Source organism: Ischnura elegans, chromosome 2 (assembly GCF_921293095.1).
Source record: "Ischnura elegans chromosome 2, ioIscEleg1.1, whole genome shotgun sequence".
Classification (NCBI taxonomy): Eukaryota; Metazoa; Arthropoda; class Insecta; order Odonata; family Coenagrionidae; genus Ischnura; species Ischnura elegans.
In genome coordinates, this window is record NC_060247.1 from 96,369,882 (window position 1) to 96,645,570 (window position 275,689).

Genomic DNA, 275,689 nt, shown 5'->3' on the forward strand with positions numbered 1-275,689 from the left:
AACTAACTAACGGTTTGATCGAAACTGGTTGACTTAATGACAATGAATATTACAAAATAATGATGATGTCTGGATAATGAGGTAGATCAAATGGATTGATGGTGTGAGCAGGGGGGAATAGAATGACTCCGTTGACCGTATGGTATGATGTTTGGAGGAGGCGACTGATGGCTAAATCTATTAGTTGCATGAGCGAAGAGAAAGAAGAGTGGAGAGAAACCTGGCGTCCGCATTAACCGGCTCCAAAAGGCGCCAAGGGGACGAAAGTTTAACATCCCATCCGACGGACGGAGTTCTGTACTTGAAGTGCCCTTCGCGCAACACTCAATCAGGCATCAGGTTACCTCTGAAAATTAACGCTCAACCGCCAGGATGTGAACCAAAACTCTCGACACAATACAAACCCGAATTGGTCCATCATTATGGGTGTATCCCTAATTCAGGACCACATTTTCACACCGAATATGGACTTGTATGAAACTTCGGCCGTCAGTGAATGGTGACTTCCCTGAAGATTAGTGGAATGATAGGAGGGCCTCTGACTTTTCCTCTTTCCGCTGTCCTCAGACGTTGCGGACCCCTCTCTCGCGGCCATAAGAGGAAGCTTAAGGTGTCCGAGAGCGCGTGGGAGGAGAGGAAGAAGTATTGAGAGGATGAGGGGGAAGATCCCCAACGTGACGACCCTCACGCAAGCAGGGTTGAGGCCACGGCGCACGGACAACGCCCCACAACGAGTCGCGCCGCGAGCCCAACCCGCGGAAGGCCGCGGAAGACCATCGTGGAGGCATTCGAGATGTGGGTATGGAGAAGAATGGAGAGGGTGAAATGGACGGAGAGGAAAAGGAACGACGAAGTGCTGGACATGGTGGGTGAGGAGAGGCAGCTTTTAGATGAGATACGGAGGAGGCAGAAGGCATGGATGGAGTTAGTGCTTAGCGGGGAGGGGATGTTGAAAATGGTGTTATAGAGTAGAATGTTAGGGAAACGAGGGAGGGGAAAGAAAAAAATAGGACTTTTAGATGGATTGAAAGGGATTAGGCCTTACAGTGAATTAAAGAAGGCAGTGCTGGAAGGAAAGGGAGCCTTTCAGATCACTTCTTGAACACTCCATGGAAACGTACCTTAATCGGTAGAATACTATAATAATAATAATGATTTAAGTTCAACCTCTTTAAATATACCTACAACATAATATGATAAATATGTCGTACATTATTACCGTATAAAATAGTTTCAGTCTTGATTTCTTTTTTGTTATTACTCTGTATTTCTTAACCTTTGTTAAAGTTAAGCATCCCCATGACGTCAAAACCCTTACCTTCACTCACGCCCCACTTGTTGTATGGTTTCTGTTATCGGCCTTCATTCATTTGTTCACCTAAACTGTTTCCACCCCCAACTCATTCCATATACCCCCACCTCCTACCTTTGCCTGGGTATGAATACAGAGAGAGAGAGTGCTTGTAGTATCACCTTGAAAATTACATAATGTGTTGAGACCACGGTTGGTTGTTGAGTTTTGAATTTAAGTGTGGAAATTACCATTTCTGTTATTTTATCATTGAATATTATTACATTACTAGGAGATATTATTACACAATTGTATCATTTTACATTATATTAGGATAAGAGATTGCATTACTACTTATATATTATTGTTTATTTTATTATGTATTATAATTTACTACGTAATGAGATAATTATGTAAGTAATACATTATTTTATTAGATAAAATTATACTATTATAAGAGATTACATAATTAGAATATGAGTGGATATCCTAAAGTAAGACAGGTTGATTTTTTGACCCAAAGAGGTCCATAAATGTGACCTCGGAGAGATTGAAAGTAGTGGCAAGGGAGCTGGCTTCCAGGGGTGCCGACTTAAGAAAAATTTTGGAGGGGCTCAAACCGGGGAACTTGCCCCAAGAAATTTTATTAGTAGTGAATTTTAAGTTTTTAAAACATTTTAGAAGAGTCATATGATCAACATTAGAACCCTGATAACTCGAATTTCGATATTCAATAATTCCGACGAAAATCGACAAGCCTGACACATTTTTTCCTCACACCCATAACGAATTTTTGAGGGGGCTCAGGCCCCCTCAAGCCCCATGGAGTCGGCGCCACTGCTGGCTTCCCACCCTGTGGGTCCAGATTCAAATCCCAACGGCTGTGGAGATATTTCACAGGATGCCCGGTTCCTGTTTGAGAGCTCACTGGAGGGCAACTTAACACTCCGTCTATCGAATGGTCTTAAAGCCGTTAGTGCCTTTCGTCATGGGCAGGCTAATGCCGACGCCGGATTTCTCTCCACCCTAATCCTACAACACTGAGTTTCTCTCCTCCCTTCCCTTCCCTCACGCTGCAAATGACCTCTTCCGTGAGTTGGCTCCTCCAAATTCCACATCATACGCGATCACGGTATGTGCGTCAGTAGAAGTGTAGTGTAGTAAAGGGTAGAGCGTCGGATTCCTTATCGAAGGGTTTCAGATTCAAGTCATGGGTAAAGCCTTCGGACTTCCCGAGAAAAAAATCCTCGAAGGACGAGATGATCATTGGAAACGGACTGAACCGTCTTCTCCAAATATGCAAAATCGCACGCCCCTGGCAACATCCGACCCTACATGCAATAATAATTAAATTTCTCTAAGAAATAAAATAATATCATTAGTAAGGGGGCAACGTAAAGTTACGAGCAATGAAGAGCCAAAAATAGCGTCGTTCTTATTTACGGACAACCATTTTCCATTTTCCAAGAATATAATATTTCAGCGAGAAATACAGCCCCGCGCTCCGCCCAAAATAACGCGGCCGGCAATTGTGGCCAAATAATAGGTCCTGCGCCCTTTACTAGGCACTAACATTGGTCTCTTCCATATCAAGAATCAAGTTGATTTAGCTAGAGTGACTCTCAAAAACTATGACTCCAAACAGGATGCAATAGCTCTCTATAATTATCGCCTTGTTGCACGTATTATATGTATATCAGAAGCTGCGATAAATTCAGTATTTGATTGCAAATTAAGTCAGGCCCGGTGGTGATGAGGCTGCTTTCTTACCTGCTGTTCTCGAGGTCGTGTATTGGTATAGAATAGTAAACGTACCTGTAAATAAAATCAACAAAGCCAATTCCACAAACTAAACCATCATATGTAGATTTGAGTATTATTTGGTTAAGGTGTAGGAGGACAAAGTATGGCAGGTTATATATATTACAGACAATGCATTAAATCCGTACGCATGGTTAGAGGTAGACAACCATTTTGAAGCATATAATTGTATTGAGAGACATTTATTGGACTCAACTCTTCCGCTCAAGCATAGAGAGAAATCAAAGGTTTAAATTGATCGACCCCATGGTAAACTATGGATACATACAGAGGGAATGGCAGACGATGACAAGACTTAAAGTCAACACTAATCTTTGTGGCCTTTTAAACAGGTCTGTTTTGATGTTGAGAGGACATCGAGGAGAAAGCAGAGATTTATACAGAGCTCAATTTCCTCAATATTTATATTCCATCCCATTTCACGTAGTTCGAAGAAAGCTAGAAGGATATTGAATATTTTTAATGCTAATTCTAATGAGGATGCTTGACAAAATATTTCATCTTGCACATTCAAAACAACAAATATTTACCTACTTTTCCTCAATTTTCATGGTGTATGACCTCAAGATGACAATTTTCTCGCCCAAGTGTCAATTGAGCAGCGATGTAATTCTCCCTCGCGAGTATCTCACATAGGTTTGACTGGTATGAAAATATTGGAAGAAGAATACATTCAAAAAATAAATGAAATGTAAAAAGTACAAATGTGCAATTTGTACGTGATGTAAATGCGTTTCGTCAATTAATTGGAGAAAATATCTTATTATCAGTAAAATGTTTTAAAAGTTAGGTACAAAAATAGATAAATGGCAATTTTCCGTTCTTTCAAATCTTCCATCACCACTTTCTGCGCAGCCTGCCATCTCAGATGATGCCAAATATTCCGATACCTCATGAGGTGAGAAAATAAAAGAGGAAGTACCGGTGCATCTATTTTAGCACGGATACAATTTAAGATTATTCCACTATGTATTTCATGGAAGCAACTTTTACGTCAAACTCATTATAAAATAAACTCTTGAGAAAATTTGAAATCTTCAATCTAAATCCGGGGGGAACACGATAAAATGATGCTAATACATTAGCCATCAATCAGCATCTCTTATATGCAAAATAATTCCCTGGCCGTGTTATTCTCCCGGATTTCCCTAATGTTTCGCACAAATCAATGTTGCGAAAATACTTCACGGAAGTCGTAGAGTTAACAAATATCGTATCAAAAATTCCCAGCAGTCTAAGTCGAATCGAACAAAACAATGGCAAATTTGACTTATATAATATGCCATCCAGCAGGTAAATAACGGAGGTTCATATTTCAAATCCTCGAAACGAGAACCTTCGAACACCATACCACTTTAAAGACTCGTAACAACTCCTCGGGATCGAGGTGGAAGATACAAGTAATTTTATCGCCCAAGAAAGACGACCTTCACATTTTTAATATCATGCACAATGTGCACTGACGACATACACTGAAAAAATATACGGCCGAGGAATTTCACAAAATTTACCACCGATTATATAGGCTCACATTACCATTTGGTCAAAATTTATTACTTCTTCAACGTCAGAACTCCGGAATAACGCTACCATCGCATCTGATTCTCTTGACTCATTATTTTGACTCCCGTATCTTCATAAACAACACTCTTCGGACCGAAATTAATTGAGGTCCAAATTTCAAGCTCATTCTCCATGACCGCATAAGGTAAGCAACTCGGTTGATTTATCGTCCTCATACCTACGGCGAAGAATGCTAAGAGTTTCCAGGCGCAACAAGAGCCAAAATCAACACTCCCAATTTCCATTTTTGTTTACATTGGCCGCTTGAAGATGTAGGCATGATTCATGAGCTTCTTAACATGATTAATCGAACATACAAAGGAAAATGTATACACTCAAGATCAACAAAACGAAACCTAAAAAATATTATAGATGGTATTTTAATGGGTACGCAAGAATGAGAAATGAAATGGTGGCAGTATGATAAAACCCACAAATAATATTTGGTACCAAAATAAAAGAGATTTAAATGATAAAATTGCAAATTATCAATGTAAATTAACGAGGATCGCCAATAAAAGTCAGACGTAGAACGATAACGAGGATCCCTGTCCGCGCAAGAATAATTAATATTCTAACTTTAAAAATAGCAGTCATATTTTATTTTTACTCTTTTGAATGCACCAAATAATAATTAAAACGCTGAAAGTATTATCAATTTTATCGATAAAAGACAGTTTGTTACTTCCACAATGTATTTAAAAAATTATGACTGGTTTCGGCTGTTACACCATTATCAAGTACGGAAAAATTTCTCACCTGATAATGGTGTAACAGCCTAAACTGCTCGGAATTTTTCAAGTATATTGGGTAAGTAACAAACTGTCTTCTATTGATAATATGGAGCCACCACGTGCAAGCGAACGCAGGAATAGTGTAAACAGGTCGTTTCGGATGCTTTGCTCAGTGGTATCTGTGTTCCCTCGAATTTAAATCCAATTAAAGTGTTTGCTGCGTTATGATTGAAAACGAGGGCAGATAATTATAGGAGTCAACATATTCCCGAGTTTTAAAGTGACCCAGGACATCGTGACGATGTGAGAAATGAATTGCATCACTTTGGAGGGAGCGGAGGTAATAATAACTCTCCTACAGGATGCCAGCCTCGCAATGAAAGAACTATTCGTAGGTAAACACTTAATGTACCCGCATCTCAGAAAGAATCTGGCAGAGATTCTCACTGAGATTGTTTTCAGAGACTTAAAGGATTGCGGCAAGGGTTAGCGTCAGAAGTGGGTCGCAAGGATCGTATTTAACCAGAAGATAGTAACGTCGGCCGCAAGGCTTGAGGTGAATATTTCAGGGTATATGCATCTCCATGGCCGGGTGGCGTAAATATTTTGGAAACTCCCTGGCAAAGACATCGACCCTCCTACTCACTCGTCTGCAACGCTAATGCGGTCGTTGCGAAACATGCATTAAGCCAGTCTCCCAACACTTAAAATCTTCTCACCTCAAAGACTCTACAAATTTAAAATAAATAAGCATGGGTCTTTAAATCTCCTGGATATTATTTCCCAGAATACTCTCCATGCATCAAGCTATTTTCTCAAGGAGAGTAGAATACCAATGATACAGCGTCCACCAAATCGATCATAGTGGGTGATTCAGGCGAGCATTCGAGAGAGGTACCACGAGATTCACGAGTTCTTAAGGCCGCTTTACACGAGGCACGTGCTTGCATAATCTGACGTGTGTACGAAGGCGTAGTCAAAATTACGTCTTGTAAAGCGGTGAATTGCTAGAACACAAGCGAGAATGTGTGGAAGTGAGATGGCAGAATAGCCCCTGTTCTAATTTGGTTCATGCATTCGCGCAATTCCACGCCATTTTAGAAATTAACGCAGTTTTAACCTGCGCAATTCCGTGCCCAGTGTAAAACGGCCTTCAGAGTATTTCTAGAATGGTTCCCTATAAAAATTTCCAATGCAGTTTTTTTTAATTGATTGTATTTGCGAGTAGGGTTAAATATTCTAATGTGGTGTGTTGACTGTTGTGATCCTTTTAAAACAAAAGCTTCATCTCTTCCTTCCGGACAAGTCCTAGCTCACGCGTTACATTCTCCGACTTAAGAACATATCCAGTACCAGCGACCTTTTAAAACGTTTACCATTAAACAAACTAATCAATCTAGAAACATTTTTAATAACTTTGGATTTCGAATCCATGTTTTGTATTACACCCTTATTTTAGCATAGAATTTTCAAGAAGCATATGTTACATAGCAGCAATTTTTTTCACATCTGTGCTGAGCGTGAATCGGCTATTTCATCTTTTCTTTTCAAATTATGCGGTTATAATACAACGGAGATAAATATATACCTCGTAACTCAATTACAGGTATACATACTCAATTAAAAATACATAGGTATTAGAAAAAATATTTATTATAAAAATAAAATTAGAAAGAATGCATTACGAAAAAATATAAGAAAAAAGTACGCTAGAAAAAAAAAACTTTATTAGAAGTAGTGGTATAGAAAAATTGCATTAGAAATATCGATCTGGAAGGTCTCGAAATAGGAATAGATAAATGGCAAATAAATTCGCTATCATAATTGTACTTGGCATCAAACAGTCCCAGAACTTTGCATGACAGTGCCAACGCATATCTTGTATCAGTGCCTATTTAGAGAGAGTATGAAAAATGTCATAAAAAAGAAATAATACGGCATGATCCTCTAGGAGAAGTTTGACGAAAGTAGAGGATATAGTCTACTTGTTTTCGATTCCAATACATCTATTGGAAATAATATTCGTTGAGAAATAAGAGAAGCAATATTCGTTGCTCATGAAAAATAGGAGTACTCCATTAGTTTTCCCACACTTCAAGCCTTCATTTTGAAAACTGCGCAATTCATCTTTTGGATAAGATAACGGATACCAAGCGACTTTTTTCCGTACTCTTCCGCAGGTGAGCACTCCACGCTTTTTGCGCGTTTCATCGTGCATTTGTTTTAATCTTAGTGACAACAGCTCCGCCTATTTTACAGTAAACTTATTATTAGGCTAAATTTTCTTAAGCTAAACAAACAAGCCGAAAGCATCTAACTCTCAAAAAATAATCCAAATTCAAACCCTTACCCTATTTGCCGGTATCCTCAAAACCGAGTAATCATTCATAGAATTTTACACCAGGCCATTTTCTTTGCCAATAAGGCAATGAATAGTCAATTACAATTATTTGTGTTCAACGTATAACCTAGCTAGTAACCTCCAACGATGAGAAAACTAGCTTTGATCAACTTAGAGTCAACCCTCAGGTTCCTCCCCGTGTCTCAACAGCACGTTCGTGATTCGGCCAAATTGATATTCCCAAAAGAATAACCTCTTCGTTCGATCAAAATTCGGCATTGAGAACCTGCAACCATGAAGGTCTCGTGCTCTTCCACACGCCTCATTCGCGTCATAGCGTTTTCCCACGTCAGGAATTTTAATACGCATTCTATTTATATCCAATTACTGTGATTGCTGCGCTTTGAGCTAAAACAAGGTCAAACAATCACGTGGGCCAATTAATAACTCCCGAGTATTAAATGTGTCAAATCAATATGGAAATTAAGTTTTCATAGCCTATTATCTCCGCAACTCAAACCGATTACGAAACTTTGATGGACCAAAGCACAAAATAGTTACGGAAAATCCCAGAGTAATTCGCTCGAATCAGATCCATTCATCTTGTACTACGCCTCTACTGAGTGGGAATTTTTCAGAATAAAATTAAACCATTGCTATGTATCGAGAACCCTTTATGAAACTAAAAGTTTTCCTTAGGTCAGATGATCTACCTCGAATGGAAGAAATCAGGGATTTCACTGGCATCACCTTTCAAATATATATATTATTTTAATGATGTGATATCAAAAGGGGGAAATTTTCGAGCACTAGTGAATGCCAACGGAATTTACAGATTAATAAGTGAAAAACGCGTGTACCATCACGTTGATTATCTGCAAAAAATACTCATGACCTAAGATATTAGGTCACCTCGTTTTTAGGTATTCAGACGCTGCGTCTGTCTGAATACCTAAAATTTCAAGTTATTTTTCTGAAATAGCATACTAGAATGTACATTTAATAACGAAAAATACAGTAGATTAAATGCTATTTTGGGCACATTTTACTTGCAATTAATTACTCCGACTCGTTATCTCAGAGGAAAGTTAGGAGCGATATTATGTCAAGAGGGTTTATTTCACCTGGACTCAATGAAACGGCAATGTCACAATAACTGAAGTACTTGAACATTAAATTTACCAAAGTTTTTTCGACGGTTTCATGGCGAAACAGTATATGTCTCCTTACGTTTATGGACACATTAAGTAAAAGGAACAACAATTATGCCCACATTATATATGTTTGTAATAACTTCTCGAAAATTAATTGCCGTCGATATTATCGCTATGACTTTCTTGAATATTTGTTTCATAACTCGGGTTGTAACGATGAAATCGCTAAGATTCGAAAGATTTTTAAAACTAAAGAGATTTAGACCAGAAAATCAAGTAAGCAGTATCAGAGAGAAGAATCCTCGGCAGTATGTAATGCAACAAAAACAGAGATATTCCCAGTAAATCCTAAAAACCTGGCACAGTCAAGATATGGATACAAATAAATACACTAGTAACATGAGAATATGGGTCGCTTGATTGCATCCTTACAGGTAAGAACAATGCAAAGTTCTCTTTTATGCAAACATGTCATAGTTCATGCATGCAAAGATAAAAATTTGACAGCACATCATTGCCGATACATAATTTAAAAATATTATCCTCAAGACCATCTAAAAAACGCCAGGGGTGATAAATCAGCGCTTATCCATCCTTCGAACGTAGGACGAAAAAATAATCATCGCCGCATTCCTCGATTCAGCCGCTAGTGCACATCAGGCGTCCCTGACATTATGTGGACATGGGTTCCGGTCCCGACTTTCTCCTACCCCCTCACCATCAACCTTATCCTAGGAAATCCCCACTCTCCAGCTAACCTTACTCGCACCCCAGCCTTCCCCACACGCGCGAATCAGACCCCCGCTATCCCCCTTCCCCCCGAAGGTATCCCTATTCCGAGGCTCATCTTCGCCCTTTCCCTTTCAAGACTAACCATCAATTTTTTCTCGCTCTCCTCCCTCCCAAACCTCCGTCTCATCCGCTGCAGCGGAGCTCTTCCCACGGTGTGAGATCCCAAGGGCTTTGCCAAGCTCCCGAGATTCAGCCGCCTGTTTTAATCTACCGACCACAATAAACTGTATCCATGACAGCACGCTTCCTCGGTGGCAATGGTGGTGGGGCATTAATTAAGTGATGGAACGCGGGGGAATGCAACAGATTAGGTTCATCGAATTGTAATCATCAGCTCGCCTGTTCAAGGAGACGGCTCGCATCGGCGACGGTTGAATTATTTTCGCGGTGAAGTCCAGCCACAATACTATCGCAAGACGGTAATAAAACTTTATTTTAAGATTTAAATAGATGCTTACGACAACTTCAAAAGGAATGCTACCGTGCAACACTGAAGATCAGTGCTATTTTTCCCAAACCAGTAAATTATCGGGAAGAAACCCCTATGGGAAAACACTTTGTTGCGTAAGCAACGTATCGAATAATAAATTTGCCCATAAAACGCGAGATGTCTGAATCGAAGTGATACGATTCTACTTCTTTCATTTTCCTTACTGTGGCGAAATGTATTTGCCGGTATATTTTTATGGCACTTATTGTACATAATGTATTGAATAACTACACATATGATCGTCTTTCGACAGCATTTATTTCTTCTAAGTCATGCAACGGAATTGTGTTCGAAAGGAGTGGCCGACCATTTTATTAAAAAATTCCCCTTCCAGACTAAAAAAAACTTGGCAACACGCATATACAAAACGTTGCAGTCAGACTTTACAATCTCCGTTAGTCTTCTTATGAAAGTATACTCCCAGTCGGGACGAAAATATGAAACCATTTAATATAAAAGAACGTGTACCTTATTACGAAGATTGTAATATGAAGTAAACTGAATACTGGACACTACCATCGGACTAGGTCTTGAAATTTCTCAAGAGTATTTCAGAAATATTGCGAACTACAGAGGAAAATTCAATTTCGGAGGAAAAACGAACCAGGATGAATCTCATCATGCTCCATGTAAACCTAAGTTAACCAGAAGAATATATTAATAATAAAAATGCTTAAAAATAATTCAATACAAATGATGCTGCAAACCGTGAAATGGCTATGGAATAATCTCAGGAGTTTACTTGCTTCATAAAAATCTCAATATGCTTCATGTGAACCTACATAAACCGGAAGATAACATCAATGACAGTACATCTTAAAAACTAATATAATACATATTATGTTGTAAACCATGAAAGGAAACTGACTATGGAATAATCATAGGAATTTACTTGCCTCATAGGGGGCTGAGTAGAATATAATCTTAGCAAAGGCAACTTATCACTGTGACTAAATCCATTAAATGAATTGAAATGGCATCTCCTTGACTTTATGTGGCCCACCCCTCCGCCTCCCACTCAGCATTCCCCTGGGTCCCTCATCCACGAGTAACTTCGCGTATATCAAATATCTCATTTAAATACACTCTCTCGATGCTTCTTAATGTGATGTCCCCACCAAGCCTTTCAATGCTCAATCACAATATATTCATTCTCAATGAAAGAAACGCCGTTTCTCATCGTTCTTGACGCATGAAAACTACACCAGACTCCATAATTTGTATTCCTGGGTGAAGGATGAAAGATCTTCGTCGCAACATATGAGCATAGGTCAAGATAGGTTATGTTTTATGGGTATAACAGAAGCGTCCGTTATCACGATGACTGAATAATAATGTTACTTCACATCTCTGCCATTGAGATAATTCCGTTTATTACATTTGTATCAAGCCCTAGTTAGGATTTGTTCCCAGAAATAATACGGGAAGGAGACAATAAGTTTCCAGGGGTATATATATTCCAGATTACAAGTAAACATTAGGCACAGGAGATCAACATCCAACACTATATTTAAGCGAAAAAATTAGGAAAAGACGACAAATACCCCAGATTTAAGGAAGATTATCTTCTACGTGTATGATCCACGTACTTGCATTACTTTCATTCTATGGCACACAACAGTACCAATAAATTTTCATTTGACCCATTATTTTCGAAGTTAGCAGATATTTCAGTTGTTTAAAACAAATCCGTCAATTTTCGGAGTTTAAAAAATTTGTTTTTTGAAAATTGACAATAATAGACCTGGCTTTCTTACTCGTACATCGATATTGGAACAAAAACTACGGGAATACCATGCGCTCAAAGTTGGGCAACTTGATTTAAAATAAAACTTACTTTTTTAGAAACAATTGAGTATACTGGAAATACTATGGGGCGGAAATTTTTTTGAAGTAAATTATCTAGCGTAGAAATAAATTCTTTTTTGTATTCATTTTGTTGGATTGAAATTAATTACCTCATTTAGACGATAGAGCCCCTCAAACTCGGGTATCTTGCTTTTTTACAGATAGTAAAAGTGATGGCGGAAAGGACTTGCTTTATATTTTCGAGCGAGCCACCATTCAGTCTATCCTTTAGCGCAACGCATGAGTAAGTTACCACTCTCAGCTCTAAATCAGCACGTTTTGATACCTAAATCTTTTTGATCACATGATTTACACATTTTTCTTTTCCATACACCCCTACTAAGTAAGTTCCCCAGAGTTTTCAAGACATGACGAATGTAATTCAGCTGAAAATTTCCTTAATAATTTACCAACACTTTTATCTTTAGCGCATGACGTTGGATTTAATTAATTATCCACAAAATATAATGATAGTAAACTGGAATAAATGTTTCAGTAATGGCGCATTTGAATTTTGACTGCATGCAATTAATGTCCATCAAGTTAAAGATCAATTTGATTTTATAAAGCCATTCCAATGATTGGTCTAATAAAGCCATACTCATCATGTATAACACATGACATAAATAATGGATATCACGATCTATACAAGTAATTAATACGAACTTATTCATTATAAAACTTGAAGATTGTCTTCCGAATACCCTACTCCGTAAAATTATTTATCACAAAGAGAACTGGTTCTCATATGTGCTAAGTTGCGCAGTTAGAGCTCAAAACTGTCAATTATATCCTTTCTCTTCTTTACCAATAATGACTACGTACTGACTCGCAACTGAAGAGCAATCGATCACATTGGCATAAACTGAGATCGAAAATCCATCAAAACCTATAAACACGACTGCGAGGTGAAACATTTTCCTATGCTACTACTAACTCTAAGATTAAATCCACAGGAGCAAAGCTACAACCTGGTAAATACAAAGAACAATAATGACTGGTTAGACGAGAAACAATCGTAGATATGAACAATCTGATAGTAAGCTCTGCAGAATCAGGTGATACAGAGTTCCCTATAAATGAGAGAATCGATCGAAACAAATACCAACGCATTAACTAATAAACACAATCAACTGATACCGATTTAAATCATTCCACACAGAGTGCCCATTATCTATTTAGGTATGAATCGAAACTCCCTCAAGATAATCAAGCGCGAAGGAGAGAGGCGTTACATTGGCAGAGCTAATATTAAGTAATCCTCCTCCTGCCAAACAAACCATTAATTACCAACCTTGAAATGTCCAAATGTGTAGTTCAAACTCCAAACCCCGGGACCAAATTGATTTCTCTATAGCATCATAATTCAGCAATGATTTCTTAATACGCAGATAAAAATGTCAAGTCTGTTAAAAATTCACCTCCTTCAATATCAATTTCACTCATAAATACTAGAGCGTATTAAAATTATTAATTCATATGTTGCTGTTCCCAGGGATTGCACAGCAAGTAATCGAGTGAAAAGGGGATCGATAGGAAGAGTATTTAATGCTTAATATGGAAAATAAACAAGAAATTTATAAAAAGGATAGTAAGCTATAAATTGCGCTGATAGCGTTCTAAAGCATTCCATATATTTTTTCACATTCGCCCCTACTTGGTGACACCTATGAAATACGTATGTGATTCCCTTTTCCTGGAACACCTACACCTCACCGTTACTTGATTTTCTCATGTTTTATCTCCTGTTTGAACCAATTTTCCCTCCTCAAGCTCAAGTGCCTATGAAATATAAACTTATCACAATTTTTGCAATTCTTGGAAGTTCATTTCTCCAAAAAGTTGATTACGAAAAAATTAAAAAAAACTAAAACTGATCAAGTTTTTCATTTTTTTACGGTGAGGTTGAAATATTTTCACATGGTAATGAGGAAGTCCTAAGAAGAGTTGGAGAGAAGAAGCCTCATGAAAACCTATACAAGAAGACGAAACAACCTCAAGGGCCATAAATTGAGACATGATGGCCTTACAATCGTCGATGGACGAGTAGATTGCAAGAATGAAAAAGAAAGACCTCGAAGGAAATATATGGAACAGTCAAAAAAGGATATGAAAGATTAGAAATACGCAACTGTGAAAAGAAGCTGATAGGATTATAATTGAGTGGAGAGTTGCGTCAAACAAATCTTGATACTGGATTTTAGATTGGACTGGAAATCTTGGAAATGGATTGTAAAACGTATTGTTCACCACCGATGATGATATATGCGAATATTTTTAGCTTCTACCCAAAGAGTGTCTATAGCAAATATTGTTTGAAAAATTGATGTAAATAAGTACTAAAAATCTGTGAGTACGTAGCATTAAAGTACGGAGTTACACTATTAAAGAGATAGTCATGTATCACTACACGAGCTCTACGTATCTTTCATTAAAAGATCGATTCATTAATATTTGATGGTAGCCTTAAACTTGCTCTCCTTCAAGGCTACCTAAATTTACTCTACATTTGTAGCTAAAATATATAATGTATAATTTGTTGTATGGAGTAATAAACTGGTGCCAAAAGCTTTCGGGAGCAGCTGAGTATTGCGCTTTGTCGCAACCATTGCAGGTCGCAGCATCAGGCGATGGCAAATTGTAAAAAATATAAAAGAAAATATGTTATTGCTTTCATAAAATCGCCTGTCTAATGTTCACAAGCAAAAACTAGAACCGCGGAGAGAGGGTGAAGGTGGTAAAAAAAACTATTTCCATCCTGCCCTAAATGTTACATGGCCTCTTCTTCCTCTTTCTCGGTCATTGAATTCATTAACTCTCAGTCAACAAGCGCCTTCAAATCAGTCTTCCCCTAAGCTGCTTCGTATGTCTTAACTTCTGCCCCCCACCCCACTTCCCAGCGGACCCTCCTCCCCGCCCACATACACAGAACCTTTGCCCCCTCCCTTCCCTAACACTCCCCCCCTCCTCCTTCCACCATTCAAACACCCAGTGACTCCGTGAACGCGCAAATCTTTACGACACACACAACACTCCATTCAGTCACTTACCCCGCTCACCCACTTAATTGGTCATAATTGTCTCCTGAACTCTTCAGAGTTGGCTAAAATAAAACGTTTTTTCGCAGTCCCAGTCGACGTTTTGCACCACGCACATTACTACTTGCTAAAGAACATGGTGACCCACAAGTGAAAGGCAATAACACGGAAATGAGACCCGAGATCCACTGCCGATAATTAATGCGAAACGAAAGAGCGTGCACTGGAGTTTTCACCGCGCGGAACACCACTGTCGCGAATTACTTAACCACTGAGGATGTTTGTTGAATTACGCCCGCTCGATGAAACCTTTTGACTTGATTTGAAGGACCGTGGTCGATCCCCCCGAAAAATATTTCGTTGGATGACACGGTTGTGAAATTAACGGGCGCTGAAGTGGTTAACTTAGCTAATTTTTATGAGCCAACTTCAATCAACGGCCACCGCCTAAGAACTGCAAGTGTTACTGACGTCTGCAAGCGTTAGCGTCGGCAGAATGAGATTCATCGGGAGTGGATAGGAAGATATCGAGATCTCTTACAATGGTCCCTGCACTCCAAACACAGCTTATTTAGAACAATTATGATATATAAGACAAAAATAAATAACAAAATAAAATATGTGAAGCCACTAATATTTTTATTCACGAAAAATGATACGATATATACAGTAGTGCTATGTGAACTCAAGGAAATGGGCTAACAAAAATTTCATAAAAGTTTCACTGCTACAATTGTTATAAATATTTTTTTCCATTCTGCACTAAGGCATTTATTTTCAGATAATTGTGCGTGACATGTGTGCCCTTGCATTAAATACTTAATCGACTGGTGGAATGATCTATTTTTAGGGCGTTAAACCAGTTTAAAACTTAAATCTTCATCTTGAAGTTTTCATGGCACATAAATTATACCCTTGTCAAAATTTGCCACTACCCTATGCATTAATAATTTATAATTCAGTATGCTATGGGGTAAAATTTTCGAATTTGAAGGAAATGGAGTTGTAGATAAGACATCAAGAAAATTTAGAGACGATGGCAAACGTTTAAAAAAAAATACACAGGTCGAGCGGAAGAAACGTGTCCTTCTAACTTCACTTTGACCTGAACACCTATGATTACAATAATTTAATAAAAGTAGGACGATGTTTCCACTCAATTAATTTCCTAGGAGTGTATCCTTAGTGTTTTTCAAACGCGGAGCTTGCAAATACCAATTTATATTCCAAGCAGAGTTGCACGAGTATTTCTTCTCTTTTTCTTTCCGTTTTCTCAATCCATATTTTACAATTGCTTTCCCTTCTCGGACTTACCCGAGGATGGCATTCCAATCTCCAGGAATGATCAGGTTTCCTTATCCTTCAGCATTTTTATTGCTTCCTCGATTCCTTCGCAAGCTCATTCAACTCCGTCATCATCTTGCTCCGTCTTGGGCATGAATTCACAGCACTATCAATAGCGTCCACGGTCTGCAATGCATTCCTTGACACGGCGATCCTATCAATAAAGACAGCGGTTCCGTAACTCACGCTCCAGGTTCCATTCTGAGTACCATTTCCAATCTTCCGTTTCCTTTCACATTTCACTCAGCTATAATTTAGCTTTTTCAACAGCCTCCTAGCTCAGGTCATTTCATTTACTCGATTCTAAAATCTCTAAATTCAGTTTTCTCCACCCCAATTCTCTTTCACATCTACCGCAGGTTTGATACGACCTAGCCTTCCGTTCTTCATTCCCATATTTTCCAAAATACGTCGAAGCATAAATTCCATGTTTTGAGGAAAGAAAAAAAGGCTCATTATAGATCGAAATAATACTTGAGCAACCTACCGTTCCCATTATTACAATAATTTACGCCATTCTTCATTTCATCTCTCTAAAATAATGTCTTTTGAGGTACAAAAGGCTCGAGGAAATCTATATTGCAGCAAACGTCGTACAAGTATAGATTTCCTCGAGCTTGAACGATAATACTAACATTATCCAACCCTTAACAAAAATAATACGTGACTGACTTAAGCAATGAAAGATCACAAAGCTAAAGAGCCTGAGAATAAATGCCGTACTAGTTAAATTTATTCTATTATTTATTTTATTCCCAAACCACCGGATACAGCTCTAGTTGGCATTTTATACCGGGGTATTCAACAAATGTAACACGTAAACATACACGAACAACCATGCCCTGGACCGGGGAAACCTGCCCAGGCGAGACTCGAACCCGCGACCTCTTGTTTGGCAGTCGAGGACGTTAACCCGCCACCGCCACCAATGCCGACGTAATGCTGCATGTTCAAAATTCGATACGCCTTAATATGACCCAAAATATCACTTTTACTTCCAATACAATCTTTACAGATTAAATTATACGATAATCTATACCGAGAGAAACAACTATCATTAATTCCTCACCAAGATTCACTTACAACAGGTTCCGCGATGATGCTCTTTGCATTCTAAAAGATCACTTGCAATCACCTCTAATTGTTTCTCCACAACTGCGAAGGTGGATCACCCTGAAATACTCACTTTCCTAAAGTTCTGCTGAACTGGAATTAGTACGGCAAAAATGGCATAGCTGATGAAATATTTTTTGCCAATTCCTCCGCAATGGCCATCCAATTCTTGGTAATCACCAGTCCCAGATCGTTCAACATAAAGACACTTCAGCTAACTATTTGCAATAACAACACAAAGAAATATATGCTGTGGGCATTCTTCCCTAAAATAAAAAAATTTAAATACAGTTGAGATTCTTAAGAAATTTTTGTTTTTTATTATCACCAATCAAAATTAATTTTAATTCATAATTATCATTATGTAGTCGTATCTAAGTACTTTCTGTCCTATTGAAAATTTCCATATGGTACCATATTCCAACTGTAAATAGATTTCATATTTACAACTTGATCTTTTCCGAAAAAGAAATGAAATAGTTGACATAATAATTTGATCAGCAGCTCCTTTTCTATTTTTTATTTTATTTTTGCACAAAACTCACAAATGTATGGCTATTTAAAAGATTCTCTTAGGTAAGTTTATGCTGATTTATGATTCTTTTGTAGTCAACAAGCAGAAATTCTTGCTAGATGGCAACCCAAACTGGCAATTTTGTCCTCCGAGGGTGGCAATATTACGCCTTTATCCAATGTTTTAAAGTGAGAATATAGAACAGTGAAAGTGAAATAAAAATATGTCTTTACTCTTAATTTCAATGGAAAATTTCAGCAGCATAAATTTTAACCATACTTTCATTTAGCGACCTAAACATTATATTTCATTAAAACTTATATTAAATATTATATTAAGTATTTTACTCATGATTCAATGCTACATTAATTACATTTGATTATTAACTCAAATACTAATACTTTTAGCACACAGCGATGAAGTTCACGCTGCTTTAAACGCTATAAGTTTTCTTCATGACTGTTAACCTATTTTTCTTGTCAGGACTAAGGCAAGGTAATTAGTCAGCAGATATAACACATAATTTCCTTAGTCAGGTAATTATCACAACGTCGTTGATTTTTTCGTTCATTTAAAAGCAGAACCTTAATTGAGGAGATGTTTCCCCAATGTAATGAGCAATATTCCACCATACAGTTCACCCTATTGAGGTCGCTCATGGGTTTTTCGTCGGGAGCAATGCCACCTCGATCAAGGGGCACGTGCATTGCCACATCTTCGGCTTTGGGAGTCCCGATTCTTCGAATCCCGGCGCCGAAGTCCTCAACGGGGGAGAGGGGATTACCGGGAATCGCCGCTGGTGCTATGCGGAAGGGCTCCCGACCTGTGACGGCGTCACTGGCGACCCAAATAGCAGAAGATGATGATGATAATGATGACAGGGGCGAAAGGAGAAGCGATGAGTGGGCGCATAATTCCAGCCCGTTTTTTCGTGACGTTTTTTCTCGTTCAAAACTCATGCAGGATTTTGAGGTACAATAAATTATGATGTACAGTAACACAGGAGTTAAGCAATATTATACACTAAGAAGTAAAATAATCACAAATAAATTATGAAACCGACATTAAATCACGTTAAAATGACGTCAGAAAAGCGTTCGCATGGTCCGCATATTATTATTTACTGATCCAGAATTTTCCATTTTTCGACCTTTCCTCTATCTTTACACGTACCGTACCGGGGTTTTTAAATGTACAGAAACGACGTAACTGGATAGAGGTGTTGAGATTGAAAATATGTGCCATTTTGGAAAAACTGCCTTTGGTTTAAACATACTTAAAAAGCTAATGTTGATAATATAACTTTACCCTATCAAAAATTAAGATATTTCCATTCATAATAAGTAAAAAAAAACTACAGCTGAAAACGATCTACCATTGTGCGTTAAAGTTGTTTAAATTGACGAGCGCAAATAACGAAAATTCTCGCCATTCGTGTGCAACGTGTTAAATCTATAAACTTTGCCTCAGTATGCACTCGGAGGTAAAACAAGCACGAATGAATACTGAAACAGGGATCAAATCACGTCATCATGATGACAGAAAAACTTTCGAGTAGTCCGCACATTATTATTCACCGACCCAGGTTTCGAAAAAATTTGTTAATTTAAAAGTAACAATGACATAATTCGACGACACCTTAGTTACAATGACATAATTTTGGTCGGTAAATAAAAATCTGTGGATCATAGAAACGTTTTCCTGTCGTTACGTTACCACGGTTCCAAAAAATATCGCTACCTACAATAGGGTAGTCAAATCAAGCCATTTGCATGAAAATGACCTTCGGTCGGTTCATAAAGCTTGAAAATGCATTATGATAAAAATAAAATGAACTGGGTTGCCCACGTTCTAGTTAATACCATTTTTAAAAATTGATTTCGTCATACTTAAAAGAAAAACTTTTAAAAATAAATTGTGCGAAAAAAATTGTATCCCCTTTTATTTTCCGACTTCAAATAGCTCGAATGAATCGGGGCATAACCTCAATGTAGAATCAAGCTATCACTAATATATATTTAGGGTGTATGCAGTAGAACCTTCATAACATTTGTCTGCATCTCAAACTGAAAAATTAAGCCTTAGTACTTCCTCAGATATAAGTTTTCTACATTAGAGATACAGGCAAGGGCCTAATCACGAATATCACAAAAGAAGGTTCTCAACAAGACCTCTAAATGTGTTGTCACCTATCGCGCATTTAATTTGGTTGACAAAAGTCGCCACTCGCGTCGCTGACAGACAAATTGATCCTAGTTTCACGGAGAAATAAGGAATACTTATGGGTTCAAACCGAAATTTATATGCATAATGATGTGATCTATCAACTTCATAACTTTTCAATGCTATTCATCGCAATGATAAACATTATACTGCAAAATAGTGGAAAAAGTGGATCGGATTGCACTTATCACCGGCCGTGGATATCTTTGAAAACCGATTCAAATGCGATGGAAGTGGCAACAGATATCAACCTTCTGTGGGATAGAATTGGGCCTCCTTTATGCAGCCCCCATGGGCCTAATCTATACAACCAAGAATTTTATGATGATTGCATAAGTTTAAAATGAGTAATGCTCCACGAAAAAGAACACAACGCATGTTATTCGTTTTACCCCCGTTACGAAAAGAGGGAGAGGGATGAAAGATAGTAAAAATAATACACGACAAACGTCGCCTATGAGTTTGTACTTCGCTCCCCCACTTATTCCTCACTAATCCCATCTTTCTACACACATGCACAAAAAAAATATTTTCGTCAGCAGACCAATTTGCGTCATTTCTCCGACGAGCACGAATTTTTAAAAGAGGCCGCCTCCTTGTTCGCACGTCTCGTAACTGCGTCTGTGTGTTTGTGTTTTTTTTAATATTCGTCGCTCGTCTCGCAGTTCTTTTCCGGGTCAGAGAGGCAGCAGGGGATGTGTTGGAGACGACACGGAGAGAGTAGAAGTGGAGGGAGTGGGGGAGAGAGTGAGAGAAAGAAAGAGAAAGAGGAGGAGATGACTTTTCCGCGAAGAGGAAGAGTGGAAAAAAATGGAGAGTGGAGGAGAAAGGGGAGGACGAGCGAAAACGAGGCTAAGCACATAAGGAAGAGAGAAGAGAGCGTTCGAGCCTCGCGAGACGGAACAATCGCCTTAAAAGTGTTCCTACAAAGGGTCGCGAAGACGATCTGGCCGCCTCAAAACGTTTGCACAGTCGTTTAGAACATTAAGGTAAGGGTCTTCTTTTTATCTTTATTATTTTTTCTGCAAGTCACGCACCAGCGCACGCGTGAGGTACTAATTTGGTAAATTTGCATCGTCTCCTTCCCGAACATCTGGTTCATTCTCGCTCCAGGACCTTCACCTTTTTCTTTCAAACGCACACCGATCTGAGGAGTAAGTTGGTCACGTGGAGGTAGATTTCCGCCTAGAATCGAGGGTTAGGGAATTTATCTCGGTTGACAATTCGAATTTAACTGCAATGATGGTTACTCAAAAACTATATCTCACCACAATTATCAAGACATGAATGGCCCAAGAGTACCTAAGTCTTTGATGATGGCGCACGTGATAAAAACAAAAACTTACAGGTACATTTTTTTCATCTCCTCTAATTTTTGAGAAAATATACTTACTTAAATTTTGCGTTTATAATCCACCCTCATAAGCAAGAAATTGAAAAATAACAGCCCATGGCAACAGGCACAGCCTCCCTAGTTGAAACAACATTGACAGTATTTCATCGAAAATTTCTACTGAGTTCACAGCCGAACTGCTTCAACTTCCCTCACACATTTAATAACGATGGAACACGCCCTCAATCGAAGCGTGCAGAATCGCTACCAATAGCAGTACCACGGTATTTCCCGGGAAAATATTTACTCCATTGGCAATTATTATTAACGCTCTTACAGTGCTATGCTCGCGGCTGAGCTTAAAGCCACCGAGTGCGTCCACCGGGTTGCGGATGGTGGGTCGACCTTTAGATATAGAGGTTAGCTGCGAGATAAGCGAGTTCTCTCGTCGAATAAGCAGTCGTGGACAAAAAGCGGCGGTATTCTGAGGGGGTATTTGGCTACCCTTGGGTAAGGTAGACCATTTAAAAGATACCAAAACCTGTGAAGATACCGTGACTTGACGACTGGGGGCCGCCAACAATTATGCCTCTCATCACCCGGGGGAGAGGGCAGCAGCTCTTCTTCACATGTGCGAAGGTGGAGACCATACTGGTCGGTACAGCGACACACATTCCACTACGGGCGTGGTAACATTTACTTTAACGGCTGTAGTACTGCGATGTGGAAGGCAAGGGGAAACCACCACATTATCATCCCGAGGAGTCACAGCTACTCCACTCAATTTATATAATGACATGATGGAATTCTCTCGGGTAAAATATTCCGGAGGTAAACTAGTCCCCCATTCGGATCTCCGGGCGGGGACTACTCGAGAGGGTACATCGGTCAAACGAGATAGAATGTTACGGATAGGAACATGGAACGTCAGATCACTTCGCACCTGCGGTAAGCTAGAGAACTTGAAGGTGGAGATGTAAAGAATGAACCTCGATGTATTAGGCATCAGCGAAATGAAGTGGCCCCAGGCAGGAGACTTTTGGAGTGGAAGCTACAGAATGACACACACGGGATCGCTAAATGGTAATGCTGGAGTAGGCATAATGCTTAGAAAGAGCGCCGGGATGCCTGTTAAAAGCTACCTGCAGTTTAATGAAAGGATAGTAATGGTGAAGATTGATACTAAACCCGTAGCTACTGTAGTGGTACAGGTTTACATGCCTACGTCAGATTATGAAGACGAAGAAGTTGAAGATGTCTACCAAGATATAGCGGAAGTTATCAAGCAGGTAAGAGGGGAAGAAAATCTTATTATTTTAGGTGACTGGAACGCCGTCGTCGGAGAAGGTCAAGACGGAATAATAACTGGGAAATATGGGTTGGGTAACCGAAATGAAAGAGGAGAAAGGCTACTTGAATTCTGCACGGAGCACAGGCTAGTGGTTGCCAACACTTTATTCAAAAATCCCCTGCGAAGAAGATACTCGTGGAAGATGCCAGGAGACCGTAGAAGATTCCAAATCGATTACATTCTAGTGAAACAAAGATTCAGGAACCAGGTGAAGGACTGCAAAAGTTATCCAGGGGCAGATATCGATAGTGACCATAATTTAGTTATGATGAAATGCCACCTTAAATTTAAAAAGTTGAAGAAAGCCGTGAAAAACATATGGCAGGTTGAAAAATTGAGGGAGGTTCAGCATCAACTGGCTTTTAAAGAGGCTGTAGAAAATAAAATAGGGGAGGATACGACCAACAAACCAATGGAAGAGAGTTGGAAAACTATTAGAAGTGGTCTGCAGGCGGCAGCTGAGGAAGTTCTTGGTAAAAGAAGAGTCGTTATGAAAAAACCATGGATCACGCAGGAAGTATTAGATCTCATTGAAGAAAGAAGAAAATACAAGGCTGCGAAAACAGAGGAAGGACAGAATCGTTACAAGAGAATAAGGAACGAAATATGTCGTAAAGCGCGGAAGGCTAGAGAAACGTGGTTGAAAAGCATTTGCGAAGACGTGCATAACAATCTTAAACATGGAAAAGTAGAGGCCGCTTATAGGATTGTGAGGAACCACTTAAAGGAAAGGGGCGTAAGATGTAATACCCTAAGGGACAAAAACGGAGAACTATTGATTGAAAACGAAGAAAAAGGGAAGAGATGGAAGGAATATCTGGAAGATTTGTACAAAGGAAGTCGCCTCAGAACGAATGCTATCGAAAACGAGAGGGAAGTGAATACCGATGACATGGGAGCCCCAATTTTAAGATCGGAATTTGATGCGGCTGTAAGAGACCTCAGGATAAATAAAGCGTCTGGCATTGATGACATTCCTGCAGAGCTAATTAAAAATTCAGGAGAGAAGACATTGAACCAGCTATACAAAATCATTAGTGAAATGTATACGACAGGTGAGATACCAAAGGATTTCGAGAGGAACATTATAATCCCTATTCCTAAGAAGAAAAGAGCGGAGAAGTGCGAAGATTTTAGGACAATAAGCCTTACTACACATGCGTCAAAGATACTGACAAGGATCTTCTATAGAAGAATAGAACGAAAAGAAGAAGAGTACTTGGATGCGGACCAATTTGGATTCAGAAAAAACAAAGGCACAAAGGAAGCAATATTGGCCCTAAGACTGCTCATAGAGAAGAGAATGGAAAAGAACAAGCCAACATTCGTTGCGTTTGTGGAATTAGAGAAAGCATTTGACAACGTGGATTGGAGCACAATGCTTGGAATCTTAAAGGAAATTGGGGTGCTCTATAATGACAGAAGAATCATTCACAGTTTATACAAAAACTAAGTAGCCGTGATAAAATCTGGGCCCAGCTGTGAAGAAGCAAGAATTAAGAAAGGAGTGCGACAAGGCTGTACATTGTCACCCGTAATTTTCAACGTTTACATTGAGAAAGCCATTAATGAAATCAAAGAAAAGGAATTGGGAGTGAATATCCATGGAGAAAAAATTAGCATGCTAAGATTTGCCGATGACATAGCCGTTATAGCAGAAATAGAGAAGGATTTGAAAAATATTTTGGCTAATATGGGTAGGGTAATGAGTAGATATCAACTGAAAATAAGCACGAAGAAAACCAAGATCTTAGTATGCAGCAGAAGAGAAGAAGTCAAGACCAACATTAAAATAGGGAGGCAAAAACTGATAGAGGTGGATGAATTCTGTTATTTGGGAAGCAAGATAACTAGTGACGGGAGAAGCAAGAAAGAAATTATCAGCAGAATAGCCCAGGCGAAGAGAGCATTCCACCAAAAGAGAGACCTGCTTACAGCGGGAAACTTAAATATGGAAGTAAAGAAACAATTCATAAGAACCTACATCTGGAGTATGCTCCTATACGGAAGTGAGGCATGGACAATGACCGCAGCGGAGAAAGCAAGGATAGAGGCCTTTGAAATGTGGTGCTACAGAAGAATGATGAAAATCAAATGGATTGACCGAGTTAGTAACGAGGAAGTGCTAAGAAGGGTAGGAGAGAAGAGAAGCCTCACCTTAATAAGAAGACGGAACAACCTTAGAGGCCACATCTTGAGACATGATGGCCTGATGAAGACAATCGTCGAAGGGCAAGTGGAAGGCAAGAATGGAAAAGGAAGACCTCGAACAAAATATATGGAACAAGTAAAGAGAGATATAAAAGAGAAGAATTACGTAGGTGTGAAAAGATTAGCTGATAGGAGAACTGAGTGGAGAGCTGCGTCAAACCAATCCTAGGATTGTTGACCAGTGATGATGACAGTGCTATGAATGGGTATTAAAAAAGGATATGACAAAAGCATTTTTTAAGTTCGATTTGGCATATCTGGTAATTCAATTCCGCGCTGACTTGAAAGTGACCAAGTATCCATCTAAAGTCATTAGTGATGAGTACTGATGAAAATGATTACTTCAGTACTTATGGGCGCACAAAAGTTCAAGATTTGTATTAATTGGTGTACGAATTCCAGACTAGGAAACGTAAGTTGCGAGTGAGGAAGTGAGCGTGTATGAAACAACCAGAGTGGGGATTTCAAAGCCAAGTTAAGAGCCAAGACATTATCTTAAGAGAAACTTACGCTGAATAAGGTTCATTCATGCAATGGTCATGTCAAAAAGCACTCCAGTGAAACAGTATACACGTTTGAAATATGATAGGATAATCTACCTTCATATGGGCGTATGTCTCACTCAAGTGTAGATATATCGCGGAGGAGAACAAGGCCTCTTTTGCGGGAGAAACACGCGAGTCAGACAAAAATAAAACAATTTTCCAACCATAAGAAAATAAGAAAACTAGCCAGGTTAATTCCTCATTTTAAAAATAATGGGCTGTTTTCCTCAAACTAACACGAATATTCACGAATAATTTTAAGTGTTTAACTCCCCTTCAACTCACTTGATCCTTTGAATCAAAACCATTAATAAAAGTATGGAAAAAAATACATGGCACATACGAGATACACGTCAACATGCTCCATTTCAATTGGAAAATGTATGCTAAATTTACCATTTGACAACTATTAAACTAACGAAGCAGTCAAATAGCCTTCATATTAAATTTTATTTAAAAAAAATTATATCATTCACGTCAAATGATGCCCCTTAAAAAAATTCACAGTATTTTTATTCACATGCATAGAAAAAGATAAGGCGAAAAGTCATGTATGATTCATCATCCTTTCTATTATTCATCTCTAATTCTCTATGGAGGATTCATTACAAGAATGTCAACATAAAAGGAAGAACAAAACGTGGAAAAGAAATAAACAACTGGCCCCACGAGAAAACGCCACGCTGATCCATCCATACTGTCAGTAAATTATGTCCCAAAAACTAGACATTCTTATTAAAGAATCATACTGCCACGTACAAGTAACATTTAGAAAAGAGTACCATGCAATTAAAATCTATTTCTTTGTAGCAAGACAATTTAGCAATCCGGTTCCAGAAGAAGATCTGATGTTTTTATCGAAAGCAATATTTTCATCCCGGCATATATGATTGCAGATCTTTATCTCGATGAAGTTCCTGAAATTTAAAACTGTATATTATTCCTCATTAAGTGCACAATTGCACCCGAATACTGTGAAAGAAGCGTTCAATCGGCGGTTATAAAACGAAAGAAGAAAAATGTTCAAACACCCTCGCACCCCATGTTTTACTTCCTAGAAAAATTTTCCAAGCTAGAATAATGCTTGAATTTGAGCTCCAATTCACATCACAGCATAAAAATTCAGCCAGCATCAATCAATCTTGTCACCAAGGCTGCGTCAAAGAAAATACGCCAATTCATCCTTGGTACTGATATTTTTGATTGAAAAAAGTATTCTGGTTTTCCAGGATTAAAAACAAAAGGTACTTAAAGAGGAATTCTAAGTCTAAAACATCAAATTCACACAACTCGACGTCACATATTTCGCGAACATCCCCGTAGGGAAGAATTTTAATGCTATAAAAGTTCCATAAGTTTGCTGTTTGGCAAATTCCCCGCTCGGGGTGTAATGCAATATAACACAGGCGCCGAAGGAACACGGGTTGGAAAGTGCTCCTTTGTTTCAACGCTTTGATAGTTCTATCTTCCGTGAGTTGATAAAGCGGGAGGATACGAGAGTCGAGCACAAAAGAAAAGCCATCGTCCACGCATGCAGGGCCATAAATTATCTCTCCACCCCCCGTCGTCGTTACCTTGATTTAACCAATAAACTCGATGATTGACCGTTATTTTCTTCTTTTGGGAAGGCCGGCTGCAGAAAATTATTCTAGACACACTCCGAGAAAGCAGTCAATAAGAGACATATAGTCTCTGAAAAACCATATCTTTTCCCCGTAAGTGGTGCCTCTGCGATCGGGCTGACATTAAAAAAGACTGATTTATCCACTGCTATTCCTCATTGTGGAATATAAGAACAATGGCGTTGGAAGATAACATGAGCGCCGAGAAAGAATGTGTGCTTACAAAGTTGACGATCGCCTCACTCGCGTGGTTAATGATGGCTCATAGAGTCCATCTATACTCAAATACGCACCAACAAATATCAGTAATTAATATAAGTAATTTTCAATTGTACCAGGGAGAAAAGCTGGTACTAGAGGATATTTTACATGATGAATAAAAAAGTAAAATTATTTGTATTCCACTTTTTAATTAATTTTCCATCCACAAATATTTTTCCAACTAATGTGGATACCCTGCATACTTATTGATCTATAATGTCACGATTTCACAAAGTAGACTATCAAACCATTGATTTAATTTTTTTACACATTTGGATGGCTCTTCGAATTCAGACAAGTGTAATAACAATAATAATTCGCCTTTATTGGGCGAGGTTGGGACTATAAAGTACCTATCTAATCTAATAATATTAAGGGATAAGTACGGATAAAATATTTACGTGACTGCTTACAAGCAATATCGCTTGATAAAAACTTTGCTTCATACACATGTATTTTCTATTTTCCACGTTAAAATACTTTTAATGTTATTTTTCACTTCATACCTATTGCATTTACCCACTTAGTATCTAATTTGGAGACATAAGGGAATTTTCATACATTTTGTGAATCATAACATTTTTCATATTAACACCTGTGGCGAAAATCATAATTTAGAGTAGAATAACTAAAGATTCACGAATTAAAAGTGCATATCGTACAGAAAAACTTATAATACGCCAAAATTTTTGTGCATAATTAATCTCAAAATGGCTAAATTAAATTCAAATTATAAACGCATCAATATACTATTTCTAGTCATTAGAAGACAATACCGATATGATTAAAAACATATCAATCGGTATCCCATCATAGGCTAAATTCTTATCAAATATATAGATCGCAAAGCAAAAATATCATCCATAAATATTATTCCAACTAGATTGGATATCCTGCTATTCAGTGACATAATTATTTTACTAATTAACAGGCAAATTCCAGTACGTCTTTTAATGCCCCGAGACAGAGCTTAAAGCACAATCCCTACCGCTAATATAAACCTAAGTTGACTAAATACTTTAACAAAAGATTAAAAATGTAAACATTAAGTATAGAAATAAAATAGTCCCAACGAATATGAACAGCCACTAAAGCCTATGATACATAATGTTAACGTTTAATCGTGGGCATGAACAGAGCACGAAACATTCAATCAATATATGTTTAATGTAATATGAAATGAAAATGTAATGTAATATGAAAACACTGAAAATGATCCGTTAAAAGGCGTACAACCATCATAAACATTAATTCTTTTACAGCCATTTAGAGCCCACGACGCTTCCACTCAGCAGACGTTGCCCGAACAATCACTCTTAGTTGCGTCTAAGCGTGAAACTTGGGCAAGACTGTTTCCTATTATTTTTTTATTGCCTAAATCGAAAGATTATTACTCCTGGAGTACGCATTTTTACGCTCTTAGATTTTCGAATGACGATATCAATTTTTCGCGATTAAAAGAAAAGGAAAAATTTCAAGCGCGCGAAAACGCGACGGCTAAGTAGGAATGATGGGAAAAAGTCCTTGTGACGTCGTTCTGGTTCCCGCTGCCGCCCTGTGAGGTGACCTTGAGGCGAGGCTTGAGCGCTGATACGACGCAGGATGCTAGCAGGTAGAAGAGTACCCTGCTAGCTGGTAGCGCTTGGCTTAAATAAGGATTATTAATACCTTATTAAACGAAGAAAACTTTCCGACCTTAGCCAGTTTTAATAAGTGATTATTAAGACATGTCTCCCTGAACTCTGTGCCTCATGCATGCATTGGTATCTCAGACGATGTAAAACTCCTATCTACTCTTATAGTCACTAGGTCCCTGTGACGTCACGTGGAGTGGCATCGCGTGGGCGCCAATCTGGCCTTTTTCAAATGAGGATAAAAATTGACCATTGCCATTCGTCTAAAACGGTATTTCTAAAACCAAATAATTGTGTATTATGAATACACTAATGGTGGGTAACGAATCGCAATCAATGCCTTTCGTTTTCTTTGATAAAGGAAACTACCCTATTGAAGATTAATTTAAGTATTTGACTAACTTTTCTCTTCAATATATCGATTGATACCTACTTAAGGAAACCAAAAAAATTAAAAAAAAATTCAAAATGACTTCTCGGAAGCAATATTAATGAGGGACAGAAAAACCATAAAAACCGTCAATAATAAATTAATAAAATCGTCTCTCTAAATTCCGATTCTTATGATTAAAATTTAATTTTCAAATCATCTTAATCTTTCGCGCATAATTCAGAGCGTTAAAATTTTTCAATCACAAAAACAATTAAGGCTGAAGTTCATAAAAGTGCCATAAAAGTTAACATACTTGAAAGTTCGTGAATAAAAAAATTATCTGCTTGGCTTCTTTCCAAAGGGGCAGCCCTCATCGCAGCATATCTATTGTGGACAGCACGGAAAGTGTGGAAGCATATGTTGGATTGATTGTGAAATTAGGAAAAAAAATTTGAACTACAGGAGCTGAGTTGATTTGAAATGGGTAACACACTAGAGAAAAAATAACTCCGTCGTAATCTGCCTCTCATATACCAAGGATTTCGCTCAAATGTATTCACAGACACGAGGATCTTCCGACGCGTCGCTCCCAACTCATTTCCAAGAAAAAGGTGAAAACAGCATCTATGAAGCATTTTAACTGAAGATACGACCGGGAAAATATCAATGTAACGTTGAGTAAAAAAGTTAAGCTACTTGTACAATTCCTGGAAAAGCAATGAAATGGTCACGTTAGCACGAGGTAAAAGATTTTGAAGAGTTAATTACGCAACTCCTTTTCTTCCCTTAACAGCATCCTAGCGAGTATGGCAAGCCTCGAACGTATACGATTCACAGCGATGAATATGTGATGCCTTAGAGTTGATATTTTATGGCTGAAGGCTCCAAAAAGTATTCCCTTCCCAAAACCTGCTATTACGAGACTAAAAAGGCCCTATTTTACATAAACCATGACGCGTTTTCCCCTATTCCAGACGAAATAAGGAATATAAGAAAAGTAAAAAATTAGCCGGCTTTGGTGGAGGTGGGGTGAAGTCCTTGCCTGCTAAACTAAAGGCCGCGCATTCAAATCCTGCCTCGCCTTATCCAAGGCATTGGTGTATATGACCGACTTGTTGTTTGCTAAAAACCTTGAAATTATAAGGCCAATCAGAGCTATTTTCTGGGGTATTTAAGATAAATGATAAAAAATACATAAATTGCACATACTGATTAAATTTTAATTAATTTAATTTAATTGTGTCGATAAAAGTGAAAATTTACAAAAAGTAGCGCACAAATTCATGCATGCGAAATATGCCCATGATATACTGAATTGAGAATACTAGTTCTAATTGTTCAAGCCACAATGGACCACGCGAATGCCTATACATACATCAGAGTGCGCGTTTATTATCTCATGCGTAAAAAAAATCAATAATAAAAAGACAATTCCTTTCCCGGATTAAAAAAAACACGATTGCATTGCAAGAAAAATTTATAAGTTTTTCCTAAAGAAAAAATTCATTTTCTACCAATTTTTTCACAGGTTGAACTAGATCATCACTAGTAGGTGCAGGACATTTCACATTCTACCCAATGAAAGCTAAGGCCATATAAATATTACTAAATGTTGTTGAATTTATTAATTTTCAAAGCTTAAAAACCAACGTCAGCAAGAAACACAATATCCAGATTGCAAACAGTCACCTATTTGGGTTTCAATTCTATGGCTTAGCAGTAAGTATCATCATCATTATCACCTCGTGTCTCTATGCATTAAAGCTAACGTTCACATTATAATTCACCTTGATTTCGTAAAATTAACTAAATTTGGTAAAATGAAAATTCAAAAAAAATAGCAGGAAACTATTTAATATGCAATTTAGTTAGGCGTAAACAGTTATTTTCAGCATGAATTGGTCTCATTTCGTTTTCCCAGCTGAGCAGGTAATTCTGTAGTCGTGGACGAAAATTATCCAAGTTCAAACTAAAAAAAATTATATGCACTTTAATCCCATTATTTCTTTCTTTATAAAAAATAATAGGAGGCTGAAGTTTCACTTCTGATATGAAACACATTAATTTACTGAAATCGAACCAAATTTCATCACAAATGTGATTTTAATAAGAGATATGACTGGAATATAGACTCTGAAACATGCGTGCTTTAATTTATTACTGTAAATTATAAGAAAGGTTTACAACAATTTTTAATCGTGAATGCTCACGACTTCCTTTACATGTGGCCATAGATGATTACCTCCTCCTCCATTTTTGAAACACGAAATTATTTGTACAATATGTCGGTCTCGTTAAAATGGTACATCCCCTAAATACTTCCTAATAATGCGTAACAAGGCTTTCTACGAATGTACCTTATTGCGACCGAGATAATTTGATAAAGAACTTCAACAAATGATGAAAGTATGCAACTTTACATCACAGCGCTCACAACAAGATGTTATAAAATGCATTTTCTCTATTGGTGAGGATAAAATAGGTTCTATAAATCCCAGAGGCGTTTTTCTATCCATACCTTCAAATGGCCTCAATAAGAGCTCATAAAGTATGATGAAATCAATATAATAATACTCTCACCGATACCACAATTATTTCACCGATGCAATAAATTCCGGGGTCTAATAGCAATCAGATAGCCCTCGCCAACATATGATACTCCTCGGTACCTCAGCTCCATTTGAACTCTAGCGGAAAAAAATTAAAGGAAATAAGTAACTCTCATTATTCGAGCACTACAACCCACTATCGTACATAGAAGTCGCTGATTTATTGCAGAAGGTTACGCCATTCCTGGAAAATTATTTATACCACCATTAAATCAATAAGAAAACGCAACTTATTTCTTAAAATCCTTGAAGTTAGAGAAACCCGAGTTTAAGTGATAATATTAGCCTTAATACACTCAATTTTGTCATTGAATTAAAAGCATGCGAGGTATTTTATTTTACGCGACATATTTTAAGGCCACGTAATTTCATAAGAAGGCATTGATGTCAAATGTCAGCACTTGGAAAGATTTGGTGTATCAATGTAAATGTAAATTTGTAAATGCTGAAGTTCTGGGCGTTCAATAAAATTTACATCGTACATTTTTTCTATCTTATCACCAGAGATTGTTAGAGAGTCCAAAGCTTCACGATTGAAAATTCACCATTAACTTGAGACTAATCTTTTCCAATCAATTCAAAGGCGTCACGAAATTAATATTTTAATGGTCATTTTTTAACATGAAAAATTACACTAAGTAAGGGAGGATTCGAATATCTACTCCAGGTAAAGGCTATTGCATAAAATAAATGACTATTTTCTAGCTAAAATAGGCCTGATACGCAACAATATCGATGTTTAGTTCAAAATTGATTTCACCCACCTTTTCACTTCAATATCACCTCCATGTATTTGAGACGTATGCACTTCAAATATTATAAAGCCCTTCGACCCAGGGGTAACATTTAGCAGACAAAACGCTCCGATGAACATCAAGGAGAGTAGGAGAAAAACGTCCCTGAAGTCACAAATTTACGGATTTTTTTCTATGAAGAAAGTAGGACTCTTCAGAGAGTAGGAGTATTTTTAATGTAAAATTTGAAGTAAAATCGTCGGTTCTCTGTCCGTGGATAAGACAACTTTGACGAAAAATGAAGGTAGTACCTACAGACGGAATTTGATGAATGACACAATTTTCGTGATGAAGAGCATCCTAAAAGCAGGGAAAGAATACATCCTGAGGATAATTTGCGCAAGAATGAATAGAGTGGGAAGAAATGAAGCCAATATTGTCGTATATATAGAGGATAAAACTTCTGAGGGTGAGACATCATTTCAGTGCTTATTTGAAAAAATTACTGACTTGAAATAGAAGTTTACACCATGAATTGAATAGGCCGTATTTTTTTAAGAAAGGACAGCAACTCGAACTCCAAAAAAAATGAGAAACAGAGATGTGAAACATTTCGTTGGGTGACGTGCATGAGCAAAATGTGGACAGTCGAAATATATTATATGCATGGAAATCTAGAATACTTGGTTTAGAGCCGAGTGACTTACATAAAGTGTACCGAAAGGCTGAAAAATGAGAAGCTACTGTTAACAATAAAACAGAGGAAAATATAAAGAGTAAGAGAGGAAGATGTCACGTTTGCATTTATATTACGCAAAATTTTCCACCTAATATGCGTTATCGGAGGAAAAACAGAAATTAACGAGAGAATGATTTAGCGTAAAATACTTATTGATCACAAACCAATGACAGATGTTGCAGACGGAACCAAATGGAACGTGCTCCGGAATAATTTCAACGGAGTAAATCTGAATCACATAAGAAGGTAGACTTCCTCGAGAAAATGGACGAAAATTTATCCCCACATTTCCTTATTATTTGCACACCGATTAGCAAAGCAGGCTTCATCTCACCTCTACTTTCGTTGCATGAATTAACACTAAAGTACTAGTTCAATGTGCATAAATATTAAACTTCTTGGAAAGAGGATGGAATGTTATCTTCCCTTGCCAATTATTAGTCGTAAATGATGTCTCCGAATCATTAAAAGCATTCAAATCAAATAATTTACGACCAACTACGCGTGATAGCGAAACAATACCTTGTACCCAATATGTTGACGCAACCCTATTTCCTGTGGCAAGCACTCCCTAAGGATACTTAATTAGGATCTGATGTCAGCAAAAGGCATCTAAACAAGTTGCCGGCCCTTGTCCACGCTTTCTCAGACCTGCCAAAGCAGTGACAAATACCGTCTTTTACGACTCGCTTCGTCTTTAAGCCTTTCCATCCGCGGCGACCGGTGATTAATAAGTCTTTCGAGCTAGTTCCACGTGCAGAGAGATCCCCGTCCGTTCGACCATTACTCCGATGGGAAAAGATGTGAGAATCGACCTCGAGAACTTTATGGCCGACTCGATTTTTTTTATTCCCTTCTAGTCGATCCCTGGCCGTTCACTTATGGGTCGTACTTCAATCCCCGCTCCCCACTACCTTTACGAAGGGAATGGAGGCGGAGAGCACTCAGGCGTACAAGATCATCGGCGTGAAACAAAGGAGGAAACATCATGCCTTGCGCCTCGCTGTGTCCTTGCCGGGTTTCTCATTCTTGGACATTGGACGAATCAAACACACCTTTGCCGTTTTTCATCATATACATCAATACAGCTAGTAATCAAAAGTGCGTGGAACTGCAAATAGGATGGAATTGAATTCAGAAGTTTATCTTCAAAAGTCAGTTCAAATGAGAATTAATATTTCCGAAACCGATTTTTTGGTTGGCTGGGCAACCATCATCGGAGAGGAGAATGTGACACGTGTGAGAAATTTTTTGTAAAAAATTGTAAGTCGTTTATTCGACTCGGCAATTGAATTGCTACTCTAATAAATATGCTGTACACACCTAGCAAGCTTTTTGCGAGAAAAACCATTTGACTTACCGTGATAGAACTTATAGGATAGGATAAATATATAAGACAGAGTTAGTGCGTGCGTCCGTGCGCGTAACCTAGTTAATAGTCATAATAAATCTTCGATTACCCATTTTTCCGGTTACATCGCGTCCAATATTGCCGATGACAACAGTAGCGACCTGAAGACACTGGATTAACAATACTGGATGCGGTGCAACCGAAATAAATGGAAAATCATTATACATTCCGCGGAACCCTGAGAAGCAACATAATCTAGCTATGCTTTAGAAACCTTGAGCGATGTTTCACTCACATACTGCAAAAATAGTCACTAAGTTTCCTGGATATCAAACAATTACTTATACCACTTATTATGCGCTCTGATAAAAAATATGAAAAATAAGTGGTATAAGTAATTGTTTGATATCCAGGATACTTATAATTGAATACGACAAAGTAAAGCAAGAGTTAGTGAATAGTCACTCAAATTAACTCAAAAATATTCTATGATCTAGCTTTATGGCAATAACTAAATGCGATGAGGCCAATAAAAACGATTATGCAAATAGAGTTTACTTAGGTTTTCGAAAAGAAGTGTTTCAACTCAAACTTGATTTTTCTCTTTCAAAAAAAAGGTTTTATGTCAGAAATTATGATATTCAAGTATTATAAATAAATGACGGTATCATAAATTAGATATGAGTGGGTGAGAAGCCAAGAGGCGCAAGTGATTTTTTTTCTACACAGAGTTAGTTAGGTACGGAAATTAGGTGTAGAAAACAAACGAGATCAATTATATGTTTAGTAGTGCATTTGATTTTCCACTCGATGTCAGCACAGAACAGACACTCACTCGTATCCCTAGGCAACCAAGTTTTTGTGTATTTCTTCTAACATTTAACTTTACCTAACGCCGTTGAAAAAAAAATCACTTGTACCCCTTGGGCTTCTCAACCCCTCATACTTGATAACAGAAATTATGATAATCAAGTATATAAAAAAATTAAAGAATTAGGAAATTTTACAGGAGGTTTCGAGCTCCCTTTCGTTTAAGCGTAAGAGAAAAGCGCAATTGTTTCTGTTCGATATAGATATCAGAAAATGCGCTCGCGGCATCGGCGCACATATGAGGTCACTGGACGCCCAAGCTAAACCAGGCCTTGGTGGAAATTCGCTCCGCTTCACCTTTTCTCGGGGTTCCTCCTTGACGTCAACATGCGACAATCGTCATCATTCATTGCATCCCACAACGAAAACAAACAATGGTCGAACGCAAGATCAAAGAGCATTATTCTGGGTCGCTTCATTGGCAACTTTACGATCTGAAACTTCAGTGTGGACAATACCGTCACCCACTGAACTTCGCAGAAGTAAAAGACGCGGCAAAGTCAAGTGATCCTTAACAGAAAGATTTAATACGTGGAATAAATGATTTGATCAAAAACTTAATCAAGCACAAGTGCGCTTCGTTAGAAAAGCGCAACTAAGAAAGAGGATGAATAGTGTGCAGTTGATAAAAACTCCATGATAAGCGCCGCAAAAGACTGGTAGGCCCAAAGGTTACCGAGAATACAAAGATCAAGAAAGATTCAGGGGCAAGTAACCTATCAGGCCTATGACGCAGTATACAATATGCACCCAACATGGGAAAAGCCGTAAGGTAATCAACTTAGCATAGATAGTAATAAATATTCTTTCCTCTCATGCTCCACTGAAGACAAAAAAATATTAAAAACCGGCACACTAAGGGTAGAAACCAAAAATACCGTAACTTCATAATGAATCTTCTTTATTAAAACCCTTAGCTCCAACATAAATTTATAATTATTAGACTTTCCATCCTCAGTGCTGACGTCTTGACATTCACCTTAATACGCCTGCACCGAAGTGGCATATCCAAGAATAGAGCATCTACGCTTTTTTCCGCCTTCTTATTCACTTGACATACACTGCCAAAACATAGGAATTTTTATCCTATGGTTTTCCTAGAGAAAAAGAGAAAATTTTATTGAAGATTGGGTACATGTAGCCGAGTTTTAAAGTAAGAGTTTTCCGTTCCGTTCGGAATATTCGCAACATTCCAGTAGACGCGATTTTTCTTGATTTCAAAAAGGCATTTGATAAAGTACCCCACGGAAAGTTAATAATAAAACTGAAATCTTATGGTCTAGACGAAGATGTCATTTCCTGGATTAGAGAATTTTTGAGCGACCGCGTCCAAAGAGTAGTATTAGACGGTGCAGTCTCCAATGAGGTTAGAGTCACTTCTGGCGTTCCTCAGGGTAGTGTCATTGGCCCACTCCTATTCCTTCTTTATATAAACGACATTGGCGAAGTAGTGCAGAGTAAGTTACGATTATTTGCAGACGACGCTGTAGTTTACAGAGAAATTCGTTCCAGCAAAGATATAGATGAACTAACGAATGACCTTGCTGCTATCCAAGCTTGGTGCGATGCTTGGCAGTTAGAATTAAATTTGGAAAAATGCGTCGTAATGAATTTCTGGAAGAAGAATAACTCCCTACAGCGTAACTATGTCATTCGGGGCTCGCAGTTAAAGGCAGTTGAATCTGTGAAATATCTAGGGGTTAGACTCAATAATGATCTATCGTGGAATAAACATATTCGAGAAATAACCGGTCAAGCTAATCGTAAAATGGGTTTTGTTAAAAGAATATTAGGAAAGTGCGACGACAAAGTGAGAGAAATTAGCTACTTTTCCCTCGTTAGACCACATTTGGAATACGCTGCCAGTGTTTGGGACCCTCATGAAAAAGGCTTAATAACAGAGTTAGAACGCGTGCAAAGAAGAGCTGCCAGGTATGTGAAAGGTCGTTACGATAGTCTTGTTAGTGTCACTGACCTCTTAGATAAACTTGGATGGGAATCTCTGTCGGACCGTAGATTGAAAAATAGACTAAACCTTTTAGATAACTTCAAGAGCAGTGTCTTTTCTGACGAAGTTAACCATATCTTGCGGACGCCAACGTACTACGGAAGATCAGATCATATAAATAAAATAAGAGAGATAGATTGCAGAACAGACAGATTCCGAATGTCATTTTTTCCACGATCAATAAGAGATTATAACGGCAGCAATAGAACGCGTAAATAGATTGCATGACTTGTAGTGTAGCCTACTAACCTATGTAAAACTTACTGCATGTTTCTGAATTTCTACTCTATATTCTATTTCTAACAGCATATAGTAGTATAGTTTGTTATTATACGGGACGTTCTTTGGACGGTGTGGTGTGCATGTGGGAGTCCAAATGCATGCTGCATGCTGGTGATTGATCACCCCCTGCCAAACACCCTAGAGGTGGCTCGCAGGGTAATTTGTAGATGTAGATGTAGATGAATAGATTAATTTCCTTCATCAAATAAAACGAAAGGCATTGATTGCGATTCCATTAGTGTGTTCATAATATATAAATTATTTGATTTAGAAATCCCAGTCCCAATCCCAAAACGAATTTTAATGGTCAATTTTAACCTCATTTGAAAAAGGCCGGATTGGCGCCCATGCGATGCCACTACACGTGACGTCACACGGACCTAGATGTTACACGAGTAGTCAGGAGTTTTACATCGTTTGAGATAACCAATGCATGCATGAGGCACAGAGCTCAAGGAAACATCCTTTAATAATCACCTATTAAAATTGCCTAAGGTCGGCAAGTTTCCTTCGTTTGATAGGGTAATAATAATCCTAATTTAAGCTAAGCGCTACCTGCTAGCAGGGTACTCTGCTACCTGCAATCAGCCTGCATCGTAGTGGCGCCTATGGCCTCGTACCAAGGTAGCCTCACACGGCGGCAGCTGGAACCAGAATGACGTCACACGGGCTTTTACCAGCATTCAGCCGTCGCGTCTTCGCGCGATTGAAAATGTTCACTATTAATTTAATCGCGAAAATAGATACCGTCATTGAAGCATCTAAAAGCGTGAAATGCGTACTCCAGGAGTAATAATATTTCGATTTAGTCAATAAAAAATAATAGGAAACCACCCTATTAGTTGAACTACTATCGAGAGGTGAGATATTGCTAAGCCGTTTCGGTGCCAGCAAATTATAACAATTACGTACTGCTCAAGATAAATTGTTTATACTCTCTTAATTGTATCTCATAAGTTTCAGTTCATGATCACTGTCTTCAAATATTAAATACGTCACCATGCTAAATTTTTAGAGTTAAGTAACAACTTTTAACTCCACCGAGGGAAATTGAGATCGCGATTTTAGGTTACTAATTATTACCCGAAATAATCTCTCACTTCCGTGCTTTGAAGGGATTACGTAGCCCCTCACAAATTCTCTCCTTGAGTCGAAGAGAAAAATAAATAAAACAAAATTAAACAAGCGGTAACGCTGCTCACCTCATAAATCTTACGGGCATGCATTTACACAGGAGCCGAATTCTTCTACACATTACTTCTTGTGAGGAAATATCCACGCCGTCTAATTTCCGCTCCCCGAGGATGGAGGTGCATTATCCTCCAAGAGCAGAAATTTGGCTGACGAGAAGAAGCATCACATACTTACCGTCCATGATACTCACCAAACCAACAATTTATATCGTGGCACTTATAATTCAGCGTATGATTGGAATATTTTCACTATGAATTCGATAATTATTTGAAATCATAAATCGTATTATTTTCAAGGGTAATACGTATCATTACTCCAACAATGCATCTTAAGGTAGGTAATATTTTTGCCTATCCCAGACACTTCCAGTTCTAAATACATAAGTTTGTCTTACATATTTTTTATACCACCTCTTCGCCGCCACTGATATCTGTTATATGATCTACATTTGGAATCGTGGGCAATACAAAATCGCAAAAAAATGGTATTGAGCGAATACGTAATGGCAAATAAACACATCGATGCAATTAATATAGAAAATGCAAAAGAGAATGTTTTTATATACATCCCTGTCCCACATTTAGTCGACCAACTTCCTAATTCCACTCCTCCACATTCCTTTCCCCCATAACACCTTCGAACAATTGCCTACCACGACCCGCACAACGAGGAAGTTCGAACTTGGAGTGATGTGAAAGAAAGAAAGAAAGAGAAAAATCGAAGACAACAGCCGCCTCGGCTTTGTTGTGTGTTTGGATAAGTAATGTCTCGAGGATGTTAAAGGGAATGGTTGTGCAATGCCGTGAATATTTATTTTTTTCAAGTCACGCGAGTTCGTGTGTTGTTATCCGCTAACTCAGCCCCACTCCCATGCATGCACCTCCTCCGCACTTTTTTCTTTCCTCTCCGATGCGTCGGTCCCACTGCCCTCATGCTTGTTGGGTTAATGCCACCCAGACGACTCCCTCAAGAGAGAGAGAGAGAGAACGCAGAAGGGCAACCTTTCCATTTCGAAGAAACATTACGCCTTCCTTTTCACCTCAAGCAGCCAATCATCTCCGACCCGTTCGCACTGTGTATAGGAGCATAATAGATGAACGTCTTCCGCGTTATGCCCTCAATAGGTGCGTTCTGAATGCCATCATACGTACCTATTCACACTCTGCTCAAGTCAAAACAGTCTTTTAAACCAGCGCCTCAAGTTCTGAAGGCATCAACGGGAACCGGATTTCAATTCGCGCCCAAGTGTCGGGTCACTGACAAACAAGTGTGATCTCTCGATAGGGTCAATCAGAAGCCACATCAATACAATCCACCATTAAAGAGCAAATACAGTCAATCATTGGGTAAATGTATATTGTGTTCTTCATGAAGCAGCACATTTTTAGCTGCATAGTAAGCGGCCGTATTTTTTAAAGAGCATGAGTTACTGTTCATAAAGGTGGGATGAATGCATAACATATAGGAGATGATACCCAATAATTCTTGATAGCGAGAAGAAATACTTTCACTCTCTTTATTTCATTTTCATAAAAGTGAAAGAAAACGTTTGTTACTTTATATAACAATTTAAAATGACGATTCAGGGTATGGACTTGATATCTAATTCCAAATAAATGCACATTATGTCGTGGGATTACAAGACCTGTCCCTTTAAAATCTGAATCGTAGGTCCCTTGTAGCAGTGTTTGACGAGGTGGCCGCTTTCTTTGATTTTTTGTTTTTTTTTCACATAAACCTTTTTAAGGGCACTAAATGTTGAATTGAGTACGTAGGGTTCAATATCAGATAATGGAGTAACCAAGGGTAGTGGCGATATAAATTTAGAAGAGAAATACATATCTTTTTCAGATAGACGAAATTTACCTTCCAAGTGGCAAAAGAAGGAAGGAAAAATAATGCATCATAAATTTTCTTTTTTGTATGCAGGTCCTTCTAGGAGATGAACATTAGTTCTCACAAGCATGCAAGTCACAATGCACACTGTGCAAGGTCTCTAAATGTCACAAAAGATCGCTTAACCGCAATGGAATTAACTCCTTATAACCTCAAGTTTTCCTTTTCACTAGGCATCGACCTTAACATCATCCTCCTCCCAATCATCCCCGGCATTTGTTTGCGGTGGGCAGCGGGGATGAGTCTCTCGATTGAGGTCAGACAAAGCGATTTCCGACTCCGCTCCGAGGAATGCCCGTCCTCCGAGAACGGCGACGCGGGGATAAAGACTTCGCGAGAATCGGTCCCCTAAGAGTGATTAGAACCCTCGGAATGGGAGCACGTTCATTATCGCTTTAATAATCACCAACCCGGATGTTGGCTGGCTCGCATGGCTGCAGCACAGACGATTTCGCGTAAACTTACGTAAAACGAACGAGACCTTGTGAATCTTAAACCCACTCACTCGGTGAATCATCCAGCAAGTCCAAACTGGTAAGGGAATGCTTACAATTTACAAATTTGTTCTTAATTTTTAAATGGAAATATTAGGAAATAATTTGCATCGCAACTGAGAAAAACTTAAGTATACCGATACGTACCTCCACTGCAAAAACGCTCAACAATCGCCCACCGAATCAAATCCGCTCATCTAGTAGCTCCAAGCTTGGAGAATAGGAGATGAGCGTTTATGCTCCGAACACTGCCAGCTGAGCGGATTCGTATTGTTGGGCCACTAGATGAGCGGATATGATACGGTGGGCGATTGTTGAGCGTTTTTGCAGTGGAAGTATCGATACATTATCTGGAGACAAGAGGTTTGGATAGAGGGAGTACTGAGCGAGGAGGGGATCCGTGTTAGGAGGAAAAATGTGAAGTAAGTGCGGAAGGAGAAGGAAGAGAAAAGGGTTAGAACAGATAGAGAGAAAGGGAGTAGGCCTTGCTATGAATTGAAGAGAGAAATAAATTTTGGGAGGAGGGACAGGGCGAGCTAATTCGTGATATACTCCATGTAAACATGCCTTAACCGGTAAAATACTCAATAACACAACAAATATTTGGCACAATAAAAATTCTCCCGATCATCACTTATACTATCAAATTTATTCAGATAATTAACAGCCATTCGTTGTGGGGGATACTGGTCTTTTATCCCTTGATCTATAAAATTTAAAACACGCGTCAATCCCACTCGACCAGACCAATTATCCTTTTTTTGTTAAGAATTACTCGTTTAACGCTCAATTTATCACCTAAAAAATTTCAGTGCATATGAAGTGTAGCACTCCTTACAACAGAAATTACAGGGTACATTAAATGAGCATCTAAAACTGCCGAAATATACGCCGCGTGCGCTATTCTTTGGTGAAGTTCAGTTCACTTTATCAGAAGTTTCAGTCGACATCTTCAGCTTTGACAATGAATTCATAACCAAATTACATCAGAGAAAAAAATCAAGGTAATAATTTCAAATTTGAGGAAAAGGCAAGGAGTTTATGTGCTTCCAAACTTTCAAGACTATAGCTTAAGTTCTAACGTAATGTACCGCAGAAAAAGACCAACAGTGCCATTAATATTGGCTATTTATTTATTAACCATTTGCCCCGAAACTAGCTCAAATGAGGCCCTTAACGACGGGGAATATTCAACAATTAATAATGAACAATCACAAATACCCATTTCGTGATAGGGACTACCTACCCAAGCGGGACTCGAACCCGCGACCTTCAGATTGGCAGGCGAGGACTCAACCTCGCAATCACCGAGGCCGAAAAAAAATTTGACTCCATCGGGACTCGAACCCGGGACGTCCGTGGTATAAGTCACATCATGTGTAGCTCAAACCACTCTGGCACGCCGTTTTCTATATACCCAACAGATGAACTAAAATGGTAAAAAAAATAACAAATTTTGAATAGGGGCACGGGTAAACGACTTAGGATAAAAGTAAGGAAAAAAGCCTTAACACCCTAACTCACTCAGGTGCAAATCGTCCGCTCACTGCTTCGCAGAGAAATGGGAGCGGGTTAACACAAACACATCCAAGCGGAGGAAGAGGGAGCAAAGATAATAAGGGTCTAAGTGAGTAAGCGGGAAGACGAGGAAAGAGGTAGTGCACGGGAAAGGTATACGAAAGGGATGAGTCGTCAGCGGGAGAGCAAAGTGTGTCGCATTGGATTTGCATGATTTTGAACTCTTTGCCTGGGGGGGGGGGAGGTTTGGATAGGAGGGAGGGAAATGGGAGACTGTTTGCCATTGTGAGGGAACGAGGACTTGAGAACAGAGGGTGGGTGAAAAGACAGCTTGATTGCTTGCATGGGAGAAGCAATGGTATTTCATGGCGAGGGAGTTAGTAGGTTGGAGGAAGGGGGAGGGGACCTTTCTTCTGCTGCGACTCAGAGAACGCGGAAGACGAATCCGGTTGTGGTGGAGTCTTAGAAGCGACTCCCCCCTTCATCATTCTCCCCCCCACCCTCCTATCCGAAGGCTGGCTGCGTTCTAAACAGTCGGCGAGGACCCTTGATTCCTGCCGCGAAGAGGTCAAGTTGGAGGCTGTTTGAAGCCACTGGAATGGAGGACAAGGATCCTCGCTGCACCCAACTCTCGTGCGAAAATGCATTGCTTTCATACTGGGAAACTTTCCTTAAGAAGCAGCCCTCGCAATAAAATTCATTTAATCACCGAAAAGTCTTCTTCAATTAGCCCATTACCTCCCGGTGATGTCATATGAGATCACTGAAAATTAATAGATTTCAGGTGAAAGCTGTCAATTAATTTAAAGCGAAAATTTATAAAATCTTATGAGGATATCAGAGAAATATACCTAGTAGATACAGCATGGAGGCTATAGGTTAAATACGCACATATGGCATGGTATTTGAAGGAGGAGACCGACATCTGATGCCATTTGCGCCATGAGGGAAGGGTAAGGAAGGAAAAGTGGAGAGAAACCCGGCGTCGGCATTAGCCTGCTCTTAACGAGAGGCGCCAAGGGGATCACGGCTAAACAATTCATCCGACGGACGGAGTGTTGCGCTTGAAATGTCCTCCACACAACATTCAAGCAGGAATCGGGCAGTCTCTGAAAATTCTCAGCCACGGGATTTTAACCCGAGCCCGCGGGGTGGGAAGCCAACACTCTAGCCACCACTCCAACCAGCGGGCCATTATATGTTACCTCCAACTAATTTCCAGTAATTTGTTGGTAGTGGTATGGAAAACTTTGATAAGCACTTACTAGATGCTTGAATAAAACAAAATTTATCTTCTTTAAATATACGACGAGTGTTTTGGAACCGGAAAAAAATCAACACTTTATCCTAATCAATTGCACCTACGATTTCATAATTTTGTCACAAAATTTAAGACCACGAAAACGGCACAGGTAGAATTACGAGGAATTAGCGCGATTCATTCGACTGATAATTCTAATTAAACAACAAGCAACGAAAGGTTAGCTCCTTGCACGATATTCTTGAGTTAAAACTTCCATAAAAATCTGGGAAAAGATTTTCCCGGGTAATCAACACTCCCGTCAATTAAGTCAAGCATTGACAAGTAGATGACCATATTGTGTTATATTGATTTTCTTTAACTATGAGAACATCGAACGAGAAAGTCATTGTATTTATAGCACACTCCAAGGCCATTTCATGCATTCGTCTAAATACCTTTGCCTCCCAGGATACGGTGCCATCTCTCCCTCTTCTTTACTTTGACCTCTAAGTGGCAAACGAAAGCGAGTGTACATACATATTCAACTTCTCACTCTCCCATGATTCAGCAAACACTATCCGCCCACAACACTATTCTTCACCACCACTGTTGAAGAAAACCTCCGAGGGCACGGATTTCTAGCGACGAAGATATTCATTTTAGTCCTTCCGGGGTGTTCGAGCGAGAGCTGAAACAGTGACGCACGGTCCAGAGGGTAAGAAGACGTCACTACTACTTTTCCTCGGAGTTGTCAAGTTGCAAACCATTACTTCGCTACCAACGTGTAGTAACCCAAATGATGCGTTGAATTGAATCTCATTTAATTTCTAATGACGTAAGATAGAGAAAAATATAATTAACTGAAGCCTCCATCGCGAGGAGCAACCTCTTTATTTTGACCTTCAGACTTAACTTAGGAAAAGAAATATCGTATCATGAATTATTATTAAAATATATGCATGGACCGACGGATTCAAGAAGATAATAACGGACCAAATACAGCCATGAAATCAGAAATGTCTACAGTGTAAATAAGATAGAATTACAATGTTCTGAATTTCCACTTAGTATCGCCTTCATCCCTTAATTTAACCAAATAGACGATATGGATGCATTTCTTTAGGCAAAATACCCATGATCAGGGCTGGGGAAAATACAGGCCAAGGAGTGTTTGAAATATAAAATACAAAAGACTTAGCTATTTGAAAAACAAACTGGAATATATGATTATAAATACCTTTTAAAATACAAAATATATTTTTATGGAAACTAAGAGATCTCAAACAACTATAAGCTGCCTGGACAAATGCCTTGGTATGGTAATCCAAGCAATATTGCATTAAAGCTTTAATAATTATATCAGTGATGCACAAAATCAGTTGTATCCCACATGCATGTATCCTTAATCGCCAAGTCCCAGGCCTTTATTTCTTAATTAAAAAAATGCCCAAAACATTTTGCCCAGGTATTTCTAGTGGATATTAACGGAATTCTTTCAGCAGAAGCCAACCCTCTCGTGCTGACCTCAAACGCCAATAGGTTCGGGACGGAAGTCTAGGAATTGAAAACCTGTTCGATTAGAAACCGAATCTCTTCACATGATTAATGGCAAGCAACACCCTAGATACCGTTTTTCACATTCGCTCTTTGGAGTTCCCGTAACTGAAACAGGATATTCCATTTTTGCCTCTTACCCAAGGTTAATTTATTTTTTCACTCGTTTCATTCCAACAGATGCTTATTAAGACACAAGTAAGAGGTGGCACAAATAGGACAATCAATGTGAAAGTTGTCAACGAATAAACTCAATCGGTGAAAGGCGATAGCGACTCAATTAAAACAAAATGTGACAGGTTAATTGGATCAAAAAAGTAGGGTTAATGAGTTAGATAGTCGCAATTGGTCTTTCCACATCCATCAAACCTAATTATTTCCCAAAGAAAATAAAAACATCATTAAAAGGACTGACAAAAATGTATTAATGCATTTTATTTGAGTCATAATCCTTCTACATCGGAAAACTTGCGCAATCAAATTATCTTTAGAGCTGGACTGGAATAAATGTTCCGGGAAGGACCACCTGCGCCTCATAAATAATAGGGTTGGAACTGGGCAAAAGGTAGGCCACGTGACGATGCCACGTGCAATAAATGCTGAAAGGAAATCCTACCGCTTACTGAAATACGAAGGGGAGGGACACAGTATGTCAACTGCTACGTTGATTCGCCGTTGCCTATCCTCTATATTATTTCTACTGTATAAATACCTTTTCTCAACTTATACGCAACCAAACTCTACAAATGAGGTACCAAAATACACAGAATTTATCAGAGAACACGCGACGGCATATCTTACTTCCTAAATATTGCTATTGTTTCCTAAAATTGGTTTTTAAAATTAAAAAAAAATAATCGATTAAGAAAAATAATCGATTCCGGCAAGATTGTCCTCATCCCACAACAAACGCCGTCGGATCCCACCATGCCTTTTAATTTGACTCGCAGACAATTTCCCATTAAGGTTTCCTATGCGATGACTATTAACAAGGCTCAGGGTCAGACTTTGCAAAGAGCTGGCTTATTCCTGCCTGACCCTGTATTCTCTCATGGCCAACTTTATGTAGCATTCTCAGGGTAAGATCTTTTCAAAATATTTTTGTAAATATTAAGGAAAACGCTACACAAGTATTAACAGAGGATAGTGTAATTACTTCCAATGCTGTGTTTAAAGAGGTCCTCTGACCTAAATTTGTACATGAAAATTTCAATTAAATTTGTACATAAGACCCTGCCTTTTTTTTCTACATTTTAAAATTAGAAACGCGCCTAACCCTCTGTGGACCTGCATTGAAAAGAGCGGGGGAAGCCCGCTGGGAGCGGGCGCATCACGCTCGTATACATGTATTCACACAAGACCGTAGTTTTATAGACAGTTATTACTGAACATCCTAGTAAAGTATCAGGTTTATACCTCTCAAAACCTCAATTTATAATTTTTCCACTTTTTTTCGATTCCAGCCCACTGTGCGACGTCACACTTCATAATCCCACCAACGATAAAAGACCAAAACGGAACTCACCGCTGTTCAAAGGGTGGAGAAATAAGCTTGGATTTTCTGAATTATCCCGGACGCTCTATATCGTAGATATTGACGAATATCCACATGATTGTATTGCCTCAGACTACTCAATGCCTTCTTGATGTCAAACTGAAGGAGTGCAAAGCGTTGAATGAGCGTACAAATGGTGTGATATAAATAAGAATATCACGACTGAAAATAGCTGCTAGACGCATATTATTGTCGCCTCAATGAGCCACATTCAAAAACAGGAGCGTTATAAAATAAAAGAAGCAGACAACTCAGGCAATGACCTATCGGAGACGCCGGGACAACCGAGGTCCTCACATGAGCCATCAACAACACTTTCACCAACTTCTCAGTCGTCACACAAGAGACTGTTCGTCACAAAATTCGTCGAATTCTCTGACCTCACACAGTCAACGACGTCACAACTAACGCCAAGCTGGGAAAAAGTCAAGGTCCTTCAGCCGATACGTCACATCACAGCAGAGGAGCAATCACCAGTAATCATTTCGCTATTCTACCATTTACCCGTAATGGAAATAATTTAATTTCAACAGTAAATATCTCCATTCGTGACCAGTGCTTAATTTATTACTTGGCTAAATCATCGACAGAGAAAAACTCTGCCACCAAAGTAAATTAGTTCCACAAATGCTCCCTAGAGGGAGCAATGGCATAGCGAGACGAGCGTTTGCTAATTGGATGGGCTCCAAGATTCTCACACTCATTGGTGACCCAGGAAAAGGGAAAAACGACCATCTATTACAGTAAAAATTAGCTAAGATTCACATAACCCAGTGGCTTTATTCGGGTTGAACTTTACTCATGCGAAACCAATTAAACCTTCGCGCTGAAACACGGAGGTAAATTCTTCTAAATCAGAACGGCAGAAATCATCTCCTAAAAAGAAATAAACATACCTAAATGCACTGTTTGGATTCTTAGACTCATAAAGTTTAAATAAATACTTTTCCACAATTCTAAATTACTACTTTGATAAAGGTGCCCCCGCCACGGAGGGATATTTTTGAGTGAATGTAAGGTGAGTGCGTCTTTTGTTAGATATTCCTGGCAAAGACATACGCAGCGCTATCCAATGTTCACACGTTGGTCAAAACACTAATTGCATTAACAGCAGGTACGTACTTACGTCAATAAATAACTTCCACCATTCTTGAAATGACTCCATCTATACGACTAATTAGAACTTAGCATAACGTACATCATATAATAATTAAGAATACTACTGTGCATGTACAGCTACTGTCAGCAAAAATAAATAGTAAAGCAAAGCTTACAATTCAATTTCTCAATTAAATAAGCATAAAATATAACAACTGATCCGAATGAAACCATATGTGTGAGGATTTACTGATATATTTCAAAGGAATCTATTTCCTAAAGAAATAATAAGTAGTTAGGTTTTAGACTTACTGCATTGTTAAACTATCCCTCTTCCACAAATTTGGTCACAATGTAAAATAAAATTAGTTATATTCCTTCAAACGGAGATTTCAACACCTGAGCAAAAATTATGACAGTAACCATTATATTCATGCAACAAACTTTATTTCACATTTAGAATAAAACCAGGAAGTGGTAGAGAGAGTATCGATATGCATTCTATATTACACAAGACAACGAGATAAATTACATTAAATCTTTAAAAATACAGGAATTCATTGCATGTCCTTTAAGTTTTATTTGTTAATTTCACTGAAGAGAGGTCGAATAAGACGTTTAACGCTAGCCTATGCTGAGGCGAAATAACAAGTCGTAGCAACACACTTCGGTCGGAAATGCCATTTGCGCCCTCGCAAGCATCTTCGCATCGCCAAGACCCTAATTTGAAATTCAGGAGCCGAGAGGGGGCGTCCGCAAACAACCACAACCGTTATCAACGAAAGGATTCATGCGGAAGATGTTTTTAGGTCACCCGCCTCAACCCCACACTCTCCTCCAGCCGCCACCGCCTTCCCAGAAATCCTGAGCGCCGCCAAAAGCCGCATAACCCTCGTCCCACCGCATCCGTAATATCGGCATGCGGGCGCGTCCTAAAATATTAAAACGGCAACCTACCAAACATTTCGTCCACCGTCTTTTTTCCTCGCCGTCCCCCTCCCAGCCACGTCCCGTGTCTAACCCCACAAGAAGGAAACTCTAAAAATGGAAAGAGATAGCTAGATCTCATTGCATTGAAGCTACCAATCACATTGTTTTCTGTAACATTGCAATAATATAGCCATGACCTATACCTTTCAACAACGGGCATTTCATATTTAAGTGGTACTTCTTGCATTTTGCTTGTGTAGTTCTGTAGACAAATAATTTTTTGGACATGATGCCTTAAGTGTGCCATCTTGATATTTTGTATGCGAGTATTAAAATGTATATGCAATAACATATATTTTTATTTAAAAAAAAATAAGGGGGGTTGTTTTGAGATGTTCAAGGTCAATGACCTCGAGTATTGGAATTATTATAAATAGGCCACGTTGTATATCAATGTTAAGCCCTACATATTACCTTTCCAAAAACATAAGTTTCATTTTTCTACCTTGAATAGAACCGGAATTATAGTCATTTACCTTTAGAGAGACACGCTGAAATTTCGACAATTTCACAACATTTGCGGACCAGTAACTTTTGTCAAAATCATCATTTACCTCAACAAATAGGCATTTTTCCATAACTTACCAGTACCATTGAATACATCAAATTTGAAAGAAATCTGACATGGTCGGGTTGAAAATGTCACTTTTCTATGTTGAATTGACGTGGAATTACCCTAGCATAATGGCAATGAAACACTTTTAGACCGCCACAGATTATGTAACACAGAACGACCGGTTTCGGTCGCAAGTCGTCTACAGGTAAATTTAAAACTTGTTTTTAGTAGATAAAATTAGTAAACCAATGCTAACAACTTCATTTCTAAATTAATTAAGCATAATATACAAAAATTGATCCGCCTGAAACCACAAGTCTCAGCATTCATTGATTCATTGCATAGTAAACTATTTCCAAAAGATACAACATGGGGTTAAATATCAGGCTCTATGCTCCAGCCTTATTTCAAAATATCCCTCTTATAAACATTTGATTGTAATATAATAAAAAATTAATTATATAACTCCAGAGGGAGATTTCAAAACCTCAGAAAAAAGTATGATAGTTTATTCATTGAAAAACTCATTCATAATACATTGAAAAACGTGTTCGCCCAGCCATCTTCAGGTATATTGAAAAACGCATTCGTTTCTGGTCGTTCTGCGTTAAATAAACTGTGGAAGTCGAAAAATCTTTTAATTGCTATTTTGGAGCCATTTCACTATGCCATAGCTTCAAATTTCGATTTAATGAAAAGAGAAGGTATACGTGGATAAAAAGGAATGCTCCAAGAGAGAGCAGATGCAGTAGCAATTCGACTTCAGCAGAACTGAACCGACATGCAGCGATTGCAGGGCTCCGTGATTTTCATGAATTCGAATTTTAGCGATCTCCTTATGACTTCCGGTTTTTTTAATGTGGAAGTGAGGTCCGAAGAACAAATCAGGAGAAAAAATCGTAAATAACAGCACGGAATATGCTAAACGTGACGCGTTTCTCCAGACAAAAACCTTGGTTATTCCGATTCGTTTAAGTTATAATACCGGAAGATACTCAGAGACCTAACAGATGCATTAATTTAATCCTTATGAAAGTATTTACTATGGTGATAGGGACCTCATCTTACCCAACCCGCCTCGTTGAAGCCCTGAGTGATTATTAATATAACACATTTCATAGTAAAAAATACAATATCATTACATCCATTTTACTATGGTCCTCACCATATGCACCAATAAAATTTCTTTCAACTTCATTGACAGCCTTCTCTTCCTTCAGGAGGATGAGGATAGGATTTTTAGACAGAATTAAAAGGAGTTGGCCCTATTGTGAATTGCAGAGGAAAGAGGAGGCTGCCAGAATACTTCTTAAGTACACCATGGAAACCTATCTTCATCGGTAGAATACTTAAATAATAATAATAATAATACTAGCTTTATTTGGTACTTTACCTTATGGAACAGGATTTTGAAATCTATTAAGGCCTTATAACTGCATATTCATTTTTCTAGACTTAGTGCAATTCGGACTGTTTTAAGGCATGCTATTTTAATTAGATGATTAGTTAAATATATTTAAACTGGCAGCCAGAACACTTGTTAAGAACTCCATGGAAACCTAACTTAATACGTAGAATACTTTAATAATAATAATTCCTACGGTATGTATGAATTGGTTTTTTCACCGCCAAAACTAGAGAATGGAAAGGACATGTTTTGCGGGGAAAGCCTTTCCTGCATTTTATTCATCATTTACTAGCAGGCCACCAGGCGTTGCTCGGGAAAGATAACACCCAGAGAAATGTGAAACATGGAACTTGGAATTCATGGTCAAATACCAGGATTTTTCGGCACACTGAGCAACAACCTATGGAAAAAAACTATTTACGTATACCGCACAAGGGATCAGGTTATACCACGCTCTACAACATTGATTGCTGTGTGTGTATGTTTGTGAGCAGACCAAAAACGTCTAGTTAACTCAAAAGGTACCCAGCAACAAGGTTTGAACCGAGAGGATTAATAGGTAAATTTAGCGTTGAAATCAACTGATTTTGGCGTGACTTGGTGGAACGATGAGATATTCATGGTGAAAATAACCAGTGATGTCCCACAAACTTCTATTTGCTTAAAGAAACTAGGCGACAGCAAATAAAAGTATGTGGAACAGTACTGGTTTTTTTCACCATGAAGCGTAGTGTTATTTGAGTTATATCTTTCTTTTGAGCGAGTGAATAGGTGTGCCAACCCGGCAGGATGCCAGGGGTAATGAGAAATGGTAACGAGAAAATGACGTAAAGGACGCTTCGAACGCAACTAAAAGTAGCATCACGGGGTTTAGGAGCATGAGATGCTCTTATGCACTAACTTTGGTCGCAATCTGTGCAGCCGTATAAAAACGTATTGTGCTCAAACAAACAGACATCCTCTTTTACATATCTATATAGAGTTTCATCCCCTCGTTGGCTTCTTTTTCCTTTTCCGCTGCGGGAGAGACGCTTCAGAGAAGTCGCGATCCTCGAATCCGAGAAGCGAGATGACACGTGCATATTAAGGGAAAGTATGGGCGAAGGTGAGGAGCCTTCAGCCACTGGCTTCCTACACTCATGGTGGCGATAATCGAGGTCGTTCTACTTTGGCGCACCCGGATGCCAAGGAGGAGGAGGGAGGGCCCGGGTGATGAGTCACGCAGATATATAAAAAGTGAGTCGCATTAATTCTCTACTCTTGAACCCCTGATCCACTTAATGAAGAAAAGGGACTTTGCAGCATCTTTCTCATTGCCTTCCTTCTCATCCGCGGCGTGCGCGGTCGGGAAGAATGCATTTGCGGAATAGATCGTTTCTGCGAATTACACCTCCCTCCACTTCTCCATGCATTATCCTCGCGTCTATTACTCTCTATCGTCTCCACGGCAACGCTGACGCATTTATCCAACGCTGTAAAAAGAAACAGCTGCCCCCCCCCCCCGCCCCCCCATAAAAGCAAAAATTGCAAATGTCTTTGAGGAAATTAATATTTTTGTCAAGCAAATAATTTTAAAAACTAATAAAGATATGTTACAGTTTCCTAAAACTGTTGATTTCATTCGCCTTTTCCATGCTTAAATCTTACCTAAAACTTAATCAACGATGGCTTGCCCCCCCCCCCCCCAGTTTTTATCCAGAGTACGCCGTTGCTCGGGAGACATTTCTTTCGATATTGACCTGCATTCTAAATCATACGCAATCACTGCGTCTTATGAAACGGTCCTTTTCTTATACATGGCGTTTTACATTTCCCTTTTCTTCTCACATTCTTCACCCCCTAGTTTCTCATCCTATTCATCCATTTAATCATCAGCATTCATTCATGAGAATGGTAAATAATTCTTTTACTTTACTGGTGATTTTGAGGCAAACAAACGAGATTTGTGCAAAAAAATCTCCAATTTATATAAAATTCCAATCTCAACTGTACAGCGGATGATTAATTTTTTCATGGAAGTTGGCGCCAGCGGTAAAAAATATTGAATTATTCGACAGAAATTAGTAGTTGTTATTTTTGCCTAAATGTTACACTGAAACTGAAAGGGAGACAACCCGTAGAAATTAATGTGCAATTTTAGAATTAATTTTATAATTAGAATACCGAGAGAATTGAAACGATGTGACCTAATATATACACAAGAAGTTTTTGCCCAAATTCATAAGTACTACTTACTAGATCTCAAAAGCCAGAAATAATTTCAGATCTTCATTCACCATTTTAAAAGCACCTTTCCCATTTTTTTCTAAGCAATATCTACCAGAATTAAACTGAAACATGAACGATTCCGAAGTTCTCTGCATTAAAATCCCCCATTAAGAGGGAAAAGAAACGGGAGGAGAAGCCACATCTAAGGATCGAAGATTTTTTTAAATTAGATGCAACGGTAGCTTGCCCAGTGAACGTTGTTCCTAAATAGCTGCCTGAGACTGTAACATTTACGGCTCACAGAAAGCATAAATTCATACCTTTAAGTGAAAATAAATCAAAATAATTCTTGGCGTGGCCTCTTTCGGCAACGATAGGCTTACGGAAAAAAGAAGGCAACATACCACATAGTACACATATAAGAAAACAAAAATGATAAAATATTTTTAGGAATAATAAATGCCACTCTCAATACGTAGGACAATTTTCTGCCATACTTAGAGCGGGATTTGGATGAAAAGAGGCCCGAGGCTATTTCACTTATGAGGCCCTTTCATCTCCATTTCTAATTTTGTAAATTACATGAGAGAAAATAAAATACGCAATTCTTGTAAATATATCAATATTTTACGTGAAACAAGCTGCGAATGGTTCCCTGTTTTCGGATCAGTCTTATAGTGTTCACTGTTTTACAAATGGTGTAATTGTAATTTTGCATACAAATTGAATGCAGGCCCCTCTTGATCTTGAGGCCTCAGGCTGACGCCTATTTAGCCCATAGGAAAATCCGGCCCTGGCCATACTTAGTTTTCGCCTTTTTCTCCTTAATTTCTACCGAGCACAAGTAAGGTAGAACGCAGAGCGCTGAAGAATATTGATAGGAAGTCGAAGAAAATGAAAGTTTCTTTAAGCCTCTAACTCATAGGACCGACATAGAGACTAAGATTTAAAAAATATGAAAAATATGGCTTTCTCTGGTTACTTCATTTTTTACTGGTATCAAACTATCTTTGCTTAAAAGTGAACTGCGACCAACCTTATAGCAACGTACATCAGAGAGTAATTAGCATTGACTCCCAAACTACGTCACACCAGGGTGTATTCCGATGCAATCCAATTCTACTCACGGAAGCTGATCTCTGCAGCATATTATCTCTGGCTCCTAATGAGAATGGAGGGATATTCCGCAACAGCCTTATCAAAGTTCACATTTTTCGAATACCAAGCAGGAAAAGTCAAGGGGATAATCCTGCTAATTATGAGTCATGATATATGACCTGGTTTTCTGTCCCTCCCAACAACAGGTACGAAAAAAAAGCATTAAACATGAGTGATGGTCTGCTTTAATGATATCATCCGCTAACGACACGACCTGCCTGAGTAAAGTCCCAGCCTCTAAAGCGGCCACTGCTTTGAATTCCATTCCAGTAGCTCCACGCACTGTTCATCTATTATCATCCTAAATCACAATGTAACAACCTTTCGGATGGCACATCTTTCTTGCTTTTAATTGCGACTGTAGATGCATTCGGTATCCCGACGTCCTTAATGTTGCTCATTCCTATTCAACAAAACCGTGTTTATCCTTTGAATCCAATTACCTAGGAACTAAGTTTCGAGCATGATTTCTAATCATTGTAAATTACACGGTAATCGAAAGCTAGCGTCTTCAAAGTCTCGTAATTTTTAGCATTCACAATTACTCTGCTGAGTAATTTAAGCGCAGGAAATGAAACATGCAGAAGTACATGGAATTCCCAACGTTTAAGCATTTCGTTCTATTCATAGAACCAGAAAGGAATATTCCTGAACGCCTTAGGATATTTCTTCACCTTACCCGCTAATTTCCAACGAAATAGGAGCTATTAATGAGAAGGTGAAAATTCTACCTTTAATTGAGGAAACTCCTGTGACTTACAGGCCCAGCCAGTAAAATAATCCCCACTTTAACCTGAGCAGCACAGCATCCTGTGTTGGCACATGCTCACAGCAGGTGAGGAAGCACAGGAAAAATCCCCACCATCTTAAGAAATGGTCAGCCAACTGCGAGCCGACTGGAGGACGTCCGTGGACCTTAAGATGCTACTGTTTAAGGTCGGTAAAAAAAGAGCACATGGCTAGGGAATAAAGGAGACCACAAGTCTGCTATTTTTGAGAGCTCTACGCCCTATGAAAGAAGTTCACGTGCCGTATTCGCTGATCCATTTTTTGGCTCGCGCCACAACCGCTTGTCGCGGAAGAGGAGTGTGTTCTAAGAGGATAAAAAATCACGCGCAGATCGAGCATAAGCCACGGCAACATGCATGCCATGAGTCCGGACTTCCTTCTTCCTCGCATCCCATCTAAAAAGACGCTCGACAAATATAAAATGTTCCTTCTTTTGCGAGGGCGGAGGAGAAAAAACTATGGGTAAACTATAAAAAAAGGAGAGACTTCAATAAACTACCAAAAAGGTGAACACACCAAACGAATTCGTCTGCCGCTTTTTTTTTACTGGCACAGGAAGCCATTCCTACCCTCAAGCTTAGGCCCCCCTTATAAACTTAGGCCACCTGCCGGAGTTCAGAATCCATAATATCGACGGAGAAGAAGAAGAAGAAACACCCATCTTCTGGTGGGGGCAGTTTTCGTTCGTTCATTCCGAGGGAGGGCGGCTTTAAAAGCTCACGAACCCCAGTGAGGATTGCGGTAAATGGAGACGGAGTGTGTGTGAGGAAGATAGAAGGGTCGTAATATTTTAGCCCTGGTCCAAACGCTCAAAAGGGTGTAAAAAATGCTGGGAGTCCCGGGAACCCGGAAGTCTGCGTACAACCATCATGGGCAGGGAAGAAGTGGACGCCGTGAAACTGGAGATATTTCCGCAGCGCGCGTTCCGGTCATACAAAGACTTTGCCCACGTGAATACGATTATAAGTATTTATAAATTGAGCTTTTTTTCTTTCTCTTTACCTCAATGTTTAACGTTGATTAGTGTCTTGGAATGTAGGTCTTTCAGAATTAACTGCAAATTTTTTGCCAATGTTTCGATAATTTTTCTATTTTTTATTTTAAATAAAATTGTACAATTAAAAAGGCACTCATACCAAATAAATATTTAATCAATAAGCTAATTACATTTTCAAATCAAAAAGTAGTAAACAACAAACCGATTACAGTGGCCACAACCTCAGTATTTGGCAAGTTATATAGTCAGTAGGCGTTAAATGACATAATGCTATGTAAAGTAAACACACTAAGAAGCAAACAGTAAAATTTTTTAATTGATAATGATTAATATTTACATACCTTTATCGGGGTTTTTCTTCAATGAATAAGATTTGTTATTAATAATATTTAACATTATACAACTTAGGATTAGCTTTAAGGTGAATATACAGGGGAACGCGTGATTTTGCTGTGCAGCTAAGGCCCATATTTAAATTAACAATAAATATTCATTGCAAAAAATAAATAACGAGAAAATAACATGCCAAAGATGGTTTGTTACGATTTTATTATGGGCCGCATAAAAATTATTTGTGCCTGAAAATTCAACAACCCTTAGGCGAGAGAGAAATACAAGATGTTCTTTAGGTGATACCAATTAGCTCTATTATCCTTCCGTGACCAGACCTATCATGGAATTCTATCGGGTTTCAGCTCAACAAGGAGTACGAGAAACAGAATGAGAGGTCACCTCCATTAATTTTTTTAGACAATGAGATAATGACGCGCTGAATGACAAGAGCAAGAATAGCCTCCAATAACACCACGGGAGAGCTTCTCGGGAGATTTTTGAAAACTTGGAATGAGACGGCAATGACGACGCAATCGGACATGAAAAGATGGCGACAAAAACGCGCCGGCCGTATCGAGGGGAAAGATCAGAAAATGTAGGCGGGGATGGAATAATAATAATTTAATGGCGCGAAGGGGAACGCACCCAGGCGGAATTGAATCCCCAGTCGCTATGCGCGTGCCCTAATTACGGCGTGATTGCGATGAGGAGGGTGCGAAAGAAATGAGGGGGAGATATTATTTATTCCGACAAGAAATCATTTCATTATCACCACTTACTTTTTGCTTTTCCACTGGAGAGCGGAGGGTTCGAAGGGAGGAAGGGGAATCGAGTTTCGAAGTAATTGAATTTCCTAGGAGGGGACGCGACTCGCGAGGGGTGCAAAGGAGCTGCTCACTTTTCTCGAAAAAACCTCGCGCGGTCAAAACCTCGGATGGAAGACGTCGAGCGAACATGCCGCAGCGTACTTCGCCAGAAATGGACAGGAGGAAGAGTTCTCGGGTTTCCATCCGGGTCCAAGGGTTTTTCGGCACCGACGTTTCGAAGGCTGAAAAACTGAAATACGACGGCAGACTTAGCCTTCGAAAAGTCGGTGCTGAAAAACCCTTGGGACCGGCTGGAAACCTGATAACTCTTCCTTCATTCACCCTGAAGACGAAGGCAGACTTAGCCCTCGAAACGTCGGTGCTGAAAAACCCTTGGACCCGGCTGGAAACCCGTGAACTTTTCCTCCAGTCTATTCGCCGGGAAAACCTAAGATCCTTCAGTAATGGACATTTTATTCCTATTGTCAATACCATAGGGATTGCTACTCCCCTCGTCCCACAAGGGCTTACTTCTTCACCTTAATTTTTTTCAAAAAGGCTAACTTTATATCTTCGCTTTAAATTTCATAGTGCTTTAAAATTAAACGTGATTTCGTAACCTTTATTAGTTTGGAAGATCGTAGAGAAGACAAAAATAATAATCTACTGTATCCTGCACTTGAAGTCGGAACTTCAAACTACTGAATCATTGCAACCTAATATTGTTCAAATTACCACGGCTACAGAAAAAATAAAATTCACTTCGGTTCGTCGAAAATAATTCTTCTGCAATTAATTAATTCCAGCATTAATGGTATGCGGCAATGACTAACGAGCCAACGTAACTCTATCACTCCACATGCAATATCTTAATCAAATAAGGGAACATTCAAATTATGACGGCATTTTAAGACATGCCACTTCAAAACCTGGTTAACAAAAACATTTTGTGCACCATGTAAATACAATAAAATAAAATCAAGTTGTAAAAACTACTCGTGCCAAAAAAGAAAAGTTTTCTCTCCATATTACCAGTAACAACGTTGTAACTTACAACCAGTAACAACTTTTACTAAAAAAAGGACAAATTACATTTTCAACGTCTAAAGGTTAGCTTTCTAATTTCATCATAGATGTGACTACTCAATGATGAACTTAAGATTACTGAAATGCACCAGACATGATGTTTGAATGGCCACTACTCAGTAGCTAAGGGGCTTCGACCCCACGTCCATGCCGTGATAATTTATTTTATCATAAATTTTGGCTGCTCTACCACATTCTAAGTAATTAAACTTAAATAATTAAAAACAAACTACATCAATGATCATTAGTGATAATTTCTACTCGCTGCTGGGCAGTTTCATCAACTGCTGGTCACATATTTTTCTTTAACCTCTCTGGAATCTGACGAATTTATATTTTTTTACAATTTGGATTCGATCCGATGACGAAAATTTACAGCTTACACTGAATTGCATGGCTAATTTACTTTACAAGACTTTTCTCGGGTTATGTATATTTTTTTAAGCCCCGAATTCCGTTCGATTGGAAATGAAAATGCCTGATTACCAGGCACAAGGTGAAGTAAAATGAAATGGATACAAAACGCATCTCCCGGGAATAGAGAATGGACAGAAAATCACTTCACTCGCAACGACTTTGAACTCCGATTAATGTACAGTACTTTATACGGGCCATTTGTAGCACAAGATCCTCATTAAGGGTCCCATGTTGGGTTGAAATGAGGCAGAAATAGAAAGCATTAAACAGAAAATGTAAGTTATGCGACAAATGTTAACCCTAATACCTCTTTCAATTTTCTTTCCTCCCTTGCCACTCCTGTTTGTGTTACAAAAATTGAGACTTGATCAAGATTCTATTAATAACGCGAAAATAATCGAAAATGATCACTTCGTTAAACAAAAGCTATAGTTCTTTATATGCATGCATGCACAGCTTTGTAATCATAAGATTGATGTACTATAGCCCTTCATATCTCCCAATCCCACGGTACATAGTTATTTTATTTCCTTACAAGTAAATGGTTTTATACTTGAATCTAAAGCAACTCCATTTACATTTGATGAGTTACACTGGGTAGATACGTAGATAACACATGTATTGATCTATTGTAGCACGAAAGAGCTCAATCGAGGAAATTCACTATTCAGGGAGTTGTCATAGGTCATGCAATCGCAGAGTTTCAATTTGTTTGGCACAACCTTGAGGCGGTATTTTTTTATATTAATTTAACCACCTAAACATAGTCAAGCCCTTAACAACCATCGAGAAGGCTTTGTGTAAATATCGACCAACGAGTGAATACTGCAAACAAAATGTGGATAGATACTCACCAAATAAAACCAGAACATGATCACATATGATGGGAGTTGACCAGCAGAATTTCCTATCGCAGAGAAATTCTCGGGGAGGTTAACACCCGCGTCTCCGACCTCTCCCTCCCCTGTGATCGTACTCATGATTAATGCGCGTCAGGTTGACCCATAACTTGCAGAGGAGCGCCTATAACCGACTCTGGCCGAGGAATGGACATGCAGCTGCCCCCCAACCCTCCGACGACGACGAGAAAGAAGGAATTGAATCGGCGAGAACACCCATCGGCGATTATCCCGGGCACGAAACGCGACGCGGTAGGGATTTCCACTCCGCGTCCATAAGACGACACCTACAGCCAGTCTCCCCGCGCTTCGCTGACGCCCACCGGTGGAGAAAAAATTTCCTATGGTGGTGCTCTCGGAAATTAAAAATGGGAAGCGAAGGATTAAAAAAAAAGAAGTACACTGGCATCCCTGGTTGAGACCGATGCCCTCTCGTCAACGGCGCTGTACAGCGGTCATTAATGCTTTCCATGCGCTCGCGTCAGTCAAGGCTTCCGTCGCGTCAGGAGGTGGCGTCGCCGTCGCACATCTTCCCTCCGCTACCCCAAGGAATAACATAATCGAAACTTGCATACATTAATAGACCAGTTGGAAATTAATGGAACTAGTTTATAATTCAATTAGCCATGTTTTGGTATGTGGTTATTGAGTTTTTCTTAATTTAATAACTCAATTATGTGCACCGAGGATGTAGCCGGCCTCGGTGGCGGAGGGGTAAAGTCCTCGCCTGTCATTCCGTAGGTCGCGGGTTTGAATCCAGCCTGGGTAAGTGATCCCCATCCCGGGCATGGATGTTTGTGATGTCCTATTGTTACTGTTGCAACCCCCGCTGTAAAATGCCATTCCGTGCTGTTTGCGGGGAAGTGAGAAATAAATAAAAATAATAAATTCACCATGATAAAATCATTTGGCTTACCCGGGAATCGAACTTGGATTTCCCGATTACCGGTCATGTATGCTATTAGTTACAAGACCAAGTCATCTTCATCCATGGCGAATCTCATAGCATAGCTATAGCATACCCGACCGGGAATCGGGAAATCCTGGTTCGAATCACGTGAAAGCCAAATGATTTTTTTATAGAGAATTACATCCTAGGAAAATATATAACTATGCACCTATGCGATTCCCTTCGAACCTCAAATATTTTTGAAGGAGAAGTGTGGAAAATTCTGTGCTTTTCTTACGTGAGAAACAAGGTGAAATATTGCTCAGTGATTTGGAACTCGCATTTCATAAAATATGATGCCATTTTAGAGAGAGTCCAAAAAGATTTATTAGATTAATGTATTATTTACGCCACAATTTATATCCTGCATAAGAGAATCATGCAGAGTATAAGTTATGTTGAATGAGTTTGAATTGGAAACATTGCAAGAAGAGTCTTAAATGATTTACTCTCTTTGCATGATATACTTAATTAAGGTAATTGTATGGAATTGATTGGGAAACTGAAATTTTTAGTCTTTGCAAACTTTTATATTATGATTATAATGATGATTAATTGTGTAAACAGTTTACCCTATCATTTTGTTTTCATGTTGAGCAAACTTAAATTATTATTATTAAATAAAATGAGAGATAAAAATATAATCATCTTAGAACCTCACTATATTTTCTAGTCCGACAGAAACGATAATAAAAAAGAGATATGTTGCTGAATTAATAGGCGAACTAATTCGTTTTTACTCCGAAAAAGAAGACTTCAACACTCAAGCTTTAACTCAAGCATTCAAATCTCTCATAACGCAGGCCGAACCTCCTCGCGCACGTTCTCGGCTAGTACCCTAACACCTAACGCCACACACTAATTGAGGTGGTTAACATGGTAGTACGTGGACCTGCGTATGGTCATAAGATTCCGTGCATCTGCCTACGAAGGAAAAAAGGACAGGATGAAGGAGGGTGGGTTAGCGAAAAGAGAGGAGGAAGAGGTTGGTCACCTTCAATGGTCATTCCCCATATTAAGTAATGTGAATTTCACCAGGCGGCCGGTATGACATATACGCGTATACGAAATATCTGTATGTCGCCAATCGGTATTTTCCCTTGGATTTGGTCGCGAAACTCGGTCCACCTAAGGCAAGGTATGACTCGAAAAAAGAAAGAGATAAAATACATGTAATCCTCTCGACAAAATTTACGAATACATTTAACGCTCTAAGATGTAATGAACCTTAAAGGTCCATGAATTTAAAAATGAAAAATATGACAACTTTTTTCCCTGCCAACTCCATGGATGAGAAATATTTTCATATATATATATAAATATGGCCATCTAAAAACCCGTTTAAACCCCAAAATATGGGTAAGAGAACATGGTGTTCATTGTGCAATAACAAAAATTAGTCGTCATGGACAAGAATAAATGAAATTTTACGGAAAAATTATGACATGCTGGGAACAAAATTTTACAAATAAAAAAGACTAAGCACTCAGGTGAATAAACTGTTGCCATTCAATCTTAAGTTATTCCACATAAAGAAATCATCTACTCAATACTTTTTTCACCGCTAAAACAAAAATATAATAAAATTAAATATGTATTGTAGATATTTCTTCATGATACTATTTTATAACTATTAAGCATATATTTAGGCTCGGTTCTTGCTAGAGAAGGCTTGAGGGGGACGAATGGCAAATAGGGGTGCAGGACATATCTGCTGACCATATTGGCTACCCGCGATCATCTGGCACGACGTCCATTGGAGATCGCGCATATATCAAATCATCACAAGATAGTATTTTATATAATATTATATATAAGTTCAGAAAAGGCACGGAAACTTTTCGCTGACGCCTATGACGGTTTTCTCAGTAAGTTAATTAACCTATCAAAAAAAAAGAAACTTAAAGTTATACCTGTGACTGAATTATTTACATCTACGGAAATGAAAAGTAGTGTGAAAGTGCTTGACGTGGCGGGTGATGGCAGGAAATTGTTAGAGGATATAAGAGGGATGTGCGAGGTGGATAGAGCGAGTGTAAAGAAGACAATGATTGCTGAAAACCTCAATAAAGGGAAGGAAATTGAGCAATGGAAAAGGGAATAGAAGATAATAGGGTTAAGTGAAATGATAGATGAGTAATAGGTCTTAAGCCGAAAGAGGGAAAATCAAAGTGAGATTGGAGACTGAACTGGGTGTTTAATAATATGTTTCATCGAGTCAACCGCAAGCAAAGATTACTTTTTGATAAATGATTCTCAGTTCACTTTCAAATGTAACACCATCTTTCGATCCTCAACGGACTCATTACGAATTACATCATGAAAACTAAATAGCCAGTTTCAATTTCATTCACGTAAATTGTCTAGAGAAAATTCAGTATCAATAATAGAGTGTTGTCTGTAAAGGAACCCGGAAAGCCATACGTTCGCGGTTCGATTGCCGGTACTTTCATTTGTACGTCATTTTTGGCATTATAAACGTCATTGATTGTATAAGATGAAAATGTAGATAACAATTCAAAATAAATTTTCAACGTATTAACTATTTTTTTACCTATTCATCACTCGTTTTTTAGCAGGAAACACCACCCATGGGGGATAGTGTAGACCCTGAAATGTCCAGGAACTTGGAAGACGAGATGCAGGCAAGTCTGCATTCCAGCGAAGGCATCTCCCGACGGCTGCTGGGGAACAGAGTTGGGGAAGGAGGAGGACGAGGGGGTGAATAGAAAAACGCGTGGAATTGAAATTACAAAAGGTCTGAAGGTGGTGAGATACCGAAGGATGGAGTTGATGGAAGTCTTCAAGCGTACTGTGGGGTGTAAAGGAAGCAGGACGTTAGGCGGCGAGGAGGTGATTCGGAATAATAAGTCATAAAGGAAGAGAGCTCAGGGCATCGCGAAGGTGGCACTACAAGCATACAATGAGTGGGAAGGCAGCAAGAGAAATCAACGGAGATGGAACTCGACGAGCCCGATCGCGTTTGAACTCGGCTGCGGTGAGATGCAAGGGCGACGACAGACCCTGGGAAAGGAATCCTCACAAACGAAATGCCGAATGGCAGTGTTATAACTAGGCATATGCTTCGGGGGGGATGAGGGGGATTTGGGGGGGATGAGATGGGTTAGTGGGGGCTACCCCTCCAGGAAACAGTTCAGGAAAATTTTTGAAAAATAGCATGCTTAAAAATGCATTTAACATCATTTTGGCACTTAAAATTTAACTTTAAGCAGATGCAGTTATTACATGTATAATCCAGACAAGATTTTAAAATATTTTTTTTGTTTTCTCTTAGGCTTTAGTGGGGGATTAATCCCCTCATTACCCCACCCCCCATAGTTACGCCACTACCGTATGGGACCGTATCTAAAGGCGAACGTGTAATCCACCGCGTGACGGGATACTACGGCATGAACTACTTAATAAATGAGTCAAGTCAACTTTTTCTAGAGAAATATCGCGGAACAACATATCGAATGATAAACGAAGATATCGTAATGCCCAATCATTATATTTAACAGTTCAGAACACGTGTTTCGATAGCTTTTCTTATGAGGAAGGAAAATCCTAGGATTTTTCGTAGATAGATATAATAATACAACATCCAGTTTTGATTAATTAAAAATAATATCTTAGTAGACACTGTTTGTATTATAGTTTACCCGTTGCAATGCGGCCATAGCGGCCGCATGGATTCCCTATCGGTTCGTCATGCATAGCTACTCCTTTATCGTAAAACTCCTTTTGCAACTCGATGGCAACTGATTTCTTTCACATTATTTACCTCATTCTTCAATGAATAATACATCTAAAAATTATTATTGTAACTTTTCTCTAATTGAATAAATCTTTTCATCATGAAAAATCAACGACTTCCAATCATGATAATTAAATGCTTCACGGTTACTTTCTCAAAAATATAAATATTTAGAGCATATTTATATTTTCCATACTAATTCCAATCGATTGAAGATTTAAGAAAAATAAAATCAAGAGGACCAGTGTACTGTAATCATAGTTTAAAATTATAGGTTTAACTGAAGCGTCCATTAAGGCGTCTGCATCTACGGGACTATTGCTTCACTCTTCTCTCAATTTCACACTTATTTCTAAGTGCAGGTGCATACTGACCAACCTGTGATATACACCATTATGCTGGTCAAACATCCCATTACCCACTTAATATTTAAAAAAAAATATTTAAAAATTTCATCGATAAGGATTTCAGGCGAAGATTTAAGATGAAAAGGGTTCTTCAAAGAGCATTTCCTACGACGCATTCGCAACACGCCGACGACTTTGAATAGCAGGGGATGTGAGATCCATTTCATATAAGAGTAGAAATTCCATCAATGGCGACAATGACGTCAAAGGTAATTCATGAAATGGGTCATTACACCTCATAGGAATAAGAATGATTCGTCCAATTTCCGCTTCCGCATAGGGCCATTGGATAAGTATAGTCGGGATCAGAGTAGAAGACCCTTCCCAAGGTTATTGGTAATTTTCCTCAATTTAAACAGCGTAAATGATGACATTTGCATATAATCGTTGCCCACCATTAGTGTATTCATAATATACAAATTATTTTGTTTTATAAATACCGGTTTAGACGAATGGCAATGGTCCATTTTTATCCTCATTTGAAAACGGCCAGATTGGCGCCCACGCGATGCCACTCCACGTGACGTCACAGGGACCTAGTTTCTATACGAGTAGATAGGAGTTGTGCATCGTCTGACATTGCCAATGCATGCATGAGGCGCAGAGCTCAGGGAAACATGTCTTAATAATCACTTATTAAAACTGGCGAAGGTCGGAAAGTTTTCTTCGTTTGATAAGGTATTAATAATCCTTAATTAAGCCAAGCGCTACCAGCTAGCAGTGTACTCGACTACCCGCTAGCAGCGTGCGTTGTATCAGCGCTCAAGCCTCCCTCAAGGTCACCTCACAGGGTGGTAGCGTGAACGAGAAATACGTCACACGGAGAGATTTCCCGGCATTCATACTTAGCCGTCGCGTTTTCGCGCGCTTGAAATTTTTCACTCTTCATTTAATCGCGAAAAATAGATATCGTCATTTAAAATATCTAAAAGCGTGAAATACGTACTCCGGGAGTAATAATCTTTCGATTTAGGCAATAAAAAAATAATAGGAAACCACCCTATTGCCATCTCTCGATGACGCTTGTGCCAAAGTTGGTTTCGGACAGGCACAGGCCGGCATAATAGACATGCAACAAACAAGAGGAAGAGAGAGAGAATTACAAATAAAAGAAAAAACAATTTAAATAGGGTGATATTCTTTTAAACAAAAATATTTACACTTATCACACAATGAAGAATAACTTAAAACCAATGATTGCGGCTACCGGGTCAGTGATAATAAAAACGTTCGACTTAATCTTCACGATATCGAAATACTCGAATTAACACGTCAGGGAATATCAGGTACATGAAACTCGAGAAGTGAGATACACGTACCGCCTCAAAGAAAATCCGGAAGTAGGAGAAGTCGATAGCACGATTTTTCTGCGTGACGATACAAGCCGATATACAGCCAAACTAGAGTTATTCTACGCCTGAAAACGGTGCGTAAATGCAGCTTCTTACCTATGAGTATTCCAGGCAACAGAACGAAACACTTATGGCCTAGATTTTTAAAAATATTTACGGATTCATCGCTGTTCCTTCTGCCTATTCCGACGCCTTTTCTATCCATAATAGTTAGAGACATTAGTTAGCTACGCACATTCCATCGATCTTACGAGTTACGACTCCTGGTAAAGATAATTAATAAGTTCCTGGTACTATAATGGATTGGATTGCAGTGAGAGGAAGGGAAAATGTCTTAAAAGAATGCAAATTGGAAGGATCAAGTCCACAAAAAATAGCATTCTTAGTCACACTCTTTTCCAGCTGTTAATTTATACCCAGAAATTATCTCCAACTCAGATCTCACTTATTTCACTTTACTTATTCTATCTAGTAGAGATATTTGTTATTTAAAATTATTATTACTATTATTTTTAGAGTGAGAGCCGATTGTATTCCCCACTTCTATCCGTGCGTAGTTGGCTCCAGAAAGAGATGAAGAAAGGGAAAAGAACCCGGAGTCTGCCCCGAAGTAAGAGGGAGCGAAATGGAAATGAAAAAGCCTCCGAGTGGGTCTGCGGAGAAGAAATAGAGGAAGAACACGAAGAAGTAAAGGTAAGAAGAGAAGAAAAGAGAAATGAAAAAAAAGAAACGACAGAGGGTAGGGATCCATTGTCTCATTTTTTCCACCACCACGCGAGAAGCAGCGCGCGTATATATGCGTGGTATATATTATATGCGTCGCGGGGGCCCATCTGTGAAGTGCAAGTGCGGGCATCCGCCTTCTCCTCTTTTCCTTAAAAAAGGGAATGCCTCCTCTTTCGCCTCACAGAACACCCACTTCTCTTTTGCCTCACAATCCACGTATCCCGTCCTTAAACAGCCTCTGTCCTAACCTCCCTCCCCTCTTACACCCTCGCTCTTCTTACCTCCGAAAAACGCCCACACAATGCCACCTGGACCCGATTTTTTTCAACCCCAACCTAGGGGAGAGACGTTCGGGGTGAGTCTACAGAGGCAGATCAGTTTTTTTCTCTCTCATAAAAAAGTCCTCTCCCAACCGTCCCTCCTCCTTCTTCCTGAGAAGAATCCTTTTCCGGGACTGACCGATGCGAAGGGCCATTCCGAAATGTGTTTTACTTTTTCGCTTTTCTTTTTTTTCGTTCTACACCGACAGGGAGGTGCGTTGCGTCCGAGATGTTATTGCGTCGGGTCCTCTCAGACCGAGAATGGCCAGAGGAAGACCTCCTTTAGGGAGGGCGAAGAGAGGGTATCATGGACCGAAGTTTTCTTCGAGGCTCCTTGTCAGAGGGGAGGCGATCATCCCATCTCGTCCAATTGTCCAATGATCCCCGAGTGCTCCCATCTTACGTTACACACCGGAGGTCCTCTCCTCCTACGAAAGCAAAGTTGGGGCATGACCAAACAATAAGCGAGAGGCTGGAACTGCGTCGACTGCCAAATCCCTCTTCTTCCGTAAATTTACTGATCGTCTTGCCGATCTTTAGCACTGATGCCACCCGAAAGTTGAAAAGTAAAACACCGAACCGAGGACATGAAGAGGGATGTCCACAAGTAACTTTCACTACCACCGGATATCAGAAATCAGTATTTCTCCTCGACATGTTACATCCACCCTAAAGGCCGTTTTACACGGGGCGCGTCATTGTGCAATACGACGTATGTACGAAAATCAAATCTAAATAAAGTCGTGTAAAGTGGTGAATTGCTTGAACACATTCGAGAATGCGTGCATACGAGACGGCAAAATAGCTCCTGCTCTGATTCCGAGCTCGCATTCTCGCAATTTTGGCATGTTAACAGTGCTAACATGTGCAGTTACAAGTTCCGTGTGAGCCTTAAGAAACGGCCATAAGAAATACGTATACGCCAATACCAGAGTTGATCTAACATGGAAATAATATGAGTGATACCACAGCTAGCTAAAATAATTTTTTAATTTTCTTTGGGGAAAGAAACGAAAGGTCCTTTGAAGGTACTCAGTCAATGACAAACTAAAAGGCAACCAACTACTTCATCAATCATTCTCAATTGATATTTCATCAAAATTTTGGGCTAAAAAGCGAGGGTAAAACTCGTCTTCCACACAGCACACGAGAAGATGACACTGATTTACCAATGTTTCTCAAAAATCGCCTCGACCCAGCGGTAAAATACAACTCTGAAAAGCAATTAGAAACGGATCGAGTTCACTCCCTACAATTCAAGAAATAACGTAGTATAAAATTATTCTAAAATCGGTTATTGTTGATATAGAAATTCAAAGATATGGGGCGATAACCACCCAACTGCAGTTGATGCAAGACACCAAAACCCAATTTAAAAACAAATTACGAAAAAGTCATGAAGTTACTCGATAAGAAACCTTATCCAAACATTAGTAACATATATTTTCGCATGAAATATCTTCTATTATATTCTAATTCCAAGCCGGAAAATAAAGACTGATCTAATTGCAGAAGTGAAACGCTCACTAGGCCAATAACTTCTTGTCATATTAAACTAATTCAACATAGGGCGCATCCCACTCTCTTCAACCACGCATAACCTTAGGCCTAAAGTCAACAAATATGATAATTCAACAATATTTACGTGTGACCTCTCACCTACGATCTCTAACGTAACGTAAACGTAACTCACCTACGATCGCAACGTAAAAATTCTTATTTATTGTCTTGCCTCATCTCATTCACCCGAATCCTCCACATTCGAATCAGATGGTATAAAATACCACTCCCTTCAGAGAGAAAAGGTGAAGTGTACTGGTTTAATTACCTCACATAATTTCCCTAAAAATCTTAACCAGAAATCACAAAGATTCTGTTACTATTCAAGAACGAAATGCATGAATACATTTATCAGCTACAAAGACGTCTCCCACATTTAGCTACATTACGTGGATTTATGCAAGGAAGGAAAAACGTAACTAGCGCTTAATCCTTAATGGTTCGTCAGAATAAAATTCCAAAAAATAAAATTGCAACAAAGAAAAACGTCCACTTACCTTAAAGGTTGACCTAGAATATCATTGAAGAACATTTAATAGATTCCTTGACATACGAGAAAACCAGAAAAATTGATGTACCTGATGACTTATTTCCTTTTTGCATTTCATTCGTGACATAAATGAGTTAGAAACGTCACACTTGGATAAACCGCCCCAAACAAATAAATACTACGAAATCAAAACAACTTGATAACTTTCCAAGCAAAATTGAAATTAAACTAGATAGCAGATTTGATAAAAAATGTTATGTACTGATTTTAACCGTATCTGTTTCCCTCAATGATGAATCATTAAGTAACGAAGGCATTGCCATTCCTTCGCATGAATTTATGGTAAAAAATCGAATATGTCCGTCTAAAATTATTTCGACGAACATAAAAAAAACGGGTTCCAGGTTTTTAGATCACTGGAAAGTAATTCATCTCTCCTCTTGAAATATTCATGAGACAACAGGTAATAGAGTACAAGGTGAAAGATTCTTCCATTTCTCTTTCCAATGTGATTGAAAACGCGAATAAATGTGAAGAACAATCGTCAACATGTTGGCGTCCTTGCCCGAGATAGGAATAAATATTTGCAAATTTCCACGATTGTAAAATTTATTACGACCTAGGATTCAATGTAACTAAATCACCTTGAAGGTGATGAGGTAACATTGAATATTTAGTAGCATTGAAACCCAGGTATTAATAAATATTAAAATCCCGGAAATTTGCAAGTATTTATTTCAATCTCGAGCAAGGACGCCAACTTGTTGGTGATTGTTCCTCGTATGATTTCGCGTTTTCAATTCAAATCCGAATGAGAAATGAAAGAATTTTTCCTTTACACTTTACCCAAAACTCCATTACCTACCTATGATAACATGAATATTTCATGACGAAAAATTCAATACTTTCCAGTGATGTAAAAGCCTGGGACCCGCTGTTAATGTTCATCTCAATAATTTCAGGCAGGAATATTCAATTTTTTTACATTCGCGGAATAAAGCGAATTGTGAGAAATGTTAAGTATTTATTTCACCCTGGAAACATTCCACTCCATCACGCTTGAACTGAGAACTGAGTGGAGAGCTGCGTCAAACCAATCCTAGGATTGCTGACCAGTGATGATGATGATGACACGCTTGAACTTCGGAATTTACTTGCTCGAGATATCCTACACAGAACGGAGGACCAAACGTAGCTTCGTTACCGGGATGAGATTCGTCTTAGTAGTGCTGAAAGGCTGCTCCAGAAAGGGGAAGAAGTAGGTACGCGACTAAGAGCGCTAAACGCTGCTGAGTCGATGCCCACTATTCCTTAAAAAAAAGAAGAGGGAAGCTGGAAGACTGAAAAAAAACTACTCATGTTTTAAGAGCCGCGGCTCGAGGATGGAGGAAGGAAAAAAAGCTTTACGTTTTCCTGGCGGGGACAGGACTGAATATTGGTCGCTCACTTTTTTCCGCGTTTTTTTTTCGAATATTCCCACTCAGGTACGAATGGATGGGGGATGAGGCGAGCTGGAGGGACTGACTGAGAGAAGTGGGGGTTCGTTGACGTGTAAAGGCATGAAAGGAACCAAGAAGAAGAATGCACTGCGCGGGAGAAGTAACTCGAGCTTCGGGGAGCGGCCCGCAGAGGGGGAGAATCCACTCCTCCCCCCATCTGCATCCCATCTGCAAGGCCCGCCGCGCTTTCAATGGATTGACCGCGCCCATTCAAGGTCTATCTTGCATTGGCAGACCAGGGACCGAGGGTACCCAATCGCCCTCACAATTGCCAGCGTTAAGAAGAACCCCACTTCTTCCGAATTCAGCGATTCACATACTTTTCTACCAATATAGTGAAAGGATAAAAATGCTGATATTGCCAGTGAATTTGATTAAATAAAAAATATCTCGTTTTGATAATCCTTCCTTAGATATTTGACTGTTAAAAATAGTCCCAGCCCCCATTTCATAGCCTTTTTTTTAATTGCCTCATATCTTATAAATTTCAATCACTGAAGATAATCGTAGCTTATGCTTTAAATATGATTTCTAAATTTTTATGAGTCAATTTTAAGGTCTTAGCACTCTTTTCTCGTGTTACATTCATGAAAGTAAAAAAATATATTTCTGAATGAAAAAAGAAAACAATTGACTTTCAATAGCAAACAGCATTGTTTTTACCATTATCTTTTATGTATCCGTATAGATTGTTAATGAAAATCACTGTAAGAGTTTCTCAACATCAAGGCTACACCTTACAGAAAACTTTTTAAAAAGAAAAAAAATCAATTTTTCTAATTCTTGATCTAAAAATAGATTGTTTGAAGAGAGCAAGAAGAGTTTTTGAAGATGAATGGATATAAAAGAATATTAATAGAAAAATTATAAGTAAAAGGGAAATTCTACTGAGGAAGGTAGAGAGGCAAATACAAAAGTCAATAGGGTAGTATCCTTCATCAAAGAAAACGAAAGACATTGATGGCGATTCCTTACCCACCATTAGTGTATTCATAATATACAAATTATTTGGTTTCACAAATACCGGTTTAGACGAATGGCAAGGGTCAATTTTATCCTCATTTGAAAAAGGCCAGATTGGCGCCCATGGGATGCCACTCCACGTGACGTCACAGGGACCTAGTTCTAGAATTCTACACGAGTAGATAGGAGTTTTACATCGTCTGATGGGTTACCAATGCATGCATGAGGCACAGAGCTCAGGGAAACGTCTTAATAATCACCTATTAAAACTGCCTAAGGTCGGAAAGTTTTCTTCGTTTGATAAGGTATTAATAATCCTTATTATGGTACTCTGCTACCAGCTAGCATCCTGCGTCGTATCAGCGTTCAGAGCCTCGCCCCAAGGTCACCTCACTTGCGGCAGCGGGAACCAGAACGACGTCACTTTTATTTCCTGGCATTCATACTTACCCGTCGCGTTTTCGCTCGCTTGAAAATTTTCACTTTTCATTTAATCGCGAAAAATAGATATCGTCATTTAAAAATCTAAAAGCGTGAAATACGTACTCCAGGAGTAATAATATTTCGATTTAGGCAATAAAAAATAATAGGAAACCACCCTATTGAGACGACGTGGAGAAACTGTTTCTTCGGAGGATTCCATAATAAAATTGAACTTCACTCAAAATACTGCCAACGTTATACGTTTAGTTCACCTCATCTTCTCCTGAGCATTAGAGTAGCTTTCCTTTTCCTTTAATTCCATTTCAACATTTCTCCGGGAAAGTAGAATCCGAATGAAAAATTCACAGTGCGATATTTAATTCCACGAATCTTCACAAGACTTTGATACTATCCAGAATGCAAGTCGTATGAACGCAAACAGTTTAGTGATTGGCGATATGCCGATGATGGAGCAAAGAAGCGTCAGCCAGGTGGAAAAACTATGCTGCCTGTATGGCTTGCCACATCAAAAACAGCCAGCCACGGCCCGATAGATGACATCATTAGCTCAAAAACCATAAGCAAGCCGAGTGACAGGCGAGGCATATGCCCCCAAAAAATTAATAAATTCGAAATAAGCTCTTGTTGATTTGCGTGTCAAACCTAAAAACCAAAATCGCTCCGCTAATAATCTATTCTTGAAGAAGTTCACCATTTCAACGATTTCAATTGACCGACTTAAAAAAAATAATTTTTCCCAATTGTTCAATTTTGAGAAATAATAATTTAATGGCTCCTAGCATACATCTGAGGTAATAAAATTCTCAGCGAGTAGAAAATTTCCATTCCGGCCTTTCAAGCCTAATTATTTACTTTTTACATATATACTTTCCTCGAAAGCCATGGCAATGCATTTGGTAGATAAGATTAATACCGGTCAATAACATTACGGTATCATATCGTCCAATTGACCAAGTCGACTTCCTTCGATTTCACGAATCTTCGACGGATCGAAAGATGTCCTTCATCAAAAGTTACGCGACTTTTCATACGCGTTACGCGATTCAATGGCCGACCGGGAAAAGTAAATTTTAGTGACCTGTCAAGCTACGGTAACGAATACTGACGACTAGCAGAGACTAAAAGAAAAACTAAATTTTCCAGTCGCAGAAATCGCAACAATATTTTTCTCGAGACCTCTGCAAATAGCATGCCAATCCAATTATTGGCACTCGGTTATCCTATTTCTCGACGGAAAAATAACCCTGAAGTCGGGCACTGATCAAAGCAAGCACGCGGCCGATGTGTGAGTTATTGACCGAAAAAAGGAAAATGACTAACGCGCTCCGCTCCACTGGAAAGAATGAGGTGAAGCTATGCCTAAAACTGCACGTCATTAACTTTTAACAGAGAAAAGACGGGAAATGCCAAACATATTGCCGACAAAGAGATGATGCTATTTTTTTCTATTTCCGAAGCCAGGAAAAATAAAAAGCATTGAGCGAAATGCGCACTAATCAATGCTCCTCCGAAAAAGGCCTTTGAGGGCCGATCGCTTTCCCCTTCCAGGACCGAAGCGTGTCATTATGGTGTCACAGGAGAAGAGCCCGGAGAGCAGCGATGGAGTAATGGCTGATGGCGGTGAACTGCGGAGGCGTCATCAACTACAACTCTAGACCTCGGGACGACCCCTTAGAGGATCGACGTTTCTACTGATGACCATTCTGGAAGCGGACCCCCGCCGGAAATGAGTCGTTTGCGTCTCGGACGAAAGGAGCTCGGGCGGGGAAACCCGCGGAATGGCCATTTCTGTAAGAAAGAAACCACTATTCGCGGCGAATTTTCAAGACAAACATGATTTACGGGAATTCTTAAACAAGGATGTCGGGATGCTTCGGTCCATTCTCCCACCACCGTCACCACTCCTAAGACTACTTAATGGAAGAGGGTACACTGGAAACTAGTTCATCTCCGATCATTCACACGCTCTTTTTTTCCTTTCCATTCCAGTCCTGTGATTCGTTATACGCAAGCGCAGAAGATCGCGTTGGAAAGGAAATTGAAAAAGAATAGAAGTGCTTTCATTTTGATTCCTAAAGGAGGGTAATGATTGGCTAAGCTTGATTGTTACGTCACCGCCTCGCGACTTGAATGGAAAGCAAAATCGAACATGTGAATGGATGAATCGTCCGTCCAGTATCAATGCGATTTCAGCTTCGATTTTAATAAGCTAGGGGGCAGTTTGGTGGTTACGAAGGGAGAAGAGTACAATACCTTGCCCGAAGGTTGATTTTATGGTAGTTCCTACCTATAAAGCGATGATTTCGCGTCTCCGCAGACGGTACAAAAAATAATGCATACCAAGAGCTGTTTGAGCGAGAAAAGGAAAACATTTGTGATAAACTCTGGAGGAAAGTGCTGCACATCCATCTCGCCTAACATGAACACTGTAATGTTCAGCTATAAACTCAACAACAGCTGAAATGTACGCATGGATTCGACGACAAATAAGAATAATTTTTAAGTTGATTTTGGCCTCTTTTTATACAAGTAAGAGCTATCCAATTATATAATAGGAGTATTCATAGGCTAGTCTTTCACTTATTTCTCAAAATTTATCACCGAAAAGCGAACGTGAAATGATCTACGTCCTAGCAATTGAAAAATAGGAATCCATTGAAAGTTAAATTAATTTCGGGATTGAATGAAATGGTTCGAGTACCACCTGGATAGGTTGCCCTTATCCAGGGTATGGATGTGTGTGATCGTCCATTGTTATTTGTTGTTGACATTCCCGTGTAAAGGCCTCATTGTGCTGTTTTCGGGGGCTATTCCGACAAAATAAAATAAAAAATAAACAAAATATAATACATAAACTATCCCCCATTCGTAGATTTAAGACCGATTTTGTGTTCGAATTCCATTTTACACCGGAATCCGTCCACTGCAAAAGGTACCTCAGCAACGCCACAGGAAGCGTTTATTCTATACCACTGGATGGAATGTGCGGAATTTCTACTTTGTAAAGTAAACTCGGTAAGTTACGAGGGAACGCCCATGAATTAAGTATAAAGAGATGGTAACTACATAATTATGGCGATGGAGTGCGACACTGTAACTTGAGTTGTCTGGCATCACCGGAAACCACTTCATTGAAATCGGCCGACGAAAAAAGACAATGCTTGAGGGTATAATGCAATGCACTCACGATGCGCCACCGCGCCTTGGCTTATCTCCTCGGAATTACGGCTTTGACGCTGATGAGGAAGGCAATTCACTTCGTTCTGGCGGTAAATGCTCTAGCACTCCGGTTACATCTTTCAGTTGGCCGGCCAACAACTGAGCTTTATGTTAAGACAAGATGTCACCCTGATTTATAAGCTCTGCTTTTTTGAAAGTTATCATCTCCGAATGTTGCCGCTGATTTAAACTAGCTTGAGGCGAGATGAAAGTTGATATGCTGGTTCTTCTGGAGAATAAAATACTCTTTTGCGAAGCCGGGACCACGAGTGCCCGTGATGTCGGCGTGAGATGAACTAGAAGTGAATGGGAGAGGTTTACGTGAGTGCTGCTTAGATCTGCCTTACATTTTCTCCATAGTTGAAATAAAACTCAATGAACTCTAGTCCCCCCTAATCGGTAGCGTTCACTGGGGTGTTGGTGAATTACTTTTCTCTGCCGAAGATTGAATAAGTTTTCCCTAACGCATTTAATTGGTTTTATAATGTCATTGACAAATCAGTTACAATCTTTACCAATTTTATAAAAGATAATCGCCTTTTATATAATGCAGTTGAATTTTGCGTGCATTTGAACAAAATATGCCCGGAATTTGTTTTCCTCATTCTCGTTTCTATTTTTTGTCTTCGTCTTTTCCCCCACAAGAGCCTGCTTATTAAGAAAATTTGCTGTTTTTATCCTGTTAAGAAGGCTATGCCGCCCTGTACACTATGCTGACTTTCTCATCAAGGTAAGTTTCATTATGGTAAACACGGACTAATTTCCTCAGGATATCACAAAAACTTTATGGTCTGTATGAGTCAAACCAGTTACTTTATACGATCTTGAAGTACAGGAAACGGAAAGAGAACCATTTTATTCATACACCGATCATTTTTTAATAGATTTCTAACAAGCGTGAAGTTTAAATATAAATTTTCAAATTCAATTGTTTTCTGCAAAGAAAAATACTAGAGGAACTTAGAGGTGATATATATAACCAATGTAAAATTTGATTAGTAAGGTGATTATAGGATATGGGGACGCGGAGAAGTTATGGATAAATGATATGGATTAATAATTTTCGAGTGAGTAAAATTGCGATAAAAAAGGAGTGTGACCAAGACTATAGATAACAGGTGCATCCGTTCACTGAGTATTCATCTTTATTAAAGCCTATTTTAGTCATTAAGGTTAGTTTAGAAACAATTTGATCATCACAATGTCAGGATTTTAATTATTATTTTGTCTTATTGATATAATTCTTCACTTTTCCCTCGACAAAGCCCGCCGAATCATTAATACTCTATGCGAGGATTACTTCAAGTCTCATGCCATCAATTCACTTAACCTTTCCCTGGCTTATGCTCTAATTACTATGCAATGGTCTTGCATCTTGATGCTATCGGATAATAAGACAACTGGACTGATGGCTGCTTGGAGAGAAAAATCGGTTAATGGAGCGAGATAGTTAAATACCTGATGATCTTCGAGGAAGATTTTTCCATGCACGCTTATCTCTCGTAGGGTGGAGAAACTATTATTAGAGATGCGGCAGAGTTCTTGCCACTTCACTTTTTTTGCCTTTATAGTCCACTTTTTCTCTAAGTGTTTGCGTGCATGCAACTAAAAGTCATCGCCTTTCTGCCCTTAATCACAGTCCATTCCTTGCATTCCATAAAATCTGTAACCTGTACTCGTCTTTAATTGATGGTCAGTGTAATGTTCTTCCTTTTCTCTTGAAATTAGCAGTCTTCGATATAATTCGCTATTTATAGTACTTTCACTCAATTAGTACGAGTACACGCCTGGTTCAAGTTTATATTTGTCGACACTGAGTTTGGTATACGTTATCACTGGTCGACAATCCTAAGACTGGTTTGACGAATCTCTCCACTCAATTCTCCTTTCAACTAATCTTTACACACACATGTATTTCTTCTCTTTGATATCCTTCTTTGCCAGTCCTATATATTGTTATCCGCGGTTTTCCTTTCCCATTCTTGCTCAATCGTTCTTCTATATCACCACATTACGAATTATTCTGACATCGATTTTTCCGCTGTTCTCATGGTCCATGTTTCACTTCCGTAGAGAAGCAGACTCATAACCTAAGTTCTGATAAATTACTTCCTAATTTCTATGATTAAATTTCCCCCAGAAAGAAGATATTTCCTTTGATGGAATGCTCTCTTCACCTGGATTATTCAGCTGATAATATCTTATAGTGGTTATAAATATATACCGAGAGATAGAGGAGGAAAAGGTTGGGAACCGCTGATGTAGATGAATATAAGAGAACGTATAATAGCCTTAAGTAAGTACAGCGTCTCAGTTGACTTCCACCGACTTTTTCCCTCCGCTGCAGGAGGCTTCTTCAGGGTGCATGGTCATTTCTACCCGTTGGATATGTACGTACGATGAATGTGATGTTGATGGTGTAGGAAAGAACCACTTACAATTAAGTATACACCCGCAACGGAGGGAAAACATCGCTTCGCAGAGGGAACCAACAGTGACGCGATACTTGCCAAAACTTCATTATATCGAAGTATTCAGCCGGTTCAGGTAGAAAGGAGATTTGATGCTTTCCCGACGAATTATGTGAATAAACTTTTCTAGGGATTCCCACCGGGTTAAAAACTCTCTGCCGACTTTTGAGGTTATGTGGCAGTGGTAATTCAGCAATCCCAATTCAGTAGCCCCGAGTCCGGGCCCGAAGCGTCGGCAGAAATGGATTTTTTTAACCCGGTGGGAATCCCGAGAAAAGTTTACCGGTTAAGGTAGGAATATGTGGAGTATTTTACGATTTACCCTCTCCAGTCTCCTCCTACAAACTTGGTTACCCTGGTCAACTCACAATAAGACCAATTCCCTCTCATTTCGTCTATAAATCCTACTCCCTTCCTTTACCTTCTATGGTTACATAATATTATTACCTGTGACACGGTTCGTAACATTCCCGCCGCTGAAATACTAGCCTCATTTAAATCGTCCGTCTACCCTGCGTCTCATCTAGAAGGTTTCTCTTCCCGCCCACCACTTCTTCCTCTCCGCCTCTTCTTCCCTGTCCACTTCACATTCTCCTTCTCCCCCAGACCCAACACTCAAATGCCTGCAGCCTTTTCTCGTCCTCCTTCCCCAGCCTCCACGTTTCCAAACCGTAAAGCGCTACACTCCACTCCACTCTTCACTAACCTTTTCTTTCAACTCTCACATGATGACCCTCTCACAAATACCTTCCTGTTGAACGCCTCCTTCACTAATGCAATTCTCTTCCTTCCTCAATGCTGTATCCATTTTCTCCCAATCTTGTAATAGAAGGTGGTTTTTAAACTCCAAATCGTGAAAAATTGATGGTTTCAGGTGTAACTTTGTGGAAGCGATTCATTATGACATTATGAAAAAGAAGAAACTTTGCGCTTTCACATGAAATATTTATTTACACATTTACACGACCATGGTTTCAACGTATGACGTCATCACCTAAATGTGTAAATAAAGATTTCATGTGAAAGCACTAAGTTTCTTCTATTTCATACTTCGCATTTTGAATATCACTAGGTGTGTTTAGGCCAAAATGCATACAGTGGAGAGGATAGAACAACATCAGAATCGTGTATCTTTCTAATAATGACATAGATCGGTTTTTAGGATATAAATTAGTTAAGCGTGGGTTCAGAGTTGTATTTTTCCGTTTTGGAATGGTGGTGTTTTAAGACTCTTCATCAACCAACCTTTCCTTCAAACTATTTAAGCCGCGAAATTTTTTATCAATTAACATTTTCATAGCGTTAAAAAAATGTTTTGCCTGATTATCTCTTCATCTGGTTATGGGTGAAGGAAGGCATGTATCTGATATACGGAATGGAGGGGGTCCGTAGTGGTCCGTAATGGGCCCCGCTCCAGAATGCCACAAATCACAATTCATCAGAATAATTCGGTAGACGGATGGGGAAGATACGACGAAAAAAATTACTCATCCCACCACTCTCTCATTACTTTAAAATTAAAAAATAAACTCGATAGTTACCTCCCACTTTTTCTCAGTTGGTGACGCAATTGGAATTTCGTGTCAGAGAGAAGCGCTCATTGAAGGGAGGAATCCCCTGCGAGAGTATTAACAACAACGGGCCACGCGAGATCGTAGCGCGACGCACAGGAGTAGCTGAGGCACTGTGAAACACTCAGATGGAGTCGGTGACGTCACAAACTTGTCTGGGAAAGGCTTCAAGCCGCAGCGCAAATTTTTTGTAACGACGAATTCGATAAATAGGTTAAGGATCAAAAAAACGGAAATTTTTGGATCTCTTTGAAGTGTTTCAGGCTTTCCTGGTGGATTATGCACATGAATGTCTCTCGGGTAACTTCCCGGGTCAGTTGATCAATCTCCTCCGACGTTTCGACGACTAACTGTGTTGTCCTCAGGGACTGAGGGTCATTCCTAGAATGAATACCTAATATACTTAGGTCACTTCCTTGCGCGGAGCCTGCCTCTGGTAGGACCTTTCCTGACCATTCCTATTCAAGATCGGTCTCCACGCTTGGCTGAGGTGGAATCCGGAGCCTCTATCCATCTTCTCCCTCTCCAGGTTGATTTCGATTGCAGTAAATAAGACCAGTATAGACTGAAGCATATAAGGCCAGACACTCAAGGCACGCACGACACTCAGTCCCTGAGGAAGACAGGACTGACCCGGGAAGTTACCCGAGAGACCTTTGGACCTCTTTTTTCGAACTCTATCTCAATCGACAATAAAAAATTAGTTGAACGACCTAAATGATAGTTTAAATGAATTATAGAAATTATATGAGTGGACGGCCTCGGTGGCGGCGGGGTAAAGTCCTTACCTACCACACGAGAGGTCGCGGGTTCGAGTCCCGCCTGGGTAGGTACTTAGACGGCACAGAATCCTCCGTATCTAATTCGTATGCAGATAGTATCCATTGACTACCGCTCCGTCGCTTTTCGTCAATGGATACTATCTGCATACGAATTAGATACGGAGGATTCTGTGCCGTCTGGGTAGCCCCTATCCCGGGTATGATTGTTCGTGAACGTTCAATTTTTAAGTTAAAAACCCCGAATATAAAGGCCAATGGTGCTGTTTTCGGATATACAATAATAAATAAATAAAATTTTACTTTAAAGGCCTTCGTATCTGGCTACAGGTTGGGCTCAGACAAGGGTAATCGCGTGGTATGGAGGGGTGCGTGGATTGCCTGTAATTGATGTAACTTCGGGCTGACTGTGAGAGGTCCGTATACTTCCAAGCGCTGAGAACCACTGTTCTGAAGCGCACGTTTCATCTAGAAATCGTTCGATGTGGAAACTCTTTTTATAAGTCCCTCCGATTCTCACTTGTTTTATTGCACCCCCCCCCCCTCCTCCACCTTCTGCCCCACCACCATTCCTCCCCCCACCATCGCCTCTCCCAGAACCTCCCCTAACAAGTCGCCGCACAACCACCATCACGCAGCAGCCACGAATTCGCCCGCTCACCCCTTTCGGTCGGTCATCGACACTTTGGCCCACATTCTAGCTGAGGCCGCCGCTTGACGCGCTCCAACTACCTCTCCTCCTCCCCTCCTGTAAACCCTCTCGTAGAAGCCTTGCGCCGCCAAGGAGACCCGTGCTGCTCCCTATGGATGGTCGCGAGAAGTACTGCTGAGCCGCGATTGTTTCTGGGCGCGCTCTGAAACTCACCGCCATCCGATGTTGGGTTCTAAAAACCATCAGCATTTTACCAACGGTCGAATTATTATCGAAATAAAATCGGAATATTGGGAAACATCAAGCAAGCACAAAGAACTTGAACCAAACTTCTCGTGTTTAGCATTACTTGAGGAGTACATCAGCAGCTAAGATTGTAGTACCTATCTACAAAGCGCAGCCTGAAGAACATTAATACCTGTTAGTGAATTTCTAGACTAGAAGTCGTAAACTGTGTTATTTGAGGAAATAATTCCATAGTTCGCGATCATCAGACGTTGAAGTACGAATAACGTCTTTAAATCATTCTTATCTTTCCAGAAACGTCCCTCACATATTCACCAGCCATTGTAGACAAAGTTTTGGGTTCCCTGGTGTAGGTTTTTAACTTTCAAATCCTCCCAAAACTATGTTACTTCCTAGCAATACGCTGTTATCCCTCTCATACCAGTGGTGTACTGGAGCATGGAAGCACATGCCGGTTCCGGTGCTGGATTTAATGAACACTTTTCCCACATAAAACGAGTTTTTTTCCCTGAGTTACCTCGTAGTTACCTTAACAAACAAGTTAAAAACTTACCTTACTTAAATTTAGATACGAAAATAATTTATATGCGCAAAATTTTACCGCAACTTGATTAAAAGCGATTATTTTACGTAGAAGTGATGGGATAGGAAGTTTATTACTTTTGAAAGGGGTTCCCCATTTCTTTCCACAGAAAAATGCATTGATAGGTAATGGATATTTCGTGATTATACCCATGTCTGACGGCAAGTATTTCATCTAGTTAACCGGACTCGAACTTGCACATAGAGAGGAGGATGGGTACCACATGACGCACGTTAAATAACACACCTGAACAAATATACTAAATTCATCCGTTCATTTGCAAAGTTCCGTTTAGCTGAATGTTACAAAGTTAAGGCACAACCACATTTTCTATTTTTCCCAGTCATACATGTTTTTATCTAAGCCAATTCCTTCAGTGGCGTAGCCGAGAATTTTGTTCGGGGGGGAATCCAAAACCACGGGTGGAAATATTTTAAAAACAGGGTACTGAGTAGAGGGTTTTAAACTAATTTCAACACTTTAAATAATCGCAAAAACTTCATCTTACAAAGAAATCTCTTAATTCATGATATTTCAATATTTTGTTTTCTTTTATGAAGCAAAGCAGTGGTGTTCAAATATTTTGGGGGGGTCCGGACCCCCCGGGCCCTCCCCTTCGCTACGCCACTGACTTTCTTCATTCATGAACCAGATTAATCGAGAGTTGACTGAGCCCGATCAAAATGAAACTGATGTTTAGATACTAATATTCCCTCTAATCTCACGCCACGTGTGACTAGAGGGATATCAGAACAGAGCAACACTATGCACAACCACGCATCAATATTTACAAGAGCTATCTCACAGTGGTGAAGAGTATGAGGTGTAAAAGAGTGGATATGGAATAGTCTATGTTTGTTTTTATTGCCTATTTGAAAAAACTTGTAGCCACATGTAAATTATCTCTTATTTTTCTTATTTTTCCCCAAGGGTTTCCCAAATTGAACCACAGCGATTTCCATTTTAATTTAACATTATTCCTCTCTTTACATTCCCAAGCTACTTCCCTCTTATTATAATTCTGATAATGAATCATTAATGATTCATTATCAGAATTATAACCTAATATTCGTGCAAGCAGCGGCTAGCCCAGGAATGCTCGTACGCTTAGGTAAATAGGAAAAAATGAAAGGCATAAGGTAAAAATGTAGCTTACAGCAGCCACTTAAGTCTGCTGGGGATCCGGGGGTAGGTGATAACCCCTCCCCCACTTATTTCTAAGAGAAGTAGTTTTTTACTGAAGCTGATATAATTCACCGCAGACAAAAAGAGCATCATTCTTTGTTGACGCGTTCGCTACCAGGTGAAAGCTCTCTATTGGGTGACAAACACATGTAAAATTTATAACCTTGAGAGCCCAGAACTCCTCAGTTAGCACCTGATTCTAGGCCTGTACTACATATTGCCTACGCTCCGCAAAAGTATGACACTGTAAATACATATAAGCTCTGGCTTCAATTCTAATAATAAAAAAGATTTACGTGAATGTCAACCAGTGGCGCCGACTCCATGGGGCCTGAGGTGGCGCGAGCCCCCTCAACAATTCGTTAAGGCCTGGTTACACGGTGCATTAACCCGTACGGGTTAATGTATGAATGCGTGTCTGTTTGCATGTCTGAATTCATGTACGTTTGCGTGAACGAGGAGCAAGAATGAGCGGTTACACGGTACATGCGTTCGCACAAGTTTTCACACATTTTCTCGTAACGCGAGGCGTTTAGTTTTTGTTTATTCCCTTTACAGTGCGCAAAATTTAAATGTGAAAACAGTATCATTAGGTAGGAAGCAGACGATACCTACCAGAAAATAATTCCCTTTTCGTTGTTTCCTGTATAGGACCAGGAAATTTCACATACTGGTAATATATTTGCGCTGCCGTGTAAACAGTGGTTTTCATTGTAGTTGCCGAAGTTGTATCATTTCGTGCCAGTAATATTTATTTATATTTAATATTTATCGTTAACGCTCGCTTAATGCTATATCTCAATAGTACTATATTTATTTCAGACCGTTATCAAAGTTAATACTTAGGCTGAAAATTTGTAGACGCATCTTGTTTTTAAGCCGTGTTTACTAGACATTTTTCTGTCATCTGTTTCACTGAGTGTAGATGATGTATGAGAGTAGATATTTTTAATACTTTGTTCTACTTTTGTCCGGGACGGTTATAAAGTTAAGAAGATATTTACTGTTGATGGAAAAGATGTTGGTTTAGAGGTCTTGTCGATTTATGAACTTGCGTAATGTGAGTCGTATTTTTGTGGTGGGCCAGCGCATTCCCACCTCGGACGTATAAAAGGTAGAATTGTCGTTAATTCGTATGATATTAATTATGTTTAAATGTGTTCTATAAGTCGTATGATAGCCGTTGTATTTCACAAATGTCGTATTGAAAACTCTGTGACAACCTCATCGATTGTTTTGTTCCGGCATAATACAACCAATAAGATACCATAGGCATAAACTTGGTATGTCCGGCATACATACAGGGATAATCTATGCGAATATTAGTGTAGATGCAAATGGTGAGTTTGTGGTAGGATTCAAGCACTTACGATACAGTACAAATGAACAAATACGCGTAAAGAGTTACTGAATAGCCAAGACGGCCGTGGAATAGCCCTGCAGATGACAACTAAATGTGTCGTTTCCCACCAGGTGGCTCTGTTATCAACTTGTGCGAATGCATGAACGAAATTAGAACAGGTTCTATTTTCCGTTCACGCGTTCATGCATTTGTACATTTTGGGGTGGTTACACGGTGAATTTTTCCGTTCATTCTCGCGTTCATACATTTAGACATTAACCCGTACGGGTTAATGCACCGTGTAACCAGGCCTTTACGGGTGTGAGGAAAAAATGTGTCCGGCTTGTCGATTTTCCCCGGAGTGTCCAGATATCAAGATTTGAGTTATCAGGGTTCTAATGTTGATCATCTTCTAAAATGCTTAAAAAAAACTTTAAACTCACTAAGTACTTATAAAATTTACCGGGGCAAGATTCCCGTTTGGGCCCCCCAATATTTTTTTAAGTCGGCATCCCTGATGTCAACGAAAACGAAACCTCTGCTTTTAGCATTTTACCCTCACTGCCCAGAAACGTGGGCAGTGCCCACGTTTCGGTATTTCCCACCTGAAATGACTTCATTACAAAACCACTCGGAGACCAAAGCAATGCCACTATGCCAGAGTTTCTGTCCTAATGCGACATTACGGGAAGCAGGCGCGGGTGTAGACTATAGGGGTAGACTAGAGTAACAATATCGTTCCGACTGCACTGCTGGAAAACCCACCAGCAGCATGAAGTGACCCGCACAGCAGGCGCAAGGTATACGTGCGTACGAGAGATCCGTCAATGGGACACGAAGGAGTCTGGCCGGTGGGGAGAAGCGCCAGAGTTGGTAATGGGAAGGGAATACGGGGAAGTTTTGAGATTAGAAGAAAAAAATGCCTCATTTGAAAAACACTTACGATACTCCCATGCATCAAAAAATCTTACTGTAACCATTGAGATAACCTGCGGAATAATCTGTGGAATATTCTTAATTATAGAATAGTATTTCATTTCTGTAGGAATATCAAAGATTGGTTCCGCTAATTCGCCTTACCAACGGCCCGAGCTGCTTCAATCCCAATCCTTCCAGCCCTATCCCTACCCTGGAGACGTCGTCGGGGAGTCGATAATTTTACCATTGAGAGATAATTTAATTCACTAATGCCACTTCCAAATAGTAATAATACTTTAATATACAATAGAATGAGGAAGATAAGGGAATTAGATTGTAAAATGCAAATATTTACCATGTCGTTCATTCCTCGAACTATCAGCGATGGATGCAGCCGCGCTTTTGATTAAATAATTGCCTGCACTCCATAGGACAAATTAAGACTTTCTACTATTCCCATTTATTGATTGTAGTTATTTTTGCATAATTTTCTTTATTAACAAATAACATTAAAAGTATAAGGTGATTTTCATTAGCGGGCTTCCATTGGTGTTTTAGCTTTATACTTTCCAGTGTGTCCTGTGGTCTAATATTTTTCATGGCGAGATGGATGATTGGTGCGGGTCTACACCGCTCCCATACATTTACACATGCTATGGCATAATTTTTTATCCCTATGAAGTTCAAAGGTTGCGTATGCTTGTTGGTGGAAATTAGTGCATGTTGGTGGACCTTAAAATGCGTCGCAGTGCGTTATTTAAATGCACATGCTGACTCTAACACTAATTGAAAGTTTGCAAACCTGCTCTCGCACAATATAACTAACAACTAAACAAGCGAACTAAAGAAGAAAATTACTATGAATACCACAAAAAGAATACTACATTTACGTATTTTGATTTCGGTCTACAGTGAAAGACTTTAAATCCATGGTCGAAATAATTCAACCTTAGTGTTAAAAGTACTCCATATCTTCGTGAAAATATTAGGTGAAATGAGAAAGAAATAAACTCGAAACACATCACGGAGACAAATAATATCGCCCTCTCCATGAAGTCTGCAACCAAGATTGGACACAACAGTGAAAACCGGGGCAAGTAAGCAGTATATGAACACGAAATAATCATTAATACGAAACGGAATGATAAATTCGCTAAGTAACTCACTCTTTGAGTGCATATATCGGGGTTAGATGGAAGATAGGACTTTCTGGTCCCAATTTTGCCCAATAAAGGCTTATTATTACTATTATCTTCACGAGCATAAAGTGGCGCCAAAAACTTGGACCAAAACCTTTTGAAAGTGACTGTACGTGCGAGAGGACATTGCGTCGTGTAAAGCGGTGGATTGCTAGGATCCATGCGATAACGCATACACGCGAGAGGGCAAATAATTCTCTATTCGTTCGCGCATAAAAATGTAGATCTGAACCGTGAAATTATATGCCACCAGCGCAGGATACAGGATAGGGACGTGTGGGACCTAGGTGGGGGGCTTGGGGGATAATCTCCCCGCAGTCGTGGGGGTCCGAACAAAATCACGATTGTATCTAGCGTTTATTGTATACCACTCTGTGGACGTCAACCGCGCATGACCGGAGTAAGCTCTCAATGTGGACTTTCTCGACCACCAAAGTCCCTTACCCCCACTCAACCTATGATGCCATGAGTATGCACCCTGTTTCGGGACCGCATAACAAGGACCTTCGCTTTCCGCTAACTTCGAGAATGCTACGTTTTCTAACTACGAGATTACTAACATTTTCTAAAGCAGTGACTACATACCAATTCGAAATTAAGTTACTACTGAACTTCACTACGCCGTTTTCGCCTGGCGTAGATGCTCAAAGAAGGTCCAGCAGAAATTCCGAGGCAATTCCAATAGCATCTAAACTGTTACAAATTAGGTAAGCTTTTCTCGGGATTCCCACTGGGTTCATTTATACATATACATTATTATTATTCGCATTATTCGCATCAAATCATATATTACAAAGAAGTTTGCACGGTGTACAAATGAGTTCCAAAACGGGTGAACGAATGGCAGGTACAAATCAGTTCCAATGTTAATTCCAAACAGGGACTACCCAGGATCAAAACTAGGGGGGAGGGCAAGCTATAGTTGTTCAAGTTGTAGGTAAGATTTAAGCGTGGAAAGGGTGAATGAAATCACATTTTAAGGAAACTGTAACAGCTCTACATTAGTTTTAAAAATTATTTGCTTGAAAAGATATTATTTTCCTTAAAGACATTTGCGATTTTTGCTTCAAAAGGGGGGGGGGCAGCTGCCCCGGTATTTATGCATTTTCCGGGCTCCCGTCTTTTTGCGATTTTTTTTCGTCCAATACATTCATAACAGTGTCCTGATTACGAAAATGATAATTTTTTGTGGCGGAAAAGCCGGAAAATTACCTAAAAAGCGAAAAAATCGGAGAAAAAAAATTCCATATAAAGTGGTCACTTGAGTACTCAAAATGTTTGTAATATTATAGCAAACACATTCGTGCAAATATTTTTTAAATTGAATGTAAAACAACCTCATTACCACGTTTTACAAGCCGGAACTATTTTTTGGTAACGCACCGCGCGCAGCGATTCCTCGATTACACCGCGAAATACGATACCCACTTCTACCTCCCACTTTGTTATGTATTGGACCAGCTCGAGGGGTATTTTTTTCTAGTTGACCAGCCCGTACATGTGCCCGGAAAGTGATTTACCCACTTCTACCTCCCACTTTGTTATGTATTGGACCAGCTCGAAGGATATTTTTTTCTAGTTGACCAGCCCGTACATGTGCCCGGAAAGTGATTTACCCACTTCTACCTCCCACTTTGTTATGTATTGGACCAGCTCGAAGGATATTTTTTTCTAGTTGACCAGCCCGTACATGTGCCCGGAAAGTGATTTACCCACTTCTACCTCCCACTTTGTTATGTATTGGACCAGCTCGAAGGATATTTTTTTCTAGTTGACCAGCCCGTACATGTGCCCGGAAAGTGATACAAGTCGGAAATACGGTGATTTCTACGTGAAAACCTTGCCCTGATCCTACCCAAACCCACCTCGGCTTATTCGCATTTCGCGGTGTACGCGAGGAATCGCTGCGCGCGGAGCAGTACCAGAAAGTAGTTCCAGCTTGTAATTCGTAATAATGAGCTTCTTTTACATTCGATATAAAAAATATTTGCACGACTGTGTTTGCTATAATATTACAAACATTTTGAGTACTCAAATGACCACTTTATATGGAATTTTTTTTCTCCGATTTTTTCGCTTTTTAGGTAATTTTCCGGCTTTTCCGCCACAAAAAATTATCATTTTCGTAATCAGGACACTGTTATGAATGTATTGGACGAAAAAAATCGCAAAAAGACGGGAGCCCGGAAAATGCATAATTACCGCTGCCCCTCGCTGGGTACGCCCATGATTCCAAATGGGATTCAAAGATTGGAGAGGCAAGGAAATTTATTCCATGGCAAATCCAAAGCAGTTCAAAATGTGTTACATAAGAGTTAGAAAGGTGTGCTAAATATCTGATGTCATGGCAGGACACTACGATGTCAGGAACTGCTGTGTATCTTGTTACAATTCAACAGCAGTAGGTACGAAATCATATGCAAATCAGTGGTTACAAAGCCGATATATGACAGTTCCAAAATCCAAATAGGTTACACAGCAGAAATTTGTCCAGGAGAATCTACCAGTGTGCTGAGAGCGAACATATTCTCTCCAGTATTATTGAGTCTAGTAATGACAACTACAAGTTTTGGCTATCATCACTTCCTAGGGATTAAAATGGTTTGATTCGAGCAGAGCTAACAATTTTATATGCCCGTCAGGTGCAGACGAACACGACCGATTTAATGTCGTTTCAGCAACAATAGGGGACACATTCGAAGGAGGAAGTTTAACATGAAGAAAAGTATTTGCCAATTTCCGCAATTACATATTCAACCGACCGTTTCGGGGCATAATGCCATTTTCAATGTGTAAGTTTCTTGGACCTCGGTTTGACAAAACTATCAACTTAGAGCACCGCATACCAATAAAGTACACTACAACGAGTATGTACACAATCTCGACTCGACAATTCACAAAATTACGCCCACAAAGAAATCAAATGGGATACATTCAGAATAACTCACTAGCCAGAATTAGCGGCACGCTCTCCCTTAGTTAACTTCCAGATGCCGAGCAGAGACAAAATCCCTCAGGAATCGAACAATATCTTGGGAACCACAAAATCATCGAGCACTGGATAAACGTAAAATAATGCACTGAATAACTGTTAATCTTTCTCCAACACTATCAACACCGAAAACCCCATTCACTTTGCTATATCGCTTCTTCGATAACGATTTGTTAAACAATAGCGCAACGAATTGCGCTTTTTAATCCGCCTAATTTAAAAAACTTCCTCGGAAGCATAAAGTTTTCCTTATATTTACGCAACAAATTATTTGTTCCACTGAAGTATGGCTGATAATATAAACGGCATTAGGTTATTTAGAATCGGTGTGTTTCCCATTCGTGAAATCAACCGTAGGTACCGGAAAACAAAGAAAAAACTTAATTCAACCAGAAAAATATCGGGACGGTTCATAAAAAAATCGCGAGGATATACTAACACCCGCAAATTCCAATAATTTCGGGGGAGTGAAATGAATAAATAGACCCCCTAAATCGTTACTTCGTGGGATACAATCCATAGCGTGGATGTTCATGGGCGTATCCAGGGGGGGCAGCTACCCTCCCTCCCTAGAAGCAAAGTCTCTATGGAAAATCAGGATTGGACTGTAATGGAAGTTTTCAACAAATTTTATTTGAACCCACAAAAAATGATATCAGTATAAGACATGTGGCTACATTAAAAATATTTTTTCAAGCAAGTTATTATAAAAATTAATATAGCACTGTTATAATTTTCTTAAAATGTTGGTTTCATTCAACTTTTCCATGCTAAAATGTTACAACTTGAACGACCATGGCTTACCCCCCCCCCTAGTTTTGATCCTGGGTACGCCCTTGTGGATGTTGTTATCATATCTCACTGCTTCATACCATGCTGGGATACATAAGAAAACTTCTACGGTAATGCAAAATATTATTCACGTAATATACTTTATTTCAGTCCCTTTCATTATATATATCACAAAAGTATATAAGGATCACGTCCATATATTGCTGAAACACAATGGCAAAAGTAAGTATGCATTGTTTACACTTAATAAGGGTACAATGGTGATGAATGTTGATATCTCTGAAAGAAATTCAGGCTTTATCTGATCTCGATAGTGATATCCAGAAATGATTATAGGTCAAAATTGGCCCACAATCAGGAGGTAGCCGTAAGATTTGGTATCACAAGGATACAAACAGAAAACAATGACACAAGAGAAAATGTTGAATGAAAATCATGCAAGTTCAGAAAAATTAAGATAGAAGACCCACCACTGAGCTGTCTCACAATCAATGAAATGCAAGAAAAAAAACTTTTCCTAGAGAAATATAAACTTATTGGCAGAAAACATCACAAGGATTATTCCTAGCTATGGCATCTGATGCTCTGATTTACCACCATGCTTGCCACCCTCATTACACCATTGCTTTGTAGGTATCTACATTGATGAACTTATCATTTATAATCCTCCTTCAGGACATAAATGTTTTCCAAATTTAAAAGGACAGTAATAGTCATAACACCTATCTAATGAAACCATTCTACTAATTATACAGAAAGCCCATGTAAATTGGAAATACAAGGTTATTACACCCCCTCAAATGAATTCTAACCAAATAAATGTCGGGGAAGGGTTAACCCCCAACGTCATCTCTCAACAACCTTGTTAAGCAGGGATAAATATAAGGGTGGTTTCGAGTTTCTGAGTGCATCATTGAAATCTTAAAGTGAACTCATTTAAATGCATGAATGTAGGGCATCCACCCAAATAAAATAATGAACTTAATTGCAAAAAATATAAGTAACAATGGTCCAAGAAAATGTCCAATCCGATCAGGTCTCAAAAGGTCTACAGTATGAACAGTGGCGGCTCGTGAGTCAAATGCTGGGGGGGGCGCACTCCACCGGTGGTCATAGTTTTGTAATATTTCGTGTATTTTATTAAGTTTTTACGGCAATCTAGGAATAAAATTTTGTGATGACATATGTTCCGTTTATTTCTACAAAAATACCTTGTTTTCCTAATAAAGCTTGATTAATAAATACTAAATGCAGTAGACTCTCGGTCATACGGATCGGCTTAGTCCGGACTCTCGATTATACTAAACAATGATCTTGAAGAATAAAAATATATTTGCTGCGATATTTTGCAAATACAAACGAAAATACGTAATTTTAGGTTTTAGCGCCTAAATTCTTCGTGCGGATATGCCCGCAATACACTTATGTTGTTCATTTTGCAATCATAATGCGTTATTTGTCAAATATATTTAACATTTGCAAAGATTTAGGTAGCAATGACACTTGTAACACCTGATGAGGGAGGGGAGTGTCACTGACTTCCACTAGGTAACAAACACTACTAGAATGCGCGCGCTTTGCTATTGCAGATGTAAACTTTGATTGCTGTGTACGCGTTGCTTCTTGAATACAGTATGATTTAAAATCAATAATTAAACATTTCTCACACATTTTTAACAAAATCTGAAATACTCACATGCCTTTAGTTATATTGCAGAAGTCCATCCTTCTTTCCTTTTGTCCAGCGAAGTGATCAATTACACGTTCGTTGAAATCAGCGCCGGACAACAATTTCTTTCCGATTGAACACATGGTAAGGTCACTAGTCTATAAATAAACAAGGGACTTAATAAACAAGGGACGACACAAAGTGAGCCGACGAAAAATACGACCAAAAGAACAAGGTGCCTGGACACAGATTTGGGGACAATTTTTCCCTATATTTCCCTATAACAAAAACGAGCACTGTTGCTTAATTCAAAATTGTCTTCGTGAATGTACACACAGCACTAAGAAACTTCTTAATCGGCAATTAAGCACAGTTAACCCCTCAAAAATGATGTCTGAACTCATTTCACTCCGTTCTTTCCGAGAGTCTTGCCGTTACTATAAGGAAGACTCAAGGGAGATAGAAGTCGTGGTCCACTAATGCTGATTCAGCTGAGGGACGAATTTAAGGTCAGCAAAGGCATTCAAGCAGACGTCACGGACCATCTCCTTGAGTCTAAGATTCATATGTGGTAAACACACGAAACGCCAACGGTTCGCACTTGGAATAACCATGTCTTCGAAATCATTGCCATGATATAATAGAATATAAATTCTAGATCGTAAAAGAAGACGACTCTGAACCACAGATAGGAGCTGTAAGGATATCCGCACTGATATGAACTCTTCGAAGCCACTTAAATCAGACCCAAGGGGACATTTTCCGTCAGACAGCTACCGCTCTGCCGCTGAGGAATTAGGTGAACATGAACTAATAGAACAAGGATGACTAGAAAAATGATGACCCTACACACAAAAGGTGCATTGTACGCGGAACTTCTTGACATTCATTGAATAACTCCATTTAAAGTCACGTTTTACGGGTTAAATCATGTTTAATCCTTCCCTATCACGCACGCACCTGTTTCTTAAATTATAAATCAGTGGGGAATGTTAACTGATTTTCCTAATACTGCAGGTATTTTGATAAATTTATCTGAAAAATAGGTACCGCATTTCTAAACATCGGGAAGATATGAATATATTGTTCAGGCCTAAACATTATAATATTAGTTTCCCCAAGGTTCTTGAAATTCGTAATTATAATAGAACTGTGGCAAATACTCGGGAATAGTTTTCCTACATCAATACGGCCTTTAACTGGTTGATTTTATGTGTTCCGGAATCCAAACACCAAAAAAACGCAAGCATATTGGGATAATTTATTTTCTGTAGCAATACCTACCAGCAATTAAAAATTAAAATCGTATAACTACACCCAGTACAGTGACCATTCTGATTCCGTACGTCCCTTTTCTGTGGCAGCACCAAGTAGACGCCAGATTGTACGCCCGCCGGCCTGCGCAGCGATGTCAACTCACACGTCGCTCTGCGCATTTTCGGACGACGTCCCAAGACTCCCATAAGGAGCTGGATTAGACGCGTCATAGCACCAGCGGCCCCCACCACTACCACTCTCCATATAACTGCATGGGGATGGATTGGGACGTTCTGGCCAGCGCCCCACGGCTACAAATACGAACTTCTCGCGCTTTTTCTTTTCGTGTTTTTCCAACACTTTCGATGTATGTGACTGAAAAAACACTTTGATTAATTAGATATATAATTATAAATTCATGGATATTTATTTTTTTTTACTTTTTCAAATATTTGGGAGGGGCGGCGTCCGAGAGTCCTTATGGGCAAGCCGCCACTGAGTATGAATGAAGATACATGAGACTAGTTTTTAGTCCCAAAAAATCTCATAATGGAGGAAGGAGACGCTGAGTTACAGGACAAACCCCACCCAAAGACACATAATAAATTAAAATTTTAGGGGGCTAATTGAGTCATCATCTTTTTGGGGGCAGTAGTAAACAAATTATTACATACTCTATGACTTCATAACCTTTAGATACTTTGTGAGCCTATCAGGGGCGGATCCAGGATTTCTTTCTGGGAGGGGCACAAGCAAGGCCGTATCCAGGATTTTGTTCAGGGGGGGGCACAAGGATACCTTGTTATACAAAACGAACCAAATTATAATGGGACCGTATTAAAAATCTATCATATTTTTAAGGGTCTGGGGGGGGCACGTGCCCCCGTGCCCCCCCCCTGGATCCGCCTATGGAGCCTATACAGAAATGGGAAGATAGCACCACCTGATACACCCATGCACGCACACCAATTTAAAGGTACTTATCTTGTATGATGTTGTGCACGATATGGTGGAGGTTCTTAATATTATTAAAATAAGACATTGCAATATTTCCACTGAGTTTAATTATAACACTACGTGTTTCGTCATTGCAAACAACATTATCAAGTGTAACAAGTCTTCTTGAGTTCCTCCTTATATATATGTCTTGGTGCTTGAAGGGAGATATTCATAAGTAGGAACTCTTTAAGACTTGTTACACTTGATAATGTTGTTTGTAACGACGAAACACGTAGTGTCATGATAAAACTCAGTGGAAATATTTCAATATCTTATTTTAATAATACTAAAGGCACTTATTCAATAAACTCTGGCAGTGAAGGTCAACCACTGGGAATTTAAACCCAGCCACAAAAGGTTACCTACATATACTATTTTGTTTTACTGTTCTGCATAATTGCTACTCTTCTGAATCTAATCTGATGATCTTGTTCTTCTACATTTCAGGACCTGCTTCACCAACACCCTACCACAAGCAATTTCAGCACTCTCATGCCCTAAATATCTCCTCCAGCCACCTAAACAATATTCTCTGATCTCATATAATTTTTTTTTCCTAATTACAACTAATGCAAACTGCCTCAGATTACAATGTTTTCATGGACGCACTAGAATTCCCCCTTTTCCCTTCCACCTGACCCATGGCCTGCTTGGCCTAACCTCACCCCAGGGAATTCCCTTCCCCCACACCTCAGACCTTTAAGTTTTTGAGAAATCAATTTTTGTTCGACTTTATAATCTCTGTCTTCTCATCTAGTATACCAGATGATGCAAAAATTCCACAGAAAAAAATCATTCACCTAAACCAGGATTCAAACCTGGATCCTCCAATTTCTGGTTGAGTGCTTTAGCCAGTTATGCTACCGAGGCATCATTCCCTTCTGCGGTAATTTGTGAACTATAGTGGACAAGATAGTCTGGACTGCTGAGCATATTATGCCACTCAGGGGCGCAGCTAAGAATTAAGGCTGGGGGGGTTTACGTGCAACTAATACCGGGGTGTGTGGGGGCATGGATAACCCACCAGGATAAGCGGTAGGTGCGAGATTAGTAAATTACGGAATTTTAAGATGAATGGTTCAAAATGGTGAGTTTTACGGCTTCCTGAGGGATATTTTATTATTACTTGCACTATTCTATTAAAAATATCAATCCAATAAAGTAAAATGGATTAAACTTAACAATTTCTCTGAGCTCTGGGGGGGGGGGGGGGGGAGGTTTATCCCCCAAAACCCCCCCTCGCTGCACCACTGATGCCACTAGCAGTCCAAGTCGTGCACACAATTTTCACAAACTTGGGCATTGTGGGTGAATATATGAATTCATCACCATGGCTAGTCCCAGTATAAGTGAATGCCAGATGATGATGTGACACTTGAAAACCTACGTCGTCCTTCAGCAATATTTGTGGGCTTACAAAGTTGTATTTTTCATAATCTTATGAAAAGTAGATTTCAGTAATAACAAGACAAAGAAAAGTTAGGCATGTGAGGGGAGAACATGTGAGGTATGTACTTCTTCATCCTGGATAGAGGGGTCCAATAAGATAGAAGAGCTAAACAGTTAAAGCAACTATGAACAAAATGGTCAATAGTCCATTTATAATGGTCAACACATTCATAGGCAAAGTTTGGCTTCAATAGTTCAACTTTTTTATTCCAACTGAATTGAACTGGCCAGGAAAAAAAGTCAATGAAATGATAAGGCGAGGGATTAAGAAAATAAAATAAACTGTGAATATACAAGAAATATATTCCCACAGAAGGTACATGCTTTATGTTACGCTGCCTCATCAATTCAATTCACAAAGATGAGAAACCACTTGTATTCCTAATAAAACCTAACCCCAGCAGCACATTTTTAACCATACAATAGACTTAAGTCATCACATGAATTTATCACAGTTCAAGAACAAAACTGTTGCTAAGTGTAGGGAAACACACCTAAGGCAGCGATTTCAATTACAATTTCTTTTGCTATGCAACAACGGTTCACCACAATGGCAGCTAGCACTGAAAATTTTCACAAAACAATCACGGTTTACAAAGCAAAGAAAAGTGCTGCAGCCTTAGATATAACAGTACTACAATGAGGTGAACAATACTTTTAAAGTATAATATAAGTCCAGTGAAATCACAGAAGAATTCAACACGAGCCATCAAAACTGGGATACTACCCTTACCTAATGTACCAATCACCTGATATATACATACCAACCACCAAGCAGAATATAATTCCAGACTACTCCCCAAACTGCTCAAAATTCACCAATAAATAATTCAACAAAGGAATCATTTACTACAACAAAATAGACTGATAATATCATTCACAACAAAATATATTTCTAATCCTGGTGCCAACCAATTTTCATCATATATTCTCAATCAAACTGAAGCTAAAGTAACAGTATCACAGAGTCACTTTGGCATGAAATAATATTAACTAGTATGTGTGCCAGTTTTATGGGAGCACAAATAAATGCAAATAAAACTTCAAAATAACATGTTATGCATTAAATAGTCTACTATACACTAAACTTAAGTACAAGTGCATTAAGTATCCCAAATACCAATTTTCATCCTGATTCATATGCACATTAGCATTTAATGAAACCATACAAAGATACCTTTATTTTTATCCAACCTTGTCATTTAGGATTCATCAGAAATAGCCTATTTCCTGTTTCATATACATTCCATGAATCACTCAAGATACAAATAAAATACGTATCAGATATACATGGCAACAGTTACCCAATTTCATTGCTCCATTTTCCTTCATTCACATCCAATGGGTACCATATTATTTCTTTTTACCAATGAATTACTTCTTGCCATGATCGCCACTTAAAAATAGAACTGAAATTCCTTCACTCTTTCATACTATTTTCCAGAGTACTTCATAGCATGCATTTTTACAAAACCTTTAGCCATGACAAATAAGAGTAATTATTACAGCAAATATGATCCATATTGATATCCTTTCTACCCCTACAATGATAGGTATAAGCCAACCGTAAAAATCTAGAGAGCACATAAACGCCTTCAGTAATTAATTCATTTAATATTTTCTAATAAAAAACCTTGAGTCATAACATTTGGAACAAAACAATTCCCCGGAAAAAATGAAAGACTTTTAACATATACTATAGTAGTAATTATTGCACTGCCTTAATTTTAAGTAAGCTATGGAAACCTTAAAGTACGACGAGTCATGACCTTCCACTTAATGCACAATCTTGATAATCTGAATCTTCAACCTTAGTTTCATCAATCAATTCTATTTCACAGATTTTTCTTTTGCTTGAATGGAAATTTGAACTTAATTTCAATTGCTTCAAAATTTTACATACTCATTTCAATTCTAAAATACTTAGAAAAGAATCAGTTCTGCTCAATCAATATTTAGATGTCCCAAACTTCACTCTTTATATTTGATTCACCTTTGGTTATCAAGATTGTACTGTCACCTTGAATCATGTTCAGTAACTGCTACTTAAATACCTCTACAAACACATCCTTTAGAAAATCATACCATCCTCACAACCAGTAGGATTAATTTGGATGCAAACCAAAACATACTAAGGAAGAAAGAAAAATTTACTCCTATGCTGAAAAAGTACACCAATGAAAACAGTGTAAGGAAGAATACTACATGCGGCTCTAGGCATACAGCATTTTTCAACCAAAAATCAACACCGGAAGCCCAAGTGAAGATGCACAAGAATTCAGTGCATTTTTTTACACCAGAGGTGTATCAATATTGTAAATTATCTACGTTATGGACGCTCTACTATTCACACTTAATGTTACAGAGAATTTTCCAAAAGTAGACGATTAAACCTGAGATCTTTATTTGATGTTTTTGAATAAACAAAATTAAAATCATTAAATGCAGATCCTTATCATAAGCTAGATGTAATAAGAAACACACAATAAGGAAATATGAAACACGCATAAAAATGTAATGTATAAAAAGCCAAGTGACTTATTAGGAGCATGAAAATGAGGACTTTTCATGCTACCATACGAAAATGACCAAAAAGAAAAACAACGATTTCTAGAGGGGTTTTAATGTGATGCATCAGAAGCTGAAGAACATTGGTGCAAGGGAAAAAGTATCAAAGTCTTAAGTATGTACATCACATACAATTTCTGGCGGAGTCAGATTAGATTGGCATATGCAACACTAACTATTGCCCACAACTTTAGATATCATGAATGTAGAACTTCCAAAAGTCAAATTTCATTAAGTCATGATTTTGTGGTAAAAAATTTAATATTGGATGAATATACATTTCCATGTGCTTCCAATATTTTGAACTTGAATAGTTGACAACTGGCAGCATTTTTCAGTTCCTGAGGCACTTTGACTTATCACCTAAGACTACATGACTTGGAATACAAGCAATAGAAAAGGCTAGTGACACAACTACCTATTCCACATGAACCACTGGGAAAATATTCCAGTACCACTATAGTTGTTTTAGCAAAGAGGCAGACAGTTCAACCGATGCAAGTAAAAACTATGACCTATATCATCATCACTACAGGAAAACAAGGTCATGTTTTTGGAATGGTTTAGTTATAGGTACTAACACGCTGAAAAATCCCTCAAAGTTATATTACATGGAAGACAGGAAGCAAAGCCAGGAACCATATTTTCTAGAGTATAACTAGGACACGTAAGAAGGCAACTACAGCTGTTCAACACATGTGCAATAAGCTCTTAGACCTCATTCCCACAATTGAAGCATGCATGACCAATCCGATTCCTTGATAAATTTTAGGATGAGTCAGAAATAAGTTCATCCATTGCAACCATGATTAGAGAAAATAAGTTACACACTCAGGAGAAGGTACAGGAAAGAGAAAATATTATTTCTATATTAACGGCCATGATTAGGAAGCCAATCACCCAACTTTCTCAATCCACCACCCCACCTCATCAATCTTTGCAAGACAGAGAAGACTGCAGATTATCCAATTCCTCGTAAGGACTTTTGAACTGAAGTACCAGGCTGATTTCAAGTGAGAATGTAGCATAAAATTTAGAACTTGCACAGAAGGAGTGGTAACATCATTAGAATATATTTTTAAGGCTTTAATAAACTAACCCTCCCCATTCTCAATATTAATACCAGCATTTTTCTTAAGTTACTTGGTTTCAATGCTGGCCACTGCTGCGTTAAGGGTTCTGCCCTCACTAAATCCAAGATTATATCAAGGAACACTCTTGGTCCCCTTGAGAAACAGGTGCATCTAAATACATAGAGTGAGACTTATCTCAATTACAGCCTGTTAAGGTAGAAAATTTTATCATTAAGAAACAAATTATTACATCCAAACAATGCATTATGCATTCCATAAGGATTATTGCTTCAAATTCAGATGAGGTTAGAGAAAGATTGCTGAGTAATAGATTTCTAAGTACGTAGAACTCCACACACAATCACCAAAAATTTAGTCTTTAACATATAACAGATTATTACCTCAATCTTTGTGTGAATTGAGGTGGTTTTTACTGTCATAGTTTGTAAAAATGATAAAGACGAGATTAAGAAAAAAATCACAATACTAACGCCCACCACAAAATCCTAGATTTCCTAGGTGAATCATGGAGAAAAGCTGTCCCCCCAGTCCTGAACCTCTGAAATTCATGTGCCTGTGGCTTAATGTAGGAATAACTCCACTCTCACCAACCAGCACCAAACTTCAGGTTGAATAACTGAGTGAGTAAACAATCCTAAGAAAAAACCTAGGAGAGTATGAACTATCTTATAATTTAATGCTCATGAAAATGACGTAAGCCTGAAAGTGAGGTTGTTCTGGTGCTCATACGATCACAATTGGTTACACTTGCAGGCTATTTTTATCTAAAATGTCTTTTCAAAATATTTTCAACTTCTAATTAAGAAGGGACTTGATCAAAAGAAAATACAATGGTGCTCAATTGAGTCCAGTGGATATGTTTCATAATGCATATCTACTTAGCCACACAATGAGGGTCCAATGGTAGCCTGAATAAAATAATGAAGTAAATATAAAAGTTGCAGTAGAAAAGGGAATACTGAAATGTAAACATGAGATAAGTACGTCATTTGACTAACACTTTTTATGCCTGGAAAATGAACACATACTGGCATAATCAGTATTGGTGACAAGTTAAACGATGGATTGGATTTATAAATCTACACTACAGAGTATATTGCTTCAAAATCTTCAAAGACAGACAGAAACAGCCAAATTTAAATTGAGTAGTACTCCAACATATGGTGACGTGAAATGATTTGAAATTTGCTGACAGAATCACCACCATAATATCACATACCAATAGGAGACACATTAGCAGAAAAATATAAAGAAATCTGAGCCAACTTCCACATTTTTCCTTTGAATTGACATTCAAGCAGTTTTGTTCAATGCGCTGAAGGATAGGCTGAAACTACATAAAGCATGCACATGTAATTAGGTCACTTAAATATGCTAGTGCCCATAGTTGATAGTGATATAATCCCCTTAGCTGCCAAGTCATTAAAAAAAGGACAACTTCAGACTGCCAAATGTAAATTATTATAACAACTATTATTTTACTAAATTTTTCATACTAATTTTTTGCTGAAAGACTGAATGTAAAAATTTGGAATGCATTCATGAACTGAATATTTAAAAGTTAGTGCACAATAAACATCATATTGAAGGCTACATAAACTTGGAAAATAAAATTTTTGTGCACAAAAATTTTCAGAATACATTATTACCGCAGGCAAAATTCCATTACATCCGCTAAAGGTTGATTAAATGTCACTAAGGCAGCAAAAGGGTTTTAAACAATTGCAGTAAAGAACCATATTGATTGATATCCCAGGCTATTAGGCTGAATTTAAGTAATAAGTGTCATGAAAAGAGTGCTGAATAACTGCAACATTCCTAAAACTCGATAACCCAAACTCACAAAGATTTCTATGAGCCGAGTCAATATTTAGAAGTACATTTGTACTGAAGTATCCATAAAAACAAAGATACAATACCTATGAACAATATCAAAGTTGGAAACATCTAACCTGCTGCTGAACAGAGGCCCCAACATAGAATCAATAACATAACACACAAATATAACGAATTTAACCGCAATAATCAATAACATAGTTATGATGAAATTAATACAAAATATTAAGTAATAGGTTAGCCATGTCTCTCTTTTCAGTCTTCCAAATCTCAGCTTTGGATACAATGAAGGAGATCTTGTCTGAAAATGAAGCACGAGCCTTCCTTAGTGCCGTCCCTCGAGGTAAGCAGCATAGAGAGCCAAAACTGGTGAACCAGTGGCCTCCTTTGGAATAGAACCAGCAGATGCAGCAATGTCCAAGTGAGAATATTTTATGGGGAGCGATGAGTCCAATCCATGCTGCAAAGGAAAAATTTTTATAGCCACCTCAAAGTAAGACCTTAAATGAATTAAATTACAAAATACAGAGGAGCTTTATTTATCTGTCCCTCAGGAGGGAAAAGCCCAAAAAGCATACTCATAAAGATGATCATTTTCTTAGAACTTAATTTTTACTTTAGCCTCTGAATCATGTTTCCGCATATCTTCTGAGCCCATTCCACTGAAAAACTACTTTTATTGAGGAGTGGAAGGGTAGGAGAGGAATGTTAGATTGGATTTGCCGGCCTCGGTGGCGGTGGGGTAAAGTCCTCGCCTGCCAAACCATAGGTCGTGGGTTCGAATCCCGCCTGGGTAAGTGATCCCTATCCAGGGCATGGATGTTTGTGTTGTACTTTGTTAATATTGGAAACCCTCGTTGTAAAAGGCCGTCATGTGCTGTTTACGGGGAATTTAATAATAAATAAAAATAAATAAAAGATGAGTGGATAATCCAACAAACCGTCAAAAGATGGATAATTAAAGATCTACAGCAGTAATAAAATAATCTAATCATAACATTAAAACCATTTAGTTTCGAAATAAGGTAATTAATGGCATGATGATGCAGTACATACACAGGTGTTAGATCACTTCAATTATCCATCGGCTTCAGAGAATTCCTTGGAAGATCAACTGTTACAAATGCGGCACAACACTAATTTGTGATCTTCACCTGAAGATTATATTTCTTACCCAATTATTACTTTTCCCGGTAAATTTTTTAATAAATCTCTACCAAGCATACACATGTTTGAAGAGGAATTACATGGCACAAATTTTCTATTCAAGCAGACCTTGATACGTATGAAATTACTTTTGTGCTCTTATGGGGAAGCGCAGAGATTAATAGAATTATTAGTATTTGGCTTCTTCCAATGCAATTTTTGTCTCATAAAAATTAACAGTAAATTAAAAATGGAACAAGAAAAACTGATTTTTTAATTATTCATGGCAAAAGCTTCATTTTAATGAGGAATATAAATAATGAACTGGCAGCAATTGAGAGCATCCATCTCCATTAAAAACATGATTTTGCCTTAATCAATAAACAATAGCTTTCTCCTAAGCAGCTTGCTTCCTTCAAAGGTAATGGTTTATTATTGAGGGATGGGAAGAATGGCATGATGCAAAAATAAATCCCAGGACTTAATTTAGTATTCTAATGCATAACACAAGATACAAAGAGGTCACAAATGGACACAGTGAATAATTGTCTCAGGCACCAATATATTTTTGTACTTCTCTTACTTTATCTAAACCTGAAGCCAGAATTAGAAATGCAGCAGGTCCCTGATGACCTCTCGGTGTACGAGAAGAAGGCAAATTGTTGCACTGTAGAACATCAACACCTTCACCAGGATCTAAAAAGAAGTTGATTCAAGATAGCATTTCAAATGGAGAAATTGCTCAAATTTAAATTATACAAAATACAAATAGCATAATTAACGTATAGATAGATAATTATAAAAGCATTTATTTGTCAAGGACAGGTTTGGAAAGATTTCTTAACATTTTTGAGATTAAATGGCATCTACAAATGATGGTAAGCGGAGCATGGCACTTCGAAATATTTCTTTCCACTTCTGGAAACTAGACAAGAAGGCCTTTCAGCCTAAACTGTTACAATTGACAGAGCCAAAAACACACTTACCAAGATAATCTCACTCATACCTTTATGAAATGCAAAATCTTCTCTTCGGATTGTGCTGATCTCAAATGGATCCCCAATAATTGCTCCTGCCTCTTGCAGCAATTTTGCATGTCCACTTTCTCTGGCTGGACCATTATCCATTACAATCTGAAGGGAGAGATGAGACTTCCATAGTATTTAGACCGATTTATTATGGCCAATATGTAACCCAAGTCAAATACAGACAATTCACAGAATTGCATAAAATAATCAAATTTATTCTACATATACATTTTAATATTGTGAAACTTGGACACCTAAACACATCAATTGCAAGGTAAATAGAAACCAAGGAATCTTATGCAAACAATCAGTTAAAAAAAGGAAACAATGGAGGGTGACATAATAAACAGGAGGGAGAAAGTTTGGAGTAGATCTAATGAGAAAGAAGTGCAAAAAGCATTAGAAAGAAATCTTACAAGTAAATGAGGAATATGAAGCAGAAAATGTGACCAAAGGAATACCAAGAGACAACATCGAGATCATAAAAGTCTACAGATGAAGTGGCCTAGCAATTTCCTGAAGGATTTAAAAGCGTGAGGACAACGTTGTTTGTGACTGGGTTGACAGAGAGGAATAACTAGCGAGCACTGAGGGCAATGATCCAATACTAAATACAGTAGACTCTCGCTAATACGAACAACTTCATAACGAAGTTCTCACAAAAAGGCCAATCCAATCAACAGTGAAAGGAACATTATTATGAAATTTTCATTACTACGAAATTACATGCATCAGTAGCAGACTGATTGTTGGCGAGCTGACTTTGTAGAAGTCCATAGATAGTAATAATAAACAGCTGTAGTAATTTTCCAAATTTTTTTAATCTTACTCGACCCGTTTCAATGCTTACGCATAATTCTCTCAGCTCATAGACAGCTCTTGAAACTGATGCGTAAGCATAGAAGCCGGTTGAGTAAGATTAAAAAAGTGTGGAAATTACTAAAGCTGTTTCAATTATTACCACAAACCTCAGTCCCAGTGGTTATAAAAAGAACTTTATTACGAAGTTCCATGAATAAGTAACAGCATTTAGGTGGATGTACACTAAGCTACGTTAAAATCATTGCGCAACATTTAAGTTCTCCTCCTGTCCAAGGGCATCAATTATGGTTCTTTCTTCAGTAGGAGATACTTCAGTATGCACACAACATCATATGAAAAGCTTCATTGCAGTGGAATCATAATGACCCACTCGTTATCGCTTGTAAATTGAACGGACAGTAAGTCCTCTTCTTACAAAAATTCAATTGAAGAACTTTCAGAGATATGAACGTTCGAAAAATTCGGGCAAGTCCAAAATTTCAAACTTGGCACCTTTCGGGTCGGCTGATGCAACGCAGTGTGGCGTAAAGGAAGTCACACTTTGGGCATAATCTGAACAAAGCATCATTCAATCCGTTGTGAAGTTAGGAACTGTTCAACATTTCACCCATTATTCCTTCCCACGGACAGCAATTTTTTTGGGTTCCAGTTGTGTCGTACATGCATCTAGATCAGTCCATCACAATCATGAGTAAACACACAATTATAATGCAGTGTTGCATTCTGCAGGATATCAGCACTTTTCGATTCCTTGCATAGGTTTATCAACTTACAAACAAGGTCGCAGGACCCATCTTGTTCCTATACTGCGGACTTACTGTATTACGGAAGATATCATGCGTCATGTGTATGCATCATGTCCCATTCTTCTATTGATAAAATCATAAGAATGTGCCTGTTTTCATGCATTTACGCATAATTTAATCATGTATATTATACACATGACTCTGCAGCTATTCAGCAGTGCGACAATAAGAAAGGGAGCTTGAAGAAACACGAAATTTTATCGAAGTATGTTCTTTTGCGATGATTCCTAAAAGAAATGCTCATACAAACTTCATTATTATCAACCTCCTGTTTTTCAGTCTGGTGAACTTCGTAATAACGAGAGTCTACTGTAAGTAGAATAGTGAGAAAATATTTAAATATCAATTAAATGAACTTGACACCTCAATAGCAACCAATAAAAGTGATCTAGGTATCATAGTTCACAAAGAAAGGACAATCATATTTACTTGATGGTGAAATATATGAAAAGAAATCAACCAACTCATCAAAAAACTTAATTTGGGATCACTTAGATTTGTAAGTTAGGCCCATTTAATATTAAGACTGCTTCATATGAAAGACCATACATTGGGCATAAATATTTTGAAACTAGTATCTTTATAAATGTGGGTGTATGCAAGCTAACATAATTATGTTCTGCTAAACTTAGAAACTTTGAACCATACATCCCGATTCATCTCTACCCAAATACATATTTAAGAATGAAATACACAGATTAAGATCTCTCTTTGCAGTTACTAATAGTCATAGTCCAATAAATGTTCCCTCTTCGTACTTCTCTACAATATACTTAATATTTTCACAACCCATAGCACCATCTGTGCTTAAGGATGCCATTACATAGAGAAAAGTGGCATACAAAATAAGAATTCATAACGGAAAAGAACAGTACCCGTATGACTCACCGAATAACCCTCCCCAACAGTAAGTACAGCATGACCAGTAAGAGTAGCTAATGTCATAATATGACAATTGGTTTCACCTCCTTCAGCCCTCTCTTTCATCTGAAATAATGAAAAAATATGCAGGTTATCACTTGCTCTCAAATAAAAGTCCATAAAATTTCAAAAAATCTATTTCAGTCGGAGCAAAGACTTCTGCAGTGTTGCGGTACAGCAGTAATGTAAGGTCATACCAGATTTCCATTTTCAATTTCCCAAATTTCCATTCCTAATTTGCAGATTTCCCTGAAGCTGTATACATAAATGGCAAAACAGTCTTATTTAGAGATATCATTAAAAAATAGAGTGAGGTATACTGTAAAATAATGTATTGGTAATACATTATTTGATACAAGAAGAAAAAAAGTCAAGTAGCACCAAGTTGGCAGTACCCCATTCTGCCCAATCGTACACAAAATGCCAATTCACTGCTCGAAAACAGCAATGCGTTGAACCATAGCTTTTTTCTTATTCCAGCTCCCCAGGGGTTTTTTCCATGCCAAAATCTGACTTCCTTGACATTTCCCTGATTTTCAGTATCGATTTTTGGTTCCCTGACCGGTATGAACCCAGGGATAAAATGTAGATGAAGATGAAAAATTACAATGTCTGTCGAAGCAGTGTGTGAATTTTGAAATACCAGAAATTGAAATTTGCCATATTTTGAGAGATTTCATACTCCAAGCATACAATTCTATATCTGTCTAATGATAATTACCTGACATAAAAGATCAGCCATTGCCATTCTTCCTTCCGCATCTGTATTTCCAATACGGACCCTAACTTTGGCACGAGAAGTGATGATCTCATCAGCTACATAACACTCTTCACCAACACTATTACGGACCATTGCCATGGCACCGATCACCTTTATTCGTTTGGGTTTGAGATCAGCAACAATCTGAAACAAAAAAATAATACTTCATTATGGTATACTGAGAGACTAGGGGAAAGAATGAGGGTGCCAACCAGCATAGTAACCCCTATAAAAGTATACTAACAGAAGCGGCTTGGAATACCAAGGCAGTAAGATACCCAACCATCACTTTTTTTAGCAATGGATTGGTTCGGTTCCATTATTTTTGGTTCCACCATACTTGTAACGGCAACTAAGACCAAAACAGATGCCAAAAAGAACTGAAATAAATGGCAGGAAAACTATTTTGAACCCAGTTCATTTGTAGAGAGTAAAGATTTTTCAAAACAATCCGGAAATTATGTAAAATCTAAGACTCAACTTAGAAATCTACACTACATGTACGTATCTACATTACAGGTGTATAAGAATTTTGCTAACTTGATTTTTTTATACTACCCCAAAGAAATCACAGCCAAACAACTCATGAAAAGCCTCCTCTGAACACAGTTTAGCTTTCAAAGTGACCGGAAAGAGAATCTTATTTCTAGAGTGCAATTTATAACCATAATAAAGTTGATGGTGAATCTACGGAATGGCTACAATGGCATATGGTATCTTAATCCATAAGCTTACACCACCTTCATGCATAATGAATGGAGGTGGGGTAAGTACATTGCTAGGGCGGTGCTCTGATCAAAATGAACTTGCACTGTGTCCCAAGGAATCTGCAGTTAAATGAATCTAGGATGCCATTAGTACAAGTATCAGATAAACTCCACAAAGGGAAAAAAATTGTCCTCCACAAAGAAGGAGTATAAGAAAATTTAATCTTTGCTATACCAAGGAATTCTTGCCTAATTGTCATAATTCCCAACCATCTTCTATTTCATACTGAGAGGGTGATTTATTGGTAATGTTTTTCCATTGCAAATGATAGAATTATATTTTTGATGTTAATTTAATCATCAATTGTCATTCATTTCTGATATTAAACAGCACATAGTATTGGCTGGGGATCTCATATTTTACTATGTAAAATCCTAGAATTAATACATAGAGAGACATAAAATTCAACAGTCCCACACTTGAACCGAAGATAAAAAATCCAACTCAATAATTGAGAAAAAGCATTCACAATCATCCTGAAATGGTATATGTATAAGACTTGGTTCCACATTCCAAAGAGTAGAAGTGAAGCATTCAATCAACCATGCATAATACGTATCAATCAAGGCAGGTTTTCGTGAAGTCAAAACAATAATCAAAGCTTTCTCTTCCCTGATGAGACACCAAAAAACTATCTAATAGGAGATTACCTATGTAATATTCAAATCCAAATTTTAAAAAAAATTGAAATAGTAATTTCTTAGTACAGCTCACTCCCAATTATGTGGCTGCGGTTTATCTGTGTTGCAGATAATCCATGCATGACTTCACTCTCGCTCAATATTTTCCGCGATCTTCATAAAAAATAAAATCTGACACAAAATTATCAGAATTACTGCATTAATGCTAGGATACACCGGGCTTATTATTTCCGGTAGAATCCCCTTTGTAAAACGGAAGCAATCACGCTCTAGCTGCATTCACGGGAGCGCCATGTTCCTGTTTTCCAAGCCTCGCAGTGGGCGACTGCACTTCATGATCACAGATACACGTCCTGCAGCAGTTGCAACCCAGGCAACTTGTGCGAGACGCAACTACATGGCGTGGTGCCTGACAGTGTAGTTTCTGACGTCGAACAGTGGTTTTGAAGCATCCGTGCAAACCACTTTTCTGTATCCTTGATCACACAGCTATGGATGTGTGGTTTTCGAAACCAGGCCTTACGTGGAGCATTAACAATACGAGTACAACCACATTATCGCCGCAAAAAGGTTGTGAACTGGCAAAGAAAGCTCTCAATACACTCCCAGAAGAGAACCACTCTAGTCCAAGAAGCACTCTAAAATAACAGAATAACTGCATGAATAATAATATATTGTATGTATTACATAAATTATGAAAATTACAAGACATTGAAGTGAAAGTTTGGGTTATAACGTATTTTCCGATTATTCATGCCATCTCTCCCCATCATTAGCCCAGATAATCAGGAGTGTACTGTATTTCAATGCAAAATATGTTAAGTATTTTTACTGACAGATACACATTAATCTTCTAACGTTCTCTACATTCTTCCGAGGAATAACTCATAGTCTGCCTAGAACCTCTTTACGCTCAAATGTTCTTTTCATGGAAACTACAAAAACACATAAAAAAACCAAAGAATTTTCAGCCTGATCAGGGTGAACCTATCAACAAACAAGCCTTACAAACTATAACCAACTATGAAAGATTAAACAGCCCAATCACCTTCAAAAATCCAGCAACTGCAGCAGCCCCACATTTGTCTCTGGACATGCCTGCCATGACTCCTCCAGCTTTGATGTCAGCACCCCCGGTGTCGTAAGTCACTCCCTTCCCAACAAGCATCAGGGTGCAATCAATTGGTCCCTCCCCTTCATATTCAAGCAATAGGATTCTTCCCTGATGACGTGGAACAGCTGCAATATTGTGGGATGAGAGTTGTAATGCAAATTTTTTTCACAAATTAAATCTCTCAAAAATATTACATTCGACAAATTGTGAATCATAGATATGTGACAAGAATGAATATTGGCCTTTTAAAAATAACAAGTGAGAAACCATAAAATGGATAGAACTGACGGGAACCAAGACCAAATCCTCTTAGGTATGTTCATGGCCATTTTTAGGGATAAATAATGTAATAATTACCATATTTTCAAAGCCATAAGTTAATGATGAAAACATACATTTCCACATAACTATTGATGACAATTGTCGATAAAATTATTTTACAAAGAGCCACGAGGGCCTTAACAATACTATCTGAGTCACGAAAGGCATTGGATAAAAAAAAGAGAACCAAGAACTAAACAGGCAGTTTGCAGACCAGATGCGATTCACAATATCACAACAGGAAAGAGATGAGAAAGAAGGTCAGACCACATTCCCACACACATGTGGCAAGTGAAATTGGCCAACAAGCATGACTCACAAAGTTAAAGCTTGCAGATACACTTTTTTGTGAAGCATGGTAACTTAATCATGCGAAATCCCGAGTGGTATAGTCACATTGTAGGAAGCTGTGTGGCACATTGTTGGCATATTCCAAAGACTTGCATGATTAAAAATCAACAAGAAACACCACAAAAAATCCCATAGTGGAAATAAACTTTGATGATGACTACCTCATGAAATAAAAAAATTGAGTTCAGAATTATTTTACTCAGATAGCTGCGAGTCGTATCAATATATAAACTTTCATATCAAGTCAAACTGCCAACCATATGAAGAAATATAAAGATGACACATTGAAATAATGGGTGACTCGAGGGACTAAGCTATTGTGGAAATTCTAGAAGAGCTGGGTATACTGATACCAGACATATATCATATCACTTAACTAAAAAACAGTGACTCAATACCACCCTATACTATATTCAAAGAAATAATATTAGTAAATTCAATACCGCATCGATACACATGACACTCTAATCATTCTAAGCAAGAGGACTAGTGAACTACGATTTCAACAATTAACTTCTCAATTTACATTACTACACAGTCACTTTAATCGACACAGGTGATAAACCCAAGAAGAATACAATATAACAAGGGAAAAATACAGCATCAAGTTCTTTAGGAATTGTTGATAATAAAAATTACATACACTGTGTGGTGAAAGTGTTCTTACCATTAGCAGCCCTATTCACAGCAGCATACAAAGGATATTCCTTCTCAAAAGTATTGACATCCTTTATCACTTTGATTTTTATATTTGAATGTTGCTTAAAGGCTTGAACTACATATTCTTCCACTTTGGGTGGAGCCATTCTCTCAGGATCACCTCCACCAATGTCCCTTGAAACACACCTAAAGAAATTTTTGAAACAGTTGAATTAGTAAAATTTGGATTTTAAATTTTATTTACACTTTTAAAGACATAGGGGCCTTTTCTTTCAATACACACCATTATTTTTTATTAAATAATGCAAACAATGAATAATAGGAGGGTTAACACCACTTCATTTTAAAATTGAATAGAAATCCTTGAAAGTAGAGAGATTCATCATTTCAATCACCAAATTGTACTGCTGAGAACCAAATATTTTCACAATTAGAGCTGTTTCAATTATTGATCTGGATTCTGGGTTGAAGGCATATTGATCATTGACGTAATATTAATGATATAATCTACTGACCTCACCTCCACTCGGGAATAAATCGATGGTGAGAATTGTATAAGTACTGAGGGGATGTGATTAAATTGGGGAGATAATAATGTTTTGTCTGTCTTTTCAGGTTACGTTACACAATATGTAAAACCAAGAAATGTTTTTCTCATGTTCCCAAAACCTGGCATGAAGAGGGACAGTGGTTTTGCTGAAAGAAGTGACTTATCCCATTACATTGAGGCAAGTGTGGGATCTAAAATTAACAAGAGAGCAGAAATTAGAATGCCTCCAGGAAGGGGATGCAAGGAAGTAACCTTTTATATAAAGGGGTCGGAGAAGGAGAAATTTGAATACTATTATTTATCATGTGAAAAAAGGTTTTTGTGGGGAAAATTTATTACTCGCTTCACACTGTTCAAACATTTTGCATAATGCCACCTGGGCTGGCAAGAGAGACCCACCAGTGGGTCACACTTAAATTCCGATCACGCCACATAGGTTACCATGCCTATTATACACACCAAATTTTATGTCCCTAACTTTTCATTTTGTGAACTTGTAACAGCCAGAATATAAAAAAATAGAAAATTTGCTGTCACTCAGGGAGAAAGTCTAGTGTGATCCACTTGGTCACGCTGCAGCAAAGGCATTAATATTATCCTAAATATGCACATTAATCAGACAAAAAACTCCTTGCTACAGAAAATTGAGCTATTCCAGGGCTAAATTATGAACCAGAACTGAGAAACGGAACCAAGAAGGCCTTCTATAGAGACAAAAGTAGCCCTCTGATATAGAGGACCTATTGTGAAGGCCTTCTTTCTAGGTGGTTATGCCTTAGCAGGATCCTATTACCCCATTCAAAGGACCCAAACAGATTGAGAGTTAGTTTGTGCAAGAGTACACAAAGGGTTTCTGGGTCATAGTCAAAGGTTGCTCAGTGCAGTGAATCACCCCCATTCTCACAAACCGACACAGTGATTTAATCTGTAACTTTGATGAGGGTTTATAATTACAGCCAATGGAGTGCATTAGTTTCTGTCACATTTGAGGCTTTAGAACTAACTTTACCAGCTCTACGAAAGTTGATCAGGGGGCCATAGGTAATGATCATTTTTAAATAATGCAGCAGCCTCTTTAAGCCCATACACTTGAAGCTTCTTGCTGAATTCATCATGCAGTTTACATTTTTCAGCTGCACTAGCTAATCCCGATAAGATTCTTTTTAAGGGTGCATGATAACTGATCCACCCCATCAAAGCCAGATATTTTCCATAAAAACTGATAAATCAGGAGGATGGGATTTTAAGTATTTCTTAATGTAATGAAGTCCTTATACTGAAATTTTAATTTTAATGGTCCCTACAGTAAAAATATCAAATACATATAACGCATTTTCATCCAAAATGTCAACCAAAATTAAATGGCCATGTACTTCAACGAAGATTTTAAAATTCATACTACCATGTGGTATACGGAATGTCTTCATTAAAAACAACAGGCCTTCTCTTCACCCTAATATGCCATTGAAATAGCACAATCAACTTTTCAATTAGTTTTTCACGGAGAGATGTAGGTAGGAAATTATACAATTATAATCTCCAATTGATTTTTCAACATCGACAGCTTTACAAACTCCCTAGTTTAAGCCTTCTTTCATCAATTCATTAACCCTTATCGGCCACTGGGGGGAGCTCATTACCCCGAGCTGAGAAAACGTGATACTAGAGGGCTAAAACCTTTGAAATTGATACAAGTATCAACATCTGTCGGCAGTAGACAAGTGTGACTTTGATCGCATTACATAGGAAACTCAAACTCTTTGGGGCACTTCAAGTGTTCAATTTATAGGCGTGGATAAACAGTTACCCCAGTGTGGCCGCAACCGTTGCTTGAGTCAGATCTTTTATTCTCTAAACAACATGTTCGTGGAGTTAATTGACAAAATAAAGGTGGATTTATAATATTTGAGTTAAAAATATTCTCAATCTTAACTGTTACAAAATCACATCTGTCCATATGAAATAATTAAGTTTTTAAAATTAATTTTAGCGAGATCGGCAGATATGTACTGTTATTTTTTGGAGGAGGTATATCTTGTGCATACAACTCTAAAATTTTCGCTCTTAATACTGAAAAATGGCGGAGTAATATTTTTTTCACTAAAAAGCCATTTTTTGGAGTTCTCACACATATGAACAGTTCCTAGACCACCATCTATAAACTGATGGATGAAAATCATTAGGATTTTTAAGAACTACTCAACTAACATGAAACACCCAGGTAGAAGTCTCAGAGTCTTTAGGAATTTGTCCTAAAATAGCCGTATGTATAGTGCAACTACGTTTTTTCGGCATGGGGTAACGGGTCACCTCATGTGGCCACAATGTGGCCGGGCTGAGGTGTGGCCGCTAAGGGTCAAGTAATCCACAACTCAACAAGCACCTGACAAAATATATTGATTGAAAGAGAGTAAATATAAAATTTAGTTAATAAAGGAATTTAAATCATAAAAAAGACTTTATTTTGAGCTTCAGCAATCAAATTTGGTAAACCATAAGATTAAAATTCAAAATTCAATTAAAAGATTACTTCAAAAAATACTTCAGATACAACCACCACACTCAAGCTAGCTGCACCATTTCAAGAAAAGGTTCATCTTTCATCAGTAAAATCTATCAATGAGCAAACAGGATACTTGAAAGAATCTAGAACAAAGATAAGTAATCTTGAAAATACTGATAACAAGAGCTCAGTTATCAATCCACAAATGAAAACCAACCACGCTGTCTTACATCCACTGACTGGAGATTAACCAGAGATGGCCCTAAATAACATCTCTTTCATTCAATGAGTTGATCTGACATAAGCATGGCATCACCAACCTCTTAACATTATATCATGCATACAAAAAAAATGATAATACATACGTTAATACTTAAATTTCTCTCACTATCTCCGCCCGACAATATTTTAATACCTGGCAAAATTAGGCAGCAAGCGGTGTATTAAAATACATACAAACTCCTACAAATGTAAATCCAAAAGTATTTGATTACAGAATGTGATATTGATTAAATCTAAGGAGCGCAAAATTCAATCCATACTGAAATGAATGGCTCTATGCTTAAAACAAACTTGCTCCATAATTCTATTATAATATTCTTAATAAGGGTTCCATTTTTCACTTGGAAGTAAAGCAACACACTGACCTCCCATCCTCAAGGGCCAAAGCCAAGTTAATGATAGAAGTCACAGCCACAGGATCTGGTCCCCACACTCCCAATTGCTTGACTTTTGGGCATTTATCAGGGCAGTCTTCTCTATACTGAAGAGGCTATAAAATTAAGGGTTCCTATTTAATCATTCTCATTTTCCATAATTTCTTATTTTTCAATCAATAATGGCTTTAGACAATTTTACAGGCATCTGCCATTATTTTTCTGAATCATCATTGCAATTTACACAAATGACAGCGATCTTTCTATCCAATGACATAATCCAAATATAAAACACTCCATTCATCAGCAATCATTTCTGCATCATTCATACACTAATATTGCACAAGAAAAAATATCACAATGAAAATAGATGGACAAAGGAGAGTGTTTGAATGAGAACTAAAATCCACCGCCAGAATGGATTTCAGCACCAAGATATTAAAAAATATTTTATATCAAAGTTTAAGAATAATTATCAGAGTACACACAGACATGTTAAATGCTTGCATGGTACTAATTGCAAATCAATCATTAATTACTCATTTCAGTTCCCTATTCCAATCGACTTCTAATATTATTTTTTTTAACTTTGCTGGCTTTAAATCAACAATGGGAAAGCAGTCATTTACAGGATTTTACGAAAAAATGCAGCAAGGTCCACTGTGAAATAAAATCAAGTAGAAGAAATAAAGCCGAGCAGCACCAATTCAGCTCTACCCAATGCTGTCTGGCAAAAATGGCTAAAAAAACCAACCTTGCCGCTCAAGCTCAGCAACATTACCCAAATTCAACCAAGATTTCCATCTTTTTGCAACACCTCTTGAGTTTTTCACATACCATAACCCAACTTCCATGGCACTTCCAAGACTTCCAATCCAGATTTTTATATCCCTGACCTTTACAGACCTTATTCACAGCCCAAAGAGCAGGAAAAAAATTGTATTGAGGCAGAAAATAACTATAAAAAATACCGAATCATGAAACTGGTCACTTTATCATAGGATTTTGATTTAAATATATTCTAATTCAAAGGGCCGTTATTCACTACTAATTCTTGATGGTTTATATTGATATTATTTTCTAAATTGACATTGAAAATATAAAAAAGTATACAGTCAATACTGATCAAGAAACATTACTCCATTATTTTAATGAGGAGGAAGTACCAACATAGGAAAATAGTACCCACGGTGGGTTCCTAGGGTACTGTATGGTACAGTATTTAGAGGAGGTGACCGAAAGCTGAGGTCATTTGCAGCACAAGGGAAGGATAGTTAAGGAAGGGTGGAGAGAAACCCAGCATCAGCATTAGCCTGCTCTTAACTGAAGGTGCCAAGGGGACCATGGCTAAACAATTCATCCGACGGAGGGAGTGTTGTGCTTGAATTGTCCTCCACTTAACATTTATACAGGGATCAGGCAGTCTCTGAAAATTCTCTGCCACTGCCGGGATTTGAGCCCGAGCCCACGAGATGGGAAGCCAACACACTAGCCACCACACCAACCCGATCTTCTGTTCGCTGGGTTACACTCCTGAAGGCCAGGAACCAATTCCAAGACTTCAATGCCCAAGCATCCTCAGGAGAGGGATGACAGAGGAAGGAAAAAAGGAGACGCCGCCACACTGCGAGCGTGATGACGTGTCTAGGATAGGAAAGGGGATGGAAGTACCAGCAATGAAATTCCTGAGCAAAATATAAAAATGGTACTCAAACTTAGTTTTCTAAAATAAATAAATACAAGTAATTAAATGCCCCCTCCCCCCCCAGGAGCCACAATCCTTATCCCCTACCCTCCCCTGGAAAGAACAACTTAAATATGTCCCCAGAAGAAGGTGTTATCTACTTCAGCAGACAACATAATCCTTAAAAACTGATAGTTACGCATACTCTAATGATACAGATATATAGTACCCTACACTTACCACATAAAGGGCTTCCAAAGCTCCAAGCAGGGTAACAAGGTCAGCATGAACAAACTTTTGTTCATAAGGGAGAATTAGCAATGGTGATGTTACACCAGCTTTTAGAGCCCTGAAATGACAATAAAAGCACCAGAGTGAAAACATTATTATCAATTTTAAACCCCATTGAAAAACTTGCAAATACGTAAGCTAGAACCAAAATACATGGCAATGATAGAGAGTTTCACTTTAATCAATGTAATATTGGTTTTAATGTACAACTGCTTATTGATCATGCTGAAATATTAGTAAATTGCACAGCATCTAACAGAAATATACCAAACAACAATATAAAAAGAAAATTTAGAGGACAGAATTTAGGACGAAGGGCACAGAAGGGCAACATTCGAACTTTCATCTGAAAATTAGCAAAAAAAACAACAACTGAGTTGTTCACCAGGAGAATTCTGATACCAAATTTACAGCAAAGAGTTGCTCTAAAATTGGGATGAGGTAAAGCAAAGGCAGTTGCTTCCTTGCAGTCATATCACCCTTAGGTTGACATCCTTGATGGACCACAAAGGCACAATGTCTGGTGTAATAAGCATCAATTAATTATAATGGGAATTTATTAGCCAGCATTTTGGCTTGATAAGCTTAAAGGGTCATTTAATTTCCTGTACAGCAGAATTTAGGGTGACAGCAACTAGCATAATTTCAAACACTGGAGGTGGCCCGCACGGTATTATGTAGATGTAGATGAAACCCAGCAGATTTAGCATGGTTGGAAATTTTTACACAAAACATTGAACACTGAGAACCAGTGGCGTAGCCATGGGGGGAGGTCCAGGGAGTCCCGGCTCCCCCCCCCCCCCCCCCCCCCCCCCAAAAATAGAAAAACACAATTATTTTCCTTCATAAAAGAAAACAAAATAATGAATTTACAAAATATTTCTTTAACAAATGAAGTTTTTTTATTATTAAAAGTGTTAAAATTAGTATTACTTAGTACCGTTTTTCTAAAATTTTCCCCCTGGTTTTAGACCCCCTCTGAACGAAATTCCTAACTATGTCACTGCTGAGAACTCTACATAGAAGAAATTGTTGTTTGATGGTTTGAAGAAAGAAGGTTTGATTGCACTTCAAGCATTAAAAATTGACCATTTAACAATCTTTATTCAAATGATCACTCCAATGTAGAAATTTGAGGAAGTACAGCACAATCAATATTTAATGCCTTAAGTGTATTAATCCACAAAACATAGTATATTACCCTCTCTATCAAAAGATATGTTCAGGAATGAGAGGGACTGATCTATTATTTATTATTATTTAATGCTTGAGCGCTAACTACACTTGTTTCTCAAATATAACTTCAACTGAGCTGTTTAAATTATACCAAGTCGATGTTAAGCTCACTAATTTACTAGGGACTGAACTCGAGAACAGGCTCGATTAATAGGTCCCAAAAAATTTGGATCCAAATCAATATATGCCCCCGACAGTATTAGATAACCTACGCGAAACACTTTACCGTTAAATTACACGGAAAAACCACGGCACTGACACGAATACTGCCAACTACACCCCTCATTATCACGTGAGGTAACAAGATAATGAAGAAAGTCACTTAGTTCCTCCAAGTATAATTCAATAAAGAGAGACAGAAAATGGAATTTTTTGCGTCCCTTGTCATAAATAAGCCCTCCAATTCATCAAATAAACTTATAATTTATTACCTGGCAATACCCTTTGATGCTGCTTCACTGTAGCTCCTTGAGTCATCATAATCCCTATTCAAAGGCCCAGTGGGTGAATAAATTAAGCGTTGGGCTGGAAAATTAACTTCGATAACACACCCATCAGTCTCTACAGCTTTGTCTATCTATAAAATGAAAATAAACTTCATATTAGTGCTTCCTTCTTCATGAGCCCTAAAGCTTATCAAACTGACCTGAAAGTTGGATTTGATCAATAACTTGCAGGTAGTCATCTCACCTTGAAAACTTTTTCAATACCGGATTTGATAGAAGCTAGTTCTAATAATGTGGGCAGCGTATGACTGACTAAAACCATACCATCATAGTCAGAATCATTCAAAGACTTCACAGACTTAAGAGGAACGACATGCCTGAAATTCAACAAATATAATGTATAGTAACATTCCTAATTCTATCATAAATTAAATTGCAAATTATACTCACGGTAACGCAGGCATTGTGCGCAGGTAAATTCCGTCGCCCGGCAAGAAGATCCTCCCAATTTCTTTCAGTTAAGTGAGTGATCCAAGAAGGAACACTCAGCAGTGCTCGCCGATCTCCAACAATCACCAACTCTGTCTATCGCTCTATCTTGAAACCGGCTGTCACGCGCCGAACACGCATGCGCTTTCGAAGTCATCAAAGCAAACAAAAAACATACTAGAAACCGCGGCACGCAGTTGACAGCGGCAAGTTACGGTGAATTTGTACGTGATTTTCATGATGATTGCATTTCTATTCCATCGTTTCCCTGTTTACAGCTAGAAAGAACCCCAAGAGTTACAGGACATGTTTCCTTCCCTTCGAAAGAATGAACAAAAGAAACTTTTATACACTTAATGGATGTCAAAAAACGCCCCCAATCCCTCCTCCTGGGTGGGAAATATGTATGCGTTGCACAATACCTTTTAAATTTAAAATTCCCACTAACACAACTATTCATTGGTATTTTCTTTATTTTAAAATGTTGGGAACTACTCCCAAAGGAAAATAAATCCATCACACACCGAATCGATGCGTGTAAGCATATTCATAGACTATGTAAACAATTACCTTCCAAAATTACTAATTGACCAATGGCTTTCCAAAGTTTGTGAAAACGCCATCGTAAATAGCCACAATCTCAGCTGATCGGTGAATATATTTCGACGGGAGTACAAGGTCCAATGACCTTGGACATTGCCAGCTCCGCACTTCCATTCCATTTCTCTCGCGGAAAATTTCTCTCAGCTACGATATCCAGCGACAGCATACTTCGTCGTCGCTGTAGTCCAACCAGCTGCTAAGAAAAAGCATCGGTTTTTGGTGGACAACATGCGGTTTATTCAATTTTCCTGTGACGCAAAAACTGCCTCAAAGTTAGGTATTCAATATGGAAACCAAGTGATGGATTTATCTTCCGGTGATGCTGCATTTCCTAATAATCTTCTAGATTTTCTAAGGGGAGGAGAGTCCATGATTGAAGCGGCAAAGAGGTAATACTTTAACCGTAGCCTACGTTATTCATAAGGCCGTCCAACGTGAGCTGTAAACGGGCAGAATGAGCATGTCTGGAGTTAGTTCCAGTTGTCGCCGCTGGCGCTGTTTTGAGAACAAAATTCGTATGGGAATGAATGGCGAACATTTGAAACAGACGCGATTTTTGTCAAAATTAGTTCTCTTTTCGTGTTTATGCTAACATTTACCATATTTATTTAATTTTGGCCTTTATTTTTTGGTATTTTTCACGGAATAATGTTTTCAAAATTATAGGAATTTCCGACAAAGTGATATTTTCCTAAACGCAGGTGCTGTTACTTCTTCCATGTTACAGTGTCCGTTTCATTTTAGCATAATTGTCCAGAAGTGGCCTAAAATTTTTTTGTAATATTACACGAAGCAATACCGGGTTTGTGCATTGCTTACAAGCAAATTCCTTCAGAAATCTTGGTAAAATGAATGTCAGTAATTGCTCTTCAAGTAGCTGGCGTTGCAGAAAGAGTACTGCCCGAATATAAAATTTTGCTGTGAAGTTTGCGCACTGCTTACACTGAGAAATATGCAAAGTTTTTGCTAGGATAACAATCTATCTATGATCTATTCAAATGATTCACTAATAACAGTGAGGGAGCACTTTTTTGACATGCGGCGAGAGGTTCCAGACACCCTATACATTCAGTTCTCTCCTCTGCGATTCGGACTGGGTAACCCGCCACGAAAGCTACTGCAGCTTCTCTCATATATATTTCAAATATATAAGCGATGGTCACTTGGGGAAATTTGTTAATAATAATTAATTAACTATCAAATAATTAATCAGTCGACAAACACTTTTTCAGTAACCTTACCTGGAATAGGTCTACTTAATATCTCGAGAAGATCTTCCGGTTGCGTTGCAGGAGTTTCATGGCCCTTAGAAATGTCATTGAGTTTCCTGATAAGCAACAGTGATTTGCAATCTTCAGAGTCATTTACTCTATCGCAGAGAGGTAGAAAGTTTTGAAATTCAAGTTCTTGACATGTTTTCACTGTTTTCCTGCTGTCGGTAGAGTAACTTGACGAAGTCACTGGAAACGTTTACTCCGTCAGATGTCAGTCTACGGTCAAGAAACTGATTTCTCATGTTCTCAAGGGTGTGACTAGAATCGTAGCTAAGGAATAGAGGCCGAAATGGGGTCACAAGGCGCGCAATGGAATACTGTCTTCTGAATGAACGTTGGCCATCTGTGAAAATTCCCACAAAAAATATAATTTAACTAGTTTAATAGAGGAACACGTTTTACTCAATTCCACCCAGTTTTCTTACAATTTTACGCTGTTTCTTGCGGAAAAAATGACGTGATACTTGCCAGGACCCCCCTCCCCTCCACGTGAGATTGGGTGAGAATCGGTTCGACCCCCTTGCCCCTGAACGATTCACGCAATCAACCTGCTGCGTGAACGGCGGTGATATATCCATGAATTTCCCATGAGAAAATATTCCCCTGAACCGGGAATCGAGGCTGTGATCTTGGATTTCCAGGCCACTGAGCAGACTTTCTTTGATTCCCATGGCAATTGTTCCGAGGCTCATGGTACAAGATGAGAGTGGCGGATCCATGGGGAGGGGAGATGCTTAGGAGTCGTAACATACGCTATAGATAAAAATTGAAATTTTCATATGTCACTACTTTGACGTAAAGCAGATAGCAAAATTTTCCGGCAAATTTACCAACTATAACGAGTCAAAATACAAATTATTTTTAACCTTATAGGGCCTATTTTAACGCTTTGGCATTGGTAAAACGATCTACTACGCCTGCATAATATAGTGTCTTTTTTATCAATGAATTAGTCTAAAACAGCCGTTTTTGAGTCTGGAAAATCCTAACTTTCAAAATCCCCGAACCCCCCTTCGGCTAGGGGGAAATTCCCCTGGTTGTGTAGTAATTCACGAAGATAGGCCCCCCACCTAGTTGGTGCAGACTATATCCGTCACTGCTAGATTATAAACCCTTGTGGTTCGTCAAGGATGTAAACGCGGGAAAAAAGGACTTCAATGAAGCCGCAACCCAAGACTGGAGCTAGGGCGTTGCAGGGGGGCGTGTGCCTCTGGCGAAGATTTCAGAGAGGGGAGCAGAAAATTTTGAAACATTTATTAGAAAAGTTATTTAACTTTCATAATTCAATTAGTTAGCCAAAATAATTAAAAATCATTTTAAACTAATATTGATAAAAGTTCTTCACAGCATACATACGGCGAGTAATTTCAACTAACGCACAATAAAAAAATGGATTACAGAGGTATTATATTTTAGGGGTGGAAGAGAGAAGTGGATCACGGGAGGGATAGTGGCAAACTGATCGTTGCACCCCCTGAAAAAAGTCCTAGTTATGGCCCCTTCACGCCTTCACGACCGGTTAAGAGTCTCAACCCTGCCCTAAAGACGCGCATGGCGGTATGACCGCAGTTCGATTCCCGGTTCAGGAGATTTTTTTCTCATCGCAATTCTTGTATATTTGGTAATTTTTGGTTAGTGAGTAATCATTTCCATCGAAAAATGTTTTGCAATAGGGTCCAAAATCAATCGCCTTAGGACTAATTTTCTCGAGACCTCCTTAAAATAAATATCCTCGCTTTTTCTCATTCTTCATTATTTTCCCCTGCCAAACACCCTAAAGGTGGCTTGCTGGGTATTATGTAGATTTACAAGTATTAGAAAGAATTTAGAGCCTCTCTTCAGATAAAAATAACGTAATTTCATCAGTTCCGTTGCTATTTCCCGTAAGATCTCATGTAATTCATGTTCTCAAAAGAGCGCCTCTACCGGCCGAAGACTCAACTACGTGCGCTGTCCCAGCCTTTTCCCGACGTTGGACGGCCTTGTATATAACGTAGGCTACGCTTTAACAATAGTGGCGTATTCAGGATTTTGAAATGGGGGGCTTTCCGGGCCTCTTCCGGGAAGTATGGAAAACACCCCCGGGCAAAGAGAGGTCCGGGGAGAGGCCCTAGTTTAGAGCTAATTTGTACTTCAATTCGCTGAAGTAGGTATAAATATAACTAAATTCTTTAGTACAAAGTGGCAACCTACAAAATTTCGATTTTATCTAGTGTGTTTTTGATCCAATGGGAGTGATAAGGGGGCCATAGCTCCCAAGGGGGGATCCAGGATTTCATTCTGGGGGGTAGGGGCACCAGGTGCTGACAGGTAAAGTCTTCACGTATTTGGGATTAAACACTAGATGCAACAATTACTCTATGAAATATACTTTTAAATAATTAATATAAAAGTTCTTAATATGCATAACATATTATACATTTATAACTTTTATATTAAAATAGAAAATTTATTTATATTTGTATTAAAAATCTCAACTATCTTTTGAGCCTCTTGTGGGGCACATGCTCCCCCTCATAAATCCGCCACTGGCTGCTGTGAATGTGTTATGGCTCACACACTAATAAATTTTCCCTGATCAACTAACCCTCCTAAGTAAACCCAATCCAATTCATGAAATCTTTGATTTAAATCTTCCTGAAATTTTTCTTAAGCTGATATGATGATATCCCCCAAGTTAAAGTAAGGATCTTCTGGTGGGAAGTCACTCTGACCTGAAGACTCCAGCCAAAATACTAAAGTAAAAGTGATCTCAGCCAAAAATTCATGTACACAAAGCTGATAATGATTTTCGAAGTAAATACTATAGAGATCTTCATGCCATAATACTGATATGTATAAAAGATCGTATAAAATTCAATGACTCAAGAGTTGGAAATACATACAGGGAAACTCTTAACATTCACGAGTTTGAACCATGCGTTTCAGTAAGAATCAACAATGCTATGCATAAAGTTGCTCCTCTGGTCTGAACCATGGCCAACTTTAATACCATGGTATTAAAGTTGGCCATGTCTGAACTCATTATTTTTGGTTTCCAATACATATTCACATCACAATGGTCTTGTTGCAGGGCCATGACCACTGGAAAGAAAACGATGTATGATCTCTCAGAGGTTACCATAAAAGCTCCTATCACAGGCCAAGATAAACTAGTCTGTGTGGGCATGAACTATCGTGATCACTGTGAGGAATTGAATGCTCCAATACCAGAAGAACCAGTAATCTTTAACAAATTTCCAAGCACCATAATTGGCCCATTTGATCCTATTCCTTTCCCATCTCAATCTAAGGTGAGTGAAAAGAAGAGATAAAAAATGTATTACCTATGCATTTGTACATTCAAATAAATTCTGATTTCTCTAAATAAAGGATAGCATCAAAAAAATAATTGGTCATTGTGTAGTGATTCAGTTGGGTCAGTCCCAAATTCATTATGTATAGTCCAAAGCAATAGCACTACATTGTAGTAGACATCTAAAGTTAAAACATTACACCAAACCTAAAACTTATAATTTCTTACCAAACCTAAAATTCACAATATATTTATTCAAGACGATAAATACTAGAATTTGTTATAAGTAATGACAGGATGTTGTTATGGCATCAAATTTTCTGAAGAGGCTTCTCCCAATCATCTATCCTTAAATGAAAATATCACTCAGCTGCTCTAAGTCTAAGGCTACCATGTGAACTGCCATTCTAGTTCACTAACAGTAAATAGTGGTTTGCTGGCACAATAATAACCCAAAACACTAAGTACCTAATCATGTTTATGATTGTCCCTGTTTCATCCTAACCATAATATTTCAAAACCATAATTTTTAAATTTTACCTGGAACTGGCACCAAAATCATACTAGTTCAATTCAACCACATGCAGGTTGTTAGCTTTTAATTTAGTAATAAGTATATTAACAAACCACAATTTAAGTGTGTACTAAAAAGTTTAAATTGTGTTTGCTGAGCTAATTCGAGATGTGTTATTTTTATTTTGAGTGATTATTTGATTAAGTTTCAACTTGAAGCTCATTTGATTAAGATTCTTTAGCTCATTTCATCAGCAACAATCTTGAATGCAGTTGTTTTCAAAACCAGAAAGTATACACATTTTGAGCTTGTTTATGTTAAGGGCATCAGTTTTTCCAGTCATGGTGAGTCCATTTTAGTGAAATTTAGGGAGAAAGGGGTGTGAATGAAAGTGACCATTGTCTTCAAGGAATCCATTGAGAACATTTGCATTTGCTGCCAACTGACGGACATATGGTTCCTAAAAATAAAAAGCTTGTTATTACCACTTCATAATTTTTCCCTTGGACATTTCCCTCGAGGCCTGGAGAGGAGGGGAACTTAAGACTCTATACCTAAACAACCTCCCTTGTAGTCATTCTCCCCTCTTCTGATGTTCTAGGCATTAAGGTTCCGGGAACTTTAAATAGAGTTATAACAATGTAACTTGAGCATAGCCCATGCATGTATTGGTTATTAAGGGTGCTCGACACCACTCTGCCGCACCGTGGAGAGCACCATCATGTGAGATTGTTCAAAATGCATATTTTCAGCGTAATTACATTACTCTATGCCTCATTGCATTGGATTTATGAAAAAAATATGTTTAATCATTCCTATTTAAGATTAGTGAATACAAGTATTTAAGATTACTAAAATTGCAATTTTACACTGTTTCTTGCAGAAAAAAATTACCTGATACTTGCCATGACCCCCCCTTTCTCCTCCACATGAGACTTAGTGAGAATCAGCTTGACTCCCTCCCCCCTAAATGCCTCACGTAATTAATGGATGCCCCCCAATTGGCTTTAAGATATTATCAAATTAGCCTTACACTTCGTTGAGCTAGTGGGGTAAAAATCTTCAAACCTAATGATTGCCATATTTTCTATTAATCTAGAAATTATGGGGGAATCTCCCCTCTAACCCACCCCTGATAGAGTGGTATTGAAAGCTTTCTATGAACACAGCAGATGCAACTGTCATAAAAACCAAAAAATAACGCATGAAAAGATGCAATGAACACAATAATGTACTCTACTAACTTTCCTTGTCAGCAAGGATATCATTAAAAATGTTCAACTTTCCTAATCCTTTAAATGCCTACCGTACCCATCTGGGCATGTAATTTAAAGGCATTTAAAATACATCTGGCAGTATAGGGCAAGGATTAGGCATTTAAATCTGGCTACTAAAGGTTAAAGAGTATAATGACTTACATTTGAGTATTCCCAATACAGTGCGAAAAATCCACAGAGGAAAAATCATTCGCCTTGACCGGGATGATTTTGAATGATTTTTGGCGAATGATTTTTCCTCTGTGGATTTTTCGCACTATTTGTGCATTGCGGGTTACTCCGTAAAAAGTTATCACCGTGGCTAGTCCCGGTATACTTAAAAAATATTCCCAATACAGTTTGGTTAATAAAATATTGGGAATAAACTCATACCTATGCATTCTAAATACTATTACTAATACCTTAAACCCAGTGAACACTCTCCACCACCGTTAATAGAATTACAGCAGACTTCCGATTATCCGGCTGCGGTTTATCCATGTCGCGGATTATCCGTGCATAATGTTTCACTCTCGCTCAATTTTGTCCACGATCTTTACAAAAAAAATTGGATGCATAATCATCGGAATTACGGCTTTAATGCTAGGATACACCGGCCTTATTTCCGTTAGAATTCCCTTCGTAAAACGGAAGCGGTCACGCGCTAGCTGCATTCACGGGAGCTCCGTGTTCCTGTTTTCCAAGCTTCGCAGTGCGTGACAGCACTCCTTGATCACGGATACACGTCGCGCAGCAGTTGCAACCCGGACAACTTGTGCAAGACGCGACTGCGTGGCGTGGTGCCTGACAGTGTAGTTTCCGATGCCAAGCAGTGGTTTTTGAAACCAAGCATTACATAGAGCATTAATAATATGAATACCACCATGCTATCGCCACTAAAAAGATTGCGAATTGGCAAAGGAAGCTCTCAATTAGTCCAGGAAGCACTCTTAAATAACAGAATAACTGCATAAATAATAATAGATTGTTTGTTTTACGTAAATTATGAACATTACAAGACATTAAAGTGAGTTTGGATTATCCGTGTTTTTCGTTTATTCGTGCTGTCTCTCCGCAACATTAGCCTGTACAATCGGGAGTGTACTGTACATATCAACTTTGAAAAGGTTAATTTTTATGTTTAAAGGGCAACAGTTCCATAACATAACACATACATACCTTAATTTTCATTTATCTATATATATCATTTATCTTTATACGTCATTTATGAAAATAATTATACAAATGATTTTATTACATTAATAGGCTGTTGATTGGGAGGTGGAGCTGGCCGTGGTAATTGCAAAAAAAGGAAAGAATATTCCAGTTGAGTCAGCAATGGACTATATTTTTGGATATTCTGTCGCACACGACATCACAGCAAGAGATTTATTAGTGAATAGAAATGGAGGACAATGGCTTCTTGGGAAATCTATGGATGGATTCTGCCCCCTTGGGCCATGTGTGGTAACAAGGGATGAAATAGCAGATCCTCACTCTTTGCCTTTATGCCTATCAATCAATGGTGTTGTTAAACAAAATGGAAATACTAGTAAAATGATTTATCGCTTGGATGCCATTATTTCACATATTTCAAGGTAAGTTATGATTAAAACTTAATAATCAGTAAAATGGCTGCTCAATGATGTACATAATTCAAAATAATTTTCCCAAGTCCAATTACAGAAGTGGATTAAGAAAAATGTTAAGGGAGGCCCTAACACACACATTGTAGTACCTCTATCAGGAGTTCCTATAGAAAGAGCCAGAATATAAAATTGGCCTCTTCAGCGTTCACATTCCAGCTGCCCCAACAGTAATACAGCCATGATTGAATTGATGCTCAAATGTGTTTTCTTGTCATGAATATCGCAATCAAACATTTTTTTTAAATTCTAACCAAAGAACCGAAGGATTTATTTCTCGTCAATTAAGGAAAGGTCAGCCCCATGAATAGGTATTAATACTCCCATGATAAATTTCAATAACAATTTGAGTTTGAAGCTGTAATTAAAGGCAAAAAAGGGATGTGAGTAGGCTAATGAAAATGTAGTTGTCCAAGGGAAGGGTAGCATGGGTGCTCAATACCCTGCATACCGCGGAAAACTAATTTTTAAGTTATTTTAGAATGAATTTTCACTCTTAACACTTCTAGAGATCAGTTATGGACAAATAAAGCAGCTTCCTTATCTATTTGGCTAATTAAGAGATGGCAAACACAAAGAATGTTGATAAAAATAACCTTAAATATACAAAGCATGGGTATTTTTGTTACAGGTTAAATACGTAGTTCCAACGATGCAAACGGTGTCACCATAAGATTTCATTTAATTGTGAAAATATTTTTTTTTGTTTGTTTGGAATGACAGGCTACATATTGAGGTATATCAAACTTTCAATTTTGAAAAAAAAGTTATTTCATGACAATCCTTAGGTGCAGTACATACAAAGATACCCACCACCAACCATCCTTTCTTTAATTCCTCCTTTTTTTAATTAAAGAAGCACAGGTGGATTGAGTCTCAATATCTTTACAAACATTCTCATTCACCATGGTAAATGAACTGAGAGATACTAGTTAAACTACTTCAGAACAAAAACAATTATACATAGAGAAATTAATGCAGGCTACTGAGTACATACTTGTGTGTTTTGTTGCAGATTTTTTACATTGCTGCCAGGGGATGTTATTCTTACAGGCACTCCTCCAGGTGTTGGGCATTTTCGTAAACCACCTGAATACTTAAAGGTATGAATTCATGTAATTTAAATTGACTGGATCATGACCAGATTTAGTACAGGAAAAGAAGTCCATACACTCATAAAAATATCTTTTTCAGGTGGGAGATGAAGTAGAATGTGTGATTGAAGGAATTGGAAAAATAAAAAATAAGGTCATTGGATAGCTCTGCAGTTGATGTTTCCAAATGACACCTTTGAGTTAACAAATAAAAATAAAAACTGGAATGCTCAAAATAGGTGTGGCATAAGATTTTCCTCAGGATTTTCACACTATTTTTTGTAATGTACAATGATTTCGACTGTTATTGTATTAAATTGTTACAGCACAGTATAACTCCTAGTACAACAGTAAAGGCATACATTGACAATTCGAACTTGTTGAAAAACCTTACAAATACGAGTTAGAATGCAAAAATAAAAGAGGCACACCTAAACCACATATATGTACTTAGGGGCACACACATCTTCCTACTGAAATGAATACATACTCCTTTTCTTCAACTCTCTTCTAAGTGTGTCCTCACCTTCTAATTTTTTAGCTCCGTACCAACAATACATAAAGGAGAACCTCAATTATGCATTGCTACCTCTACTATTGGTTGGAGTATCTGCCTATCACTTTCCTAGAAGGCCCAGAACATCCCTTTCCCAACTTTCCTCACCTCAAAACAACAAGATCTTCATTAGAATGGATTCCAAATATGCACAGAGAGCGCAAGAATAAAACCTTCATAAAAAATTATCACGAATGGAGTTGCTGTCCATTCCAAGAAGCTGTTTGGGCTTTCCCTTACTTTAGAGTTGATTATCAAGTTGTATGGGATTAGTATTACCATATTTTTATACTGCTCTAATACTTATTTCAAAACAGCCTTTTGTATTTCTTCTTTCATCGCGTGATAAAAACTCATAACAATTAATAAATACAAACTTACCAAACTAAAGACTTTTCCTGACTCAGAAGAAACTGTGAGCAGCAAAAAGAGTACAAGAAAGCTCCCTCATACCGAAAGAGGTCCAACATCATCCTTTGACATTTGTCAAAATGTAAGAAAAATCATAAAAAGGAACTTGCCATCAATGTTGAGCACCAGAATACCTAGATATGAAGAAAAAAATGCATTAAGGCAAAATGTGGAGTACAGTAAATGCATGCATATATCCCACTGAGCTCTAAGTACCTGATACTGTAAACAGTTTATGATCATACATTAGGAAATCCTTCAGTTTTCTAAACTCAAACATTTCTAGCATTTCAGTTGGTCTGAGGTCTCATTTCTTGGTCCGGAAATGAGTGAGCAATGTTGATCACAATCTTTACGAGCTATTTATAACACATTCTTGGAATTTAACATGCCTAATAAATGTGATAACTAAGCTACAGCATTCCTTGTCATTAACCACAGCCATGATTCAGAAATTCTACACAATAAATTTACCTTTGCTATTGTAATAGCAAATTACAACAGACTACAGAGGAATATCTTCTTGAGAGTGAATCTTTAAGCAGAGTGCTTCCATAGCATACTTCAATGAAAAAAAGGATTAGCCAGATTTTACTCGCAGAATAAGAACTGATGTACACTTTTAAAAACTACAGAACTATCCGAGTACACTCTTAAAGTAGTCAAAAGATTAATAAATTAAAAATATGAAAGTAACTCTTATATTTCCTATTGTAGCACGCAGTCGATTCATCTCCTAATAACACAGGTTGTACGATGCATAATTTGCAAAAGGAAAATTTATCCTCCTCCATCGAAAGACAATCATAAGACTTGAGTCACCTTCGACCATTAATCTATGGACTAACCCAGAGAAGGTCTTTTTCATACAAACACATGATGACTCTTTCTTTGTGATGGGGCTAAAGGATTGTTTGTAGACTTAGTGTACATTTAGCCAAAATAAATTACACTATAATGCGGCCAGAATAGGTAAATTTTGGCCACAGGTAACATTTTAGCATCTTCTCCATGAGGACTACTTTCATTTGAATATTCCCTGACAAAGGGAGACATCAAGTTAAACTAATAAGGGCAGAAACAAAAACTCTGTAATTCATGGCTTGCCAGAAAGCAGTCGCAAAGGCTTCACTAAAAAACTTTCTTGTTATTTGTCGAATCATTTCTTTATTTCCTCCCCATCAAAGTTACCGATCACCCAAGTATATGAGAGGGCGACACAACACCCTTGCTTGACTGGTCATGTGTATTTTGACACGACTTCTTGCTGAATTGTTTAAAATGACATCTAGAAATGTTCAGAGTTTATAGAGTAGACCCTTATCAAGAACCACCTACATCTCATACATCAAAATTTTTTACTACACTTACACACACTAGGAAACTACTTTGGGTAATGCAATATTATAGCATGACAAAATAAGATTGATCAAGCGTTAGTGATGCATCCTCTTAAGCTCATGACTCCATTTCAATCTCGACTGTGATACCACCACCTCTGCAGACTTCTATGCCTATGGTCATCTCTTTTCAGATTGAAAAAAAAGAAAGCTTCATTTCCAAAAGCTAGTAGCAATAGCACTAACAGCCAATTCCTACATTCATCAAACAATAAATTTCTTATGTTCATAGATGCAGGCACACTGGTAAAGTAAATGGCAGTGAAATTAATAGTTTGATCTTACAGACAATTAGAAGAGATGAAATAAGTTAATAAACTACAAAGAAATTGATCGAATGTCTTTAATTCAATTTATCCTGGAAACTCCATTGTTGGTATCTCCATCCAATACAACAAATAGTATGTATTATCATACTATGAGCAATATTTTCAGCTCTTGTCAACACGTTCACGTTCCAAATTAATATTGAAACATATTATTTTTACAATGCATTTTGCTTCAACAAAGACTACGTCAACATTATCACCAATTTTGCCTCAAACATGGCAAATTATAATGAAATACCACATTACTAAATAAACAGCACCATTGCACATATTTTCTAAACACTGAGGAGAATCAATGTTTGTGTAGTAACATAATGCACCATATTTCCATCAAAATTTTTCAATTTCCATCATTTTTTTCAGAGACAAAAGAGTGAAAAAAGGATTGAAATAAAATGAAACAATCATAAAAATATGCTGAATTAAAGCTAAAATATGATAGAATAGAATTTTTTACATCAAACCAAATTTTGACCCAGTTCAGCCAACAAAATAACAAATTAGTAACAGTCACAAAAAGAAAAACCATGTAACTGTTAGTCATGTCATAAAATTGCAACAAGTATAAGAAATATGTGCTGTATTAACTAAATTACAATTATCAACCAGTAACTATGCACTTTAAGGGCATATTTATGTCTTTATCAATTGGAGACAGTGATTACCCACATCGAAGCCCAGTGACATTTCAGCTGAATAAAATTCAATCTATTACAGTTATGAGGCTGACATTGGCATTAAATTAACAATACTGTCCCACTGTCACCCTCATACAGGAAATGCCTACATAGATTTCAACAAAATTTACTATGATAGCACATCATTGTCATGTTGACGTGCAATAAAATGCGATAATGAAAATGAGCAGGAATATTCTTCGGAAACGAAACTCAAAAGCATACTAAGGAAACTTAACATAAGATGGATGGACGGAACTAAGATAAATTTCAACAAGGGTACCACCATTTGTATCTAACTATAGCCATCACCCTTTTCAGAATATTTTTAGGTATGCTATACAGGTAATGTGAAGTACAATTGACTCACAAATATCCATTTAAGTCAAATGCTACCGTTATCAGAATTAACTTCTTGCAAAAAAGAAATGCATCACTTGTAAATACTATTAAAAATACTTTTTATCGGAAACTCTCAGTATTCTTGGTGTTTGCTTCATGTTTAAATCACTAGCACTTAAAATAACCTTCAAATTTATAGATGATCCTACTGGAAACTGTGTGTTCAGCCCACAGCTACAAAATAGATGTTTACCACAACGTTTATATTATGGCCATAGCATAATATTGGTCTAATTATACAAATGATGAGCCAAGGATTAATGTGAGAGGACCTAGTTGCACATTCAATGGCATTATGTTACATCAGTACAATGCGTCATTGGATTCTGATTTTATGAATGAAATTTAAATTAATTGAGTCAAACACAATTTACTACTTGGAAGAGAATTCGATTAATTCCTTGGGATCCATAAGGGGGAAGAAAATGCCATTTATAACTGGATCATAGGGTCTAACTTGAAATCAATGACCCAAAAAAGTAGTCCCCCAAAGGCAAATTCTAGCATTTATGACAGTCATCTCAGTATTCATTTTCAACAAAGAATTGTTCTATTTCTCCCTTCCAAACATGAGATGTGCATGGGATATTTTTCGTACAAAAAATACTAGTAAAAATATGAATCCTGCAACTCAAAGATAAAACTTTAATATGGATCCAAGAATTGTGATGACAAAATCATCCAATAAAATGATGTGGAAGAACATTATCATGATCCAAAAGTTAAATAATTGAAAACATTGAATACCTTAGCATTATCCCACGTGGATTATTACTCCACAAATTATTCACAGAAGTGAAAAATAAATTGGTTTAGACTCTTCAACAAAATACAAGAATTGAATTTCTATTGATTATGTAATATCCAAAGAAACATCAAGTTAGAGTGAAAATTTAATAAACCAGGAGAATTAGAAATGAAACAAGAATGAAAAATATGGCCCCTGTCTCATCTATAGTATTTTACTGGCACACATAAATACCTATTCCATTGATGCCATAAAAAATCATTAAACAAATAGTGAAATATAAATTTTCCATCACATAATTCAAAATATTTTTAGAAGGCCCAAAATAATTATTCTTTACGGTGGCTGGGCTTCTCTTTTTGGCAAAATGATTTCTTTTCTTTAATCACAGAAAATAGCTACATACAGATTTGATAGAAGCAAAGGAAATAATTCAAATACTAAAGCCTGAAAGATCTACACTTCATTACTCAATTAGCATTAGGATTAATTTCAGATTATATCATAATTTATTAGTATACAAATCATTAAGCATGAATTCCCAAAGTTCTGTCCAAGTGAATGCCAATCTAACTAGCTACCTGAATTACAGATGGGCGAAACCTCAAATCCTTACACTTTTCAAACCTTTTCACTGCATACTGATTGGTTTTACACACTATAAAATAGGGCACAGGAGGGCTAATAGATCCATTACTACAAAATATGATGCACATCATTCTCTGAGACTCAGTATGGTATGAATTATTCAAATAATAAAGAATAAAACCTCCTAACCAGAAAATGTCTGAGAGTATACAGTAATAATATAGCTCTGTATTTTCTTTCAAACCTAGGTTGCTATAAAAAGGGGAGGCTATACTGAGACAAAAATGGCATGAATGTATGTTATCTTGTTGCTCAAATTTGGTGCACAAACTTTGCTAAATTCAAAGAAAGACACTGTAGATAACCTAGCATTAAATACAGGATAATCGTGCACAACTACAACTTTTCCTTTTGAAAGGGTATGCAATTGCCCATTAAATTTGGGGGTACTAAATTAAAGTTGTTTCAAGAAATGAAACATGACTGTATCTATTTACAACAACCAATTCACAAAATTCCCTTCCCTATACCACTGCCAGTATTCAAGAACATAACCAATACTCTACAAATCAAAGGATGACTACTCATTCTTGCTATGAAGTGGGAGGCAAGATAAAAAATCCCGTTTGTAGAATATTAGTCCCAGTGGATAAATTTCCTTAAGGTCAATGCACTCTCTCAGCTCCAGGCTAAGTATGCCTGTTAAATAAGACAAGAAGAGCAAAACAATTGCCTTTGTTATTACAACTATGAACACAGCCTACACATGATTACTTCTACCTATTGTTACCCTAGAAATATTAGCCTATGTCAAACTTGGCGCTTGCGAATCTTGGCCTGGGCTTCTCTCAAAAGTGAGTCAAATGAGTCGTCTCCAACTCGGCTGACTCCACTTCCCTTAAAGCCACCTCCTGATGATGACCACGTGCTCATGGCATCTAATATCAAAAGCAAATAAAAATGTTTAAATGCATCAGTCATGATAACGTAGGCAACAAAGCCAAAGATATAGATACACTACTTGCTGAATAACTTGTAAAAAAAATTTCAACATTACATCTTAAAACACATCTAATGGCTTACCTAAATCTGAATATCTAACTTTGCAAAAAGCTCTTCGACCACCAAAGCAGAGATCATACTTGGGTAAAGTTGGGTCATCGTTTCCATGCTCAACTGCTTCATAAGCATCCACTTTGTAAGCAAATGTCACGAATCCATAGTTGTCACTGGAAAAAAAAGGGGGCAACGTCAATGACAAATACAAAAAAACCTATTTGTATTGAAATGATGAGGGCCATCAGATGCATCATTTTGATAGATGGATGTTTAATAAATAGTCAGGTTTTCGTGAGATGAATTCAGTGTTTAAGCCCTAGCAGTCCTACATTGCGATAAATAAAAACTTCACAAAAGCAGTAAAAAATGGGCCACAAATCAGTATAAAAAGTTGGTATAAAGATCTAGTTTGCGATAAAAGCTGTGAATAAAATCATAACATTAAACCTTTTCCGTTAATGAAAATGTTAACGATCTAAATGCATGTACAACAGCAAAGGAGAAATCTGGTGAAGCATAAGTAAGATGAACGTTAAAAATAATGACAACTTTAACGATCCAAATGCATGTACAACAGCAGAGAAGTCTGTAGAAGCATAAGTAAGATGCATGGGTCGCATCTTAGCAATGCAGGGTTGTACCCTGGGGTTAAATGGACTGGGATGATTATGATGAACAATATTTCACAAACATAAAAACCGTAAACAATCACATATTTGGTCTTCAAGGCCATTTATTCCACATTTTTCATCAACACTGTAATTTTTTCAGTCCCTAAAAAGTCAATCCCAGGTCCTTTTTACTTTGGGCTACTGGGGTTTCTTAACCAAATTTTAGCCTGTGAATAAAAACTTCACTGTGATCATATAAAGATTAGGAAAACATCATTCACTCAGTGATTGAACCTGATGGTTGAGGTTGGAGCTCTACCACACTTAGCCTTAGGCGAGTAAATATCACACTTGGGGGTAGGTTCCTTGCCTTGAGAATCACGAAGGATATTGATTTGGGATAAACAAAGGATTCTCCAGGATTTGTAAATGGCAACTCTCAATCAGCAAACAAGCACTGTACCCACTTGGCTACCGTGCTCCTCTTTTTGTACATGACTTTACCAAAATGAGAAAAACAATGACCGACCTTGTACAGATCACGAATATTTGAGAAAGCCTATTAATGCATGATTTTCTATCATATCCAACTGGTGTTTTGGCCATAATAGACTATTTTATATCGTAGCTGAAATCAAGATTAAAAAAGATAAGGAATTCTAACTGGAGTTGAAGAGATTATGTACTTTCTATCACAAACATAAAACCAATTACCGTATAAGCGTGTGTAAGAGGCGCACCTTTTTTCCCAAACATTGCAGCCGAAAATGGGGGTGCGCCTCTTACACAAACTTCTTATCTTCCCCCCCTCCCCTACCCGGTCGCAAGTCCAAGGGGAACTGAGGGGCCTTGGTTTACAGCGTGAGTCAGTCATCTGAAACCCTGCGTCAAAATCAAGCGGCAGGTAGGGGAGTTTCTCCCTTAGTGACGTATTTTTAAAATGCTCCTGTTTGAATTTCTTGTAAGCATCGCGCCGTCACGTCGGTACCCCAGAGGTGAACATTGAAAAGATCGCGCGGGGTGATTTGCTCCGGAATGCGCGCTAAATTTACTGTCACGAGTGGGCATCCCGCGGCATTTATACTGCATATCGTAATCGCTTATCAAACGTATAGAAACGCGTAGTTTTGAAGGACATACCTGATTCGTCAACATCTGTCTTTCCGAGCAATTTCCATTACGCTGAGCACCTGATTTTTCAAAAATTATCTTCAGACGCTAATATGAGGATTTTTGCAACTGAAAATTATATTGGTGTCAAAACCTGCGGTTTAAAAAATTCGAACGAGTGTGTTCATTGTTGGACTAGCGCTGAAGGAGAGGTCGAGGGGAAGGAGCGCGCTCCATATTTCAAGCTACGAGGCTATGAGCGAAGGAGCAAGGGAAGAATACGTTCGATCTTGCATGTGACGTCGTTGCCTTTAAAGTGAAGAGGCGAAGGCACAGCAATGCGATATACGCAGTTTGCGTTGCCTGAAGTTTCCAGTCCGTCTCGTCTTGTTTGAATGCGCTTATGCTACGCTTGTTTCTTCCGAAATTGTGCTGTTAGGACTAAGTTGAATATTAGTAGCCTTGTTTTAGATAAAAATCTTTGTGTCAATTAATTAGAGCTCAAAAAACTTAAATGCTGTCAGATATACGTCGCGTTAGGTCTAATTCTTTTTACAACCTCGTGCGTGTCATACAATTGCTGAAAGATATCGAGATATATTTTCGAGCTCAGAAGGTGACTCACCTAGCATTTGACCCCCAGAAACTCGGAGAATTGAACCTGGTAGACCGAAAAAGGTCAGTTGGTGAGATGGGGTAGGGATGAAACGCGTTTCCATTGATCCCCTATAACTTGATAATTTCCTATTTTCCTATGGAGTCCCGGAAAGGAAAAAAACGGCCCCTTGCACACACACCGAATTTGGGCGGCCGATATTTTACCGGCGAAGCGATGCTTGCACACACGCCGGATTTTACCGGTCAAACGATAAGTTGCTATGTTTTTTAGCCGGCGACGGCGATCCACAGTGACAATGGCCGGCAGCTAACCGGCATTTAGCCGGTGCCGGCGCGTGTTCGGTACGTGTGCAAGCTCCAATGCTCTCCCATTGTTCACTATTGGAATGTGGACGGCCGATATTTTACCGGCCGTCCAAAATCGGTGTGTGTGCAAGGGGCCTTAAATCTACGACGTGGTTATTATCCTACGGCGCTGAGATTGCCCCGATTGTTGTCCAATCTCTTGGGAAGGTTCATGCTATGTGCCTGTCGTGTTTTGCCTTAAAATTTTCCACGGCTGCAATTCTATTGCAATACTCCTGCGAGAGCTTTTAAACAAAATTGTTCGTGAGTAGGACAAGCAACGTAGAGCGATGACGTATGCGAAGAAAGGATCGGAACTCTTTCTACTCCCTCTTATGCCGCTATTACCGCCGCAGTTATCAACATTTCCTCTTTCAAATAGTACTGAAAGAGGAAATTTCGATAACTGTCGAAATTCCAGGCATACGTCTGCAACACCGCACGATAGGATTAAAAAAATACCGTAAAATTTTTTTCTTTATAGCTTCCTTCCTTAAAATAGGGGTGCGCCTCTTACACAAGCTTATACGGTAACTATTTTCAGCATTCCAGTAAGTAAAAACACACTCTTTGACATTTGACTTTAACTTGAAATCCATACCCTACACTCTAGGTTTTCCAAGACATCAAGGCCTTAAACATATTGCTAATACAGCAACAGAGGACTGTATACGAAGCCGCATAGCATGTAGGGCACATCGACCATCTTGAAAAATCAAGTAAGAAAAGTGACAGGCTCTTTAAAATACATAGTTTAATAGTATTTACATTGAAATAAGCTGTAAGAGGATGCTGCATGAGAAAATTTGACTCAATACATGCCACCTTGCTCGGATCCAAGAGGACGAAGGGAGTACTATTCAAGAGCCACAGCAGCAGATATTGAGTTACGCCCTGAATGTGCCCGCTCCAAGTTTTCAGAGTGAGCACAGAGTCATTTCTCGGAGTTTCTTTTCAGCTTTGTGTAGTTTGTAGAGAGAAAATTGGGCTCATGATTGGTAAGGTACCGATAGCTTTGGCCACATCATTCGATGAGGAATTTCAGAATGACATGATGCTGCAGCATCAAGAATTCAGGGTTTTAATCCGTGATTTGAACTTTAAACGCAGAATCGGTAAAAATGACTCTATTTGGTTTGGGATTTAATAAGTAGCGAGACGAGATAAAAGGAGCTATGCCTCTAATAAGGAATGTATTATTTTGCCACGTTTCAAATAGTTTTTTCCATGTTCATATGCAGATTCTGACCGCTATACTTATTTTGAGCTGCAAAACAACGCAGCACACATTTGGAACAATTTCTTCCCAGCCAGCTTTATATATGTGTTATACTTTTCGTCAAATAACAATAAGTTTATATCTTTTCACATATTAAAAATTTGGAAAATGATTTGAATTCAAATTTTTAATATGTAAAAAGATAAAAACTTATTGTTATTTTTCCTCGTGGGTTGCTGCGCACCACAAGTGCAGCATGGAAAAGAGTCTCAGAAAGAAACCCAGAGAGACAAGACAACACCAAGAGGGGCGGACCAATGAGAAGCCAACTGAGCCCCATGAACCAACCAATGAGAAGACACCGGCCTCCGACGGGGTGTATAAGAGACAAGCGATACCTCGGATCTCCACTTCATTGACCTGAAGAAGCCTGCTGCAATGACGGCGAAACTGTTGTCTGCAGAGACCAATCTACGCGGTGCTAACCCCGAAAACCTCCACCCTGAATGCTTAGCAGACGTTTTGGTGTAGATAGTGAAGATATTACATTGGATGATAGAAAATGTCATCCGAGGCAGGATTGCAGGATCATCCTACCACCTTCCATCATTTTCGTCTGCTGAAACAAATGCGATACCTTATTTCCCATAACTTCCCCGAAACGTACAGGATCAATAAACATATACCAATTGAAGCATTTGAGGCAATAAATAACTGCCATATTTCTAGAAGTAATTGTTGGAATTTTCAGCAGAAAATAATAGAATGATCACGTAAATGCACAAGTGCATAAAAAATGGCTTCGTCAGTTGTGCATTGGGATAATGATTGACAAAGCAATGCTTTACATGATTTTTATTCAGTACTGCGCTTATAAAATGAATGACTAGTTTGTTACTAAGGATAGGAAATTTATTGATGCTAAAAACATCGCTCTTTGTCTTCATTTATCATCAGATTTATGTCTCAGTTTATCGGATAGAAATGTCTCTGTCGCCACACCAATCCTGTTCCTATATAAGTGTTTTCTCCACCTCCGGTAAAGCAACAATTTACTATACGAGTGTTTATTTGAGCACTATGGGGTCTCATTTTTTCGAGGTCGCTCCATGGTTAAGTAGAACATAAATGCTGAAACACTTTACACAAATTGAATTCTTGATCTATGGTGACTATGGCTATTATGGCGATATATTTTGGTACTCATACATAAAGGTGATATCCTTTATTAATTCAGATAAAAATTAGCAGAGTTCAATAACAAGGATTGGTGCTATCAAATAAGATATATGAACATTTCCAAGTAATGGCACAAAATTTCAAAGCAGAGAGCTAAGGCTTTTCTGCTAGCCTTAATATTACCAACATATAGAAAAGAAGTTAACTTACCCATGTTCCCTGAAATGAACACTGATGTCAATTATTTCACCAAAAACTTCAAACCGATGCCTTAGGTCAGCTTTTGTAGTTCCTTCAGCAAGACGGCCAACATATATCACTCTACGTTCTTCAACCTGAAATACATCACATGAAATTAAAATAGGCAAGGACATCAAAAGTCTAATAGATATGACACTTTCCATTCAATTTCACCCAAGCTTAAGCACAAAGCCATATTCAGGACTATGGAAATAAGGGAATATAGGTGAGCAAAAAAACAGTTAATAATCACTCTATCACATCTCAAACAACACCTTTTATTTTAACCAAAAAACAGCACAAACACAAAATGATTAAAAATTCAAAAAAAACTTACTCTTTGCTCACATAATAATTTATTTCGGGAAATCAAAGGGCTTTTCTAAAACTATGGATTGGACAGAATAAAAACAGCATTACATGACAAACCTGACGAATCTTCTCCCTCTCAATGCCTGGCTGCCAATCGGATGAAGGAGGAAGAGCTGCGAGGCCACAACTACTACTATTTGACTTAGCTCTGTGCGGTGCCCCATGTATTGGTGAGCGTGACCTACAGACCAAGCAAACCCGTTATCCCATGAATGGCAAAGATCCAAAATAAGAAAAAGCTGATATCTCGCTAATCTCCCAAAATTAAATGAAGCAATTAAAAGCCACTAATATGAACCCTAACCTAGGCAAATCACCCTTAAACATACATTTAGGATAGTACACATGACATTTAAACAGATTTTAAATAATCAAAACAAAGGGGTATAGAAGAGTATCCCAGATATTATGAGGAAAATATAAATATGAGATGTTTCTATGAGATTATAATTTGGGTTAACTTAAGATGTAACACTTCATTTCAATGTGTTAACTGCAATAATGCAAGTATGTCAGGCAATATCTAATCTTCAAGAATATTTTTGTAATATTTCACCATCGTAATTGGAAAAACCTTTCACGAAAGATTTACACATGAGCAAAACATGAAAATACAGATAAATATAAATATACCCAATCAGTGAAATGCCAAGTTATGAAGCACCATTTACTGCAAAGTCACAATACTTGATGTAGTTCAAAGCAGTCAACAACTGTTAACTACCTTAACTCCTACAATGTAATGCTAAGTCGCAGTTACTAATGCATATAATCTTGAGGTGAGTGGAGTTTAAAATTTGAGCATGGAATTTAAACACACTGCAAACTCAACTAATATTATAGAACAGCAAATACTGTAAACTCTCAATTTTATGAAGCAGAATACGATGTTTCAACAATACGAAGCAAAACTCTCAGTCCTGATGAAAAGCCTACATTAAATGCACACTGCATTTGAAAACATGAAATTCTTTGAAATTGCAAACCCCCACCGAGGTTCTCTGGAAGAAGCAATAGAGATGTGCGAATACTCGAAATTCGAGTCGAGTCGTTGGTACTGGACCCGAGTACCATTGCGAACGACGACTCGAGTCGTTTGGTTACAGAGCTGTTGAGGCCAGTAGGTTCAGAAATCTGCCGGCAGTAGGTGCTATCATCAAAGTCATGTAAGAATATAGTTTGTTAAGTTGATAAATCGTTCTATTGCCTTGGCGTCAGAGTTTCAGCTTGCTTCATGCATAACAGTCAACTACTGCAGCAGCCAACATTGGTGCCGAATACCTTTTCATCAGCGGTGGTGGTTGAACCTCTTGCAAACCAGCGGCGTATTAAGATTTGACCGCTCCATCACTCATACTTCTTATGCCATATTTTATGCCCAACCCTACGGTCTTTACTAAAACACCAAGGGAATACAGTGAAACCTCGATATAACGACACCCCACGGTGCACTAATAAACACTCGCTATAGCGAATTGTCGCTTTACCGGAGGTGGAGCAAATAATAGCCAATATACCTGTTGCGAACAGATATACAGGAACAGGAGTGGTGCGGCGACAGATAAACATCTATCCGATAAACGTAAGCATAAATCCAGACGAAAGGCGATGTTTTTTTGCATCACTAAATTTCCTTACTCAAATAACGACTAACTATTCAAGCAATTTATAAGCGCCGCACTGAATAAAAATCATGCAAAGCATTGTTTCGTCAATCATTATATTTATAGAACGACAGTTATAACATAAATTTGAGACTGATCACTCCATTAACTTCATTTCTAACAGATCGCTAGCAATTACAGAGGTTAAGGAGTCTTGATGAAAGTCTTCCGGCGGAGAAACCCTCGCTATGGCGAGAGCCAACACCGAAAGGGTCTCGTAAAAACGAATTTTTTAACATGCTTATTATAGGGTCAATTGACGGTGCATTGGCTATCTCTCGTAATAGCGGGGGTGTCGCTATAGCCCGTACTCGCTTTAACGAGGTTCCACTGTACATAAATTTTTAAAAGTTTTCTATGAAAAAAATACGTAACTTTTAGGTTTTAGCGGAAAACTGCTGCTTTTTTCAGTGTTTTACCGCACAAATGGTGCCATATTTAGCCTATTTGAGTACTATGCACGTCCGATGTCCTTTTTTGTTTTTTGTTCCTTGTTGACATTTTGTTTCCTACTTAATCTAACCAAAACTTACAAAATAAGAGTTGCTATGGTTAATTAAATGAACTGAGAAATAAAGAATGGTTTATTTTGGCATAATAAGCTAATTTTCCGAGAAGATCCATAAAAATTGCTGATAAAATTTTTAATAAAAATTACCAAGATTCCAAAATTCTTGCAATTTTAGCAAGAAAGTATTTGTCCATTCCAGCCACTCAAGTCTGTTTCAAAAGATAATTTTCTACAGGCAGTAATACCATAATGTTGTAATATGGAGACGTCAAAACCTACCACCTGCACATGTAGAGCAATTGGTTTTTCTGCATGAGAATTTGAAAGTATTAAATCTTACATAATTCATTTACGTATAAAATCTTTATTATAATTATGCAAATGACTTTACTCAGGCCTCTTCCTAGCAATGTGGATACATATTTAAATTAAAGTTTAGATATATTACTAGAGGTTAATTCATTTCAATTTTGCTCATGGAACCATTTTTAAGACATTAATTTTCTTTCAACTCCTACTTCTGACATAGTTATGTCCCTCATCATGTCTTCCTTTTTACTTCAGGCTAAGCGTCCAGAAGAGAAAATTCACTTGGGTATTGGAAAAATGAGAATATGTTGGTGCATGCATTATAATGTTGCCAGATCCAAAAGTTACCAAACTCAACTAGACACTCCCAAGTAGTTTACAACTCGACTCGAGATCAAAAAGTACAGTAAAACCTCTTTACATCGTAATGGAGGGGACCAAAATTTGGGCAATTTGATGTATGGAGGTTCACTATAGAGAGGTTTTAGTGGTAGGCACCATTTTTTCATATCCTTGGGAAATGAAAGGTGCTACTGTCTTTTAAGCCATTATATTAATATATTTAAATATATAGGTATGCATAAGTGAACATATATTTACAATTTAATGGTTACACAAAGGTAAAAGTAAATTGTTCAAGAGGCCTTTTTAGAAAATAAATTAGTTAATGGGTTTGCTTAAAAATGTATTCAAACTCTTTTGAAATAATGTTTTCAATTCCACGAGCACTTTTTAATGCCATTTTCACTGTAAATAAATCACTGGCTGTTTTCGTTAATGCCTTTTGACCTAAGAAATAATTCCCTGGTCTAAGGGTTGTAATTTACTTATAGTGTTCGGAGGAAAGAACAATAGTTTTATATTTCTAAACATAATTTCTTCATCCTCATATTTAACTGCCTGAGTTTTTTTATTTGTGCAGCCTAGCCAGTTTCTTCTGTTTTTCCTCGGTTATTTAAAATAGATGTTAGGGTGAATGATGGTATTCCAAAGGTCACTGCCTTCTGCCTGTCCTCGCTGATGGCTAGGAAAATTGCAATTATGTGGTAATGTCAAGCAGTCGCCTTCTTTTATTTCTCGAATCCATCATCAGCCTATGATTAATTAAGTAATTTTCATATTTGTTCATATTTATGGCAAATAATTGAAAATACTCCTTAATATATCTTTTAGAATTGATTTATCATTCTTATAACATGTGACTTATTAAAGATTATAAAAAAATAAATAAACACGTGACTACCGCAAAAAAATAGACAAAAAATTGAGCGTAATTTTGAAAATTTTGTTGAATTGCCTCTCTCCAAAATACAATGCACGTAGCGTTCCGAAGAAAAACTCTGTCGAGGGCACACAGAAACGCTAGGTCTGCGAAAGGACGTGATTTCCTGGTGAGAATGCTGGGCGAACTACTTCAGAATGCAGCGGCGACGGTAAAAAATTTCATTGCCCTACCGCGTATCAGCTAATTAGCTGCCTCCTTCACCTAAAACTGCTGCGCATGGATTGATGTTCGTTCAGTATTGCTAGAAATTGACGTCCCGGACTCCCGATGGAATAGTCAGATTTCGCGGCATAAATATGCAGGCAAGACATAAGACTGTCGCTAGGAGCAAAAAATTTTAAACTACGATCGTTCACGAGAGCATCGAAAAAATTACCAAGGCGGTAGTAAGAAAGTGCTACACCAGGAAATAAGGGAATAAAATAATTGCGAAACTGTATTTGATTTATTTCAAGTCGCGGAAAATTCTCGAAATGTTTTAATTTTAGAAGCGGAAGTAGCAATGCGGTCGAGTAATTCAGTCTCCATGGATGGGAGTGAAGTTAGTTGAAATATTTCCGTCAGCTAGTGATTATAGGCTGCGCTGGTCGCCTCTTTTATTAACTGAACATAGTATGTAGGCACTTACAAGAAAATAAAGCCATCAGTAAAAGAAAGCGAGTGTTATCGCGCGATTTTGACCGTGATTCGAGAGAAAACGATGTGTTCTGTCTTCATTTGCCGTCACTTAATATTATTAGGATAGTTGGATGCCCTAACTAATGGTTAACGTGAAATTATTTAAGGTGTATAAGAAAAAAATAAGCGTGAAACATTTATCGCTGAAAATGTCATTCCATGTAGGTAATCGCGGCTGCATTAATGGTCTCTAGTTGTCTCGGTACGATTTGCGGAGGTAGTTAGGCCGTCACGGGGATGCCTTGTTGGTACGATGTATGGAGGTTTTACGAGATAAAGAGGTTCACTATATAGAGGTTTTCCTATAAATTTACATGTAAATCTGACAGGACCAGAGGGTTGGTACGAAGTATGGAGGTTTACGATGTAAAGAGGTTCACTACATAGAGGTTTTACTGTCACATATCCCTAAGAAGTAATACTTGTTTCTATGAACATGGACAAAACATTTTGGGAAAAAACAATTGTCAATGACTTATTTACTGTGTTAGTTCATTTCTTTGTGCATTTTTAACACTATCCTGCATTGAATTGAAAGACTGGAAGATGGAGATTACACGAAATAACTAGGAGCAGACAAAATGAAGAATAGAAACGAGGCATGCAGTAGCTCTGGGCTGTCTGTCTTCCGTAAACCCCCCCTCCAAACTCTATTCCCCAGCCCATATGCCTCTCAGTACTTCTCATGGTATTCAAGAAGATGAAAGTATCAAATGGTATACCATGAGTGAGTGAATGGTATACCATGATGTGAGTGAATACTTTTATGCACTTCAGTACATCCTGTCTAGGGACTATGTTTCCATTTATAAGTTTGTTCTATAATTTTGCTAAGGATTTGAAAGATTTAAAAGATAAATATGGAAGAAAATTCAAATCTTAAATCTTTTACAGTATTACGGGTTTTATAGGACTAGACCCTCGTTAATACGAACAATTTTACTACGAAGTTCTCCTTTATACGAAGAAAATCATTGATCCCGACAAAAAGGCTAATCCAATCTAAAATAAAATAAACGTTATTACGAAATTTTCACTTTTATGAAATTACTAATCTCAATTCCAGTCCCTGAGATTATAAAGAGAACTTTATTTCGAAGTTCCACAGATAAGCAATGTCGTTCATATACGAACTAATGGCATTTTATAATACACAAACGGCAATTTTAAAGGTCAATATACACAACGCTACGTCATAATCATTGCACTATGTTTCACTTCTCCTCATACATTGTGCCAAAAGTGGGTCCAAAATTTCAAATTCGGCGCCTTTGGAGTTGGCCGATGTGACACCATATGGGGTAAATGAACTCGCACTTTTGGCAGTCTGAACAGTGTCAATTAAATCCATTACGAAATCAGCAATTGTTCAGCGCTTTGCCCCTTCTTCCTTCCCACGGACAGCTCATTTAATTCGACTCCATCCGCATCACACCTGCAGCTACATCAGTTCGTAACAACCGTGAGCCAATGCAAAATTGCAACGCAGCATTGCATTTTGCAGGATAACCAGACTTTACGATGCCTTGCATAGCCTTAAGAGAAAGGTCTGGGAGCGCATCTTTTATGTTTGTAGAAGACTCACTGTATTTGTGCATAATTTAATCGCATATATCATACTCTGAAGTCATTCCGCCATGCGAGCGTAAGCACGGGATAGTAAAGAGACAAGAAATTTTTTTTTGTGACGATTCCTAAAAGAATCACTCTTATGAAGTCCGTTATTACAAATCTCCGGTTTTTTGGTTCCATGAACTTCATAATAACGAGAGTTTACTATATACAGTAGAAATCTGCAGGAACTAGTTCTGAATATACCGTGAAAATGAAGGATCTAAGAGCATCTACCAACACACCATTGGCGTCCCAGAACTAATATTGGAACTACAGCCAATTGACAATGAATTATCAGGCAAGGGGCACTCACTTGACCCATCATCAGACCATCTTGGATAGCGGGATGTCCATGCTCCTGTAAGCCCTAGCAGATTATAGCCTCTTGTTACTCTCTTTGGAACTCATCCTCCAAATAATCTTTTTAATAAATGATTAATTCCACAGAGAGCCAATGGATCGTGATTAGATTCCCGATCCAGGGGAATTTTTTCTCATGGCATTTAATGTGAAGCATTTTATAGTTAAAGTTTACCTATACTGACTTATTCATCCTGCATGAAATTCATTATGAAATACATACTTGCCATAGAACTAGCAAAAACATAAACACTTGTTACAGCCAGATCCTTTACCTATTTACCTACGAACCAACCAAAACAAAAATATCTCACGCTATAGACCATACTTGTTATAACAGACTTCTACTGCTGCCCCAAGACGTATAGAATTCTATTCTAGTGAGCAAAATTCTCTTCTAGTTTGAAAAAATTCCTGTATCACAAGCTAAAACAAAATCATTCTAATATTTTTAGGATCATTTTTAGACACACTACAATTGCTTCCAAAAGAATATTCCAAATGAAAAATTTTAAATTGTATACAAAGGAAATGTACAGAAAATAGGCCTGGAGTAGAACAGGAAAATATTTACCTGGAGTAACAGGAAGAGCAATCGGAACTCCACGAAGGAGAGCGTGATGAGTGAGATCGACAGCTTCGGCGTCTCACTTCAGCATCCTTATGACTACGTCTTCTATTTCGCCTTCTGGACTGCCGATCTCCACTTCGGTGAGGAGAAGGAGAATGAGATGATGGTGTGATTGAACGAAGGGATGATGAAGGGGAAGAGCCACAGGAGGTCAGTGATGATGGAGATTTCACCTGAGAATGACCGTGCTGCATCGAGGATGATCTCCTCATGTGATGACTACTTCCTTTCCCTCCAACACTATAATATAAGGAACATCAAAATTTTACATTGTTTTGAAAAAAACCCTACAACATTCCAATAATAATGCAAAACAGAAATACACAGGGTGAATGCTAATGAAGATTGAATTGTAGTGCTGCTTGACAAAACAGCTTCTTTAACATGGAAGTAAGATGACCTTACAAGCCTTAAGAGTGATAGGTAAGTTGAAAAAATAAATTTACGTCAGATACTTTCATACAAGCACTATTAACTTCAACATTGCACATTACTACTACAAGTACTTATTCAAAGATACTTCCCAATCATTTAAACTTTCCACAATGAGCAAGTTAGGCCTTAACTGCAATACACCAGGAAATCCAATGATTTGCATACCATGCAACAGAATTTTAAATTATGTTCCAGTGGTCTCAAAGTCACGGGGATAAAACTATTAATGCAATCTCATGCAATGCTAAAAAAGAGAATACTTTGAATGCCAAAGAACCATCTCCTTGAGAAATGTCTCCACAAAGTTGAGGACTCATTTATGAGGGTTTTTCCGCACAAAGATGTTTTTCATTGTTCTCATCATACCTTTGGAAATACAGTAGAACTTGTTTAGTACGTTTCTGAAGGGACCACAAAACGTACTATCCAGGAAAATGTGCTAAACAGGCAGGTAGATACAGGCGGTCCTCGACTTTCGTACAATTCGCACTTTCGTACGTTCAAAATCGACACCTTTTACTCGACTTTCGTACGCTAAATTCGGACTTTCGGACGTTGGTCTGTAATTTTTTAAAAATTCCCGCGATGTTTATTGCGCATCCCAACATTCAATTGTTTCAAATGGCAGTATCGGCAGTATATGCGAACAATACGAACGTATATAATGAAGGGAATTGTTGGTAATTGACTCTAATCTAGGTGATTTATTTGGGAGAGAGACTGCCAGTTATAGGCTCCTTTATCAAGGGAAGAAGAAAGCCTTCATTGAAGATATTTTTCAAAAGAAGTTGACTAGACATCATCGAATAGCTTTCAATAAAACTAGTAAGACCTTTCTAATTGTGTTTTTTCGTTTGAGTGCTGTTTAATTCATGTAAACCTTCAGCAACGATATTGCACGAAATATCACCCGAATTCCGTTTGTCTTTTGTCTTTTTTGAATAACATGCAGAATATATGCGATCACGAATGTCACCTGCCAAATATCGAATTTTGGTGTAAAAATTAAAAGGTATCCAGAGTGCGGGCTCAACAAATACATTTTGTTATGCTTCTTGATATGTCCTTTTATTTATAGTGGACGCAATAAGTGGAATGTCAACTTAAACGCCAAGAGGAAGTTTCACTCGATAGCCAACGGAGTTCTTGTTTTTTAAACTTTTATTTGGATTTTCTGCGTATTTTCGAAAGAAATTAGATGATGCGAGGAGTTTTATTCACATATTATTAAAATTAAGTCAATTGAAATGAATTCCGTGAAAAAAAAAGGTTTTAGTCCGTAAATTCCGCTCTTTTGGAACGTAACCCCTAATTAGTATGGAAGTCAATGGTTCGACTTTCGTACATTCGACTTTTGTACAAGTTTTCGGGAACGCATTGTGTACGAAAGTCGGGGACCGCCTGTAATAGCAATTGGGGTAAAAGCACTCTGCAGAAAAGCCGTCATAATTAGAATTACTTTTGGAAGTTCTCGTAGGATCGTCTTCCTGGACTCTTTCCAAATTGAAAATCAAGAAAATGAGCACTGCATTGCAAAAACAGTACCATGTGAATGAAAATCAATGTTTCATGGATTTACCGGAAACAATTACAAAAAAGGCATCATTCTCCCGTGATTTGTCATATCCTGTGATTTGTCATGTTTTAAGAGGACAAGTTAAGCTAAGTAATTTCTTCTTTCTCACAGCTTTCTCAGAGAATCATTTGGCTGTTTTAAAACATCATAAAAATTGGTAAAACTCTATTTACCATTATTCATGGCAACCGCCTTATGCACTCGTTCTTGGAATGAAACCCTATCGATTATTATGTCGATTGATATATTGATATGACGATTAATAACGCACTTAAAGATTATTACAAGCACATTTTCATATTTGACAGTTTAAATTCACATAAAAATTTGTCCAATGTAGTCTATTTTCTATTTCTTGCACCAAGATCAAGAATTTTTGCGCTAAGCTTCGCATGTAGATCGAAAGCATTGTCTGCTCCCACAACAATTGTCAAGTAATGACGCACATAGCACTTGCATTGAGAAATGCATTTAGATGCATCACGGTTTCAGAAAGAGAAGTGTGGGATGAAAGTAAGAAGGTTTATGGTTGATAATAATAAAATAACTTATGAATTTGAAAGGTTAAACACCTTAAAAAATATGAGGAAACGACTTGCGGGCTGCATCATGGCAAGTAATTGAGCATAATACCCAGAAAAGGGCCACTATTTAAAACATACTAACCAAAAAGTTTTCCCTGTTTTTTGCTCAGATGTTACTGGGACCGAGAGAAATCACCGTGTTAAGGAGGAAAACGTGCTAAAGAGTAACGTACTAACCAAGTTCCACTGTATAGTACATTCTACACATTCCTTATGTCTGAGGTATAGATAAATAAATATTCTTAATCCGGAATGTGTCCGGTCGCATGCATTCCAGATCATCAATCTTCTACTGTATGTCTAAAAAAATTAATCTTTCCTGAAAAATGGAGATGATAGCCAAAACACAATACATTACCAATAATAATAAAAGGAACAAAACAACATACATACCTTCTAGCTCGAGAATTATGACGACGACCTTTGTGAGAATGGCCTGATCTACAATGACAGCTATGATTGCCACGATGGTGGCGATGGCGTCTGCCCCTCCCCTGATTCATAGAAGATGTTGATGAGGAACGAGATGAGCATGATGACACTGATCCATATGATGAATGGGAGAGTACAGAGGAATTGGAGGAGGCAGAATCATTTCTATTGCGATGATGAGATCTGTAATTACGCCGTCTTCGGTCACGGGATCTAGCAGCCCTGCATTAAATGATGGAAAAATACATTTTTATTTATATATTTAATGAATTCACATTACAAAGAGGCAAATGCCAAATGGAAATGAAAAGATATATGTTAAAAATATACTTTGATAACACTATTCAAGTGCACTTTGTTGTATTAGTGGATGATCTGGGTTTTTCTAACATATGATCACTTTTGACGATGTTATAAAATTTTTTTGCATAATATCAATTCATTGCAAAACAATAAATAAAATCTTAATTAATCATTATGGCATGAGTAACCTTGAAAATTAAGTCACACCATCTGCTTGTCCGATCCAAATGTTCAGTACAGCTCTCGCATAAGACTTGTCAAAACCATAACGTTAATAAACTTGATAACAAATATTGGTGGCATTGAAGTTTATAGCTGATGCAGATAACTATTGTCTAGAGCAGTTATCACATCCACAGACTTAAATATTACATACCTTAGGTATGTATTGCCAATAGGAGATGAAATACTACATGAGAGAAAATTGTAAATGTTTGTGTGTTACCACTAAATTTTACTTTTGAAATTACTTTAAACAATTAAATGTAAAAATTCACAGAAACATCAATTAATGAATTTATTACACATTTAGTGTCTAATACAAAGACTAATCTTTGAAATAAGCCTTAAATCATGGCTTCCCAGCAAAATGGGTGGTGAAATAGTGAGAATTATACGATTCAAGGCATGTTTTTTTGGCAAAGATGCAAAAAAAATTAAAATGGGTATAAAAAAATATTTTTTTATAAAACAGCCTCACAGTATTTAGTTTGAAGTGAATTGACCTACACAAATTATCCTAGGATTTTAACAATCCTAAAGGCCACACATATGTTGAACTGAGGAGGAATGGCCAATATGATAGAAGTGCCACAGGACACAACGCGCACATCATGAATATAAAGACTTTACCAAGGTAAAGATTTTTAAATAAACTAAGCTGCCCTTTTAAAAATATTCAAAAGTGCTAAGCATTACACAAACAAATTTAACAACCACATCAAGCCAATTGGAACTTGATTTTAAGAGGGAAATATATCTTAACTTCAGCCACAAAAAACAACAAAATGTAAAAAATAGGAATTCCATTGTTTAATAACTGAAATGAACTTCAATAACTATCATTGTTAAAATTCAATTTCACCACTTGTGCCAAGAATCTTGCAGATAATAATTTTAAAAAAATAAACATTTAATAGCGCACTCAAAATCACACGTAAAGTAAATCACATGCATAGTAAATTTTGTTTTCAATCATTTGATATCTCTCATTAAATACAAATGATAAGTGCCTTACAGTACATCTGAAGGGTAAGCTTTGAGCCTGAGAACAGGTGTAGAGCACAGGTCCAGTAATGAATAAGAATTCTTTCCCCAAAACATTATTTTTGAGACAATGCATAATATTATTACCAGTCCATCTCATTCCATCAAAATGTGACATGATGACCACACATGAACTTCACCAATCAATTAACAGATTTGCCATTTTATCATAAGCTCACACACTAACCCACCCATTAATTATTATTAAAATTAAATAAAATTTCACTGAAGTCAGCAGCAATATAAAATTGCATCTTTTTGACAACCTTATGAATTTTAAAATGTTACAAAGCTCTCACTGTTAACAGATTTTAGTAAGCATCAAAAATAATTCTCAAATGAAAATGATACCATTTCTTACCCCCATCCTAAGCTTCAATGAATTTGATCAGGCTATACTTGACATCTTCATAATTGCTTATAAACAAGGGAGTTACTAAAGGAAGGTGCAGAGGCCAAAGGTTTCCTCAAGTGAGGAAACTAAGTATTGTGAACAAGCTGTTTACCATCTGCCTTTAACGTGATCGAATATCCCACAGATGACAGTGGGCTCCACCGATGGTGGTGTTGCATTAAGGTAATTTTTTGGAAAACAATTTATTCAGGTGGTGGATTGATTGTAACCTGACATTTTCACAGTACATATGTTATGATCTAAAATTGACTTTTATCCTCATGCATGCAATACAGTGGATGCTTACAGGTTGCATACCAGATGCAGACTCGACTCGTAGAGACTTTTACATGAAATATTTTCTGTTGCTCAGTCAATAATGAGAACACGTGGCTGTGATTTTCACAAATTTTCTAAATATACATTTGTTTACATAAAAATTGGGATGCATTAATGAACAGTTCAATGACATTCAGTGTAAACTTCACCAGTCCTGGCTGGCAACAACCAGTATGGAGTGATTAATCTTTCATTGGGCTGAGTATAACTGGACTAAATGTCACCTACCATCTGCAGACTAACCATACCATCTCCACAATGCACATCGTTAAAGAAATGTTTTTCCAAATTCTACATGTGTACACAGCAGGAGATCTTTATTGTTGTATTTATCTCATCCTACTTATGAATATGGTGTTGCTTGTTTACATATAGCTCATTCAAACATGTCATTCATGCATGCTTAATGGGTTACTTTCACATGGTCCACCATTTCTTGCTTGACATTTTATTGTCGCAAGTCTTAAATAAATGCTAGTTACATACAAAATCAGGTTCCCACTCAATCTAAATTATAAAATTCACGGTTTTTTCCAGGTTTTCATGGTCTAAATGTCTTCAAATTCACGGTTTGTAGATAAACCATTTTAGGCAAGTATATTGATCACATAACAATCATCGGCCGCACGTTAACTACAAATTTAACAAACACAACAGACAACGTGAATGGAAACGCAGCAATGAAAGTGCTCTCTCTCCTGACATAACATATCGTTCACAAAATTCAGCTCCGGCTAGAGGTTGTGAGTGGGATAATAGAGGGACCAGGGTGCCAGGGAAGTTAAGAAGAGTAACTGGTACACGCTTAACGTCAATGCGTCATCAGAGTACACGGACCAATAATTGTGCCTCAAAAGACGTGTCCAGACAAATCCTCAGCCATGCCTACGTGTCACTGACCTTGAAATATGATCAAAATGACCATTTCTTATCTTATCAAGGCTTATTCATGGTTTTAAGGTTTTCAAGGTTGAGTGGGAACCCTGATACTTATTGTTAGTCCGAAAGTAAGCTAAGAAAAAAGGTTTCTTTTCCCAAACCTGCAATGTTGTCTGAATCACTAATATGCAATTTGGTATCACCTTCTCATGAGTGTGACACTATGATATATATAGCTACTGCCAAAGAATAGTGACATTGTATGGATGGCTTGGCATTATTACCTTTTGGTACCACATTTGCGTCCAGTATTCTATACTCATGACATGGGTGTACCCAGTATGGGACAGGAGGGGGAAGCTGCCCCCCCTTGAAAGCGAAAGTAAATATGTATAATTCAAAACGAAAGTCTTAATGAATGTCTTAAAATCCAAGAAAAGCGATATTAGTTTAAAACTTGTAATTAAAATATAAATAGTTTCTCCAAGCAAATAATTTTAAAAACTAATAAAGCACTGTTACAATTTTCTTGAAATTTTGGTTTCCATAACCTTTTCTGTGTTACAACTTGAGCGACCACTGATTGCCCCCTCTAGTTGTGATCCTGTGCACGCCCTTGACTCATGAGTGAATATTAATAACTTTAAGTTACATCGCAGGTGGTAAGTCATTAAAAAATTGATTGATTTACCTTTTTTGATCATCGAAGGGTGACTTCTCATCAGGGACTTTCTCTTTTTCTTCACTGCATTTAGTTTGCACTTCCACACTATGCATCTTCGGCTTCTCACTTGATGCATCTTCACTAACTTTCTGCTCGGGAACCTCTGACTGATTTGCCTCTGTGTTCACAGAAGCCTCACTAACTACATCTACCTTGGCACTAACTACATCACTCATTCCACTGGGATCCTCCTTTGGCATGGGAATCTCAGACAGCTGCACTTCACACGGGTAAACTTTCTGTTTCTCTAACTCTGACCTACGACTACGATACTCTTGCAGATTCAGTTTACGCTTTGGTTTCTGCACTTCATGTTCCTGAGAACCAGCAGAGGGCACTGTCCCGCGTGCACCATCCACTTCATCAGGATGGCCTATAGAGTGCTTGTCCGGGTTCAACTCACTGACAGTGGGGCAGGAACCTGCCTCTTCCCCAGCATCACTCACTTCACCAGACTCAAGGCCACTGTCTTTCTTTGAATTCTTCTCATAACAACAGCCTACATCCAACTTTCTAGACCTATCAGAGATATTCTTCACTACACCAGTCACTCTCCTATCAACTGCACCAACTTGTGAAACAGTTTGGGAGGGATCTGTACCTCGCACAGGAGGATTCTGTATGGCAGGTTTTGCAACTATGCTACGAGCATTAGAGCCAACTGTAGGAAGTGCACCACTAGTTGTCTCCTTGCGGCCACGCCGTGACTTGCAGGCCTCACTGGCATACTCAGAGGCATCAGAATGATAAAATGAAGGTGGACGAGCCATCTCAGAAGAGCAGTAGTCATGGTCTAGCTGAACTGACTCACCCCCTCCAAGTTGACCACCAGAAACCTTAAGGGGTAAAATGAAGACACTAAGTTTAGAAACAATTTATAATACCCATATCAAGTAAGACCTCCAGCAAAATAGTTCATCGCACATTTACAAGGATGCACCCACCCCGAAGATGATTGTGTGGGTCAGCTACTAAGAATTTTACACTGGTCAGTACAGCACTTGTTAAGTTGTTAATGACAGTGAATGTTTGTTCAAATGAGTAGATTTAATTGTACTCTAATTGTAAGAGGTATTGATTGCTTTCTTTCCATGGCTTGCTGGGCTAGACATTTAACTGAATAACATCAAGCCAGGGTAACCACATACTCGACACTTTTTGTAACCAAATATCACATCCTTGCAACACATTTAAAAAAAATAATGCTGGTCACAGCTCAAATATAATAAAAATTCAATTATAGTTATACAGTAGACTTTCGTTATTACGAAGTTCACAGGACCGAAAAACCAGAGGTTCTTAATAACAAAGTTTGTTTGAATGTTTCTTTTAGGAATCGTCGAAAAAAAACAGTATATGATAAACACTATTCAATTATGCACAAATATACATTAGCTGGAAAATTCGTTTCAGTTTCTCAATAGAAGAATGCAGCATGACGCAATCGAAGGTTGATATCTTCCTGAATACAGTAAGTCCTCGTTATACGAACTAGATGCGTTCCAAGACCTTGTTCGTAGGTTGATAAACCAACAGCCCGGCTGCTGAGAGTTCTGCGATGACAGGTAAAATGGTCTAGGTCAGGGTTGGGGGCAGGTTGCCAGGTAAGACAGGGAAATGCCCACATCACTTGTAAACCAAAGGGTCCCATGAAGAGAGAAGCCAGAAGGGACGACAAGCATGCAGGACCCAAAGGAAGAATCACTTGGTTTGGTGATTCGAAGAAAGGCCTTGTGTTGGTGGATCAGGCTTATTTCGGTGCTCCACATGCATTTGACAACGTTGTTTGAGTAGGTTAAGGTGTAAGGTGCGTTGGGGGAGCAAACCATGCTGGCGCAGGGTTTACCGCCCTTCCTATTGTGCTGTCATCAGACAACTCTCGCCGGCCAGACTGTATGCAAGGAATCGAGTAGAGGTTATCCTACAGAATCCAACACTGCATCACACTTGTGTACTGAGTCATGATTGCGGCAAACTGATTTAGCTGGGCGTGCAACGCAGCCGGAGCAAAAAAAATTGCTCTCCCCAGTAAGGAAGAACGGGCGAAATGCTGAACAGTTCCTAAATTCACACCGGATTCAATGATACTTTTTACAGATTATGCCCGAGTTTAAGTGCGAGTTCCTCCACGCCACACCGCGTCGCATCAGCCATATCGAAAGGCGCCAAATACGAAATTTGAAAATTTTGAATGCTCGTATCTCTGAAAGTTCGTGAATCGAATCGAAATGTTCGTCCAATTTACGAGTGGTTATGAGTGGATCACCCTGACTCCATAGGATTGAAGCTTATTATATGATGTTGCATTTACACTGAAGAAAGAAACATAATTGACGCTCTTGGGCAGAGTACACGAGAAGAACTTAAACATGGCATGATTATTAAAGCTTAGGGTTGGGTATATCCCACTAAATTCTGTTGCTTATCTGTGGAACTTCGCAATAAAGTTCATTCTGTAACCGCTGGGACCGGATTGAGGCTCGTAAAAACAAAATTTCACAATAACATTTCTTTTTCTGTAGCTTGGATAGGCATTTTCACCGGGACTAACGATTTGGTTGGTAATAACGAGAACTTCATAATGACGTTGTTCGTATTAACGAGAGTCTACTATACAGTTCTGACCTTCCACCAAATATTTACCATTTCACACGTAGCATAGTCATTAAATACAAATGTTCAATTACTGACCCTTTTTTCTGATAATAATGGTCTAAAAAAATGAGTGCGTTGATATTTTTGAGCTTAACCATATGCCTGCCTGAATTGAGAAATCGAATGACCACATCATAGACCTTTTAAGATCATCTAAAAGCACACTGTTGACCAGCTAGAACTAATACTTGAATTCTCCACAATCAGGGACGAGTTCTCAGGTATGAAAAAATCAAAAAGACCCTTCTGGAAATCAGGAGCACTCAAATTGAGTGTCTATGGAGCAATTACATTCATGGAGAAATTCAATTCAAAGAGAGCTCACTCAGAACTGTTGCTAATGGCTTCCAGGTGCAGCTGTGTGTTGTGCTTCGTCTTGCAAGCTTCCGCGTACGTTACAGGGCACATCTTCAGGCGATGAATGCCTGATGATGCGCCCTGTAACGGACGCGAAAGCTTGCAAGACAAGGCGCAACATGCAGCTGCACCCGGAAACCATTAGCAACGATGCCCCTCGCTGCGAAAACCTACGTTCAAAGCTCACTCAGAACTGCTGTACTTAGAACAATAATTTTGGATGGAAGTGACTATGGTAATTGAATAAATTAAGCTTTATAGCAAGATATAATTAATGGATTTGCCCTACTACACAATAACATGACTTTCATTTAAACTACACAGAGCAAAGCTCCACTTTTCATGCCTGCTCAAACTTTTTTCCAATTTGTTTGTTTCCAAGAGATTGTGACAGAACAGAATCCTTAAGTACTACCAGAGAGGAGAAGAGAGGGCCAGCCTTTATGGGGATAAGGATATACATTTGTTGTTGTGAATTGCTGTCGAGAGAGGGCAGTGGCGTACTCTCGTACGGGTAAGCTGACCTTGGGTCCTCTCCCTCCCTTCTTTCCCCTCACTATTTGACGGGGGGACACTCGTGACATTCGACACCTCGGTCCGACGGGAGACGAAATCAGATCGGGCTGTGTGAGGGAGAGAGCTGTTGGGACAAAAGAAGCATGGATAGGAGGGATTTTTTTATCGCCTGGCGAGCTGCGTCTTCCACAAATCCTTCCCTCATCTCTCTGCTTGGATCTTCCCGTTACTACTGAAAACACTTTTACAACATGCAGCTGTGAATAACTGTTGAAACAGTCTCATACAGTTCAAAGAATGCGGTCCGAAGGCAAGAGAGAAAAAAATTTCAGGGCACCGGGACCCCCGGTTTGATGGTTATAAGTGAAAAATGAAGCATTCTTCATTATTGAAAACTCAAAATTATGTAATCTAACCTTGAATTAATCATCGCTTCCGCAAAAATATTATCCATCAGTCCGAAAGAACAGATTCTTAAATTCTGAATGCATCTCCATTCCGGGTCATATTCCTTTAGGGTATTTTGTTCCATATTGATAAACTAAACGAATAAGCTACCAGTGAGAAAACTTCAGGGAAGTATCCACTCGACCTCCAGGGATTTTTATGAAATTTTGAGAGGAGAAATGCACGAATATCGAATGGACGTTCAGAGGATTTCAATATAAGACAAGGTCTTAGGCGTTATTTTATGGAATTGCTTCATGTTCTATGAAATAAAACATAGTTATTTTATTTCATTTAACAGAGGATTTTATATTCAGCAATGTGAGACTCAATGAGTCCTTTGACGAAGTTCTGCAGCCTTCCGTAATACGGTACTGGCACCAAGGCAAATTTGAAAGATAATAACGTTTATAGTATTTTGTCGGAATAGATAAGCCACTTTGTGAAACTTATTGGGCTCCATTAAATGAGGCAATTAAATATTATCCGCTGATAAGTTGACGCAAAAGTGGAGACAAATTTATGAAAGTAGGAATCTTTCGTTCGGAGTTTCTTATTTCAGGAATGAAGAGCATATAAAACGTAAAAGTTGGCGCACAACAACATGCGAAAAGAATTACACAAAATAGTTCACTATCTCAATCCTTTTGATTAACTCAAACATTCTCCTGCGAACAGATGTTTTTTATATACGCTGAAAATAGGGTATTTTCGGACAAATTCTAAATTAAACGATCACACACACACACTCCTACAAAATATTTTTCCTCTGTTGGAAGTATTTTTTAACGTCTGAAAACATTTTACTAGTTTTCAATCGTAGGGAAAATAGTCCCTAACAATGGAGGAAATTGAGGGCTTTACTTCGGGAAAATTATTTATAGAATACATGTCAGTGAAAGTATCTCCGAAGGGGCTCGTCAACAGGTCATTTGCAGCTAGAACTTTGAACTTTATGTTGCACACTGGGAACAAATACTGTACTAACATTGAAAATCAATATTGTATTGAATAATTTGTTATCTAAGACAAACAATTAGTTTTGGCTCGTTACATTCTTTGCAAAAAGTCAATAAATATCTAAAGTACAGAACATCAAATATTTTGTAGCCTTCAATGAATGGATAACTCAAAATACTTACGCGATGGCGGTTTAAGGTTTTGGACGTTGGATTAAGTCCACAAAGTTTTATTTGTGATCAGGGAAGCTGAAACAGAAAAGCTCTAAAAGACTTGGTCGTCTCGTTTGAAAATCCTTATTTCGAGGTAAAAAATAGAAAAATTTATTGCATATTAGATGTGCCTCATCTAGTCAAATCTTTAAGAAATAACTTACTTACTAGTGACTTTGTAGCGGATGGAAAAATAATTTCATTCGAAAATATCCGCAGTGTCCATAAGAGCGACACTTCGAGCTCAACCACAAGAGCGATGTGGAAATTAACGCCGGCTCATTTGTGGCCAAATGCCTTTCAGAAGATGTCAGTGAAGCTGGCTACTCAAATATTCAGTTTGTCCGTCGCCGCCGCAGTCCGTGCGAGTTGCTCCACAGAAGAGCTGATACTATCATCAGCTACCTCTACTGCGGACTTCATTGAGATGATAAAAAACATTTTTATTTGCTCAACTGTAAATTAAATGTCCGCCTTTGTGATAGCAATATTATAACCAAGGACCTGCTGCATGAAGGGTATCGGATAATGAGTGGGATAACAAAAGTAGACGGAAGTCGACCTCCGTGTTTTGACGGCTTTCTTTTGTCGATTAAGTCAATTATGGCACTTTTAGAATCTAGTGAAGAGGGAGTTGCGACAGCAAAACTAAACCAAGACGCCCTGGAAAAATTTTTACCCGTGATGAGGCAGAAGGGGAGATTTAATCGCAATCCCACAGTAAAGGGATTCAGAACGAGCTACAGGCAAGTTTCAGTGCTGAAAGAAGTTTGCTGAAACCTCCTAGATCTTCAAGCTACGACTTGGATGATAGCTACATGCTGGACATACAGAATGAGGAATGGATTAGATCCATGGAGCCATGCTCTTCAACTTTGCCTACCGATATGGAAGAAGGTGAAGAAGACACTTCAACAAACTCCTCCGAGGAGCATGTTGACGTCAACTCTGATATCGGAACGGATGTGATCACCCTCCAGGATTGCTCCGAAGTATACTTCTCAGGGTACTTGGTAAGAAGAAAGATTTTCCTGTCCCAAGTGCAAGGAAATGTTTGTACACAAGGAGGACATGAGCGATAAGTCTCAACTCCTAATTTTATATAAGACCTTTCCTGGCCTGAAGAATACATCTTCTGGTCTTCATTACCCATCCAGTGACTTTTTTGTTTTTACTAAAGCTGCCTTGAAAGTTTCCAAAAGAATTTTCAAAAAATTTCACATAAACAAAATGTAAGAAAAAATTTAATTTCTAAGTTGAAAAGAAATCTGAAATAGAAACTAGAGGGCCACACCGACGCGAGCATTCCATTTGAATGCAAATTGCATCTATTCTATGCATTTGACCTGCTTTTTACGTGCCCAATTTAAAAAATTGTAAATGGATGTCAGTCAGTAAACGCAATAGCAGAGATAAGATAAGAATTTTGTCTCATAAATAAAAAAAAGTGGTAAATATGTGTTTGTAGTAAAAAACTGAAGTTAGTACACTCTTCTTTACACAAATCATGCTATTTTATTCTCTCCATCAAAAAACTCATTTTTTATAAAATTACTCTTTACTGAAAATATTCTCTGGAAATCTCTTGAACGACTATAAAAACGATATCGAAGGTCATCGGATTTATTTATACCAAAATAGAAAGTAATTTTCAATGATTACAAGCTTGAACGTTTTGAGATAAGTTAGAAGACAAATTACCTTAACATGGCAATTGATTATATTAAATAAATACTATATTAATTTCTTAATTAGTAAATCATGGCTCCAAAATACTTTGAATCAATCATAAGCTGAAACAGTAAAGTTAACGGTTCACTTTCTAGGATATTTGTCTTCGAATGAGGTAAAAATTCTTTGGCGCCGAAAAAATTCAAGAATTAAGAATTGAGTTCGACTTATTACGTGATAGACGGATAGATTCAGGGTGTAACTTGATGTAACTGTATTGAACTACACAAAAAACTACAGTAGCAGAGAAAAAGCTTCAAATGGTAACTCAGGTGAATAGTGGCAACAGCTCTCTGAAATATTATATACTATCAAAATATGTATGGACTGTCTTGAAACATTTAATGCCCACATTGCACTAAAGAATTTTATAAAGATGTTTTAAACGGCCTACGTAAAATTGACAAAATTCAATGCGGTCAAGTAATTTTAATGTTGTTTTGAAAAAATGCAGACTAATCGAAAATGATGGGAAGTATATGTGAGCGTGTATATGGAGTTTCTATCGGGAAAAATAGAAACCTAGTCGCAAAAATGGTTTCCTCATCCATGAAATATTAATTTTCGGATTTTTGTAGAAGTGAATGTTGTGAAAACGTATAAAGCATCCCAGACTGGTATTATTAAAAAACAATACCATTTAATTACCACAATAGGGATACCAGAAGATCTTCTCCATACAAAGACAGAAATTCAAGATTCTTGACGCGGTAAATGCAGAAGTAAAATGATAGTAAATGGAGCCTAGAACCTTGAACACTGAAAATTGTGTTATAAATTATGATACAGCAACCGATGTTTTTTAGAGTATATGTATACAAGGGCCGACAAGCCCTACAGCAGACAAGTCTTCCTACAACCAAAATTGGTAAACTTTCTTAAAAATGAAAAATAAACCTTTGCTATTCTCTCGAGAAACCCACTACTCATCCTCCGAAAACATTGTCTTTGGTCAGAATAACTCCCCAAATTAGTGAAAATAAACTTTATGTTGGGTAGCAAGGCCCCAGAATTCGAAACCACCTCATTATAAAGACCCAAGGCTAAATTTGTCGTTCCAAGCCGTCAAAATTTGCTTTATTTCCTGAATAAGTAAGTAAGTATTGAAGTTACAGCGAATCAGTATTCTCCTTTAGGGATATGTAACGAAGGAGTACATATTTCCTAGTAAGCATTGACAAAAATATCCTTTCCCGCTCGAGAATTTTCTCTCCGCGCGCATGGAGGTTGCGAGAAGCTCGGCTCAGTGGCGCCGTAATATTTTTTCGTAATATCAAAACCTTGTAACTCCCTTCCAAATTGAGATAGGTAAATGATTTTTTCACTAAAAATAGCTATATAGTTTTCTTCAAATTTGATTCACAGCATATAGGGACCTATGATGTAAGAAACGTAAGTTAGTAGGCGACTACTTTTTACCTTACAAAAATCCCAATTTTCTTGTCCTGGTGGGTGTAACATCGGTATAACAATTTTTTTACCAATAACTTTAAAAAAAGGTGAAAACCTTCAAAGAGAAAATAGTATGAAAAAATGTATGCAGAAGATTCAATTCAATACTCTCAACGGTTAGGCGGCAATTGCGAGAAGAAGACAAAGTAAAAAAATACACGTTTCTAACGGAAAGTTAAGGAAATGTTTTTTATAGCTTTTGTTATAACTTTTATTGAAAAACTATTGGTACCTATGAATGAAGCGTCTTATTCTACATTAGAATGCATTTTTTAACTAATGCAGGGCGGAATCTTAATTTTCATGCTGTAATTGACGACTTGGAACCGCGCTCCCAGCCTTATGGAGAATAAGATGGGAAACGAATCTCCATAAGAAACCATACTGTCAACTGAATGTGGAGCGCTTTATACGACGAGAGTCAAATAGCCCGCGCGATTGGAGCTGTGAGCCTTAGAGCCATCTGAGCCACAGCTCCAGAACTACGTCAAAAACGCATACGCTCTGATAACATGGGCTTGGTCCTCCTCTCCTCGGTACTACCCACCCCTGGCAGATCTTAATGATTATACACAGACAATCATCAATCAATCAATTTGTGGGATCAATCATAACACAAATAACGATTAATGGAAATAGTGGGTACATACAATTTTCAGAAGTTTGTTCCGACTCAATGTTGCACCAGCATCTTGCATTCTGGTACCCCTCTGTCCATTGCGTTTGGAGGGCATGGCAGGAATGACAGATATGGGTTTCTTACGCCCACATGCCTAAACAAAGGCGAAAAAATAATAACCACTTACAATGTGCTCAAAAATCCAAAAGATATCAGCAATACACTAATCAAAATGCCGAGAAGAAATAATTTAATAGTTGTGAAAGCAGATAAAACTGTATACATAGCAAAATATAGATATCTGAAGGCTTGAAATGATGAAAATATGCATGGACAAACTTACGCTGATTATAGCCCACCAAACAGAAACTTTTATCAGCATGATGATCATGCAACTTATTCAGCATCAACAAACATTTTAAGACATTCAAATAGTTAGGTTATGATTGCGTCATAATTGACTCTATTATACTTTTTAAAAAATATTCGAAAAACTTAATAAACTAGAGGAAACATGAAAGATAGGTAAATTAACCAAATGGGAAGGTAAATTTTGAAAACTCAACTAACACTGGTCCAACACCCCTTTTCATAGAATTGGCTTCATTTTTGACTTGATATTTAGTGACTTAAAATATACCCGTACAACAAGTCACTTATGAATTAGTGAAGCATGTTTTACATTTAACATAATCAAATATGAACATACAAGGGATTTTTTACTGGCCGAGATTGCCACAATGAATATTCATCATCAAGATATGTCACTAATTCTACTGATTATCAACACAACATTTTAAAGTTTCAGCATCAAACATGAAATAGAAACTTTACCTTAATTTTCTCAATAATCTCTATTGGCAGTGAATCCCTTATTTTCTGATTGGTCATTAGAGGGGTGGCAGGCAAGGAGGCTCCATAAGGTCCCTTGCTCCCCTTCAATGGAGAGCTGCTAACAGGGGCTGAAGGAAAATTTGTAGGCACAGTAGGAATAACACTCTTGCTAACTGGCCCTGGTGCACGGGCACCACCACTCGATGGGGATGCACCATTAACTGCTTCAGAAGCCTCAAACTGCTCAAGAAGACTAGTAAGGTCACCAGCTTGGAGAACTGAAAGAAAAAATCCTCATTAATCTAAAGCATTATCAATCACATTTCCATAAACTATTTCAGGATTTGTTACCATACATAAAAAAATCCATTACCATATGAAGGATTTATGATTTTTCTGGTGTACTAATGTTTGGGTGATTTATCTGATTTTCCACAGGGTAATATGTATTGATGCAGGGTACTGATATGTACTTGAAACGCCATTTTGAAGCTCTAAAGAAGATAAAATGTAAGGTTCCTACATCAATGATTTGCTGTTAAAAAAAATTAACAATGCAGAGCTGAAACTTTTCTTATTCCATTGTTGACACTGAAGTTGCACCACCCCAACTAATTGCAGGGCCATAAATGTGTGCAGGCCCATTGTCAAACGAAGGCCCACTGCAAGAAAGGGAGGAGATACAAGAGGGGAAAAAAGGGTTGGAGTAGTTCAGGGATTACTTCCAAGAGAAGGGGAAGAGATTTGTTTGTCACGTTTCCACTCCATCTCGTCTGAAACCTCAGACGAGATTTGTTGAGTTTGAAAAAAAATGAGATGGCAAATTTCATTATTTAGCTGCAATTGATCTCAACACATCACACTGTAAACATCAAAAAAATCAAATAAGTGTCGCAGTAGGCTCAATTATTTGTCCCTTGGGGAAAATCTAAGATATCTTCCAGCAATCACAGTCATTAGATATACAAATAACTGCTTACTCAAACTAATCACTACACATGACATACATCATTTGACACAAAGAATGTATCAATACCATGAGCAAGCGGAGACATGGCAGGCAAAAATTACACCAAGGAAATCATTATTTTACATTATTACAAATAATAAATTTAGTATGTACCTTCTGATGAGTTTGGCTGAAGTTAAGTATGCTACATGAACATTAAATTTATACCAAGCTTTCAATAGCACCTACTAAACATCTACCAAATCACAGCCTTTTCCCTCTATGAAATTTCAACCTTATTCATGTCATTATTAGCATGGTTACCTAGAAAGGGAAATATTTAATACCCCGACTGAAAGTATAGAATCTCTTTCAACGCTTCAGCGGCAGGTAAGGTAAATGTATGAGTAAGAGGGTGACAGTGGGACAAACTGACAAGGATGTTCAACCACCTCTTCTAACCTAATGTCCCAGCCCCTTCTTTACGACCCTAACTCTTCCTGTCATGAATGGGACAATTGACAACCCTCCCTTCTTCCCCAAATTACTATATCCCTTGTTTGTAGGAGGATGCACTTCATTCCCTTGAGGTAGTAGCCTGTCCTTCCATTATCCTCTCAGCTGGTGTTTGTAATCTGTGTGTTCGTGTGTATTTTCCTTTCTTGTATTGCACCATGAATTTCATTCCCAATAATATTGTCTTTCTTGATATGAAACAATGCCGTTAGCAAGTGTAAATGCTAGCACCTCATTTAGTAACAGTGCAACAGAAGACTTACTGGTTTCTTGTTCATGTTGTGGCTTATGAGAGCATCAAACTTGGGCCTACTACATAGTATCTAACAAGAAGTGACTTGCAATCAGTTGGGAGAAATCCACAGCAGATTGATTTTTGGGTGTATGGTGCTAACGCTGATCAATTTTCTGGTAACAGTCCAATTGGTCCAAACGAAATAAAATTTTAAAGCCTAAACTACAAGAGATCAAGTCCATGCTAGTGACCTGAGCAGGCATGAAAACTGAATCAGTCGTGATTAGTGCATCCACGATTTGCAAATTTAACGATAGACTTTGATTCTTTACAAATATATCGGCATCTATCCAAGTCGTGCAAGCCTGAAATGTTTTCAGTCAGCATCGTGGCAAGAGGTAGGACCTGCTATGCTAGGGATATGGAATGGGGTGACAGAAAGGCGGGTGTTGCCATGTTTTCTCAATGAATGGAAATGAAAGACAGTCTCACAAACCCTCTTCCCATTTAGCAACCCCACTAACTTACTCATGAATCATTCACCATGGAGGCTTGAAAGAAAATTTCCTGGAGGCTCGGCTCCACCCAAAGCATTTTGGTTGGTTTTGAGGAAGTCGCAGTTGCAAAGATATATGAAATTAACTTTATAGCATAAAGCAAACAACTTTTAAAAGACTATAACCATTCCCGCATGAATCCACTCCACAAATCATGAGTCCACTATTCTCCATTGTAATCTTGAAAAATTTTGGAGTCATATGTAAACCACCTGAAATGACATTTCATTTCCTAAAAATAAATACCTTAGTGATGCTGTTGCTGACTACATTAATTCAATTGCTAACCTTTTTGCTAATAATTTCTATAGAGTTTTTTACTGCCTATAATTAAATTACTTTGTTCTTGTACCTTTCCTCTTGATATTAAATCAAATTTTATTTTACTTACAGTTAATGAAATCATAATGAAGGTAAAAGGTTGGTTACACGAAGAAGTTGTGACCCAGATAGAATCCACTCCCCCCCCCCCCATTCTTTAACGTTGTTATCCAGCTTTTTCTTACCCCCTTTTCATCCTTTTTAATTTATCCTTTAAAATTGCAACTTTTCCTGTATTTATGAAAACAAGTTATGAAATTACTATTCATGAGTCTAATCACAAATGTGATATAACAAACTAGCATCCTATTACCATTCAATCTGTTGCGGCCAAAGTAATAGAGCACTGTTGTTGACAACCTTTAACTTCTTAGAAAAGTCATCGCACCCTAGAAGCATGGATTCAGGCAAGATACGTCTACTTAAGTCTAACCTTTAAGTTTTCACTACCTTCTTAATTAATGGCATTGAGGAAGGTTGTCAAATTGATGTGGTCTAAATTGACTTCTCCAAAGCAATTGACCTGATTAATCATATTATTCTCATATATAAATGAAATCTCTTGGCATTAGTGGAAGTGGACTAGTTTCATATTTATCTTATTGGCCGTAATCCTCAAGTAATCATTGAGCACACCTTTTCCAATCAACAACTAAGTTCCTCAGAGGTCGGTTGCACCTTGACCCTACTTGGCCCATCTTATTTCTAATCTTAATCAATGATCTTAATCATGTAATCTCTCCACTGCCACAATTGATTCATGCAGATAATCTAGAAGCTTTCAATGCTATAAATGGCCTCAGTGGTGGCGGGGTAAAGTCCTCGCCTGCCAAACAGGAGTCATAGGTTTGAGTCCCACTTGGGTAAGTTACCCCTATCCAGGGCATGGTTGGTTGTGTACGTCAATATGTTAATCACCTCAACGGCCTCAAAAAGGCCATATAGAGCTGTTTTCGGTGGTATGGAAATAAATGTCTAAATAACATTGATGATTGCCAGCTCATCAATAATTGACCGAAAAATACCTCGGAAATTGATCGCTCTTGGAAAGGAAATAACTTGATTGTTATTAGAATGTAATAATAAATGTAACTGTATTTCATTTCATAGAAATTTTTTTTCAATGAACCTGTGGTGTACAATAAGCCAAACCTACAAACTACAATCATGTTTTACCGAAAATAAAACCTAACAACTGCCAAGATGGCCACGCCAAAGTGGATGCACCAAGATATCCCATTCCCTAGCCAGTCTTTCCTCAGTATATTTCCCTCCATGCAGAAGTGACTTTCAATCGTTCACTTATAATTTCTGACAACACTAGTTTTAACACACATTATCAATACTATAATGTTTAAAATACCTACACTGCGTTTTGTACACCTACGAAAAATGATAAATCAAATTACCCATCTGGACCGAAGACATCAAGACTATCATGCTAGTTTATAGAAAAAAAAACAAATCTAATTTCTTTGAATGTTGCGGCACTCAAGGCAAAAAGATTGCTAATTTCAAACTGGCCTCTTTTCGAGCCTACCCAATGAAAAATGTATAAATTTCACTTGAAAGTACTATTTCTTCCTCAGTTACATATAATTCCAAAATGTGTGACAAAAATACTTATTTGAAAAGGTGGGTTTCATTTGTATGAGAAAATACTTGAGTTCAAATAGCATAACAAAATTGAAAAAAAAAACTGAAGTTAAGGCCACAGCACAAGGAACTTTACTCATACAAGTCAACGTCTAGATACATGAACAATTTTGGTGGACCAGATTTGTGTGGCTTCAAGATGCATATTTGTGCATTCATTCATTCATAAAGAACATATGAATTGATGTGTCATGTAAAGAGGCCATTCAGAAATTCAGCCCAGTCAGCGAATTACACTAATTTCAGCATTTTTCTCATATTTTATACCACTTTTGACAAGTCAATAGATGTATTATACACCTGAAATACCAAAATGTTACACACTTCATCCACTGGAGGAGTGTATTTCAAGGAATAGGGCATGACACATTAAAACCACTGGGGTGGCATGAAGGGAAATAACCTGAGTTGGAGGTGATGAATGAAGATAAGTATGGTTGCAGGCACCATTGTTTCCATTCACAAATTATTATCAATTAATTTAACAGATTAGTGCATATTTCTAATTGAAATTTAAGAGTTGAAATATAGAATGACATTAATGAATTATAGAAAATGAGATACCTTTTTTCGGAGGCGATACGTTCAACAAAAAACTACATGAAATGCAAAGAAATCGATCTCTGACTAATTATTCATGCACCATGTTAAGGTTATTATCTTCCATAATAAATGCTGATGCGGTGTAAGTAAATTAAAGCATTACCTGGTACTGGCCCCGATACAGTTTCAACATCAACACAATCCTCTTCCACTTCAATGCTTGATCCAGATGGTGATCCTCTACCAGACTCAGGCTCGACTTTGACGGCATTCATTTTCGATATATTTTCATCATCCTCACAGTCACCAAACAGAAAATCCGGCTGTTCTGGTACAAAAAGCAAGCCATCATCAGCAAACGACGGTATCTTCACTTCTGGTTCGTCTAAAGACATCATATTATCGATGCACTCTATCTGGGAATCACCATCCACATCTATCCTCCCATCAACACTCCTCTCTAACTTCACATCACTTCTGATGATACGTTTAACACGACTTCTTCCTTTAGGGCTCATCCCTGAGAGGTAACTTCTCCTTTCCATGGAATCATCAAAAATGTCTTCTGGCAAATTTTCCGAGATTTTCACCATGTCTTTCACATCAATTTCCTCTTCGTCGGAAACCTGAATCGAATACACAATTAATGATAATATATTCAAATATGTAGTTTAAAACGAAAATCAATGCAAAATAGATAAATATTTAAGTAATTTCATTTCCTAATTCTGTCTAAAAAGAATAATTTTGTTCCACATTACTGGCACAAAACTCAGAATCCAACATACCTGTAATGAACCGAGATGTTCGTTCCAGTCGGTCAACAGCTTGTGGAAGTCCTCCTTGTACCCAGTGTCTCCCCGTGAGAATGACCCATCTAGGGAGCCCATACTTAAAGTTGGAATGTCTGAGCTTAACCTATGGAAATAATTCAAAATTAAAACATCTAGAGGAAGAAATGTTCGCATGCGTGGCGGTAAGTTTACTACACAAACATCTTATGCATGACTACAAAACACATTCCACAGAATTCATATCACAATCTTGACGGAGAACTTGTACAAATCCAATGAAACATTTTCTCACTGTAGTAACGTTCACGCACTTATCAGTAGCTTATAATTGTAAATGAACTGCATACTTACTCTCCGTCAGCATCCCATAGAGTAGCAGAACCCTCAAAAGATGAGGGCTCGTACGAAAAATCATTTTGCAAGTTGTCCAAAATTGAACTTTCTGAGTCCTCCAAACCGCCCTGTTAATAAGATTGAGGCACTTTATTTCTCAGTTCTGCCCTCGTTTGTAAAACGTATATTCATGGAGAAGAAAAGAAAACGAACCTGGTTATAGTAGGGTGAGGCTATGGATCCAAGTTGAAAATTGAAAAAATCGGTTTCCATGGCAATTTATCTGAAAGTAGAAAATCAAAATAAAAAACCGTAAACAAAGCACACGGTAACACATTAAACACATGGCCCTTCTCATACTCCTAACACCGCCTTTGTTTCCTCATCATTACTAAACATCAAGACTTGAAAGGGGTATTTCTTGGAAGCAGGCTACATCTTCCGGTACGTATGGACCATTATCAATTTCACATGCAACTACAAAACAGCAAATGCTACGAAACATAATAGCATACTGCTTAGTATTAAATACGCAAATATTAACTGTTAACACGCATACATAAGCTCCACAACATCAGAACCGCGTTAATTGCTGAGTGCCCTATATTTTACTTGCAAAAAACGGCTTCTGCGGGACGATTCATAATAACGATAACAACTGAATGTACACAATTCACATAGCACCTCTTTATGTATCAATTACCCAAAATAGGACCAAAACTTTAATAATACCAACCCAGCTTTTCGAATATTTTTTAGGTAACACAAGATGTGTTATTTTTAGTAGGAACAAAACAGGCATCAAAAGCAAAACCATGCCGCTAAAAACCATCACATATTTCACGGCTCATATAAATAAATACATGAAGATAACTACACCGCTATTCATACTCAAAGAATTAACATTGATTTAAATGCGCAGATAATGAAAAGGAGTAATTATTAAACATACTTACATTATTTCGAAATAATAACCTTTAGTCAACACATGTGCTTCCGGAAGAATATCAAGCTCTGATTTTAACGATCACGTGTACATTTCTCTTGCAAGAAGTAATGGCAAGCTGCAACAGATGGTGCTTGCTTCCACATTCCTTTCTCGGGCGACTACACGAAGACCGCCAAGTCCCAAATCGCGCAATCCCTCGAGGCCACTCAAGCCCCTGTGCCAGACATTGCGTTTGTACGAACCCAATGGTGCCAGCCGCGGGCATACTGCCAAAATCAAGCTTTCCACGAATAAAAAAAGCAATTTATGATAGTAGTGAAAGCTTTGAAAACGCTTAAAACTGATATTTCAATAATGCACCATGATTTAATCTTTCGAATAGATTTGTTGCATCTATGAGATATTTTCACTTTTTAATCAAATTGTTACGAAGCTCAGTTACTTTTTACTATATCAAGAAACGCCAATTTGATTTTAATCAACATTTTGTTCCCTTTCATCCTCTTTCTTCCTCTAAATCAGCAGAAAATATTCTTCATCTTGATTTTATACTTGTCGCACTTAGCTTCTTTCGATAGAAATGGGAAATCCGACTGAAACCATAACCTAATTCTGGGAAAGAGAAATTTACGTAAAATGCAAAGATACTCTATAAACCATAATTGGTAAAAGGAAAATATAATTGACTCGTGTGAATTGCTGTCAAGAGAAAAGAAACGCAGTGACCAGTTCTAGTACAAATACCACTAGCGCTGCTAAAACACCGGAAACTATCAGAGGAATTCCATGATCACACATTCATGGTCTTTCACGGAAACGCATGACGTTCGAAATTGTGGCGCGTGTTCGTATTTGGATATTAAGTATTTTGACTATTAATTATGAATTGTTTGTCAATATTATCGCATTATTGAGCGACACCTAAGTGTTTTTGTTAGCTAAAAGATCCATAAAAACTTAGTGTTGATGGAAGTGGTGTTTAAAGTGGGATTAATAAGGATAAAAACAAAAATCATTGTTTGGGGGAAAAATCACCATGAATAACTGTTATTTTGTCGGAAGAATTTTTAGAGCATCATATCCTATGCTATGTAAAAGATTCTCTTCTCAAATGTTCGTGCCTTCCTGTCTTAACGTTTTACCAAAACTTATCGTGGAACCATTATTATTATTAAGTGCCGTAGTTCTTCACAACTAATAATCCTCGTAATACATTTTTTTACCTCAAGTTTAACTTTGATCTGTATTACTTGTCATCAAAATTATCGTCAATTTTCAGCCAAAGTATCAAGGGGAGAGATTTCTTGGATGTGAATGATTTTACTGCTGATGAATTGAAGTTCATCATTTGGACTGCTCTTGATTTGAAATCTCGCTACAAGAACAGCCAAACACACGTAAATAAAAGCTGATTAGCTATTTTTTCTTAGATTTTCGAATTTATTCTAACCTTTTTAATTATTTTAGGGCATGTGTGAAACGAATGGTTTGTTGATGAGCTCCCTACTATGTGAATGTTCGGTGAAGACGCAACTAAATATAGAAAAAGCATCTCAAGTATTGGGTTTGAGAAACTGCAATATAGTCGACAAAAAATGGGAATTAGCTCAATGTGTAGATGAAACGGGACGGTATGTTTCAATGATTAGTTGATTATTATTGAATTCAATTAGTTGTCATGTATATATATATAAAAGTTTGGCTTTGATGTCACCCAAATGACCATTTATGCTAAGGTAGTCTTCATTTATATTGGTTTTCTGGTTAGGTTCCCAACTTATGTGAGTTTTCACATTCCTTTTCATGTGGCCGAAGCTTGTTGTCAATCATGCCTCAAGTTGTTCTAGCCTCATCTTCGAAACAAGGGTCACTGAGGGAATTGGCAGCAGGTGCATCAGTTCCAGTCATCAATATGGGATCCCCAGATGCAAACCCACTCAGTGCCATGGCTCATGCAATGACAATTTTAACCTGCTTAAGCCATTTAGAACGTATAAGGATTGCATGGGTTGGTCCCAGTGACAGTGCAGTACTTGCCTCACTCCTGCTCATGATGCCCAAGTTTAGAACTCATCTTCATATGGCCACTGAGGTGATTGTATTTTAGGAATACATAGTTTGTGCTTAAATTTTCAGCATTGTGATTTTATAAACTGATATACAAGTGGACCATATGTCCCTAAAATCAATTTTAAGTTTCCTAAATTCAAAGGGAAAACTTCTTCATCAATACCTACCACCTCAGAAGAAATTTAGGTGTAATGTACGACTTGCTTTGAGTCACTTAAAAAACTTTGAAAACTTATGATCTTTTCTGCACAAAAGCCTCTTACTATTGACACAAATTTCCTAACTTGCGAGTGGATGTCATCTCGAATTAACTATAATATTTTTAAGGAGAGGAAAAAACCATTTTAATTCATTGTGGTCAGTAAAACAGAAGTGTGTCAAGTTTCATGAAAGACCCATCTCTGTAGGTCTTTGGTTATATGCTTGACTTTTTAACTGTTAGATGTGGAATTACTTGGTGATTGTGTTGGAAAACAAATAAGTTTAGTAATTCTTTGTTAAAACTTTTGCAGGTGCCCGTCTTGTTAAATAAAAACTTTTGGGCCATGTCACCACGTCAATTTTTGGGTGGCCCCAACGTTTCCCAACCAATGCTGGTCACTTTCTCAAGGGATTCAAAATCCTTTGAGAAAGCAAAAGCAGCATCGGTATTGGTCCAGATATGTTGGGGCCACCCAAAAAATTGAAGTGGCGACATAGCCCAAAAGTTTTTATTTAACAAAATAATTTTAATTCCAGAAGTACCTCCCTATTTCTTGCTTTCTATGCACATATATAATTAGAGCTCTGCCATTATACAATATAAAGTTTGGTCCAACAGAAATTTTACATCGATACATATTATTCTTGAAGATCAGGTTATGGTGGTGACTAGAGTATTGGATTCCATCTTAATGGGACCACCTTCAAATCCCACTGGTGGCGGAAGCTTGCACAGACTGGCCTAATAATTGCATTGCTTGGTAAGGGGACTTAAAGTATAGTACTCAATCAGTTGGATGGTTTGATGAACCACGGTCCTTAAAGCCCCTTTTGTTGAGAGAAAGTTAATACCAACTAGAGCCCTGCAAAACGCCTCCCAGACTTGCCAACTTACACATGGCTGGCAGTGGAATCAAATGTATACACATGAGACTCAAGTTAACCAATTGAGGTTGTGCCTAACCTGCCACTCGCCTCGAGTCAACAGTCGACTGCCAAGTATGAATGGATTTGGGTGACTTGGCAGACAGCTAGTTGGCCGTTCTCCTAAAAATTTGCTTTGCTCACATTCATGACTAGGAGGAACATTTTAGGAGCTGCAAAAAGTGAGGCTTTCTGTCTCAGGTGGCTGGTCGAGTATGAGTGCCCTGGAAAATTCACTGTTGAGCATAGATGTACTGTCATGCTGTTTTCCAATTATTATACCAGAGTGCAAGCTCTTAGCCCATTCCTTCGACAAAAAAATGGAATCGGAAATCACTCGCCTGCAGTCAATCGATTGTGGCCAAGTATGGAATCTGGCTCTAATTTTTAATATGTAATAATCCGGCGAATTTTGTTGGGCTCTAATGACAACACTGGGTTTCTATCTGCCCTTCCTTGCATAAGGTGCAAATGAAAAAGTTTTAATGGAGACCAAGGGTTCCACCTCAGCAATCATGTAACCCAGTGATTGCGTGCATCCACCAATCACATTTGGCTTGAAACCTGGGCAATCGTATGTGAGCCTAGTTGTTCAATCCCTGCATCAGACTGCCCTGAAGACAATGAGCAATGCACTCTTCAAATATTGGCGACGATGCAGTTTGTAACTCAAGTGGAAGCCTGAGAAACATTATGTGTTCACCTACACCTCTTCATATATTCCTGCTACATATTTATTATTATTTCATAGCCAGTGACAACTAAATGAAAATTTCTTTCCATATTATCTATGTGGTTCTCAAGAAATTTGTGGGCCTCTTCAATTCAAGGTCATGGATTTGGAGAGCATTCTGAGAACCCAATTGGTATGAGCCATTCCATAATATTCTATCAACATCCTGTCAAAAGTTGACTTCCTTACAAAAGAGATGAGTTTTCTTAGCTTCCAAATTTCATCCCTTATATTCATTCAACTGAAACATTACCTTCTCCATATTTGCAAGTCTTTGCAAGGTGTTTGTGTTTGCAAGATACCAAGAAGTGCACTCGGACATCTGATGAGTGAGCGGAAATCTGCGGACAGATTTCACAGAGGCTTAGGACATGCAGCAGATATCATGATTAGACTGTGTTATGAAAATTTATTTGAGTGGATATTGAGTATTAGCGGGCCCATACATTTTTGAATGCATGTGTGTACTTATTTTTAGAAATGATTTATACTGGTCATGATCTCTTCCAGAATTGCAATACCCCCGCAAATCTTGAGAAAGCCTTGAAATTGGCAGCATCATACCGGAGTGAAATTCATCATTCAATTTCACCAGAGGATGCTACGTACAGAGCTGATGCCCTTATCACAACATCTCATACTTTTAATGACCTGCGGATCACGAAAAAGGTATGCCAAATCACAGTGGCATAGCGTCTGGACCCCCCCGCCCAAATTTAAAAACAGAATTTCTTTCCTTCATTTACATAATCAAATGGCAAATTAAAAAAAATATTTATGTTACAAATGAAATTGTTTCATTATTAAAAGAGTAAAAATTAGTTTGAAACCCGTCTTAGTACCCTGTTATAAAAAAATTTTCCACCCTGATTTTGGACCCTGCCCCTCTCTCTCTCCCCCCCCCCCCCCCCTATACATATACATACAATAGAAATTTTTGTCAACACGAGTCACAGCTTGCAATTTATAATCAAGGATTGTTGCATACCATGGATACATTGGATGAAGCAGATAACCAACGCCAATTCATAAGCTGTGATGATGAAAATGTCCTTTTTGGCAGTGTTACTGGCAATTTATGTGTGTGTGATGGCTTATAAACCATGCAGAACCTTAAACCTAACCTAGCATTCATTGTGCAGCCTTTTTTCCTGGGACATTGAAAAGAGATTTTGGCCCCTATATCTTTGAACATGGAGATCTTATTTTTTGATGTCGTGAGCATGTGAGCAAGGGTGCCGACTTACAAAAAATATTTGGGGGGCCCAAACCGGGGAACTTGCCCCGGTAAATTTTATAAGTAGTGAATTTTAAGTTTTTAAGCATTTTAGAAGAGTCATATGATCAACATTAGAACCCTGATCACTCGAATCTCGATATCTGGACACTCAGGGGAAAATCGACAAGCCTTACACATTCTTTCCTCATATCTGTAACGAATTTTTGGGGGGGCTCGGGCCCCCTCAGGCCTCATGGAGTCGGAGCCACTGCATGTGAGTCGCTTGAATATGACTCAAACATCTTTTGTGGAAATAGTGCGAAATCATTTCTATTTACATTACCCCCAAAATATTTCCCCCTTTCTGCATGGGATTTTCAGAATGGAGGAGCAGATTTTATGCAAAATGTGCCTCAGCTATAAAATATGGCCATGATATTTTACTGGTTTCTGTATGTAAAAGTCCCTTCAAGATCTATAATCTATAAAGCATTAAGTATTGACTTGGTGCCATACCGCTAACCTGTTAAGGGGTTTTTGGTTGTTGTAAATCCAAAGCTGAAAACAGGTTTTCAATCTAGATGGACTTGAAGTTCGATTAATGAAAACATTGAGGTTGTTATTTAAACTTAACAAAAAAATGACCGCATATCTTGATAAAACATTATGGAGTCTCAAAAAGATGAGGTGGACCATTGAAACTAACATGTCATTTCCTCATGCTCTACTTGATGAAGGTTAAGAATGGTTAAACCTCAAAATTTGAACTGCCACCCTCACTCAGCTTGGTCCATGAGAAAATTTCATGGAATATAAGTGATTGAACGAAGTACGGCCGTTAAACAGTTGAAAGATAATTAATTCCTCAGGGTCGTACTCTTTGGTGAGCAGAGGGGGTTGGGAAGTTACAATGCTAACAAGGGGAGTGATAAACAGAAAGAAGATAAAACACTAAAAGATCAAACAAACGTGCAGCTCAGTCTGTGTGAGTGTGTGTGTGTGTCCTTCGTGGACATTTGTTCCTTGGAGCAAATCCGCGAGGTACGTGAGTGAGTGCATGTTTTTCTTAATTTTATAATTTTGTCTATTTCCTGTGTGTGAGTGGGCCACTGTCGTAAACGAGAGCTTCACAAACCTGTTAGAGTGAGTGCGTGTGTCCTATGCGGACATTTGTTCGTTGGAGCAAATCCACTAGGTGTGTGACTGAGCTGCGCGTTTGTTTAATCTTTTAGTGTTTTATCTTCTTTCCGTTTATTATTCCCCTTGTTAGCATTGTAACTTCCCACCCCCCTCTGCCCATCAAAGAGTATGGCCCTGGGGAATTAATTTTCTTTCTATTCAAATTTCATGGAGTTTATTATTCAGAAAAGATCCTGGCCATCTTAAGCTGTAGCTATGAATTTATAAATAATAATGTTGTTTATGTATTAGTTTTTAAAAACAAGATTTCTTTGGAATGCTGAGTCTATATTCCATTGCATTCTATGTTACTTATGTACTTATGTTTGAATTTTCACTTTTCATTTATAAATCCCAAGAGTTAAAATACATTTCTTAAAACTTTCATTTTAAAAATGTACCTATTTTTTTACCACTATAAGGGTACCTACTTATAGTTCTTACATACTTATGGAAAGCTTGAAAAAAAAACTTTGAAACAAGAGCATACAAACTAGACCGCTAACTGACGAGATGAGCATTCTATTAGTGGCTGTAAAATACTTTTTTTCTTTCATTTTGTCACAGAGTAACACTAATCCTACGCTACGAGTCCTAATTTATGATTTTGTTTTCAAAGATGAGAATTTTAAAAGAATTCCATTATGTTAAATAACAGTTATTGGATACACAAAATAAGGAGAGCTCCATGCAGATATTTAAACTTATATTTTTTCATGCTTAATAACCTAAGCATAGTGGAATTTTTATTTAACGTAAGCAAGGCTGTAGCGATGGGGTAATGGAATTCAAGCCTCCGTTCAAAATTTTGCGGAGGCAAGGCCCTTTACGTACTACCTCTAACTGAACGCTCCCCACAAATATTCCCCTCCCAAAATTAACCACCGTGACCATTTTTTTGCCAACGCCATGACCTAGGTTTATTTAAATATTTTTAAGGGGCGAAAAATCCAGAGGAAAAATCATTCGCCTTGACCGGGATTCAAACCCGGATCCCTCGATTTCCGGCCGAGTGCTTTAGCCAGTTAAGCTACCGAGGCGTCATTCTCCCCTGTGGAAATTTATGGACTATACCGGACAAGGTGGTATGGACTGCTGAGCATATGATGCGACTAGCAGTCCAGGTCGTGCGCATGGCGCCACAGCTGGAGGGCAAAGCCCGAACTTTGAACACTAGAGGTGTTCGCTCTGGACTTATTAAAGTGTACCGGGACTAGCCACGGTGATAACTTTTTACGGAGTCACCCGCAATGCACAAATAGGGCGAAAAATCCACAGAGGAAAAATCATTCGCCTTGACCGCGTTCGAATCCCGGTCAAGGCGAATGATTTTTCCTCTGTGGATTTTTCGCACTATTTGTGCATTGCGGGTGACTCCGTAAAAAGTTATCACCGTGGCTGGTCCCGGTACACTTCAATAATATTTTTAAGGTGATTTAAAAGAGATTTTTTTTCACTATTAACAAAAGAATGACGTATGTAGGTCCAGGGCCGGATTTACCGTAATGCAAAATAAGCACGTGCCTAGAGGCATAGCAGTCCAAGGGCCTTCTGTTAGCCAACCGGCAATGATCTATACTGGAGGTGCCTCGAAGGGCACCGCCGTGACCATGCTTATTGTGTGGGTTCCGTCTGCCTGCAGGTGCCCTATTTGCTAGGCTTTATGTGCTAAGTTAGGATTATAGCAGAACTTGAACTGCGATGCCATAATTGATGAATTTGCCGAAAAGAAGACAAGAAGGAAACTTTTGAAGTAGTTCTCGTTGTGCTTGAGGCAGGCCCCATTATGTCTTCATTCATGCTTTTAATCTGCACTTTAATTTCTCTAGAAGATATTGAAGGAAGATATGCAGTTGGCCGTATTTTTATTTCAGAGGTTTTGTTCAATGGAAAATGTAGCTCGTACCACTGCTCTTCATACGTTTTAAAATTAGTTAATTTATACTATGTTGGTGCTACCGCAGTTCATTAAGTTACAGCTGTACGCAGTGTTTTTATTTTTGAAGTTGCTCTTCTTTTTTGTTGTACAAATTAAGGCTAGACAATATTTTTTTGAAACAGTATTCAATAAGTGTTTTAGTTGCATAAAAGTTTGTTTCATATGGTTTTACTCCAAGCTGTTTTTAAAAATTTAATTGTCTATCTGACAAATATTTCTCGGGTTTGCATCCAGGTTAAAGCTTTTTTGCAAACCCGAGAAATATTTGTCAGAAGTATTCACCAGGAAAAACTTAAATCGTTTATTAATTGTCTATGTTTTCCCTGCGTAAAAATTCAAGCATAAACTTATGTTGTCAGCCATATATCTGTTTACTCCTTTTTTCGAACCTTACCTCATGCGAGTGACTATGCCTTATCATAAAAATCGGAGAGGGGGGGGGGGCTCAATGGAGAGGTGCCTGTAGCGTAACTTTGGGTAAATCCGGCCCTGTGTAGGTCATTGACTTTTATTATGATTCTAAGCAATGACGAACTTCATGTCAGTTTTTTTTTATTTTATTTTATAAGGCATTTATATTCTAGTGTCGACATTTATTGATGTTTTTCCTATTCTCAGAAAAAATTGTCATGCAATAATTATAATGCTAATCCTATAGGACTTTTTATGAACTCTTTATAGAAAATAAAACGAAAATCCCACTCTATTTTGTTATCAGTCGATGAAGATTAATTAAAAGAGCGTATTTTGGAATTTTCACGAAAGATTTTCAAGGTTATTACCAGAAGGTTAAAGGTTACCAGTTCTCTCACTGGGACTAAATCGATTTTTTCTTCTGATAATCAACGATAAGACCTGCTTTTTTGGCTATCGAATCCATCATTTCCAACCTTAGTTGGCGCATTAATATTCGGGATAATCGTTGGGTCCTAATCATAGAGCCATGGCCCATAATTATGCATAATCATCTGTTCCTAGTCGTCTGGAAATTTTAATCCTATACTAAAGCTACGAATGTTCGCTGTACAAGCCGTGTTTGCGGCGCTTGCCATTATTTTCTGAGACGAAATTATTTTCGTATTTAAAGGAAAAAATTTAATGCCTGCGGAGGAGTGTATCAATAATTGGTGGTCGGCTTTAAATTTTCTTATTCAGTCGCTCAAGCGAAAAAACGCGTCTCGTTTTTTTCCGAGAAAAATATGTATTTTAAAGTCAAGTAATTAAATGACGCAATATATTACTTATATCGGCTTGCTAGCTTCCCATTCTGAAAGACTTTTAAAATGTATTGCAATTTTTTAACTTTAATTTTTCAATATTGAGCTTGGAATATTGTGTCTTCATTAACAATAATTTACGATTTTTTTAGGCATTGCGAGTTTTTATGTTGTAGCAATGGCTGGGGTAAAATTTTATTGTGGCATATTATTATTTTGCGTAAAAAGAGAGTGAATAGTAGGATATTCAATGATTTGGTGGCCAGAAAATTGGTGATAAAAACCCGCTCGAGAGACTGCTTTTATTTGACGTGTTAAAAAGGGTCTGTTTAGTTAATAAACCTTATGAGGGTCATCTCCACCATCATTAGTCAACAATCCTAAGATCCGTTTGACGCATCTCCCCATTCCGCTCCGCTATCCTCTAGCCTTTTCATAGCGATGTATTTCTTCTCTTTTGCATCCTTTAAAATCTGTCCTATGTAACTCATTCCAGGCCGTCCCTTGCCCTTCTTCCATTCCACCTGTCCTCCTACGATTGGTCACCATCATTCCTAATATCAATGGCGCATTCCATCCCCCTCACCCCGCCTGTATATCGTATAGATTATTAAAATACCCCCAAATCTTTATCGCCCCCTATTTTTTCTTCGGCGTAAAAGCCACATACGTCCCCCTTGTGGGTTGACCAGTATTAGAGATGAGATATCTCTTGGAATGAAAACTTATATGCAAAATATATCAACATCAGGATAGATGCGTTGCGAAAACAAAACATTGGTCTCGGGGTCAAACCGAAAATTGCTGACGTAAAATAAAAAAGTTTTCCCGAATTGCGAATTAAGGCATTTGCATTGGTTTAACAGAAGCTAGTGTCATCATCATCATTTAAAAAATCCGAAGAAAGGTTTGACGCAGCTCACCACTCTGCTCATATGTCAGCTAACCTAGTTTTATTTCTCTTTTACACCCTCAATAACCTGCTCTATTTAACTCGTTCTTGGCCTTCCTTTGCCATTATTTCCCATCCACAGTTTCGCCGAAGCTCTGACGACATCGAAGACGCCAAAGCTCTGACGTCAACTGTGCCTTAATCGCCGCCTCACAACGAAAGACCCTCGAGTCTCACCTCCATATTTCGTTCCAATTTGGCTAGGTGATAGGAAATGGATACCCATGAGGTGTAGTTTTTGGTTCAGTTGCCAACGCTCAATACTTTTCAAGATATTAGCGACGGAAAGTAACATATAGACGCCTAATTTATGCAACCCGCAGCACACCTACCGGTCCTTTCGCTCTGTTGCTAGGACGAAGAACACCGAAGCACACGAGTGCGGATTATGAAAAAGAGGGACAAAAGTCAGATGTTTTGCGGATTACTTTGAAAATTCCATCCATCGTGTTCTTTTGGTGTACTATTTGCATTTCTGTTAGTTTTACGTAAAACACTATAATTGTGGGAGATATTGTGGAACTATGATTTATTTATTTATTGACTCATTTTAACGCTGACTGCAAAGACAAACGTTCGTTATGGTTAATTATTTGATGTTATGTATAGAATGATGTATAGAAAGTTTTTTACTAGGAGCATACTTAAGGAAGAACTTACTGCTTTATCATTGCGAATTTTTGAGGATATTTATATCCGCACAGTGGCGGATATATTTATGTTGCGGGGCCGCCCGCATTGACGAACATTGCAGAACCACAAATGTAACTTTTTTATATCATGAGACGGCATGCATTATACACATATATAAGGCAATGCCGCGGCATTGCCTTATATATGTGTATAATCAGTTTAAATAAAACTTTCTTAAACTTAGTGACTTGATTTTTTTAATTATAGTTAAAGTAAAGATAGCTCAAGATATCTATTGCGGCCCCCTTGAGTGTTTCTGTCCGCAGTAGTATTAACTATTGGTGTTTTACCTTTTAAGGTAGGTTTACATGGAAAATTTTGTAAATCTTTTGTAAATAAAATATTGCTTTACATATCATTGTCTTCAGCATCCTATTCTTATAGAATTTTACACCAAGTCTCTCAGCAAGACCCGAAATCGAAATTCACGAAAAGTATTCAATTGAAGGAGGGGAAAGATATGGTACGACGTAAATAAAAACTTTCGCGTTCTCTCATAAGTTTCAAGTGAAAAAATTCTCGAGTTTCCGCCCACTTTTCATGAGTTTGTGACTTCATTCAAGTTCCCGTACATTAACTCGTTCAGGGATAAAATTTCATCAAGGGAAGTTATCTATCCCTATAGCGTAGAAAACAATGAACCACGCGAGAGTAATACGCAAGGCCAAGGGGTAGCTGAGAACCGGTTACCCGCTCGGAATAAGTTCGTTACGTCATCAAATGATCTGATTGTGAGAAAGGGTGAAGGGTGTCTATTTTTCATCGTGAAGTAGGCGACGCACATAAGCACGGAAAACTATTGGTTAGTTTTCCAAACTCTTCCGCAGTCGGCAATAATAAAAAAATGGTGAATGAGCTCATTATCCACCCACGAGTTGTAGATTCATAAGCGCCTCCTTTGCTGACGTAATTATGTTCCTGGTATCATTGCAGTTGAATTCGTTTACCGCTCGCGAATAAATAAAATGTTCCTTTTGTTAAAGTTTGTGACCATCTAACCTCACGGTCCTTGCCCTCGCAATTGTGCAAAACCGTATGGCCTCTTATCTTCTGGGATAATAATAGGTATCCAAAAACATTCATCTTTTTAAATATATCGAAGAAAATTTATTTATTTCTCAAGCATTGAAGCTAGTGAGCATTCACTCGAGCTGTTGGATTTAAGAAAATATTGAATAACTTTGGTGTGCCTGTCACCGATTTAGACCCTCCCCCATTTTGGATAAAAATGGATATGTACGCACTTACGCATGGGTTGGCCATGACTTACGCCATTGAATGCCGGTGGACTCTCTTAAAAAATCCTAGATTCGCCCCGAGGTTTTTATAATTTAGCTAGTCGTTTCTATAAATAGCTGACCTTCAAATAACAACATCCCTTTAACTATCACGTTTTGAAATACAAGATATAAAAATTGAGAAACAAGATTTGTTGGCAACTCCTGGTAACTAAATTTGTTGGCGTTTCCCAGCAGTTTTGTTCAGACGTCCTCAACTGCAATGGACGAATAGTTGAAATTTCTTTCATGCATGTTGAACATGCAACTTGTTGAACTAGGAATAAATCTGACCAATAGAATCCTTTTTTACGAGGCAGAAGTTTCCCTATCGTGGACGTATTGTAGATGAGAGAATGTCAAAGCATAGGTTTTGTGTCATCTGATTGAAAAATCACTTTTAAAGTTAACACAAATGTTGAAGCGTATCAAGAAAAGGTCAGCGAGCAAAAGTCAACTCTTCCATGTGGTTGTGATACATTGCCAATAATAAAAGAAAGAGTTACTACTGAGAAGGTTTCCGCATGACCTTTTCTGACTTGACTGATAAGGTTTCTAGCGTAATATTCCATGTAGATCTAATATACTCCTAAAACGTGATGAACCATGCGTATTTTCATGCTGAAAGTTGTCGTTTTCAATACTGTGCAATATGAACGCTACAATTATTTCTTTTTCTCATAGATGGTGGATGAAGCATCTCTCAAATGGATTTTCCTCCACGACCTTCCACGCACCCGGAATGAAGTAACGGATGACGTATTTCATCATAAAAAGAACTCTCTCGTCTGGGAATCCGCAGAAAATCACGCTTGGATCTTGATGGTAATTCGCGCCTGTCGACGGAGCGTGTATGAGTCTGTATGTATGCCAAATCTTAGATTTAAATGTTTCACTCATTGCATCTTTCTATTTTTAGGCGGTGCTTGTGAATGTGCTTACGGATTATGCACCAACAATCCCCCCTCCCAAGTTTACTGAGGAGTAGATCGAAATGAATAGAATAGCACTTCTTTGTAAATATTTTAAAATAAATTGCTATATTTCCGGCCGAATGTGTAAGTTATTTTTTTCCTGGAAGGTGTATGGTAAAACTGATAATATCTGTACGGGCAAAAAGAAGACACGTCCTTCCGGTCGTTGGGAGATAAACCACCGTCTCGCCGTCCCTCACACATGACTTAGGTCCTTTTCCCCCATTCTTGAACGGAGACCGAAAAGAATTAAAGGAATTACGGCGCCGGGTTGCGTTGCGAGGGTTTTTTATTCTTCAAAGTGGAGCTGGCAAAGAGAATACCGCCCCGTCGTCACGGCAATCAAGACGGTAGGACTTGCGTGGCATTGGTCGGAGTCAGCCAGCCCCGGCCCAGCCCTTCCCTTACCTGAGTCACGGCCGTAGGTAGGCGGTTCGTCCGGAGCGCCAGTTCGGTGAGCAAGGGTCATTGACTGTGAAGGGGGAGGGTGAGGAGGTGTGAGCGGCGGGGGAATGAGGAAGATTCCTTCCTATCCCATAAATGCTGTTTCGGTGTACCGTAAGGCGTCAGTCTCGTGTGTCGCTCTCGCCGGTTGAAGACCTGTTGGGCTTGCTCCGTGTCGTGGAACGCAGTTCCCGGAGGCCTCCCAAACGGGTGGAAGTTTCATCATCACCGATCGGACTGACGCCTCTTTGTGCGGATCGTGGTGTTTTTTTGTGCTCGTGTGCTCACATCGATTCCCGAACGGGATAACAGTGGAGGTGACAATGGGGGGTGCCGTGATTTGGTTGACCTTGACCTTATTGGTCTCGAGGACTCGATTGTCTGAGTGTGCCGCGGCCATGGAGGAACCGAACCCTTTGGCTGACATGGCCAGGGCTTTCTTGCAGGACTCTCTGAGTGGCAAGAGCGAGGGGGGACAAAATCTGGGCGAAGCCCTCATCGGGCAGATCGGCAACATGCTGTCAAATTCCGGGGGATCCAATTCCGGCGGCGGTGCCGACCTCCTTTCCGGAATCGGGAGCATGCTGGCGGCCTCGGCGTCCTCCGGTAAGGGTAGCGGAGGCGGTATCGACCCGGAGACGATAGGGAATTTTGTGGACATGTTGGCGGGAGCCGCAGGAGGTGGTGGCGGAGGTGGAGGTGGTGGTAGCGGCGGTCTGGACATGGAATCCCTGGTGGGTCTCGCCTCCAGCGTTATGGCCGGACAGCAGGGAGGCGGCGGACAGGGTGGAGCAGGGCTCCTGAATCTACTGCCCATCCTGCTCCAGTCTGCGGGGGGCAAGGACGCCGATGGGCGCGGGACGAGGTCGCAGAGGTCCGTGGGGGGTGAGGCCGGGGAGGAGGAACAGCAGAGTCCGTGGTCAATGCTGCTCCCGCCCTTGCTTGCTACGTTGAGGGAACAATGGGACAACCTGTGGAAGACGGACGGTGTCCGGAAGCTACTTAAGGAGAGTGGCCTTGGGGCCACACTGTCCATCTTCCTGGACTCGGATGGGCGGTTCGATTCAGACCGCGTGATGGCTTCCTTGGAGAACGCCCCCTTCCGCCGGAGGTGGGTGCGGGGTGCGGCGTCGTTCGTCGCCAGATGGACTGTCCAAGCGGCCAAGCCCGATTGGCGCAAAAGGATCGTGAAGACTGCCACGGGGGCGGCGACCGCCTTCCTCCAAAGTGCACACGTGGGTATACCATACATTTGATGAAGTCATTCGTACTCAGCCCGTACGATATTGCGGGCGACTGTTGGTAGTGTACCTGACAAAATCGTAATGTGTATGTTCTAACCCTAACTACGGTGAGGTTTTTCGTAGCCAATACATAATTATATAACATTGATACAATTATTGAGGGCTAGGGAAATAGTTTATTCAATTCACAATTGGCTAAAAATTTATTAGACCGTAAACTGGTTATAGTCTCTCCCATAATTTTGTCATAATTATTTTCTGTAATAGTTTTAAATCTTATTCACTATAGCCAACGTCCGATTATGTTTAAAGGCAAAACATGGCGTAGGTATATATTTAAAAAGTTCTTACACATGCACCACAATAGAGCTAGATTTTTTGTATTTAATAGTTCAATGAAATGTTACAGGAGTAAACCTCTTTTGTTCACATAAATTATACCTGCAGAAAGCATATAACAGTCTAAAATTTGATGTTCAATTTGAAATGTGCTGTGTATTTATCTGCAGCTGCAAGTGTATTTATCTAGTTCGAAATTTTCTTTACCTCGCTTTAAAATAGTTATTTCCTTAGATTAAAGCCTTTTCCAAGACGAAGTTCGCGGACCAAAAAAAAATTCATTAGAAGTTCCTCTGAGAATTCTCAAGGAATTTCTATAGAAAAATTGAAGCACTCAAAGAATTCTTTCAAGCTCCATCGATATCTAGAGAAAGTACTCGTCTCTTTTAATTGCATTTTTTTCAAATGTAGAAATGATTTAAAGAGCAAAATATCTCCATAGGCCTCCGTAGAATTCTTAAATGTTCAGTATGTTCTGAGCAAATTGATGAGACATAGTTCTTTCTTTATGCCGTTCCAATTAAAACTACAATTAACAATGGACATAACATGTAGAATAGTATTAAATCTTTCAGGCACTACTTAAAAATCATATTTATGTTATGCAAATTTTGACGTGGAAAATAGTTAAATTCTTAGGATTCAGAAGCGAAATTGGTGTGACGGGCTTCTAGTCGAACTTTATTCTCAAATAATATCATTAAAACCTTGGGCCTTTTAAGCGAATAAAACTATGTGTTTATCCTATTCATTAATGACAACAATATATAAAAAATGGTAATCGTTTTGATTTTCTTAGCTGTCGTTTATATGACCAATGTTAAGACTAGCAGTAATAGATTATAAACTGTTGAAAGATGGAAAGTTAAATAAAATCGAGATGCATTTCAACATAATGAACGAGTTTAAAAGTAAAATGGAAGTAGTATTGATCAAAAGGTAAACGTTGAATGATCCAACATTCTAAATTGTTTATAAATTACTGTATTTTAATTACTAATTAGCGATGACGATTAAAAATGGGAAGTAATGGCATTAGATTTAATGACCTTGACGTAATGAAGGATTAAGAGTAACTGCTGCTTTTTCAGAAGTTATTTACGGATTTCATCATTTTTTTAGTCAATTCAATAGAAAATCATTATTTCAGTATTTCGACAAAATAATAATTATATCAGTTTTTGCACCCGATAACTTACAGGAAATAGTCGTAATATCATGTTCCCTTGTCAAAATTAGATTACCGTATGAAATACATAACTATGAAACGTATCTTATTCTTTTTAACTTCATTACCGTGCGAATTTTCGCACTTCATCCTATTGTTGGCGTTAGGATTTCGCTCTGGTGCCATTTTCAACTCTGCCACACTACACTGCGGAATCCGACCCTTGAGCTCGGAGTCCTGCTTTCGGAATTTACTCTATTGCCGCCTGATGAAATCCTTACCAGGATGTCGACGAGGATACGGGAAGGCGTCACCTCAGCGAGACGTATTACCCCAAAACTTTCTCTTCCATGACTGAGGAGGTAGACACGGACCCGAGAGGCTGGATCATTTTTCCGTCCCTCAGAGATATAGTTTCAGCCAGGGGCGCAGCTAGGAATTGAAGTTGGGGGTTTTTGGGGGGGGGGGTTTAAGTGCAACTAATACCGGGGTATTAATAAATAATACCCACCAGGATAAGCGGCAGGTGCGAGATTAATAAATTGGGGAATTTTAGGATAAATGGTTCAAAATGGTGAGTTTGACGGATTTCTGAGGGATATTTTATTAATCCTTAAACTATTCTATAAATAATATCAATGCAATTAAGTAAAATGGATTAAACTTAAAAATTTCTCTGAGCTCAGGGGGGGGGAGTTTATCCCCCAAACCCCCCCTCGCTGCGCCACTGGCTTCAGCAGTAGGATTTAAACGACCAAAAGAATGATCGCTCGATCCATCATTTTCTTAACCTAATCTCCGATACGAATTTAGTGCAAGGCGAGGAAGATTTTCGATCTATTTTAAAGCGCAAACACTGAGATAAGTCTGACTACACTTATCTCAGTATTTGCGCTTTAAAGTATGAAAAACAAACGGGACATCCTCACTTCTTCCCTGGAATCTACTGTGCCCCTGCATTGAGCATCTGCCCGCAATCTGTCAGGAAACACCGAAACTAAGGGGGGGGGGGGGTTGCGCAGTCTATACCCTAACTTTAATTAGTTTTTCAGAGCCAGAATACTATCAAAATCCATTTCCGGGCATGCGATTTCCTAAAATTTTCCGGGGAACGACCCCCGAATCCTCTGGTAAGGGGGGCCCCATCATGAGCCATCGCAGAGGCTCCCCATCACCCCAGACCGCCCCTGTGTCTAGCCGTAAGAGCTCACCGCATCTTCGTAATTTACGTAACAATTTGCGAAAATAATGCTTTCTACTAAGTCATATACGAATGATAATAACCTATCGAACTATTTATATATTAATATGCACCTGTTGTTTTATTTATTATGTTTGGATTAATGCATATTTGGCGAAAGAAAGCGGGAGATAACGATTTTCGCCTAAAACATTGCTTATTCCGTGTATATTAAATCCATCGGATCTCAATAAACCAGCTAACCATTGCATTTTCCTTTGCTGAGATGAAAGAGTGAAAAGTGATAATCGAGAACATGACGGTGTTAACTTCCTGATGATGCATGTTCGCGGCCTAGCATTCCCGTCCCGCTTGTCCCCTCTAATTAGTAAATCACTCCTCCATGCCTTCTGGAAAAGTAAAAGGGTAAACATTTTCCGGCCCAGCTCTGCTCCTCGCCGTAGGTCAAGGACCTCGGCATTTAGAAGCAATGTTTGAACTCGAGGATGATTAAGCAAGAATAAGTATCATAGCAATCATGGTGAAGTTTTCAAAGATGATGGGATCGTTCAATTTTTAAAAAATGTCGATTGTGATGGAGTTAAAAGAATAAATAGACCTGAATATTTTCGTTTCTCGATCCGTAGCCTACGTCTAGAGCTACAAATGCACGGCCCAAAATAGTTAACGATGTCATGAAGTCACGCCAAGCCGGTGACAGCTTCTCCCGTACCATAGCATCGACCGCATGTCGTTCGTTGTTTATACAATTGTGAGCGATTCTTTTCGTCAGTGAGCTGTTCTCCTGGAGCGAGTTAATAAACCTTAACTTTCATGACGTCAACAACTAATAGAAAGGGGGGCTGTAACTTATTGTGATTTTTTATTACCTTTTTCACACATTCATGAATAATTTAACCATGCTTTTGATTCGAGAATGAATCATTAGATGTAGACACATTTTCCTTACTGGCGAAGGTTTTCGTGGCTTTAGGATATAATTAAGGCTGGAAAATTTATGCTTCTTCCACGGTCCGCTCAGTCTCACCGACACGATGCGTCAGTGGTTAATGGGACTTAAGAAAGGCGATAGTGTGCATTAATATTCATATGACGGTGAATCATCGGTGAATTTAATGGGATGATTGCTGTTAGATTATTGATTATGGTTTACTGATGATCGATGGAAATTTTGATTATCTTTCGAAGCCCAACTCAGGAATACATCTGTATTTCATCCGTCAAATTTCAACAGCTAACCTTGGTCTTCAGTTTTCTCTCCCGACGGTATCGAAATGACGCATCATATTGTCACTACTTCGGTTCTCTAAGCACTAACTTTCGCCCTGATTATTTTAAATCCCAACACCGAATGAACCCCTCCATAAGTTTCGAATTGTGCAATGCGTAGTTTTATATACATTTTTTAAAAGTTAGACACAGCGTGAGTGACAAAGGAATTCAAGTAGAAAACATTCAAATAAATTGTTTATAAAGTTGGTTTGTGAAATTATTTTTCACTGACAATATTTAGTTTAATTCGCATAAAGGTTTCTACTATTTGTTTTTTGTAATATTTTTAAATCTATGTACAGTAATTACCCTGGCCACAGGCGAGAAGACAGCCATTGAAGAAATAATGAGAATACTTGGGATTTTATCAAAATTCATTCTCTTGAGTTTACTGAAAGTCAGCCGATATTCAACTCTCAAATCTGGGTCGATATATTGCAAAAAAATAGGCAAAATTTCAATAAATGAATCGATATCAGGATAAAATGACTATTATTATTATTACCCTGTATCATTTCTTAGAAATATAAAAGAATTCTTCAACCCTCCAGCAGCGAATAATGAGAATTTTGGTCATTATTGGGATCACCTGTAGCTTAAGAAATCCGCCAGAGTGCAAGTATGTTCTGAAGTACTTTAAAAAAATACCTATCAGGATATTATCAAATTTTAAGGCCTGGAAGCATACGTGAATTTAGAGGGGCCATTCGATAAAATTACTCGATATTTATTGCCTGCGATATAAAAAACTCTTGATATATGGATTCATTTCAAAGGGTCGATAATGAGTCGGCCTTTTTCTGGGGCACTAGGGTCCAGAATAAATTTACGTTTAGAGGACGAAGAGAGTTCTCGAACTGCCGAAGGTTTGTTGGCTCTAAAATTAGAGATTCAATTATCATATTTTCAATTCCGGAAAATGTTTTCACTCGCGGTCAGTGCCCTAGAGATTACCTTCAAATATTTCAGTCGAACTCAAGATGCAAATACGGAGTGGTCAGCATTTTGGAATTCAATCTCAATTCAAACTCAAAATCAATTCGCCAATACTGGATGACGCAGAGCGTGACTGCTTTCCTTGGAATCGTCCAGGAAAGCACGACCAAACCTGAATTGGAGAATATTACGTTTTTCCTCCGAACTAAGGAGGTAATTTCTTTTCTGTACTTAAACTATTTTTAGAATGTATTAACTTAAAAGGCACTGCATTTATATTGGAAAATCTAAAGAAAGCTATTCTAGGTCACGCTGGCGTGAAAGGGTTAAGGAAATATCTCTCGCTGCCTCATCAAAAATATTTATCACAGCGTTATCCATTTTATATCACAGATTTCGATCTGAGATATGTGAGTAAATTTAGAATGAATAAAATCAATGTTCATCTTTTAGGACCGCAAATATGGAGTTCTAAAATTTGGTTCTATTTTCAAGGTGAACTATAACACACTAACTAAAATATCTTTCATTAAAATATGTTCTCGTTTTCATAGACCACTGTGAATATCGCTTGATTATATGTACAAAAAAATTTGGGAACCGAAGAAGCATACTAGCCTGAAAAATAGTGAATAATATTTTGACAAAGCGAGGAAACCTGGGAAAAAATATGTATCTACTTAAATCAAGTGGTTATAACTAAGAAAATGTCGTTAGTAAGATCTTTGATGGATTACTATTCATCCGATGAAAATCGCTCATGATATGGTGGAGTAAGGAAAATGGTAATTTGCGTTTGCAAAACGTGGCTCCTTCCAAACTTTTCTGGCTATCAATCTCTTTTGATCTGAAGGAACAAATTGATTGTGGAACGCTTTGAAGTGAATATAGGATTTTTTATCGGTTTCCTTTCCTACTTTGACTCAAAGAGTCAATTACTCATAAAAAGAGCACGTACAACATACGTAATAAATGTTATCGTAATCAAGTATCTACATCCTAGATGTAAAAGATAACATGGGAAATTCCTGAAAATCGATAATATATGAAAAGACCGTAGTATACCAAAAAATAGCGGTGACTTTGAAATTGGTGACAGAACTTGATATTTTGGGAAAGTTTTCTGAGGATTCATTGAAAAAATAGTTACTACGAGACGACAGGAATTCCGACCTGTGTAACGGTTCTTTAATTTCAAATTTCAATCTTTAAATAAATCCATGTTGTCCAGAAGGTGAAGGAGATTTTATCTACTCTATGCTATGCAGGTTCTAAAGAGAATTTGAAGGCATGTGCTGGACACCTCGAGAACCAGTTGAAAATAGGATAATTTCTCTTCCTTTCCGAATTTATTTTGTGATAAGCCAGTGGAGGCATTGATATAAAATTTTCCGGGGCTAGGGTCTCAAGTCACTTAGTACGGATATTCGAATAAAAATAGTCCATAAATTAAAACAATAGTCATGAATTTTCTCACGCTAACTTAATCGGACTATATTAGCCAACTGATAAGGTAATGTATTCTCCGCCAAGCCGCCGCCTAACGAAATTCAATTATGCAGCCATAGTTATCGATTGTCCGCGGTAAAATGATTGCATACGCCGCTACGCAATTTACCAAATTATTATTATCAATCATAGGTGAATTTAGAGGGGGCAAAGGGGCTCGTGTCCCCCCGCCCACCAGACGCTTAAAATATAGACAAAATTTTCAATACGGTAATCATTATGTTCGTTTTATTTTTTGTCTTACGGAGTCTCAATCATTCAAATTCTGGATCCACCCTTGTTCTCAATCATTCTATTATTCTCAGCCAATTAGTTTTGGTTTTCCAAATCATTTGGCCCATGGAAGACACATGCTTTCTCAGAGCCATTCCACATTATATCCACGAAAGCTCGGAGGTTCAATGAATATGAACCAGCTAAAAGGGTTATCATCGGGTCTTGTTGAATCGCCTTTCAGCCTTGACTGAGGAGCGTGACGTTCGGACGCGCCCTAAATACGAGTAACAATGGGCGGCCCTAAGTGAGGGACAGCGGCCTACTCCGACGTAAGTATGATTGGGAAAAACTAATTGCAGACTTCATGGGAAATGAATTTTACTTAGAAATGAATTATTAATGCCCAAGAAGTCGCTAGTTATGACCTCAAGACCACCTGCCTTGTCATGGATACCGACTACATTAAACGGTAGCAAAAACATGATGAATGAGAGAAAACAGTTGGTAAAAACAAATTTTTAGATAATTTTTGCTGTCAATAAGGGGGCACGACCCGGTAGGGTAAACCAATGGCTCAGCAGGCCGCAATATAACAAATAGATTGATGACTAAAGGCTAATTCCTTCACTTCGTATGCTTTAAACGTTCATTTTAAAAATGTGGTGTGACAATTTTCAGCGAACGGTTATTTAAGGAATATTTCAATCTCAATAATGATTACAAATGTAATTGATGAAGCACTAAGCAAATGGTTACTTTCAATCGAGATGATAACTTATTCGGAAAATATTCTAATTTACATCATAGCTTTCATGGAAAGTAATTCGCAAAAATGTATTCATTTTATTACTACTATCAATTTTCTTTTACTATAATTCTTTCTACAAATCGCAAAAGAATTTAACTCGTGGTATTTTTGTAATTATTCATCCTTGAATCAAAACAGCTGTTAGATAGTTACAGTTTCCGCAATTTAACGGATTTAACTCGACGAGTTTTGTTACGACGTAGCCTCAAACCCTTAGAACCAGGGGCGGATACAGCATCAAATTTGGGGAGGGGGGTCGTGACCTGGATCCAAGGAATATGGAATACCCCCGCGAGAGAGGGGCGTTCCCCCGTGTAAAAATTTTTAAATACCCATTTTTTACGTATTTTCGAGCCTAAAATTTATTATTTTGTCTTAAAAAATTGATGGAATTGAACAATTTTAGATAAAAAAACTAGTAAACAAATTAAAAATTGATGGCATTAAACAATTTTGATTGAAAAACTGTAAAACTAATAAAAATTTCGAAAAAAAATAAATTTTAGGGGGAGCCACAACCCCTATGATACCCTCTGAATCCGCCAAAGCCCGTAAGACGTCATTCTGGTTCTGGCTGCCGCTGTGTGAGGCCACCTTGGTGCGAGGTTATGAGCGCCGCTACGATGCAGGCTGCTATCAGGTAGCATAGTACCCAGCTAGCAGGTAGCGGTTGGCTGAAATACTGATTATAAATACCCTATCAAACGAAGGAAACTTTCCGACCTTAGGCAGTTTTAATAGGTGATTATTAAGAGATGTTTCCCTGAGCTCTGTGCCACATTCATGCATTGGTAATCTCAAACGATCTAAAACTCCTGACTACTGGTATAGCATCTGGGCCCCTGTGACGCCACGTGGTGTGGCATCGCATGGCCGCCAATCAAATGAGGTTAAAATTGACCATTAAAATTCCTCTAACCTGGGACTTCTGAAACCAAATACTTTGTCTAATCTGAATACACTAGCGGTGGGTAACGAATCGCAATCAATGCCTAACGTTTTTATTGATGAAGGAAACTAACCTATTGAAGAGTTAAAATGTAATCAATAATTTTAAATTCCCCTCTCTCTCATTACAGGTTCTCGGTGAGGATTCCTTCGACCCGACTAATCTGCCGATTGAGGAAACCATCGCCAGGGTGATCAACGTCGGCGCGCGGCGGTTTTTGGGAATCCAGCATTTGGATTCTGGCATCTACATCAAGCCAGCCATCGCTTACATCAGGAACTTCTTCGAGGGGGAGATTTCGGCCAGCGGCAAGAAGGTGCAAGGATTGGGAGCCACGATAAGCGCAATGCTGGACGCTCTCGCCAAACTCAAACCAAGACAGGTGGGTGCACCACTCCGCTGATTTCTACGCCTTCAAGAACATCAGGATGTCCTTTAATCAAATTGAAATCACTTCAATGTAGCACACTATTTCGATGCTTTGCAAACCAGAGGATTTTTTTTGTCAGCGTCTCAGCATCGTTAAATATTCTTTCGTTCATTTTTGTCTCGGGTTGTGGCTACGAAACACGCGCATAACGCTGAATAAATACACTTGCGGGCCTGAAGGGGGTGGACGAATCTAGGTTTATATTACATGTAATAATATAAATGGGGAAACTTGAGAATTCAAACGCAATAAGAAAAGATATGCATTCTATTTTACAACTGAATTGAAAAAAGACTAAACTTTACCGGAAGCCTAAAAGCGCTACCCTACAGGAAATACGGGGAAAACTGTAAGAAGATACATTATTTAAAGGTTTTTTTAGAAAAAATTTGAAATGGTTAAAACGAGCTCCAGAATAGCATATGATTTTTTTTCGCTAAAAGGTCTTGAGGATTTTAGTTTGAGTCGACCAACTGCATATAAATTTTGATAAAAATCTGAGAGGCCATGGCGATGATCAATAAACTGAATTGAGATGGAATATGTCTTCTATTTGAAAAAAAATACTCGAAAATATTGAATCGAAGATTTAGGGACATATTTTAGTGCTGGAAGGATGTCAAATCCCTAAAATACTGATAATAATTGCTCGAAGTGAGATAGTGTGTTCATTCACCTCAAGCAAATATTTTACGAATATTATGAGAGTTATTTTTGGAGGAGCGTCATTTGTTATTTTAAAATGATAATGGAACCATATTCCACTCTACACGGTATACATGATAAAAGGAGAGGGTGAAATAAAAACATTATGATAATTCCTTCTACTATAAAAAGCAATATATTCTATCACTCTACGGGCAGCGAACGAAGATTTCAATGAATCAATCCGCAAAAAAGTAAGAATCCCTCAAAATCATCTCTTTAAAATACAAAATAAATGGTGTGCGAACACGAAAAGCCAAACTGGGAGCCCTCTGGGGTCAGTCCACTGGAAAAAAGTTGTCCAAAAAGGGTAAGAGTTGCGTGATAGCGGAGGAGGGAGCGGAAGGGGTCGATAAAACGTCGACGGGGGGTCTAAGTACAGAGAGATAATTCGGCCGAAAAGCCGTCGAGCGATTAAAGGCAGCCCCTTGCCTCTTGGAAAATAGACTCTTTCACCTTGATGTGTTGTAAATGGAAGGAATTTTTATTTTTCTATGGTCCTTGAAGCTATAGTATAATTTATATTTTATTTTAATACCCGTAATCCTAATTCAATGGCCAATTCATTGTTACAAATCCACGAGTTTTAGTCATGCACCAAAATCCTGTCAACGCCATGAATATTGTAGAATGGTATAAAATCTATGGTCAACAAGAATGTCGATTTCATTCAGCATACTAGTCAAGGATCTATTTGGAAAAGATGTCACAGAGAAATTTGTCCCTAAGTTAAGTTCCCAGTCTAAATATGTCTCGTGTTAGAGATAGTGTAAATCGTGTAGGTGATAGCTTCGGCATTGGCCTTTCAGACGCGAAACGATGAAAAGCTATTGAGAAAAGGGGTTGTAAATGTGCAGCTATTTATTTATTGTTCCTAACCAATGCGCCCAATTTCAGTCAGATAATGATGCGATTAATTGAAGCTAATAAAAACAGAAATGAAAACTCGTAAAAATACTCCTTTTGGGTGAAGCGATAGGATATGAAAATAGATACATGAAAAAGATTGTTAGTGCGTTGACTGGAAAAATTGTGGTGGTACGGTCCAATGGTCAACGAAATGGAATGATTGGTTGTTTTGATTTGAGAAATACAGTCAATAACACTAATTTGTAAGAAATCCATTCTGTATCTGGAATTCTGTATCTTTTGATTTGTTTGTGGCTAAGATTCCCATACTTTACTTTACGGAGGAGTGAAAGTAATATTGCTTGTGATATTGGAATTTCTTCTAGCTACTATTAAAGAATCCGTATGGTGGGGATAAATAGCCTACATGTAGAAAAAATTACATTAAAGGACTTGGACATAGTGTGTCCACGCATTCGCGGAAAATGCTGTGTCAACACCACGTAAATTTAAGATAACCCTGCTCGTCTGTATCTACCTTTACCTGTATTTACAAGCATCGAGTTACCCGTAAAACCCATGAAATATCAGTACTACCAGAAAGTCGCGATAGATAGATGGTTTTTCAACATATCCAAATACATCAATCGATACGTATGTTTAAAAATGTTTTTTAGGACTTATAGAAAACTCATAAATTTCTTCAATATTGACTATTACTTACAGTGATGGTTCATTGTTTTTGGGCACTGATGTTCAGCCAAGTGAACTGTCCATTTCGTACGAAAACAAAGATTTGATCAGTGACAAAACTAATGTAAAAGTCGGAAAAGTGTGTATTCAATACTCCTCTATCCTGATTAAAAGTATTTGCTTCATAAGGGTGGATTTTATCTTTCAAGTGTAAATTTATACTATTCATTGCAATGTAAATCAATCAACAAGGGTATGCACCGACGTTCACGCGTCTGTTGTTATCTCCCCAAGGGCGTACTCAGAATCAAAACTAGGGGAAGGGGGGGCAAGTCATGGTTGTTCAAATTGTAGGTAAGGTTTAAGCATGGAAAAGGTGAATGAAATCAACATTTTAAGGAAACTGTAACAGATCTTTATTAGTTTTTCAAATCATTTGCTTGAAAAAGTATTATTTTCCTTAAAGTCATTTGCGATTTTTGTTTCAAGGGGGGGAGGGGCAGCTGCCACCTTCTGCCCCTCGCTGGGTACGCCCATGTATCTCCAACCTAGCATCTGCGAGGAGATCCGTTGCTAACTCTACGAAGAACTAAAAGGAAATGCGATAGAGCACATGATGAATTGTAAATGGAAATAACCGTGTAATGTATGGAGGTAAAGCACCCTCCTATATCCTAACGGTCTAAGTTCCTCGAGGGTGATCTGCGGGAGGATAGGGGAGTAGGAATAAGTGGAGTAGTAGTCGGAAGGACGTGGAGTAATAGAGGAACTTCCCAAGGACAGCGGCAGGACTGGAGAACCGCTACACGCTTCATTGCGAAGACTTTATAGCTTTCCTTCTCCGCTCTGATTCCTAGGCTGAGAACTCGACCATTTCAAGCTCTGCGACCCTCTGCTTTCATCGACAGTTACGCTGGAGGTTTTTCGCGGGGAAGATGAACCATAGGAAAGTAATAGAACTAGCTTGAGATAAGGAGAAACAGAGGTTAAACGATTACAAGCACTAGGGTTGTAATATGAATGTATATGTTTTCCGAAAGTGGGCTCATTTTACTTTTAAAAGATAACGACCTATTATTGACTTCACTGCGAAAAGTTAATACTGCGGCTGTATAAAGAAAAATATACCGTCACCTAAAGAGGAGGTGACTTATCGGGGTCTGATTTGAAGGGTTGACTTGAGGCAGGATGGCGATTCTTGGTGGAACTTGGTGACAGGAAACATAACAAAAGACACTGTTGTACATACAACACTGTTGTATGTGCCACAGAATTTTTAATAACCGAAGCAGGTTTCGACATTACACCATAGCTGATAAAATTGACCTTTAAAGATTGACCCTGACCTTTGAAAATGATATAGTGTAATGTCGAAACCTGGGTAGGTTATTTCTCTTAATTCTATTCGGGTTTTCACCGCGTCCGTTGTGTTTTATTGACAACAGTTTCGCTGACATTGCAGTCAGCGTCTTCAGGTCGAAGGTGAGGAAACTCGAAAAATTGTTCCGCCTTTTATAGGCATAAAATTTTCCGCCTTATATAGGCGGCGGCGGCTCCCGATCCGGTGAAAACCCGAATAGAATGGAGAGATCATCTAATCAACGCCGCGAAAATCTTCGAACCTACCTGGGTAGGTTATTAAAACTTCTGTGGAACATGCATCTCAATGTATCTTCTATTATGTTTCCTGATTTGAAGGGGTTACACTTTAGATCGAGTCTCCCGAAGACTTCGGGAAGAGAAAGGGATTTAAGATCCCCTTGCTGTGGCCTTGCAGTACATCAGTCTTGGAGAAACATCTATTGCTTTTATTTACTAAATGAAAAGTGGTAAATGTTTTCCAAGAGAAACCTCTGTTCGGATATGCGAAGCACGAACATTTCTCCGAGCCCTGATATAAACGAAATGACTTTTAGGAGCTCGGGCGGTGCGGCGCCAACACGATTAAAAAGTTATATTATACATATTTAAGGTGAAAACGTTTTGCCCACATAAGCAAAACCTATAGAGATAAAAGAGTGAAATTAGGATACGCGATATGTGGATGGTTAAATCCTCATACTAGGTATTTAAGTATATACCTTTTCAGGCTATTTAATCGACTGGAGCACCATTTTATTGTCATTTGCGTAAGTTAAAAAGCAGCATTCATTCGCTTAAAGTCAAAAATTAGTCCAGTGGCAAGTCGAAAATGTGTAGGCGATTCCTTCTCTTAACGAAATGATCTCATTGAATGAGTAAAAAAGTTAGAACTCTAATGACGTCCTTAACTCATAAGTGGACGACAGCTTTGAGTTTCTGTATTTTATGCATTTATTCATCCGTTTATTATCTCATAGAAAATATAATCTACGATCAACATCATTTTTCGTATATTTAAGACAAGCATCGCCTAATGAGCACGTATAAGAATGCGTATTTTTAAATAAAATTTCCATTATATGTGATAATAGAGCATATTCAGTCGTTGGAGTACAACAGGTTGGTTCGTTCATTTTTTTATCGTCGTGTGTGGTCGAGTATGAATTATAAAGATACAAATATATTTCCGTTTTCAAATCCGTCGCCTACTTCTCGAGCCATTCGCGACGAAAAATCGGCGGTGGAATCCCTTCAGCAGGTAAAGTGATGACGTCAAGGGCTTATGCCGGGTGGATAACCGCTTCACAGCTACACCTCAGCCTTGGGCAACGGTTTCGCGCAGTTTGCTGCTGTTTACATTATTGACGGCGATTCCTCCCCTCGACGATATGATCTCTTTGAACGAGTAAATAAAGCAGAACTCTAACGACGTCATCAACTCATAGAAGCTGGAAGACAATTTAAAAGTTTTCTTATTTTATCTAGCTGAATGGGGAAGATATTTTTTCGTCGCAACTTATCATCTTCATCTATTTAGTGAATTATGTTATTGAGCTGTGATTTGAAGTCTTAGTGAACAATCCAATTGGAGCAAGGGCGTACTCAGGATCAAAGCTAGAGGGGGGCAAGCCGTGGTCGTTCCGGATGTAACACGGAACAGGTTAAGGAAACCAAAATTTCAACAAAATTATTACAGCGCTTTCTTAGTTTTTAAAATTATTATCTCGAAAAACTATATATTAGTTACTTTTTTATATCACTTTTCTTGGATTTAAAGAAAACTTGTTCAAAACTTTTGTTTTAAACTAAATTTACTTTTGATTCTAGCGGGGGGGGGGGGGGGGGGAGCAGCTACCCTCGCAAGTTACGCCAATGAATGGGAAGAAAAATTAAGGAAATTTTCACAAAAATGAGATATTTCCAATTAATGGTCTTCGCTTATGTCCCAGTTTCTCAGAGGTACTTCATTAAAATTTCCAAATATTTTTATTCCATTCGCAGGTTGAAGATCGGTTGGCGGAGGCTGTGAACGAGGAGATAATCGAACCCGCACTGCGCGTGTGGCGTGCTTACAAGTTCGCGAAGCGGCGACCCGGCTGCGCCCTCTACACGCTGTGCACCATCAACCGGCAAGAGGAGGAGGAAGATGGCGTGTCGTCGGCTCAACGAAAGAGGAAGCAGGCACCACGCGTCGGACTCAAACCAATCGTCACCAAAGTTACCAGGTGAGCGGACGAGTTGATTCGCTGAGGGAAAAAAACGGTGACTTCGTAGCCGTCCTCCCGCAGGAGAATCCGTTACGTGGGAAAAACCAACTTTTCTTTTGCTCAGCTCCTCTGGGGCGTGCGATTTTTTATAGTTCCTCCATGGCGTGTGCGAAGCCGCGCGAAAGGATCGTGCATCTTTCACCGCCACACTTATAAAGTTGAGGACAAATAAGACAATTTTTAGGGCAGGGGCGTAGCAGGTTTGAGTATCAACATTATTCATGTTTTACCATCAAATTTTCTTAAACTTACCTACATTGAAGGTGTTGTGATCATGCTATAAAAACTCTTCCGACTAATCTTTACAAAAAAAAACCTCAAGAGTGCCTTTTTCTGTCTGCGTTATCGTATACTTGAGGACAGTTTCTCGGCAAAGTTGTTAGTTCATCTAGTGCGTTCGTTTTTAGTTCCTCAATAACGTGCGGATTCGCGTGAAGGGATGCAGGAAACCATATTTCACCATCACGCTCACAAAGTTACGCACAAATAAGACAATTTTTAGGGAAGCGGCATAGTAGACGAGAGTGGTTTTGGGTGTTAGTCTTACCATTGTCCAATTTTAACCAAAATACCACTAGTTTAAAATGGTCCCGGCAAGTTAAGTTTCTCATTGATGTTCTTCATTTTCGGTTACTACCGCGTCAGATGCTGTGGCGAATACAACAGTTTTCTCCAATACCAATCAAAGATCCCGGAATTTTACCAATTTGACAAAAAATCCAGGAATTACGCCACAGCAAATGACCTAGTAGTAACCGAAAATGAGGAATTTCATCGCACACTGCGGAATTCTCCGTTCTCACATCGTTCTCATAGAATTTTATCATTGTAGAATAATGCCATGACATTTCATTCACGCAAATAACCCTAGAAAAGCCAGCAGGGTGCCTTTACGGAGTCAACGGTAAGTTCACGTCAAAGTGCGACAATTCTATAGAGGATAAATCACTATTCTAGACCGAGATTCGAGTCCGCACGTAGCATAGATGTCGTAGTAGATGCCTAAATAGTACAAGTGGTAGAGCATCTTGCTCTAATGCAGGAGATCTGGGTTCGAATCCGGTCAAGGTATAAATTTTTCCTCCGTGAAATTATTACACTATCATGGAAAATTGTAAAAAATTATTCATATTTTACCATCAAAATTTCTTGCACTTAGCTACATTTTAGATTCAGTGATTATGCTAGAAAAAATCTTCCTACTAATCGTTATAAAAACACCTCTAAAAGTGTTTTTTTTGTCTCCGTTACTGTATATTTGAGGCAAAGTTTCTAGTCAAAAATATTGAGCCCTTACTTAAAAATTGTAAGAAATCTGTTTCTTCACATTACTTTCCAGCTCCACAGAGCTGTAAATAATTAAAAACTCTATAGAAAGAACAGTCTTCTTTTAAATAGCAACGATTGTCTCTCGTACATTCCCGCGTCGTGTGGTTCAATTCTCTGTTTCCAGTTTTTTTCGACGCAAAAATCCAATATTTATTTTTTCATCATCGAACAACAGCCAATATGGCTTTATAATTGAATATAAAAATTATAATCTGCACATTAAAAAATATAAACTATTAAAAACTATAAAAATAATAAAACATAAAGATTCCGGATGAAGAGGCCTTCAGTATCGGATAGAAACTTTGACTGCTAAAGAAACTATAAAAACTTGAGTATGTTGTATATCATATTACAACCTTCCAATGATTACCGAAAACTATAGCCTTCATTCATGATTAACTAATTTCAATAACAAATTAAATTAATGGAGGAAGGTTACAATACGTGGAATTTCCTTACGCTAAACATGCAAAATTACTCTGTTTCGTACTGACCTTTGTAATTAATACCCCGACCAATTTAGACGACAATGAGTCATTTTCAAGGGGGGAGCTGCCCTTGAGGCAACCTTTGAGACCAAATATCATGTATTCTAAGTTACTTTATAGGAACTTTGTTTCATCATTATGTAATAATGTTGTCACTATGAGTTCCTTTATAATCTCTAGAGCCTCCGGCTCAACTTTGTGGAAGTTCATTCTAATAAATGAAAAGAAAAAACTGTACTTATCCACCAATTTATTCTCGTGGTACAACTAGTTTCGACGCAGTGGCGTCATCATCAGGAACTTTGAGGTCAGTACGAAATGATGTAATTTAGCATGTTTAGCGTACGGAAATTCCACGAAGTGTAACCTTCCTCCTTTTATTTCATTTGTTATTGAAATTAGTTATTCATGAATGAAGGCTATAATTATTACAGAGGCTTCCGCGGTGAGTTAATTGGTGATTGTTTTTCGGGTTCATTCCGCGTTGACTCATATTTTGCGGGCGACAGTTTCGGGCGCGATCCAGCTCCCGTCTTCGGGTCCAGGACCCGAAGACAAAGATGAAAACGGGAGCTGGAACGCGCCCGAAACTGTCGTCCGCAAAACATGAGTTGACGCGGAATGAACCCGAAAAACAATCACCAATGAAGGTTATAGTTTTCGGTAGTCATTGAACGGTTGAAATATGATATACTCAAGTTTTTTTTAGTTCCTTTACATCAGGTACAGTACCTGATGATGACGCCACTGCGTCGAAACTAGTTGTACCACGAGAATAAAGTGGTGGATAAGTACATAGTTTTCTTTTCATTTGTTATGAGTTCCTTTGTTCACCACTAAAAATCGTTGTAGAAAGCGAAGGCCCGTAATTCCTAGATCCTAGAGGACGCCGAATTACCTTACGACTCCGGAGGTCATTAACAGTCATCTGTTTATGTACTTAATTCGTAATTATATTTGTATCAGTACTCAATATAATCTTTCTTCCTATTTTACGAGCATCTAATACAGAGAAAAACTCTCTAGGGACATGTTTTCGCAACGGAGATTTTGGTAACACATAGGAGCTCGTTTCATATGGTTTGGTTAATAAAGATTCGTCTGGTTTCTTCTCGCCAAATTCTTTACCGATCCTTACAGAAGAGTTTGATTCGTAGGGAAACAGATATGCAAACAGAGACCATTCAATTTAAATCATTTATATATGATTCGAAAGTCGTAAACGTACCTAAACATTTCGAGTCCTCGACCTCAGAGTATCGAGCATAGCACCTGTTTTCCTCATCAGTAGAGCAGCCATTCAAATCAATGCATTTTATTCATACGAGAAGCAGGGTTTACTGAACCGAGGCACACCTACGACGCGACGTCCCTTGGCTTCTGCTTATGGATCGCAAGCATTTTTTGCCACGTGGGAAGTAGAACTAACAGTTCAATGGCATTCTTTTTTCGTCATCGGGAAAAAAAGACAAAACCGTTCGCTCGAAATACTCGGCCGTATCAATTCCTCGTTTATCGCTATAATTAACTGCATTTTATACACACATAAGAATATAATACCCACGTATGTAAAAAAGCATGATAAATCTGGAGAAGAGACCATCCGTCACAGATTTTTTCCCGTAAAGTACCAGTGACGGAGTGGTTTCGATAAAATGACATCGTAATAACTAATGTATTACTCAAAATCAAGTAATGGTACCCAAACATTATAATATTTTATTTTATGTCCGTCATGACTCCAAAATGTAAAGAAAATAAATTTGAAATTAAATTCGTTATTTAAAACTATCAATACAGCGCAGGATTATTTGGTGTGCTGCATGCCATTCCCTCATTAATTACTGCCATTCATTTTTGTACGATATCGACCTCATATGCTATCAAGGTGACCTTCCGGCGAAGTTTTCATTGGAACAGATTTAGTGATTTGTAAAAGCCTCATATCTATTCATGAGCTGGATAGAATTCCGATTAAAGTTAGGAAGTATTTTCCAGTTTTATTGAAATTTCTCAAAGTCATCCTCCTAGCGCGCGCCTTCAATTGTGCACTCTTATTTAAGCACGTGTTTCTCTAAAAAGAGCACACGAATGGAGATCATATAACGTGTTCACACCTGGTCCACACCACGGAAAATCAAGCAGGTGGAGAGGGCATCATAGTGAGGTACTTTTCCCTCGATATTAATACGGTCGTTAGAAGCGCGCCAGGGATAACGGTTACAGCGACGGAGAGGTCATTCAACCTGCCGATAGGCCGCGCCGGAGTGAAAATTAGGATCCCCTCAACAGCTGGCGCTAAAACGTAACACAATCAGCGGTAGGTTCATTTTCAATGAAATATTTTTGCATTTATGAAGTTTCATTTTTGCCTTCGTTGTACTTGTCTGACATCAATCATGAAGACTAACTTAAGAGTGTATATTGAAACTTGTATTATCCAACCATAATTTACTACAGCGATGATTATATCCATAGGATACGAGGAAAAAGATAGCTTTTAGCCTAGTTTCAACTTTTTTTTTTTTTAACTTTCGAGATAGAATTTAGTAGGGCAATTAGCACTACATACCATCGATATTTAAATCCTGGAAAAAACTAACTCACTCGAAAGGACACAAAAAGGGCAAAATTGACTTTTCTGCACAAACCAAAATTTTGATTACTTGTAATCATAACAATTGATGGCAACAAAACATTTCTAAAATGAAAAAAAAACTTCTTTCCGCTGAATGAGCTTCCTTAAAACCATGTTTCTACGAACTCCCAGTCTCTTCGTGATTAATAACTGCCTCGTAGACAACTACCCTGATGCCATACACCTAGGTGTACATAAGTAAAATATTTCGAGCTATTTTAAAGAAACCACATATTTAAATAAATATAAAATCATACGAAGCAATAATGTAAGTAATATTGTAAGCTTTCTAAATGACATTTTCACTCAAATGTGAAAGCATGCTATAAATTAATCCGAGAAATTAACATTTGCATCTGCACAACAGACTTAACAACGAAGTTTTTTTTTATTTTTCCTGATTTGAATTTTCAGTGACAAAAAACGGAATATAACGTGCGATCATTTCTACTATCGTCAACATATTTACAAGGAAAAGAGGCTTTCGAGCGATTCGAAGATAAAATAGGCTTCAATGAAGACTAAGGCCCAGTTTCACCAACACGGATAATATTCTCTATTATCTCAGTTTTCAAAAACTCGGTTAAAATCATTATCTCAGAAATGTGAGGGCCGTGTTTCACCAACGACGTTTTATCCTAGTTTTCAAAAACCGAGATAATCAGAATAAATGATTTGGCTTGTACGTTTTTCATAACTCTGACGTGGGAAAAACAAATGACGGTAAGCAACCGTATGACATGGAATCACCTTTAATAAGCCGGTAAGTGTACAATCAAGTACAGAGTGATAAAATGAACAGCAACAGTATTAATATAGACAATGAGAGTTCGAAAAGCTCAAATATTAAGTTTTCGTGTAAGGATTTATTAATTTGTCTTACGAAATACCACGCACGGGTAGTAAAAAATAAATAAAAAACAAATAGGGGAACCGCGTTTAGCAAGAGCAAGGAATGCGAGAATATTGCGGTAAAAAAACTTGTAAGCACCTTTGTTTAATGCATCGTTATTTAAAAATGAAAATTTTTAATTTACCGAGACTCCCACATTTAAACAAACACAGTTCTTGGTTATTTTGTGCTACAATAATTAATTACGTCTCACATTGGTAAAATTGCGATTTCGAAGATAACGATGCTGTTACATAGGTATTAATTCAGGAAGAGGACAGAGATAAAAGGTTTTTGTACATATATGTAAGAAAATTCAAAGAAAGGCTTATGACATTTATGAATACGAACATATTTTGGCAAGAGTTGTCGGAAATATTGGCTCAAGGGGAGCATAGGCATGGAAAAGCTCAAGTTTAAGAGAAAGAAACGTGAAATTTCTTTGACAAGGGGAGATCACGTACCCCATTATGATGATAAAAAATTTTCCTCATGTCTATGCTTGCTACAATTAAAATTATTCATATACTTGTCGCCGTATGATCAAAACGAAGACGAAAAAAAAGTTTTGCAAAAGTTGCCACGACAAAGGATCGAACCCTGGTCCCCTGGGTGAAAGTCGACGACGGTACCACTACACCAACTACCCGAGATATGAGATACCGCGCTATTTTAGCATTATAAATTATTATTGAATAAGGCTTGTTAAAAGTACCGCATGAAAATTAATTAATTACAGCCAAACAAAGGCCCATTCATTAGAATCACCACCAGTTTATAGATGTGTTCGCCATTCCAAATGCTATAAAATATACGGCATTGGAAACCTCCACTTCCCCTTGTTAGTAAAATTCGTCTTCTTCAATGAGAGCGAGAACTGCCTTTGCAATTTCATATGCCATTTTGGGATGAGTAAATAAATGTACTTCACCATATATATGAAAATAATCTGCACGCTCATTTATACATAATGAACGTGGTCTCCGAATAGAATGTCGATATTCTTCATCGCTGTCATTCGTATTTTCCGAGAGCTGGTGAAGCTGCATGCGCGCCATGCCATCTGCCCTCAGATTAACTCGGATAATAAGCTTTGAACTGCGGAATATCGTCAGTAAAAGTATAAACCGAGATAACAGCCCAAAACCGAGTTAATGCATCTAGTGAAACACGATTGTTGTAATATCTCGGTTTTTGAGGATATTATCCGAGTTAATTCAATTATCCTCGTTGGTGAAACTGGCCCTAAATCATTGATAAACAACGGAAAATGTGAGCCTGCCATTACCAGCGTTAAAATTGTGATAAATATTTTTTAAAGTTTAGTTTTAAGATAGTTTTGATAAAATGATTTTACGTTTTTAAAGATTATCCACAGGAAAAAACGTAATATCTGAGCATACTTCTCACTTGAAGTCGCTTTTTCTTTTTTTACCTATAGGGTTATATTCTACCGGATATTTTCCGTACGCCAAGGGCAACTTAATATTTATAAATAATTTTCAGTCCTAAAATACGGAGGGAGATGAATTGATAAAATAAGTTCTGAAGTAATTTTATTAATTTTGAACATTCTGAATCAAAAGTAATTTACGATACTTATCACCGAAATGAAAAAATTTGAAAATCGTTTCGCTGCCAAAAGTACCTAATGGGAAAACAACTATGTATGAGTGCGAGAAAGAGTACCTTATATTTACAGCAAACACTCTCAACAAACTTACATGAAAGACTTAGCAGCTTGGATCGACGTTGCTGCCACGCAAAAACCTTAAAGAAGCAGCAAACGCGGCCGAAGGAAAACAAGTATTCGTGAATACCCATGCGGTGCGATTACTCTGAATGAAACGAAGAAGTGGATGACTAGAAAAAATAAGAAGCCTAACCTATTCTGTGAGAGTACCATGCACTGCATTAATTTTGCACCATGGTGGTACTAGGAAACAACAAGCTCAAAATAATTGCACGGCGGGAAGACTCATCGTTAATTCACGAGAAGGATGTAAAAAAAAAAGAAGGGAGGTCAACTATTTTCTTAATGTATGGACATTTATAAGCCACAAAATTGAAACAATAGCACGTGAGCATTCAGACAGCTGTACCAGAGTAGATAATAGTTACTCCTAGGTATTAACTTTGAAGTTGTTTAAAAAAACTCGCTGTGTTATTAATTTTTGGTAAACTTGATAAGAGAGATTAAAATAGATTAAGATTCAAGCTCATATTTCATGAGGAGCCGTTACTTAAATCAGGTTTTATTACAATCTTTATGGCGGACTTGACTGAGTCTGTACGGATTTAAGTCTTATGGAACCAAATGGCCATAATTCTGTTAATGAAAATTCATCCACTCCTGGAATGGAATGAGATCTCTATTTTATTCAATAAAGCGTCCTTATCAGAAATGGGTTCAGGTTTTACTCCAGGTCAAGGCGTGCATTTTTCTAAGGGTCAATTTTCTCAATTTAACCAAAGGATGGCGCTCTCCTCGCTTGATAAAAGTTATATCTTTCACATCCCTTGCTTGAGTAAGGTAGAGATTATTTACGATGCCTTCTTTGGTGCTCCAAGTCAATAAACCATAAAAATAAACAGAAATAAGCGGCATATTTTTAAACAGATTTTTTTATCTCTAAATTGGGAGGAAAGATCGGTTTTCGTACGACAGGCAACAAGTTGATGGCGATAGCAATCCTGCACGACACGCAAACCTCCCCATTTCACTCAGATTATGAAAATAACACGTGTTTTTTTTTGGAGGAATTCAAGGCTAACGTACTAAATTTGGACTACTATCTTCAATGCATTTTAAGCCCGCACGAAATTCAAACCCGTTTGAGCTAACCGAATGAAATCAGTCGCTCTTTCTAAAAGGCGTTTAGATCTGGACATAGCATGGCCGTACCCAGCGAGGGGAAGGGGGCGCAGCTGCCCCCCCAGGTGCAAAAATCGTAAAAGTCTCTAAGAAAAATTAGAACTGAATTGAAACGAAAGTATTCAACAAATTTGCTTTAAACCCACGAGTATAAGATATGTAACTAAAATACAACTATTTTTTCAAGGAAATAATCTCAAACTAATAAAGCGCAGTTATAATTTTCTTAAAATGTTGGTTTCATTCACTTTTTCCATGCTAAAATGTCATAACTTGGCTTGACCTCCCCTAGACGATGACTAGTCATGGCTAGACTAGACCATGACCCCCCCCCCCCAGTTATGATCCTGGGTACGCCCTTGGGATATAGGCGTGATTATTTTTACATGAAAAGACAACCATAGATAATATTTTCTCTGGTCTCTCCGTCTTATTCAATCGCAGAAAATATTAATTTTCGTCGTGTTGTTCCAATAAAATTTGTGAATGAACAGTTATTGAAGACCCATCTTTGGAGCTCTAGGAATCGAACGGATAGGTGCAGGAATTCGTTTTACCCCGAACAATTAAGGACTTTAACATACGCAATTTCTTTTTATTTGTTAATGGCTGATATCCTAACATCCCCGCACATGTCTATTGAGGCAACTTGGGGGGTAGTACCTAGAAGTAGATAAAATTATGATTTGGCTATCGATGAAGTGGCATCATTATCCCTAGTGGTTAAATGATGCATCTCGCTGAAATTACTCGTGGAGTCATTGCAAGCGCAAGGGCACATGGTAGAGAAAGAGAGGCTGAACTTGGGTAAAGATACCATACTGGCTACTTATTTTAATTTCAAACCTCTACAACACGTGTTTCAACTGACTCGCAATCATTATTTGGCAGGAGAGTAGTTTAAACACGTGCTGCAGAGTTTTGATATTAAAATAAGTAGACAGTATGACATATTTTCGCATCTTTCAACTATGCTGCTCTACGATATCTCTCCCGAAAAATTAAACTCGGGAATCCCTACCTTTTCTTCATAGTTACATTATTATCACTCATGAAAAATATTTAAGTTTAACAATCTCAGGCTTCACTTTGTGGAAGTGATTTATACTAATAATATTATATATATTTCTTCGTACTATATTCTATATTTCCACTAATTCTGCTCTACGATATCTCTCCCGAAAAATTAAACTCGGGAATCCACTTTTCTTCATAGTTACATTATTATCACTCATGAAAAATATTTAAGTTTAACAATCTCAGGCTTCACTTTGTGGAAGTGATTTATACTAATAATATTATATATATTTCTTCGCACTATATTCTATATTTCCACTAATTCTTTGTATTCGTACGTGTTTCACTGCTAATTATGAATACTCATGAAGGACATTTTCGGAAATGGCAAGAATTTAAGGAACACGGTGAAATTTCTATGAAATATGAGAGAATAAAGTATTAAAGGAAAAAGGTACCGCTTGAAACAACAGCTTCGGTAACCAATTCAGGCGAAAGAAAAGCGATAAAGGAGAAAAACGCTTACAGCAGGAAAACCGAAGGACAAGTACGTCAAGGTTAGAATGATAAAGAGCTGGTAAGGGACGGGAAACGAAACCTTTCTATAAGATAGGGAAATACTGCTACCGAAGATGCTTGGGGGAATTCTTTGTCAAAGAACAACATTGGGCAAGTGAAATTGGGCGAATTAGTAGAGAAGCTGCACCTAGTAAAATAATATACACAGTGTTAGCAGCTAAAATCCCTACTTAACCAAATTTACTAGCAAGAATTTAAGGCAGGAAAAATTTTGTCGCGGATGAGGCGAAAGTGTACGGAGGAATAGATTTCCCCATGTGGAAGATTCATATTGTAAAAAACGAAGGGGTTAGCGGTATATAATTCGTACTGCACAGGTTTTAAAGCCAAGAAATATTAAATGGATTATTGCAGAATCATCACGTCTAAACAACAGGCCTTAATGAAAGTGATATTTGCGAATGAAACACATAAATTGCCACTATAAAGTGAGCTACGGGGTAAGCCGCTAACGGAACGGTACGTCACAGAATAAGCATAACGTAATTTCTTCCGTGACAGGGACACGAAAAATTCCTGACGCGCTTGATTTTTATCGACGCGTTAAATGGAAAATGGACCCTGAGAGGAGAGATAACAATGAATTGAGGGCGGTCGATGCTTATGTTAGGTCTGAAGCAGAATGCGAAGAGAAATCGAGACAAACGTTGTTCTTACAACGCGGAGGAAGAAAAGAAAATTACATGTGTGCGCGCAATCCGGCCCGTTGTGGACCAAAAGATGTGCGCGCGGGGACGTGTGCCCTAGGGCATGGGCGTACCCAGCGAGGGGCAGCCCCCCCTCCCCCTCCCTAGGAGAAAAAAATCGCAAATGTCTTTCAGGAAAATATTTTTTTTTCAAGTAAATAATTTTAAAAAGTAATAAAGAGCTGTTACAGTTTCCTTAAAATTTTGGTTTCATTCACCTTTTCCATGCTTAAATCTTACCTATAACTTGAACTACCATGGCTTGCCCCCCCCCTAGTTTTGATCCTGGGTACGCCCTTGCCCTACTAAATGCTAAATGAAAAGCGAGGACACCTTTAATCGCATGCGATATATTTCGCGCGCGACTTTCGGCGAAGCGCACGGCAGAAACTCAGCGTCCACACGCTCCCGGCTTTCTTCAGGCCGTTTTACAGGGGGCACGGAATTGCGCAGGTTAGGGCTGCATTAATTTCTAAAATGGCGTGGAATTGCGCGAATGCATGAACGAAATTAGAACATGGGCTATTTTGCCGCCTCGCATCCACGCATTCTCGCATGTGTTCCAGCAATTCACCGCTTTACACGACGCAATTTTGATTGCGCCTTCGCACGTACGTCAGATTGCGCAATTCCGTGTACCGTGTAAAACGGCCTTTCAAACACTGACTGGAAAAACACATGATACCCACCCCGAAGGCAAGGGTCCGGATGCGAAAGGGTTACTGACACGGCACTGCCAGGGAGCCCTCACTTCAAAAGGAGCGAGTGAAATCTCCTTTACGGAGACCACGGGAGAAAGGAGCAGGCCGAACATGGGGAACCCCGACCACGGCGATACTCGCAGAAGGAGCCGACAGGGAGGGGGGGAAAGGACCCAGCAACATGAGTAGATTTGAAGACAGCACAGAAGATGTAAAGGACTTCAATAAATACAAAAACCTCAGGGAAAAAGGTGCGCATGGTTGGGATAGAAGCTGAAATAAGGAGTCCTGATCTTTTCGCAGCGCGCAGGAGACAATAATACAGATCGCAGGAAACGGGTATTGGTGAATTAATAATTTCCAAAAGCAATGGATTGTTTCAATGGGAATGACTTAATCCAGAGTGGAAGACGCAGATCTTCGGCACCATTCGATGTTTCCTAACTTATTCCGGCAGGCTCACAGAATGCGACTCAATGGAATATAATCTTTATATTATAAGCGAATTGGCTGCAGTTAAGAAGCCTGTGTGAGCCAACCGGGGCTGCCCTCGAGTTTCACGCCCCCGCCCCCAAAGCGCCGCACACGACAGACCCCAAAGAGCGGTTCTTCAAAAGTGAGCTCTTGGCACATCATCAGTCATCTAATAAGATTTGATTTTTCTGGGAAAACATTATCAGTAAAAGTATCACCATTCCCTCACCTAGTAACGCCGCTGACAGGCGCAGAATGATAATGAAATGATGAAGGGAGAATAATTCGTATAGCACTCGTAAATTCTTCCGTAAAGTCTTCTTCATGACAGAGGCCGATGATTCGTAGCGAGATTTCGCCAACATCTCACCGGCTGATAGAGAGCGGGCACTGATCGCGCATAAATAAACCCGACGAGAAGAATTCAGAAAATAGTTAACTTCAGTAAATCGCCATGTTCGTTCCTATACACTTCGTCGAAAAGGTTGAAATAAATCAAGGCTAACGGTAACTTACAAGATTCCACTTTTTCCTCACGATAGGAACTACATAAGATCGGAATTATACTAACTTGTGGGCGACTAATCAAGGGTGAAACTCAAATCCGCGGTCACGTGTTGGAAACCACAGCCATACGATAAAAATTCGTGGACTCTGCCACAGGGTGACGTTGCGGAACATAAACTGATTGATAGACGAGTAGAAAACGTTGAAATAAGACAATGCGAGCATGAATTAACAAAATTCTCTTCTTCCTTGCGATGGCAAGCACTTACGATAGAAATTATACCGAAGTACGCGCGATCAATCAATGTTGAACACCCAATCCGTGGTTATGCGTGGGAAACCACAGCTCCGCGATATTTTTTGGGCTCTTCCACAGCGAGGAAGGAATAATAAACAAATCGATAAACAGGCATATCCGACGTCTTCATGTTTCAAGGGGCCACACGATTAGGCAATACTTGCAACCCTTTCCTCTTGTCAAGGGTAAATCCCATGCTGACTCAGAAAGGGTGAATCAACACCCATGAAAATGAAAATCCTGAACTATAAGTGTGGCGTGCGCAGCAATTTCCATATGGTTATTTTTGGGTCACTTGTATATCTGAAAATTATAAAAATTTAATTACTTCCCCTCTTCAGATCATTGAGCATTCACACATGCTTTTAAATTCAGTTTATGCATGTTGAAGAGGACCACTTAAATGTGGATGCTCATATATTACTTGGTAAGTGCCTCGTTGTTGACCAAGGCGATCATTATTTTATTTTTTTCTATTTCAACAGTCTGGCAGCAGGGTGGTTTCTTTCCAACACGAGAGGAACAACATTTTGGGATTTATATGAGGCTATAATGGAAGATGAACATATCTGCAAGGTAAATAGATAATTTCTTTTGAAAATTTGTTTCAAATTGGTACCCATATGCATGTATCATACAAATGTTAACCCCCCTTAAAACAAAATTATTTTGCTTTGAACAGGTAAAATATCCAGGGGACTGCAATGAATTCCATGTGGAAGACCTTAAGGCTACAACAGAATATGCGCATGTTGAATTATGAAGAAACAGAATATGAACACAGATATTGAAACTATCACCCTGTTAACTAGCAGGAAGACTGATGTTAATGATTTATTGTTCTAACATTTTATAAACCAATTTTGTAAATAAAAATAAAATATTATACTCATTTTTATAATTTAATTCACCCTATAGTGTAACTCTGGCCTTACTCCTGCCCAGGGGGTTAGGGAGGGAAATGCTCTAAAAAAACAACAAATATTATTTTAGCAATTCATTCAAGGACATTTTGATAGGGCCAGGCCTTGGGTGTATCTTCCCTCCCCAGGGGTGTATTAGCACAGATTCCTGCTATGCCCATAGGGACATGAACGATTCTCAATAATATTTCCTCTATCATAAATAGTTTTTATGAAGTAGTAGTAATTTACATGATTCTAAATGAAGGTTTCCATAGGATGAAAGAACACAAAATAGGGCTAGTTAAGAATAAATTGTTATGCAAGCTCGGCAAAAGCTTATAATATACTCTTATGAAGCCAGAACAAGTTCTCTGAAGAGGTAGAATAACTCGCGTATCCTTAATATTGAAAATGACATTAGCCATGACGTAATTAAATTGCTTTATATGCACAATGTTGAACAATTATAGACCAAAAATGGTAAAACAATTTCAGTGGAACTCAAGATCTTTGGGACTGAAAATTAAGGTTCTCATTCAAAAACTAATTACTAGTTTGTTTGCCTATTGAGCCTATGTAAAACATTGATGACTATTGACTTTAAATTGGGCTATCATAATTCACTCAATGAATGGAGCACAAGTTCCGCTCTGAAACGTTGACGGTGATAAAAAGCTGATATCGGTGGAATACCTAAAAATACTTCTAGAATACTATGTAAATTTCAAATATTTTCAAAATGAATGCATGTACACATGTGACAAAAATTGATCAATCACATGTATTCCACGAACATCTTGGCTGGAAACGTGGGTAGTGAACCAAATCCAGTTTACATAAAGAGAGAGACTGAACATAGGGTATTTCTTCACCCAATATCAATTTCACAATTCATTACTCAACTTTTACCAGAAAGAATTTCCTTAGCACACATTTGTTTCAGATAAAAGTGAATAATTCCATTATTGGGTTATCAAATCAGTACTTAAAACTATAGAAATCAGAGTCCTCTCTATTGCAATCTCAACATTCGTCACCAAGTTGAGTCGTTGCATAAGCTTCCACTATGGGAAAGGTGGTTCCCACCATTGCTAAGCTAAATGCCTCCTAGAGTATTTAGGGGAAATGGGTGAATGTCATATTTTTTAAATGGTTTTTTTGAACGTATGAAGATCATTGGGCATTCAAGAAGAGTTGAGATGTTTTCCAGACCCTGTAAGAATCAAACTACTAAAATTTTGAAGCATGAAAATTATGGGTCTGTCGTATATGAAGTGAAAATCCTGAAACTCATTTATGGAGTACATAATTACGAATATTTGTTGCTGATAAATCGTCCATTCCTCATTTTCAAGAGAAAAATTGAAAATAAACTCTATAGATTTACATGACTACACTTCAATACAGTCATTGATAACAAAACATTGATTGACCAAACAATGGTAGGCTGCAACGAGCCTACTTCATAGCTATTTAAGGCAATCACAACGACTCTGATAGTAATCAACATCAAAACATGTAGTGTGAATTGAAGTATATTTGCCAAAATCACAAAACAGAATTCCAACCACACAATCAATACTGTTGTAGGCACTTGGACAAATTTATTGAAATATTAAACAAATGAAATAAATAACATATATAAAAATAATTTAATAACAATATTGGTGTTCCATTAGGATTAATTACCTAGTTAAATAAAAACATAATTTTAGAGGTACAACTTTTACAAAAAACATTTCACTGAAATCACAGATACAATTATTCATCAAAACATTTTTAACATGTTTTTTTCAATGTTGGATAAAGTATACATAATATCATTAACATAGATTTTATGCGAGTAGGCAAGAATAAACATGTGCTGAGAGAATCTAACTGCATTTAATGAGTAGCTACTTTCAGACTATTTCACAATTGTGATAAGAGAGAATCCAAGAGCTAAACAAAGATTCAGTAAATGACCCCACATTGAACTGAAAATTCCAAAAAGAGAAACTAAATATGATACAAAGTACATGTAAGGCACTTGTGTAAAGGCATTCATAGCGCAAAAGAGATCAGTATTCAAATAAAAATTTAACAAAAAATTAATAACACACCATTGACTAGATTTTTAATAAACATACAATAAGTTACGCATTCTTTGATTTCATAAGAACGAATCCCCGAGACTGCTGAGCGTGCATTAAAAGTTCTTCAATAAATGAGGAAATACTTTCCAATTTGTATACACACTATTTAGAAAGCTCTGAAATATATGAAAGTACAGCTAGAATACGTAAATCTCAAGAATCTGTGGCTAGAATACACAAATCCTGCACTCATTAAGAGGGAATTATTCAAAATGGAATACTGAGAGATCAAATGAAAAATTTTGAAGGCTAAGTTTTCATACATCTTGTATAATTTTATGGTTAGAAGTACATTAATCCTTGCCGTCAACTACTGACTGCAAAAGTACCTAGACTAAGTATTTGAAATTAAATAAATGGACTGTGATTCATTTGATTAATACTCAAATAGCTTCAAGCGCACTAAGAGAATTACATTAAGACTGCAATCTAACTGAAAGGATGGTGAGTCCATTACTGCGATATGTCTTTGGCTTATAAAAATAAATGCAATTTAACTCTGTTTGTTCAGAGGAAAGACTAGCATAATTGTAAATTTGTGCTTCCATATAAAAATATTTACATCCCTGGACAATGCAATAAATGCAACTGTCATAGAGTAAACAGTTAAAAGCAGCTATTTTACAATTGATTCATATTTGAAACTGCTTCAATGAAGACAGGCAATTAAGGCTTAACCGCTGGATTAGAAAAAAAAACTGCCATTATTTGGAATGCTTGGACGGACGAGATCAAACAAGAATTGCACCATTACTGGCTGTTTGCCCTCTCAACAGCAATAATAACCACCCAAACAAATTTTTTCTCTTTGCACAGCCATTCTAATGACTAGGGCACACAGAGGAGTCTTATTTCTTTTTATTTCTGACATTTTTACAGACCCAATCCATTCCATCCTGAAATAAAGAACATATTACAATAAATCAATATTGAATTTAACATTATATAATATGAATGTAACAAAATAATTTCCCTGAACATCATCTTACATAGCTGAAAGCGAGTTTCATTTATTGACTTACAAAGTCACAACTATCCAGGATCCTATCCTAACTTCTATTGAGCATAATTTAAGAGACTTGTTAGGAATAGATTGCTTAAATATTGACAAAGTACCCACGTATCAGATCATGAGAAAAATTCACCATTCGAAATAAGCACCAACAATGAATTTCATAGTTTTGTTATTTTAACTGGTATGCAGATTTTTAAGTGCATACAACCACCCAGAGTAATTGTGCAAAAAATCCACAGAGAAGTGACAGGATTTTTTTTCATAAAACTGATTTAATTTTTAAACTGACATAATTTTTTCAGAAACAGGAGTTTTTGCGCAATTTGTGCATTGCAGGTGACTCCATAAAGTCATCACCATTGCTAGTCCCGGTATACTTAAACTCACAGTCAGTGTAATCTATTTAACCCTTTTGCTGCTGTTCAATCTCCGAAATACTACCCCTCACATGCGGCGTAACTGCTGAGCGCATCGCAGGGAGGAAGAAAAGGTACGTTCACAGCAGCCTGCCGTGCGACTCTACCAGGTATTTTCACAGCAGTGAAAGAGTTAAATTCATCTACTTCAAGATTAATAGAACATTTCTTACAGGTTTCGTAGGATGAATGAATAAATACCATATTTTAATTTTTAATATAAAACTTGATAATATTCAATAACAATATTTTAGAATACATTAGATATTAGACATTCCCACTTAAATTCAAAGAAAAAATTATTAGACTTTTCACTTACAGTCACTCATTCACCAATTCCATCTATCACGACACTATTTTAATTGACAAAATTTACATTGATATTATTGACTAAATGGCCAAATTCCAATTGGTAGGGAGTGTGCATCCCCATCGAATGCCATAGGCAAAAAAATGACAACATTCTCAAGGTGTGGTAAATAAGGGCAAAACATGGTAAATTAGTTTTAGGTTTAGCCCATGGTAATGAATTGAAACGCTAACAACAAAATGTCATAAATCCCTGCTTTCAGGGCCAAAGGATATAATTGACCAGTCTATACTTGAAACTCTAGCGGAATTAGAATTTTTGACTAACTCAGAGTACACCTGCACATTGACAATGGTATTTTTTTGTGGTGAGATAGACACGAATTCTATGCAGCGTGCAGTGGCCCTTCTGCATCCTAGCCTTTAGATTCTACAGCTAAGATTACTCCCCGACAATTAATAATATAACTTAAATATATAAGTAGAGAAAATCAAAGATTATGCATGAACAATGCAACCTAAGACTGAAAGGGTAAGTATAATAGAGCTTCGCAGTCTCATTTCAACAGTAACATCCTGATGGCAGTCAGACCTCCAAGTATACAATGCAATGGCAACAAAGGGGAAACTAGTTGCATGAGTCCGCAGTGCACAAGTCTCATGTAGAGCCTTTCCTTCATTTAAACTAGTGAGGCTTTACTACAATTTAAGTACAATGTTCAAACTTCAAGTGTTTAAGAAACCTGGAATATGTAAGCCAATGCTCACAGGAGATAAGTTGAGTTAGGTGTCTGATAGTGCAGAAAAACACAAAGACACACGTGTATTGTAACTTTTAAAGTACATACATTGATAATGTCATTAGGATTTACTCCTACTTCCCAAGGTAAATATTTTGTAAGGGACTAAACTCACATAATAAACAAACTTATCCTCCAAAAGAATAGGATAACCCTAATTCTATAAGTAATCACAACGTACACCCAGTATCTCAATAAGCTACCATACTAACACAACAAGTCAGAAACTCACCTTGACACCTTCGCCAGTTGTAGCAGAGCAGGCTTGGATTTGCCATGCTCTATCTTTAAGAGATAACAACCCCAATCCCTCAGCAATTTCAGATGCAGGAGCAGCACCCAAAAGATCTTGTTTATTTGCATACACCAAGAGGGGTACCCCAATTAGTTTCTCTTCTAATAAAAGATCCATTAGTTCAACGCTTGTTTCTTCCATTCTTTTCCGGTCGGCACTATCGATGACGTATATCTGAAAAATGTGATTGAGGATGACATTAGAAGTGTTACCGTGTAGGGCGGCATAAGATATGCATTAGGCTTCTCTGATTCTAAATGCACTGTAAATTTAAGGCGATAATGAAAATGAAAAATGCGAACAGACACCTGATCTACTAAAATTACGTAGGTTGATTACATTCAGCCGATACATCCAAAACACAACAATAGGTATACATAGATTTACGAATGTATTCATTCTTACTAATAGCTCGATTTAACACAAGGAAACCAATACATTAACTAATTCTCACCAGAACATCAGTGTTCTCAAAATAGTTTCTCCAGTAAGGTCTAATCTTCCTTTGTCCCCCGATGTCCCACACATTCAATTTGAAACCATCCGACTGAACAGACTTTATATTAAATCCCTGCGTTGGAGTAATGAAATCAACATCTTCCGATGCCAGTTTTTTCAGCAAAGTTGTTTTACCAGCATTATCTAGCCCCAGGAGTAGAAGTCTCAACTCTTTCTCCGGAGTAGATCTTAATTTTCTCAAAATAGCCAGCAAACCCTAAAGAAAGAGAACGAAATATTCGTTACTGAACAAGCTGAGCATCCAAAAATGCCAAATTTACGTCCGTTCAATAATATTAAATTATTTTGCATTGAACTCACCATAATATTCCTTCCACTTGTTTTATTGACGAACCGACAGTTGAGCAACGATTGCGAAATCTTAAGCGATATCGCGATCGATCGAAGCTATATCGCTGACATCGCTTCCAAAATATCAGCTGATGCAAGCGATTTCCCACTGATTCAATAATTCAATTTGTAAATATCTCTTAAACGGATTTAAAATTTAATTATAATATTTTATACATAGGAAGAGCCAAAATGGTATGAGGAGAATTTATTTCATAATTTTCAATCTGTCAAGGCTTTTCTCCACCACGACTACGGAGATAAAGGATTTTGTGTTAAGCCTCTTCTGACACTTCTCCTATGGAATCGACTCCATGCTACTCCTTTCGTGAAAACGTGCATAGGTAATTGATCGGTCCACGAGGGATTATCACAATTGATCACAATCACTCATCCCACTCATCTCTTGAGTTGATCTTAGCGGCTATGATGCCATCTACCAGGTCACGTGGGTACTAACAAAACACATGTAGAGAAAAAATGACTGTCGAAAATCATTCAAAACAACAAACAGAAACTGTACACATTGAGAATTTTCCGATGAAAGTTTATTATTGTGGTTTCAACGGTTTCGGCCAGTTTCCTGGCAAAGATAAAAGCAAATTTTCGCTCTTATCTCCTAAACTTGTTCCTTTTGACGTAGGCTTTTTGAGTTGCGCATGGAATAGGATATGTTTTTCGACTGGTGAATTGTTAAACTTAGAGCATGATGATGTTTTCTCCTTGAAATTTGGAAAATTTAATTAATTTTACCATTGATCTACAGGATCAGAAGCGTACTTATCTGGTCTAATTGATGGAGAGAGCGGAAAACTGGTAAACCTATCAATTCCTAGCCCGAGAGCGATTTCTCAGGTCAGTTACGCCCCTGTTTCCTGTCACTGGAATTGATTTTACTAAAAAATTTCAATGTTGTGTCTAAATTTTGGGCATAATTTTGCCTTGAAAGGTCTCTTGCTCTAGGAACAATATTCTTGCTATTACCGAAGATGGTGATTGCTGGATGAGACAATTTACGGAGGACTGGAAAAATATATCTGACCTTTTGAGAGCAGAAATTGATTCTCATGATACCCTTATAGGAACTGATAATCCAGAAGTATCATCTACCGATCACAAGATTATAAAAGTTTGTTCCGGAGAGAACGTGAATTTGGCTGTCTGTAATTTTGGTAATGGCGCTTTGCTCCGAATTGCATTTTGTTGATCAGAACTCAACAGTGAAACTAAAAATTTCCTGTTTTATTATCAGGTCAGGTTTACTCTATTCCATCACCTCTTTCCATTCCTGGAAAAAAAGTTGTGGAAGTGGCTTGCGGTTTCGACCATTGTTTGGCATTGACTGTTGATGGTATCGTGTATAGTTGGGGATCAGGAAGGTAAAGAAAAGGTTTTCTTCTCCATTTTGACCCTGGTAGCTCGTTGAAACATATTATCAATATTCCCTTTGTATGTTTTCAGGGAGTTTGGTTTAAATTTATTTATTTCAATTCAATAAATAGTATGTGGCGTATATTTTTAATGCTGAACTTCTAGAGCTTAAGATTAATCTGTATACTATGTTACACTGCAATTCATGACTAAGGTTTCATTGTGTAATAGCAGCATCTTTTTGGTAATTATACGTTACCTTGAGAATATTATTATGCACATATAAATTGATGGAAGGCAAAAGGAACGGTACGGAGCCCATTAAATTAAATGAACAAAGACATTGGTGAAGTGTACGATGTTAGAAGCCAAATATCAGAGGTTAAAAATGTGGCCTGATTGGGTCTTGTTGGATGCTCTACCAGGAATTTGATTGAAGAGAATACCCCTTTTGCTTGTGTGCACACGACTGACCACGAATCGCATCAGGGAAGCTCACCACACTGATTAATTCTCCAAAGAAAAGGATGTGGACACAAGAATGAATGCAAATATACACGCACTCATACTGATTTAAGAAAGAGACATGAACACGCATATCAGGGCATGCTGAGCTCAATTGTTATGAGCCAATGTAGCCATAGTCATTCATCTGTCAAGATTTGGACAAAACCTCCATTGTCCATTTGGACAAAACAAATATTAATAGATTTGGTAAGCTGTAGGTAATCATTGAAAAAATATTGGAAGCAAAAACTCAAAAATATGTCAATAGATTATCGTTCTGTTGTCATTACATCATTTTATTGTTTTATCCCAGTTTCCCAATGTCATAGTCTCCTCTTCCAGATATTTTTTTACTCTAGATGTTTTAATTTATTGTATGATATGGGTGTAAATGCATATGTTTTTTCAAAGTTGAAATCACTTTGTTTTTTGCATCTTTAGCGGTCATCAACAGGAATTTGAACTGATTTGAACTAATTTTAGGAGAGGACAGCTTGGTCATGATGTTTTAGAGGATGAAGATTCACCCAGAGAGTTAGAAATGCTTTCTGGGTTGCAAGTGAAAAGTATTTCTGCTGGAGGATGGCATTCAGTTGCTCTGATGAGGTCGGGTGATGCTTATGTTTGGGGATGGAATTCTTCTGGGCAGCTGGGACTACCTTGCAATGAACCTAGGGAGAGAATCACAGAAGATGGTGGAGTGGATATGCCTAGCTCAGATGACAAGGGTATTCCTTCATTATCAAAATGTATTTCCCCTGAAATTACATCTATTAAGGCCCTTCCTGTTCCAATAAATTTTCCCCAGGGTGATGAAGGAAAATTAATTACAGCTGCCTCCTGTGGAAGCAGACATACTATTATATTGACTGGTAAGTATTTTCAATTAATTTTTCATAACTGTAGTTATTTTGTAATAGATAATCATTTTTCAATTTTCTTTATGGTATTCATTTGTGTTTACCACATGAAGTTTGAATTATTGATAAAATTTAAATGACAGTTATTTGACAGCAGTCATTCATTTCCCAAGCTTATGTTCAAGCTATTTTTGTATTTTTTTTTCCTTGTTACATCCAGTCTTGCTAAAACTCTACCCACACTATATAGTTCATCCTTGGGATATGCATGGGAAATATTTGGTCTTATATTTCCCATATAGAGATGAATACTTTTCGTGTTATCTCTGCATGTTATATGTGTATAAATTACATGTATGGGCTTCACATGCACATTTTTTTCCAAGCCCACAATTACCACTTTTTACAGTCATAATGTTTCTAAACCTTGAAAATCTGTGGATTTTCTCCCTGAAGCTGAAAGAAAAGAAAATCCCTTGCTAAGCTAAAGCCTGAGCAAACTCAACTTTGGTGACCTTTTCTCTCAGAGTCATGCATTGAAAGTAAATAATTCTGGCCTAATTCTTCACCTGCACTTCATTTGCTTCATAGTAACCACCTCAATATCCAAGAAAACATAAAATTGATGCCTTTCTTTAATTCTGCAGAATCAAACCAATTTGTGTTTACGCATAATATTTGCAATGAATAATTTCATTGCACATTTTTAAAAAAAATGTTAAGAGGTATTATGTACTGGAATATTTTGGAATAAAATGGTGCAATTTTCCAGAAAAATATATTGTAATTTGACCCAGGTTTCAGTTACAGCATCATCTTGTTTTATGTTATGGCCACATGTGAAGTGCAGTCAGTCTCTTTTATGCGGTACAAAATAACAAAAGATACAAAACAACATGTCCTGGCTGACTGATTCACTTACTCATTAGTGCTTATCCCTAACTTCTGAAGGTACAGCCATGAAATTTTCAGGATACATTATTTGTGCCATGTATAGGTTCACTAAGGAAGGATCTTCGCAAGAAATAATTTTTCGGGTGGTTTTTACTCCATTTAGGTTAACTTTTGGCTTCCATTATGTAAGCATTGAATATGGTGCAAATCTTTTTTCTTTTGCTCTTTTAAATTATTTCCACTTGAGATACTGGGTGTAAGTTTATACTGTTGCATGGGTAATGGAATTCTGTAATAACGTAATTCTATTATTTAATTACTCTATTTACTTTCTTTTTATCTTAAAGTGGTATTTTTAGATCCAAATTTATCCATTTTCCTTCCATATCGACCAAATGAACCGTAGCGACCCGGCATGAGCTTGCATTTTATGCGATTTAAGACATTAAAAATTGTATTTATGCTGGCAGTATTTTAATTACATTATTTAACGTATGCAATATTTAATTCAATTACATATTTTCACCCCTCATAGAATGTCAAGGAGTATGGTCTGGTAGCATACTCATTTTGAAGGAAGGAATGGGGGAAGTGACAGATGTAGGGAGGAGTGAGAAAGGGTAAATGGTGAGTTTCGAAGAGGGTTTAGGCAAGGAGAGGAGAGATGATGTTTGGACAACCTGAAGGAAGAGGTGACGGGGATGGTTGAGAGAGGAGAATGGAGAAATGTCTGCTCCTATTCCTGTCACCTCCTTCTACATTCTTTCCCAACTCCTTCCAGTACATATGTGTAACACCTTATTGTTGAAACCCTTAGCTTGTAATGAATGGCTATTCAAAAGAAATATGATAAATGATTGCATAGACATTGGAAGCCCCTTTTATAGAATTTTATCATAGGTATTGTGTAAGTATTAACGGTCATTACTTTTATTTTTCACGATGTTTTTAATTTCGTATGATATAGGTCATAGAACGTCTAACGTGGTATTGTTGAATGTACAGTGTCGCCTAGCATTTGTCATTTCATTCAGGCCTGTGTAAATTAATAAGTGGCTGCATTTAAAGCCATTTGTACTCTTAAGATGATGTGGTAATGTTGAAACCCAAGTCAAATGACATGTTATTCGTGTGGAAAATTGACCTCATTTTCCTTACATGGACAGATTCATCTCGATTTCCGTAGAATCTTCCTATTTTAATCATGGAATTTGTAAATGAATTTCAACACCTGTTATCTAATTTTATTGGTCAAATTATTCATCTTGTCGCCACATGATGCATTGCATTAATTTGGTGCATTTTTTGCCTTCATGCTCATTTCCAGATGATGGAGCTGCTTGGGGATGTGGGTGGAATGCGTATGGGCAGCTGGGGCTCTCTGACTGGACGTTATATGAAAACTTGACCAAAATAACAATCTCGGAACAAGTGCAGAGTAAAATTGTTAATGTTGTGTGTGGGAGTTGGAGCACTGTGTTGTTTGTTGATGATTTATAAAATTTACAATGAAAAATTTTTAACCGTAAAAAGTGGAGTACACAAATTTCACACAGCATAGTTTTCATGCATTTTCATTTTCTCTTCTTTTTCCCTTCTTTTTTTCCTTTTTTCTCTTTATTTTTTCCTGATTTTTTCTCAGGTTTTGGAAATAGTTGCGTGAAGAAATCATCATCAATTCCAATGGCATCTTGCAATGGAAGTATGTAAACATTGTCGTCCACTTCCCAGTTTTGTGAAGGGTCTTCTGGTTTATTTTCTTCATTTTCTGGAAGTGTACTTTCTTTGTCATCCCCTGTTGTTTGGGCATTCTTATTCTTTTTTGATCTCTTACTCTGTGATGCAGATTTTTCATCCTTTTTCCGAGAGTCCTTTGTTTTGCCTCCATCTGACCGAGGTGATTTCTCACCTTTTGACTTTTTATTTTTCCCCTTACGCTTGGTATCATCTGGCTCAATTGTTTCAGGAGGAACTGGTGGCTGTTTAAGATCCCTTGGGATGTTGATGATAAATGGATATTCCAGTACTATAATTTGATCCAAATCATAAAACGACCACTGCATCAATTTGAATTGAAATCCATTGGAGAATCTGTTTAAAATTTTCACATTTCATGAATCAATTTCAAATAATTTTTAGAATGCCATATACCACAACAAATATAGACAATTTCTTACATGTCATAGAAAATTTCGGCCATAATTATTAAATCTTCTAGAGTGTACAGAACTTCTGATGTATGAATGGATATCTTTTTTGATTGCTTAACCTTCTTTTTTCCTCTTGAATACTGAGTAAGTGCATCTACAGATGAATTGTTAGTATTCCTCTGGCTTATTCTCTTTTGCCGAGACTGGAATATTTCATTTGACTCTTGTCTTTGAGGCATGTCTTGCTCTGGGCTTTCATCTGATGGAGAGCTTTTTGTTAGGTCTGCAAGGGAAATTTGTGATCAGGACTGGAATGAATAATTCATAAGTCAGAAACTTTTTAATACTTAGTTTCATGGTTATTGCATTTCATTGACTTTTTCTAGTGACCCCAAATAACTTCCTTCGATATGTACTGTCTTATGTAAATTATTTTCTTTGTTTAAGGAATCTTTAAAAGAAGTACACAGAACAGCTCATGTTTTGGACTTACAGTAGTTTCAGTTTGTTAAAAAAATGAATTTTATGGTTAATTCACCTAATTATGTAAGACCTACTGTAATTGTTTGTACTTTTTTTTATTATGATGTGCTTTCTTTGAATTGTTTTAAAAAATAACAGAAAAAAGTAATACAATTTAGATAATATTGTGGTCATGAAGCTAATGTGCTTACCACTCCTATTTGCACGAAGGTTCACCCTTGAGGAGAAAACACCTTATAAAAATTGCTCGCCTCTCCCCTCAAACCGGTAGCTGCTGTAGTGGTACAGGTTTACATACCTACATCAGATTGTGAGGATCAAACAGTAGAGGACGTCTATCAAGATATCTCGGAAGTAATCAAGCAGGTTAGAAGGGAAGAAACTCTTATTATCCTGGATGATTGGAATCCGTCATTGGAAAAAGTAAAGATGAAATGATACCCAACAAATATGAATGAGAAAACCAAAATGAAAGTGTAAAAAGCAGTGGAAAAGAGCGGGAATGACATAGGAAGTAGGCTACAGGCAGCATCTGAACAAGTTCTTGGTAGAAGAAAAGTCATGTTGAAAAAAGCATGGATAATGTAGGAAGTCAGAAAAGAAGGAAGAAATGCATGAAGTGTAAGTGTACATGAAAAATAGGTACCTGAGAAGACATACAGAACAATCTTGAGTGTGGAGAAGTAGAGGCTGACTATAGGATAGTGAGGAACCACTTTTAGGAAAGGGGCACAAGATGTAATACCCTAAGGGACAGTGGCATAGCCAGGAATTTCATTCGGGGGAGTCCAAAACCAGGTGGGGAAATTTTTGAAAAACAGGGTAATAAGTAATGGGTTTTAAACTAATTTTAACACTTTTCATAATCGAAAAAACAATTTGTTAAAGGAATATTTAGTAAATTCGTGATTTTTCAATATTTCATTGTCCTGTATGAAGGAAAATAATTGTTTTTTTTTTAATATTTCGGGGGGTTTGGGACCCCCCCTTGCCTAACCACTGCTAAGGGACAAAAATGAGAACTGTTGAAAAGAAAGATGAATTGGAGCGATGGAAAGAACATATGTAAGAGTTGTGCAGCGGAATCAGAGTAAGAAGAAACCTAAGAAAAAGGAAACTAAGAAAGACGACATGAGAGCCCCAATTTGGATATCCAAAATGCATGCAGAAGTAAGAGACCAGATGAATGAAACATCTGGAAATGATGATATTCTGGGTGAGAAAATTACAAATGAAGTAGATAATATGTTGAACCAGCTGCACAAAATCATGAGTGAAATGTATTCAAATGGTGAGATGCCATATGAACTTCTTAAGGAATATTATAATCTCATTCCTGAAGAGGAAAAAAGCAGAGAACTGTGAATATATGAGGACCATAAGCCTGACGACAAATTCATTGAAGATAATGACAAGGATCATCTGTGGAAGAATAGAACTAAGAGCAAAGATGTACCCGAATGAGGACCGATTCGGAAAAGGGAAAGGTGAAAGAAGAGCAATATTGAACCTTTGGCTGCTCATAGAGAAGAGAATGGAGAGAAAAAAGCCCACATTTGTGGATTTAGAGAAGGCATTTCACTGGGTGGATTTGAAAATAATGGTTGGAATGCTGAAAAAAACTGTGTTTCTTACAATGTCAGGAGAATTATCCAGAGCATATACTAAAGCCTTGTATTGGAGATAGAATCTGAATTCAGCTGTAGGGAAGCAATAATTGGTAAGGGGTTGAGACATGACTATGGTTTTTCACCCTTAATTTTCAATGTTTACATTGAGGAAGCCGTAAATTAAATCACAGAAAAACCTTGGGGAGTGAATATCTATGGAAAAATATTATCATGCTTCTATTTACGAATGACATAGCTGTCATAGAAGAGATAGAGAATGATTTGAAAAAGATTCTGGTTAATATGGGTAGGGTAATGGCAGTGGCGGCGCGTGCGTATATGCATGTTAGCAAGTGCACACCCAAAGATGAATAAATTATAAAAGAAAACTATTCCTTTGCAACGCGAAGGATAAAAGTACTGTCTGCATATGCAAGAAACATGAGCCTCCGAACGCTACAGCTATCTCCTTTTCAAATTCACCGCTCTACAAGTGTGCGATCCCGTGGCATTATGCCGGGCGCATTTTCGGTCTGTGCGATCGCTTGAGGGAGCAATGGCGGGACGAGGTAAGCGGTAAGGGGGGTATGTGCTTTTCAAAGGGGCGATGGGAGCAGACTCAAAACCATGCGAATGCGCACGCGCATGTTTTTGGTGACTGACTAGCAGGTAGTGTAGTGGTGTAACCGCCACCTACACTACCTGCGCCCAGGATCCTAGTCCGTCTACAGAGCCATCTGTATAGCCGTTTTCTACACTACTTCCTCATAGAGTGTAAGGAAAAGAGAATGAATTTCAACTACCGTCACTTGTAAAGGTGTGTTGAGAATAATTATTTTCATGCATGCTAATATTATTTCTGTTCATGCAATTTTAAGGGTAGAGTGTACCAGTGATATGTTTTGTCTGCTATGTATTCTATTACGACGAAATATGACGCTCATGGATTAGGATTAACATAATATAATTAAATCATCCTATATCTGCTCTAATGCACACCCTAGATAAATTACCACCAGCCGCCACTGGGTAATGGGTAGATGTTGGCTGAAAATAAGCACCAAGAAAAGTAAGATATTATGTATATGTAGCTGAAGAGAAGAAGTCAAAACTAGCATTAAAATAGGGAAACATGAATTGGAAGAGGTGGATGGATTCTTTTACTTTGGAAGCTGGATGACAAGTAATGGGAGAAGCAAGAAAGATATTATCAGCCAATAAGTCCAGGCATTCCACCAAAAGAAAGATCTACTGATGGCAGGAAATTTAAACACATAAATAAGGAAAAAAATTTCAGAACTTACATCCGTAGTGTGCTATGCTGTGGAAGTGAGGGATGGACAATGGCAGTAGCAGGGAAATAAAAGGTAGCTTTTGAAATGTGGTGCTGCAGAAAAATAATGAGGATCATACTAATCAACCAAGTAAGTAATGGGGAAGTCCTCAGGAGAGTAAGATGGCAAAGAAGCATCTTGAAAACTATGATAAGATGACGGAAAAACCTTGTTAGTCATAACTAGAGACATGATGGCCTGATGAAGACAATGGTCTAGAGCAGCGGTTCCCAAACTGGGGGTCGCGGGCCGTTCGGAAAGGGGTCGCGAGATGTGCGAATAATAAAGTGAACTATGTACTTAAACTTAGACAACCATTTTTAGGGGGTCGCGGCTAAAACGTATGGTCTAAAATGGGTCGCAGAAAGAAAAAGTTTGGGAACCACTGGTCTAGAGGCAAGTGAATGGCATAAATGGAAATGGAAGACCTCGAATAAAGTTTATGGATCAGATCAAGATGGAGATATACATAGGTGAGAAAATATTAGCTGACTAGGGAATTGAGTGGAGAGCCGCATCAGACTAATGTTGTGAATGCCGACCAGTGATGATGATGAATAAAAATGAGTTGTTTATTTAACTGCTGTCAAGATTATAATATGTAGTCATTGTATTGGAGGGGCAGGGGTTCATTACTAGTTGCTACCATTAGCCATTGAACTGCTGCTCCCTGGTATGTTTTAGTGTGCACCTCTCAATGATAATGCATCTGAGGCATGATATCTGTAGACAAGTGGTTGTTTGATATTCATCAAACATTTTCAAACCTTTTTTGTTAAGCTGGTGAAATAAAACATTTTGTTAAAAGAGCCACATTTAAGATTACAGTCATTGCAATTTATCCAGAAATTATGGGGGACAAGATAAAGTTTGTGGTTCCTGTCACCAGTATTTTCAACTGTTTCATTTACGGGTGTGTAATATGACATCACAGGGGCATAGGTGTTATACCAAGGACTTGAACAATTCCTTTAGATACCAACCTCAGACAAAATTTTTGGAGCAACTATTTTCTAATTAAGGCTCTGGGAAAAGAGATGCTATCTCTACTCTATGTATTCTGAAATTTGTAAAAGCAATTATTTTCTGACTACGTCCTAGTAAAGCCATATCCTCATGTATCAAAATAATCAATGAGCTGGAGAATAGTTTTTTATTTATATGATTTACCCCAGGTATATACTGAAGAGAATTTCAAACAAAAAGAGCATTTTTTATCATTTGAAAGCAATTTTCTATCAATTAATATGTTTTTCCCTTAGGTTATATCTTGAGGTATAATATTCTTACTTTAGAAGATATGATTTTTTTGCTACAAAAATGACTTTTAAGAAGAAAAGTACCTCTCATTTTTACTTCTTCTGTAGATTTCAAAATAACAGATTGAATATGCTGCATGAGCGAGTCATGTGTCCACTTATCATCTGGAAAGGAATATTTGAATGAATGCCCAATTTATAGTTAGTTAATAAAAATTTACCTGTAAAAATGCATGTAAGTTTATTGACTGCTCCGTTATTAAAAAAATATGTAATTTGCAGAACATGCCAGAGAATGCTAGTAGACTGTTTTCTCACCTCCAAATCCAATGAATATGAGAAAGAACCATGCCAAAACTGCCCAGAGTTTATCACCAATCAGCCCTTTTTTCTTGCCACTGAGAAGAAAACCAGCAATCATGTCAATCAACCAATATGCTCGAAGATCAAATGGGTAACTATATATCTTAGTTATCTCTGATGTCCTCCTATTGGAAAAAGCAATTCTTAATAAAATCTTCTGGCATTGAAAATTAAAAATATTTAAATTAGGCAAATTATTTTTTTTACACGTTAAAAAATTAATATCTTTCCAATTATTTTGTTATTTTTCTGATATTCCCTTTCCATTGAAGGAAGCCACCCCAGATGTGAATTTAAGGGGTGTATTTGGTCAGGTTTAAAACCCTGGGTTCCTGTATGTAGCATTATCCTTGCGCTTTGCCCTCAGTTTTCTTATGTCTAATTGATGGAGGCATTAAATTTTATTGATTGAGGCATTCTATAGCGAAGGTTACAACACATATAGGTAGTATTTTTAAAGGAAGTACTTGACAATTTAAGGAGCCAAGAGTCAATTTGGGTTGATTGAAGTAAGAGGTAGTGGTAAAGACGTGCACACTATGTTTGCTCTGGGACCAGGGGTGAATTAAGGTTGTTGTTTTGTTCCTCACTTGCCCCAATGCCTTGCAATACTACCTCTCAAGGATAATTCGTCTGAGGTCTGGTGTGCATAGATGAGTTGTATTTAAATATTCATCAAGTATTTGTTAGTATTATTCATTAAGCTGGTGAAATAAAAACATCTTATGAAACATCAAAACACTATCTCAGCATCTCAAAGCCTTAAATATTTACAGAAATTCAATTTTTCCCAAAATTACTGGGGAGAAGGGGTTTTCCACGTCCTCACCCCCAATCCACCACTGTCTAGGACTCTTGGGACTGAGAATTTTTTGGGTTGGTTTGCACCACTAGTTGCGTGGCAAGGGGGATTTTGGGGAATAAAGCCCCCCAGAACTCAGAGAAATTTTAAAATTTAATCCATTTTCCTCAATTGGATAAATATTATTGGGCACTATAAGGACCACTAAGGGGCAGTGGCGTATCCAGGGGAGGGTCCATGGGGTCCGGATCCCCCCAAAATATAAAAACACTTATTTTCCTTCATAAAAGATTAAAAAAATATTGAAAAATCATGCATTTACAAAATAGTTCTTTAACAAATGAAGCATTTTTGATTATGAAAAGTGTTAAAATTAGCTTTTAATACCTCCACTTAGTACCTTGTTTTTAAAAAATTTTCCCCCCCCCCGAACAAAATTCCTGGTTATGCCACTGCTAAGGGGCTTAACTCTACTAGACCACCCTTCGTGATAGGGTGTGCCTCCTGCACAGGCTGTTTCTTCTGCACTGGCTGGCAGCTGAAATCGTGAGCTCCCGCGGCCTAAGGGTGAAGGCACTATCTCCGAAAAATGTTGAGGGTATTTGAAATCCCCCCTTACTATTGCCTCGCACTTGAGGGGATGAATGAAAGATGTAAGCTGATACATAATTTATAAATTAAAAAGTAATTGCTGAAGACTCAAAGGTTTCCATCTAGTTCGTTTCTGGACTGGAGGTCTAATGGATTGAATTATGTAATAGTATTTTAGTGATAGAAGTGGACTTGCATTTAAATGTGGTTGAGTTAGAAGGACAGGACCCTCTTGTACTCTAGTCCTTACTCTGTTTTTCATCCCAGAGCCATTAGTGTCAAGTCACTGGTTGTTATATTGGAAATCTGCCATGATGTGATGGAAAAATTCTGTTGATAATCCCTGACCAAGAATGTAGCCTAATTTGTACGTTTGCATCAGGAGGGGGTGCATTTTGCTTCATTTAGAAAGGGAACACTTGATTCTGCATTTTCTGAGGGTATCAGGGAGGTTTCAATTTAAACCCCCATTCATCTCATAACTCAATACACTCTTGTGCCTGGAGAATGAGGTACTTACTGGGTTTTCTCATTGTGCTTCAAATTTCCCCAGAATACTTAATTGCTAATTTTTATACTTTTCAAAAGTAGCAAAGCCATATTGAAATAAGATGTACGAGTATTCAAAATTGGTTGGGGTATTAAATTTTGATGCATGAGTTTTCAAATCCAAATCAGTCTGTGTCTTTTTTCGGACCTTAAGCTGTTAAATTTCAAAATTTCTGGCATCAGCCATTAATGTGCCAACGATTTTGGTGGATTTTCCTATTAAAGAGAAAAATCCATCGATCAAATCGTTGGATCGCATATACTAGACAATATGAATGAGGGCTCAGGGGAGCCCCTCGAGGGTACAACACACCGGGGCCGGGACCCAGCAATCTAGCTGATGCGCCCGATCACCCGAGGAGGGAAAGGAAAGAGGCGCCGCCGCGATAGGAGCCCGACGACGCCTCTGGGTTAGGGAAAGGGCTGGAAGGGATGGGACGGGGAAAAACACCTTAACGCTATAGAAGCGAAAAGGGCCCAGCTAAATAGCGAAACCAGGCAAAGCCATTACCGTGCCAGCAATTTTAGAGGATTATCCTATGAGGAAGAATAATCCAACGATCAAATCGTTAGATCATATATATATACTATAGTATGTCTATAGACAGTGGGTTCGGGGGTCCCAGGGCGGGCCCCGCAAAGGATACGCTCTCGAGGACCGGGAACCAAGTCCGAGACTTATACGCCCGTGCCTCTCGTGAGGGGGAGGACAGAGGAAGGAAAAAGGAAGGGATGCATCGCCGCCATGAGAGCCCGACGACACCTCTAGGGGAAGGATAGGAAGGGAGGGGACGAGGAATCCCGCACCTTCACAAAGGCGGGGGGGCCTACTAACAGCGAAACCAAGCTTACGCAATTAATAAACAATCTTGGAGGACCATTCTATGAGGAAGAATGATCCAACAATCAAATCTATGTCTATAGACAGTGGATTCGGGGGTCCCAGGGCGGGCCCCGCGAGGATACAACTCGAGAGCCGGGAACCAAGTCTGAGACTTATACGCCTGTGCCTCTCGAGAGGGGGAGGACAGAAAGGAACGGAGGCATCGCCGCGATGAGAGCCCGACGACGCCTCCAGGGGAAGGAAGGGAGAGGACGAGGAGTCCTGCACCGTCATAGGGCGGGCAGGTCCTACTATAAGCGAAACCAAGCAAAGCTATTTATATTCTAACGACCTTGGAGAATTATTCTATGAGGAAGAATAATCCAACGATCAAATCGTTAGAAATGTCTATAGACAGTGCCATCTTATGATATAAAAAAGTTAAAATGTGGTTCTGCAATATTCGGAAATGCGGGCGCACGCGCGCTCCTCATTTGTATCCGCCACTGGCTATTTAGTAGACTTCGTTACTTCCTTTCTACATTTTAAACTGTGCGATATGAATCATGTCAATTAAAGCTGCCAGAGTGTTCATATATCGAAGAATGAAAGAATATTTCAACTCACAAGTCATATCCCAGTGAGAAATGGATCATCGAATCTACGTCGATTCGACGTCGAAGTACTCATCGATAAAACGTCGATGGTAACACATCGATCGATGTCTATATGGTCCGAAAATCGACGTGTTTTCGACGTCGAAGCCATCGACGTGTTTTCGACGTCGACGCCATCGACGTGTTTTCGACGTCGACACCATCGACGAGTTTTCTATGTCGACGAGATATCGTCTTTTTACCTGCGATTCCTACTAATAATTGCGGAAATATACATCTTTTCGGCTAATAAAGAGCATCTATTGCTGCGCCAACGACGTATTTCAATCGAGCACGTAAAGTCTAAACAAATGAAGGCTGAAATAAATTTGTAATGGTGATTTGTAATCTTAAGTCCTTCGTATTCATCTTCAATAATAATCAGAAATCCTTGAGAAAAAATGTGAGGTGTTGACATCTATGACGCGAGTATATAAAGGTATCGAAATGAGGTAAACGTCTCAAAGCCAAGCTTGTGCATATCACATACCACGCAGGAAAGAAGTAAGAACTTGGACGCAAATAGAAGGTCCGGCGTATGTGGCAAATGTGTGAAAATGGAAATCTTGAACACATTAAATAGAGGAAGCTAATCCTACCTGTCATACAGCGGTCCAAAAGCAGACCGATTCCGAAGTATGGAAGACGTACGTAGTGAAGCTTGTCTTTACTAAGCGACGGAATGGCATGCCTTTTTCGAGGATTAATACGAATCCAAAAGCTCATTAAGTTTCAGAAGGATTTTAAATACCAATAACAGGATTTAGAGATAGCAAAGTTTGTCGCGCAAAATAAATGCGACAATAAATTTTCTATACGGCGCCGAATGTCTCTGTTCCGAGTTTACTGCGAAGAACTAACAGCATGACGACTAACAGCTCAACTGATATACGCAATCGAACTTCAACGGTCAAGTTACAGAATTAAAAGGAATCAAAGATTGTTCTCGGAGATTAAAACTAATGTTTATGGATAAATAAAATAATTATTTAATTTTATATTTCTTATTTAAGACACATATGTTGTAATAGCGTCTCACCGTTATTTTTAAGACATTAAAACTACATCACTAAGTCCTCCCCTCAGCCAATCAACACGCTGACCCCGCTGGCCAATGAGAATAACACGTCGAAAAAACGTCGATTGAACAAATAAAATCGACGTCGACCACATATCGATCTATAGTCGTCGAATCGACGACGATTCGACGTAGATTCGATGATCCATTTCTCACTGGGTATGTACGTTTTACAATACGGAAGTCGTAATGATAACGAGTACCTACATCTCCGCGTCAAGTCGCTATACGACGATGGGTTTCGAAAAAATTACTTCTGCTTCTTCAGGTCGAAGAATTGATGATGCAAATTTTCAATATGCATTGACGAGACGATAATTGCTTTGATGGATTCTTTTTCAATTGCATATCAATGAGGAAAATTATGATTATCAGAATATCAACCATATGTGCCAAAACGTCTCTCCCATCTCAAGATATACGACCGCCACCATTAGGAAAACAAAATGATGTACTTTGTAAATCATTAACAATGAAATAGCAATCAGGTGACTGAATGGGAATATTATGTATAGGTCCAACGGATGAATTTGTATTCAACTGAGAGTGAAATGTACCTACTCAAACAGTTTTTCTTCATTCAGGTCTTCAATTTCCTCACAAAACATACGCATGTCATCGTCAAACGGAATGAAGATTTCGGGAAGCGCAAGTATGTCATTGAGGGTACTGCTAAGTTCTTCATCGAATTGAGCATTGCCTGAGAAACTCGTTTTTCTATCATCCCATGCATATACATCTCCTTCATCTTCGGCTTGATTATTCTCTAGAAAACTATCCAATTTCTCGTCCACCATTTTGATATACGTTTATATATAAGGTTACCTTGGCAACATTTTAGTATGGTGCCAAGCCAAATAGAATACATGTTAATAACGCAGTCCATGTGGTGCTTTCTGTGCAGGGCTGGGTGAACCGCGCTACTGCCCCGGGCGACGTAGGTAGGGGGCGACCAAACGCCTGGACTCCCCGTTTAATTGGGGGTATTCCATACCAAACTCCCGGTAATGGGGTGGCACAACAGCATTTTGTCCGGGTAAGTGTTTGCCTTGAGCCAGTCCTGTTTCTGTGTATCACCCGCGTGTTCTCCATCGCTTTCAGTTAAAATTGATTTTTATACTCAAAATAAAGCCTATTATTTAAATAAATGACTGAAAGTGCGAATAGGGTAGTTTCCTTCATCAAAGAAAACGAAAGGCATTGATTGCGATTCGTTACCCACCATTAGTGTATTAATAATATAAAAATTATTTTGTTTTAGAAATCCCAGTTTAGACGAATGCTAATGGTCAATGTTAACCTGCGTAGCTTAGCGTAGTACGAAGCCAAATGGCCTATCAAATAGGCGACTTGGCTTCGTACTACGCTATACTAGAGTTCATTTCAAATATCTTTGTGACTGAGAGGGTCTAAGTTTTTTTAGGGGTGAGGGCGGAGGGCACGTGACTTCCTGAAAACCAACCAAAAAGCGATTGGCGGAGCTCAGCCTCCGGAAAACTCGGTCGCTTTCAGACCTCTGTGGTGCTTCGTGAGTAAGTTAGCTGAGTTGCCAAGTGGGAAGAGGGTTTTTTTTTACAGTCTTTCTTTTCCATACACCGACCAAGTCTTTTGAGAAAACATGGCAACACCCGCGTCTCTCTCATTCCACATCTCTAATGTCGTAGGTCACACCTCCTTACGCGATGCCGCTTGAAACCTCTCGAAACATTTCGAGCTTGCACGACTGGCCAGTCGTGAATATATACTTGATCAGAAAGAGCCTTTAATTGTGAGAAGGACTCACCCATATGAGTACTGACAACAAGGAACCACGCGAACCAATACAAGGAGAAAAGAGCCGCTGGGAAACAGAGAACCACTCGGCATGATCTCGCTACGTCATCAACTTATCTGCTATAGGATTAAGGCGGTCGGTTTTTAGTCTCGAATAAGTCGAGAAGCGGACGAAGGATCGAGAAATAGAAAAATATGGGCATCATTATTAATATTTTCTACCAAAGTCGATGATAACAAAAATTTGTTAACAAGCCCGTGGTAAAAACTTCGACCTGTACCATGAGGCACTGAGAAATGCTTCGCTGTTGTACGTACGTGATCAATAGCGTAAATAACGTGTGAAATAGTTCTGATAAAGTCAGAGGAGTATGAATTACTTTCATTCAACTTACTTCATTGACGTTTGTCGTAACATGAGCTCTCCATGAGTTTAAATAGCTTCTGGTTTCCGCTGCTTCTTTGTACAGATCTCAACCTCATTTCTAATTATTAGATTCCTATGTTCAATTTTTCACATCTTTTCTCCAATAACGCACCTCTGTTATGCAATGGTTATGCTGTTTTAAGCACTCTTCTCCGCATTTTTTAATGACTTTATCGTAATGGCGAATTTATCTGCTAAGGTTTCTCACGGAGCACCTGTTGCTTCAGGCGGATGAATTGGCTGAGGCTGTAAGATTTATCTGAGACCAATATTTCCTAACCATGGAGAAAATACATGTCATTCACAGTTTTGAGAAATTGGGTAAGTGAAAAACACTTTGCTAATTAGTACCTGTAAGGACGTGTAGGAAACATTAGTAAGGAGGAATAATGGTGGCTATATGAAAGGTCTTCCTGATTCAAGGTTACGCATTTAAATGTTGAATACAGTGGATTTTACCAGATATTCTCGGAATCAATATTGGTTAAGAGAATTTTCTATTTTCGGTGTGCTTCAGTAGTTGCCTTTTCACGGAGAATGAACTGGGGCTGAAATCAATTTTTTTCGCCCTCGCTTGTTCATAAGATCATTGCTAAGCTATTCCATCTTTTCAGTGGTTCAGCTCGACCATTAATCACTTCCCTAAGAACCTAAAACACTTTCAAGCACTGCGGAAGGTAATGTCCTCTTGTTATGCTGATTATTGCCAAGGCGATTAAAGGAGAGGTTAATTGACTCCATTTAGTAAAATGATCAATCAATCGCAGGTTTGGTATTTATGTTAAACGAACAAATTATATTTTGGAAAGAAATTACGTTGAGGAATTTCTTATTTGAAAATAATAAATTTATGGTTCAGCTTGGAGCATGCATCGCTGGGGAAGATTTTTGCAGTCCAAAATTGATATGTATTAAAAAAAATTATGTGAGAATCTATGCAACCGTATTTTCATCCAAGAAAAGCTGAGTAGCTTGCTACATAGGCGCATTTGGATAACAAAGCCAAATCCTCAAGTTATTTTGAAATGCGTATAAAATACAATGTATATTTATACAAAAACCCATTATTATTCAGAGGATTAAATTTCCTTACTTTGGAGGATTTCTCAAAATTCATTTAATGGAAAAAAGACATCGGTATTTTGATCTAGCAGTTGGATCGCTGCCACCATTGGCTCCAATGCAATTGCTCCGAGAAATACTTTTTATAGCCTTAAAAGCTAACCAAGATGCCATTTTAAGGTTCTTGAAGTCAAATTTTGGTCTACATGATTATCATCTGCAAAATTGTTGAATGATAACTTTAAACAGAATAGCAATTATGCAACACTGCATTCATTCTCTTTCCCTTTAGAAGTATAAGGAGGTATTTCCCATTATTTCTAATATTATGTCCTCTTCCGTTTCTCTTATCACATTTTATATTATTGGCACCACTGTTAAAATTATCCGTCTCATTAACTACGAACGAAGAGGGAAAAAGTTTCACAGCTTTGAACCGATGAGGTTGGTGGTCGCTAAAGCCTCGGAGTCTTCGCGCTTGGCCAATACTTCTCGTGCAATTAGGAGGAGAAATCTTTCAGAGAGATACCAAGGTGTTCATTTTAAACTTGACTAAATTTCCAAGTCCGAACGAATTGACATATAAGAGAGGATATTAGCCAAGCGGATACATTACTTTCTAGCTGCGAACAATAAATTATTTTAATAAGACTTATCATCATCATTATCACGGCTCAAAATTCCTAAGACTGGTTTGACGCAGCTCTCCTCTTATTATCCTGTTAGGAATTCATTTCTTACTTACGCATTTCTTTTCTTTCAAGTCCTTCTTAAACTATTTCATAAATTTAACCCGTGGTCTTCCTTTTCCTTTCTTACCTTTCGACGATAGTTTTCATTAGGTCATTATGTCTCAAGATATGGCCGATGAGGCTGTTCCGTCATCTTCTCAAAGTATTCGTGAGGCTTCTCTTCTCTTTACTCTTCTTATGACCTCACCATTGCATACTCGATTAATCCATTTGATTGTCATCATCCTTCTGCAGCAGCGCATTTCAAAAGCTACCCTTGATTTCTCTGCTGCTTTCATTGTTCATACCTTTCTTCCTTAAAGAAACATACTCCAAGTGTATGTTCTGATAAATTATTTCCTAACTTATATGCTTACATTTTCCCGCTGTAAGTAGATCTTTCTTTTGATGGAATACTGTCTTCACATTGACTATTCGGCTAATGATATCACTCTTGCTTCTGCCATCGCTAATTATCCAGATTTCCAAATAAAAGAATTCATCTACCTCTTTCAGTTTATGTTTCCCTATTTTGATGTTAGTCTCGACTCCTCTTTTTCCGCATACTAATATCTTACTTTTCTTGGCGCTTATTTTCATCCATAATCTACCCTTTATCCTAACCATGTTCACTAGTATCTTTTTCAAATCCTTCTGTGTCTCTTTTATGACAGCTATTTCATCCGAAAATCGTAGCATAATAATTTTTTCCATGGTTATTCACTTCAAAGGCCTTTTCTATTATTTGACTTATGGCTTCCTCGATATAAACGTTGAAAATTACGGGCGAAAAACCGCAGCCTTGTCTCACTCCTCCCCTAATTATTGCTTCATCACAGCTGAATCCTAATTTTATCACCACTAATTGGTATCAGCATAAGTAAAATGTAGTTTACAATCTTCAATTGGTAAATTTATAATTGCAATAATTTGCTAAATTGCCTGGATTAAAATTATTCGTAAAATAAAAATATGAAAATCTTAATTTCCACCTTTTTTAAGCAAACAGTTGACTATCATCTCACTAAATATTTGCTCTTAATGTATTTTTTTCCGAGGGCATAATTAAAAAAGTAATGCGTAAGACTTGCCCCAAATCGAAAATATTACGGGTCCAGAAATACCACTATACGAATTTGTAACACACAAAAATATTTGGAAGATGAACTAGTTTTATGAACGAAAGATCCGTCCCCGTCGGATTAAAACCATGCGCTCTATGCACCACACTAGCATCACTCCTCCCGATTATTCGCAGTGGTTGACTTTTAATAATATACATAAAATACCAAATAAATGTTTTGACAATAAAAAATCTTACGCAGAAATATGAACGCAGCGAGCAAAAAAGAATTTAAAAAATATACATTTGAAAGGTCAAGTCATACATACACACTCTATTATGAATACATGTCTTTTCTAACTTACCTCTAAAGGTAAACCTGGGTTGAGTGCCGCGACTCGAATACAATGACAGAAGATCCCGAGGTAGCAGGTACGGAAAGATCCTCTTGCCAGTTCAGTAGAGAGTTGATTCGAGGGCCCCATTCGACCTAGACATGCACTTCGTTCACAACATCTTATCTGGGACTCATGACACAGAAACTCGGCTGATCAAATCGACACGATACAGCTAAATACGAAATACTACTATCGCAACAAAAATGACGAATCATCTTACGCTACTTCCGAGTCAAATTACCACACGAATACTAGAAATTTTGAACGGTTGCAATTGAATTATCACAAATAAGCGCAGAGTACGGTGAGCTTTTAGGCATAAAAATGAAACGAAACGGTCAAATTAAGTATTCTCCTCTCTCTCCATGAATTAATTACCTCTATAGCCCTATTGTATAAACACCCGTCTAGGGATCGAACCGAGAGATCGAACCACTAGCACTTCTTTCCTCAAACCCAAAAAAATGTCACACGCAGACTTCGGGAAAAGTTTTCGTGTGACTACTTAAAGCTAATTGAGTCTGCGCAGAGTCCTCTGGATGGCAGTTCTCTACACTACTCCCTCATAGGGTCTACTTTGTAGTGTATTATCAACAATCCAGAGGACTCTGAGTCTGCGGCAGCACGAGCGCCCTTGCTTGATAGAAAACAAACGAGAAACGACATGCGTCAACCATCAATCGCGGGATAATCAAAACGAGAGGAGTCCCCATATGAAATTTTTAAATGAAAGTTGTGAAAATTGAAGATGTAAAGGTAGGAAGACCATAATTTTAAGTAACAGATTGTTTGATAAACGTAATTGCTAAATTTAGGTGAACTATCACCTTCATATAGAGAGTAATAGAAATAAAAATACCCTCGAAACATAGCAGACTGTCTCTCATTCGTAACTGTTGTCAATAGCCCATGACAGCCACGGGCCATCAAGCGAAAGAAGGAGAGATATCTAATTTTTTGCTCGTATTTTATCCTCTATTGCTCTCGTTTATTCGTCATTCGATTTATAGGTATATATTCGAGGTATAGGTCTTTCCCTACTTTTTAGATGATTTCCATGTTTAGGAACCATCGAGCAAGGTTGAATAAATAACTGTTTTATACTGTTTGATTTTGAGTGAAGGGAAAATAGATTAGTATTACTTGCCGTCAACCATTCTCATTTGACGCCAATATTAGTACAAATGCATCCTTTCCCATGATTAAGTGACGAGCATCAGGCGGGGAACGTTGAGATAAGCCTAATATGGACTCGGTGAACAATTTATAACTTCAAGAAAACCTGGGTTAAATCGATTGGCCTATGTAATATCTTTATAACTTGTGGCTGAATGAGCTATGTGCTTGGAATTTTATGCACAGTAAAATGGTAGGTACTCCCATGTGGGTCAATTTTTTCATAATTAATTTCAAGCTTAAGGTTTGCATTTACTTAATGTTCATGCTCTTAATTTCTCTCAATAAATATTTTGAAAGCCAACTTCAAGTATACCCTCCAAAATACAGATTTAAGATAGGAATTTCAGGTGAAAAACTCTTCTCTTACGAAAATTTCAGCCCACACCCCAAAGGTTGCGCGAAAGTAAGCAAAAATGAGTGTGTTATAGGGAAAAAAGATTCATGGTAAGAAATTACAGCACTGTGGATACACTCGCAGTTCGAAGATAATAAAATATGCAACACATTAGTTTACAAGAGCTGAAAGCTTATTATTACTGCGTTTACCCTTGCGTTTATTTCCGTAGGATCTCCTGACCAATTTCTGAAATACAAAATTGGTTTTTACTGTTAAATTCGTACTATACAAGATTAACTATAGAAGTAACGAAGGGGAATGGCTTACACGAAGGAAATGTGCCGAGAAAGATCAAGAAAAGAAGCACAGATAAATGCAATAAATACAACTCTAGGAGCTGCTAATGACAGATTAATGTTTAGTGCGATGACATGCCTAAATCTCGAAACATTATAAACAATCCTATTATTCCTTGATTTAAGTTTCTTCATATTGTTTTGCTGAGGAAACTATAGACGTAGACGAGAGAATCCTCTTCTTTACATATTAAAAAAATATTACAAACAATCTAGTTTTATTGTACTTTTGGTCACTTTCTCGGATAAGGTCACCATGAAAATATTTATTCGTAGTATTAAATATCCTAATTGAATTATAAAAAATATACACTTAATTTAAAAAGCAGTGGTGAAAACAGAAAACAGTTAACAGGACGGTAGTGTTCCATAATTAAATTCAGTTTCGTTATCTCAACCACAAAAATTTTTGCACCTATTTGTAAATATAATTTGTAAAAACTATTTGATGTGATCAAGATTAGAGTGATTTTAATTTTTTGACACATTTATCAATGAATACCCTTTAAATGGCTCCTAAAACATGTACATACTTTATTTTCAAGCCCATGTTGGCTCAGAGAGGGGCGGGAACAGTAGTTCAGATGGTTGCAGAGCCGTAAAACTTGTACATAAACATCACGATTAATGTAATTGTCCCGAATGAACAAAATTCCTGTTACTGTTTCCATTTTTCTTTTTTCAATGGTATTATCGGTTTCCTGATTGTCACACACACAGAATAACATTTAAGAAATGAGGGTTGCGGACAAGTAGGCGCTTAGCCTATTCCTAACTGTGGAAGACTGGGGTTTTCTCTGAATGTGATTACAAAAAAATGCCATTAATAAATTTATTTTTCCTGTATAATCAGTCTCTCAATACTTATATGATTTTGCGCATCTATTTCTAGGCCTAAGAGTTAGGAAAACCTGTCAAAGAAAAATATTTTCTTGCACTTGCAGTTTTCAAGTCATTGATTATATTTTATTATTATTTTTTATTTGAGTTTCCATCGTAATGAAAATATTATCTGTAGTAGAGAAAATATTCAACCTTTTTTAATTTAATCACACTTTTTGAGTGATATAATCTTTTTCTAAATAGTTGAACATCCTTGGATACTAGTTTCTGAAAATCTTGTCAGGTATTCAGAGCAAAAGAACTGCATGTTGAATACAGTTAACCCTTATCAATGCCCTCAAAGCAGATCATTTTTCTTCCCATATCTTAAAAGGAGCAGTTGAAAACGTATTTATTTCCTTTGAAAAAGTTTGTAAACTATCAAAAGCTGTAAATTATTTAGAGAAACAACCCAGATAGCAATGCAAGCTGGAATCAAGCTTGATTCAAGCTTGACTGATCAAGGCTGCAAGCTTGCAGCAACCTGGAAAAAACAAGCCTGTTAGCTTGATTCAAGCTTGAATCAAGCTAACTAGTCTCCACCAGTCAAGGTTGTTGCAAGCTTGAAAAAACAAGCCTGAATCAAGGGTATGACACCTTCCCACATAGCAATGCAAGCTGGTAATAAAAGGTGGTATAACACTGTGTGCTCTTGCTAGCCACAGGTGAGTGAGTTAGTGTTATATATGAGTGGTGAGTTGTGAGTTTTGTGAGTGACTGAGCTTTCTGACCAGAAAATATTTCAACCTTGACACGACAAGGGAAAATCAAGTTTGGCAGTTTGACATACGCTGGACTCAGGCTTGAAAAATTCAACCTTGACATGGCAAGGAAAAATCAAGCTTGACATAAGCTAACATGCTATGTGGGAACTATTACATTTAACACAACCATTTGATCTCAAAATATTGAAAGTTTCATGTAATCAAAGAGGATGAATTAATGACGGTGACATGATAAGGAGATCCTAATGCCAATAGTGTGACTTTGAAAATTTTCCCAGGGATATCTGAAAGTCATCAGCTCAGAAAGTTGCAGGAAACAATGATTGTAGTGCAAATAATTTATGAGTGGGGACAACTTCTGTCATTTGTATCATATGCAACCAATTTTTATCAGAAGCTAAGAGATTTGTTTAGAGTTGACTGCAAATATCTCTCTGTTTGAACATTACATTTATGAAAATATGTGTCAGATATTAGATTTATAATTTTATTTCCAGGTAAATGAGGGAAAGGTTTTCTGAATGCTACCTACACTTCATTAACGTTATCTCTGGACTCTCATTCTTAAGTGTATATGCATTACTAATCGTACTCCAAACCAAAAACTGCTTTAGGCTTTTTGCATACAATTAAGTACCTAAGTTGCAGCATTGAGGTGATGTTAAGAATGCTGGAAGTAAGTTTCAAGTTTTCATAAAGGCTGGAAAAACAAACCAACTTTTATGTGTCCGCAGTGGCTGATTTGTTGTTATCAAATTGCTCTCAGGTGACACTTACTTTCATTTGGGACACCTGTCAATCATTTATTGCAATCCAGGTGCTTTAGTGATCCCTTCCCTGATGATATTTGGACACATTTGAATTACTCTCCTTTCCATAACAGGAGGGATTTCCTATCCATTTCTTATCTCACTAATAAAATATTTAGAAAAGCATTTGTTGATACATGTAAAATCTATAAAACAATAGAGTGATTAGAGACTTCAAAGGATTAGAATGATGAGCCAAAATTTAATATAGGTAATTAAACCTTCCTCCCACTAATTATTCTTCAATGGAAACAAAGAGGAGAGGAAGAAGACAAAGGTGGGAGACATTATTCATTACGAAACGCAGCTGTATGCACCTACTGGGAAGCATATCTTCCATATTTAAGTAAATGTAATGAAGAAGGGCAAGAGGTGTGTAGATAATAATGTAATAAACATGTTGCTTTGTACAAGAAAGATATGAAGAGGTAACTTGAACTAGGAGAGAGCATCTAGAGCTATGAGAAACATTTTCCTCCAAAGCACCATCCCCTCTGACCAATCTACGATACTTCATGGCTTTTCCCCAAATACCTCTAAATGTACATTCTTTTTACTAAAACTATTTAGTTTCGGTTCCTCCACTTCCAAGTTAGGATTTTACTGGAAAATGGACTGTCTATAGTAAACAATATTTATGTATATCCAAGTCTCATCCACTACTGGTAACAGATTTAATCTTCTCAGGAATGTATTCTCAAATAAAGCTGTCTTCAAAAGTTCTCCAACCATTAGATACATATATAAAAGTCTTTAATAAGGCTCCACTTCCCCACTATTTTAGCTCATGTCCACTGGGCTGGATTTTCATAAAATACTATTTTTCATTTGAATTAAAGAAGTAGTTAGGAGAAAAGAAATATCACCATATAAATAATGCCTATTTGAATTTAACATTCAAATTCTCCTTGATTTAATTCCATCAGTTCTGCAACAATGAGTCAGGACTAAATTCTTCCAAATTAAATTCTAATGATCTTGTAACAAATTTTATCCTAGGCTTAAATATCTATAATAATCGTCTTCTTTGCTATTCTCAATGGCTTTGAAATTAACACCAAATTTTATGTAACCAATCTTACTGAAACGTAATAAGAGTATATAGACTGCATTAAAAATAGCATCAATTATCCTTTCTTCATTAAAACATTATTCCATGTGCGTATTGTTTATTTTGTTCCACAATGTATTTCAACTTCCTCATAGGGTTCCAGCTCCCATTAAGGAAAGGTACAGCAAGTAGAAATGTCCAATTTAAATGATATATTTAGCAGTCAGAGACACACATTATGCAGCATGAGCTTATGTTCAAAAGCTTCACACTTTTGATCCAAGAACCAACATGCCGTAATCAGTGTTCACCTAAAAAACATTCATAGACTACTTCAATTAAGAATAAAAAACACACTTCACAGTAATAAATACTGATTTACTCCAAAGTCACAATATAAATATACAATTTTTTATTCTCTGAAAATAACACTTCCCACAATCATGTCAACCATTTTCTTTCAACACCTATGTGTGTGTGATGAGTGGCTGACACACTCACCTAATTCTTTCGGAACAATCTCTTCAATGTTCTGCAAAGGCGTAATGGGATGCAAGATCAAAAATGTAAGGGAAAGAAAACACCCACTGACCTCAGTCTGCAAATACATTATTATCACTTTTTTATATTTTCGGTTCTTTACATCTGTGCCAGTTATGCCTTCATTCTCTGAAAAGTTGAAGAATTTTTTTTTTAGCTTACTCTCAAGGATGCCTTCAACATTAGTTTGGCAGCCGGGTGTGCAGGAAATAACATTGGTCCCGGGCCAGGAGTCAAAACATCATCAAAATAGAATTACAGTTAATAAGCTGGCAATTTTTTCTAACTGCAGTGAGAAATGTATTACAATACAATAACATTTACTGAAGGTTCCATTTCCAGCAGAAATTTCAATTTACACTTTTGAAGACGTAAAAGTGTTATCCAAAATCATGATCCCTTGGTCCCACATAGCAAGTTGATGACGCCTTCCAAAACAGACAGTGATAGAGAATATGTATGTGGTCTCCATGGAAGTTTTATGCCTTTAGAAAACATTTCATAACGTCAATGCAAAAACTTAAAGAAGCATAAATAACATCTCTGGAAGCAGGAATGGAATGAATTTTTGTACATAAAATGATTGAAAGTTTTAAAAACGAGCTGAGCCATTGTCTATATTACTTTCCATCCATTATAAGGGTGGTCACATCACCGATGAATGAAAAGAGTCACTTAGAACACATCATTTCAATGCCCAAGTGTTCTTCAACAAAGAGAGAGAGAAAAGGCAGCCATAACAACAGCCGAATGCAGATGTTACCACTGCAACCACAGCCCTGCTAACGGCCCTCTCTTACTGTCTCTCCCAAAAGTGCCTGCCAATCTTTTCCAACAGTCGCAATCATCTGTCTTGGAAACTCGGACGAATTCATAAACTTCTTCATATTGATAGAAGTGACAAAAGCTATCGATTCAATTAAAAAATAATCGAATCTCGAGAATACTGGCAGATTTCAGTCTTTGCGAGTTCCGTGGCAGAGCCTATGGCCGGAAGTGGACTGACTGGCAACAGAGTGAAAGCATGTCATGAGATCATGATTTCAAAGGCCAAAATTCATACAGAAGTTCATCTTTTGTTCAAATCTCATACATGTTTCCATTAACAACACGAAGAAAGCAACAAAAACTGTCAATCAAAAACACCACATAACTCTAATCTCTCTCATGCTTGTATATAATAATATAGTAAAACATAACTCAGTCCACACAAGCACAACATTGCACTTTTAAGTCAAACCTCTGTCATCACAACCAATATTAAAAACATCAACTTGGTACAGTTAGAATGATAAATTCTTGAAGCCACAGAAAGCGAGCGACCAAATCCTCACGTGTGCCACACAATAATTACAAAAGTTCTGTCTGTAGTTTGTTACACCTTTATCTCACCCCATCATTCTAGCCTCCTTTAAATTCCTAGAATACAGAGGCACCGAATGATATGCATTTCTAATGAGGGTGAAAACTGGTGAGTCAGAGCAGTTAAGGAAGAACAAGAAATGGGAAAAAAGACTAGATTAGAGACATCACAAATCTTTAAAAGATACAAATTTTGATATGTCACATACAGGTATATAAAGAATAAAGGTACCTAAAATACATTTTTTGCATTACTGTGGTGCACCACATATATGACTTTCTTCATTAAATATTGACAATTTTCAACTTGATGTCGTCTTCCTCACTCAATAGTTTTGAGGAAGGAAGGCATACAAATTTACAATTTCCTTTTTCAATATAATGACTCAAGAGTAATTAAAAAAATTAAGTGTGCCTTCAGCATACAGCATATAATATATGAATAGATATGAGTATGTATATAATTTATGTATAGAGATTTTTCATTTTAAGTCCAATGTATCATATATAAAAAGAATTGTACACTTATGAAAAAAGGAAAAATATTCATAAGATGTCACTGGTATAGACAGTGCCTATATTTGATTTTGTTTTACCTTCCACAATATAGCAAGACAATGAATTTGAAGTCCGCACTTCTATAACATTTCATAAGCAATAAAAGGCAAGACACACTTTGGCATAAGTTTTGACTTTAAATTTTTTTCTGGGCTGTGAATCAGTTCTTAATTATTTAGAAGACCATCACAAGTATCACCATTAAATATTAAACGCTCAAAAATTGTTATCTCTATCAACTCTCTGGCCAATCATAAACAATTTTTTGTTTTCTATTAAGTTTTCAATATTGATCAACTATACGTTGCTAACATTGATCAGCAAAAAAACCTTTATGAACAAAATTTCATCCAACATAGAGAATACCAAATTTTTCACACATAAATTCAACATTACTAATTGTTCCAACTCTTTTTAATCAAAATAAAGACACTAGAATATTCTAACAGTTCTGTGGCCTCTGTCTCTTTCTCTCTCAATAGTGTGATTGACTGGAAATGGACAGCGGTTACTAGTTCAAACTAGTTGTAACAATGGTGTAACCACAAGAAATCCACAGCCTTTAATCTCATGTCAAAATATCAAAGGTCATTAATAGTGCATCACCAGGAATTGGGGCACAGTGGAACAGATATCAAAACCAACTTCATTAACTAGACCAACCAGAGCACCAAATAATTGAATATTTTTTAAGCCATCTCTACATTGTAGGTGCACGCTGGTCGGTATAAGGAACCCTTAAACAGACTTTTCAATTCCCAAACATTTTTCCCTTTCTCCTTTTTTTTTAATTCTACCAAAAAGAGGCACAAGCACAGAATCGATAAAACAGGTCAGTCTTCGGTCACAGAGAGTTGAAACATTGCAAAAATACATGGGATGTAACCACAATTTGCAAAAAAAGCAACAGAAGTGTACTCATAACACTATAATAGAAAAAAGCTGAAAATATTTCCAGAAACCTAAGGGATAATGGTTTTTTTTCAAATAGTGGTAAGGGTTAAAAATGCAGAGTGGGCCATCATTAGAATAGCATCCAAAAAGCTCCATCATGACAGTTATTTCAATGTGTGATTCCTACCATATACCTTCTCAGCATCATCTTGTACTCAAAACACATGTGAGATTTTTCTTTCACAATTGCAAAAAAATATGTCTGGAATGAATTGTGTCACACTTGCAAAGGACATCAAATACACAAAAATTCTACTGCTCTGGGTTCCAAGTTTTAAAACTACTTTGTATTTCATCTTGACGGTCAATGCAGAATTGCCCTATTGTTTAAACCTAATCCATATGTATAGCCACAACAGTGACTGGTTACAATTATTCTTAGATACACTGTAAATTACTGTTGATACTATTGTATTCCATGTACATAATGCAGCCTACGACTGTAACAGAATCTAAAATGCGTTAACCTTGAGATAATAATTCGCTAAGAGCCCAGATATTGTGGTAGGAGCAGTGAGAAACATGGGAGATGCCGGTAGACCATCGCACACTAAAAAGTTAACACCAGAACAATTGAGAAAGGTGGCAGCATGTTAAGAATAGGACTGTATAGTATTTAATGTAGGGTATGCATTGCTATGTGCATTCGTAGGAATATTTGGGCTAGGCCAGAACTTGACATTCTGTCAACAGAAGTTGTCTGTAGCACCATTTACCCTATGTCCCATATGCAAACCAACCTTTCCCATAAATCTCTGAAACAGAATCTAGAGTAGAGAAAACTGTCCTAAACTGCATTACACTGTGAAAACTGTATTAATAGTGGTAAAATTCCTTAGTAATGTAACAATAAAAGAAGTACTGTGAGATACTGCACAATCTGTTGGCTTCTTTTTTCATATTTTTGGTCCCAACACCATCATGTATCATTCCACAAGACTCGAGTGTTATTCATGACATGTATGTGGGACAAGAGATGTAAATTCAATTCATTAGAGCAATCAGTATAAGATATAAATAGATATCATAAGTCAGCTGAAATGGATAGATATGTCCGTCCAATGCAAGTGTGAACCATGGAATGGTGAAATATCAATTGTAACACTGTATTCAGACTGTACTGTGTTTTTGTAACAATGGAGTATACAACAATCAGTGAGAAAAAAATATTTACATTTGCCATCTTTTGGAGATGGTCTTCCTACAACTGTCACATAAAAAAATGCATAGAATTAAAGAAAGTGAGACAGGAAATGGGGAGACGGAAGCTTAAAGTGACATATTTCATGACCAGAAACTACAGGCATCAACTGAGAGTGGCATTTGTTTTGAGCTGTACTCAGCACAAGTTTAACATTAATATGAGCCAACTTCAAGCTCATCCCTCACCATGGAAAATACACGAAACATGATAAAAAATTTGTGGATGAGGAACTGTACTAAGTATGTAACAAAATAAAACAAAATGCACATATTATTAGTCCCATGACAACAAGTACAATGATTCACGACTGTGTTGAAAGAAAGGGGGTGAAAAGTTTAAGTGGGAAATGGGGGACAGCAATTGATAAAGATTTAAAGGTCTGCTTTAACATACTATATGAGCTACACTCATTCACCCCCATCAGTTATAAAAAATGTAACTATAATTACAAAATCAACTCTTAAAAATAGAGATTGAACCACAGATACAAACTGAACATGAAAATATTTAACAGCGGTATTATGTAGGAAAATTAAGGCAAAACATTTCTAATATACAATTTTTTCCTACATAACACCATTTTGAAGTGAAAATAAAAAGATAATTACGAACTATTTAACATTTCTCTTGGTAATAATGGCAGCAAAATTATTTGACCACTAAATTAATTACATAACATATGGTCTATTGTTATAAATTTAAGAGTTTCATGCTAAGGCTTCACTGAACAAATGCAACGTATGCATCTCATAATGAAACAAACAAGCTATACACTCCTTTGAATGAAAATGAACAGCATTTGTTATAATAATGTGACTGGTACATATGAAGTCATGATCAACTAAACTATACAATACAACATTACAACCAGTTCACAAAATAAACTCATGCTGATTAATAAAATACAATGTACATTACCTCATAATGAGAAATGATAAAATAACAAACACTTTTACTGGGGGGTGAAGAACCACTGCAGCTTGCATTCGCTGTTTATGTCTACACAATAAGTAACAACTCTGTACAAAATTTGACAAATGTTTCCCAGAAAAAAATGCATAGTAATTATCAGTAGCATACAAAATATTCCTATTATTATTGAATATTTGTGTTTACATGTAATTAAGTTAATATCCATATGTGTCTGCGTATACAGATGTGTGCCGGATCTATGAATGTTTATAGTAAACTACCGATTATACTGTATTGAATGGATGACAACTAAGATATACCTTGTTGCTACTGAATCTACCATTTGCCTGTCTACTTTTGTATTGTGAAAAATTGGAGTATATGTGAATAAGCAGCCGAGTGCTGTAAATAGACTGAAACTGAAACTTTGATAACAGCCCTAGCATTTGAAAATTTTGTACAGAGATGCATAACAGTTTACAGAGCCTTTTCAGCAGGAAATTGCCCTCAGAGTAAAATCCTCTTTGTAAGAAGTCTGGCAAAAGAAAAGGATAAAACTGGTTTTCACACGACACTTCACTAAAATATCACAGCCCTCTCTCTCCTAGTAGAGAAATATATATTATATGTATATATATATTTATATAGATTTCACATCAGCCCTTTTTCTTTTTCCCTAACACATTTGAATGCACTCTATATATATTCCTATATATATAGCCGTGCCTGAATAATACCAAAAAATAACAGAAACTGGAGAAAGAGAGTAAAAAAGAGTTAGCACGGCTCTTAATGATTTTTGAATCTTTTTGCAATAATAAATTGTAGGTGTTGTGTGTCCATGTTATGGTTAACGTAAACTGGAATTCCCTTTCCCACCTACATATGCTAGCTCTTTTAAAATTTCTTACCAAAATATCACGCACATAAAACAACAACAAATCAAAAACAAATTACATCTGTACATCTCAAATATGATTGAAAAAAAGTTTAACATCACTTTATCTCAGCATTGCACTAACGAGTCTGTTTCTCCTTTCTTTCGCCCCCAACTCATTCACATTAAACACACATGCAAGGCTCACACCAAAATTGCTCTCAGTCACACAGCGAATAGCAATAAAAGAGAAATTATGTCTTTTTCTATTCCTTTCCACACTTCCATTCTTGAATTTATCACATATTCACTCTCTCTCACATACACCCAAACACTCACGTTTAAGAACATACACAAGCATGCACACACCTATCGTAAGACCTATTTAACACACAAGTGATCTTGGCTGAGATCTGGATTCCTTAAATTTTAAATATCTGGCACATTGTGGAATGTTCCTGTAGGTCATCTTATATTAGAAAGAACAATGGGAAGGGGCCAGTTATAGGAAAGATGGGAGGGTAATAGAGAATATCCCAAAAAGAGCAGTGCCCAGAGCCTCAGTTCGATAAAAATGTGCAAATTTTGAAAAGATCAGTAGATGGATCAGAAGAACATTTAGCATATGAATTCATACACTTGCAGGACAAATGCTGTCTATCATTATAGATCAATGTATATAAACAGCCATCTCAGTTCATACCTCACTGCCAGACAAGAAGTACAATATAACCAGATTTTAATTTGATATGAATATAGCTAGTTAATATAAAAGGCCACATTTGGGGCTAAAAGAGGAAAGGCATATAAATGGGTTGCCTTTTGGATATCCTTTTGTAGGAGAGAGGTTTGGGTAAGAGCCTGCAGGAAAGGGTATTACATGGGCACCTAAGTGTTGCTAGAGGTGACCTAGGATTGGCAAAAATGCAAGGCATTCAACACTGAGGACCAAAGGGGACATTGTTAAGCAGTTTTTCCAAGGTACAAATCCTCATTCAACACCAATAGCAACACAAGATGCCCATGTTGAGGCAGCAAAATGGAAAATAAATACATTGATTACGTTAATTTGGAGTGGGCCAATCCAATTTTATGAAGTGGCAATTAATTTTTTGCTTTTCCTTTCTTCCATTTTGTAGTTAGTCACTTCTTCATCAGAAGTAATGATGCTGACGTTTTCTGTTTCTTGTTGTTGTAGGTAGAGGTGTGGTATTGGTGGTAGTGGTGGCGGTTGATTGGTTCATGGGTCAGTCAGTAAGTAAGTTGAATGGGTTAATGGATAAGATGGTTGGTTGGTTGGTAGGTTGGCTTGGGATGTTGTGTGTAATTTGGTTCTTGAAAATGCTGTTTGTTCCCCCTTCAGTTTATCCTCTTCCTTCAGAGCTTGAATGTCATGTCGGCCACTTGAGGCCACACCAAACTAATTGCACTTCATTATGTCGTGAACAAAATCCTAACTATATAGCCTATATTGATAGAGAAAATATACATTCACAAAATTTGGCTTCATCACAGACAGTTCTTGGCATCCCAAGAATATTTTTTCCAAATCAAAGCAGTCTATCTTGTTGTGAAAGACAGTCTTTCCAATAACTGGGCTTTAAATCTTATATTAATGTATATATATATATTTATATATCTCATTTTATATTTGATCCTTTTCTTAAACTATGCATGCCAAACAACTTCTCACGTGTACACATGCTTGCATACCATAACAAACAAACACCAACATACAGGCACTCACGCTTACATGCAAGCAGCCTTCATTAAGAGTATGGTGTCAAAATGTCCACCCAATATTTTAGAAAATTAAATTAAGAAAAGTTACAACAGAAAATGCCATCAAGTTAAAACTGCTTTGATAAATATCTCTTGGGAAACCTCACCACAGAAAATTCAAGTTGGCTTTTTTGTAAAAAGTTTCCCCAAGTATATACAGTTGTTTTTCTCTCCTATCATCACAATATTAAAAAGTCTCTTCGAACAGTTCGGTCAAACTTATGATTTACATACCTTTGGCAACATCGGGATTGTCAACCTCAAAGAGAGAAAAAACACGACATTAAAATATGCAAAAAGCATTTCTCTCATGGGGAAATTGGTTCAAGGAAATTTTTGTGTGAAAAATACCACCAAAAAACTACATACAACACTTACAAATCAGTACAGCAAGGTGAAAAATGGACACCTTCATGTTTGTTGTCATCGCATTTTTTTGTTGTATTCCTAAAGTCAGCTAATGAACAATAGAAGTATCAGTCGACATTTGATTTGGTATTTTCCTCAGTTTTAATTTCCTCCCGAACCTCAGGAGGAGGATTGGCAGATTCTTTAACTCCTTCTTCAGACACTTCCAGACTCTTCTCAGACTTTATGTCCTCACTTTGCAATGTCTCTCCTGCAGGAATTTCTGAGCTTCCCTCAGATAACTTACGGGCAATTTTCATGTCTACCTTCACCTCCGTATCTCTCAATTCCAAATCCACAACACTATGATCAGCATTGTCAGTCACTGGACAAGAAACACAATCATCATCACCATCCTCAGCTGCTGATCCTTCCTTTTTATCACAGGCACTTTGCAAACTACATTTCGAATCTGATATTTCCTCCATATTATGTCTGTCATCAGTCAAATTTTTATTCTCTTCCACTTCCACTTCAGTAGGCTCAACAACCACACCACTGTCCTTCTGCGTTTTGCCCTCATCATCCGCGGGCACTCTAGATAAGTCCACCACAGCCTCAGCAGTTGGCTGCGGGGGTGCTGGAGGGGGTGGGGGGGACCGTGGTGGGGAGCGGGACAATGTGCCAAGGCGACTATTACGGCATAGCTGGTCCAACAGCGTCACATTTGACATCCCTTCTGGTGCCAGCCTTCCTCCACTCATCAACCCCCCACCAATACCACCCCCAGCACTCTCTCCACCAGGAATTCCCATCTCCAATCGTGATCTAATGAGGCCATCTAAGAAGCTTCCTGCGATGGGGTTTGCACTGTTGCCCATGCCTCCACCCATCCCTCCCGTAGAGCCTGGGACAGCAGGTCGCCCGGCCACCGCAGCAGCGACAGCTGCGCCCCCTGTCGTGTCCGCCTGGAGCATCTGCATCATGGCCGAAGCAAAAATCTGCTCTCGAGATATTTCTATGGGCAGGTGTGACTGGAATGCAGCAGCCGCCGCGGCAGCCGATGGGGGCCAGAAGGAGAAAGCTGTGGCACTAGGGTGAGGAGCTGAGGAGGGGTACGATACGGAGGATGGGGATGGAGACGATGGGGAAGGGGAGGCAGACAACGTCGATTGGTTCCCCTCGAACGGGGACCTCATCTTGAGACCACCGTTGGGGGGGAGGAGGGACAGCGGGGGTCCACAGTGGGGACTGCCAAACGTCTGGGGGACCTTGGATTTGACGTGCGGTAAGGCCGAGCTCAGGGAAGGCTTGGTGATTTTGTCGGGTCCAACACCCATACCCACCTTCCTGTCACCCATGTCAGCTGTTGACGAATAATTCGTGTGAGACATCTGGTGCTGCTTCCCCAAAAGGCTGTGCTGTTGGCCCTTGGGCTCTCTCTTGCGAGGTCTCATGAGATGCCTTTCTTTGACCTTGTATTCAAGTGTTGAGTGAGGCACACCGTAGTAGGAACCAGCCCTGTGGACACTCATCTCTCCTCTTTGCACAGCTCTCACTGCCTCCACCAAGCTATCTCGATCATAGTTCCTGTACTTCCCTCTCTTAGGGCGCGTTCCTTTCCCACCAGTCACGTTTGTGCCAGTTGTGCATGTCGTCGTTGTAGTAGAGGCAGTTGTTGTCGAGGAGGCACTTTTGGCAGTAGATGCTTTGGAAGTGTCGCAAGCCATGTTCTGGCTTGAACCAACATCACTACCATACCTCCCCCTTTTATTATCTTGGAATACATTTCCCACCCTCTTTTCTGCACTTGATACCACTGGGTCAACCATGCCAAACCTTTGGTTAACCATTGCACGAGCCATTAGTTCTCTGGGTCCCAGAGCCCTCAAGCCCCCCACATTGACAGCTGGTGATGGGATAGGAGAGCTGGATTCACTACCAACTTCAGCACAAGTTGGACCTCCTCCACCAGAGGCTATGGATTGACTAGACTCTTCCCCGGCCACCCCATTCTTGGTTGGCTTGTAGGACGGAATTTTCAGTATCACATTTGGAGCTGGGCTAGTCACAGATGCCTCACGGCTTCCCTCCTCCTCCCTCTGAACAACACTTCCTTCGGCTGCCTCGGATGGCACCCCGCTACCACCATCGGAACTCTTCCCCATCATCGTTGGTTGCATCTCTCCCTCATCTTGCTCCAGCCCACAGGTGTCACCACTACCCCCTTCTAGGCCCTCCCGATGGTATCCGTTTACCCTACCCCCGGCCTCTCTCTCCACTGCCATTCGCCTCATCAGCTCAGGCAGGTGAGCTGGGTGCCTTAGGCCGGCCCTCTTCCTGATGGAATCCATGCCGGGGCTAGAGGTGCCCTCCTGCCTGCTTGGCCCGTCCCCCCCAAACATACCACTGCCGGCAAACATGTTGGCAATGTACGGAGCGAGGGCTGCCTTGTCCAGCAAGTCGGGGGAAGGAAACACGTCAAACGGGTTGCTGCCTCCTCCCATCCCACTACTCCTGTTGCCAGGACCACCTTGGAGGAGCTGTCGGAGCGAATCCGTCGTGGCAAGGCTGTCCAGCCCAGAGTAACGCACCAGATCATCCATTGAGAGTGAAACTTTCCTACCTTCAGCCTCCTCTCCATCGACTATCCTCCTCATTGGTTCATCCTCGTTGGCGTCCTCCTGTGCCTCCGTTCCCTCACCTTTGATTCGTCCAGATGCAACCATCACCACCTCACTCTCCTCCTCCTCTTCATCCTCCAGTCCGCGTGATCCCCTCATCTCCATCCCCATTGCAGGATTGTGTGTCAGGGCAGCTGCGGCTGTGGAGAAGTACCCTCCTCGTGGCCCAGTCATTCCTCGACCACCTCGGGGGCCAGGACCCCCTAATCCACCTGTGTGGTTTCTCTCACGCTCCATAGCCAACTTGTACACCTAAGGGGCATAAAAATTACCTAATTAACCCTCAAAATACCATTTCATGAAATGCAAAAGTGTAATTAACTACAATGCAACTCCTTTTAATCAACAATTTTAAAAATTTACCAAAATTTGGTTGGGATAGTTAAGTTTTAATGTCTTGGATCAACTTGTTTAGTTATATATCCAAGGAAGAATGAGAATTTATGAAATTGAAGTAAAAGACAAGCTGAAAATAGCATATTAAATGCCCAAATCTCATTGATATCAGCCATGGGCTATTTTTTTAAATATAAAATACTGGGAAATATTGCTGGTAAAATTCTGTATTGTGCACCAACTCAGAGCATGCATATTGAAAACATAGCTCTAGAATGTTTGTGGCTATGTATGATTACTAAGATAGATATTTTTTTGAGAATAAGCATTGATGGAAATGGGGAAAATCAGATTTATTTAAATTTTGCCATGCATATGTGTTGTTATTGGCTACCTACTACATGCAGTAGTTGCTTAAGCAAAAATAGTAATTATTATTAACATTTATATTGGCTACAGATGCCTAAAAATACACAAGAAATGGTGGCAGTAAATTCGCAAATCTTTAGTTCAACCTCATACAAGATACTTCATATTTCCTTCACATTATTTAACAAGTTCAATAACCCCATATTTCCCTCCTTCCAAACTTTCTCCAAATCATCTTTAGTGTATATGTGGCTTGCAGAGTTTATTATTGTCCTGTTTTGTCTAGAAAATAGTACTACAGGCATAAATAGGGTATATAAAAATAAATATTGGGGAATGAAATGGTGAGTTATTAAAATTCAGGTATAACATTGCTGGATTCAACAATTTATCTTTTCAATCTTCCAATTTGATTTTTACTTGTGCCCATTAAAATAGATGCAGAGGGTGACAATTTTTTTAGACCTTCAAAAAGCTGCTAAGTATGTACTTCATAAATTTTATTTTAAGGATGGACAACAAAAACCCACAATTGATTGGTCTTCAGGAAGTCATGTACCCTTCACCCTCACCACCCAAAACATTTGGGACTACTTCTCAGATTTCAGTGATGACATGCATTAACTTGGATATTTGTGTATGCCTCACAAATTATGACATCTCAAAGTCATCTCTAATATGTACTAAGTTAGTAAAAATTAAAACTGAAAAAAATAGAAAACTACTGGGTGAAATATTTCACGCTATGACTTATGTTTCATTTTAAGTCCTGATATCAGATCATTTATTAAGTATATTTATCCAAATTCAAGGAAATACTTCAACCATGCCAAAAATAAACTGAACTAAGTCATTACATCATATATATAAGCAAAAAGGAGATTCAGTTGAGGACCTCAAATCCGGAATCAAGAAACCCAGAAAATCAGAAATCCGGAGGGTTTGAAAATTCCTCTGCGTAGTGTTTCGACTTGCCACCTCGTGGTACCATACATTGCCAAGTTCACTATCGTAGCATCCCCACATTAGCCACACTTAAGGCTAATGTGAATGAACCCCTTATGCCCTCTCATTGCATGGAAATAAAATTTCAGAAAATGATTTCAACCTTACTCACTCATTCACCAATCCTGATCTAGTGTTTCCAAAAAAGGGAACGTGGCTTGAAGCTAATAGCATAGAGTGGGAAACTTGGCTGCTGTTCAAATCCTGGGTGAAGCCTTTTACACCCGTAAATGAATCCTCAAAGTGCGAAATCGCACAGGGAAAGGAACATTCGCCCTACCAATGGCATAATGGCATAACTAGGAATATGCTTTAGGGGAAGATTGAGAGGCCTGGGGGGCGACCCCTAGACCCATGGCAATGGGGGTCCGGGAAAACTTAAGAAAATACATTTACATCATTTTGACACTTAAAATTCAACTTAAAACTGATGCAGATATTATATGCCCAAACTTGACAATAGTTTTAAATATCTTTTTTTATTTCTCTGAGGCTTTGGGAGGGGGGATCTATCCCCTCATCCCTTCATAGTTACCCCACTGCGCCCTACCCTGAATGTGTAGATTTCACTTGCTTGTGGCTCAGTCTGGGGATATCTCTACCCTCATCTATCACAACCAACCTTTGGCTGGAATCACAGTGAATGATATTTTAAAATATACAGATTCATACCAACTATCTAAGTATCAATTTGATGCATTTTATGAAATGAAACCTCCATTTTGATAAATTAGTGGCAAAATATCAATGATCTTAATTCTTCCATGGAAAATGGCTATGGAAGCTTTTCATGCCAACTGCTATTTGCCCAATGAATAATTGCAAAATAAGGCATTCACCTTCTCTAACTCACCCTTGGATCTCTGATGTGGTTGGAGTGTTCAGGCTTCTTATTCAATTCAAAAGAACAAGTTGGGAAAATATCACAAAAAGCAAATCTAAGGATATAATTCCCCTAATAAATCACATTATTCCTGGAGTTTCTTGGCCTGCTTAATTTCCTAAGTAGAGGGGTGGGATGCTGACTTATATGTACACTAACTAGTTTAATAAATTGAGAATTAATCTAATATGATGCATTATTTACCTTCCATGACTCTCGATAATTTTGGTGAGGGAGATAAATTTAAATTTACTACTAGCCACAGTTCATTTTGCTTATGACTCTTATACATTCCTTCATCACAATTGTGTATATAACACAATTTACCTAGCTCTCTACTGACACCTTGATTTTAATCAAGACAATAGTTTTCAAATTGACTTAAGTGAAAAATATTTGATTCCTTTTTATCCTAGCTCTCAACCCCATTTCTAAGCCGAGGAACCAGTAGAACCAAGCACCAAAATACCACACTAACCCATCTATAATATTTCTGATCTGCGTTTAAAAACTGAAAGAATATTATTTATGTTTTCTCAACAGCTTGAGCAATCGATTGTCAGTAAGACATATTAATATAATTCAGGACCAAACAAAGTGCATCATGATTTTTCTTTACACTAAAACCTCAACACTTAAGTTTCATGATGTGAAATCTTCATCTATAAATATAAAAGGGGATGTCTATTTGTCTGTCTGCTTTGCATTTTTATATGGCTGCACGGATTGCGACTAAAGTTGGTACCTCGGTGCATTTCATGCTCCCAAACCCCATAGTGCTACTTTCGGTTGCATTCAACTTATCCTTTGCATCATTTTCTCATTCCCAAATCCTGCAAGTGCACTCAGCACCACCTTGCACCCATTCCCCGCTCTCTGCTTACTCTCCCACTTCCCCATAACATTCCCATTCAATCTGCCATGTTAGTACGTTTGTGAGTGCTGTGTTCAAGGTAAAGGCGGATTTCTTCAATTTTGGTGTACATGCGTTGACAGCAAATTGGTGGAAAAGGTTCCTGGTGAGTAACAAATGATTTACGATGAAATGTCTCACCATGAATCACTTAATTTTTGATTAAAACCAATTCATTCTCTCTGTGCAAACATTTTTGCTGGGGTATGCGTTCAAACAACGTTTTTTGTCTACACACATAACGATGTGGAGCGGGATATAAGCTGATCCTGTGTGCGGCAAAAGGAAATAATTTTTTCCATTATTTGCTGCTCATCATGCCAAAAAATCCTGCCATGCTACTATGAATCCTAAGTTTCTCACTACTCTGATTACTATCTTTCCCGAGCAACGCTGGGTGGCTTGCTATTGTATAAATGGACAATGAAATTTGGTGGGATGAAAATGAATGCATACATTTTGATGGCCTACTGAAAGTAAAGAGGGGATGGGTAAACAAGGTCCAATCATGAATGATTTTACACTTTCCCGGCGAACAGAATATTTAAACTTTTCTCAGGTTTCCGCCTTCGGGTTGCCTTGAGAATGGGTGACGAGTCGGAACCAGAAACGTTGGTGCTCTTCGAATGTCTTACCCGTGCGGAAACCCAAGAAAAGTTTAAATATAAGGTCCAATCACATTTATAATGGAAACTCACTTAATAATGGTTAAATGCAAGGCTGCAAGTAGGGGAGATGTACAGCCAAGTTTTTGCCACATACAAAATTAGGGAAAATTTGTCTTTTTTAAACATAGTACGTATGCGCCTGTTGATGGGGGAAGTTGTTTATTTTGGAGGGAAATGTGCATTCAGCAAGGGGGGATGGGCACCCCTAGTAAAGCGAGAAAATAGGTAATATTTAAAAAGATGGGAACATAAAACTTAAAATAATTACCTTCAAATAGTTTGTTCACATTTTCAATAAATTTAGTTTGTCATAAACGGATGATTTTATCATATTTTCTGGATAAGCAATCCATCTTGACATTGGAATAATAATGCAAAGGAAATTTTCAGGAATATTGAAGAAAACCTCTCATAAAAAAATATCCTAAAGATGCTCTCATGTGAACTCACATACACTTTTAGACTTACAACTAACAGAAATTCCTGTAATTTACGTAAGGTCCTCTTAGATGGCTGGCTATTTCCTCAAAATGACACGTACCATACATTAAAAGAAAATAAAAAGCCAAGGAGGGAGACATTTTGTAAAATTTCCACTTCAAACCTTTCATAAATTTTGATACCTTCATCATAAATGGAGGACTTCTGATATTTCCTGTTTTTGATGCACATGGCCTAATATTGCAGTAGTTCAGAGATGTTTTAGTTTCTTTCAAGTTACAGTAAGCAAAATTTAGAGCCAACTGTCTCTACATTACGATGACCCCAATATGAAAGAAACAAACATGCCAAACATGCAGCTAAGATGAAATTATGTGTAATGAAGGTCAATTCATAGACTCAAAATCTATTCATTAAATAATTCATTCATGCAGTAAAGGTCAGACCAAACATTCCTCAGCAACTAAAGCCACTTCAGATGCCATGCAAGCCCTAACTCTCTACCATGATGATTCCTACAGTGGCTAAGAGCAGAGAAAATTAATGACATTCACTCCTTACCCTCAAATCTGAGGGAGCACAGACCTTGTTGCGCAGGGTGGACCGGGGAATGCCATAGATGACAGCAGCTCTCCGTGTGCCTAATTTGCCACTCTGAATGTCTCGCAAGGCAGCCTGCAGTTCTTCTTCAGTGTATGTCCTTCGGCTACCCAACGCACTCATACGTGGCTTGGCTCTGTTGTAAATGTAAAACATAACATGATTAGCCATCAAATAACAAAAACCTTCCAATTATAGCATAGGGCACATGTTTTTCAACCAAAAATTCATTTATGTATAAGGCGGATATAAGTATGATCTTTGAAGCATTCATCTATCAGTTCCTCAGCAAATTCTTTCTTCCATTCCAGACCTCTCCCATTCTCCTTTATCAACACTTCACATCAGGCACACAGCTAGGGGGGTGCCTTTGGGGTCTTCCGCCTTGCCAAAAAATTTTCCTTTGTGGTGACTATCCTCAATCTACCCAGGAGCACCTTTGCTCTGACACTCCTTTTTTCGATATACCGTATTTATAGTGTAAGCCACACCCTCGTGTATCCCCCGCACCCCCATTTTTGGGCCGGCTCGTGAGGAAAAAAAACTTCCAAACACTTTTTGGGTGCGGTCTGATATAGGAACTCGTGATTCATTGCTAAATCTACGTTTCCATGATTAATAAGGTTAAATAAGGTTAGAAATGTAATTCCTGCAAAGGTTTCCTAGTTTCAACGCTCAACTCTGGAGAAATAAACCATTATAATTTGAGGGAAAATGGAACACAACTTACATTAAAGTTTGGAGAATTCTTGTAAGCCACGCAACCCCATTTTTTCACCAGCATTTCCAGAGAAAAAGGTGTGCGGCTTCCAAGGCCGTAGCCAGAAAATATTTTGGGGGGGGGTTAATGGAATAGTAGACAAACATAAAATTATTTTTATAAGATTAATAAAATAGTTTGTACGGTTAAATATACATATTTATTATAAACCCTTAAAGGAAAATATAAAAATATTATTATAAAATTGAATTTGGCCTTCTAGCTTTTTTTGCAGTGACCAAATGAATTAACTCCTCGGTGTCGATGTCAATTCTGCAGTCCCTCAAGAGGCTCATAAGTCACTCACCTCTCTACTAATTCACAGCACTATTATTTCACACACTGCACTACAACTACACACTCTGCACCCACAAATTTGCTTAGATAATTATTGACTTAAGTCGCATTGGACTACTAGATGTCCATGCACCACTATGTAATATCATCGTGTGAGCACCAAGCGAGCATAAAGTATCTATTTAATTTTTTTCATTTCGGGGGGGAATCAATCCCCCTTGATCCTCCCACTGGCTACGGCCTTGGTGGCTTCTACGGGTAAACACGATAGCTACACCTCATAATTTCAGCCAGTATTTAACTTTCAGCATTATTAAAAAAAATACAAATCTAATTTAATCAATTGTGTGATCTGCTGGTTCATGCAAATAGATTACAAAAGAGCAGTATAGGCAGCCGGCATACCACCCATGCAAATTTCTGCCAACGTGCCTGCTTCTCTTCCACTATTACCGCTGCTGCATCTGCTCTATCCAGCCCCTCTGATTATTTACAATTAACACAGTGCAATTTTATTGTTATTATAATCTCAAGCAGTAAAATTTCTAAATGTGTGATGCACACATGGATTAACTTCTTAATGTTCAATTAATTGATGGAGTATGCTCAAAGTATCTTTTTGAAAAAATGTGTTAATTACAGTAGGTGAATTTGAAGAGTAAAATGAGTAAAATATGTACTGAGTAGAACAAAGCAAAAACAAAGTACTGTTCCACAAATAATTTAATGCTGCCTACTAGTTTCAGCAGCTTAGTGTCATAATCGAGAAAAAATGCATTCCACCAAGTAACGCTGAACTCAATGAGTAATCCAAAGAATAGGCACAATACCAGTTTTAAGGACATAAATAAAGTATGCCATGGGAAATTAAGTCAAAAGTAGCCAAAAAATGGCCATGAATGAATAGCATAAGTATTTTTCAATATTAATGAAAGCTTCCCCTCATTATCACATTCAAACAGCAGTCAGCAATATTTTTACCTACTGCACTTTATTTGAGAGACAAGAAACCTGTTAATTGGAATGTAGGACTGAATAACATAACTGATAATGGAAAAAGGAGGGGTGAATTTCCTGACTTTGGAATTATGTGGTTATAATAGAGAACTTTGAGTGATTCCCTTGGTAGCCAAGATGTTAATGCAGAGGCAGTTAAGTTGAAGTAAGTTCAAAGGCTATTAAGATGAAATCAGCAATGTAATGTAGAAAATTTTTTTATGTGAAATAGTTGAGACAACTTGAAATAGCTTTCAGCAGGCTTGAGAAAACAATGAAAACCAGTGCTGCCAATGAAAGAAAGAGGAACATCTGGCACCATTGACTTAGCCAAGGAAATACCTGCCCCACCCTAAAAACATATGGTGCCAATAAATTTCTTTTTGAATCTACTCCACAGGACTAGGCACATGGAGCTTCTCTTTCCCCTGTACCTCCCTCCTAGAGAACTTAATATTAAGGCTAATAATACAGTATGTCTGCCATAAATGGGCCAATATAAGCTATACCTGAAAGTGATGACTGCAAAAAGAAGTTGCTGAACCAGGGTTGCTGAACAAATTAGAGGTAGGGGTGGATTAAGGTCGCAACTTTTGGGGGAAGGGTCATTATTATCCATGGCACCTTGCTGGTAGGCAACTCCTATAATTGATGTGTTTGAGGTCTGATATGTTTAGACAAGTGAATTTTAAATTCTCATCAATTACTTTTAAACCTTGTTAGTTAAGCTGGTGAAATGAACATCTCTGAAGAGTTCCCGTAATGATTACATTCTTTCCAATTTTACCAAGGTGGGGGAGGGTTAAGGAGGCGCTGATTAGAGGATATTTTTAAGAATGAGCACACAATAAATTTAGAAAGATAAAGGAACAAAAATATCTTGTTCTCATTACTTTTTAGTCAGCTTACGGCTATCACTTTCTCTATTAATGAGCATAGTCCTTCGAGGTATTCATCAAAATACTTTATTTTCCAGCAAATATTATTGGCTGTAAGTATAACCATCCTTCATTCTCAACCAGCAAGGAACACAATTTCTTGAAATTACTTCATTTCAAAATAATAATCAGGTGTTATATGTTAATAAATTCAGACAACTAATTTTTTAAAGCAATGATTGTGATAACAGAAAAATTTACCAAATTTTTTAAAAAATTAATTGGAAAACTATTTATTATTTAATTCCCAATTAAGATATAATTCTCTACTATACCCATTGCTAACTGACACATTGCGTTGACTCATCTTTTTCAATTGATAACACCTCTCAAGCTTTAAAAACATAAGGACATGAAAAATGTTTGCTCAGCATGAAAATTTGCTCAGTATGAAAATTTGCTCAAAATATTGCCTCATGAAAATGGTACGAAAAATAAAAAGGGTTGAATCTGGTCAAGGTGAAATGTGGTCAAGTTTGGAAAGTAACCTGCTTTTACTTAATCCCTGAGAATGAATATCTACAAAGTAAACTCCACCTCAATGGATCTAATGGATGACAGAATCAAATGTCACCTACGTGCATCTTATCCATCATTTGTACGCATCCTTACATATGCTATGATGGATGACTGAATATAAGAGAGCTTGAAATCTAGTTAGAAATGAGCTATCAATTAGAAAAATTGGTCATAAGGTAGAACACTGGCCTACAGCAAAATGTTCATGACATATAAAGCTGAATTTGTGAATGCAATAGCCGATGGTGGCAGCGCTATGAATGGAGAGGATGTGATCAAGTACAAAAGGCTATATGATTTACCTGTAGTTGATCACTGGTGCTTTTGTAATAAACTTTAGGAGTGAGCTTATTAAGTGATGTCTTTGAAATCCAACGGGAATCCTGAGAACAGTTTACCCACGTATTTCGCTGGGAAAGCATCAAATTATATTTGAAAACATAATGTTGATATCTCTAGATGATCTGCAAAAGTGCAATGTACCAAATACTATTTGAATATAACTTTAGTACTTAAAAAAATTATTTTAGTTAAAATAAATTCATAAGAAGTCATTTTCTTGGAAGTCATTACATAAAACAATGACAAAAATAATCGCAATCTTCCTGGACACCATCAAAAATTGACATTAACCACATGAGCTCAAACAGCTTTATTTGTGCGATCACCTTTTCGAAGTTGTTTTTGCCGCCAGGTGTCATACTCTTCATTTGGTTTTGCAAATAAATAGGTGCCTAATCACTAGTTATTCATAATATTATTGCTACCTATCATTCATAGACATCATCATTAATTTATGGCAAAGGTAATGACTTAATTTCACATGCACGATTTACAGGTATCCTGAATTTCCTCTTTCTTATCCAAGCTCTCACCTAAGTAACATATACATATCCACCCAAGGTCCAGAAATATTACAAGAACAATGAAATGATTATTATGAATCATTAACTCAATTTGCAAGGAATATAATGGATTGGACAAATGGTTTTTGTCATTGCTAGAAAATTACACCAAAAATCTGCCTTAAACATACTTTTTTAATACTGACATAACCAGAGTTTTTTTCATATCCCACAAAAGAAAAAAAGGAATATAAAAATATTCACTAAAAAATGGGGAACTTTCTTCTCTAACTATGAAAGGCTTTTTTTTGCTAGGGCTAATAATTCATCACTTTAAAAATAACCATTATTTTCAAAGGGCACTTAAGTATTAGCTCAAAATTAGAGGCCCTATAATAAGAAAAATTTTAAAAATCAATTTCACTCAATGATAATTGTTGCTCCCTATACTTAAAACTTTTCATTAAGTACCTAAGAATTTGTACATATTGCTATGCTCTCCAGAAGGCCCTCCACCAAACTGTATCTGTATTCATTCCAGGTCAAAAATATGGTTAAAGTATTGAACACGCAATTTTTGTCCAAATTTCAAGCATTACACATGCATTAAAATTTGAGATTTATTTTATCATTTTAATTTATTCCAACAGGAATTACATCAAGTCTTGACTCTCTATCAAAACGCTTGAGCTCTTCAATTAAAAATTTTCAGCATAAGAAAGGATAGCATTCTTATATTTTCATGAAAAATATTCTCAATTGAATGATTGCTCAGTTTAATCCATCCTACATCAAGGCTAACCTTAGAATTTTATAGGCCCCTCATAAAATATAGTCAATTGTCCTAGTGCTGCCTCTCCCAGCCATCAACCTAAGTTGTCTGTTGGCTAGAAATATGTCATGTACTTTACTTTGCCATTAAAATTCACTGCTAAAAACATGCTAAATATGCTCTTGGTTTATAGTTCCTAAATCTCAAAAAATCTTATAGACACTAAAAATTAAATTCTGTCCTATGCAGAGGACTCCAGCAAGTCCTCTATAGAATCCACATCCTCGGGCAAAGGCCCTTGATGTAAAATGGATGAAAAAATCTTGATGCCTCTCTGCACAAGAATGTCCAAAATCATAAAAATAACCTGATACAACCAACATACCTGATAATGTGAGACATGAGCATACCGACAATAGAAAATAAATCTTAGTTTAAACCACCATCACAGGTGAGGTCAATAATATTTATCTGATGGTAGTCTCACTTTTAAAACTGATTGAACCCCTAATATTTAATTGCACCAGAAAAAAATATATTGTTATAGCATTTGTATAAAGACATAAAAACCATTGGTATTGTCCAAGATTTTATTTAAATTTGATTATTTTGAAGATAAGTGATGGGGCACAGACCAAACAAGTTGACATCTAAAAAAATTATAACAGTACCAATAGCTTTTTGAACTCTACAGATCTAACCATAAAAATGAAGATAGAGTTCTCCAAGTTTTCTGTTTTCATGATAATATAATGTGAGCCCGTAAGCACATATATTGGAAGGAGGGGCAGGGTTAGGAATGGGTGAGTGATCACTTGATTATGATATTATACCCTTCCTTTGGTAAGAAAGAAAGAAGGGTTTCCCCGGATTATAAGAGTTCACTCCTTGCGAGACTCGAGGGAAAATATTTCTTGGTTCTCTCCCGCACAAGATGGTCGCTAAAAATCATGTACTCTCGCAGCTAAAGGGTTAACTGGGGCTGGATTCTTTTTCACGATTGTTATTTTACTGCTGTGGAATCACAAAAATAGCATGTTAGAAATAGCTAGTCTATGTGCCATGCCTGTGATTTCTATTCAATCACAGGCATAAAATTAGAGCAGTATACACAAATAGAGGACACAATTCAAAGAATCTAGATAGGTAGATACCAAGAGATAGGTGCTTGAATCAGACCAATAAGGGCACAAGAATTCAGAACCACGGGGATGTAACGGGACTAGCTATGGAAACAGAAAATGGATGGCAATATACCAAGGAAATCAAGGTAACATATGGAAAGGTGTTGTGGAACACACTGGCAGAAACAATAAAAAGGTAATTGTGGATATCCACTTTTATCAGCATTAATTCATCAATAATTTCAATACCCTTGGATTATAGTCAGGCAGTGGTGTATGTAGAGAGAGGCTAGAGGGAGCTACAGCCACCCCATGGGTATCCAATTTACACAAGATAAAATGGTAATTTTGTTCAGCTGTCAAATATATACTGGAGAGTGAAGCCCCCTAGCCACCCCTTGTCCCTATTATGAATCCTCTGCTGCATTCAGGTAATTGCCATTTTCATTGTTTCAGCAGAATGTTAAACTTAGGATCACAATTTTATGAATGAATGATGCATGAAAAAAGTCTTGGTAGTGTCCATGCCAGTATGATTACAGAGAGAGAGCAAAGATGAGTGGATGAACTTACTTGAATATGTGCTTGTTGTCGACGTTGGGCACCCTGAGGGAAGAGGGCGGGACAGGACTCATGCCCACGCCCATCGCGTCCATGTGCATCTCCTGTGGGGGCCTGGGGGCCTTGGCGCTCAGGTCGAGGGGCTGCTCGAACGACAGAGCGCCGGCGCCGGTGGGCGATGAGGGCGAGGGGAGCGGCGGGATGGGCGACGCCATGGGCAGGGCCCCCGGGGGTAGCACGGCGGCGAAGCCTACGGCCGCCCCCGCCGCGGAGGGTGCCCCCCTCCGCCCTCCGACATCCTCCTCTACGTCCGACGAGGACGACTCGACGGAAGAGCCGCGGTCCTCCTCGGAGGGCGTGGGAGGCGTGGGGCCGCCGTGTCGGGACAGTTGCGACACGATGGCCGAGGTGTGCTGCGGGGGCAGGTACCAGGGGAAGATCGCGGCCGCCGCGGACGGGGGGAAGAACTGCGGGCCGAGGGACGCGGCGGCTGCGGCGGCGGCGACGGCGCTGGCACTCGCCGGGGTCTTGGAGGGGCTGACACCGGGCCTCGAAGAGAGGGCCGCGGCCTCGGTGACGAGCGAGGCGGCCATTGAGGAAGCGGCCTCGAGGGTGGCCATGGGGGCGGCACGAGGAGGCACTGCTAGGCTGTTGGGCGTCCGGTCCGCCGCCGCGTGGGGCCTCCGGTGGTGGTGGTGTCGGTGGTGGTGGTGGTAGGGCGAGAGGCTGAAGGGCGAACGGGGGTCCGCCAAGTGGGGTACGGGGGGTGTCAGGGGGCCGAGGGCGGTGGTCCCCTCGCCACCGCCTTCGTTGCTGGCCGCTGCGGAGTCCGAGTGTCGCAGGGAGAGGGGCAGGTGAGGGAATGCTGCGGAGATGGAGTCGGGCAGTGGCGGGGTGTCCCTTGAACTCTGGCTACTCTCAGAGTGCGGGCTCTGCATCTCAAAGAAGGGAGAGAAAGAACATGGTCCACTTATTGCTCTATTCCACCACTAAATTCTCAAAACATAAACACTAAATTATAGACTAAACGGACAGAGGCGAACCAACTGGGTTCATAGTGATCGACAGCGTCAAGCAATATGAGGCCATGCGTTTCGTTTATTCGGGTTATTCCCGCATTAAGTCGCTCATTTTAGATCATCACTCGCTTTTACGTCAGCATCGTCAAGTCCTCTCCAGCTGGCACGAGTGAAGCTTTTGTCCAAAATTATGAACCAACTCGGGAAATAATCGAATAAACGAATACATCACTCCACCGAGGAAGCCTCCACACCAACTGCAACTTTTACTATTTGCCTTACAAACACCAAAATTGGGGCCTGAAGATCACCCATACGGGATCCTCCGTTGATGCGCCTCCGTAAACACATTCTTGTGACAACAAAATAATACAACCGGGTTTCATTATGTTAGGCTACCATTACTGCAAATACAAACAAGTAGCTACAACGAATACCCCTTCATGCATGAATGAATAACAGTAATCTTAATTTTAAATTTCAAAAAATTACCCACCGATTTAATATCTACAATTATTTACTTTATAAGTAACTGTTCACTTCCCAATAAAAACGCTTAGTGTTCCAAAAAAACCTCTTGCCATTAATTTGCCGCTGAACCCAAGATATCTTCCATAATTTTACGTAGGTAAATATTGAAATAACTTAGGGCTGCACTATTTATTAATGAACTGGAGAAAATTTAGGTTGCTTACTTAATATGACCAGGTCTAGGTAAAAATAAATGTGAAGCGAGGGCTTCTACGATGTTAACACTCATAAGATATTCGGAAAGAAAACATCCATTTCTGAGTGCTACTTGTTTTCCATAAGATTACAAGTACAAACATTTTAAGCACTGATTTTTTAAACTATTAAGCAGGTTGTCATAAGCTAAATGACACAATCGATTAAAAGTAAATTTATTTTATTGCCACACAAGAAAACTCGCCGTGCATTAATCATTGAAAAAGAATAAAAAAATCTTCTCCACGCTTCCAGTGCAGATTACTTCCTGAATATTTACTAATAATGCATCGAACTGAGATTTTCCACGGGATATTCACTTTTTTCTTTTAATTTTTCAGCTGAACCACATTCTCACAGCATGAAGCAATGCACCATTTTTTAATGGTCCAAGCGAGATTGAAAAGGCTGGCTCATGAACCATCATTCACACATAAGGTGGTACGTCACAAACTATAAATAAAAAAAATAATCCACTGTGCCGCATATTAGATGAGGCACGGTAGCAACACAGCCGTCCCAGATCAATTTCCATTGCTATCTAATTTCCAATCCAATATATTTTGTATTATTTGGTGGTAGGTACCCGAGAATAAAATCACCACGGCACTTCTCGGATGTGAGTCGTCATTTTCGGTGAAGTCCGAATTGAAACATCACACGGGAAGGCGAAGACCGAGGCGTTCATTTGTAAACTATTATTCTACAGAAAAAGAGCATGAACCATTGGATATTTGGTCCATGCAGCCACATCCAAACCTGAGAACATCGGTCCACTACATTTGAGGACAGAGATTGTGTTCACTGGCAAGCGATAGCTCACACGGTAAGCCTATAGACACTCATGACAGGACACAGGATTAAACTTATGGGTCCGACTAGGAAAAGAAGTCTCACCGTTGAGTCTAAGAAGACTCCTCCATCACAAAAACAACACCTGTCTTCGGGCTCCCAGTCTTTGATCTCTGTTGCTGATTCTAATGTTTGTGTTTCTTCTCCTGCCTTCAAGGGAACATTGTATACAAGTTCTTGGTATTTTTTCCATTTCCTTCTTCCCATCAATTCCTCAGCTACTCGTTCCAAACCTGAAACGACACAAGACACCTTCGTTCTACACATCGCAATATCTGATTTTTCTTAGGAGAATAATTAATTTTTCTCAGAACAAACTAATTAAAAATGGAAAAAATAACTTCAAAAATGTGAAAATGTATGTGTCATGAAATGAGAACGTCACTGAAATAAATCTAGAAAATAATCAATGTTATATTTACTGTGACAGGGGGATCGAAAATAAACCGCTGGGTTTGCAAGGTTTCGTGGGACTCGAAAATTAATTTCGCGTCATTCGATGGCATTCCATGCACGAAATAAACACCAGCACACGTTTGAAGCGAGGAGAGAAAAAAAAAAATCATTCGCAAATGCGGGGAGAAAGCGCAGCCGACGGCGAGCCACCGATGCGCTTATCGACTAATTTAAGAATGCACTTCTCTACATTAGGTTCCTTTCAAGTTGCCAGAGTTTTGCGTCTTCAAAAACCGTCATCCTCTCGGGCACATCAACACAATATTTTTCCCTCTCCGAGAATGACAGCAGGGAGATAGAGGAAGGAAAAAGGGAGTGTGAGAGAGAAAAAAATGTAAGAATTCCGAATCGACGTCTGCATGAATCTTTCACAGCAGACGACACGAGAACTCTCCTACATGGGCAATATGCCGCGGCCTTGGGAGAGCGTTGCATCGCACTATGCAACGAAACCGAAGTGCATGCATGCCGATGCATTGAATGGAAGGGGGAGAGGGGAGAGGCGGAGTAGTCAATCGCAGCTGCGGGGTGGCTGACTGACGTGAAGTAGAGGACCCTGTTGGGGGATCGCAGCGGCGGGTCGCGCGGGGCCTTTCCGTATGAACATTCCCGAAATAACACCAAGTCTCGCGGAGTGTTTTATTCAAATGACAAATAGTGTGCGACGCGCTATCCAGGAAAATAAACGAAATACGGACGATATATATTTTTCGGGAAAATTTTCGTCTCGTATTATTTACCTCGCGATCGGGTTGGAATCGGTGGTGGGTCAAGGAGAGAGTACTTACGTACTCGTCTCTACCTCAGTCGATGACAAGTAAAGTGGGGGGAGAGGCCCGGCGAACTGAAGGGAGGGGAGGACCGTGGAGTCAAAGGGGGAGGGGCACGTCGGGGGGGAGGGAGAGGGGGGAAGAGAGGGGGGAGAAGACAGGGGGTCGGGGTGGGGGGAGTTAAGAGAAGGGGGAAGGGGGGTCCGGGCTGTTCCCATCTCCGGACCCACCCCTATCCTTCGCCAAAGTCCCACACCACAGCTGATGTTCCCTACGGCGCGGCGCCCTCTACATGACTACGGTTCGCTTGCCTTTTATTCGCACACGAATCACACACTACTCATATGATTTTTCCTCTATACGAGACCACGAAGCAATTGAAAGACGCACATTCCCGTGTGCACGAGGTAGGAGATCACCCCGATTCGTACGATGTAGGTACACAATTTCGCGGGGATTATCCTCGCCCTGAGTGTGTAATGCAATCCGAGGAGACACCGTAGAGTGAGTCGGACGTACCTGCCGCGGCCGGCGCGGGGCGAAAGGACCCCCCGGTGTCGGCGACGGCAGGTCGAGAAACACATTCACGGGACCACCACCGAAACATCCCTCACAACCCTCCCATCCTTCCTTACCCCTCCGATGATTCAAATCTTATCCTTCCCTCACCGGTAACCCGCGTAACATTTCTCGTGGCGCAGAGCATAACAACGACGAGTCCTTTCGTGAGGTAGATCGCAAGACGTGAACCAAACTTTCCTCTTTCATTCTTTCTTACGTACGTACATAATCCGTTCGCGCACGAGGAAACAAAAACAAGACGTCACCCGGATATCCTCGTGATCCTCTCTCTCTCCGCGCCGTGTCATCGAGCCCTTCCGAATGACAACAACCCGGCGTACTCACCCACTAGGAACACAATGTTCTTGGTCCATCTCTGCAGCTCTTTTTTGATCGCTCTCCGCTCTTGTACGCAGCGAGCGTAGGAGCACTCAGCCATTTTTGCCTTCGCCCTGCCGTGACGTCACGTCCTCATGACGCAACACGTTGCCCCGCGTCGTCGCCGTCGTCCGGGACGTTGCAGCCCTCAATCCGGCGTCGGAGAATGACGGCCGTCGCCGACACGTCGCCTCGTGCGAAGAACACATGCAAATATTCCGAGGCGAGCGAGGGGGCAGAATTGGAGACGCGGTCTGGGGTGGGTTTTTATATTTTTTGGGGGAGGCGAGGGGGTTCAGAGGGGGGGGCGCGGTGCTTCTTGAGAACGTCGACCAAAAAAAGGGGGGACCACACAGGGGGGCGGCGAGCGACAGCAATGTTTTTTTTTTCTTCTTTCGTTGGGGGGGGGGGACGGGGACGGGTAAGAGGGATAAGTGCAGCAGGGTCCCCCGAAAATACGTGTGGGGAAACGGTAAGGAGTTCTTGCGAGAGCGGTGGGGGAATTTGAAGATGTTGTATACTCTGGACGTCCGTGTCGAAGACAACGAGGCTTTATGGCTCCTCTGTGCACGGCAATCTGGAGGCTATAAGGAGGATAGAAGTCTTTTCATGCAGCAGGCACACTCTTCCGTCTTTGTTTTTTTTGCGTATTCCTTTTGAGAGAGGGGCCGGCGAAAACTCTCCTGTGTGTACGTACGATAATTCCTCCCGAGTCCGTAAAGTAATATGCACACACAAGACACGCACTCACATAATGACGATGAAAATAAAGATGCTCAAACACTCCCGAAACGAATTAAAATAAAAACACACACGCCCGTCGTGTCACGCGTCGATCAGTCTTGCCGTATAAAAATCCTTATAGTAGCACGAGGGAGGAATCGGGTTCGGGTGCTGTTCAGTCGGCGGAAGCAGCAGTCTGGTCTGGAGGGGACCCCCCGGTGTACAAGGCGGCCAGTCCTTCCCGCTCTCGGCCGGCGGACCCGTCTCTGCCGCCGTTGTCTCCGTCGTCTCGCTGCAACTTCACACGAGCCTCCGCGATGCACCTCGGCTCTCTCGCCCGAGCCGCTGCACTTTCCCAGCACAACACCACGACACCTTCGGGACCATCACCATCGCCTTGGCGCGTTCGAAATAAAACCCCCCTCCCCCGAAAAATGTGTCCCTTAGACCTCCTTTAACTACCCGCTGCACCGCCTCCGTTGAGTGAATGTGTGTTATGGATCGCACTGCAAGCAGCCGCCGAGATGAGGGGGGGAGGGGGCAAGGAAAAGGGGGCGGAGCGTGGAGGGGTATATTGCCGGGGTGGGGGGAGGGAGAGAGGGGGGGTCCTCGTGGTTGGGGGAACCCTTGGTAGGAGACGGCTGAGGTGGTGTGGGGAGGGAGAAGAGTGGAAGGGGGGGCAAGGATATGAAAAAAACCATGCCCTACGAAATATCCGAGTGTTCGTCCGTCGGGGAGGTTAATTGTCCTGCGTCTTTTTCCCCTCTGTAGTCCGTAGTGACTGACTGCGAGCGCAGCCGGACCACCGCGTGTATGC

The 275,689-nt window shown here is 38.3% G+C and overlaps 9 protein-coding genes across 21 annotated transcripts; 4 read left to right on the forward strand and 5 right to left on the reverse strand.

Moving 5' to 3' along the window:
- Nucleotides 1-96,463: 96,463 nt before the first annotated feature.
- Nucleotides 96,464-119,011, reverse strand: LOC124154203 (putative aminopeptidase W07G4.4). The gene is made up of 12 exons (XM_046527783.1): nt 118,831-119,011; nt 118,625-118,757; nt 118,366-118,511; nt 116,648-116,756; nt 114,715-114,839; nt 111,022-111,200; nt 109,617-109,807; nt 107,121-107,303; nt 106,367-106,465; nt 103,829-103,955; nt 103,406-103,518; nt 96,464-102,136 (listed from the first exon to the last, which is right to left on the reverse strand). Exons 1-12 carry the CDS (start codon nt 118,842-118,844, stop codon nt 102,002-102,004), a joined length of 1,554 nt encoding a protein of 517 aa, XP_046383739.1. The 5' UTR covers nt 118,845-119,011; the 3' UTR covers nt 96,464-102,001.
- Nucleotides 119,012-119,547: 536 nt separating this feature from the next.
- On the forward strand, nt 119,548-128,884 carry LOC124154208 (fumarylacetoacetate hydrolase domain-containing protein 2A). The gene is made up of 5 exons (XM_046527794.1): nt 119,548-119,861; nt 123,820-124,039; nt 127,078-127,409; nt 128,473-128,560; nt 128,652-128,884. The coding sequence occupies exons 1-5, from the start codon at nt 119,701-119,703 to the stop codon at nt 128,715-128,717; spliced, it is 867 nt and encodes a 288-aa protein (XP_046383750.1). The 5' UTR covers nt 119,548-119,700; the 3' UTR covers nt 128,718-128,884.
- Nucleotides 128,885-131,247: 2,363 nt separating this feature from the next.
- LOC124154201 (serine/arginine repetitive matrix protein 2) lies at nt 131,248-241,210 on the reverse strand. 5 transcript variants are annotated; one of them, XM_046527780.1, is made up of 14 exons: nt 240,768-241,210; nt 170,300-170,369; nt 170,105-170,214; nt 169,748-169,877; nt 169,123-169,585; nt 164,183-164,460; nt 163,380-163,502; nt 154,367-155,235; nt 150,456-150,716; nt 147,411-147,707; nt 140,464-140,596; nt 140,014-140,138; nt 134,746-134,891; nt 131,248-134,600 (listed from the first exon to the last, which is right to left on the reverse strand). In XM_046527780.1, the coding sequence occupies exons 2-14, from the start codon at nt 170,357-170,359 to the stop codon at nt 134,473-134,475; spliced, it is 3,123 nt and encodes a 1,040-aa protein (XP_046383736.1). In that variant the 5' UTR covers nt 170,360-170,369; nt 240,768-241,210; the 3' UTR covers nt 131,248-134,472. The 5 variants fall into 5 exon arrangements, with proteins under 5 accessions (XP_046383736.1, XP_046383737.1, XP_046383733.1 ...); XM_046527781.1 differs by lacking the exon at nt 240,768-241,210 and adding an exon at nt 171,043-171,221 and having other exon boundaries at nt 140,473-140,596; XM_046527777.1 differs by lacking the exon at nt 240,768-241,210 and adding an exon at nt 171,043-171,220.
- On the forward strand, nt 170,442-184,490 carry LOC124154207 (ornithine transcarbamylase, mitochondrial-like). 5 transcript variants are annotated; one of them, XM_046527791.1, is made up of 7 exons: nt 170,442-170,530; nt 172,315-172,432; nt 172,503-172,666; nt 172,851-173,127; nt 175,474-175,632; nt 184,124-184,264; nt 184,359-184,490. In XM_046527791.1, the coding sequence occupies exons 3-7, from the start codon at nt 172,506-172,508 to the stop codon at nt 184,425-184,427; spliced, it is 807 nt and encodes a 268-aa protein (XP_046383747.1). In that variant the 5' UTR covers nt 170,442-170,530; nt 172,315-172,432; nt 172,503-172,505; the 3' UTR covers nt 184,428-184,490. The 5 variants fall into 5 exon arrangements, with proteins under 5 accessions (XP_046383747.1, XP_046383749.1, XP_046383744.1 ...); XM_046527788.1 differs by lacking the exon at nt 170,442-170,530 and adding an exon at nt 171,886-172,148; XM_046527792.1 differs by lacking the exon at nt 170,442-170,530 and adding an exon at nt 172,059-172,241.
- On the forward strand, nt 184,560-214,180 carry LOC124154202. Its single transcript, XM_046527782.1, has 5 exons — nt 184,560-186,092; nt 194,630-194,881; nt 200,540-200,763; nt 213,778-213,868; nt 213,975-214,180. Exons 1-5 carry the CDS (start codon nt 185,181-185,183, stop codon nt 214,053-214,055), a joined length of 1,560 nt encoding a protein of 519 aa, XP_046383738.1. The 5' UTR covers nt 184,560-185,180; the 3' UTR covers nt 214,056-214,180.
- LOC124154209 (ADP-ribosylation factor-like protein 3) lies at nt 215,717-220,081 on the reverse strand. The gene is made up of 4 exons (XM_046527795.1): nt 219,987-220,081; nt 219,622-219,882; nt 219,105-219,341; nt 215,717-217,228 (listed from the first exon to the last, which is right to left on the reverse strand). The coding sequence occupies exons 1-4, from the start codon at nt 219,987-219,989 to the stop codon at nt 217,181-217,183; spliced, it is 549 nt and encodes a 182-aa protein (XP_046383751.1). The 5' UTR covers nt 219,990-220,081; the 3' UTR covers nt 215,717-217,180.
- LOC124154206 (ultraviolet-B receptor UVR8) lies at nt 220,428-230,968 on the forward strand. Of its 2 annotated transcripts, none has more exons than XM_046527787.1 (6): nt 220,428-220,701; nt 220,783-220,871; nt 220,966-221,188; nt 221,269-221,395; nt 222,378-222,766; nt 230,767-230,968. In XM_046527787.1, exons 1-6 carry the CDS (start codon nt 220,497-220,499, stop codon nt 230,784-230,786), a joined length of 1,053 nt encoding a protein of 350 aa, XP_046383743.1. In that variant the 5' UTR covers nt 220,428-220,496; the 3' UTR covers nt 230,787-230,968. The 2 variants fall into 2 exon arrangements, with proteins under 2 accessions (XP_046383743.1, XP_046383742.1); XM_046527786.1 differs by lacking the exon at nt 230,767-230,968 and adding an exon at nt 224,976-225,165.
- On the reverse strand, nt 223,519-236,167 carry LOC124154204. 2 transcript variants are annotated; one of them, XM_046527785.1, is made up of 5 exons: nt 235,908-236,167; nt 230,803-230,882; nt 230,569-230,649; nt 225,826-226,081; nt 223,519-225,739 (listed from the first exon to the last, which is right to left on the reverse strand). In XM_046527785.1, exons 1-5 carry the CDS (start codon nt 236,141-236,143, stop codon nt 225,223-225,225), a joined length of 1,170 nt encoding a protein of 389 aa, XP_046383741.1. In that variant the 5' UTR covers nt 236,144-236,167; the 3' UTR covers nt 223,519-225,222. The 2 variants fall into 2 exon arrangements, with proteins under 2 accessions (XP_046383741.1, XP_046383740.1); XM_046527784.1 differs by having other exon boundaries at nt 230,803-230,972; nt 235,908-236,166.
- Nucleotides 241,211-246,240: 5,030 nt separating the features above from the next.
- LOC124154200 (mushroom body large-type Kenyon cell-specific protein 1) lies at nt 246,241-275,440 on the reverse strand. 3 transcript variants are annotated; one of them, XM_046527773.1, is made up of 5 exons: nt 274,117-275,440; nt 272,030-272,217; nt 269,400-270,319; nt 262,537-262,711; nt 246,241-257,612 (listed from the first exon to the last, which is right to left on the reverse strand). In XM_046527773.1, the coding sequence occupies exons 1-5, from the start codon at nt 274,208-274,210 to the stop codon at nt 254,805-254,807; spliced, it is 4,185 nt and encodes a 1,394-aa protein (XP_046383729.1). In that variant the 5' UTR covers nt 274,211-275,440; the 3' UTR covers nt 246,241-254,804. The 3 variants fall into 3 exon arrangements, with proteins under 3 accessions (XP_046383729.1, XP_046383730.1, XP_046383731.1); XM_046527774.1 differs by having other exon boundaries at nt 262,561-262,711; nt 274,117-275,439; XM_046527775.1 differs by lacking the exon at nt 274,117-275,440 and adding an exon at nt 273,181-273,292.
- Between the last annotated feature and the right edge of the window lie 249 nt (nt 275,441-275,689).

Excerpts from the sequence above, each read along its gene's own strand:
- LOC124154203 (XM_046527783.1), bottom strand. Across the intron at positions 118,512-118,624 it reads GTATTGAAAAAGTTTTCAAG|ATAGACAAAGCTGTAGAGAC; the intron begins GTGAGATGACTA and ends TTCATTTTATAG. Across the intron at positions 116,757-118,365 it reads GCATCAAAGGGTATTGCCAG|GGCTCTAAAAGCTGGTGTAA; the intron begins GTAATAAATTAT and ends TTGTCATTTCAG.
- LOC124154208 (XM_046527794.1), top strand. The coding sequence starts at position 119,701 with ATGCGGTTTATTCAATTTTCCTGTGACGCAAAAACTGCCTCAAAGTTA. Across the intron at positions 119,862-123,819 it reads ATGATTGAAGCGGCAAAGAG|GGCCATGACCACTGGAAAGA; the intron begins GTAATACTTTAA and ends GTCTTGTTGCAG. Across the intron at positions 127,410-128,472 it reads ATTATTTCACATATTTCAAG|ATTTTTTACATTGCTGCCAG; the intron begins GTAAGTTATGAT and ends GTTTTGTTGCAG.
- LOC124154201 (XM_046527780.1), bottom strand. The coding sequence starts at position 170,359 with ATGGAAACCGATTTTTTCAATTTTCAACTTGGATCCATAGCCTCACCC. Across the intron at positions 155,236-163,379 it reads GGAACAAACTTCTGAAAATT|GTTTCTGGTGGTCAACTTGG; the intron begins GTATGTACCCAC and ends TTACCCCTTAAG. Across the intron at positions 150,717-154,366 it reads CCCTTCGATGATCAAAAAAG|GGCTGCTAGATCCCGTGACC; the intron begins GTAAATCAATCA and ends CATTTAATGCAG.
- LOC124154207 (XM_046527788.1), top strand. The coding sequence starts at position 172,072 with ATGAATAACTGTTATTTTGTCGGAAGAATTTTTAGAGCATCATATCCT. Across the intron at positions 172,433-172,502 it reads ACAAGAACAGCCAAACACAC|GGCATGTGTGAAACGAATGG; the intron begins GTAAATAAAAGC and ends TAATTATTTTAG. Across the intron at positions 175,633-184,123 it reads ACCTGCGGATCACGAAAAAG|ATGGTGGATGAAGCATCTCT; the intron begins GTATGCCAAATC and ends TTTTTCTCATAG.
- LOC124154202 (XM_046527782.1), top strand. The coding sequence starts at position 185,181 with ATGGGGGGTGCCGTGATTTGGTTGACCTTGACCTTATTGGTCTCGAGG. Across the intron at positions 186,093-194,629 it reads CCTTCCTCCAAAGTGCACAC|GTTCTCGGTGAGGATTCCTT; the intron begins GTGGGTATACCA and ends CTCTCATTACAG. Across the intron at positions 200,764-213,777 it reads ATCGTCACCAAAGTTACCAG|TCTGGCAGCAGGGTGGTTTC; the intron begins GTGAGCGGACGA and ends CTATTTCAACAG.
- LOC124154209 (XM_046527795.1), bottom strand. Across the intron at positions 219,342-219,621 it reads TTGAGAACACTGATGTTCTG|ATATACGTCATCGATAGTGC; the intron begins GTGAGAATTAGT and ends CACATTTTTCAG. Across the intron at positions 217,229-219,104 it reads CAACTGGCGAAGGTGTCAAG|GATGGAATGGATTGGGTCTG; the intron begins GTGAGTTTCTGA and ends TCTTTATTTCAG.
- LOC124154206 (XM_046527786.1), top strand. The coding sequence starts at position 220,497 with ATGACTGTCGAAAATCATTCAAAACAACAAACAGAAACTGTACACATT. Across the intron at positions 220,872-220,965 it reads GCCCGAGAGCGATTTCTCAG|GTCTCTTGCTCTAGGAACAA; the intron begins GTCAGTTACGCC and ends TTGCCTTGAAAG. Across the intron at positions 221,189-221,268 it reads TTTGGCTGTCTGTAATTTTG|GTCAGGTTTACTCTATTCCA; the intron begins GTAATGGCGCTT and ends TTTTATTATCAG.
- LOC124154204 (XM_046527784.1), bottom strand. The coding sequence starts at position 236,143 with ATGGTGGACGAGAAATTGGATAGTTTTCTAGAGAATAATCAAGCCGAA. Across the intron at positions 230,650-230,802 it reads CATATTCATTGGATTTGGAG|ATGATAAGTGGACACATGAC; the intron begins GTGAGAAAACAG and ends ATTCCTTTCCAG. Across the intron at positions 226,082-230,568 it reads AGAAGAAGTAAAAATGAGAG|ACCTAACAAAAAGCTCTCCA; the intron begins GTACTTTTCTTC and ends TTTCCCTTGCAG.
- LOC124154200 (XM_046527773.1), bottom strand. The coding sequence starts at position 274,210 with ATGGCTGAGTGCTCCTACGCTCGCTGCGTACAAGAGCGGAGAGCGATC. Across the intron at positions 272,218-274,116 it reads GAACATTGTGTTCCTAGTGG|GTTTGGAACGAGTAGCTGAG; the intron begins GTGAGTACGCCG and ends GTGTCGTTTCAG. Across the intron at positions 257,613-262,536 it reads GTGCTCCCTCAGATTTGAGG|GTGTACAAGTTGGCTATGGA; the intron begins GTAAGGAGTGAA and ends TATGCCCCTTAG.